This window comes from Manacus candei, unplaced genomic scaffold (assembly GCF_025592945.1).
Source record: "Manacus candei isolate 608988 ecotype Guabito, Panama unplaced genomic scaffold, ASM2559294v1 h1tg000061l, whole genome shotgun sequence".
NCBI classification, from domain to species: domain Eukaryota; kingdom Metazoa; phylum Chordata; class Aves; order Passeriformes; family Pipridae; genus Manacus; species Manacus candei.
Window position 1 is genome coordinate 483,192 of NW_026138109.1, and position 265,953 is coordinate 749,144.

At 40.2% G+C, this 265,953-nt stretch overlaps 9 protein-coding genes across 15 annotated transcripts; 6 read left to right on the top strand and 3 right to left on the bottom strand.

Moving 5' to 3' along the window:
• The first annotated feature begins 10,891 nt into the window (after positions 1-10,891).
• On the top strand, positions 10,892-68,589 carry PLPP1 (phospholipid phosphatase 1). 2 transcript variants are annotated; one of them, XM_051804695.1, is made up of 6 exons: positions 10,892-11,052; positions 38,425-38,576; positions 41,876-42,156; positions 54,211-54,268; positions 65,747-65,923; positions 68,134-68,589. In XM_051804695.1, the coding sequence occupies exons 1-6, from the start codon at positions 10,995-10,997 to the stop codon at positions 68,257-68,259; spliced, it is 852 nt and encodes a 283-aa protein (XP_051660655.1). In that variant the 5' UTR covers positions 10,892-10,994; the 3' UTR covers positions 68,260-68,589. The 2 variants fall into 2 exon arrangements, with proteins under 2 accessions (XP_051660655.1, XP_051660654.1); XM_051804694.1 differs by lacking the exon at positions 38,425-38,576 and adding an exon at positions 27,469-27,623 and having other exon boundaries at positions 10,895-11,052.
• MTREX (Mtr4 exosome RNA helicase) lies at positions 68,463-115,043 on the bottom strand. Its single transcript, XM_051804676.1, has 27 exons — positions 114,693-115,043; positions 113,846-113,974; positions 112,142-112,208; positions 110,518-110,580; positions 109,903-110,015; positions 108,879-109,053; positions 107,846-107,936; positions 107,367-107,491; positions 106,069-106,167; positions 105,196-105,298; positions 104,925-105,056; positions 103,679-103,758; positions 102,154-102,264; positions 101,404-101,505; positions 98,143-98,268; positions 83,201-83,351; positions 81,504-81,676; positions 81,152-81,220; positions 78,409-78,537; positions 77,322-77,432; positions 76,821-77,009; positions 75,518-75,681; positions 74,229-74,334; positions 72,980-73,036; positions 72,413-72,579; positions 69,076-69,176; positions 68,463-68,710 (listed from the first exon to the last, which is right to left on the bottom strand). The coding sequence occupies exons 1-27, from the start codon at positions 114,806-114,808 to the stop codon at positions 68,658-68,660; spliced, it is 3,102 nt and encodes a 1,033-aa protein (XP_051660636.1). The 5' UTR covers positions 114,809-115,043; the 3' UTR covers positions 68,463-68,657.
• An 83-nt stretch (positions 115,044-115,126) lies between these two features.
• DHX29 (DExH-box helicase 29) lies at positions 115,127-145,269 on the top strand. 3 transcript variants are annotated; one of them, XM_051804675.1, is made up of 27 exons: positions 115,127-115,349; positions 116,286-116,359; positions 117,127-117,240; positions 117,811-117,940; positions 118,316-118,458; positions 119,198-119,320; positions 119,729-119,855; positions 120,130-120,291; positions 121,713-121,878; positions 122,952-123,075; positions 123,500-124,096; positions 124,810-124,953; positions 125,047-125,223; positions 125,824-125,964; positions 128,481-128,625; positions 128,843-128,963; positions 129,904-129,988; positions 130,607-130,695; positions 131,079-131,207; positions 132,019-132,094; positions 134,261-134,485; positions 137,352-137,488; positions 138,129-138,222; positions 138,966-139,268; positions 140,615-140,746; positions 142,286-142,382; positions 143,078-145,269. In XM_051804675.1, the coding sequence occupies exons 1-27, from the start codon at positions 115,157-115,159 to the stop codon at positions 143,131-143,133; spliced, it is 4,104 nt and encodes a 1,367-aa protein (XP_051660635.1). In that variant the 5' UTR covers positions 115,127-115,156; the 3' UTR covers positions 143,134-145,269. The 3 variants fall into 3 exon arrangements, with proteins under 3 accessions (XP_051660635.1, XP_051660632.1, XP_051660633.1); XM_051804672.1 differs by lacking the exon at positions 115,127-115,349 and having other exon boundaries at positions 116,338-116,359; positions 118,316-118,437; positions 119,195-119,320; XM_051804673.1 differs by lacking the exon at positions 115,127-115,349 and having other exon boundaries at positions 116,338-116,359; positions 118,316-118,437.
• Positions 145,270-147,043: 1,774 nt separating this feature from the next.
• CCNO (cyclin O) lies at positions 147,044-148,742 on the top strand. 3 transcript variants are annotated; one of them, XM_051804693.1, is made up of 3 exons: positions 147,044-147,517; positions 147,599-147,784; positions 147,953-148,742. In XM_051804693.1, exons 1-3 carry the CDS (start codon positions 147,266-147,268, stop codon positions 148,436-148,438), a joined length of 924 nt encoding a protein of 307 aa, XP_051660653.1. In that variant the 5' UTR covers positions 147,044-147,265; the 3' UTR covers positions 148,439-148,742. The 3 variants fall into 3 exon arrangements, with proteins under 3 accessions (XP_051660653.1, XP_051660652.1, XP_051660651.1); XM_051804692.1 differs by having other exon boundaries at positions 147,044-147,784; XM_051804691.1 differs by having other exon boundaries at positions 147,599-148,742.
• Positions 148,743-149,967: 1,225 nt separating this feature from the next.
• Positions 149,968-155,690, top strand: MCIDAS (multiciliate differentiation and DNA synthesis associated cell cycle protein). The gene is made up of 6 exons (XM_051804453.1): positions 149,968-150,169; positions 150,497-150,582; positions 150,893-150,965; positions 152,149-152,363; positions 152,513-152,623; positions 155,241-155,690. Exons 1-6 carry the CDS (start codon positions 149,968-149,970, stop codon positions 155,688-155,690), a joined length of 1,137 nt encoding a protein of 378 aa, XP_051660413.1.
• A 19,447-nt stretch (positions 155,691-175,137) lies between these two features.
• Positions 175,138-179,649, bottom strand: GPX8 (glutathione peroxidase 8 (putative)). Of its 2 annotated transcripts, XM_051804697.1 has the most exons (4): positions 179,255-179,649; positions 178,800-179,176; positions 177,928-178,189; positions 175,138-176,163 (listed from the first exon to the last, which is right to left on the bottom strand). In XM_051804697.1, exons 2-4 carry the CDS (start codon positions 179,103-179,105, stop codon positions 176,000-176,002), a joined length of 732 nt encoding a protein of 243 aa, XP_051660657.1. In that variant the 5' UTR covers positions 179,106-179,176; positions 179,255-179,649; the 3' UTR covers positions 175,138-175,999. The 2 variants fall into 2 exon arrangements, with proteins under 2 accessions (XP_051660657.1, XP_051660658.1); XM_051804698.1 differs by lacking the exon at positions 177,928-178,189 and having other exon boundaries at positions 175,994-176,163.
• Positions 179,650-190,086: 10,437 nt separating this feature from the next.
• On the top strand, positions 190,087-200,867 carry CDC20B (cell division cycle 20B; the record flags this gene model as incomplete). The annotated part of the gene is given in 5 exon segments (XM_051804454.1): positions 190,087-190,187; positions 195,841-195,967; positions 197,019-197,144; positions 197,842-197,981; positions 200,732-200,867. Coding segments are annotated over 5 exon segments (630 nt in total), but the record flags the coding sequence as incomplete, so codon positions are not given.
• Positions 200,868-205,441: 4,574 nt separating this feature from the next.
• Positions 205,442-210,536, bottom strand: LOC127478679 (granzyme A-like). The gene is made up of 5 exons (XM_051804696.1): positions 210,433-210,536; positions 209,599-209,743; positions 207,825-207,963; positions 206,892-207,164; positions 205,442-206,133 (listed from the first exon to the last, which is right to left on the bottom strand). Exons 1-5 carry the CDS (start codon positions 210,491-210,493, stop codon positions 205,975-205,977), a joined length of 777 nt encoding a protein of 258 aa, XP_051660656.1. The 5' UTR covers positions 210,494-210,536; the 3' UTR covers positions 205,442-205,974.
• Positions 210,537-233,788: 23,252 nt separating this feature from the next.
• ESM1 (endothelial cell specific molecule 1) lies at positions 233,789-241,985 on the top strand. Its single transcript, XM_051804700.1, has 3 exons — positions 233,789-234,373; positions 237,858-238,013; positions 240,042-241,985. Exons 1-3 carry the CDS (start codon positions 234,073-234,075, stop codon positions 240,140-240,142), a joined length of 558 nt encoding a protein of 185 aa, XP_051660660.1. The 5' UTR covers positions 233,789-234,072; the 3' UTR covers positions 240,143-241,985.
• The last annotated feature ends 23,968 nt before the right edge of the window (positions 241,986-265,953 follow it).

Here is a 265,953-nt window from a genome sequence, read left to right on the forward strand (position 1 = left end):
AACTGCAGTGAACACCTACATAGGTCAAGATTTCCCAAAGGCTGAAATCCCTCTCTTTAGCAGGATAGAAAAAAGGGGAGAACTGAAAGAAGTTACCATGGAGGAGGATTACTCCAGGGCTAGTGGAGTAGTCAAGTTATATTGCTCCTTGGCATCAGTGAATCCCTTCATGTCAGTATGGTTAAGGCCAGTACTTGTCATTCTTTTCACTTAAACTTTCCTCCTCACCTCTCCACATGTTTTCCCATGTTTCTTAAGAGTTTGCCAAACACACAGTGCAAGGAGGATCCATGGGAAAGGACATGTAGCATTAAGACATTACATTGGGTACTGAAAGAAAGAATAAACGTACACAGTAATGCTCCCTTCCAACTTCCCATTCCTTTTCCTTAAGAGTCCAGCTCCCTGGAGCTGAATGTTAATCCAACTGAAATTTGTTGTAGTCAGTTGAAAGAGCACAGAAATGTAGAAAGTGCCCATCTTTACACACTGTAATCAGGTCAGAGATTAATTAGACTCTGCCATCTGTAAAAGGATACTGATGGCTAGAAGGAATTGGGACATTTGTTTTACATCTGTTTGTAATGACGGAAGCTCCAGCCGCACAGTGGTCGCCTAACTCTTGAATTCAGGCAGTGGTTCTATACTGAGTCAGAAGGAAGTGTGCCAGCAGCACCACTGAGTATGCATTACATATAATAAGGCAGAAAATTTGGACAGCAGCTTGTTACAACACTGTTTTGGAAATGCATGAGTCACTGTGTTTCTGGAATCTGAACCTTTCTCAGCATGTTTTTGTACTAGATATCCTGTCATGTTATTTGAGAAAACCTGAAGGACTGATGCTGAATTAGTTTCCCCAGGATCTTTGTATTGGAATACTCTAATCCATCCCTGTCACCTTTCTTCGTGTTTCCAAAAAAACCCCAGAATGCAATCCACTGTTTTCTTCCATTGAATATAATTTAAAACACTTCTGAAGTTTTATTTTAAACACTTTTGTAATTTAACTAATGTCCTCCTATATTAGGGCTACCCACTGAGCCTTTCACCTCTGCTATCACAGTCACTAATTTCTCTGATGCTTTCAAATGAGGCTCCCCCACCTCTCACTCCACCATGCATTCAGTACACCTTCACTGTTCAATTTCAAAATATTTATTGCAAGGCTGGGCACCAACACTAATAAAATCACATATGTGCTCTGCAGTAATAAGCATGTCAGGGGATACCTCTGGATTTCCTTTGCGTCCTTTCGCCTCCCACTGACAATTGTTTCTGTCTCCAGAGCTTCACCTCTGTCTCTGAAGCCTTAGGATCCAGGCAGGACTCTGAACTGCACTGATGGCAGAAGGTCCCTCTGTCTACCCAATGCCATAATCTGTCTACAACACACTGGATTTTTTCTACCTCCTACAGTAAAATCTAGCACCAAATGGAATTATCCTCCTCCTCTAAACCTACTAAAATAGGTTTATTTAATCAGAAATATAGGTGCATACATACACACAGAGTCTCTCTCATTTAAATACAGGTGTGTTCTGAGTTATGAAAATGTAAGAAAAATCAACATGGTTGTCTTTCAAGCAAACTGCAGGCAAATGGGAAGCTTCCCATCTTGCAAGCAGTTACATATGATAGACTGGATTGAGCATTTCAGCAGACATGTCTCAGCAAAGATGAGTAAGATTAGAGAAATACACTTAGGAAGGATCTCATCTGAAGACTGACAGCTCTGTGATGGTGTCAATGCTGAGTCTGATTCACAAAGTCTTGGGTGCTTAACAGGCCTATAAGACATCAGCACTTTAATATCCACAATGTCTGGGATGCAGCCTACGGGGTCTACAGTCATCCATGGGGTCACAGAGTGCTCAGAGCCTACCTCATATGTGAGAGCAAGGGAGATGCAAAACACTGGATTTCTCCAGTCTTTGTCACCTGCTGCCTAACTGGGCAGGGCCAGGGCATACCTAATTGTCCCTTGAATCACAGCCAGGAAGCAGACGGGTTATGTTCTGCCCATATCCAGCAGTAAAAGCACTCAGATGAGAGATGTGAGATTTGGGAAGCTGAGTTCCCCCTTCTTTTCCGTAATACATGTGGGAGACTTACAGCAAAAGCTACAATCTCTCAGTGATTTTCCTACTCATGAGCCTTAGAGAACCATTTCTGTCAGTTGTCTCTAAATGTGACAAGGTCAAGCAGGTTCTTTACCATATAGAAATGATGCCTGATTTCTAAAGACATCTGAGGAGTTTTTTTATCATTTTATAAAACTAGTTATTTTTTAAACAGGAACAGTACAAATGACTTGATAGAAACCAAACCATACCATGAACATACTTAGCAGATGTAATCTTGCATTGCATCACACACGTCACTTTTGAACCAAATAACTTGTTTTATAGACCTGCCTTTATATGCTCTAACTAGGCACCCTCCCACTTCTTCCAGTAGCTTTCATCTTAACCTTTTATTAAGCAAAGAAACACAGTGTAAAACCACTCAGAATTTATATTGATTAATGGTTACATAATTTTTTAAGCCTACAGGTAACTGGGCAATAAAAGTCATGTTCGGTCCTGGGTACTTCTGACAGCCTGCTGTGGCTGCTCCAGTATAAGTTAATTTATCACAAGCTTTGTGGACTCTTAAGGAAAACAAACATCAGGTTAATGATAAATTACTGCAGCACATACCCTGTGCCAACTGCTGAGTCTGGGATGAAATACTCCCCATTGGCCTATTTTTAGAAATTGCACGGCCTTTTTATTCCTCTTAATTGCTTTGGTCATACAAAGTTTGTGCAGTGTATGTGTAGCCTGATAACAGATTGTTATTTGTGAATTTAACAATAATAATAACAATAATAGCATTAGAGAAAGGAACACACTTAAACTGTGCCCTAATTCTGTACTCATGACAGTAGTGTCTATGACATTTCTGTGACATTTATCTTCATAGTACCTAGCTGCATTACAGCAGCAGTGTCTTCCCTACCTGGCAGAAAGGAATGGTATGCTTACATGGTATACATTAGCTCATGGCTTGCATTCCCATTCAAATCCAAGCTCCTTGAAAGCCCGCACCACCTCTTTGTTGACTCACACTCTGATGCAGGCCCAGGTGTGCACCAGGAAGGGAAACTCAAAAACACTGCAGTGCCCTTTGTGCCTGAAAACAACTCCCTTCTTCCTAGACATCACCACCACTTAACCCTGTGGCACTGTGTGTTCTAAGTCCTCACTCCTCTGACATGGCAAAAAAAATGCGGACCTAGCTGAGGGACTTAAGCAGTTCAACCAGGGCTCCGTTGAAATCCATATCTTAAGAACGACACTCTTCCTCACTTCTCACTAATGCAATGCACAACAAAGATCAGCATTATATTATCCACGAGTCTTGTACTGAGACGGTGATAATTTGGGGGCATCATCAAAAATTTTCATCTTTATTTCACAGCATCAGTAGGTATGAATTTCTTCTGTATGTCTGTGTTCCTCTCTGAAAGCTTTCAAAGGCTGAAAAGTTAAAATAACATCAATTTGGTTTAGTGCAGTGCACCACATATTGTTTCTATCATGTGAGAATTGCTTAACCGTGGTACATTTCAGCAGCACAATTTATTACAAACCTTGGAAATCATTTCAGGAGCCCAAGGACCTCATGGACCTTGGACCAAGTTTCAGCAAACTGCTCAGATGTGCGGTCACTAGGCAGATGTCTGGAAACATGTGTTTTTGCACATTTATCTGTTGATGCAAATGTCCCAGTACAAGCATTAACACTCAAAAGCATTATATGGATTTTAAACAATTCCTGGAAGAGTTGGGTCCCATAAAAGTTATTCTGACAGATATAATCCTTCTCCTTTCCTTTGCCAAGTGCTTGCTCTGACTACAGGAGCCAGAGCCCATCAAGTGAGACTCCTGCCTGCTTCCACTGCTTCTGGTGCTCTAGACACTACAGTATCCCTGCCCAGTGCTTAATTCACTCTTATTTTGTTATTATTTTAGTTGGGAAAGGAGCAGCAATGTGGAAGGGAAAGATAAAACAGGAGATATGAGAATGTTTTCATGCTTTCGTCTGCACAGATGACTCATCTGGGACAGGTTTATTCCTCTTCTCTCCTGGGATTAATGCCTGAAGGAAAACAGCAGCAAAATTAAGGCTGGTTTTGCTGCTGTGGAAAATAATTCTTTCTTTCACCCTGCTCTGTGAGATCTTTGAGGCAATGGCTGTTTGTGCGCTGCACATAGCACAATTGGCTCCAATCTTACTGGGGCCTCCCAGTATTAGTGTAACGAAAGTAAATACCAAGTGGTCAGGGCTTAATTATAATCTGGACATTCTGTGCTCTGGCAATAGGTTACAGGAGACATTGTGCTGTAAGGCACTCAATCTAGTGTTAGCACGAGGGTGAATCCATCTAAAGGGACAAGATAGCAAAGTGAAATCCCATGTTTCCTGCTCAGCATGTAGAATGCAAACCAAGAGGAAGTGATTTCAGTAATTGAACTCTTTGTATGTTGGAGCAGCTCCAGCTGTGGCTTTTTGTGCTCAATTTTGATGACTATTTCAAGGAGTCAAATACTATTTTATAGAAGATGGAGAGGCAAAAGCTTCCATTACATAATGATTGTACTAAGACACAAATCCTCACATAAAGCTTTGAAGAATAATTCTAAATAATTAACGTTGCAATTATCTGTTGATCTATTCTTCTTCACTCCTAATTTTGTTTTGAGGAGGAATTGACCCTGATCATGCTATGTGAAAAATAATTCAATGGTACAAGAAATAAACATGCTCTACCATCAGTGCTGAAGCAGGTTCCTTTTTACTTGATTCTTCCAGTTTTAGGGTTCTGGTGACACTTTGGCTATAGTTACTACACTTTTAAAGCCCTCTCATAATTTGTTTTTGTAGTTGCCATTACTTACATGCTAGGCTATTGTAACTACATTTTGTCAGTGCAGGGAGATGTGTCCAAAGCTGAATTTTATGCAATATAATTATGATTTAAGAAAACAACAGCAAAGTGCTATGAACTTGTGAATAAATTTCTTCAGATCTGTGACACTAGGAAAAAAATATCACAGATTTGTGGAGCTCAAACAAAACCAACATTGACAACTGAAACAGTATACAACACTGTACTAAAGTACAAGCTTACCTTGTGGAAGTTCATCTCTTGATATGAACTACTGCTGCCGGAGTTACCTCTGTTATACTAGCTGTTTTGGCGGGAAAGCATGACCAAGAAGGGAAGGAAAGGGAAAATCGGAAGCCAGAGGACACAAATTCTTCAGCCCCTAAATCACTCCAACTTGCAATAATCATAAGACTTCTTTAATAAAAGTTTCACTCAGACATGAATATTTTGTGAGTTCCCTTGAGACATTCTTTCTTTCAGAATCTCTTATTGCTTCAGAGCAATATCTGTAATTGAAACAAATAATGAAATCCAATGAAGAGTAAACAGGGACAGTTTCTTACCCTTAAGGCCAGCTGGTAGAGTTGCACAGCTGATGGCCACACATCTGCCTTTTCTTCCTATCCAAATAGCATGGCTGCATGCAAAACTGCCATGGGGAATGCTCCCCAGCCTGTGATAGTTCTGAACAACACCATTTGTGAGCTAACACATAAAAAGTACAGTCGTGTGCTAGTACCTGTTTAGTGTGTGCTGGTCCCCCTTAATTAACTTGTGTAGATGCAGCCTGAGGTGTTTTTTCTAGAATGCCCTATATGATCCTCTGAGGCTGTATGATACCTGCTATTAAAGATATATAAACAAAGCTATACCCTTGGGTTTTAGTACATTTTCATTCATTACATGGACATGAATATTAAATTTATTATTTATGCTGTCTGGTAATGTCTGCTTGATCCTTATTTCTGTGGCTGATCTTTAGAAATAACCTGTCTCTTCTACTAAAAGAGGGGTTTTTTTGTGGAAATGCTCTTGTAACTTTGACCTCAAACTGGGGGAGCAGAACACTTCACGTATCTGAATTTGCTGAGGAACTAAGGGGTGGAGAGCCATAGGTGACAATCTCAAGTCAGCCTGACAACAGGAGCTGTTTGGTGAATAGACAACAGAGTTCAAGAGAGATGTGGAGATGAAGTACCTAAGCGTCATTGGTATTTAAAGGAAAAAGAATTAAAGGAGATAAGACAGTAAACTCCTCATGCTTTGTTTATTAGAAATATAAATGGTTTTTGTTGGTCACTGCTCCCTTGTTAAAAAAAAAAGCAAACATGAGATGTTGGAGCAAAAGAAAGAAAACAGCTAAATGGGCAGACCAAACAAAAGAAGAGACATGAGGCTAAGATATTTTGGTGGAATCTAAATTCTATTTCCTGAAACATTCTGTGCAAGGGGCGTCAGCTGACTTCAGAGGCTCAGATCACAACACTATCCTAGAGTATGTAATTTTGTAAGGGACAAGTCCTGTTTCCTGGACAAATTCCGGTGGGCTATCTTGGCAGACTTTCTTCCTTGTCCTCTTATGTAGGTCTTACTGCATGAGAGGGGTTTTTGCAGATAAATTCAAAATACCACACAAAAGTATTGCAGAGTCTGAATCTGACAGAACATTAGAACATGTCTGAACTTTCTAATCTTTGCTATTACTAATGTACTTTACAGTGTTACACTGGGCTTACTGACTGGCTTTGAACATATGAAGACCTCATTCAGATGAAGTCTGTCCAGAACAGCAAAACTGCAACAGTGCCCAGCAGCAGATGTTAAGGGAGAGTTTAAGAAATTACTGTTTCCCAGCACACCTTTCTAAACGTGGGAAATCAGAAGTTCTGATATTTCTGTAACTATCAGGATCCACTGTTAAAACAGTGGACCTGTCTTCTATGAATTCACCTAATGCCTTTTGGCTCCTTTGTAATTTTGTGCCTCTGAGGCAAAACATTACACAATATTCTCATGTAAAGGTGTCCTGTTGTCTGACACCTTATAGAAGTTCTCCCTTGTTCTTAGCTGATACAAAGTAGTCAATGTTTGTCACACATGTAACCTTCCCTGCCTTTTATGTTTTCTAGATCAGTGCTTTATAAAGCCTATTCCTCTCCCATCATTCCCTTTCAATTCTGAAAAATCGTGTTCTTCTGTTTCTCCTACCTTGGAGCTGTTGTATGCAAGTTCTAAAAATGCTTATTTTTTGCCTTCCTTTGCACTTTCTCTGCTTATACTTATGCATTTTGATATTGGATTGCTGGCATTCAGTAATGTGTCATCATGATATTTGTCAGATTGCTTTCGATGTCTTTCCTAATAGCGTTCCCAGTGTGCTGGTTGGCATGGTGTTCTCTCACGGAGCACCCAGAGGATGGCTTCCCAGAACTATCCACCGTGACCCTCTCATCCTCTCATTCCTTTCCTAAGTGGTAGCAGCTTATTCAGAGCTATTGCCTCCCACCCCAGAACAAGCTACAGAGAAACAAGCCTGGGAAAGTCCCATCTGTTTACTGAAGCTGCTGATCTATATGAATGTTAATTACAGTTAAGAGTCCTGTTGGGCCAATACTAATTAATTATCACACAAATACCAATAGAGACTGATGATAAACTTCCTGAGAGTTTAATCCTGGCAAACACAAAATTTTTAAGAAGGATGGGCAAACAACACTGACACTGATTTATAGAACCAGAAGAAAACAAAGACATTAATGGGGCTTTAACTTGGTCTTGGTGTACTGCTGCTCACTGCTCTCTATTAAACAAACAGAAAGATACAATTGTAAAACCAAACAAACTAAATAACCATACTAAACAAGAGAATAGATGAGAGGGGAAGATATTTAGGAGAGCCTAAGTTCTAGAGGGTAATATTAAGAGTAATTTAACATGTTAATTTAATGAAGGGTTATAAGACAATATAATTTATGAGCTTTGTCTGCTGCCTTCATTTTTACTTGGTCCAAAAATGTTCTTTAGCATAGACCCTGCTAAGCATATGTGTGGCTCTGACTCGATGTCACGAGGTCACTATGGTGGCTGAGTACTGGACATCTAAGCACCTTGCTGCAAGGGACAGATACCAAGCAAAGCCTACACAGGAAAAATGCCATGAGGTTGGAAGATTCTACAAAACTCTCACAATATCAGGCAAAAATGAAATTTAGAGACTCTGATATTTATGTTGTTTAGTTAACCCCCCCCCCCCAAACCTCTAACTGATGCTGAACGTGATTTCTGTTTGTGTTTATAATCAACCAGCATCCATCCCCTTGGGAATGGAAGTGCTCCAGATGCTCTTGAATCAAGTTCACCACTTCTGCCACCCTGGGCTTTGTTGCTACTGCAGTTACTCTGTTATTTGTAAAGGTGCTTAAGCATACAGGGTTTGGCTTTTTTCCCCTCTCTCTTCAGTTTACACCAAAACATCCTTTTTGTATGAAATAACAACATATCTGAAGATGCAGTACTTATGCTACGACAATCCTAGCATAATGTAGGGTTTTGCTAATCTGAGTAGTAATTCAGGCCGAGAGTACTTGGGTTGGCATGCTTCCATGGTTAATACCTGCCCACAGAATAAGGCCAAGAAAAACCTTCTGAGAGCCTAGAACTGTGCAATGCTACCCTAATCCCCCAAACTGTGCTCAGCTGGAGTTTTCCAAGACACAGCAAGCCTAGTGGTAGGAGTAGGGTTGCAACAGCAAGGCTCATATCCCTTGTGCAATGGAAAGTTTGGAGTGACTGCTTTCTTCCCTGAATTCTGACAGAAGATTGCAGAGATGCCTCTTCCCTCAGGCAAGCTACATCTCAACGGTGAAACAGAGATGTAGAAACTGCAGGACAATAAAGCGTGATTAATTTCTCTCAGTGAATGCTGTGCTGCTGCAGTAGATTTTCCAGGTGTTTTTACATGTAATCATTATCTTTCTTACATTCTTCTGGGAAGAGATCCATTTAAATTAATGCAATCTCTTAAGTCTCTAATTTACTGCGTAGGGGTGTGGGTCAGGAGGGCTGTGTGCTGTTTAGCCTGAACAAGATTAGGCTGATGCTTTGAGGTTGAAGAAAGCAATTAAGGCAATTGTGTGTGAAATGTTTGCATTGCTTGTCCTCTGGTTTTTCTAACCATCTTGCAATTTTGGGGATGTTATCTACTCCTGATTTAAGATCTTGTGAACAATCCCCCTTCTTTATGAGGAGCAGAGCAGATTGCACACTTTTCTTTCAGCAGCAGTTCTCACAAAGATAAGCTAATTTTTCTTCATTGCCAGGTTGTGCTCCAGTTTGTTCCATGACTTCATGTACTGTAAGACAATAGAGGTTTCTACCTCCATGAAACCATCCCAGAATACTTGCACAGGAAAATGTGCTCTGTAATTTACACCACACTTACAGAAATCAAGGGTAGTTTGAATCTCTAGAACTGCCAGTTTTGACTCATAGCTGGGATGATGCCTAGGCATCGAGATAAAATCAGGATCTCCTGTATAGAATTTTGTGTAGAGCTTCCTTACATATTCTATATGGAACTACTTTCTCTACCTTTTTAGACAGCACAGTTGAAGATTCAGCATATTTAGTGAGCCATTTCCACTTCAAGAACTCATTTTTCTTGTGATCTGTCAAACCTGTTATTCAGCTTTTAGGATATGACACAAAGTGAAACTGTTTAGAGAATTAGAGAGTGGAATACATGAAAAATGGCAGAAAAGCTTGTGTGTGGGAAGTGCTCCTCATCCTACTTGTGATTGCCTTGAACAAAACACAAGTGTGATCCATGGAAGCAGTGACACATTTGTGCCCAACACCGGTGAGTAAAATTGTCCAGTTTGTCATAAATGCTGATAAAATAATGTGGTTATGCAGAAAACGTTTTCTTTGTGATGGTAAGTGTCTTCTTTCCAAATAAAAGCTTTTAACAAGGAAAAGGATTGCTTTGGGTTGGGTTGGACTGAAACTTTGCTTCACAGCTGTTTTGCAATTTTTTTTACAGTTTTTCAGCACTCTTCCAGCCCTTTTACTCAGCCTTGGTGAGGCCACATATGGAGTGCTGTGTCCCAGATTTCATAAGACAAGAGAGACATGGAGCTCCTGGAGGAGGTCCAGTGAAAGGCAACAATGATTCAGGGACTGGCGAATCTCTGTTAGGAGGGAAGGCTGAGAAAGCTGGGCCTGTTCAGCCTTCAGAACAAACTACTGAGACAGGACCTCATCAATGCCTATAAATATCTAAAGAGAGGGTGCCAAGAGGATGGAGCCAGGCTCTTCTTGGTGCTTGAGCAGGGAGGCCGGGCCAGATGACCCACTGTGCTCCCTTCTGACCCGGCCGAATCTGTGACTCTGTGATTCCACAGGCAGAAACAGCTTTTTCCTTGACTAAAAAAAAAAAAAAAAAAAAAAAAAAAAACAACTCCCCGGAGATTTTTCTCCCAGAGAATGTTCTACATGTTCTCCGCGGAGGACTGACTCCCCCCAGCCCCGTCAGGCCCGTGTGACATCGGGGCAGGGCTGGGGCCGGCAGGTGAGGGCAGTCCCCGGGGCACCCACCCTCGGGGGACGAGGGGCCACCGCCGCGCCGAGCGAGCAGAGCGGGCAGCCGAGCAAGGGGCGGTCCCGGGCTGTCCTTCCTCCCTTCTTCACGGAGCGGCCCGAACTGTTTCCCCTCCTCTCCGGGGCGGTCCCCGGCGCGATTGGCCCAGGCGCTGCGGCGGCGGCCGGGTGGGCCGGCGGGGCGGGGCGGGTCCGAGGGGCCGCCGCCAGCCCGCCCTTCCCTCCAGCCCGGCCCCGCCGCCCTCCCCCGGCCGCCTTAAAGCCGTGCCGGGGCCGTGACGGCGGTAGTAGCGCAGTGCGACCGGTGGCGGCTCCTTGGCGGTGCCGGGAGCGCGGGGGGGGCACGATCCGTCGCAGCGCCGCGCCTGGAGCCCCTCCCTCCCTCCCTCCCTCCCTCCGTGCTGCTGCCGCGCTCCCGCCGCGCGGGCCGACGCTGTCACCGCCGGGCGCCACCAGCATGTTTGACAGGACGCGGCTGCCCTTCGTGGCGCTGGACGTGCTCTGCGTGCTGCTGGGTAGGTCGGGGGGCCGCCGAGGGGCTTGGGGGCCGCCCTCGGAGCGCCGCGCTGCCCCCGCACGGCACCGCGCTGACCGCATGCTCGCCTCCCACTCCTCCCCGCAACCTCCGAGCGGGCTCCGGCCACCCCACGCCTCCTCCCGCCGCTGCCTGCCGCCCTGCCCTCCCTCCTGCCTCTGCCCTCCCAGGGGGGGTTCCAGTTACTGTCCCGAGCCGGGAGGGGAAGGGAAGAGCCTTGCGGGGAGGGAAGTGCTGCAGCTTATCCGCTGACATCTGGAACTCCCTCTCCTCTCTGATATCCTCGCTCTTCCTTCCCTAACCTTCTTTGTCGGCTGAAAACTGGTTGTGGCAAAAGGCAGTGCTGGAAAGGTGGATGTCTGGTAGATGTCTGTTGCCTGGGGTATGTTTGCTAGCCCGGGTGGGTCGGGAAGCTGTCCTGGAAGGGGCTGGTGACACGGGAACACGCCTCATCCATCCCAGGGTCCGGCACAGACGCGATGGTGCTCGGCTGTAGAGCGGAGGTTCGCTGTAAGGTTGAGTTGCGTGCGGTGTCGGTGGCAGTAAGCTACCGCTGTAGCTGTAGGCTGAAAGCGAAGTAGGGCATTTCTTAGAGCACGGTGTTTGCGCCCTCGTGTCCGTGTGCAGCAGAGAGGGACGGGTGTCGGGCCAGAACGATGCCTCGGTGATGGCCATGGGTTGAACCGAAACAGCCACAGCACACTGCCACTGTGCTGCAATGCTTGTTTTGGCCAGCCCAAATAAGAGAGCCTTCCCAACGTTACTTTCTCCTAGTTCGGTCTCTCTAATGAAACTACTTCATGTCCTGTCAATTTGCATTAACTCTCTCCTTTCATGTAATGACAGTGTAAAGAGCAGTACTGTTAGTTACTGATCAGCGAAGGGGCAGCTTCATTTGTAAAGACTTGTAGCACCGCTGGATTTTAGGAGCCTGGGAAGTGTCCTGACTACCTGAAGATGTGATTCTTGGTCAGTCTCAGGAGGTGTTAGTTTTGGATGTTGGCTTCTGCATCAAACAATGTCAGTACTTAAGTAATAAACCTAAGCACTTTCTCATCGTGTTCAGAGTGTGGTGTTCAGACCTGGCACATGAAGTCTCTCTTGGCTGAAGATGTCTGTAGCATTAGTATGAACATAACAAGTAACATTTTTGTCTTGCTAGATGCTTCCAGTTGCAGTGGTACCTGTAGCTAAATGCCATGAAAGAGCAAAATTAGAATAAATGATGCATTGCTTGGACTTAATGTTATATGAGAGAGAGGTTTTGCAGAATGATAATGGATCCATATGGTCTAGTGGAAGCAGTCTTTATGCAGATCAGAAGTTTTATGAAGCTATGCTGTAGTGAGGCTTAAACTTTCATACTGTCCTTAAGATCAGTGAAGCAGTTTTGTCTGTTCTGATAATTGTAATTACAAAATCTTTATAATTAGGCAAAAGTTTTGTACTCTGCATATACTTTGTGTTTGAAGCATATGGGCATATCGTAAGTAATCTTGAATAATCAAGGAAAACAAAATATATTCAAATTAGGACTGTAGCAGACATAACTTGAGGGTCATCTAGCTGAAAGAATGAGGGTTCTCCCTACTTCCACCCCCTACTTCGTTACCTTGGAAGGTAGATTCTTGACCTTGCTCTGCAGTGTAATATCAGTTTACATACCTTTCCCTGCTCTTGCCCTCCCCCGTGTAGCATTTGGGTCACAGATGCACTAATCTGGTGTCCCAGTGTGCTGGAGGGTTGCCAGGCTTTTTATTTTCCCTTGGGCTTGTTTACTACCTAGTAATAGTCTGAAAAATGCAGGCAGTGTGTGATATGAAGTCTCTTGACACCTGTGACTCTAAACACATCAAGTTGCAGGTTTTAGTGAAACTGCACCTGAGACAAAAAAAATATATTTGTGTAGGAATGGGAAAAATAGTGGATGTAGGACCAAATTCTCTTCCTCTTTTCTCTGGCTCCCATGTGATTGAGGCAGGCCCTTAGAAGAACATCGTTCTTATGTGTGTCTAATGGGGGAATCTATTTTAATTTTTTTTTTTACTGTAAAAAGAATAGTTACTGTTGATTGTGGACTTTAACTCTCACTTTTTCCCTGCCCTTCCCTCCACTTGTGCACTTTGATGTATGCTCAAATTACCAAGGTAACTGCCCAGATAAAGTGACTTGCAGATGTGGATAATGTGGTATCTACTGTCTCTAGACACTAGAGAGACTATGAGGCCTCCAAGAGAAAACTGGAAGTTTAAACACTATGAAGACCAGCTTCACATTACAGTGACCTGACTTACCCATAAGCTCACCGCAGTAGTGGATGACTCTGTGTGTGTCTGACTTACTTACTCCTATTTTAGTCAAGCCATTCTTTGTACATTCTTTCTCAAAACGAGTTTTTCAAAAGAAAATGAAGGGGGGAAAGAACTATACAGTGATTTTTGGTTTTTTTTCTGTTATTTAAATGGTTTTATTGAAAGGTCTGACAAGTGCCTAAGATGGAGCTGAGGTAAGAAAATAAGAGGAAGCATGCAGTGAGAGGAAAAAAGGAGGAGGGAAAAACATCTCCCCCTTTATGTGGCATTAAACCATGAGATCAGTTTGGTTGCCTGAAACTTAAGTCTAGGTTGCTTTTAATTGTCCTTAAGGAAACTCCCTTCCTCAGCCACATTATTACCCAATAAGGGAGAAAGAATTCAGGGAAAGAAGTCTTTGGTGCTTTGAGAAAATAATAACTCTTTCCCTCTTATCAGTGTGGTAATCCTCTCCTAAAAATAACAATAGTGTTTCAACATTAAACTAGCTTTCTGTTCTGTAATCTAAAAAAAAAAGAAGCTGCAGGTTTCTGCAGTATCTGTCCTTAAATAGTGTGAGGCAGCTGTTTCTACATTCCTTGTGTGCTGATCTGCAGTGCTGGGTGTGTGCTGCTGCATGTCCGTGTTCATCTCTGCAGTGCTGCAGACAACAGCTCCCTTGCTCTGTGCAGTCCAGGGAACAGTAGTCAGATGCATCCGTCACTGGAAAGCATGAGTGGCCTGGACTGCAGGGTTTCTTTCTCCCGCATACTTCTGTTACTTCTCCCTCCTTGGTTTTCTGATAGAGAGACATTTTATATAGTACAGCAGAGACTGACATTTCTAGACAATAGTAAAACCATTTTTCAAAGATACTGAGACTTGGTTCTTATGGTTTATTACACTTACAGTTTGTCAGGCAAAAAATAACACCTTATTAGACTAGCTTAATTAGTTAGCTTGCAAATGATGCCTTCATTAGGCACTATATATACACTCCCTGCCACTCTTACACGTCTATTGTTTGATTAAAAATCAGGCTCCTTTTTCATTAGGGGATGTAAACAACAGTTAAAGAACAAAGTTGTGAAACCCATGGTAATATTCCTGTAATCAGTGAAAGAACTACTAAATACATTTATCTTTAGATCAAACTCTCACTAAGACAAGGTGCAGATTAAAGTTAGCTCTGCAAGGGTGACTGGAGCCATAATGAAAACATTTCTGTCATGCTAGACTCTGGGATGACTTTCCTCTGGCCTGAACTTGTTGAAATTCACGCCTAAATTGAGTGCGGGGGTGCAATACAACACATTTTCCTTTAGTCCCTTGCCTGATTATGCGATCCCAAGCTATCATAAATAATTGGGAGTTGTACTTGTCAATATGTGATTGCTGGTGTAATGCAAGAATGTGTAAAACCTAAGATCAGAAAAATTGGAGCCTTCTAAAGAATTTATCCCTTTGTGTTCTGATCTACTTTTCTGCAATATGTTGAAAATAGTAAAGAATCAGTTAAATTTAAAACTGCTGTGCAATCTAGTTATGTCAGTGTAGAGATTTCTTCTTTCTTCCTCTCTGTGTCGTAACCTGTGCTGGTTCAAGAACCTAGCTGAAAACTTTCCTACTGCCTCTGTGTCAGTCTTTTTATTTTTTTGTCATGAAATTACTTCTGAGTAAGGGAAGGACTTCTAGTCCTTCCAAACAGGACATGTGAACTAAACCCAGAAATACTAAATGCTTAGATCACTTGAAGCTTGCTATTTAAAGACTGCTGGGATATTTTGTGATACAGGGTAATACATTAAACAGCAGATACATGTGTATAGCACAGGTGAGTTTGCTTTTGCAGTATATGACCAGTGAGAGTGAGATAGCTGGATCACACTGCACACCCTGCACAACGTTTTTGCTTTAGGAGCTGCTCTTTTCTTTTAGGAGTGTTTACTCCTGCCGTCACTGAAGGCAGCAGTCTTGATGATGATTACAGTACTGCTGTTCAGTCAAGAAAGGCTGCTTCCTATGTGGGTTAGCACTTCCTGATTGCCCTAGTTCAAATAAAACCTCCTCCTCTGTTACTTGTGACTCACTGACATGTGTCACCATTCTTATTTTCCACATCATGTGGGTGCTAAATACTTTTTCTAGTGCATGAATACATTGTTACAAGTATATGTGAAAGAGCAGTTTGTCTTCAGTGACACTGTCCCCTAGGCACCATGAGATGATACTCATTGACATGCTCTGTTCATAGGAAACCTAATTGTCACCTAAAACTGGGAAGATCTCTCCTCTCCTACTGTGCTTTCTTCTTTGCAACGTTCACTTTTTATTTTCTCCTTACAAAGGAAGATGCTCTATCAGAGACTCTCTTCCCTCTTGCTCAGAAACCTACAAAAAACCTTTAGGTTAGAACTCAACTTGTTAATGAACATTGTTCAAAGTCAGCAGTCTGATTCTTGGTCTGCCAGCTTTTGCTGTTAAAGTGTATCTTGTACTAACTCCTGACTCAAAGCCAGAAGTTCTTGCACTTTCCTTATACATCGATGGGTGAATCCTAAGTCACCTTCCAGTGCCTTCCCAAGAGCCAAATCTTAAACTCTATATTCTTTCCTCTTGGTATAATAAAGGAAGATGCTTATCAGCTCTTAGGTTCCTTACCAGCTGCTTGAGTCTTAGCGATTTCTTTTTTTTTTTTTTTTTTTGGCCTTAAGCACTGAGAAGGGCTCTTGCAGCATGCTTTTGTGAGGACAGTGGCCTTTGTGTAATGGAATGGGAGAGAAGGGGCTTCTGATATTTTCTGTAGAAAATTTAAGTACCACATTACTGTAAATTATAAAATAGCTAATCTCTTAACAACTGAAGAAGTCCTGCATCACCTCTATAGCTGCTTGGGTGCTTTTGAAGGCTGTGCCAAGCTGATTCAACACACTGACCTGGTTTTAAAGAGTTGGGTAGTATGAATTCATACTGGCTGAAGGCAACTTTGTTTGAAGGTGCACAATCACAGCCCTGGGGGGGGAAGTAAAGAGTTGATTCCTGGTTGCCTGCTACTGCACAGTTTTGTGTAGGACCACTGTTGCTGACCAGATGCTGATGAGAGAACAAAGCTGTGGTAATCTTCTCTTTATGATTATACTGGAGCCATGGAAGGCAGGTAGCACAAAGAGGTGACCCAACTCTTGAAGGTACCTGGTGAGAAGAAAACTTGAGTTTTGTAGCCTTCTAAGTGACATGGGTTTACTATCCCCAATGATTGACAATCCTCTTTGCATAATTAGTCCAGGAGGATTAAAACAAACTCACCTTGAATGAAAAAAAACCAAACCTGCTGAACAGAATTACATAGAAACCTATTGGCCCACAGAAGTAGGCTTTAAAATGACCTTGCTTTATTGATGTATCTGCTTAGATTGGTGATGGCACTTCTTTTCCTTATCCCCTATCTTGCAAAAGAAGCTCCTAATTCTTGGGTTTTATTGAGGTAAAATAGTTGACTGAAGACAACTGAAAAATTCACAAATACTAGAAATTCAGATAATGGATAACTAGTGAACAACTGCTTTTGACCAAAATTAAAACAATTTAAAACTGTTTTGAAGAAGCAAGATTTCCTTAAGATACTTTCTGACACTGTTTTTGGAATTATATAGTTACCACTACATCAGGAAACACTAATAATAGAATCATAGAATGGCCATGTGTTGGAAGGGCCCTTGAAGATCATCTAGTTCCAAACCCAGGGAGACTTTCACTAGAACAGCTAATCACTTCAGTGGTAGCAATAGACCTCTCAGTCCTGCCTGTGAGTAGACCCAGGAGCAATTTAACAGGCAGAGTAGTTCAATCCTGCAGTTTTAAAACTGGAAGAAAACTGTGTTGTGTATATCAAGAATCTTATGCCTGTCTCTTCTTGTTTAATACTCAACTGCTAATGAGTTGATCCACTTTCTGGGAGAAATTTTCCTTTTCAAGTTATGAGACTGATATCAAAGGCACAGAACTAAAAACTGTTGATAAACCTGCATTGTGTTTTTGAAACTACTTTTCCCAGATTCTCTGGTATGTTAATTCTTGTTGCACAGTCAGGTCCAGCTGTAAAAATGAACACTGCTTGTTCTTATAGAAGCCAGAAATAGATCCAAGTAAGCTTCTTTAGCAGAATATGATTTATAGAAGGATAATGTTGAAACTGTCTAGTGCACTTATCAAGCACTCTGTTATTACATTGAGTTAGAGGACTTGAATGACAAGTACAAGAATAGGCTGTTCTTGCTGTATTATAGCCTTTGCAGATTCATCTTTAAAAAGCTGTTACCTAGAAGCAGTCTGACTCAGAAGTGTGTTAAGGTTCAGTTTTATTTGTGTTGTACTTCAACTCAGTTTTGGCATCTCTCCTTCATGTGGTGTCTTGCTATCTGGCAACAAGAGCAAAGCTTTTTTAAATTTTGAATTAAAAAATGTAAGTATATCAACTCAGGACCCCCATCTTGGAATCTATAAACCCAGAATCTGCTAAATGAAACTAAAAATATGCAGAAGCAATATCAGTACATCCTTATTTCTGTGATCATGCTGATGTAACAAATCTTGCTAGACCTAGCCAAGATTTTAGTGCCTCCTCCCCTTTGCTGCCACTGCTAATCATGCAGCTTTCAGAGGGGCTGTGTGGGGCTTTTTTGATCTCATGACATATTCATTCTGTTACCTAGCCATCCCTGGTATAGGAGAGGGGTCACAATTTTTTATGTCATCCATTTTCTAGGGAAGGAGGAAACTGTACCAAACAGGAATTACGTTCTGTTTTTGCCGTAAGTGTAGAAGGAATTGTGTATCAAATTTCAGCATCTCAAGTAGCTTCTGCCTCTCTTAGAATAAGGTGGAATTTTTACCTCAAATTAATATTAGTGTATTTTTGTCTGTTTATTTTGTTACTGCAGATCTGCAGATTACTGTAAGTCTGTTCTGAGTTTTAGATGACTGAGTCAATGAAGCTAAACAGTAGGTGCAATATTTTCTGAAACTGGAGTACTGAGTTGGTAAGGAACACATACTTACCTAAATTTATCTGCCTTATTTTAAGGTACAGAAGGGCAGTGAACTACCAGCTGAAGGAGCTGGTCTGGAAGCTAGTAGTGCAGAGGCCTGAGAGAATAAACTTCTTATTATAACAGGGAACCTTCTGATGTGCAGCAAGCATATATGGGGAGCATATGTGGCCTTTAAAAGGTACAGAAGGCTGGCAGTGAAATTGAGCCTGGCAAATGGTCAGGAACACTATTCCCTGTTAAATTCCAAAAATCATCTTAGTCATCATCATAGTCAGTGTCTGTTTTTCTTAGTGTTTCCTTGAGTGAATTTTGTAGCTTCTACTGACTCAGGAAAGTTACAGCTTCACCTTCTGTTTTCTTAGGTAAGCCTATGCTGCAATACTAGTATTAAGTTAAAATACTCCAAGGCAGTATGACAGCTGGGTCTAATGCTAATGGAGATCCTGGGCATGGAAGTAAGGTCACTATTTCTGCTTGCAGACTCTTACCATTCTTCCCATCTCTTCTTTAATCTTAAGACTACAGTCATCAACACTAGAAATGATATATGTAATCCTAAAATCACAGATCTAGTGCTGATAATTTCTACTAAAAACTGGAAAGCAAGCACCTGCTCTATTACATGAGTACTATAAGACTTCCTATGCTTTATGTTGCTTAAATATTTTTTACAGGTTCTGTTTAAACTGATTTCTTGAGCAGTCTTCTGAATCAGTACAAAACAGCTGCTCTGATGGCTCAAAAATATATAGCATACTGTCAGTTTTCCTTTTAAAATGTGTTTTGATTGAGCTTATGATAGAGTTTATGTTATCACAATGTATCATTAGGCACTGCAGACTTTAGTCTAACATTGAAAAAATGTTCTGTTGTCTTAAACATGATGGCATGCAGCAGTGTGTACAGTGTAAAGTAACTTTCTGGTGTATGACAGGGTATACAATGTAATGGAAATTCTGAGTCCCTCTTTAGCACTACTGTTGTAAGGCCTGACTTTGTTAAAGACTGTTTAAATAAAATATTGTTATGCTTGTAGAACTCATTGGAAAAAGGGCATTTACGCTCCTGACAACAAATTGCCTATTATATTTCTAGAAACTGAATGGTATTTCAAGTTAGGGTGTGTAGATAACATGAGGAATACTCTGAAAGCCTCTTGCTGTGCATTCCCACAAAACAAAGATTAAAATGGAAAAATAGTTATAACTTCTGAGGTTTAAATGAGTGGTAGTCCTAGATGATGTTCAAAGTTGGTGTCACCTGCAGTAAAAAGAAAAAAATCCCTCATTGTTTTGTCAGCAGCTGACCTTGACAGTTCAGTTTCTTTGGCTGTGTTGCTCTCCTGATCTGTAAGACCAGTGATTTAGGTAGATGGTGTGTAGAAGACCTAGATCTTTGGAGGCTTATACATGCTTTTGTATCTGGGGGCTTTTTAAGTCTTAGACAGTACAGTCAAAGCCTTTAGCAGTAAATATAATGCTGAGCATGTAATGCAAGCAGTGATTAATTAATTCCCCTAAACAGGAGGGATTATAGTGGGAGAAGTCACTCCTGTTTGCTCTGGCTGCAGCTGGTTGGATTCTTCCTCACCTCATGAGCAGCACTGAAATACCAGGAGCTGCTGACCTCTCCTGTTCCACCTGCCCTGCCTCTGATCCCCCAGTGTGTTTTAGCTATTAGTGTGGGGATCTTAAATCTTTGTCAGGTCTGTCAGTAATTGGGCAGTTAGCCTCTGCTGCACTCGGTGAACCGCTAATGACTTCCAGGTGTCTGTCCATCCCTGGGCTAGCTTCAGCTTTCTTTCCCTCTGATCAGAGCAGAGCCCAGGGCACAGCCTTTGCTTGTGACCTGCAGTTGGCTCACTTGACCTGAATATGTTGCTCTGTGTAAGCAATAGAGCAGGACAAGATATATTATTGTCTTGCTTCTGCATTTTTTGTTTCACATTTGCACTTCTCTCAGTGGTTGCAGAAGAGAGAATTGCATGGTTTCTAGAGTAACAGGTAGTGCTCCTAAAAGTCTGGGTTTTGGAATGAAATGTAGATATAAGGGAGAATACATTTGTCCATGCTAATGTTTTTATATGTGTTTTGACCTGTTCTAATGGGTTGGGAATATAGATGACTGAGCTAGTGCCCTTGTGTAATACTAAACTGTTGAATGCAGAGAAACTGGGATAGGATGTAGTTCTGTCTTAGTAATTTACTAGACTAGAAATTGCATGCTTGTCTGTTGAGGCTGTTCCAACTCAGAGGAAGGTTTCCTCTACTTCCTGTCTCCATCCCCCTTGCCTTGGCACAACCAAAAGTGTAAGGTGTGCTGAGGGACTCGCTCAGTTGCTGATCTGGCTTCTCTGCTAGTCAAATCATAGAGAAAAAATAAAAATATAATAGCATAAAGTTACAAGTAGACTAGTAGGAGAGATTAGAATGCTGTGCGTGCTTTTAAATACATATATCCTGTTTACTGAAGCCTATCACAGCTTCTGGTGTTATCAGAACAATCAATGTGCTGGTATTAAAAATGCTTTGCATTCCTTAGTGTAGAAAAGTGAGATAAAGTTCTTAAAGTGGATAGGAGTTATGTTGTGAGCTACCCACTTATCTCAGCTACTGAAAATAAATAGTGCACTGATTTTTCTTTTGTACATCCCTTACCTCTAGGTATCAAAAGTCTAAATGTTTTCTCATTATTTTAATGTGTTCTTCCTCTTGGTAGTTTTTTGTGTTCTCAGAACCTCCTCTCTTAAGAGGTATTGATTCTTTCTCTTGACTGTTCATGGAAAAAGAATTTCAGCACATCTGCTTTTCTGCAGAGAACAGTCTTTTACAGATGCTTCTAAACTCTCTCCAGCAGCATGAGATTAACGTGAGTTTCTTTAAATCTCTTGCATACTTCCTTACTGTACATTAAAAAAATGAAGAGCAAAGCAAACATGGTTGTCCTGTCTGAAATTAAAAGCAGAAATACAAGTGTGAGAGTGGGAGAACTTACATTCTCACTTGCTCTCAATCGTGATTACCAGATGTATAGGTTTAGCTTGAAATGATGACATTTATCTGTCTGTGGGGTTAGCAGCATCACCTCTTTAATAAAATGTGAGCTGTAGAAAGTAACTGATCTGTTTTGAGCTCATAATTTGCCATGTTGTATGGAGGTTATTTCTCCAGCACAGCTCAAATTACGGTTTGACCCCTTAACTGTAAATTGTGTATTTGTTTACAAAAGCTGAAGCTGACTTTATGTCAGCACATCAAGTGCAGAATGTATTAATCTTATTTTTCAGGTAAGTTTAGAGAAACATAAAAATTCTTCTCAGTCTCAGCTTAGCCTAGTACAGGTTCTTGTAATTAGCATTTACTTGTGAGTTTATTGCAATATGAGGAAAAATCTTTGATTAATAATCAAACTAGAATGCCATAGTCTTTCTTAAGGGTAACTGCCTTTCTCCTAGGTTCTAGATATTCATTTGTTTTAATGAAGAGAACTTCATTTGTTTTAATGAAGAGGACTAGATAGGAGCATGGAGTCTTAATGTGCTGTGGAGAACCTGAAACAGCGATTCAGCATGAGTTTAAGATTGCACAGAGCCTCAAGTGGAGATCCGGTTGCTTCCACAGATAATGAGGCCAATTGGGTTAAAGAAAGGATGTTTACAAAATACAGTGCATTCCTTGGAACTACTTAAAATTGTGAGGGAGAAAGCACCACTGACCAGGAAACAATTTCACGAGTTGTGGAAGCGGATCTGTCCCAGGCTGTCCTAGTTCTCCTTTCTTCCACACCATTGGCTACATGTTCCTAATCTGTCCTTTGAACCAGCTCTCACAGTAATGCACTCAGCCAGATGACCAAGTGCCCCTGAAAAACCTGTGTTATGTGCTCATGGGCTTTTTCTTTCTGGAAAACTTGGTGTGAAAAACTAATGCCGAGACAAGGAAGGGGATGGCCAGAAGTTGGAGGAGGGCCAGACAGTCTAGGTTGTCTTGAGTTGATCTTGAAAGCTTAGCTGACTTTTGTGAGCACTACATCTAGTTCTGAAATAGGTAGTACAGTATCACTGAAATGGTTAGAAACTTCCCGAGTTTCTTTCCTTTCAACCAACAAAAACCTTTCAAAACAACAATATTCTTTGCTGGTCTTAAATATTTATGCAACTGCTGTAAAAGTTGCTAATTCAGCTATAAATGCTGTTTTTTCCTTGTTTAAGGAAAATATGCAGCTTGCTAGCAAAGCTACATGGACACCTGAGTATCAGAACCTGACTTCTTAAGCAGCTTAAGAAGCTTAAGCATCTAAGTCTAAAATTAGAAGTGTGATAAATATCACAAATCAGAATAGTGTGGTGTTACTCATATTGTAAAAAGATGATAGTTTGGTATCCATCACTTCCATTTGAGGGAGAAACTGGAATTTAAGTGCCTTTTTTTTTTTTTTTGATTTAGGCTTAAACAGTAAAAATATAACATAAACACCTTTTCACTAACCAATCTTCCTTTGGAAAAAAACCCCAACTTCACCCTCTTCCCTTGGGCATTGGTATTTTATTTTTGACATTCCCTTTTTGTGAGTGGAGGACAGTTCTCACAGGGACTTCCTCCCTAAGTCTCCCAGTCTGGACTTCCTTTCCTTCCTTCCTCAAAGGCTTTTGTATCATGCCATGTTGTCCAGCCAGATGTGATTAAATAGTTCCTTAAGGCTACTTATATTACTGTAAATTACTGTAGGTGTTCCATGGAAACTACACTACAACAGGGCTTGAACCTACAAATAAGAGTTGGAAACTCCTTGTGAACTCAGCATAGCCCCTTGTAACTATTTCAACTAGCTTAACTACACTCTGTACAAATGTTACCCTGGTCTAGCCCGAACTTAAGGCTGTTCCTTCCCTGCAATCCCTGCTCAGTAATTCAAGCATCATTCTTGCCTTTCTTCTCTCCCCCTCCATCCTGTTTGCATTTGTTCTTGTTCGTGTGTATGAAGTTTTTTTTACCTTTCTTTCATAGGTAAAAGCTTCAAATCTCTGCAGTCTCTTTTCCTGTTCAACTTTGTTACTACATCTGTAGCTTTCAGGGTTATAAAACCATAGGACAGTTTGCGTGGAGGAAGTCTTAAAGATTATCTCATTACAATACCCTTGCCACGGGCAGGGACACCTTTCACTATCCCAGGTTGCTTAAAGCACCATCCAACCTGGCCTATTGGTTAGCTAGAGTCTGATTGTGAGAGCATTACAGGAGAAATGCCTCATTTTATAATAGTTCCAGAGCACTTGAGTGATCAAGTTGTTTTCTCTGCATAATTAAAAGGGAGAGAAACTAGATTAGAGGACTGCTGTCTGTTTCCTGCTACTACCTTGCAAACTGGCCCAGAACATGTTGGTCACTAGTATCTTGACAAGATCAACTGCAAAAGTTTTAACAAAAAATAGAGAAACTCTAAATCTGAGAAATTCCAGTCTGAAGCATGCAGAACTTCAAGTAATAGTGCTTTTTAATAGCTGATGGTCATGCTTTAGAGGATATGAATAACATCTCAACCATTAGGATCCTTTAAGGTATAAAGTTACCTAGAAGAGCATCCTTGGATGTTACTGCTGGTACTGTCTGGGTAAAAAGGAAGAGCAGGCATATTGTGAAAAGGACAAGGAATGAGAGCTGATCTACAAGATTGCCTTTCAGCCTTGTAATCTTGCACTAGATCTTGGTCAATCTTTCCTCCAGTTTGTAGAAACTAATGAGACTGAACAAATGTACATTTCTCAGAATTTCAGTGTACAGTCAACCTGCATAAAGGTCGTGGAGGTGCTTGGCACTTCTGATCCAATACTGGCCTGTTATGTACATTAGTAGTGGGTTTTTTTCTTTTTCCTCTTCCAGTGAAAACTTCAGGACTGTTTGCTTACATGTATTACGTGTTGTCTTCTCTCCCTGTAAACTACTGTTTGGGATAGGTTAATGATCAACTAAATACCATTTCACAAAGTCTTCTATTCCACTGCTGAAAAGCAGTACATCATTTGGATTGCCATAGGAACTCCTAAAAGTAATGAAAAAAATGGAAGTGGGCAGTATAAGATATGTAACCAACTTCCTTTTTTTCCTACTCTTTTACTATAGCCTATACAAATTAATTTTGCAGTCTTATTGAAACTGTCCTCATCTGACTTCTTTATTTGCTGCTTTTCCTTTTTCCTCTTCCCGGAATCTCATTGTTGAAAGTAAAAACACACTTTAAATCTACTTTCTAAGTACTGCATAAGGTAGACAGATCAATCTGATTTAACAAAAAGGTTCATCCTTTTCTTTCAGTGAAATAGATATAGAAAAGAACAAAAATGTATGAAGACATTTAAATGTATAGGCAGTAGTAAATCAGTATAACTACATAAAAGTTCTCACAAAATAGTTTTATAAACAGATTTCACATGAAGAAGAAAAAAAAACTTGAGTTCCCTTCATCTGTTTAATGAAGACTGAGCACATAGCTCTTACTGGCAGGAATTATCCCTAATAAAAAAAAAAAAGTCCTTGAAATTCTGCTTTACCTAGGTTTCAAAGTGAGCAATTCTCTCTTCATATTCAAACTTTTGCTGGTAGGCTTAAAGAAACTGCCTTAAAACAGTTGTCAAACTGAGGGTACCTTCTTTTTCGTGTATACTCATGTAATTACTCTCCTTGAAAAAAACCCACATGACTCATGATTCTGTGTACTTTGGTGGCAAGAAATTTGGAATTTTTGAGCTAAGTGCTCTTTGTGACATTTGCATATGAACTGCATGCCATCTAGTTTCTGAACTGGAGCTCTTAGAGAACGTATTTCAGCAGCTGGTAAAAATGAAATGGCCAGCCTTCATGAAGTTAAACCTAGAAAAAAACCCAAAACAAACCACCTCAAAACCTTACTGTAAAACCAGCAATATTGGCTCAAATGTTGAACTGGAAGGCTGAAAATGTAACTGAACAAAACAGAAAAATTTTTGATGTTAGATTGTAGTATCTTTTCTTGGAAAACAGGTATTTATGTCTAAGTAGTCCAGTTCTGCAAAACACAAGCTGCTGCTTAAGTTAAGCATGAGGTATTTCTGCCTGTGAAAATCAGGTGACTTTTTTGAGAAGATAGGATTGTATCAATTAGGTAATGGCTTTACCACTCCATCATTTTGGTGCTGAGTGTGCAGTAGCAAACATAGGAAACACTGACTGAGTTATGTTAGTGGAATCTTGCAGTGGTCTTGAGTGTAGCTGAAAGTTGTCTCCAGGCACGTGAACATACAGCTGGAGGAATTTTGATGTGAGTTCTTCAGTGTGGCCCCCTTCATATTTGAAGGGCTGCAATTCTGCTTTGTCTGCTTCTGCCACCTGTCAAGCTTCAGCTCTCTTCTCAATCATTAAAGCTTCAGCTCTCTTCTCAATCATTAAAGCAGAGGAAGGAAGGAGGGAGACCTTTGAGGTACAGTTGATTTGATGGTATATCGTGCTACTTAATGAAAACTTTGTGCTTAAAGTCAAATGAGCATAGTGCTATTTGCATTTTTGTGTGGTTTTTTTATATGGGATGGTAAACATCAATAAGTATGGACAGTTCTTCATATTTCAGATGTTTTGTGGAAAAAAATTTTGCTCTGCTCCATAAGAGGATTTAAATTCCTCCCAAATTGCTTTCTGTGACCATAGCAATTTTATTAGAAGAGGAGTTGAAAGCCTGGAGTATTACCAAACACATACAGTTTCAATATGCACTTCACAAGCCTTTGCACTGCAACTTAGCAGCGCAGAGAAGGGTCCAGGACTTATCACTCTGTTCCTACTGTTTCTCTCTTGATGTCTTTTCTTCTAATGAAGTATATAGGAATAAGCTTATTTAAAACCCCTTTAAGCTACTTACCTTGTAGTCAACAAGTGTCACCAGAAATCAAAGCAATCACTCATCATATTAACTTCTTTGAAATGTGTTTTTTTTCTCAGTACAGCAGGTTGTTTATATCCTGACTAGTCTTTTCTGTGTCAGTAATTGCACCTACCCTCTAATTTACATATAGACCATCTATTTGCATATTACATGAACCCTATGGAAAATATAAAGTTTAGTTTGCCCTTTTTTACCTTGTTTTAAACCAAAATCTACTTTTTGTTTTGTTTCAGGATTTTGCAGCTCTTACAGCATTACCTTATTTATCCACTGTTAGTCTAGTTCTTGCTCAATAGGTCAAAGGGAAGCGGGGGAGTGGGCATGGTGTTATTTGGTCAAATGCTGTCAGAAGCCTTGATGGCCTCTTTGACATGACTGTCAGTATAGTGCAAGTGAACTCGTAAGAGGGGGAATAGGTAATATGTCACACAGTGTAAGTTCTGAGAGTTATAATTTGTACCCGAGTCTCAGTTTTCATGTTAATAACTCAGACATTTTCATGCAGAAGTCTCCCAAAGTGTACAAAAGCTATGTAAATGCGTTCTTAAGGTATAAATCTCATTACCAAGAGATACAGTCCAGTCACACCAGTGTCTATATTTCCCATTGGTGTCTCTGCAGTTCTCTTGTACCCCTTACCTGCATGAAAACTACTTGCATGAAATCTTTAACTCCGTAATTATGGCAAAATCTGTGTGTATTTTTTGTCTTGGTATCTGTAAACATTGATCAGATTATAGTGTACAGAACAAGGCTGGTAATTCAGATATAAGTCAAGGTAGTGGGGTGGTGGGAAAGGAGGGGAAACAACAGGCAGCCTGCCCTCAATAACTGTTTAGTTGTGTGAGTGGCAAATACTTTTTCTTGAGTATAGTCTTGGTTTAGTGTGTGGCAACTCACCTTAATGATGAAAGGACTTTGAACTCTGTCTATGAACAACCTCGGAGTCCTTCTGAAATAGGCTTCTAAAAGAGATAAATTTTTATAAACAGGATTAGGTAAGTGTGTGCATTGCATGATACTTAGGAAATTTGAGTTATGCATGTTTGGTAGCCTCCTCCATGCATGTTTAAAAGTGACTTTTCTTTTTTATTTAACCACATGTATTTCTTGTTTTTGTTTTTTGTTTTCCTCCCCCAACAGCTGGCTTACCCCTTGGTGTTCTAAACTTGGCCAAAATAAAACCGTATCAGAGAGGCTTTTTCTGTAATGATGACAGCATCAAGTATCCGTTCCATGACAGTACCATCACATCCACTGTCCTCTACACAGTGGGGTTCACCCTGCCCATTTTCTCTGTAAGTAGCTAATATATAGGGAGCTTTGGTGATGGGAGTAAAATGTATGCCTTCCTAGAGCTCAGTACTGTAACTTTGCTTTGAAGACAGTCTATATAGGCAAAATCCCATGTATGTATAGTCATATGCATGTGAAAGGTGCTATTGCTTTGTTTGCACAGAAAATCTGGAACTAATCTCTAACTGCTAGAGTTGCTAATTTTATTTGTTTTAGGAGCAGAAAAAATGTATTAGTCTAGGCTTTGATCATTGGAGAGTAAAATGGCTTCCAAAATGTTATGGTATAAACACATCTCTTGCTCAGAATGGGTTAGTCTGTTAACTTGAACACCTGTAATATTAAAACTTAGTACTATACTGGAGTGCACATGCCTATAAATAGTGACGCTTCCATATACTTTCTATGGATATAAATCTAATTTTGACTCAGTGGGTTTTATTAGGTTTAAAGGTAATGTGATGACTCTTTAAACCCTTCAAAATGGGATACAGACTGAAAATCTAACTGCTTGTAGAAAAGAGGCTCAGTGTTTTCAAGACCACATGATTTTGACAAAGAACAATTTTATTCTTCTCTAGGTTTTTCTAATAATATTTGAAGCCTGCTTGTATCCCAGTTTTTAGTAAGGTTTTGATATGACTTAGAGAACCAAAATTTAACTGTGCAGAATAGTCTTGAACCTGAAACTACGTCTTGTTTCTGCTTGTGGTGGTTGACCAAGACATATGAAAGATGATGATAATGTTTCATCTGATAAATGTATAAGCTAAATTGATTAGTAAGAACTATATGAAGTGGTTTAAGGATGGAAGCAGTCATTTAAAACAAGTAAACAGATACCTGCAGAACCTCTACATGCACTACTCTAGTTTTCCCTTAAATCCTTATTCATTAAAGCTTGCATTAGGCCTGTGCAGTAAATTGAAGGTTGACACAACAACACTAGTATATTTTCACTATTAAAGAAAGTAGTCTGAAGTTTGTCATTTTGACAAGTATATACATCCTCAACATACCTTTGGGAAAATTTCTTTTCCAGTGGGTTTTCTTTGTACTTAAATTGATAAGTGTACTGGTGAACTAACAATTGTACCTCTGTGCACTTTTGGACTTTTAAAGAGGTGTTCCAGTTGCGGTTTGATAATCTACTGAGTTGCTTGATAACTTATCTTCCATTTCAAGAAGTTGTTAATGTAATATAAAGTCAATTAAGAGTGGGGTTTTTTTTCTGGCTCTAAAGCAGTAGAGAAACATCTGACTTAGAGCTAATTCACTTAAATCTCAATATTTAAAGAGTAGTATGGACTATAATTTTAGATAACCTTTGTAGTTGCAACTTAGAATTAGATGTGTCAGTGATTGCAGTCTATTCTGATATTTTTCTGCTATGATACTTTTGTAGGGGTCACGCAGTGAATTTTCATTGCCTGGCTTTGTGCTGGGGCCTGGAGTATATAATTGGAACAATCACTTCTAGTCTCCATGCTGAGAGATTAAAGAAAAAATTCTAAAGCACTTTTAGTTCTGTTACAATACAGCCTAGCCAGATCATTTGCTTTTCAGTCTGAACATTTTACAAAGCTTAAAGCAATTGCTCTCTGTAGTTAACATTCTAACCTGGCTTTCTAATCTGCATTTTAAATTTAGAGAGCTCTTTAGTCTCATGCAAGACGTGAAAAATCTTCCATGGCTACTGGAAACTAAGGACTAGGGTAAGGTGTGGAGCTAGAGAAAATGACATTGGGGATATTACAACTTCCTGAGTTGAAAGGAGGTTCCTGTTCAATGGTTTCTGTCTCCAAGCTTGCCTTTATTCAAAGTGGAAGGGAAAGTCGATCAGTCTGGGAATCTGACATTCAGACTTGTTTTTTGTTTTGGTATGACTCAATCAAGACTTGAGACCTTTTTCCCAGGCAGCTTAAGTTTTTGGAAGTAGTGTGTTCCAGACCCAATATCCTCACCAGGGACACAGCTCACTCATGAAAGATTATTGGGCAACAACACTGATTACCCTACATCCAGTAAAAAAAGTTGTCCTGACATGAGACTTCTGAAAGGAACAGAATTCTCAGTGAAGGAACTGGTAAAAGATGGTAAAAATTTGGTCTAATACTATGTAAAACGTCTGTCAATTGCACTTTTGTGCAAGCTTTTTTCCCCTCAAACATGATACTTGTTCCTAAGTAGTTGGACTTGACACCTCTTACAATCTGTCACATTGTGAGAGAGAAAAACTTGTGGTAGAAATCTAGGGGAAGCAAAAAGAATCATCTGCAATGTGGAAAAAAATAGTTAATTGAGTAGTACAGTGATTACAGCCTTAGCATTTAATAATGTGCAGGTATTGCTGTTTGCTTATTTAGACCTTAGTCCCTAAAACCTAATGAAATATAAGCCGAAATGCTCAAAGTGTTTTTATGCACATGCTCCTTGCTGCTCTATCACCTTGCTTGTCTTAAAAGTGTAGTAGGAAGTGGCCTGAACATCTTGCTATATAATAATAATAATAATAAAAGATCTTGTTTGGTTAAGTTGTTAGGGTAGGCCACAGTGGTATATAAAATAACTTCAAAGGAGAAAAAACCCCCAAAACCAGACAAACAAAAAAAACTCCAACGCCCCAAAACCTGCATAGATATTTTATTATTAAGCCTCTCTCTGTGCATAAAAGAAACTCAGCTATATGAACATGGATTTGTTTAGGTGACATTTTATGGAGATTTACAAGATGTGTTAGAAACTCTTGGGAATCTTAAAAAAAAATTAAAAATTAAAATAATATTCTTAGAGATCATAATTCTGTTTATGGCTCTGAACCCTTCCTGATACCATCGCCACCTTTTATCAGGAAATAAAGTGTCTGGGAAAGAAATTCATGTTTATTCTTTTCCAAGTGCCACTTCATAGTATGTTGCATCTCAGTTTTCCAAATTGTTCTATTTTGATGGGAAGCACAATTTTTGTATTAGAACTTTCTGAGATTTAGGATCAAACAAGCCTTGGTAGTGCTCTGGAAAAATGACTCTGTCTAGATGGCTAGGCCAGTGTCCAGAGCAGCACTTATCCATGATATCTGACACTTAAGTAATGCAGGAAGAGCTTTCTGATACTTCTACCTTCCCAAGTCTTCATAGAGATGTTTAGAAAGTAACTGTATAATTTAAAGGTCATGACCAGTTAGAGGGTAGTGTCCATAGATTGCAACTCTGGGAATATTTTTCAAAGGTACTTGGCATTTTTGGTTTTTAGCTGTCTGCATGAGACCAGCTTTTTCAAGTATAATTGACAAATTAATGTCAATCTTTCTCTTTCGGTGAGGTCCAACCATGTCTATTTGTACATGTCCTATTCAGTTGGTCTTTTCTGGTGACTTCACCTCCAAGTTGATTTTTCTCTTCCTCCAGTCATCTTGTTTCTTCAAACTGCTACCTTCAGTGACACTCATGCAGCTTCCCTTAGATTTGAGTAGGTGAGAGTAGGGGAGGGAGAAGCACAGACCAAGGGAAACCTCTGAAACAACTTTTTCGCCAGAGGAGCAGAACAACAGAGCAACTTGAGAATTACTGAGTTTCATCTGCTCCCTGTACTAAGTTCTGAAAAGGGTTTCTGCAGTTCCCTGCCAAAACTTTGCCTGGCAGCTCAGTTTGGGAGCTGAATGTTCATAACCCACTGGTGGGTTTCTATTATATGATGGACTGATGTGTGAGAGGACAAGAGTTCAGCTCTTCTAACTCAGCCAAAGTAGTGCATTGAGTTCCTGGGAAACTAAGTAGTTTGCCACAACTTGCTGCTACCAAAACAGGTAATGCAAATGCTGATGTTCCTGACAGGGGAAGTGTTTGTTAGTAAACGGTATTTTGATTAAGTCACTTCTCTGGGATGACCTCTGCTGTTTGGGATTTGTTTGAGAGAGAAGAACATGATGAGCCTGTAGGACTTAATTTCTCCACCTTCAACACATCCAAAAGATATCTAGGTAGTCAGGTCACATTGATTTCTAACTAGTTTAAACAAAACAAACAAACAAAAGGCAAAACCAAAACATTCCTAAGTTTGGTTTGGCAAAAACTAATGTCTTAAGTATCTTGATGCCTTCTCAAAGGGGACCTACATAGCTTTACTCCTGTGCCAGCTTTAACCTAGTAGACATTAGGCTTAATGTTTCTGGCAATGTCTCCTTATACCAATGTTCTGACCAAAACTTTCTGCTCCTACAGATTAGCACAGTCATAGTTTGGAGGCAATTTCCTGATTTCTTTCCTGGCAAAAGAAACTAATCTTTTATGCTCTGCTTGTGAAAGGGATTAATTTTGCAGGGAAACTTTGATTGACAGCACCTAGTTGATTAACCAAAATTAGCATTTACTGGGCTAATTTGTCTTCAGGGACAAGTGTAGTTACTGCTGTGGTAGAAACTAATAAATCAGGGGACTAATTTATTGAAGACTGTTTGGTACATGTACTCTTCATTTTTTCAGCAGTGTCAAAGCTTTATGTCCCCCTCTGATAGTTTTGCAACTAGTTGAAATTAAACCTGCTGTTTTATACGAGAGTGGATTTCAACTTAACTTTTAGGTTTCAGGTTGCTTATAAGTAATTTTTTTATGCTCTGCCTCTTACCTGGTAAACCTTCAGAAAAAGACAGTGTGTTATCTTTATTGTTTTTTGGTGTATTTATGACATTGAAGACCTTTTTGGGCAACGTTGTTGAACTTCATAATCTGTCAGAAACATCTGTTTCTTGGTGTCAGTCACATCTATTCTCATCCTAATCCCTTTGATACATTAGGAAGATAGAGTACTCAGGCTAAAGGCAGCATTTTTAAAGAAAATCTCATTAATTAGATCTGTATATTTAAGTTATTACTTCACCAAAATTTAGGAAACTAAACAGTCATGGGATTAGATAAGGAATCTTTAAATGTATACATAATTCATTGGACTCTGAGAAGTGGACAGTAGGAATTAGTACTCCTTGACCTTTGTAAGGGAGGAAGGTGTCAAGTAGAGCTCTCCAGCAGTCTGCCCTGTTCTGTATAGTCATAAATGCCCTGGAGGAGAGTATGTGCGGTGAGGCAGCAAAGTAGGGAACTCAGAGCAATAGATAGAAAAGATGGTAGTAACATAGCTGGTGAAATATGGGGTAGGTGTCAAGGGATATCCTTCCTGAGGAAATTGGAAAGGACAACTTGAGGAAGGTGTATAATCTGATGTTCTCTCTTTAGAGTGATAATGGTCAACTTTTAGGTCTGTGGAATGATGAACTTTGTGCCCAGTAACAGTGAAGAAACCTAATCAAGATTAGAAATTTGGAAAGAAATAGACCTGTGGCATACGAGATATTTATGGAAAAAACTCTAACATAATCAGTCAGAAATCACTCCAGTTTGTGAGGAAATCTAATCCATTATGCTGTATGAGTCAGACTTTTGGACAAGTGTATTATAATTGCTTAAAATACTTAGTCTTACCAGTTGAGCTACTTGTGTTTCTACCTCTTATATTCTGATTGAAACATTTCAGAAGCCTATGGTTCTCCCTATATCTTTATTACCAGCTGTGTTTGTAATTCCTTGGTTCTTGGTTGCTTGTTGGATTAGTATTGCTCTTTTTTTTTCTGATATCAGCCTATGCAATTGGCTGATTTACAGCCCTTGGATTCTGCTGAACTATGCAAAACCAAACTCTTCTTGTTTTTGAGATGAAGACTGTACCCTAGCAGTCCTTTTCTGTCTGTGTTTAGGATAGATGAATTGAAATCAAATGTGTTTGCCAATTCTGATTGAGTATAGTTTCAGAAGAAATTTTTATCAGCTGGTCAAAAGTGTTTAATGCCTTTGGAACAACTTGTCTGATGGTCACACATTGATGTACAAAAGCTACAGGAAGCAGATATTATTTTCCCCCTGCTATTTTGAACTGACAAGCTCCCAGCTCAACAGAGTTGTTAAATATCCAAGTGCATGACTCTCAACTTATTAATGCACAAATCCTCACCTGTGCTCTTGCTTCAGTCTTTGAGTTGTTTTGCTGGCAGAACTGGCTGCCCTTGATCTTCTACTATATCAAAGAATTGCCAGCTCTGTCAGCAGTACATCTGCTAGTTATTCATTAAGGATGCATATGCACTGCATAACACTGACTTGTTGGCTTTATCCTTGAGATTACCCTACTGGTAACCTCTTCCCAACCTTATAATTTCTCTTCACATACGTGTTGCCATTTTCCCTTCAGGCAATTTCTTCACTGTGTTACAATTGACTTAGAAGATTAAGTGTACATCAGGGATGCTTTTTGGTGTTGTCATATGGGAAGTATTCAGTAGAGAGCCTTTACTACTCCTTTTGCTCCACTTACTATGTAAAAGGAATACTTAAGCTCCTCAATTTCTTCAGCTTTGAAGAAAAACTGAAGGTAAAAGTGACCCCAACTAATTTTTACTAATTCTCTATTTTAATGTGATAAACTCTGCCTTTAGAAATTGGAGCTTGTTTAGGAGCAAAATGGATATTTGTAGAAGCTTTCTTTTAACTTACTGTGACAATGTGACAATGACACACAGACAGGATTTCTTTTCACAGTGAACTGGTGTGGAATCCTTGCTACTTTTTCCTGAGAAACTACTTTAGATGTTGTTTTTTTTTTTGGATAAATCTTCTGTCAAAGTGTGCTGCCCCCTTGTATTACTGTTAAAATTTCTTCCTCAGTTGTATCTGTGAAATTTGAAATTGACATTAGTAATAGTTGTGCCATTATGAAGACAAGTATCATTTGATATCTTCAGTTATATCCAGTCTTCCTGTACCAGGAACTTTCATGCTTAGGAAATTGCTATTGTAATGTGAAAACTTTTATTCTTGTCTTCTGAAATCATGATATTTGTCAGGGTGAAAAAGTAACATGTCTGTCACAACTATAGGGAAACCCTACTATTGTACTTGCTATGTGAGAGGCTTTGCCTCTATCAGTTAGGTCAGTTCATCTGCTTTTTTATCCTGCTTGTACTAATGAAAAAGCCAAACTATTTTTCTTGCCTCTTTATTGTCTTAAAGCGAGAGAGATTTTCATTGCAGTAAGTATTTAAGCTATATATTTGACATAATTTTGATTTCAGAAATTAAAACACCTTGAAATCCCACAAAACCAGATTTTGCTGATCCATTTAGAACAGAACAAAATAATAAGTACTGTGGAAAGTTTCTCTTAATGGTTTCACTTGCCAGAAACAGTTGCTGCCCCTCTGGTTTGACTTCTACTTTTCTCCTCCCTCCTACCAGCTACTAATAGTGAAGCCAATCCACAGGTGTTTAAAAGTAGTAAATTAAACCAGCTATATGGAGCCTGTTCTGAGGGATTAGATATTGACATTGGAAAGTATTTTAACCAAAAAGACATCAAAAGGCTTTTCAGGCTTATGATTGCCTTGGGTTGAGCAAAAGGTAAATTACAAATGTTGTAGTTCTGTGACTTCAGTTTAGTTTAACGGTGTAAAGTTAATCTGATCAGTTTTATTGTAATCTGTATTTTAGAACTTTAAACTTTTCTCTCAAGCTTTCATGGAGCATGTCTCCTTTCAGCACTGAAATGTGCTTAGAACAGCAGTAAGACAAATGACTGGTGGAATTACTTCTTGAATCTATTCTGCACTTGGAGGAAACTGAAGAAACACTTTATGACATTCACTATATAAGCTTTTTAAAGTTTTTTTAACTTTTATATAAGCTGTCTTTAACTTTTTTTCAGTGCATAGCTCTTCCAATTAATGATTGCTTAATGGTAACTTAATGGTTACTAGATACCTAATACTTTAAGACTCAGAGTAAAGGAGATGTAAAGAAATTATGAAAGAGAAGACATTTTAATAACTTGATTTTAGCTGGTTCATACTTGCTTACAAAGCAAAACAAAAACAAACCTTGAGTTGTTTGCTATTTTGTTTGCATGATCTGGATACAGGAAGATGATGTGAGCAATTACAGGCTAATTACATCATAATCTCAATATTGCTGAAGAATGAACATGCACACACACATCAAACAGCTTCATTTTGCATGGAAAAGCACATAGCACTGCACAAGGGACTTCATTCCCATGATCCATGTACCACTGCTTTCCATTTCTGATTTAGCAGCTGGCAATTACATTTAAAAAAGCTCCCCCCTCTCTCCCCAGCCGTGTGAATAACCCCATCGCTCTGAAAATTTTCAGTCTTTCATCTTGAGAAGCTGAAATATTCAGGAGTGGGTAAGAGGAAATGAGGAGTAAGCCACCATGACTCCATTATTCACAGAGCAGGTCTTTAAAAAGGATGATGCAGAGCTAGTGATATGATTGATGTCAGTGATGCTACCTAATTGTAATCACAAGTATTTGTGGCAGTGTACTGAAGCTGTGATAAGTGGGGTTTTTTTTTAGGGTGAACTAATTTTGGGAACAACTGCTTTATGATGATAATCCAAACTAACTAGTCTAAAGAAGTAAACATAGTAAAGAAACTATCATCTGTGTATGCCTAATTCTCTAGTTTTGGAGATCTAAAGAATACACTTTTCTCAAATAACAGAGTCTTGAATCTTGATGTCAGTATGAATCTTGATGTGCAGGGCAAAGGATGAAGTTTTCATTCCATACCTATCTTACAGAATAAATGGTGTTGGAAACACCATGGCATTATGTTGATAAGTCACCTTCCCTCGTGATGGCTGCACATGTTTCTGCCTCCTCCCTTACTCAAGTCAGCTAAATACTAAACAACTGATGATATATCATGACATTTGTCACAATACCAACATAAGGGAAGGGCAGAAATGAAGTCTGGGCTGCAGCGTTTTTCAAAACCCTGCTATTCTTCCTATTAAAAGAGGGATTTTTTTGCTGGTAGGAAAGGCTCTGTTTTTGCACTGTACTGCAGAGTCCTGCTCAAGGGCCCTGTGCTGGCTGATGTCTGAATAGTGCAGTGTTTTGATGAGTCTCTGGCTTGGCTCTTAGCTCACACTGCTGTCTTTCTGCTTTGTTAATGTACTTGGATGGCTTCCAGAGCTAGGTCAGTTGTAAGTCCTGCTGGCATGGAACTGGAAACAACCCTTCTTGACAATGACAGTGGCTTTTTTCTGCCACTTTGAGGGGAGGTTTTGCATACTATTGGTTTTATGACTGTAACAGTACAGAAGGTACATGATTCTTTATGACAGGCTAGCTGGAATTCATGGGCCCGTATGGTAAGCCTGTAGCTGCTAGGTTGTGGAATAAAGCTCTGTGATTCATCAGAGTGCACTTCAACGGAATTTTCACTTACAAACCATTAGTTTGTTATTTGTTCTTCTGTGCCTGTTTTTGAACTGAAGGATTCATTTAAAAATTTGATGGTGTGAAGAACAAAACTGATAGCAAATCATTGGTGAAGCCACAGTGAGTATCGCAGGTTATGGTCCCAGGAGTCAGGCTTAGTTTGGAGGACCTCAAGGGTGAAAACAAAGGGTGAAGAGAGTTGAAAAGGATCCTAGGTCTCTTCCCTAACGGTTCTCTTGCTGCTTGGTTTTTTAATTCTTTCTTTTTTGTGTGTTCTTTGCATCTTTACTTTTGTAAGTAATAAGTGTACACACTTGTTGGGGCTAGCTGTGTATGTGGAAAGGAAGAGGTAGGCTATGCCTTGGCACAGGGGTCCTGTTGAGAGAACTGAGAATACAGCAACATCTCTCACTGGCGTGAAGGAAGGGTGGAGGCTGTTTTTATCTTTCTGATCCCTTATTGGTAGATAGGGATGTCTCCCCCAAATAATTTTGGTTGTCTAACTCTAAACTGGTATGCATTTTATGTGCAGCAGTGCTGAATTCTGAGTACAAAATCAGGGGCTTTTATGACACTGGGCTGTACATTGCTAAGTTAAAGAAGATTATTGTTTTGTTGAACATTCTTGGTAGTCACCCACTTCTTTTTTCCATACAACTATTTCTTTCTGAGACTATTCAGCTCTGTACACAGATTGTGCAAATGTTGTGTGTGTCAGAGATGGAGGAACAGGACTTAGAAATGTGATTCTATTAGTTTGTGGTGATTCCTATCTTATTTTGAGCTTTCTATAAAAAAAACTTTGCCATTCAAATATTTTGGTTCATGGTATGGGTATCTTGATGTGCAATAGCATGCATGTCTTAATGTTGTGTCTGGTTGATATTAGATTGAGCCAAAGGCATCCTCTTTGGAAGAGAGGGGAATAAAATCCCCATACCCTGAGGCCATAGGGCTTGTGCAGTGATGTTTTCTAGGGAGCTGTCCAGTGTGTGTGGAAGTGAGGGGATCGCATGCATGTATAATCTCCTTTTTCCCATATTCCCAAAAACTCCCTCTGCACTTGCACTCCCTGAGAAACACCTCTTTTCTGCTTTCATGAAATTTAATTTATGCTCTTCTGGCTTGTAAAGCTGTCCAGAGAAGGTATACAGGGGCAACTGTTGCTCACTGGAATATAAAGAAATAGTCAATAACTGTGACAGTAGCAGCAGATTGAGCAATTTGGTGGTTGTCACTGAGCTGTTCACTCAGTCACGGTTTTGACCTGCTTCCATATTTGATGTGCTGCAAACATGAAGGTGAGAGGAATTCTGCCCTGCTCTCCTTCATTCAGCAATACTTCCTGGGAGCTGCAAAGTCAAGGCAGTAGTCACTGGCCAAGGGAAGTGCATAACCTAACTTTCTGCATGCCTATTCCTCTTTATGCACTTCTCTTTGGAAATGCTGGGGTATAATCAGCGCCAGAGTTTGTTTTGCTTTTGTAATGTATTTTGTATTCCTTTTTGCCAGCTGGCTTGCCTTTTGCAATTCTCAGTTCACGACGTACCCCCTTCCAGAGAGGAGTTTTCTGTAGTGATGAATCCATCCGGTATCCATACAAAGAGGACACCATATCTTATAAGTTTTTAGCAGGAATAATTATTCCTTTCAGTATAATTGTTGTAAGTTCAACTTTTCTTCATTGCTTTTGATTTCAGTGGGGGTGGGGAAGTGGGAGGAGGGGCAATCTGTTAATCAGACTTCTAAAATGATATTCTATAAGATGTCTCAATCTCACAAACATGTCCTTAGGCCAGGTGCTAAAAGCAGTAGAAATGATGTTCTGGCAAGAATAACTAAAAGGTTTGCTTTAGTTGAGGTCAAACAGCTAGAATTACAGAACAGAAAAAGAATACCTTAGAACCTTGGACATATGGTGGCTTAACTCTATAGTCTGAGAGAAAAATTTCTTTCCTTACCATATTGTTAAAGAATAACACTAATAATGTGTTGTGACTGTCTCAAGTCTTTTTATTTTGGGACTTGCTACTTTCAGAATAGGGGTGTGCATGACTTATTAAATCAGCATTTTATCTACTACAAAGTCATTGAGAATACTTCTGTGTGTAGAAGTGTAACAACAGATGCTAAGCTATTTAATAGAAAAACATTATGGCTTCCAATCAGATCTTATTAAAAGCATAAATGGAATAAAAAGAATAAGTAGCCAGGGAGTTTTTTTCCTATTTATTTTCCTGAAAGTCAGGATAAAACACTGGGCTTGTTTGTGTTTATATCAATGCAGGGGCTCACATTCACACTGCACCTAACCTGGCTGAAAACACAGTACTGCTCTCTCTCCCTCTTCTTCACACCAGATCAAAGAACTGGAGAGATTGCCTCTGCAACTACAAACTTGGAATCTCTCTCTTTGACCACAACTCCTAGCTCAGCTGAACTGTCTCAAGCATATAGTAACTCTCTATCCTTAATATTTAATTATATGTATGGACAAAAGTTGAGGTCCTGCTATTACACTGTCTGCTGCTACCTCTGGTGGCTTGTCCGAACCAGAATAAGGTAGTGAAATTCCTTAGCCTGGCAGAAAACAGCAGCTTTCTTTGAGCTACATTCAGTGCAAATGGCTTCTGGAAGAATACCAGTCCTGGGGCAAAAAGTGGTGGGTGCATGTCCTTGTGAGCACAGTGGACAGTTGGACATCTTCAGTTAACCATTTAATGTCTTAAATCTGATGTTCTGATAATGGCCCTTCAACAGAGGCCTCAAGATCCCTGTCCAGATATGCTAAAAAGCTTTAGTCTCCACTTATAAATCTGTTGGGTGACATCCAAGCCCATCAGAGTCACACTTTGAGCAGAGATAAAACTCTTTTGTACCAAATAAGATTTTTAGGTGAATAAATATTTATCCAAGTACATTTTAGAAATTGAAACTCAGAAGGTGCAGCAAGATGTAAACCTCAGTATTGACCAGCTGTTTCTCTGGGCTAGTAGGTTACAATCAGAAGGGATATTGTGGCAATCTAACTCTGTCTTGTATAAGGACTACATGGATTTTTTTATCGAGGTTCCAACATAAAGGTCAACTTGCTGCTTGCTTGTTCTTGGGTGGAATTTTTTTTTGTAACTGTAGAAACATGGGCTGAGAATTGAAATTGTGGCTTACCTGGTTTCCCTGTTCTTAGAAAAGCTGCTTCAAAAAACTTACAGAAATAGTTCTGGAGCAGATGAAATTTTGAGGAGTTTTGTGTACTCTATTAACTGGCAAGTAGTTTATGCTAAAGATCCTGCCATTTAAGATAGGACTATATTTTTTTTCACACTGTTACTATCGTTGATAGTCAATATTACCTAAGAGCATCAGTGCTTAGTCTCAACTGAAGCCCATATATCTTATTTCATTTCTAGAGCAGTTAAAACAGACAAGTGAAGAAGAACAGAATAGAGAAAAGAGAGATTGATGTTTTGCCCTCAGTGCCTGACTACTAGCCATTTGCGGCTCAGGGACTTCCTGACTCAGAAGAGGCTCCACTGAATATAGTAATTTTTAATAGATGTGTTTTCTTTGAATTAATCCAATTTCCATTTGAGCCTGTATGAACATTTAGCTAACAAAATTATGTTTGCAACATCAGGGACCATCTTTTAGTTGTGAAATCAGGCTCTTCTGTCAAGATTGCTTCATAGTCAGATGGTAAAAGCAAATGTTGGTGTCCTTTACTCAATGCTCAGTGAGAGTGAGTTGTCACCTCAGCTGAGGTAAGTGACCTTCTTGCAGGTTTTATAGCAGTGTTCTTTGAAAGGGATTCATTACTTACCAGTCATGTGATATTAGTGCTCAACTATCTTCCTTAAGAGGTTACCTTCTGGATTTAGGTAGATTGTGAATGTACTTTACTGAGAACTTTCTCAGCTGTAGTCCATGTACTGGTATTTCTCTGCTTCAGTCCATCTTTCGGTATGGATGGAGGGTGTAAAGCTTCAGTGTCATGCATCTGATGGTGTTTTCTGTTTGCCTTCATGTGCAAAGCCTCTGACAGCTACTGTGTGCCTGGGTGTCCATGTCTAAGTAATGGCTTCATTCGTCAAAGCTCTGCTTTGCTGGGATCCAGGACTTGGCACCCTCAAGTGATGGGCAGAGCCATAATTTAATTTTTACATGATTGTTAAAGATAACTTTATATATATACATACAGTCCCTCATGCATCTGATCATCTGTATGAGCTGAACCTTTCTGTACAAAATGGGACCATCTGGTTCAATATCCAAATTACCTGGGGTGAAGTTTTGTACTTGATGTAAGGAAAAACTTTCTGCAGGAAAACAGAATCAAATCTTTCTTGCCAACACTTGATGCATGTACCTTGGAAATGTAGGGGGGAAAAGTCCTTAGAAAAACCTCACTAATACTGTCTTTCCCTACCCATATTAGTTTTCTTTTCTCCCCAAAGGATGTAATTTTCCCGAGGAATGGGAAATGTCTTTGTTAAAACACCTGGCCATTTACATCTGGAAATAAAGTCTAGACCCTTCAGAATAGTTTCTGGTTTCGCAAAAAAACCTAACAAACTTAGAAAAATCTTGCTCAGCAGAAGATTAGTTGAAGAAGACTCAACGTAGAATAAAGTTATACTGGAAAAAATGTCTCTAATTAGAGTCATGCTAAGTAGTATGGGTAAATGTGATTTTGAGAAGGCTTTGTTTTAATAAGTATTCTGAAAATCATTAATAATAAATTCAACATGAAACAGTGTAAGGTAAAAGGATATTTTTCTTCTGCATGAAAGCATTTAAAGTTTGGACATTGTTACAGCTGACTCTTGGAAAATCTAAATTTGCAGATTAATGTTTATAAAAAAATTAATTTCTGAAGCTGCTTGTTTGAATATTATCAAAAATAGAGTAATACTTTTCTTTTAAAGTGATTGTCTTTAACTTGCTGTCCTTATTTCTCTTTCAGATAATCCTAGGAGAGACACTCTCAGTTTTTTACAATAATTTGCACTCAAATTCATTTGTCAGAAATAACTACATAGCCACTATTTACAAAGCCATTGGAACCTTCATTTTTGGAGCAGCTGCTAGCCAGTCGTTGACAGACATTGCCAAGTACTCCATAGGTAGACTGCGTCCTCACTTCCTTGCTGTCTGCAAACCCGACTGGACACGAATCAACTGCAGTCTGGGTTACATTGAGAACTTCACTTGTCATGGGGACAAAGCAACAATCAATGAGGGAAGGTGAGTTTGACTAACTTCATATACTTTTGTATAACATGTTTCTTAACTCGAAACAGTGAGTTTTGGCATTGGTTTCGCCTGTGATGGTCGTCAGTATGTGATCTTTCCCTGTCCTCAGCCCATGAGCCTTTTGTTTTATTTTTCTCTCCTCTGTCCAGTTGAGGAGAGGTGTGATGGAGCAGCTTTGGTGGACACCTGGTGTCCAGCCAGGGTCAATCTGGCACAAGCAGATAATCCTAAAATGAGCAGAACTTCATGCAGATACCAAGTAGAAAAATTGCAGTTTGTTCTTTGAGAGATTAAAGTGGAGGACTATGTTTCATGTACACTTTTTTGTATTACTAATAACCATAATTGTGTTTAGAAGACTTCTATTTACTTCTTCCTTATTTTATCCTAAGCACTTATTATTGGATGGCCTGTGAGTAACCCTATAGAGTCAGAATATCTGTTAGTAAGATATAATTCTTCTCTCTTCTAGCAAATGCATAATGTCCCTCTGAAGACTTGTAATAATGACTTTCTATATGACCATCAACTTGAGTTTGGAAAAAAGGCAGGGTAAAAAAGGAGGATTTTCATGAAATAAAGGGGGGGGGGAAAAGGACTTTTAACAACCTGTGTGCCAGAATTTCGAATCTTACTGACTTTTCAAACATCTGACTTGTAGTAGAACAACCTTACAAACTGAAACAAAGAAGATGCTACCTCCCCCAAGATAAAAGAATTGTCTTGGTATCTCATCAATTTTGCAAATTTTAATGTGGTGAATTAGCTGAAGTAACTGCCAAAAATAAATCTTTACCATTTCTTCTTCTTTTAAATTCTGACTTAAAACATAAGAAGGGAAACAGATAGGTTACATTGTGGCAGGAGTAAAGTGTTTTCATTCTTTTTTTTTTTTTGCTTCAGCTCACTGGAAGTGGTATTTACTTTTATTATTCTACTATGTCAAAAGATACTTGTCTAAGTTTCAAATTAAATGAGTCTTTAAACAAATTGCACATTCTCAGGTGCTCTGGCAAACAGTATTCTATGACTTTCAGCATGAAAATGGAGTCAAAATTCAATCTGTGCATGGCTCTGAGTATTTAGTTTAACTTCTTCATGAGTATAATAATCCTTCTCAAATGTAAAGAGGAACATGGAGAAAATTTGAGTTGATTATGATGACTGAAATGGTCCTGAAATAAAATTTTCTGGGTTTTGGGAATGCTGAAAAATGAGAGTTAGCTTATGCTTAAACAAAGAAATAGGTTTTTCTTGTATCAGTATAGCATGTGGGAACAGTGGCATAATGATCACTTAACTTTTGTTCTTCCCTGTGCTTTGAAATCTCAGACTTCCATATTGGAAGCAAGATATGTTTGTCGTCTTTTAACTGATCAGCTGTTACATTTGTATTCCCAGCTATTGTTGGGTTCCCTTTTTCTGTTACCCCTGTTTCTCCCTATAGCATGATGTGAGAGGGTTCTCCTCTCTGGTCAGAGCTTGCCTTGAAGTGTTCGCTTCAGTGTGAGCTGACTTGTAGGGCTTCTACTTCCAGCTGAGGCTTTTCTATGCACAGGAAACAAAAAATAGTTTAGTGAGTGGTCAAAGAGGGGTAGGATAGATTGGAGTGGGACATTGTCCTGTGCAGGTGGATGACCTAGATGCAGTGACCCAGTAAATTATTCAGGATTTGCTGTGGAAATTCGGCCCTACTTTCGATGATCTTGGGTCACTTGCCTACAACAGGCCATTTGCCTGAGATTGTTAACTTTACAGTTAATAGGCCACTAAGAGGGGAGAGCTGGATTGCAGTGAGTTTTACAGCAGTTTGGAAGAGGTCAGTAGGCTCTCAAGCTGTAACCCAGAGGTGAATTTCTAAATCAGTTAGAAAAAATTATTAGTGGCAAACTTAGTACCATCTAGTCTCATTTACATAAATTAAATTGGCAAGTAGAAATGCAAAGAAGGAATGGAGAGAGAACAATCATAGTGTTGCATATAAAAATCATATGTTCTGAATTGAGCCTGTTATTCCTGTATTATAGTAGAATTTGAGGTTGGTTTTGAAAATTTTTAGGGATGCATGCTTGGTTATGCAGTCTAAAAGACAAATCTAATATTTGTTTACTATTTCATTGAAAACAATGAAAACAGTGTAAAAATCCATTGTGTGTTTCCACTATGCATATTGTGTTGTTCTGATTAGTTATATCCTCCCTTCTCATTTCTTCTTATTTTGTACTAATCTGAAGTATAAAATAGCTTTGGTATACAGCATCCCCAAATAGATCAGACCTAAGAGTGTGTGTGTGTGTGTGTGTGTGTGTGTGTTAAAGAGATGCATGTAAGTGAAAGTTTTTAAAGGTTGCTTAAAGAAGTGATACAGAAGTTAGGTAATCAGCAATTGTTTCCATTTTCTCCTTAACAATTTATAACTGGAATGGAAAACGTTTGAAGTAGTTTATTTTTTCACACATGAAGATTAAGGAATAAGTTGTGGAAATTTTTGTAGTAATGGGATGTGTAAGTTTGGGTTCCAAGTGGGTTCAAATTAGCATTTGAACAAACTTCTAGAAGATTAAACCCAAGAAAACAACCTGTGTTTCTGGAAGCCTGTAAATTATGATTGGAGCCTGAAAATGTTTTAGGCAAGCATTGTTGCATATTATGTTCCAGTACTGTTTTATGTAAATCTGATGTTTTCAACTCTTTGCATATGTCTACTCTGTTATAACACAGGGGGCTTGAGGGAAAGATAGTAATCAGCTTTTATTGTTCAGTATCAAAAATAGTATTAAAATATATGTATTTTTTATCATTAATATAAACCAATGGGCTTAGGCTTGGTTATCTAAATGAGTAAAGTGCTCATGAGTTATGGTTAGTTTTGGAAAGATTTCACTTTTTAACCTGAGCTTAGTAAGATAATTCTTGCTGACTGAAGTGTCTTGTTTGCTGTATATCATGCTGAAAACAGAGTTCTCTTCAGTTTAAAATAACTTAGGTTCTTCTTCACAACTTTGAGGGTGTTTGCACTTAGAGTACTACTAGTGGTTAAACTAAGCTGAGGTTAAACTAAGTGGTTAAACTAAACAGTTGTGTGCTTAGTAAATCTCATTCGTGTTTGTTGAAAGATGCATATAAGAGTTGGCATATATATACTTCACAGTTTATAGCACTTGCAGATCTCTGAAATATGCATGGAACTGGTTAAATATTAAAACTTTCTAGTTAAATATTAACATTAGAAACTGTATTTTTCTTCTGTGCCTCTTTGTAAGGCAGTCTTTCTTTAGGTAGTATTTGGCATTTAATTTAATCTCGACACAGAAGCTTGCTATGTGCAAGTGCTGTGGCACTTTTCCTGAAGTGAATGACTTGTGCAGAACTGCCTTCTGAAGCTTTGAGGTGTTGGGAGGTTTGATGTCAGCTAGTTGTGTGTATCTTTTGTAGTATTCCCTCTGAATAAATATTAAGAGTAGTAACTCAATAAAGGTGCCTGAACTGTTAAGGTGATTTTTCTTTTGAGTACGAAAATAGCAAAATTCTTCTTAATTCACATAACATCATTGAGGAAAATACATATTTTTAAAATGTAGTTGTACAGGGCAGAAGGATACAGGCTTCATATCATGCATTTTCTTTACTGGGATACAGTGGCTTGTTTTGATGTTCCAGCAAAGTAAATTTGATGTACAAGCACAAGTTCTATTGTCTGTGACTGAAGAGAGATCAAAGTCAAGGTGTCGTCCTGTCACTGGTGTTTGCGATTAGCATGTTATTTTTAGTATACTAGTATATACTTTAATGCCACTGAATTGCCTTTAAGGTACTTTCTTCATCACCTATGAAGATAATGACTTGCCAGTTGGCTGTTTTCTCTTGCAAATAGGCAAAGGCAGGCTCAATGAAATAGGTGGTTGTGCTATAACCCTGATAAAGTTTGGGGGTGAGCGAGCAGTCTCTGAATCTCTGATCTCTTTGCTTTTGCAGCCTCTGTTTTTGCTCAAGTTTTCCTTTCTTTCTGGCTTGCCACTGCTTATTTTAGCCTAACTTTGAGTGAGTTGGCAAAATATTCCAATTCTTCAAAGAGGAGTAGGAAGAGAGGACAGATGATGACTTCTCCATTCCTTTTTGGTAGCTGAGGCATCATTCCCAAACCTTTCTGCTCTAGTCAGTTCATAGGAGATTGTTCATTTGTTAGCTTGCTTGCATCCAAAAGAGTTAATAGAAACCACAGATGTTCAGCAGCAGGAGCTGTGAATTAGTATTTCACTATTCCTCTGGTGAGTGTACTTTGCAGTAGCTGCTGGTTGTCTGTCTGAAATGATTGTGTAAACAGTGAAGCCTGCTTGTCTAGTAGAGTAACAAAAGAGAACATCAAGAGCTTCTCTTTTCCTCTAGTATATGAATTGTGGGATAAGTCTTCAACACTCAAAAAAGCCTGTGTTGTTAGAATATCTTAACATTTGATTGCTCTGGAATAGGTTTATTTTTAAGCTTCTGGTAAGGGGAAGAAAAGGCAATATTACAAAGTATTTGTTCATTTAAGCTTAAATATGTTGTCCTTCGGCATTGCAAGATGGTGATGGGGTGTCTTCTTACTGTATTGTTGTAATGTACTGACACGTGGTGTGGTGATATTAACTGGCTGCTCCCAACTCATTTTGGCAATCAGGAATTACAAATTCTACCTTGGCTGCCATTTGCAGACAAGCGTTGGTAATCTTTAGGTAGTAGGATCTGGAATCCAGGTGACATACTTGACCAGACAACCTGAACCTGGAAAAGGTGAGTGTTAATTGTGTCGTCTTAAGCAAAGAATGCATATTTCTTATTGCTTTTAAAATCTAATCTCAAAGACAGTAAACACGGCTTAAATAAAGGTTCTGTCAATATTTTTTGATTGAGAAGAGTGAGAACTTAGTGGTAGGCTTTCCTCCAGTTTTATAAAATTATTTCTACAAGTAGATAAAAACAAAAAAACAAACCACAAAAAAAAAAATCAAAGAAACCCCCTAAGCCTCCCCAACAAAAAACATGCAAAACTGAACAAAAACTCCCCTAAACCAACAACTAAGAACCCCAAAACCAAGCTTCTGGTATTGATGAGTTTTGTGTGATTGAAAGAACATTTGAATGAGTCTTACTTAGTTCTCAAGCAATGTAGCAGGTGCTATATAGAGTTTACAGTATTTTTAGAACTTAATTTAGGATTATGCTGTCATTTTGTGTGTGTGTATATATATATCAATTTATAAACTTGGCAGCACAAACTGCAAATTAAAGCCTTGTGAAGGTTAGGTATATCGAATCTGATTTAAACTTATATTTTATCCACAAAATGTTAAAAATAAATTTTGCAGCTGTATTGTTATGCTGTATTGTTACTCAGTGTCTGCTGAATAATTTCACAGGGACAACAATGTACTAGCATATAATAATACACTACTTAATGCTTATGCAAATAATGCCTCTGTAGAACTTCAAAGCTTTAAAACCTACTTCTTTAAATTTTCTGGTTTTAAAATAATTTCCTGCAGTAATAATGTAGGACAAAAATGTCAGTTTTCAATGTCTATACTCAATAAGGAATGTTGAAAAGGGGCTGTATTTGATCTGGAAGCAGAAAGAGCTGCCTTTGCAACAAAAAGTAACTGATGTTAGGGAGAATTGAATCTGAAAGGTGAACGTGCTCTAACCAACTGAGATACAGTTCTGCAATCTGGATCTTGTTTCGGATCTTGCATCTCTTTTGCCCTAGTGTGAACTGGCCCTTCTGAGTGGTGATAGATAACATTAATTTTCATTACTGAAAATAAAACTTTTTTACCCTTTAATAGTTTTCAGCTAAAGCTGGGCTTGCAGTCTGTCTGTTTCAGTAGCTTATTATGCTTAAGGTCATTCAAAATGAAGATTTGTAACTTGTGTTCAGTGCACCCTGAAAATTATGGCCAAGCAGATAGATGCATCTTCTCATTCTTCTGATTTGTACAGTTCATGTCCAAGGTAACAGGAGGAAAGTCTCTTAATATAAAACTTTGGATGTGTATAACTGTGTATTGCTCAAACACTCCACAGGAACAGGTATCCCCTTAATGCTGACAGTTTTCCTGCTGCCTCTCTTCCTTTTCCTCTTCAAAGATTACAAGAATCTTGCCAAGCAATTCCTGCCCAAAGCATTTTTTTAAAGAGAGAATAACAATTAAATCCCTGATTTAATGGAGATTATCTTTTCCTGTCCTCATTCCCTTTATGTAAAATTATAATAACATTACTATCGGTCAAAAGAATATTACGTGGATAAGTTGTGCAGACATAATTAATGGAACAGATGCCTGTAATCTGATGCATGTAACAGCAAAGTATTAGTCTTTGGAAATGTTGGTTTGAGTACCCCTCGCTGCTATTTTCACTTTTACTCTTTCCCAAGAGGGCATTACTAAGAAAGAGAAGTAAGCAATGTCCTGATTTTTATTTTTTTTCCTATTGGAGGAGGCTAACTAGAGATATAGTGGAAAGTTAAACTTTCCTTTCGTGTATTGAGTTGAGTGATAAAGTCAGAACTGATGGAAGACAACTTGTTTCCTTAGTGGTTTTGCAATGTGCATGTGGAAAGCCATTGCAGCATGCCATTTCGTTGGACTTTGTAATATTGAGAGCTCAAAACATACATGTTTGCCTGTGGTATGAATACCAGGACTTGGTAACTTCTTGCTCCATAGATAAAAATTAAAAATATTTGGAAATTCAAGATGAAGGTTGACTACTGCTCATTTAAAAAGGAAAAAAAAAAACCCTCTGTTAAATGTGCTGATTCATACAGACCATGATCATTTATCATTGAAGGATAGGGGGAAAGGCATTTCATTTCTGGTTATCTCGTGATTAAGCTTATTCCTCTGGTGGATGCTGGTGTAAATTGCTGCTGTCAGATGCAAAATGGCTAGCTAACTAGTCATTGCCCAGTTAGATTGTTCCATCAGTGTGTAATAATTCTGCTTAAATGAAATTTACAGGATATCTGCACACGTGGGTGTTTTGTGAATCATTTCCTCAGTTCCCAGAGAAGAGAGAAATAAACTCCTGTCAAATCATGCCAGCAGTAGTTTTTAACCAACTTCAAAATCTGGTCAATTTAGCAGTGAAAACAACCTGCTTAATGCTGAGTAAAACTGCTCCATGTTGATCCTGAGATCAGAAAAAGATTACTTTATATCCCTGTTTCTTGCACTACCTGCAAGGTTTGTGTCAAGAGGCTGGTAGTGGGGAAGGTGGTTAAAAAGAAGAAAATGCCTTTTTCTTCTTAGAACCTGTTCGATTGGAATTATGTCCTTAGAGTAAGCAGGAAACTTCAATTTGTGTAAGATAGCCCGTAAAAGGAAAAATGTAGAACTCCAAAAAAAAAAAAAAAAGGAGCAATGGCATTAAATCTTGTGTTTTAAATGTCAGCATTGTCAGTTTGCTCACTATCTGCCTTAGCTTAAAGTAGAGCTGAGTGGATCCACCCCGCATATGATTAGGGAATTGTGCAAGACACTATTAAATATTAGGTCTCATGTTGAAAAACCTGTCAGTAAAATTCTCTAGATGAGGATTACTGAATTGGAAAGACTGGCAGTTTTTTCCTATCTGTAAGTGTATGGCTTTGTAAAGAAGTGTAGGTACAACTACTGGTAGAGAAGGAAGAAAGTTGAGAAAATTGGGAAATTGGGAATGTTGTTTTTTGAAAATGGGGTTCTTAGTAGTTGCTGATTTTATTCAGTAGGTGAACTGCTTGTGCATTTACTTAAAACTTTCTCTGCAATCATCACAGAAGTGCTTAGTTTCGGAGTCCTCTAACCTTTCAGCTCCCACTGATCTTGAAAGTTGTACTGGTGCAAGTCCAGCTCCTGAGGAAAGAGCAGGTTCTGAGCTGAATGCAGAGAAAATTAACTTTAAAGAATAGGGTGCTTCAGCTTAAGCATAGGTCTAGCAGTTTACTAAACCATGTCCTCATGGTACTGAACTCCTAGGAATAATTCATTGACAACCATATGAAATGTGACTTACACACAGGCATGCTGAGCTGCAGCACTCTGTCTCGCATTTATTCCTCTCCAGATCATGGAACAGGTAACACAAATGTCAGTGGAAGCTTTGAGTCAGACTGGGAGAACCCAGAGAACTTGAAGACAGAGAGGATTTGCTGGCTAATCTAGTGGGTGTGTTTATTTGCTTTGATGTGGGAATGTGTATAATTTATTGCTGAGCCTCCTGTTTTTCTCTAAGGGATCACTCCATAATTCCATAGTTACATTGAGAAGATTCTCTTATCATTCATACTCTGCTAGGTTTATTGTGGCACAACAGGATGCTCTTTCTTGTGGCTTATCTCTTGCTACTGTCACTTCTAGCACTTTCACACCATTTGGTGCTCCATTGTATGGGTTTAGCTGTCTTCTAGTCGTGTTTCCTGAAGGCTGTTCATTTCCCTGCCAGACTCCTGCACTTGTCTTACAGTTTCTGCACATTCAGGTGTTCATACAAAGACATTATATGAAGACAAGGCACAAAGCTTATTTACTGGGCTCCAGTGTACAGTAATTCACTCAAGAAATAATACATTTTTCAAAATTCTGCCAAGCAGAACTTACTACTTAAAACATGCTATTTCTTGTAAGTTTAAGACAAATGATCCTTTTATTTGCTGTATGCTATGTTCCATTTTTCTACTAATTGAAGAAACACAACCTATGGGTCAGGCTCTGCTCCCTAGGCTAAACTGCCTTTGTACATGGAAAGGAATAGAATAGAATGAAATGGTTGTCAGTGTCAAGTCCTGCAAGGCAATCTCTCTGTCTTGCTTATCTGGGCTTAGAAATCCTAGCTAAAATTACTAAGTGGTTCAGTTGATTTATTTCCTGTAGGAATTATTTGTACTTTGATTATTTTTCCAGGTATTCTTTAAAAATGCAGACTTAGAATAGCAAACCGCAGTGTTTAACTGCAATCAATTTTTTGGCGACCATTTTGAAAACCAGTGTCTTTACTTTTGTCTTTACCAGAAACCATGTGAAATTTATGGCAAAACTAAGTTTCAAGAAAGCTAAACAGCCCTTAAATTACCTTGTTTTAAGACCTTTTTGTCATGTCCAGCTCTACTGTACACCTTGAAAACTAGGAGTATACTTTAGACCTCAACTGAGACCTAAAGCTGGTTTGATGCTACTACTTAAGACATTCTTGTGACTTGGGAGTAATATATTGTTCAAGTGGAAGTAATTAGAGCTTATACTTTTTTGTGTTAAAATGAAGCCTTGTTCCTCACATAGGAAGTGATCTGTGGGGTAGGTATTGATGGACCAAAAGGTGTGGACCTCTGCAAAACTCTTCCTTTGATGTTGAAATTGGCCATTTTGGAAACAATCAGAACAAGACTTTGCACTTGCCGACTCTATTTCATGATACTGCAGTTTCACTGGATATTGTTATAATATTAATTTGAAAAGGATGTCCTGGAATCTGATGTGTGAATTCCTATTGTGATAATTTAACCTTTCCTTCACTAGTGAAAGGTAGGGATTTTTAGAGCTGTCTATATATTTGGAAATGTATTTTCTACTTCTGCATTCTTGGGGCTAGTAAATACAAACACTTTTTTTTTAAAACTAAAAATATATTTTTTTCTGCAATGCTGGCTCATGGTAAATCAGCATTTTCAGTATGATCACAAAGAAGCCTGAGCGGTGCAAGTGCTTGGCTGGTTTGATAGACAGGATGTTCTCCTGGCTTTGGGAAGGTGATATTTGCATGCTGATGAATTGTGGAGAAGTGTTTTCATTGTCAATCTTAAGAGTATTTGAAAGAGCTTTAAGATTCTGGTTTTTAAATGTCTGGTTTTTAAAGAAGTCTGGAGACAGCAGTATTGCCAAAGAAACTTCACTGGGATTGTACAATGTACAAGTTGGATCAATACTTTGTTCCAGTTGTATTTCTGGCCATACTTCATGTGCTAAGCATAATATTTTCAATCATGTACGGCATACTTATCTATGCCTGAGGGGAATGCATTCAAAATTTGTAGTCTTCAACTTGGAACAAGGCATTCTGACTGTTGCCTTAGGCTAATGCTTTCCTAAAACTAAAAAGACCAGTAGTCAACACCACCTTTAAAATGGTATAGGAATTCCAAAATAAACTTAAAGAATTGTATTTGTTCCTTTTATCAATTACTTGCCTTTTGAATTCCTTCAGTTTGCAACAGGCTGCTTTCAGTAACTGGGAAATGTTGTCTTATGCCCAGCAGGAATAGTCCCAGAGCCATTGGATAAAATAATGTCATAGGAGCCAGGAATTCCATATTCTGTATCTTCCGTTCTGTAGAACAGCATGCTTTATGTTCATTGCTCAGATGACATGCTTGTCTGAAGGACAGCACTCTTCAAAATGCTTGTCATATTGGCTTTCCTGGCTTGCTCTTGCCGTGAGATTTTGACTGGTAAAGAGATAGTGTACTGAAGTGGAGAAGGGATATGTAATCTTAAAAGGTTTTGAATTCTAAACATCTGAAGATAATATATTGTCAATACAATTTTTCTTTTTAAGAACTTAATTGGAAAATATCAGTGGGTGAAACATAAGTCAACTTATTCCAGATAGCTTTCAGAGTCAGGGGTACTAAATAAGCAATTGTCAGTGTTCTGAATCAACCATAAACCAAGAACTCTAAAACTTCCGGAATAAACTTTAGTAAGTTTTTTTTCTGATGCAGTTTCTAAATGTTATATATGCAAATTCAGGAAGATTTTCAGTTTCACTTGTGCACAGGATTATTTCCTTGCCTTCTTTGTGGTATTTGAATAGTGTGTTAAATCCAGTTATCTTGCTGTACTTCAGAGCTGCCTTCATTATCCTTAGACTGAAGAGTAGAAATGTTTCCCTTTAACATGAATTTCCCTAGCCTCGAGTCTCTGCCTGGCAGAGGCACCGAAACAAGAACCTGCTGGATGTGATGGAGTTCAATCTAGAGAGCTATGAAACTTTTTAATAAGCTGGCCTTGTGTGTGTATGCCAAACTGTTAAGCACAGAGTGCTGTTTGCATAGCTAAATTGCACAGAAGCCTGGCTAAGACCTGACTGGTGGCCTGTGAAGCAGCACCATTACAAGGCTCTGTGCATAAAATGGAAAAAATAATGTCAAGTACTGTTTCTTTAATCTCTCTGCTTAAAGCTGAATTAGAAGTATCTTTCCATTTTGCCTTCTCTTTTTGAAGAGATGGGTAGGATTTGTCCTACAGCTGTGGCTCCTCACAGCTGTGCAGGGTAAGACCTTGCTGAAGGTGTCCTGGACTGTCAGTGTCAATTGTCAAGTCCTTTCAGCCTGGGCCTGCTAGAAGTCTTTAAGAGTTGAAGTCAATGTTGACATTCTTTAGATGAGATAGCCAAGTATGAAACTATTTCTACAAATATTAGATGAGGTGTCATCTTGTGCTGTTGACTGGCTAATAAACTGCATTCCTGCCTTTCCCCTTACCCTTCAATGATAAATGATCATGATCTGTATGACTCAGTGCATTTAACAGTGGTGTACATATGTGGTATAAACATCTAAATGAGTTGTTAACTACTGCCTCCTGATGATGACCAAATGAAAGTAATTGGTTGGGGTGATTGTGTCATTTGTATTCATACATGTACTGTGACTAGAAGATAAGTAATTTTAAAAGTCAATTTTTAAAGTATCCCGGCATTTATCAAGAAGATGAAACAAATATACTTCTTTAAAGGACACTTGATTTCTAGCTTTGAAGATGTATTCACTTGCTGTTCAGACTTCAGATAAAGGCTAGTAGTTGCTGCCTGATGTGGAGATCAGCTTAACTCTGGAATAGAATAACTACTGAGTAGTGAAGTCTGTACTGCTTGTCAAAAGCTGTTGTCAGATGTGCCTAGATAGCCTCCTTGAAGAATAGTGTGGACATGTTGGCATTTTACCAGTTCACTTGTGTAAGATAGATTAGTATCACTGTAGACTCAGTGTTGTAAAAGAAAACTAATGATGTCTGATCTTTTTTCTTCCAGACTGTCATTTTACTCTGGCCATTCTTCATTCTCCATGTACTGCATGCTCTTCGTAGCAGTAAGTATGCTCTTTCCATCTAAAGGTCAATAAAGTCAGTTAGCTACCTAGTACAAAATTTGAAATATGGACCCCACTGCTTTGCACAGGGGACATGGCTTTTGTAGGATGCTTGTCTGGGATAGCTGAAGATTTCTCAACAGGAGTTGTAAGAGTGGTGATACTGGGACAAGAAGTAGAAATATCTTCAGTATGCCTAAAAATGATACCTGGCTTGTGTGTCTTGTCTAAAATGAGCCTGTGACGACTGAGTTTGGAAAAGAAGATGCTACTTAAATTTAGTTACATTTAAAGTATTGTAAGCCATATAAAAATCTATAATAAGATATGCTTGACTTAATGAAATGTGCAAAGCCTATTTAAAACAAAAGCAAACAAAACCCCTAAACTTAAACACTGATCAAATGTGGCTGGGCCCATAAGAGCAAAAGAGCAGATCAACCTGAATTTCTAAATTCCTTTTATTTCCTCCTATCTTTTAGGGGCCAAGAGAGAGAGTGAGGGATCTGTCTATGAAAGTAAATATTAATTGTAAGATCAATTCAGTGATGCTTCAGTGGGAGATAATTATATTTCAGTTGAAATTGTTCTAAATCAACTAGGGCAAATTATCTTCACTCCTTGCATAAGCTTTGTAACACTGAAGGGTTAATTTGGTTGTTCTCCCTCTGCTAACGGGTAACACAGAAGGCATTAAACAACTTTGCGGAATTTTATTGTTAATGTAACTGTGAAGGTAAGCTCTAGTCCTGGACACAAATTGCTAACATAATACATACATTACATAATACACAAACTTAACAGATCTCAGATTCAATTTGCTTTCTCATTTTAGTTGCATTTTTAATATTTTCACTGTCTCTTGGCAATAGTATCACGTCCACAGTGAGAGGACAGATTGTTCAAACTAAACAAAAAACCATACAACCACACTTAAAAAAGGGATGGCTCTTCAGTATAATTAAGGTATTTTTTAGCTTTATTTTAAGAGAAAGCTATTTCAGAAGCTTAATGTTCAGTTTTGATCTTTCATTGATGTTTGTTTATGGCTTAAACTTGTTTAGTTCTGCTTTATTCTTTACTCGTCTTACCTAATGTAAATACAAAGAGTTCGTAAAAGCATTGAGTCCTGGGTTTGACTGGAATATAGTGTGACTTCCAGTCAGCTATTTGCATTTTTTAAAATAAATAATAGTGCCTTTACTTGCTCATTAAGACTGTCAGTCTCCAAAATTCTGTAAAATCTTGTAATAGATTTTCAAAGACAAAAGCACTATTTCCACAGTACGATGGAGCAATTACTGTTGTATACCCTTATCCTGATTTGCTCCTCTGGGTTCAGTCATATCCTTTTCACCCAGTGTCTCCTTAACATAGCTTTGTTGAGCAACCTGATAACGTAATACTGCCGCCTCACAGAAGGACAAACTTGGAGATACGAAAAACCTTTGTAGGTGTGTGGCAATATGTATGGTTTATAATTTATACTGACTGGATTACAGTCATCTGGCAGGGGTCTGAAGCTGTCTGAGCTTTTACCTCTGTTGCATGTTTCAGGAGAGTTCTGCGTGCTGCAGCCTGGGGAAATGGGTGGTCAGGAGGACTTCTCAATTCATCAGCCGAATACAAGATAATAGTACACAAAGATAATACAATTCTTTAGTAAAATACAAGATAGTAGATGTGCTGAACAGATTGGACTTGGGACCTTGTTTGTTTAACCTATTAGGCTTGGAAAAAATTCAGCCTTTGGCAAGAAATTCTTTATTTTGAAGTTACTAACTGCATGTGTGTTGAATAATGCTTTCTGTAGTTGCCTCTGGCATGGTTTTTTGAATCCATGCAAAGGAGTTTCTGTGGAGAGTTCTTGAAGAGGAAATGATGAACCTTGGGTATCTTGGGGCTCTGCATATGAGCTTCACTTTTGACAGCCTTCTGCATGGGTGGGTGGTGGGACAGTGCAAGTCAGATCCATCCTGGGTGTTCCACTCTGAAATGCTGTAAATCTTGACTTGTGTCAGTCCTGGTTCAGACACTTGCCGTGATCAGAAGCTCTCCTTGTGTTCGGTCCTGTAGTAATTGCAAGACAATATGGCTTTACTTAGTAGCGCCCTTAAACTGGAGGGGAATGAATGTCTTTAAGTCTTTGAACATGACATTTGTTGAATGGGAAGCATTTCATTGGAGATCAGTTTGTTACTTGACAAACCAGTCAACGAGTAGCCAGAGCCCTGGCTGGAGGAGAAGGCATTCTTTGTCTGTTCCTGCACCCCAGTTTCTTCTCTTGTCTCTGGCTGAACTATGGCCCAGTACAAATAAGAGGCTTTGTGGAGATTAGACTTCTAGTTCCTTTTCCCTGGTAATAACATTATTCATCTAGAATGTCAGATGTAGGGATATCTGAAGAAGGTTAGTGGCTCCTGTGCAGTATGTTAATATCTTGCTGATTAACACAGCCTTACTGCATACCAGAAAAACCAAAAAGGTGCCGATGTCTTTAAAAAGACAGCTAGTGCAGGAAGGTGAGGAACACACATACACAGTTGCCCATGCTTTAAGCCAAACGTGCAGCACTTGATAACTTGTTTGTTAACTGAACTCTGATATATGTTGGCTTCATCTGCTCCTTGCACACATTCTGCAGCCACGCACTGAGTCATCAGCAGGACCGACTGTTAACATGTTGCTGTATTCAGGGGCAGTGTTAATCATAACCAGACACTGGCATGCTGGTTTCTGGAGAGGCTGGAGGAGTCTGTCGTGTGTGTGTGTACTGCAGAAAGCATGCTCTTGTGTGTTACTTGCTGAACATGTGTACTGTGTCAGGTGAAGCTATGACTTCATAGAGAAGCAGTCATGGGAGAAGCAGCTGAGGGGGCTGGGGTTGTTTAGCCTGGAGAAAAGGAGACTCAAGGATGACCTTATTGCTCTACAGCTACCTGAGAAGGTTGTATTTGTGTGGTTATTGGTCTCTTCTCCCAGGTAAAAAGTAATAGGATGAGAGGAAATGGCCCAAGTTAATGCCAGGGGAGGTTTAGATTGGATATTAGGGAAAATTTCTTCTTGGAAGAGATTGTTATGCATTAGACCAGGCTGTCCCGGGGAAGTGGTTGAATCTCCAACCCTGGAGGTATTTAAAAGATGTGTGGATATGACACTTGAGGACATGGTTTAGTGGTGGTCTTGGCAGTGCTGGATTAACAGTTGGACTCAAAAGATCTTAACGGTCTTTTCCAACCTAAACAGTTCTATGATTCTATGACATTTTTGACTTGGCAACCATTTGGATTTCTTAAAGAGTCTGAATTATTCTGGGGAGCATTCCTTCTGTTTGAGAGATTCCTGAAAGTATCTGAGTTCTGACAGCATGGCTTTACTGGTATCAGGAGAAGAAACTGCAATTTTGAACATAATCCTGTGCTGCATGTGCCACCTCATAGCAAGGGCAACACATGAAAACACCACTCACTGCGTCAGTCACCAAATTCTGTACCATAACTGTTTGTTGCATTGGAATGTTAAATAATTTATATTATCTACATATTTAAATACACAGCAGTATATATATCAGCTGCAATTCTCACAGTATAGACATCACTGCACCTGTAAAAAAACTGTTGTGCCTAGCTGGACTAGATTAAAACCTGGGTTTTCAGCCCACTCCCATGTTAAAGTTACGGTGTCTTCTAGTTTTTAACTCATTGATACACAGAATGAGTGAAACACAGGAAAAAAATCTGCTTGCAGACTGTCAGTCTAGGAAGCTTTAGTGGAGAATGTATTTTGAGACTCATTTGGCAGAGCTAGATGGGTTAGTTTGGGTCCAGGCAGAGCTATTATCCTGGAGATAACAGCTTCTGCCAACATCTTCATGTGGAAACTAGATGAAGTTTGACCGTAACAGTATGTGGGAACCCAGTGACCTAATAACAGATGCTGGATCCCAAATTGTCTCTGTCATCTGCCCCTGCTGCTCCTTTCCTTTTATAGTTAAACAGCTGGCATGGTCTCTCCTGTATCAACAAAACCATTTAATCTTGGCTTGGAGAATGGGAGGGCAGGTATAGTTGAACACTTCTTCTAGCAGTGTTTAGTGTGACCAGACTAGCACCCTGCCCCCTGGAAGGGGAGATGCTGCAGCTAATCATAAGAGGGTTTTTGACTTTTTTTTTTTAAAACTTCTGTTTAAAAGCTATTGTAAATTAAAATGCTAAATGCATGCTGTCATCAGTAGTGAGAATGGTCCACTGCAACTGTTGCAGTTGGCAGAAATGAGTGTGGCCCTGAGGATCAGGTTGCTGTAACAGTCAGTCTTGCGTGTAGCTGGGCTGGGCACTTCGCTGCCTGCACCTATGAAGAATAGGGCTGCAGTAACCCAGCCAAGAGGCCCTGCTATTCTGGGGATGGCAACGTGTTTGTGCTGCTTACCCTTGGTACAAAAAGGGATGATGAATCTTGCGCAATGTAACTTGAGTGGCTCTCAAGCTCTCCCGCAGTTCATTGGAAACATTTTATGTGTCCAAGGACACAGGGAATTGCAGATGAGGAGTGCATCTGCTGTTTCAGTGGCCTAGACTGACAACCTTCTTTTGCAGAGAGATCATAGGATAAACAAAAGTGGAAGGGAGCTTTAGGCTGCTTTTGGTACTCATGTACCTAAGTGCACCAGTCAAGCTTTGCTCTTTACCTCTGACTTTAATTTTTTATGTTGGGATTGGAGGTTGAGTGAAACAGTACTCAAACATTTAAGAGCCTAGGAGCCTTACAGTATTTTAGGTATGTCTGTTTGCAACGCACTATTTCTTTACTTTCCCACATGCTACTGACTAGAGCTACAGAACAGTCTTTAATGTGTTCCTATCCATGTGAAAGTTGAGGACTACCTAGTCATCTAAAACTAATGAGAAGACATTTGTTACTGAAAATATTTTATTTGGCTGTAACTGTGCATAGTACCAACCATCTTACTTGAAGCAAAGATATAAAAATAAAGGGTAATCAGTGATGCTGCAAGGCTCAAGGATGGAGACACTTGTGCTTCTACTTGTATGGGCTCCTAATAATGCTTTAATATTGGAATTTAGACTTTGTAATAGTAAGCAAACAAAGCCAAATGATTTCTTCATAATTTGCTTGGAAGTTAGGACAGTAGTGATGACAGTATTGTGAACTGGCTCCTGTAGGACTGAGCTGAATGCAGTTCCTTGCAGGGCTTTAGTTCCTCTAGCAAAGGTTAAAATACTTACTCCAAGTAGAACAAACACATTTATTAATTTCTTTTCTCATCAGAAAGGAACCAAGTGTTGTATTCCAATTTGCAATGGAATGAAATGTTATTGTTTATCCTGCTCTTGTGGTAAAAATGATTTCAATAAGCAGTTATTTCAGCAATGTACAGCCAAGTTGAAGCTGGAGGATTAAAACCAAAAAAAACATTGTTCACTGGACAAGAAAGGTCTGTATAGAACAGATTGATTACACTTTTGATATTGAATTGAAAGTTGAGCTATTACTAGTAACAGACAGGATTTTCTCTCCATTGCATAGGAGGCATCTCTTGCACATCAATTGCCTTTGACAGCAGTATGCAGTTACCTTGAAGAGCCCAGACTAGTACATATTACGCTTTTTGTCCCTAGTCTGGTCATTTTTCCCCCCCTTAATTCAGCTGTCCAATGGATCAGTTACCTGCTGGGCTATTCAAACATCAGAGCTGACACAGGGGAGTCAGACGTGATCAGAGTAATATGAATACCATCCTCTTGATCAGCAGCCTAGACATACCCTCGCCTGCAAGTAACTGCAGAGCTGTATCCTTTTCCTTTGCTGGAAGGGGAAAAATTAATTCTGAAGTGTTGCTTCCTTTTTCTTTATTTTCTGCCCAATCAAAATAAAGCTAAAGAACATAAAATAATGGAGATATACCAAGGATACTTATTAGATATTAAATACTCGATAGGAAAAGGAGGTGGCCTCATTAAAAAGGCAAAATTAATTGATAGACATTGAAGTCTAAGTTGCCTTTTTTTTTTTTTTTTGAGAACCCCAGCTCATAATTGGCTCATGAATTGTTCTACAGCTCTGTAGTCCTTTTATAATAGTTGTGTTTGGACATGAGCCTGTTGTATTTAAAAGTACATGGGAAAGACATCCATATTTCTGGTTTGCAGGCAGTGTCTTGTTGGCTGATGCTTAGATCTCTGTGTTTATTCATAGATACAGTGCTTACAGGTATAAAACAAGCTGTTGCACTTGTATGTAATATTTGCATAAACACAAGACTGTGTATGACGGGTTATTTCTCAGCACATCTTGTGGTTCTTGGCCACTCTTTTGTCTCAGAACTGCAATTTTTAAACTGTTTCCTGGATTTTGTATACTTTCTTAAATTCCAGATTTTGTGCAAGCTGAAATACGTTTAACTTTTATACAAAGCTATTTGAATATAGCTTTTATACAAACTAGCTTTTATATGAAGGTATTGCTCAAGTTTCCTGTAATGAGCAGAAAGGAAAGAGCTATTTTGCAGACATTTATAGAAGTAGTATAAAGCTTGGAGGATTTCTGAAGGGGACCTTTTTCTCTGCTGTTGCCTAGTCTGAGCAAGGCAGAGGTGTTCTGGTCTGTACTGCTGGATTGTTGAATAGGATTGGAACAGGGATGGCAGATCATCTGTGCATCTGTCTAAATGTTTGTTTTCTGTTGCTTTGTAACATTGTGCAAGAATCTAGGCTGAATGTCTCGGCTCTTTCATTCTTTTGGAGGATCTTGTTTGAACAACTGCTTTTATCAAAGATGCTCAGGTGCAAACTGTCCTGTGCAAGTATGTAGTACTGTGGTTATATTCCTGAGTCAGAGCTTCTTGAATTGGGAAGAATCCTTATGATTTGTGGCTCCTGGGACTTTTTGGGTCGACATGCTTCGAAGTTTGGCTTTCCTAGTGGTAGTCAATAATGGATTCAAATACTAATTATAACCTCAGCAGTATTTTGTGCCTACTAGAACAGTAATGCTATGGGGCTTCTCCTTAGTGCTCAGGCAGATGTCATAAACTGAAGTTAGACATGACTAATGGTAAATGCTAACTAAGCTAAGTAAAGGAAATGCCACTTACTTGCTCTTTCCCAAAACATGTACTGACTACTATAGTCTCTTAAAGTAGGGTTTGTTTCATGAGAACTGACTTTCTGCACCTATGTTTGTCCTCCAGACTCAGACAAACTGAGAAGTGTTCTTGTTTCCCTGTGTCACAGGGGAGTTCTTTCTCCAGGAAAACTGTTTCCTTGTTCTATTTTGCTATAGAGTTCATGATGCTGTGAGCCTGTTAGGGTAGAGGAGACCAAAATAAGAGGGAAAATAGGTACATCTCTAAAGTAAAAGTGTGCCTTGCTTCTGTTCCTTAGGACCTGTAGGAAATAAAGTTACTGGGACCTTTTGGTATCAGGAGAAAATCCATTTTTGAAAAGCATTTTGAAAATTGGTACAAGTAGAACTGTTATGTGGTGGGGGAAACCCCCACCCAAAACTTCTTCCTTTTGACTTCCATTCTTAAAGGAATGCAGGAGGATTTCCCATACCTTAATAGGCAAAAGATTTTGCAGTACAGAATTCTTGTATAATATGGTTTTGGAAAAAAATGAGAAGGTATTGAATGAAAAACAACCAAGGGGGTTTAGGTATTGAAACTAAATATCTGAAATATGACCTTGGTTGGTGGAGTGAATAGGTTTTGATAGATTTAAAAGAATTTTGTGCCCTTAAAGTGACACGTTAGCTGTTAAGAAATTTTCTTGTGAAGCTGTATGGTTATACTTCCAGAAGTCCATGTAGGACTTATAAGTCAATGTATTTTAAAATTAGGTAGGCATGTGTACATGTATATTAATACTGCCCTGGTGGAAGAGCAAATGCTTGAAAGCCAAGCTAGAAATGTTGAGTAGCAAATAATTCTCCAGTTCCAGAGACCCTTTCATTCATGTCTGTGGCTTCTTGCAAGAAGCCACAAAGTAGCTGTGAGTTTTTCTTCATTGCTGTGAGTATTTTTAGAAATGAAGTACTAGATCATAGATTAAGAGGAAACTTGTGTTCAGGATGTGTGTGGTGTAGAGAACATATTTTCATTATAGAGTAAGCTAGCAGGGGAAAAAAGGCTGGATATTATTTAATCTCACTGCAAGAAAGTTTTATGAAATCTCTTTGCACTTTAAAAAGAATGAATGAAACAAACATGAGAAACAGCAGGAGTGGAGAGATATAGAGCATAGCTGAACAATACTGATGAAGAATCAGACTGCTCAGAACAGAGTAGTAGAGAAGCTGGCAAGATGAAACAGCTGCATGACAGGAGCCAGGCACCAGAATGGCTTGGGATGTTCCTATATCCTATATCATATGTTCCTATGATCCTTGTGATCATAGCTCACAGATGTATTTATCAGCATCAATCCAAATGCTGGTAAGGGGCATTTCAGTAGCATTAATCAGATGATGTTTCCAGAAGTTCCTGTAACAGTCAGTTACAATTCCACAGATTACAGGTTTACTTATAAAGCTTATTCCTTTCTAGGAAAGAGACTTGGGTGGGGAGGTAGGGATTTGCTCCTGTTTTCCTTTTCTATGCCTGTGCTGTAAATGACTTCAAAGAGGAGCAAAAGAACCTGAGGTATGCTGTGAAGGAGAGGGTTCTGTAAACAGCCTGAAGCCATTGCCCTCTGTTAGTCAACAGGGTCAAAACAGTAGTAAGAGTTAATGCAGCGTGGGACCAGGACATCTCTATATTGTTCATTTAATACTGTACAAGGGCTAATACTGTGAAGGTAAGTTGGGAATACTTCTGGTATCAATCTTTGTTTGATACATTTTGTAATGTTTGAAACATTTAATGAATAAGGCAAAAGCTTCTTTTCTCCTTGGCTGCTTTATTTTCCTGTGTGGACCTGATGGCCTGTTGCAGCCCAGACACGTACTGTTGTCTTTAGGAGTGAGTCACGGTAGTGGGAGGAAGCTTGGCAGGGGAGCACAACAAGTGTCTGAGCCTGTTAAAGGCAGTGTCAGTTGGAAGTTACCCGATTAAAAATAATATGGCACATCTGCCATTGCAGCAGCTGGTTAATAAGCAATGCCTCTCAACAGAACAGCAAAAAACCCTGAAAGATAAAAAAACCCCAATTGTAACCAGAATAACAGCTGCTACTTGTGAAACTTAATACCACAGTGATCAGTCACCCTGATACTTATCTGTGGTATCCTTTCTCACTGTTCTCATGCCTAGTTTTAGAACAATGTAAATCTATTTGCTGGTAGTACGTGCAAGAAGGTTTGTGGTCATTTCCTGTACAGATACTGGAGCTAATGGTGTGAAGAATCCCCTAGAATTGGTGAAGCCAATTGGGAGCCAACTGCTTGTGTTCTGCAGTTGAAGGAACAGCTCCAGATCTGACAGATTACTCGCATAGTATAGAAATGAAGCTTTCACGTAGATGTCAAATACAAGTTGGTTTGATGTTTTGTCAAGCAGAAAGAAAATCTGAATACATGCTGCATAAGGGCAATGCAAAGACTGGTTTATTGGTCATTCAGTGGGGTGGGCTGGCATCTTTCCAAGTTGGCTTCTGTGGCTTGCCTCCTTTTCTTCCTGTGTTCAGAAGTAAACCTGTTTTCTCACATAATTGCAGTTGCATAACCCTTTTTCTTTCTACTATGACTATACATCTTTGCCAATTACTAAAAATGCTTCCATGGAAAGAACTTGATTGCAGCAAGGTATTTTTAGCTACCTTCGGCAGAATTTAGTGAGAATAGGGAAAGATGAAAGAACAGCCAGTATAAAATCATCAGCCAACTCTTTAGGCTACCAGCATGTGCTCCTCGGGCCCACCTCTGGTCCGTTTGTCACTGGGGTAGTGTTCTGGTCTGCTATTGGTAAATCCAGAAGTAATATTATTTTAAGTCCATTAAAACAGTTTTTGTTAAAAGAACTATGTGACAGATAATTTTTCAAGTGGCTAACTTGTATTTTCCCTAGTGGTAAATTTGAAGCCCACAGAAATGTGCAGTGCCCACCGTTTTGAAGGGGGAAAATAATTTTTCAGTTCAGGCTTAGCTGTTGCTTCTTGAGTTTTTGATTTTACCCTGACCTTGCTATTAAAGAAAACTGGTTATGGACAGGGTTGATGTTTTTGATGCTCCATTTATAACTGAAAATGTCAGCATGCCAAAATTATGATGTAAGTTACTCAGAGAAACATTCCCCAAGTGTTTACCTTTGGAAAGTAGCACCTTTGCATTTACAGTGCATGCTCTGTGCCTGTATTTACATTGTAAATGTAATGCTTCTCAAAACTCAGCCATGGCTTTTGAAGTTGGCAGTGGAGGATTTTACTGAAGTTTGTTGTGCTGCTCAGTGCCCAACGCCTGTGTGTTAGTTAACTTCTATGGTTTCTCAGCTTAACCATCAGTTAAGGTTTTGTCCTTGCCCCGAAGTTCCTAGATGGCTCTGAAAAGATATACTCAAAATGTTAAATGTAACTTAAAACTGTATTGTTCTTCTCAGTAAATACAGTAACTATGGTGCTTTTTTTTGGTGATAGGACCAAGTTCCAGAATAAATTCGCTGTTTACAGAGTGGATTTGGAGAAGATCCTCCTCAGCTATAAAGCTTGACAGACCTAGACAGATCCTAGACAGATCAGAGAAGGAGACAAAGGAAGGGTCTTGGTTTAGATTAGATGGGAAAGTAATAGTGTGAATCTGAGATAACACATCAAAAGCATAGATACACACAACAAAAGTAGAGCTGAGGGGAGGGAAAAAGCATGGGAACTGCTCATATCCATTTGTTTACCAGAGTGGCAGCATGGCTAATATGCAGCTAAAAAGGGTGAGGAGCAGACAGAGCTCAGTGATATACAGCAGTGACAACTGAGGAATGTGATCCTAGATGCTATGAATCATTATATCAAGTTAGTTCCGATACTTGGCTATAGCTGGAATATTGGGCTAAAAAAGATGACTGGAAGGTGACTGGAAAGGTGACTGGAATTGAGAATATTTTTAACTTTAAAGTTTTCAACTTTAAAGTCAGCTCTATGCATAGTATATGTAAACTTTTCTTTTTTTACAAGGCTTTCCTGTTGTTCATACAGGAGAAAAATATTGGTTTGACTTCTACTGGATTCTTTTAAAGCCTTAAAGTGCCTCTCATATTACCAGGACCTTTATCCTGTAAATACTCATTTGTTAAATTGGGACAAATAGAGCAAGTATGTACATGATGGTGTTATATAGTCTTATACAGAACACAAAACCCAACACTATCAAACTCTGCCTTACATCCTTGTGAGAGTAAAGCACCTGGAATAGCTGGATATTATGAGGTCTCTCAATGCAAATTTTGACTCAGTTCTTCAATCAGACTCAACACAGTTTTACTGCCTCTGTGTTTACTGCATTTCATAACTATTTTTCTTTTTCTTTCAGCTTTACCTTCAGGCCAGAATGAAAGGGGACTGGGCAAGACTTGTACGTCCTACTATACAGTTTGGTCTCATTGCTGCATCTATCTACGTGGGTCTTTCACGTGTTTCTGACTACAAGCATCACTGGAGTGATGTCTTAACAGGACTCATTCAGGGAGCAGTGGTAGCTGTGCTCATTGTGAGTAATATCCTGAGGGCTGTGCATGTGTGAATGCTGCTTTTATGAACAGCACCTTAGAACTGCAGGCTGTGTTCAGAGGAAAGCAGACCTGTATTTCTAATGCTTCAAAAGTTGCTGACGTGGGGAAACAACTCCATGAACTTGGTGTAGCAGTAGTACTGTGGGGAGTGAGGCAGGCTCTGGCCCAGTGGAAAAGTGGCAGTTTTAGCTGTCAGACAACATGAAATGGTTCCTGCTTTTTAAATAACCAAGAGGGAAATGGTCAACTGTAAAACCACGTGGGCCTCTCTATATAAATCATGCTTTCTGTTTCTAGCCAAATTCCAAATCTCAAGTACAATAGCAGAAGACTGTTTACAAGGTAAATGGGGAGAAAAAAAGGCCTTGAAGAAAAAGGAGAGCATGAAAGTGTCTGCCTCTGCCACCTTACACAGCCTGTTTTCTCAGTCTAATGAGAAAACATTAGACTAAAACCCTTCATTATTTGTGTGCATTTTGAGTAGTAAAAATGTGTTCACAAGGAGCCTGTGGAGTTTAGCTGTATTGATGAGTGAAAAGCTATCCTAAGGAAGAGACACTCAGCTAAACTTATTGCAGCATGCCTGGCTTAGTGGCAGCGGTTGTACTGACTGTCACCAGGGTGCCATGGCTGATTCATCTGTGGGAAGAGACAGAGAGACTTACAGTTCAGAGATGGCAGCTAACTGAGGTCATACTGAAGGATTTGGATACCAAGAACTGAGGCTCAGCTGGGAAGAGCCACCTCCAAGATAAATACTTTGTCAGCTTTCTAAAGTCCATACCCTTCTCAAGAAGGGTATGGTTCATTTCAAGACAAAGCTTTGTTTACTTGTTGCAATCAATAATCAAAACAAATCTTGGAGCAGCTCTAGGAAACCCTACCCCTCGTTTTTGTACAAAAATCTTATTTTCTAAGAAAAGGAGTGCAAGCAGTAAGAAACATCAGGGATTGAAGCGCTGAGGGCACTTTTATTAGGAAAACAAGTTTAGTGAAGGAGGTTGGATGGTTCAGAAGGTATCTTAGAGGTTCTTGGTATACAAGAAACAACAGAAGGTGGCATTACAGTGAACAGTTAAAAGGTGAGGAAATTGTTTTTAAAAATATATAACACCACCAACCCTCCCCTCCCCAAACTCTTACCTGGAAGAACTGAAGAGTTCCTCTCCAGAAACTGAGCTGAAGCAAGAGCATGCTGTGGCAGCAACTGCAACTGGACTGCTAAATTGAATTGAGCTAATCCAGCATTAAGTGGAAGCTGAAACTCACCTGGTCAGTGGCTAAAGCAGTTTGGTGGCTCATGAGCCAGCTGCCAGTGCAGGAGACTTTCTTCTGCCATAAATGATGTTCTGCAGTTCTCAGGGTTGCAGTGGGAGGGGAAGAGGTGACGTAGGAAGGGAAGGTGTCATGAAAGAAGGCACCTCATTTATTACACTCCATGCAGCACTGTACCCAGAACATACACTAGTGTGCCTTGGTGAAGTGAGCAGCAAGGTGCAGAACTGGATCAAGGCACCTGTCTCATAGTCGGGGAGATGTCTGCCAGCTGTGAAAGAAGTGAGGTGCTATGTTCAAAGGAATGCAGGAAAGGACGCTGTAGCTAGAGTTGTCCTTACAGGTGCTGGACTTAGGGGTGAGGGACAGGTATGGAGGAGGGAGAAGCTGTGAGCATTGCCAAGGAGAGGAAGCCAAGCTTGGTTTAACTGGCTTTAAAGAAATTCAAGTGAGAGTGACACCCCGGAGAATAGCAGATACTAACTACTGAACCCTGTTCCTCAGCTAAAGCACAAGCTTTCCTGTATTGCATAAATTACAGAAAAAATTTACCCATACTTGCAATGTGGGCCCCTCAGCAAGCACACCTTGCTCCTTCATTTAGAGCTGTTCAAAGTATGGCTGCTGTAATGAAGCAGTGCCTGTAAGGCACTCAGCAGTTGTTAGCACAGGCCTTGAATTTGGCTTAAACCATCAGTTGACCTAAATGGTCAGTGGGAGGGTAAAATGGAGGGATAAAAAAACTAATGAAAGAACAGATGTCAGAATTTCACACAAGACTTCCTAATCATTTTCTGATGTTTTACACTGATTAAGCTTTTTATTAGTCTTGATCATGGAATTTATCTTCTGCAAAAACTGTTGTTTCAAAGACTTACAACTGCAGGGATGTAACACTAATTTGTTCCCTCAGGTTGTGTATGTGTCTGACTTCTTCAAAGTGAGAGGATGTACATTTCAACCAAAAGAAGACTCCCATACAACCCTACATGAGACCCCAACAAATGGAAATCATTTTGGCAGCAATCATCAACCATGAAGAATGAACCACATCACCTGTCTTGCTCTGAAAGAAAACAACTTCACAAGTTTAACTATGTAATATAAGTAAATGCCTTTAAGGGACTGCTGCTGCTCTTGGATGCTCACTTTACCTGTATATAGTAACATCTGCCACAGTTATTGTATATCTAAACTTAAAATTTCTGTTGGTTATAGCTCTCACTTAAAAGAAAAAAGCTATTCCAATTGTAAATTTTTATTGAAAAACAGTAACAAGTTATATTACATACACTGCTGTTTGTATATGCCTTGTTGAAACAACTCTGGTTTAAGTACACACCATTAAAAGAAATTACTTGACATGGAAGTAACGTGATGCTGATGAACTTGTTCCATCCTATATGTGAATATAGTACTGTTTCTGGAAGACATCTTTTACAGGTAAAGGCTTGCAGCAAACACAATATCTCTTTTGATTTTTGTAATCCCTATTAAAAATGGAAAAGCATGTTAATATCCATCAGTCTTAACTGACAAAATCACTATTTTCAGTACAGTTACAAGCATGTTACAAGTATTAAATGGGAGCCCTTGTACATTCATTTTCAGTCACAAACTTAGTTAAACTGTCATTATCTACCTCTTTAAGTCAAACTTGGTAACATCTGTAACACAGATGTTATCTGGAAAGATAACCAAGAGCAGTGATCCCATTTACCCTGAAGTCAACACCAGAAGTTTACATTACCAAATCATTCACTTCTAGGCATCACTACCTGTGTAGCCCACCCTCTCTGGCACTTTTATGTGCTTTATAGTATTACTTTGTAGACTGTGAAAGTCAAATACATACCCTCTGCAAACTTGTTTTCCAGTTCTGTATTCCCAATGGCTTTTGCAGCCTGGCACATCTGCCGAAGCAGTTCTTCCAGCCGTCTCATGCAACGAATTATGCTACCTGCATAAAGAGTGAGGGAAAACCTTGTATCACTTTGTGCCATATCATATCACTGAGTAATTCAGGACCAAAGTAATGATTCCTTCTTCAACCCTGTTCAATTTATTTAGAAGCAAAGGGTAAGAACAGCCATATGTCTTAAACTTGGTTTCTGTTTGCACAGTAAATTTCTCTCTGAAGATAGCAGAGGGACAAGCATTTGGAAACAGTTTCAAGGAAATGCCTCACAGTCTCTATCTAGTCATAGGACTTTGTGGGCTGTTAAGTAATTCCTAGTGGATTTTTCTTTCAAGTAATTCTGAAAACTTCCCTCAAAAACCATAGGGGATTAGGGGATTCAAAAATTTGCTGCTTCAAGAACCACCACAGATCTGTTTCTGGTTTGTTTTTTTTTTTCTTTTTTTTTTTTGATAACCCTTAGTTCTTTAGTTGAGGGACAGTAAAGAGTAAGTGATCTGCCTTACTACTGCTGTGCCACTTGAGTCCATGGACCACTCTATCACTCAGTTGCATGATTACAGTAATGTACACAAGCTCTGTGTACAACCCAACACCCACTGTGATTTTTTTTAAGCATCCATCTCCTCTTGAAACTTTCCTTGCAGCTCAGCCTGAGTCACTGCTATGAGTTTCACAAAGACCTTAAACACTTGTGCTCTTCTGGCCACAGGCAAACAGTATCCTGTTTGGTCATTTCCTCCAGCAGCACCTCATATCTACAGTCAAAATTACTGTAGGCAAAATAACTGTCATAGGGTAAACATGGGATGACTGGACAAAGAAGCAGCCCTGCTGGGAAGGACTCGGGGTTGCTGGTGGATGTGAGGCTGGACATGACCCAGCAATGTGCACCTGCAGCTGAGAAAGCCAAATGTGTCCTGGGCTGCATCAAAAGCAGCATGGCAGCAGGGAGAGGGAGGTGATTCTGCCCCTCTGCTCTGGTAAGAGCCCACCTGGAGTGCTGCATCCAGCTCTGGGATCCTCAGCGCAGGAAGGACCTTGACCTGTTCAACAGGTCCGAGGAGGACAAAGAAATGATCAGAGATGGAGCCCCTCTGAGGACAGGCTCAAAGAGTTGTGGTTGTTTAGCCTTGAGAAGAGAAGGCTGTGGCAAGACCTTATTGTGGGCCCTTCAGTACTTACAACGACTGATAAGAAAATGGGGACTGACTTTTTAGTAAAGCCTTCAATGATAGGGGCAAGAGGTAATGGTTTTAAACTGAGAGTGTTGATTCAGACTACATACATGGAAAAAAATCTTTTAGTATGTGGCTGGTGGAACACAGGAACAGGCTGCACAAAGAGCTAGTGGATGTCCTATCCCTGGAAACATTTAAGATCAGGTTGGATGGGGCTCTGAGCAACCAGATCTAGTGAAAGATGCTCATTGAAGAGGGTTTGGACTATATGACCTTTCTATGGTTCAGTGAAATACTACCTCTAGACAAGGCATAATATCTGGAGTAAAACTATCTATATGAAAAGAACATTCTACAAAGCTCTTGGGAAAGAGAGAAATCATGAAAAGTAAAATAACACCTCTCTTCTAAAAAACATTTATGTGGCCTCAGTAGGTCATATCAGTTTCTACAGTAAGAACAGTTTGTGTAAGGACAGCAATCTGTAAAACCTACTGCAGTGACATGAGATGAAAAATCTCACCCAAAGAACAATCCAGTTTTGCATTCTTCCCGACAGCTTTAAAAAGTTTCTCTCTTTTTTATTTATTCCCAACACACACATTTCAGCTTAATGGCAATGCATTTTCATTAGCAAGTCAACACTGCTCCAATGTGTGGCAAGCACACTTGCTCTTGGAGCACTTGGGCTTCTTTTGTATTCTGATTTGGAAATCACTGTCATCACTTGGCTAACCAGGGCAAACTACCCTGGAACTTAGGAATACCACACTGCATTTAAAGTAAGCATAACCAACAGTGGATGCCTGAAGTGCTTTCCTTCCTTTTGGACAATGCACAGAAAACCAGCCTATTGAAAATTAAGGGAAAAATCATGCATCGACCCTTGCCAAAAAGGTGACCTCAAAACAGGCCATTAAGGTCTAATTTTGAGGGAGCTGGCACTATGGACTAGGACAAAGCTGAGCAACTAGCCTTAGTACATATATGGTAAATGGAAAATGTTACTGCCCAATGTATTCTGAACAGTCAAGTGTCAATGTAAAAATATAGACCAGCTACTGCTACTTTTGTGTTCCACCTACTCAGGGTGCCTCTGCAGCAGATGGAAGGCTCAGATACTCATTGCAATAGGAGGAATCTGCTGAATCAAAGACTGTCAGGACTCCTGTTGCACCCAGGCAATATACTTTAGAAAGTTCCTGGGTCTATGCATTGGATTACATGCATGAATTACGTGCGTGAATTCCCTTGTTTTAAGGGCTCCCATTTGCAAACAAGAAAACAGCATCTGAGAGAGGCAGGGCAGCGGTGACAGCAACAACTTCAAAAATCAAAAGAATTTTCAAGTATCAGTCACTGCACACAGACTTGTAAGGCATCCTACTGTTCTTCACAACTTTCAACACAGGTGGTAGAAGATGAAATTAGGATTTTTATTGTGGTTTGACCTTCAGGGGTGTGAAGGTATCTTTTAAAAAGTATCTGGGCTTTAAGTCATCATACTTTTAAAAAAATGCAAACAAAGTCTTCTTCCTCAAGGGGTGATTTCTTGTACTCCAGGTTTAGGAACTTAATTAACCTATATGACAGTTTATATCTGGGCTTTACAACTATCTGCATTGCAGTGCTGTGATGAACCATCTAAAACAGAGACTTTATTACCACTTCTTTCTTCTGTCATGATTAAGTCAGCAGGAGGAACTGTCAGCTGGTTACCAGGTAAATATAACATTTAACCGTAATGAGAGCAAGCACAAGAGATGTACTTCTTCGTGACAAGCATTTAGAATATGGTATTTTTCCCTTTAACTAGAAAAAGTAAACATTAACTTTTGTCTTAATGCTTAGAATTTCTTAGTTTCACAGAAAGTTTTTAAAATACAGAGATATCCCTTTTGAAAATCTTCTTAGATTCTAAATTATCAACAGTGTAACTAGAAATTAATATATAAAGTCAATAATTTTTTTCCCACTTCATTTTAGCCATGCCGATACCTGCATACATCTGAGTTTATTATAAGGGTTTTCAGAATTACCATTCCATGTTGTGGAATTATCATCTCACATCTTCTAAAGAACAAGTGATTAACCTACCTTCAAAGACATCAGTCATTCTGCAGATGTGAGCAAAGTTAGCTCCATTTGCCCATGTATGCACAACATCCATTAGGTTGGGTCTGAAAGAATTTAAGTAATTTTCTTCATCAATTTCCAGTTTTGCTTCCGCTGACACCTTGGCAATCCTTTTTGCACACTCCTTTAAAATAAAATATTTTAAATTTATAATATATTTAAACAGAGTAAGTGTTTAACTGATAGAAAGACTTGTACATTATTAGGTACTACATACAGAATGAGGTTTCCTTTCTAGTGTGAAATTACTCAGAATCAGAAAGTAAACCACTGTTTACATTAAGCCTGCCTGCACTAACAATTTACAGTGCAGTAAGCAAGCTTATAAAAGTTTTAAAGGCATGTTCTAAATTTGCACAGATTTCTTGCAAACAATATAACCCATTATTACACACTGCAAAATCACATGCAGTGCCAGCCAAATTCACTGATGATCCAAGATCAGGTCTTTACTGTGCACTTATTATACATTATTCATAATTTTTGCTCATGTTAACCCTGAGCACAGACAGATTTCTAATTACCTGCATTTGCCGAAGTGGTCCTGCCAACTGCTCTGTCAACTTTGGCATTTCACTGGACTGAAAAAGAAAATGTTCAATAGGCTCATGTGCTCCTATATATTTACTCTACACCAAATTAAATGCAAAAACAGAAGTTCAGGGTGTGATACTGGCATCCTAAATTATTCAAAAAACATCTCAAATGTATTATCAAACACTAAAATTACTGAATTCCCCAAATACTTTTTCCTCAAACTAAAGCAGAAAACTAAATATTTCTGTACAGTATGCTGCCACTATGAAAAAAAGCACCTACTTTCTGGATACTTCCAAAATTCCCTTTATTTAGCTGTATCATCGTTTTGGACTGCCAAATGAACTGCCATTTACTGCTTTTGACTATTAAAGCTTTTCTTTTAACAATATAAAAATTTTGCAAATGCTTTTAATAACTTAAACGTAAGTGGCAAGGTATGAAAATGTGGCTGTTGAAAATACAGCAACATTTTTATGCCCTTGCTGTTTAAACTCAAGTACTATTGTTGAGTGAAACACAATACTCTAATTAACAACGGCTTACCTTGGTGTCCCTTCTACTAACAAATGTAATTCATTAGCATCTGCTGCTGTTTTTCTATATTTAGAATCAAATTGAGTGATACATCTTGCTAGTTATTGGCAAAAATGTTTCACATGGAAGTTTACTATATTTCCCTGATGATGCTAACCTATACAGCTTGTAGATGGGAAAACAATGACGTCTGGTATCAAATGCCCATGTTTTTGCTTTTAAGAACATATGGTCTGTTTTTAACAGCTTTTTTCAGTATCAATTCCATGTGTGCTGCCATTTCCATCAATAGGTCAAGGGTACTGTCCAAATAACATAACGTGGACATGTCTCAGAATTAAAGACTGCCTCACCCCTGAGTGTTTCTTTTTGAAATAAGCATTTCTACATTTTAAATTATATGGAGGCATGTTTGTATACATACATAAATATCAGCATGTATGCTGAGAATCTATTCATGCTGCTTCATTCATGAGAAGGACTGCCATTTTACACAACCTTTGGCATGTCACTCATGAGGAAAGATACTTTAGCACTGAAGCTGCAATGCTTTTGTGAAGTTCACATCAAACACCTTAGGAAGGGACAAAAAATTTGCAAGGGCTGAAACTGTTATGACCGATTCCTGGAACTGAATTATGAACAATACTGTTGGAACACAGGAATGTCTAGAATTCTTGAACTGAAGAAGTAACTCACATTCTCTTGAAATACGAAACAGCTGAGTAGTGCAGTTGCCTGTTCTGCAGTTAAGTCATTGAAGAGACCATTGAACATCATTTCTGTCAGGAGTAGTTCATCAGCACTAAAATAAAGACAAGGAAGCTTAGGGGAAAGACTTATCTCTCCTGACAGTTCATGTAAGTTAGTATTAACAGTTGCTTTAGTCAGTTTTTTTCAGACAGGGTATCAAAAGATCGAAAAGAACCACAGAGTTAGGCAATTTAAAAGGCCTAAAACTCGTACCACTGTTGCTCATAAAAGATTCAACTGGATATTTCCATGATACTGAAAAAAGGAACAAACTGGCTTCAATTTACTTGAAAAATAAAGACTTAATTATGAATCATAAAAGAAAGTGCATGATGTGGGTACAAAATCCAAACACATACTTATTTGGATAAAACACCGAATTGTTGGTAAGACAAAACCTTTGTTTTTAGAGATTATCAGTGAAATGCATAGGATGGGGGTGGAACAAAGCAGACTTTTACAAAGAGTTGTGTAACTCATCAAACAGTTTCATACAGGCAGGAATTTGATAAAATTCTGATTCAGCTTCCTCACTTGCTATCAAATTTTGCAGGGGAAAAAGTTATTAGATATTGAACAAATATAGGAAGCATCTTTCAAACTCACCTGTAAGACAAGGAGTACAGCAGTCACTGTGACTTTTAAAAATACATAATTCTACCAAAATCTGAATTACACGGTAAAATATTAAAGTCCAATTCATGAGCTTCCCTATCTTTCAATATATAGGTACCTGCTAAATGTATTAGAGTAAAATGCACCACTTCACAGAACTGTTCCATCAGCCCTGTGGAAACAATTAAGCTATATTCCAAACCTGTCAGCAACCTGATAATTGCTGACAATCATTGTTATGCTCTTGTTTGTGAGTGACTCTGTACCAACAGTCCTGGTTGAGCTTCAACCACAGGCATCAAGACCATCCTCTCATGTAATGTACAACATTGAAAGAAAACACAAGCTATTGCCTAAGCCAGGTTCAAAATAGCCACTGTTTTGGCACTTTCATGTCCACATTTTAATTTTAAAATCTATTGTATTTTGTCCTTGAGTTGCTACCTTTACTTTAACTGCCTTAATCAGTATATTCCCTTTGTTACACAAATCACAGTCTCTGAAGAATCTTTCTTATGATGGTCTCAGAACTTCAAAATATAAACATAAGGTACTAACTTCAACAAGGACGGCGAAGTGTGTATTCCTGACAATAAATACTTTGCACAGACACCACCTACCTGCTGATTTCACAAGCGACCCGTCCTTTCATCTCAATAACATCTGAAGAGGTGGCAAACCCCAGTCTTCTCAAAACACGCTTGCGGCATTTGAGTTCATCCATTTGTAGGACAGTTCTGGCTTTCTTCAGTTCTCGCTTTGCTACTTTAATATCCATAGCAATCTAGGGGGGCAGAAGGACAGGAATTATACGTGGCTGGTTTAACAGATGCAACTGTTTTAAAAACAAGGTGTCAGAACAATTGTATATGAACATATTAGTTGACACTGACTTGCCTAACTCTACTAAGAAGAAGGTTTAGAAGAAATTAAATAATACTAATAATCTAAAAAAAATCAGGTCCATTTATCCATAGGAAACTCTGGCAAGCTTGGGAAGTCAAGCTATTTACCCAGCATGGGAAACAACCCAAGCAAGCCCAAACCAAAAGGACATGGAAGCAATCTTTCATTGAGAAATGAGCACTCATCTTCTGAGATCTGTAGTAAGTCTCAACTAACTAACTATTCAATGAAATGTAACCCAAAGGCATTATTTTTTGCACTTTTGAGTTTCTCCAGTGTCTGGCAGTTCATCACAGTCACTGTCCAGATCCTCACAGCAGACACCCTTTGCAGAAGACTGCTCAGTTCATCAGGTAACTTTCAGCACATGTAACTTTGTGCTGCCCATACCAGAACTACCTCACTCCTGTGAAGCAACCCCTGGAGAACCTATTTTCTGGAGCAGCACAGAAACAGGAGAGCTGGTTTTGTGCACAACCAGTTTCAGTCTAGCAGGGTACAACTCTATACAAAATAAGTAAGTGCATTGCTTCCAGGATGGGAGTCAGATCAGAAAGGGGCAGCACAATGATTTCTGTGGTAAGCTAACAAGCCCCATCAATTTGACCTACCTTTGCACAAGTATACTACAAATTTTAAGTTAAAATTACCTATGTATCAAAAATTATCTATAAAGACTTTTCCTACACTGTATTGTGCTATGCCTATTCAGCAAAAGACACTCTGGTGATCCCCTGTAACCTTCTAATGCCCAATGACTTCTTCAGAGTTTTCTTTCCAGATGTACTTCCCATCTGTATCAATCAAGGACACAACACCAACTCAGCCAGTTTGTTACTGAGATTCAGTAATTTTACTGTATTCAAAAGAGTTTATTTGGGCTTATTCATTTAAAAAAAAAAAAAGGTTATTTGGGCTTTGCAAATAAAAAGCAAAGCAAGCAAGAAGAGAACCATTATCCTCTCTCTCTCAGTCTGCAGCTAAATAAACATACTCTGTTTTGGTTTGTCTCTTTACCTGTGCTTTTTTTTCACAGAGTTTATATACGGTTTCCAAGTTGGGATCATTGTGAAGAGGATGTGAATACATCCTATGCTCAAACGCCTCTACTTTTTGGATTACTTTTTTCAACCCTTGGTCTTTGATGCCCATGTCATCAATGGGGTCTAGTAACGGTACTCCATCAGGAAATCGCTTCTGTACTTCCTAAAAGGAGGAAAGAAGATTTTTTTCTTGTAAGATTAGCAAGAGTAAAATAAACCACATTTTACAAATTAGCTGGCATAATTATAGGGACATAGAAGGCTGTCATGTTTGTTATGTGATGTTTCAGCAGTTTTCAAAGTCATTTTAAAATGTCTCAACAAGGAGAAACAACTGACGTACATTGTGGCTTCCCATCCCTTTAAAAAATAAGGCTGAAGATTTGACAGAAGCTTTATACAAAATTCTTTACAAGTTGTCTTGGGTCCAAAAGTACATCAGAGCAGAATGCTTACACAGCCTACTGGAGCTTACCTGTATAGACTTTAACACGCTTTGCCTGTTATCAACAGGCCTCAGGTCTTTCGGAATGTAAAGTCGGACACTGCTGATAGCTGAGATAAGATGCACCAAAACAGGAACAACCTATCAAAGACAGTGTAGTAACTGACAAATTAGTAAAAAACATACTTCTTATTATTGGTCCATAGCAAAACTGTTTCAAAGGAAAAGGAAAACTGAGTATAGGACACAGCAGTGGGTAAAGGAATATCAGGAAGCAGGAATGAGATAAAGTATTCATAAAGAAGAAAAGTAAATTTGTCCAAACTGAAAAATTCTAAATACAATTAAATCTGGAGAGAAGCTACACATGAAAACAACAGCTTTTCTATTATCTTGTGTCTTATCTGCTGGAACACCTTTATAAGTCAAACCAGACAAATTATTGTCATATACTTAACTAAGAATGCTAATAAAGAACATCAAACCAGAAAATATATATTCCTAAGTATCAAAACCGTGATAACATTATGAAGAATCAATACTGTATCTCAAGGTTTAAATGGACTTTCTGAGAAAAATAAGTTGGACAAATTAAACAACTGTCTCTGATCTGAGAATTGTAACTGTCTTGATACAGGGTTTCAAATCGAAAATTTTAAACAATGCAAATACTTTCAATAAATATTTCAATTTAATTTTAGAATGAGACAGTCTTGGAAAGCTGCCCAGGGAGCTGGTGGAGTCACCGTCCCCGGAAGTGTTCAAGAAATGACTGGATGTGGCACTTAGTGCTCATCGTCTAGTTGACAAGGGAGTGTTTGGTCAAAAGTTACGATTTCACGATCTTGGAGCTCTTTTACAACCTTAATGATTCTATGATTCTAAGAAATAAAAAAGGAATTCTGTTCCCAAGGACAAGATACTGATTAAAAAAAGTATCTGTCAAACAGCACTGCTAAAAATTTAATAATTTATTAAGAAGGCAGAGTTAGGTGTACACTCCGTCCTCTTCCTTAATGCATCAGCCCCTCTTTTACCACAGTCTGCAAATGTTTTAGAAATACAATACTGGAGAAAGTTTATAAGGAACTATTGAGAATAAACATGTATAACCAACCTGCATCTCTCCTTTCTCATCAGGTCTGGCTGGCTTTGCAGCCTCAGTAGCAGAATTTTTCAAACTGTCTTTGCTACAGTGTAGGAGCACTTCAACTACATACAACGGGTCCAATTCACCAGAATTTGGCTGTTGAGGGTACAGGAAAAAAAACAGGACTATAACAGCTATTTTCATATATCAGAGAGAATGGAAGGAAAATAAATGATTTATTCAACATTAACAGTATAAAATGAGCTATGTTTCTTTACAGAGTACCAGCTCAGTGTTGCAGTATATTCTAAAAACTACTGAATTAGTACTGATTGAAAGATTCCTCCCACTGAAAAACACACTTGAAAAATTACCCCTCTCCATCCTCCCCCACCAGTGTAGTCTAAAGTCTGCTTGCAGCTTTAGGTGTTCCTGCCTTTTCTTCTAGATGTAGCTCTTTCAAAGTAAGCCAACATGTTTTGAAACATTTTTGCATATTAGCATCATGCTAGCAGTGACCTTTGTATTAAAAAATAAAAAAGAAACAATTACAGCACAGGTAACGAATTCAGAATCCCAGATTAGTAACATGAGACTCAAATTCAATGACCATGGTATAGCACTAAAAATATGTTTATATAGTAAATGTTATAAATAAACAAGGATTATAATAATCTGAAAGGGGAGACAGAATTCCAGCATCTCAAATTTTAGTATCAATAACTGTTTACCGACAAAAATCTGATGTCTAGAATCAGGGATGAGATGACAATGTGGACTGTAAACAGCACAACAATATCACTAGCATACTGCTAGCACAATATAGTGGAAATAAAATTCCCCACTCAAAAATATTTGGGTTTTTTATGAATTCCAAAGCAAACAGTTACTTTGCCGTCTACTATAATGTACAATATATAGCAAGCACCTCTGCTTGATACAAATTATTCTGTCTACTGTAACTCCAGATAAAGTGCTATTTGCACCGACAATTTTGTGGAATACTGAAATGTGAAATTATTTTGCGGAATACTGAAATGTGAAATTATGATGGAAAAGCATCTACATATAACTAACAATAAACATAACTGACATGACTCATGCTCTCACAGTGCAACGAACAAAGAGTATTACTCAGTGAAATACAGACATAATATAACCCTAAAGGTCAATATTAATTCATACATTCTTCACTAAAAAAATTACTTAATTCAGAACTATGATACAGTGCAGAAAAATTTACAACTGAAGAAAAACTAGTACTATAGACTGAATTCAACATAATTCCTAAAAGCAAATCCAAAGAACTGTTCAGCTTACAAGTGGATGAAAGTTTAAAGACATGGCATAATAGTGATATCTTTCCAGTACTAACTAAGTATACTACAACATTAAACAGTAACAGGGAAAGGTATCTGTATCTCAAGACAAAAATGCACTGAATAGACCATTAAAATGGGTAAATAACAGATTCTTCAAGTAATTTCTTTTGCCTCTGCTCGTAGAAACTAGTATTTTCATACTGATTTTAAAAGTTACATAACTTTAGGTCTGTTCTTTAACTTCCAGCACCTGCTGTCATTCTTTCCACACATGCAGAAGGAAAAATTCAACCCAGCTGCTAGAATGACTTGATGAAAAAAGTGCTGCTGGAGACAGAACCATCTCTTGCAACACAGACCGTACTTGCAAAGCTAATCTTCAAACCCAAAGGTCTGCACAACAGTGAGACAGGCCAGATAGGGAAGGCAAATATATATGTGGATAAAATATGACACAGATTGAAGAAATGCCTTCAGTGATACAGAAGTTGTCAATTTTACACAGGAAGCTGGGGTTTGGGGGAAATCTGGTTTACTACTAATGTGGCTCTATGAAATAAGCAATCTAGAAAAAAAGGTTTAAACAACAGCAGTAACAGTCCAGTTTTTCAACCTGAAAAAAGAAAAAAATATGGCTTTCAAAAGGAAGATAGAAAACCAAAGCTTCTACTGCATCACTGCCCTCTGTATTGTCTTCCAAATTTCCCCACATCCATTTCTATTGTTTTGCTCTCTTTGTATTTTAATTTCTCAACTTTCAACTCTACAGCAATGTCTCAGAGGACAAGCAATCCCACGTCTCGTGCATTAACTTAGGACTCAAGACAGTTCCCCAGTTTAAGATCACCTTCTACATAGAGCCAAATGTCAGTCTCCATATGTTCTTAAGCCTCGCTTATAGAATCTTTCTCATGAGCAGCTTAGTGTAGCGTAGGAGATGTCTCAGAAACAACCTGGTTTGAAACGTCTGCAGTGCTATGCACAAGTAAGCATTTCCTCCACTGTGGCGGTTTGTATCCCAGGAAAAATGCCACAGGTCATTCTGGGAATTGTAGTTCCTGATACACTATTGCACATGCTCCACGGAGTACTTGGATGTGATTGGTTGAAGATCCTGTGTTACTATTCAAACTGCATATATAAGGTGGGGTTGTTCTCAATAAACTTGATTCAGCTGCTTGGAACCGCAAGCGATGGGGTCCGTGCCCTCAATGCTGCATGCACAAATACATCAAAACTTAAAAAATGAACGCAGGACAGGGGGGTTGTCCCATTTTCTATAGCATTTTTTTCTTTGTACTTTCGCTTCAGGAAGCTTTTTGTAAATTTTGGGGTGAAAGGAAATATTTTTGCCTTTGAAAACTATATATAAACAAAACAGTTTTATCTTATTCTCAGAAAAAGCAGTAAGGTATATATTTTGCTAGTGGAGAGAATGTGTATTTTACCTTCACATTTGATTTCTTAGAGAAATTAACAACCACTCCCCATCCATAGTCATCACCTTCATTCTTCACCTGGAAGTATTACAAGATATTATAATCACATATAATCACATCCTAGCAAGCATAACTTTTTGTATTTTTGATATTTACAACAGCAGTCATTATGAAAAGAGTATTTCTTTCAATGCATTACTGAATGTTTAGCAAAGAAACACAACAAGTCAAAACTGGTGCTTAGTGTGATGCATGTAATTTTTCAAGATGTTAAACTGGCAGACAAAAATGAATCCTGCAGATTTCACAGATAGGTAAAGATTTGAAATAAAAAAAAAATAATAAAAAAAAATCAAATTACCTTTACCAGTCTTCCTGGCTGTAGAAAGGGCAAGCAGTACTTTGGTTTATGAATATACTCTTCAATTTCTTTACCCAGTTTTGCAAGCTGCTGTCGGATTCTGTAGTATATCACCACATTTTCTTCATTGGGAATTGCAATTTTGTTGTACTGTGCTTCCAAATTATTGACCCCTATAATGAAAAGTAAAATATGATGGAAATTTATAACTTTGCAGATTTAGAAATCAATGTTTCACTTTCAGATCTACATGACTAATATTTTGTGATCATTTTTGGTACCCATTTTCTATTTACAATAATCCATTCTCTGGAAAGCTAGAAATCTATAAATTTGTCCACTAAATTTATTTATAGAAAATTAAATACTAGCATTATTTTTCTTAAGTAAACAAGCTTGAGAAACTGGAGAAGGCTAGACACCCAATTGTGCAGGAATAACTGATTTAGGTTTGCACAGAAGTCACACTAAAACTAAACAGTATGATTCATCCTCTCATACTGGTAATACCACTAGTAAATATAAACTAAGGGCAGATTTTATAAAAGTCACTTTCTTCTCTCTACCAACTCACTCTCTAGTGTGTTATTTGAATGCTTCTAAGTGGCCCAGAAATCCCACTTCACTTGGACTTGAGAGAAAGCTCAGGGAAGCGCTCCCTATTTTTAGATGCCACCTTTTTAAAGAAATAAGCCATTCATCCATGCTCATGGCATACTTTCCTCTGTGATCCTTTGTGCTTTTAACTGCGGCTGAAGCGGTTACAAAATTCTAATGTATGGTGCCTAAACTGAAACTGTCCAAAAACTATGAAAAATGTTCTTCAGCTCTATTTTTCTATTTAAACAAGCAATGTTGGAATGACAGACTAAAGATCTTGGCATGTCAACCAGAATGGGAACGTTCCAAAGAAATAAATACTATATTTAACTACTAGTGCACCTGCAAACTAACAGAAACTCTGCAAAGGTAATTGAAACCCTCCCTCTGCATGTCTTTCAAAGCTACATGCAACTACACACTTTCTCTCTTAATATTCAATTAAGAAATAAATTAATGGACTGCTTATTAATCATAGTTACCTGTCATGTTCCTAAGATTCTTCTAGCTCAAGTATTGAAAGAGGCCTTGCTCTCAAACACTGGCTGAGATCTCTGAAAACTGACTTTGGCTCATGAAAACCCACTATTTAAAGATCATGACTCAAAATGTTACTCAGTGCAGTGCAAATGATGTCTCAGTCCTCTGAGTTTAGCTTTGTATTATAATCAAACATTTCTTTCTTACGCTAGTCCAAATGCAGTGTGCTTAAGTTCTTTTTACAGACTGTAATGAGACATTAAAAGGTAGAAGATTTTTCTTCCCTGCATCTCAAATAAGGCACAGAAATTTTTAAGTTGGTCTTCCTTCTTCCAGCCCAGCAGTTTAGCAATGTGACAACCATTCTTGTCTGACTCAGAGAGGAAAGCTCTCTTCATAAACTGACAGTGCATATCAATATAGGTCCTAAGAACAAGAGGAAATTACTCTTACTGAAACTGTAACACAGCAACAAATGATGCAGTAGCAACTCCTGGCAAGGAAGACAAAAACTGCACAGGTATAAACTTCTATAAACCTACTGAAGTGTAACCACCCAACCTCACAGTGCACAATCTTTTAGACCTCACATGAGAACAATATGCAGCAATACTTACTTTCTACTATTTCCGGAATAGTTCTGTAATGTTGGAACTGATAGAAGGATTTTTCTAGCATGTATTCAGGGTTAATTTCCTCTACTCGAAGTAAGTTCAATACCATGTTGTATGTCAGGTGGAAAGCACTGTTTAAAGGATCAGGTGAACCCTAAAAAGATACAAGGACACTGTCCATTTAAGAAAGTACATTCATTGCAGCACAGAAGAACATATCAAATATATTATGATGTGGTGTTTTATATGAGGAGATGCTCTGATGAATTGTACAACTTGTCTTGAATTTAGGTTATGTTTCAACAAATCCTTTGCAATTTTATTATGTCGAACATGTAAAACTATTTATACTGTATAGATACTTACCATATCTATAATATTATAAATTAGATTTTACTGAAATGTAAATTCCAGGCGAAAAACTTAGATGTTTCCTATGGTTTACAATTTGTATTCCATTATTTTAACTTCAAAGTAATAGTTACTTAACTATTTTAAACAATCCAGTATTTTAACACTGAAAACATCTTACTTGCAAGTCTTTCAAGACTTGCTGATCACACTGATGTCTTGGGAAGACACCAACTTCTTCAACTTATGTCTCATTATAAAATCAACATAATTTTCAGGTAGCTTGAGTGGGGTTGTGGACTGTCCTATTACAGACATGCATAAAACCCATCTGGACCTTGGACACCTTGATCTAGATGCCCTGCTGGAGCTGAGAGCTCGAACAAGATGACCTCTAGAGGTCCCTTTTAACCTCAGCCATTCTGGGATTCTGTGAAGTTCAGGTTTTTTTACAATATGGTAGGTACAGGTATTTTGATTAACCTAAGAAGAAAGGATGCTCAGGAAGCACTGTTGGGAAATATCACATCACTACCTTCTTTACCCACTCTTATTTTCTAAGAACTTCCACTACTGTCCTCTGTCAAAAAGGGGTACTGGACTAAGTAAATGCACCTTTGGCCTGATTCACCATGGCTTTACTATGGTCTTACCCAAGCGGACAACCTTGTTATCATAAAAGAGCAAACATTTAACTGATAGGCATTAAAACAACCAGCTGTCACACACACACAACACAGTTAAACAGTGTCCAAGGAAGATCTAGGAGACCCCAGAACTACAGCCTCTCCAAGGAAAGGGCAAGCCTGAGAAACTGTGTCTCACTTAAGTGTCAGCCTCACTTGAGTGTCAACACAGAAGGCTATCCTGATATACCAAATAAGCCACTGAAATCAGCTGCCAGAGACCCAACACTTCTGAAGTATGAAACTGCCCAACTGCAGTGCATAACCTTTCATCCAAATAGCACCAGTGTCAAATGGGCCTGACAATTCTTCAGAAAGGATCCAAGGGAAATCCAGGAATTATGAAGCAGAAAATTACAATTTCTGTGCAACAAGAGGAATGGAAAACAGAAGCAACAGGCAGCTGGACAGAATACAGCAGAACAGCAACATAAATAGGCTTTTATAAAAACCAAGTTTGATCCCAAAAATATTTCACAGCTCTTTGAAGGTGTTAACAATTACATGGATTATCATACCTCCTCGATTCCTGAAAAGCTTTTGACAACACACCTCACTACCTCCACCAAACTAACATAATCAATAATAAGATAGAAAAATAGCAAGGTCTGCTAAAAATACTACTAGATCCCCAGAGACATAATCCACAGAGCTGCATGATGACAAATAAAATGACAAGTGAAATCTAATCTGAAAGTAAAATAAAAGATGTGCAACAGTTTGCAATGGTTTTGTATTTCCTGTTCATTTAAGGGTGACATACCCACAAAATACAAGAGATCACTAAAAAAGCATTGTCATTTCAGCAAGGTCAGTGAGTAAATTCACTTAGGATTGAACATCTTACATAACTTTAAAATATAACAAGAAAATGAGGATGTTTCACTACATATTTTTCATGGAACTTTATGACTGCTTAGAGTTCCACATATTCTATCAGACATTTAAGGAGTTTAGAGAGGGTGGACACTAGGAAGCATGCTCCTCTGCACCGTTTTTTAAGCTCAAAAACTGCTTTACTTAAAACGAATTATATCTTCTTGCAACTAATTTATTTGCCTTTCCCTATACAATAAGGTATCTAACAGAGACATTCCCATAATAAAAAAAATAAAAAAAGCATAGGCTATTAAAAAAGCCAGCTGATGATGAGTTTATAAATGCAAATGCTGAAATTCAGATCAAGTGCTCTCCCTGATTACGCCAAGTCTATTGGATTTTAAATGACAATACCACAATATACATACTTTTTTTTCAATTTTAAAATGTACTGTCAGGAATTCATGTCCTACATCCACTGATGCACTGACATCAGATTTAATGAGACAGTTTGAATCTAAGTACTCCTTCACATGTACAAGATTTAAGAATACTGTAATCCCATTTGTTTTAAGTGAAATAGAGCCTTATGACATTACTTTACAAATGCCAGATTCATACTCACTGCATGACTATTTCACCTCAGAAAAAAACCCCAGCTGTTACAGAAAAGCCTTCAGCGTATCTTTATACTATGAAAGTAACAACACAATTACATGTAAGACGAGTTAAAGATAAATCATATAGTCTAATGTCGTGTCACAGGGGGGTCGTGCAAAGCCCCTCATGCTCAGAGGGGTCTCAGATGAGTCTCCCCTTGGGAGGGGGCTGCACCAGGAGGGCCTAATGTTGTGTCACAGGGGGGTTGTGCAAAGCCCCTCATGCTCAGAGGGGTCTCAGATGAGTCTCCCCTTGGGAGGGGGCTGCACCAGGAGGGCCCCTGGGGGGGGTGTCTCATGATGAGCCCCTCGTGCAAGAGAGTCCTGACTGTGTCACAGGGGTCATAGAAAGCTCCCCCCCACCAGTGCAAAGCCCCCCCTGGAATGATCCTGGTGCTTGTGGGGGGGTCTCAGATGAGCTGATCGCCAGGGAGAGGGGGGGGAGTCCTGGCAGGGTCGCACATGAAGCACCCCCGTGCCGGGAGGGTCTCAGATGAGCCGCTCTTCAGGGGGGCAGTCTGGCACAGAGAGGGTCCAGCTGCCCTGCTAGGCCTAATCAGCTGACCAGGGCGTGGAGCCGAGCTCCTTGCCAGGAGATTTAAACTGCTCCAGGGAGCAGGCAGTTCGCAGAGGCAGGGGGAGCAGAAAGGGCACAGCCACCCTCCTAGCTCTCTCTGCTGGGCTGCGAGGTAAGTGTGTGGTTTTGATTTTTGGTTGTTTGTTTTTTTTTTTTTCCTTGCTTTTTCCTGCAACTCAACTCGTCCCAGCAGTGGTTTCCAAACAAGCAAAAGCCGTTTCTGCTGCTCTCATGGGGAGTGTGCTAACCCAGACAGAACCCCCCCGGAAGGACGCAGCTGTTCAGGTCACCGTTTGCACAGTGTCTGAGCCTGGTGTCAGTACCAGAGGACAGTGTGAGAGATGCCTGCAATGATGCAAGCAGGTGAATGATTTGCTGTACAGAGCTCAAGGAAGACTGGAGAGGCCAAGAAGTATTAGGGAAAGGGAAACAGTCTGGTGGAGTCATACCCTTTTGACCCCAAAAGAAGGGTCCAGCAGGAGATGGTGAAGCCCTGCCCCTCCTGCCATCAGGCAGATGGAGCAAACCAAGTAGATAGGGAGGAATGGAAACAGGTCCCTGATCAGAGAGGAATCCCCTGAGCAGGAATCCCCTCCTGACCCCCATCAGCTCCCACAGTGCCCTTAAAGAACAGGTATGAGGCTCTGGATCCAGAGTCAGGCAGAGGGCAGTCAAGAAGAGGATCTGTCTGGAGGGTCTCCCTGTTGCACCCCATCTACCTGACGGATTACAACCACAGCTATAAAGAAAAAAAGAAGGGTAGCTGTAGTTGGTGACTCCCTTCTGAGGGGAACTGAAGCCCCTATATGCCAACTGGACCCATCCCACAGGGAAGTCTGCTGCCTTCCTGGAGCCCGGGTGAGGGATGTTAGTAGGACACTCCCTGAGCTAATCCAGCCCTCTGATTATTATCCACTGCTGGTGGTTCAGGCTGGCAGTGATGACATTAATGAAAGAGGCACCAGGCTAATTAAAAAGGACTTCAAGGAGCTGGTTTGATTAGTTATTGGGACAGGAGCACAGGTGGTGTTCTCCTCAGTTCCTGATGAATGAGGAGAGGAGTAGGAAAACCCGTCTTATCAATAGGTGGCTAAAGGATTGGTGCCACTGGCAGAATTTTGGGTTTTTTGATCATGGGGCAAATTCTATGTTACCTAGCCTGCTAGAGTCAGATGCGCTTCATCTATCTGGCAAGGGCAAAAAGGTCTCTAGCCCGTAAGTTGTTGGGGCTGATCAGGAGGGCTTTAAACTAGGTTTGAAGGGGAAAGAGACTGAAAACGGGCTCGCCAGAGATGAGCCTATGGGTGGAAAGCCAGAGTTAGAAGTGAAATCAACAGCCCAGCTGAAGTGCATGAACACCAATGCACACAGCATGGGTAACAAACAAGAGGAGCTGGAAGCCATCATGCAGCAGGAAAGCTATGATGTAGTTGCCATCACAGAAACATGGTGGGATGACTCACATGACTGGAGTGCTGCCACAGACGGCTACAAGCACTTCAGAAGGAACAGGCAAGGTAGGAGAGGTGGAGGGGTTGCTCTATATGTTAGAGAGTCTCTTGACTGGAGAACATGGAAGTCAATAGTGATAAGGTTGAGTGTCTGTGGATCAGAGTCAGGGAAAGGCCAACAAGGCTGACATCCTGGTGGGAGTCTGTTACAGACCACTCAATCAGGATGATGAGGGTGATGAATTATTCTACAGGCAGCTGACACTGACAGATGTCTTGAAATCACCAACCCTTGTTCTTGTGGGTGAATTTAACCTGCTGGATGTCTGCTGGAAACTCAACAGCAGAGAAAAGGCAGTCTAGGAGAATCCTAGAGTGTATAATTTCCTGCTCCAGCTGGTAAATGAGCCTACTAGGGGTGGGGCCCCGCTAGACCTGCTGTTCAGAGAGAGGGGCTGGTGGGAGACGTGGTGATTGGAGGCTGTCTGGGGCACAGTGACCATGAAATAATAGAGTTTTCAATACTCAGGGATGCAAAGAGGGCCATCAATAAAACTTCTACCCTGGACTTCTGCAGGGCAGATTTTGACCTACTCAGAAGACTGGTTCAGAGGGGTACCTTGGGAAACAGCCCTTGAAAAAAAAGGGGTCCAGGAGGGATGGACATGCTTCAAGAAGCAAGACTTGAAGCAGGAGCAGGCTGTCCCAGTGTGCCAAAAGGCGAGCCAGCAGGGAAGATGTCCAGCATCACTGAGCAGGGAGATTTTGAAGGAAATTCGGGGGAAAAAGAGAGCCTACTGATTATGGAAAAAAAGGGCTAGCTGCTCAGGAAGAGTTTAGGAATATAGTTAGGTCAATGTAGAAAGAAAATCAGAGAGAGAAAGGCACATTTTGAACTCAATCTAGCCACTTCCGTTAGGGATAACAAGAATTGATTCTACAAATACATCAATAGCAAAAGGAGGGGCGAGGAAAAGCTCCATACTTTGCTGGACATGGGGGGGAACATAGTCACCAAAGATGAGGAAAAGGCTGAGGTATTTAACACCTTTGCCTCGGTTTTCAACAGTAAGAGAGGCTGTCCTCAGGACAACTGGCCTCTGGAGCTGGTAGACAGAGATGATAAGCTGAATTAGTCCCCCTGTAAACCAAGAGGAAACCTGCTGAGCCACTTGGATCCTCACAGGTCTATGGGACCAGATGGGATCCACCCAAGGGTGATGAGGGAGCTGGTGGAAGAGCTTGCCAAGCCGCTCTCCATCATCTACCAACAGTCCTGGCTCACTGGGGAGGTTCCAGATGATTGGAAGCTGGCGAATGTCACGCCCATCCACAAAAAGGGCTGCAAGGAGGACCCAGGAAACTACAGGTCTGTCAGCCTGACCTCAGTGCCTGGCAAGGTTATGGAGCAGATCACCCTCAGTGCAATCACACAGCACCTACAGGATGGACAAGGGATCAGACCCAGCCAGCACGGGTTTAGGAAGGGCAGGTCCTTTCTGACCAACCTGATCTCCTTTTATGAGCAGGTGACCCGCCTGGTGGATGAGGGGAAGGCTGTGGATGTGGTCTGTCTGGACTTCAGCAAAGCCTTTGACACCGTCTCCCACAGCATTCTCCTGAAAAAGCTGGCAGCCCACGGCTTGGACAGGGGCACTCTGTGCTGGGTTAGGAACTGGCTGGAGGGCCGGGCCCAGAGAGTGGTGGTGAACGGTGCTGCATCCAGTTGGCAGCCGGTCACTAGTGGCGTCCCCCAGGGATCAGTGTTGGGCCCAGTTCTCTTTAATATCTTCACTGATGATCTGGATGAGGGGATCAAGTGTACCATTAGCAAATTTGCAGATGACACCAAGTTGGGGGGGAGTGTCGATCAGCTGGAAGGCAGGAGGGCTCTGCAAAGGGACCTGGACAAGCTGGAGAGATGCTCTGATTCCAATGGGATGAGATTCAACAAGGCCAAGTGCTGGGTCCTGCACTTTGGCCACAACAACCCCATGCAGCACTACAGGCTGGGCACAGAGTGGCTGGAGAGCAGCCAGGCAGAGAGGGACCTGGGAGTTTGGATTGACAGGAAGCTGAACATGAGCCAGCAGTGTGCCCAGGTGGTCAAGAAGGCCAATGGCATCCTGGCCTGGATCAGGAACAGTGTGGCCAGCAGGACCAGGGAAGTGATTCTTGCCCTGTACTCAGTGCTGGTGAGGCCACACCTTGAGTACTGTGACCAATTCTGGGCCCCTCAGTTCAGGAAGGATATTGAGGTGCTGGAGCAGGTCCAGAGAAGAGCAACAAGGCTGGTGAAGGAACTAGAACACAAGTCTTGTGACGAGAGGCTGAGGGAGCTGGGGCAGTTTAGCCTGGAGAAGAGGAGGCTCATCACTCTCTACAACTCCCTGAAAGGAGGTTGTAGCCAGGTATGTGTCAGTCTCTTCTCCCAGGCAGTTATCAGTAGGACAAGAGGGCATGGTCTTAAGCTGTGCCAAGGGAGGTTTAGGTTGGGTCTTAGGAAGAAATTTTTTACAGAGAGAGGAATCAGACACTGGAATGGGCTGCCCAGGGAAGTGGTGGATTCTCCGTTCCTGGAGGTTTTTAAGATGAGACTGGATGTGGCACTTAGTGCCATGGTCCAGTAACCATGGTGGTAGTGGATCAAGGGTTGGACTTGGTGATCTCGGAGGTCTTTTCCAATTCTGTTGATTCTATGACTCTGTGTTTTGCTTTCCCCAGCCACATACTCATTCAGTCATTCTAGCTTAAATCTGTGAGTGAATCATAAATACAAACATAGGTTTTCACCTCAAGTGATGTATCTCAGAGCAGAAATACCTCTTAAATTAGATCACGAAATGTGTGTGTAAAATAAGTCAGTTCTGAAATTACACAAATGGGTTTCTACTAACAGAAATGTGTCACTAATTAAAACATCAACGCTGAGCTGCAGCGTTCAGAGGAAAGCTCAAGTTTCTAGAGATGCTTCTGATCTGGTACATCGAATAAAGATGACAGAACTTCTTTTGCTAAACATAATACAGCTTTTTCTTTAGACCCGATGAAAGCAAAACTTTGCTGTGTGCTTGCAAGGTTAAAAACTATCTGAAAGAATAGAATCCTGTCGCACCCTCACTTAAATGCAATCATAAAGTGAGAAAACAATGAACTTCATACATCTATGATATAATAAATGCACAGAACATGCCAAGAAAGACCAAACAATTCCTGCAGATTTACTTTAAAGGCTTTTTTAAAATTACCAGAGTTCAACTGCGAAGAAGGAGTGATTTAAAACCTGAAAAACCCAGTTATTTCAGGGATTATATAAAGCAGACTTACTTGAAAGGCGATATTTGAGCCAGTTGCGGATGTGGCAATTTTTATTTTAAACACATGATCAGCATTTTACAATTTGAAAATAAGATCATTCTATTAAGACAAAGCAGTTAAAATACAAATTCTGTTTTGGCACAAATGGTGAATTTTTCCCATTCCTTCATCTCACAGACACATCTTTGTCCAAGTTTCAGAAATTCCTGTTTTCTCAGTATTCTCTAAGCAATACATTTGAAATCAAGAGTTCTGAGAAGCTTATTTTTTCTGAAAACTGGAACTGTTACCTCTTCAAATTAAATGAAACTATACTAGCTTTAGTGTGTTACACTGTCAGCACAGCCAGTGAATTCTGCAGGGTGCATTAGTCTACACTGACTACCCCAGGCTATCAACAGACTCATATCTAACAGGGAGCAATCACCTGGATGCCCTTTCTTCATTTACCTAGCAGCAAGATACAGATTTTGCACCTGCTTTAGGAAACCTTATAGCAAAATGCAGTTGTTCTTTTATACTAAGTACACTCAAAACATGAGTAGACCATCAGCCTTTTATGGCAAATAATAAAAGCTGCCATGATTATTGAGGAGTCAATTACTGCTTACCTAAAGACACTAGTCAGATACATATTGTGGAGGGATGCAAAGAACAGGAGGGGAAGGAAGATGGGATATATTACTGAAAAGAAAATGGACAAAGGTGGGCCTTTCCTTCTAAACTTGCTCTCAAAGAGCCTACACACTGTCAAGTGTTCAACTATCCTGAATTTTGCTTGTTGCTAAGACATAATAAGATGCAAATCAATTTTAATTTACATTTTCTCCATTTTCTCCTCTTGCAATGCCTTTCTCTGCTCAACCCCTGTGCCACCAGATTACTTCCAATTACTTTAGATCCCAGACCAATTACTTTTCTTTCTTTATTAAAAATACTGTGAAGCACTTAGTTCATCCTCTGCCCTAGATCCTCCCATCACAATACATCAACCTTGCCTTCAACAAGCCAGGGTACACCATCATCTGCCTCAGTATCTCTCAGTCTCTGAGGAAGCCTCTCCCTTGACTCCACAGAAAAAGCTTCATATCAGAGAAAGGAAGGAACACCAGCCACTCATGCAGAAGATCAGGCAAAAGCCTGACTAATCAGAGGTGCAAAAAAGTTGCTGAGAAAGACTGCCTTGAACAGGCATCAAGAATTCACTTTCAAACACCCACTGTATCCATGTCTTTGTTGCTGTTGGGGAATTACTGTCCCAGCTCTCCAGCCTCCTTTCTGCAAAGTAATCCTCCTTCTCATCTCTTCAGAGGCCAGTCCCTCCCACCCCAAATCTTCAACAAGACAGTTGCAACAGATTTTTTTCTGAATATTTTATAAAAACCAGAATGATTTTGCAAGCTTTTCTATCCCTCTGGATAAGAACTGCCTGGACACATGAGAACCACCTGCATATATCAACTAAAAGTTCTCAGAAATCAATTAACTATTTGTGTGCTGGCAACCACTTCACTTCTTGAGAAATTGTAAGCCAACTTATCAGGAGCACCCTTTCAAGCTTTCCAAGATTTGGGTTTCAAAAGAATGACTGGATTAAGCTGATAATGTTAGAAATCAAGAACATGACCATAAACAATTCACTACAGAAATAATAAAGAACTTAAAAAATTAGAAGTCAAGAATTAAAAATCTGAAAACTATAGCTGCTATACAGTGCTCCCTGTTTAACTGCCAACAATTTCAGAGTGGACACTCTTCTTAACATAGCCTATCCAACAGGGCATTCAGCATTTACTACCATTTCTTGTCCACATAAACTAGAAAGATATAAAGATTGGGAGAAGGAAGATTAGTGTCTGGAATTAATATTCACAGTATTTTTTCTTTTTTTTGATTGCTGTTAAGACTTGGAAGCTTTGTCTAACCAGAAGGCTGTCATTACTGCATTATGGCATGTAGTGTTGAGCAAGATGTGCATTTGGTAAGGGTTACTCCCTCTGTTCTCTCTTACACTGGGAGAATAATATTTACATTTTCAATATTGTTCCCATGAAGAGACAGGAACAAATTTTCAACATAACCTTCTTGCTCTCCAGCCTGTCACAGGAACAGCAGATGGCAAATACTATCTGAAATTAACTCATAGGGACCTTATGAGCTAACGAAGAGGAAAGAAGAAACTTGCAAAGCAAGTAAAGTATCTTTCATATTACCAAAATCAGATAAAACACAGGACATATTTTACACCATTCTGGTCCCATGAGAGTTTCATTTCTTTATCAGTATTTCCAGAAATAAACTGAATCAGTGAGTTTCCAGAAAGTGAACAATAAACCACTCTACAAAAAGAGCAAAGAACAGAACACATTTTTCCCTCATAACAGAAGATAAGTACACTTAAATCTAACAGTCATAATTACGAATTTCTATTAAAAACCTCATTAAATAAAAAACGCAAGTGACTGCTTGATACATCTAAGACACAGAAATAACTCTTGTGAAATAATACACTATTTTCCATATACCAGTGATACAGTAACTACATGAAAAATCTGCACTCCCTCAGAAATATAAAAAAATCCTGCTTAGTTATAATGATAGTATGATTACCCTGAGCTACATTAGCATGACTGAAAAACCAATAAAAAACTCTTTTAACAGACAATGGTAATCAGCTATTTTAAGCACACCTTTGTTACCGATCAGGTTCACTGCTTTGCCCCCAACAGTTTCACCAACACAAACAGAAGCCACTGTGGGTCGCAAAAGGCTGCTTCAGCAGGCTTTGCAGGTGAAAATACCTCAGGCTGAGGTTCCACAAATGCTCCAGTTGTAACAAGAGGCTTAGAAAAATTGTTTCTCTCATGTGCAATTACCATCATCTGAAGTTAGTTCTGAATGACAGAACTTTTCAGTCAGTTCTGTCATTCAGTCATTCAGTCATTCAGTCAGACCTCTCTAATAGACTAGGTCCTACCACTGTAACCATCCTTAGTTTTACTTCACGTTGATAACTCCAGGTTCTGTTCTTCTTGTTTTTGGAAAAAGCAAATGGGATCTCTGCATGCAGAAGCTAGTTGAGATCCTCAACAGATTTGCCACTACAGGTATCAGGTCAGTGATGTGACAATTTCATGTTTTAACTTCTATAAAAGGTTAATATAAAAATAAATTTTAAAAAGTATCTTTGTCTTCTGTTAATCTCAAACTTATCCTTTTTAAGAATAAGAAGCTAAAGAAAAAAAAAATCTAGCTTAGTCAACCAAAATGTATCCACATTTGTAGTGATGAGTTTATCAAAGTAAAAGAAAATTTCCCAGAAATCTGTTAGCTGGAGAAAAACTACTTTCCACAGGCTGAACTAATAAAACTTGAAGTAACCTGTAGTATTAACAAGCAGCAATGAAAATTAATAAATAAAACCAGTTAGCTTGGTCCTACAGGCTTTTGAAAATCCTGAGGTGAAGTTCAAGAGCAACAAACCATTTTACAAACTGCCTGATGCACCCCATCTTCCCACATTTTGGTTGCAAACATCAGCAAGAACAGCAATTTGCTGTTCTTTTCTATCTGCTGACTTGCATAATTATCTACAAAACCTGTGACCCTGTTCACAAAAGCATTTGAATATCCATTTCCCTTATCTCTGTGATTTCATGCTAAACTCTTGTTGACTTTAAGCAGATTTTAAGTTAAGGTTAAAAGTCAAGTACCTTCCTGAACCAAAGCCCAGAAAATTTCTGCAGTGCAAGCTTCACAAGAACAAGAAAAGTTTGGAAGTTTACAATAAAATCAAATATTAAACATTAAAATTGTTTTTATCTAAATACTTTTTATAAAGTATCCAAAATATTTGTTTCATTATGATTCTCATCTATGTCACAACTTTAGAAGTACATTTTACTGTCCTCGAACCATCAGTGATAATCTATTACTTTACATTTTTCAATAGTTTTTCCAAAAAGTATATTAGTGCCAACCTCCAGCTGAAGTCTCTTTCTCTCCCCAGAATAGGATTTGGTAGATTTCTCAAATCCTGAAGCTTTTCTTTTTTTTCCTATTAGAGCAAGTTCTAAATCACACCAAAGCACAACAGTGTAATTAAGATGGCACATAAAGCTGATGTTTGCAGATGGACTGAATGCTGATGGCAGACAGGACAGTCTCTTAGAAGCCTTCACCTGCTGTCTTATGCATAGTCACAAAGAACAAGATTAAATAGAAAGCTGTTACTTACTAATCACTCACAAGTTATGGGAAATGAACTGAAATACTAGTTTGCTTCTCTAGGGACATCTTTAAAGCATTTAGGGAAAAGTAAGTGGAAAATCTCCACACAGTACAGTTTTAAAAGGGGTGGAGAACCAGCAGTACTAAAGATTCTATGGAGTCTTTATCATAAAAGTGAAGTAATAAGCTATGCTTATGCAAGAATACTAACTTTCAGCAATCTTATCAGAGAGGTCCCATTCCACACACTTCCTCTTCTAGAATCTGAAGCTTGTCATCATCTCCTTAGCATTTCCAATCTTACATTTATTGCTGATCATCATAAACTGACCTTTATGTAAACACTGCTTTTCATACTAAATAGAATTTTCCTTATTCTTGAGAGTCTGAAAGGAGCAGCTGTATGGAATACATAGTAGATGACTAAAACACAAAATATCTTAATGACACATCTCAATTATAAGTGAATGATGATTTGCCTTTTAAAAATTAAGCAACTTGCCAACAACTGCACAATGGTTATATGAAGTAGCTGTGCAAACAGGTAGAAAGTTAAAAAGACAACTATTGAACTGTCTGAATTGCTATCCTGCTCATTTGCCTGGCACAATAAAACAACTTAAAGAGTAAAAACAAAATACAGACCAGCTGGATTTCTAATAGCAGCATACAGGCCAATCTATAAAATGAACGCCCAGCCAAGGGGCCAGATCTACCTAGTCAAGTATCTTCTACTGCTTGGCATCAAGGGCACTTCATATTTCACCTACAAATGACAAGAAAGCATAATAATGTGTACCTTATCTCGCTAGATGAATGTATTCCTGAATATAGCCAGCAGGACTAGGGCAGTATCATATCCCTGTACTCAGTACTGATGAGGTCACACTTTGAGTGCTACGTTCAGTTCTGGGCCACTCACTTTAAAAGGGGCTTTGAGGTGTTGGAGCCTGTCCAGAGAAGGGCAACAAGGCTCATGAAGGGTCTAGAGAACAGGTCTTATGAGGAACAGCTGAGGGAGCTGGGTTTGTTTAGTACAGAGAAGAGGAGGCTCAAGGGGACCTCATCACTCTCTAAGACTACCTGAAAGGAGGTGGTGGGGGGGTGGGGGCTGGTCTGTTCTGCCAGGCCTACAGTGAGAGGACAAGAGAAAATGGCCTTAAAATGAGACAGGGAAGATTCAGATTAGATAGGTCTTAAAGGATTCTATGATAGTATGTTTTCTTTCCATTTTTTTCAGTCCATCTACCTTCTCCTGTGATGGAGTAAGTAGATGCCAAGCACTGACAGACTCAAATTCAAAGCTCAAAAACCTACTGGTATAGCACATTTTCTTTCAGTATAAAATCATTCATTTTCATAACACAATTAGCTTAAGATTTTTGTTTTTTAGAGACATAACAGATTAGCACTGCTGAGTAACTAATTCTACTCTCACTGGAGGGATAAATCCTTGTAACATGGCCAAATTCCAGCTAGAGAGATGCTGCTCTGGTTTCAAAGGCTATCTAGGAGAAGTTCTCTTTCCTACCTAAACTTCCTACCCAAACTAACATAATATAGTTTAAAGATTTTAGGTAAGGAAACAAAAATAAAATTTCCACCAAAATATTTCTTAGTATTACACAAATGTCAAATTATAATTTAGCATCTTCAGAAAGCTGCCCCAACAGTACTGTAAGCATTTAGGTTTACAGATTTCTGCAAGTCACTAGTTTACTAAATATTAAGTGGTCAAATAAATGCTAAGGATAAACAAAAAAACCTAGTTACACTGTAGAAGACTAACACACATTACTGAATTTAAGAAATATTTACAAATATCCCTTGTAAGAACTCCATCTAAGAATGGAGAGCTGAATTTAAGCTAGAAGTACTGTATACAATGTCGCAATGGACAGTGCCACAGCCAGAGAGCACAGCTGGAGCAGCATTGCTGGTACCAACACACTCAAGGCTCTCACTTTGCCAATTGCAGTGTGAGGCAGCTGACAACACGATTCCTAGATGTTTTGCTCTGGTCTTCAGGAAATGACTTGGATCAGACACACATTAGGGTTGAAGAGCTATGACAAAAATGTTCTATGTAAATTTTCTATCATTCTCAATATGGCTAATTTATTTCTTCTGGAGTTTTTCGTATAAATCTTTAGGTTATCCTGGAGCAAAGCAAAATACTTCCACAAGACAGGATCATGATCTTAAGACAGATAAGCACTGTCACGGTAATTAAAACCTAATTAAGTAATTCTTAATGATACAAATTGTAAATATAGAAAAAATGTTAGTCTGTATAGATTTTCTTAGCCTGTTTTGACATGAAATTTCTTCTAGATGCTCAGTGACAACCATTTTGCTCTTACTTATTGTATCTACCTCATTTTTGCATGACTTTTGTCTATCACACTGAGAGTCCACCAACAAAGTTTTATTTCATCAGAGAACCAAGAATTTAATAATTCTTGTGAAATCTCAGCAAACCTTTCCTAGTTCAGCAAAACCCTTGAACTGCCTGCAGTCAGCAAGAAAAAGAATACTTCAGTAGTAGCGCTATCATTAGAAAAGAGGATGTAGTTCTACTTCTGCCTGATAGCCCTTTTATACAAAGAAGGATAATATTACTTTTATACGAAGAATATTAGTTTTCCAATTTTGTTTCACAATAGAAACTTCTCCTCTAATGAGAATTTACAGAAAGTTTCTTTTAGGAGTTGTCATCTTGTACATGCATGATCATACTTCTTGTTTTAGGTGTATAATTTTGCATGTTACATTACTCAAATGAGCAATGTAACATTGGGAGAATAGAAACATGTTCACTATTGGGAAGAATAGAAACAAAATAATCTCCTACCTTCAAAAGCTGTTTGCCAATTGTTGGACTCATTTTTTCATCCACCATAAGAATTACTATTCCTCTGTCATCCATACCTCGGCGTCCGGCACGACCTGACATTTGAATGTATTCACCTGAGGATATCTAGGATAAAATGAGAAAAAGAAATTAACAAACACTAGAAAAATAGGAAGAACACATAAAGTGCTAATTACAATTACATAGTCTTAGTCTGAACCAATGTCTGCTGCTAACCTTGTTAGCTTGTTCCATGAACTTTTGATGTATCTATTAAATAATCTCATGGATAATCTGAGGAACCTTGTCTTCAGGAATCTGTACCCCAATTATAAATGGATTAGAGAACAGAGATTCCTGAAAGAAAAAATATTTTCTACTACATTGAAGTTGTGCTGGTTTAAAGGTAAACCAGCAGGGGAAATGAACCCAACTCAAAAGAGAGATTATAAATCAGAATAACAATTTAATAAAATAATACAGTAAGTATGATTATACAGACAAACAATTGGTTTTAACCCACAAAACCCAAATATAACCCAGCACCCTGGGTAGGTATGAACTGGAGGTCCCTTCAAGAAGATCAGACGTATCATCATTCCTGTACCGTCTGGAGTCTTTCCCACGAGAGACTGGAGCAGCATTTACCCTTGAAGAGTTCCTTGTGGTACTTGTTCCTCTTTTCAGTTCACGTACCTGGGCTCCTAAGGAAGAGGTGGGTTTTCCATCCCACTTCCTCATATCTTCCATGCTCATGGAGATAAAATCATAGATTGCCACGTGGAGTGTATCCTCTCTCCTTAGCTGTGAGACACTGGCTCCTAATAGCAGAGACTCTTGTTTGTCCTGGCGAGATATGGAAGATCCCTTCCTTAATTTCTTCTCTTAGCTTCTGGTGTCCCTCTTCAATCTTCTCTTCCAGGCTTCGGACATGTTCAGCCAGTTTGGTTTCCACAGATGAGACGTGGGCTCGTAATGGGGCGGTGACAGTGTCTTCATAAATCCTGAGTTTACTGACCAACGCACCCACCTTGTCCTCTCCTTCCCTCCACTGCAGTTGCTAAGTAGCGGGAATACATTTCTGGCCCGAGTCGTGCAAACTTTAACCACATCTGGGAGGTGCACTGTACACCATCTGGACTCTTAGGGAATCTTTCGTCCTCTGAAAAGATTATCTCCAATACAGCTAATTCCCTTAAGCACCGGATACCTTGTTCCATCATGTTCCACTGTCCTTGCTGTACGTGGAGGTCCTCCTTGCAAAGGTATCTCTCCCTCACACTGCACAACAGTCACCGCCAGAGGCTGAGAGTTTCCTGCCTCTTTTCAATCCCCCGATCAATGACTACATTGAGACAGGGATCCCAGTTGTCTGGCTCCACTCCCATCTAGGATCGTATCGTTAGCTGCGGCATCCCAGATTCGGAGCAGCCAGGTCAGAATGGACTCGTTCGCCTGTCGTGTGAACTCTCTCCGGAGCTCACGTAGCTCACCCAGGGATAGGGACCGAGTGATTATTTCTGGCTCTGTCTCCTCCGGTGGATGTGAAGGTCCCGCCTCTTCATCATCATTTGCTATACGGACTGATTTAGTCTTTGATTTCCTTTTCTGGACAGAGGTGACTGTTGTTGGTTTTGCTTGTTCTTCTGGCTCCTCGATGGTTTGTGTGGACACGGTGCCAGTTGATTTCTTTCTCCCTCTGACTCAGCTGTGGTTTGGGTGGATGTGGTACCTGCGGATTTGCTCCTTCTCTCCTCCCCCTGACAGTGCTGTACCATGTCAAGTAGTGCCCGGTAGGCAGTGGCCAGGGCCCAGCAGGTTGCTGTGAGCTGGCCATCTCTGGAGCTGCCAGAGCATTTTTCCTTCACCAGTCTTATCATGCTAACAGGATCCTGCAGTTGTTCAGGGGTGAATTTCCAGATCATTGGAGGAGAAAACTTCTCCAATACTGGCTGATGTCCTCCCACTTCCCATGCCACTCAACATTATCCACTCCCAGGGCAGGTGTCCAAACAGCCCCCCTAGAAGTCCCTGTTCTGACCCTAAGCACTGTGTAGACAGTACAGAGCAGACAGAGCAACACTAACAATAACATTATGCTGTCCTTAACATCAAAAGGGAACTCAGTATTTTCAAAAACTGTTGTAGCAGGTCTGAAGGGGAAGAAGGAGGTGAGAGGCTGCAAACAACCATTCCCTCCTTTTCCCCCAAAGGGCTGGGTGCAATTTTTAATGAGGCCCCAGAGGTAGCAACCCAAACCAGGAGAGGCAAACAAGACAATATGCATTCGCAATGAAACTCATTGCTTCTGATGTTATGATGACATAAACATAGTATACTAACAAAGCAATTTGGATCCCTCTCCCTGGTCTCAAAGAGAGCATCAAAACAAGTAAATAGTTCCCCATCTGTGGAAATATGAACAGGCTCAGATACAACATCCACATGAATACATCAAACAACATGGTGATCAGGGAATTTCTGTTTCCAAATAGACAAATGCTTAAAATGAAATTGTGATTCTGACTCCTCTCTCTGCCCCACGTTGGGTGCCAAAAATGTGCTGGTTTAAAGGTAAACCAGCAGGGGAAATGAACCCAACTCAAAAGAGAGATTATAAATCAGAATAACAATTTAATAAAATAATACAATAAGTACGATTATACAGACAAACAATTGGTTTTAATGCACAAAAACCAAATGTATAACCCAGCACCCTGGGGCATGAACAGATTGGTGTTCGTGGGCCCCTGAGTCCAAAGTAGAAGGAGAAGGGAAAACCCGTTGGTGAGAGTGCTGTTGCAGTCTGGTCAAGAGTGGTGATTGCAGTCCGGTCGAGAGTGGTGATCTGCAGTCTTCCTCTGGATCCCACGAGTGGTTAAAAAACTTCCAAGACTCCAAGATTATATATTCTCCAGTTCAGGCAGGAATGCCCAGTACTTCCCTCAGGGAGGGGAGTTCCACAATGTGTGTGAGGACAAGGAGGCACCCTCCTATCTCACAGGTCTCTTAACACCCAGTTTATAGCCTGAGGAGTCAGGCTGCTCTGGGCAGAAGGTGTAAATAGTCTGTTGATACCAGTTTCTGGGAAATGGCATGGAAGGTTATAGAATACACAGTTTTGGGTTACACCCATACAGTGATGAACTGGTCCCAGCTGTTCTAACTAGGACAGAAGTGAACATGTCAAGAGTAAATTTAATCCTAATAAGATTTAAATAACACAATTCAGTTACTCTACAGAACCTGCTTTTCACTTACCCATCGGAAATCCTTCCCATCAAATTTACTGGCACTCGTAAATAGCACAGTCCTGGCTGGCATATTAATTCCCATAGCAAAAGTCTCTGTTGCAAATAAGGCCTAAATAAACAGACTGAAGTTAAGCAAGCAAAAAAAGGCTTTCAAAACAAACATGAAAATATTCAGAGATTGCTACACAAAATCTCTCCAGATTTTAATACATATGAACAGTCAACACAGGGAACACAGGCACATTCAATACCTAAAACCTGGAGAAAACTAGTCTTTCCCTCTTTCCCTTCTTTCTCTGGTAAAACATGAAAACTAGTTAGATGGGACTAATTAGACTCCAAAAATAAACATTAGGGGGCGCAAATTACATTAATCAATAATAATAATTCCAATATTCAAATTTTGCAAGAAGAAAATAGGAATTAGCTACCCAAAAAAACCTCCCACGACTTTCATATAAGGTTACATTTTTCTGAAAGTATGACACTTAGGACATCCAACAAACAGGTTGGTGAATGTCCAGCGACATCTATAGGAACAAAATTTAACATAAAATAGTTGAAGAAAATGTTCCAAACTAGATTATTTCAAGTTCAAATACTTTCAAATAAAATCTGAAACACTTAAAACTACAAGCTGCAACTGTACACTATAATACTAATGTACATCCTGAGCTAAGACATACTTTTGGATTTTCAGTATTACCAACTATGTATTCACAACAGAGAACAAACTAAATATGGACATAAAAAATACCTTTATCAGGCCCTCAGAGAAAAGAATTTCTATGGTTTCTTTTAAGATAGGGAGCAAACCACCATGATGAATACCAATTCCTCGTTTCAGAAGAGGAAGTACATGCTCGACCTGGGAAGAAACGTACAAACATCAATAAACAAATTTTAGTATTTGTTACGAAAAAATAAAACTTGCATGGAAAATCTCACCACTGCCCTTAGTGTTGATGACATTCACTATTTCCCAGTTTAAAATACAATAAATATTCCTTCAATATTACATTCCAGTTAGAACTAGGAATATTATGAAGGTTAAAGTCAGAGGCCAATCCTTTTAGTAGACCAGTCTCAAACTGGGTTAAGCACTGTAAAGGTATGACCTAATTTACACATGCAGTTAGTATTTAAATTTGCTTCTATTAAAAAAAAAAAAAAAGCCTTATTTAAAATAATTTTTGAAATAGTGATTCTGGTATGTATGAGATTTTTTTTTCAAATTTAGTAGCCATAATTTCACTTATTGGGGTGTGCTGTAAAACAGTGAAGTCAGCACCTATGAGAACCAGACAAGGAAATTCAGGCTGCAAATGACTGAAATACACTCTTTAACTCTAACAACATTATACTTCAAACAAATACCTAAGTAAACTTAGCTTTCTTTGGTTTTTTTTTTCCTTTGACAATGAAGATTCTCACTAACGATCTATTAACACTTGGTTTTCACCCCAAACCTAATTCTGAGGATACACGGATACTCAAACAGATAACTTGGATACAATGCCACTTTTTAAGCTTACCAAGAAAACCAGCATATACCACTTTATATATTGGATCCCTATTTTCTGGATTTTTTCCATATTCATAAAACAGATATGTGGAAACCAAACCAAGTAGGCATGGTCAAAAATTAAATGGCTGATTTTTTGCAAGGGGAAACTGCTATACTCACAATAAAGATCATACCATTAAGACGTGATGGACACAAATCAACATAAGAAGGGGTTAGAAAAAAATTGATAGTTTTTGTTACAAAAGTACTGAATCCTGTAATATTCTGTCCATTTAGAAGCTTGTATTTTTCCACTGTAAGGATGGGAAAATGTCACTATACTTAGTCATTATACAATAAATTAGATTGCAGATGCATCACTGCAACTTTCTGAAAGCTTCAGACGCCAATAACCGATAAGTTCATACTGCACTCTCACTTGAACTATTTCCATACAGTTTAAACTCAGGTCTATCTCTTTATAAGTTCTTACTTTTACTTAAAACCATAATTAGAAAAAATAAAATAAGGGGTAGGAACTCAATTGGTAATTTTGGCTTATGTCATTTGCTGGAATCACAACTAGAAGGAATCTTAATCTCCTATTTCATAATGACAAGGAGCAATGAAAGAGATACTACCCAGGGAGATGAATAAGATTATCCAGTTTTAAAATTTCTGTACCCTCTACAAAAGATCCACAGCCTCAAAAGTTGCAGCAAACAGAACACCAATTCAATCCTATTCAAAAGAACCCTATTCAACTTCCACTGACCTGAGGAAGCTTTTTGTCTTCATCTGACAGACAGTCAATTGCATTATTGAATACTTCTTCAACCATCTTTTTTTCTTCATCTAAGAAGGCAATTAGTAAGTTATTACAAAATGTAGAAGGCTAATACCATATGTAAATAAAGTGTTACCACATTCTAATATTTACGGAAGTTTACAATAAAAATACCATGGAAGACTGTGAAGTCTAAACAAAATCCCCCACACTGGGTCAAACAATCAAGACTTCAACGAGCCTAAAGAAGCCTAACAGTAACCAGCAGTAGATGATCAGGAAAAAGGAAAACAGAACAAACCTGTCAGAATAATCCAAACTTTAGCTACTTCCAAACTTGGGAATTATAGTTTTATGTACTACCAATCTATCTCATGAACCTCCCCATTTTTCTTCCAACCACTAGTCCATGTTTGCATTGACACAAAGGCTCTTCCCTATTAACTCTTACAGTTTACACCCTTTATACTCAGTTGTACGAATACAAAGAAAATATACTCAAAGGTGTGACCCTGAAGAACACATATGAAAATGCATCTCTGTACTTAGGTATACTTTAAATTTTCTGACAGAAACACCTACACTATTTTGCAACACAACCAAAACATGCGAAGATTGGAGCAAGTAAGCAAGCAAGAACCCCGAACAGTTCACAAATGTGAAACAATACACTGATTTACAACAAATTGCTTATTTTTGTTACAACTCTTTAGATTTCCGAGAAACTATCAACTTAAACTTACTTGCCAAGTGTGGTCTTAGTCCAAGATAAAAAAAAATTATTCTTTGTTTACATTTGGTTTTCACTTTTGAGAAGAAGGGGGAAGAAGGAAAGAAAGGAACTGGATTGCATAGTTGAGAAAGAACAGCCTAGTGGTTTGTTATACCACTTTGAGAGAATACTCATTTTTGAAGTGGACATAACATGAAAATTTTGGTAAATACTTCTGTTATGATCAGTCTTCTCCCATTATATATAGAATTTTCTAGGAACTCACCTGCTATTATTATAATAAACAGGTTACTGGAGAAAGAAGTGGAGTTTAAAATAGAATAACTGTTCAACATTGTGGTGACGAAATACTCTTTGTGCACCAATATTTTTCTACTGAAAACAGCCTGATGTACTGGCATAGTAAATGAAAAAGCCATATGTACAGACAGTTCCTAAGAAAAAGTAACATTTCACATTACATTATATCTCTGAGTAAAATTGTATTTGATTTATCTGTACCTGTATTGAAATCTAACTTTGTCATCTGAAGTGCATAGGCTTCGCAGTCTTTCTTACTGAAGCTGAAAATGATCACAGGTTGGAAATTCCTTTCCATGATCATCTTCACAATCTTAAAAACATTTGAAGGACCTGCAGAGAGATTACATTAATTTAAATTAAATTTTACAAAAAAAAAAGTCTTATTGAATAATTAAAACACAAGCATAATTCACATATAACTTCGTAGTATTAATACAAAAAGTTATCTCAGAGTGGGATTCAAACTCACCTTTTGTTCCTCCCTTTCTGCCTTTCTGGTCCCCTTTTGCTAAGTCACCTGCATCTCTAAGCACTTGCATTGCTGTATTAAAATTATCTTCTCTGAAATCTCCCTAGATGTAAAACACAATCTTTGTTAGTAGTTACTTCTTACACAGTCCACTTACAAATACTTTCTGCTTTGCACAGCCAGTGCCATTACCCCACATATACAGGCAGAGGAACAAAAACAATACATAAGCTGGCAAGAGAGTTTACTAGGTCATGTCACAGCACGGAATTACATCGGCGTCTCTGAAGTTACTGCTCATTGCTCCTACCATCACACCATCAATCACACCAGATATGCTGAACGACACAATACCAAAACTGACTTTTAGGAATGTCCACATAAAACTGCACTGTCCAAAGAAGATCTAGCTTCAAGCACAATACTGCTGTTTGTGGCATTAGCTACTCCTGAGCAAGCTGATGATGAATTTTAAACAAGTTGTTAGTTCAAAATCACCTAAGGGAACAAAAGCATTTTGCACTCTCTACCAAAGTAAAATTTACATGCCACTACGTTTTGAGTGAGAAACAGTACAAGGAATATCAACTCCTTTGCAGATTTACAGAAAGCAGCATGCAGTTTTGCAAACAAAGCAAGGATGTGGGCACTTAAGACATTTCAGGGAAGTATTAACTCAGCTGTCTGCATGACATTAGATAACCAATTTCTTGTATAAGACTCCAAAAATCTAAGAGCAATTCAGAGAACATAACTACTCACTTGTACTTAATTTTAACAAAAGCATCCTTTATACAGCCTATTCAAATTTTGCAAGAGCTCAAGCTTTTGAGTGAGGAAAACAATCTTTCAAACAAACCGAACTTTCCTTACATTTTCATCCACAACCAGATGGAGTCCATCTCCTCCTGCTGGGAATATATAATGCTGTAGTGGAGTGGGTCGATAGTCAGTGTAAATCACATGGCAAGGCTACAAAGAAAAAACAGAATTCACATCAATATTTTATAACTGCATTTTAAAAATCACTTGATTAGAAAGCCAATACATTACTACTAAAATACAACTTTCTAGAGGCCAGAAAGTAAGGCTCTCAGAGTGTAAAATAATAAATTTTCTTTCCTGAATACGGCTTTTGTACCAATGACATTCTTTAAGAAAATGAAAGTTTGCAAATGCTTTAGAACACAAGTTGGCTACAAAAGTTCTCTCTTGTGAACACAAAAAGTAAAGACAGGTAATATTTCCTTCTGCATTATTAGACAGACTCACAATATTAACACCTTCTAAAATTGAAGGAAAAACTGTTAACTTCTCTTCTGTAAAAAAGCCTGAAGTTTTTCTTAAAGCACCTAAAAAAGGCTCACAGTACACTTTTACGAACATCCACTTTCAGTAGATAGAGAAAGCTTCTTTAGGAAAATACAAACAAAACACTTCCTTTAAAACATTAAATATTACCTAAATCTGCTTTGAAAAAAACCCCTATGATCTAGTGTTATGCAAAACAGAATCAAGGTTTTGTGCCAAGTTTAAATAGACATGTCTTATATTATACTCCCTTCATCATAAACAACATAAGAATCAATCTCTGGGATATTTTTAAAATTGGACTGGCCTCTTGTTGATACTAAATTCCCCAATTCTAATTCACAAATTCTTTGCTACAAAAGCAAGTCTTGAAAAAAAACACCAAAATTAAAACCCTAAAGGTTACCAGACAAGGTAGATTTCTTACACTTCTCTTTTCTCACTTTGTTTGTGAGCATATATAATATTTCCTATGGATTTAAGATTTACTTTGATTCCTTCATGGGCTTTTTATAGAGCTCCTCAAAAAATTTCTCCCAATAACCTTGTTTATCAGCTCTCAGAAAATTACTGTACATTCATCCTGTTTCATAATTCAGAATATTTGTTCAAATCAGGCAGGTACCTAAATAGTTGTGGAAAATAAATACTGAAGAAATTACTTTAACGTTACCATGTAGAACCAACAGGCAGCAGAACTGCAAAAGTAAGATTAAAACCATAGAAGCCAGGAGTGATCTACTATCATCTGTAAGCAATGACATGACTAAAACGACACTCGAAGGCCCAGATGTTATCAGCCATACCATTTTATGTCAAAAAACAACAAAGATGGAGGTGTAGCACATGAAAAACACAACCTGTTTGTGAAGATGGCAGATCCATTCAGCAAACTGACGGGCATTTGGAATAGTTGCAGAAAGGAACACATAATGTACGTTGTCAGGGAGCAAAATAATTGTCTCTTCCCAAACCACACCACGTTCTGAAAATGGAAAAGTCACATGAGAAATTTATGTGATCAAAGCATATTTTTCATCCCTGAAGCCAAAGAACACCATGCGTAAATACAAAATAAAACAAAAACTAAAACAAGTCTTCCCTACACAAGTGGGATATATCAAATGCCCTCAAAGTTGCTTTTGCCTTGGACAAGAAAATGCAAACTGCAACACATAATAATTATATACATTCAGTAAAAAACAAATTCTTAAAGATTTATAAAGAAGATGACTTATTTTAAGAGAGAGAATAAGACTAAATTCTTCAAAAGGAAAAGAAAATGTTCTTCAGGAAAAAATAAGATTTCTTGAAAAGAAAGACAGTACACACGGGATACCTGAGTCTCTCATGTAGTGAATTTCATCAAAAATAACCCATGCGACCTCCCGCATAACCTCGGAACCTCTGTAGAGCATACTTCTCAAAATCTAGGGAAAAAAAAGGAATTGAGTTCCATCGCATGAAACAACAGTAACGTTACATAGAAGTCAGTAAAAAACTGCCAGAATTTTTGGTTCACATTTACACAGCAGTATGAAATCTTACTTTGCACAAAACCTAAAAGCATTTTAGACGCTATTTTAGACAGGTTCTTAGATGCTTTCCAAGTTGATTTCAATCTAACAAATCTCACGACATGAGAAGAACCGGTTTCCCAGCAAGGAGCACTGAAGGAACATGAAAGAATAAAACATATTTCTCCCAGCCTCTATGTGTCAGCATAATTGTTACAGGTCTACAGATCCACTTCTGCCAAGCCTTCTTTTTCTCTCATCTTAATACATAACCCCCCTGTGATTAAGAGGAACTCCTTTGTCAGAAATCAAATCATCCAGTCTCTCTACCCCAGTCTTTCCCTACCAAAGTGTTGGCTGCTCCTTTGAGGTAAAGACAAAAAGAGAAAAATTGTGACTAATGGCTAGACAGACTTCTACAACAGAAATATGACAAAACTCTGCCAACAGGACTTTGTTACCAGAAGTTAAAAGCTGCATATTCCTTGAGTTCCAGGATCTACTGTGAGCCACTCAACTACCCCTCCATGATTTTGCTCTTTGCATTTTGCCCCCTAGAACTGACCCCACAGTGTGACTGTCAACTTTTCACATCTATCCAAAGAAAAGTCAGTGCCTTGAGCACTCAGAAATTAAGTTCTGACTCTCTCCACATTAAAGTTCCTGACTGACAGTTCAAAAGTTCTGAAAAACCTCACTTTTTAAATAACCAAAAGTTAAAACATTCAAAGGAGTCTTAATGAACTTTAGAATATTTTCTACCCTAACTGGGCAACTTTAATGTTTTAATACCAGACCTTCCCAATCAAAAAAGGTAGAAGAACACACAGATCAAGAATTAATGTCTGATCTTACCTCGGTTGTCATCACCAGACAAGAAGCTGTAGGATTAATGGTAACATCTCCAGTCATCAAACCAACATCCTGAAATTCTTCATACATTTCACGGTACTTCTGATTACTCAAAGCTTTAATTGGACTTGTAAATATCACACGCTGTTTCTCCCTCAAAGCCAGGGCAATTGCATACCTGTATTCAAACACTGTACATATTAGAGTTTTCAGGAAGACATTCAGAGCATATTACTTTGCTCCAATCTCCTGCTTAAAAGCAAAATAAATTATGCAATTCAGAATACCAGTAGAATGATATGCAGCATTTGAACCCATGCTCTAATAAATCCAGCATTTCATATCTAGATTAAGTTCAGTGCAATCTTAACTACATATGCCCCTTTGGAGAGTAAAAAATCCTTGACACCAATTTAACTGATTTTTATAGACACCAGAGCACATCTGGTTTAACTAAAAAACTGTCACTGTCTCACAACAAAACTACTATTATTTGAGTCCATGCTCTAATATATCTTCATGTACATTTTACTTTTTACTTCAGGTCAGCAAAGTCACTCCATTGTACGATCAAACACTGACAGAAAATATACACTAGCTTTTAAAAATTTCTTGACTGATAGAAATTAAAGTTGCAAACTAAATCAAACAAGTGCTTCTGACAAAGGAAAAAAACCACACACAAGGAAGTCTTTTAGTTATAGCCAGGAGCTAGAAAACAAGGTGGGTTTTTTTCCAGATTTATGCAAATCAGTATTGAAGAAACTTTCTCTTCAATCTATACAATAACATCCCGACAGGTTGTTCAAAAATAGGACTTAAGCTTAAACACAAATTAAGCCTTTCACTACCCAGTAAACAAGATGAGAAATGTAATTTTTACATTCAAGAGTGGCCAATTTAATTCTAACACCTATGGACTGAACTTTGCATCAAGAAACTGGGACACAATAGCTACTGATGGTGCAACAAAATGACATAACGAATATCACACCCTTCTATTAGAGATTGTTAGAAAATAACTTACTCAGCACAAACAGTTTTACCAGCTGATGTATGAGCTGACACCAACACAGACTGGTTGTTATCTACACAAAGAATAGCTTCTCTCTGAAAGGCATCAAGAATAAAGGGATATTCCTAGAAAGAAAAAAAGCAAAAACATCACAATCTTAAAACAGAGTTACATCTAATTAATTTTCTGACTGATTCAGTGCACAAATTAGAGGCAGAAATCCTGCAGATATTTGTAATTTCAGCTGATCTTAGTCCAGTATTCTGCAATAGCTTTGTATTTAAATATTTTTATCTAATAGCACACCTAAGATCTTTGCTTATGTCTTGATGTCATACCAAATTAAACTTTTGCCCCGATGACTGAATTTTCTCTAATTTACTAATTTAGGAACAGAAACTACAGTGATGCCACCACCTGATGTTGCAGAAAGAATTGACATAACAGCCTATCCACCGCATTCAACCATATAATTTTCTCTACCAGATTTTACATATACAAACATCTTAATTATGACAGGCCATCTTTTCCAGTTCTTACTGACAAAGTACATAATTTTTTGCTCTACTCTCATCTACTATCTAAAGCATGTACAAAAAAGAAAAAGAAATGCAATCTACCACATACTTTTGCAGCTTTTCCAGTTCGTGGCTTCAGACCTGTGAATTCTTCATATGCTGGAAGTGCAACCTATAAAATACATTTAAAATAAAAACAGTTGCAGAATTCTGTGTCCACTGCAGTGATGCCCGGCAACGTCAAGTGTACGAAAACTAACTTGAATTGCTATTATCCTGTTTCTGTGAGCTCATGTGTCAAAGGTTCCTTCCTTCCTCTTAGAGTTTGTCAATTAATCTCTCTATTCTCCTGCCCCAACAATGCTCCTTCTCTCACTTTGCTGATACCCCTGCTGTCTTGTGTGAAATATTACTGCTTCACCCACCTTGGAACATCAGCTCTTCAGGACAAGACACAATCATGGCTTTCAGCCAGTGGTAGTGAGAAGCAATTATTCAGCTCACACTGATTATATTCCTTTTCCATACAACACTGTTATTTAAACAGGTAATGTTCCTGTTCCCAGCCAATATCCCACATTTATTCATTCTAAATACTTAAGCTCTGTTCAGTTACTAACTCAAGGTAAACCTCTATGAGACAACTCAAGATAACAATAATTGTACAGACACCTGGGCATTAATATTTCCTATTTTTCGCATTTAGATGTGTAATTATGTTTATCAATACAATTTGAAAATGGATAATTTCCAAAATTTTGTTTTCACAAAAGAAAAGTCTTTTTTTCTTTTTGCCAGTATGCAATTTTCAACAGTAATCAGCTTTACAAGAAAACCTTTCATTCTTTAACAAGAATAGCAGAATATGGCATAATAGAGAATTCACTGCTGCACACATAGATCACAATATGAACACAGTCCTATTTTAACAATTAGTAGGTTTTCCTCCTCAACAACAGCGCTCAGAATGTTCTTGGTAGCTTTCAAATATGGAAACCTATGTACATTATGATCAAGTCTTTCACAATCACTCAATTACATTACAAGTTTGATTCAAACTTCTGGTAAGATATCCTACTAATTTTTCAAGTGCATTTTCTGAATGCTCCATGTCAGACACAGACTTCAAACTCTTTACAAGCATAAATTTAATATAAAATAATATATCTGCTGAAGTATAGGAGGATTCTGCAGAGGGATGTGGACTGGCTGGATCAATGGGCTGAGGCAATAGTATGAGGTTCAACAAGGCCCAGTGCTGGGTCCTGCCCTTGGGTCACATCTCCAGGCAGGGCTACAGGCACCGCGCCGTCAGGTTTCGGCTGGTTTCTCCTCAGAGGTAACAAGTGACAGGACAATACAAAATGGCCTCAAGCTGTGCTAGGGAAAACTGGACATACACAGGATATCAGAAGAAATTTCTCCACAGGAAGGGTTGTCAAGCATTGCAACAGGCTGCCCAAGGAAGTGGCTGAGTCACCAAACCTGGGAGTATTTAAAGACATGGAGATATGACTCTAGCGAACCTGCTTTAGTGATGGAACTGGCAGTGCTGGGCTAATGCACTCAAAGGTCTTAAGGATGATGTTAAAGGTCTTTTTCAATCTAAATGATTTGCAATTCTATGATACAATAATTAAAAGTGAAACAAACAATACTACTAACCCAGCAGTAATAAATACAATTATATGAAACAAGCCTATATTTTCCATATGCATTTTCACTGCACTTACCTCATGCGTGCAACCTTCAACAGTTTCCACAGCTTGTACCTTTACTTGAGGCATCAGGTCTGCCAGACTAAAAACACATGAGTTAGGATCACTGAAAAGCATCCAAAAATTCTTCTGTCTTTATAAACACTACCATGTTGAATTTCACCTCTACTTTAATTGTGACACGAAGAAAATATGCACAATCTTGACGTGGACAGTCGGCAGAGATTACTACTAAGACTAATACCTGTAAGTTAAGATTTTGCTGCTACATAAGTCTACTTTAGCTGCTGCTTTAAATCTTTCACCACAAAACAGCACTTGGATCTCATTTGTTTGCATAAAGTTTTATGATTAAATGGGGACTTTTTCTAATATACAACAAAGCAAAATTCAAGACCTGTATTCCTGCTGCTAGTCATGACACAGAATAACAGCAGCCTGGATCAACCCAAGCAGCTGCCTGAAGACAAGGCCCAGTTTCTTTACCAGTTCCTTCTTTCATGGCCACAAGGAAGGAATACAGTCTCACTGCATGAAACTGTTTATTCCTGATGATTTTATAAGCTACTGTGGGCGAATACACATTCTGCTGATACCACTCAGAAATTGACTTAAAATGCTGCCTCTGGTTTTCTCTTGCTTCTATACCCTTTGTTTACAGTGCTCTAAGAAGTCTTCTCATGACCTTCTCTCAGAAAATCTTACTTTCAACTTAGGAAAAATTAATATGCAAGACCAATTGATAATCCAGACCAGAATTCTGCCTGACAGAAGTCAGTAACACATCACCCAGAAAAGAGCATAAGAGCACAGCAAACACGTTATATTTCTGTAGTACAGTTTTCTGCACCTTGAACAGGAAGTGCACACCCGCATTTGGCAGGTCTGGATGAGTTTTTTTCCCATGAACCCTCCTAATTTTCTGAATCAACATAAGCTTCTGAGTTTCCAAGAACCTCTTAAGATACAATAAGATGAAAAAGTGCCTGCACTGCCCCTTCCACCTATTTTCAAAACACCTCATAATAGCAGTCATGAAGTTCTAGAAAGAAAAAAGGGATAGATAATGCAGATCCTACAGCACAAAAACAGCATTCTGGTTTCCCTTCAGCTGCCTCATCTCCCTAGCTGCTGACATGTACAAGTACACCCCTCTATCCATGTCAAACACCCACCATTTATGCTCAAATTTTAATCAAGATTCCAAACATTTACTGAAGTTATCACCTTACATGCCTCAAAAGTCTTGTTTCTGTCTCTCTGGCCAAATTACTCTAATTACCCCAGAGTATCCCAAGCCAACTATGTTTTTCAATGGCATGGTACACAGCAAACCAAGCCTGCCTCCTCCCATGTACTTGGCTGCTCATCTCTTGCTGTGTGTGGAATCAACACAATGGCTTTGACCAAGAACTCTCAATTCATATGAGTACCCACAAACATATAACACTTTGTACTTACATATGTGATAAATACTAAATACATGACTAAATACATGAACGCTTGCACCTTTATTTTAAACACATCCAGTGCTCATCACTGCTGAGACTGCACTAGCAGACTCACTTAAAACAGACACTGGAAATGCAAATCTTCATACAAAAATTCATCTTTATTCAAAAACAGTGCAAAACTACTTTATAGTGACTGTTCACGTTTAGCAATGGCTAACCAGTATGGCTTGCTGGAACTACTTTACACATTAAGCTGGGCACTTACTTAACATCTTCTGATACATCTTCCAATTTTGGCTTCTTTCCCAAAAAGACAGCTTCTGTACTATCAACCTCAACATCCCTTTTCGGCTTCCCTGTTGCTGGTACTGAAGGTTTTTCTTCCAATCCTTTTCTGCAACATAAACAGACAAAAAATTTAAACTTTGCATCTTTAACTTATTTATTTTCATGAAAGAAAACAGCTGTCCCAACGGTGACTGCGATCACATTGCTTTCAGGGAACAATCCAGGGGGAATTCCATTCACAAAAAGAACTGTGGGATTTCAGGCCACTTTCCAGATAAGCTGCCTAGCAGGTCCCAATACTTCCCAATTTTCACTGAACCAGGGCTGACTACAGCTTTAGGGCCAGAAATTTTGGGAAAGCAGGTCACAGAATTACAGAACGGGTCAGGTTAGAAGGCACCACAGTGGTCCAACCTCCCTGATCAAGCAGGGTCATCCCAGAGCACATGGCACAGGACTGCATCCAGACAGTTTTGGAATATCTCCTGTGAGGGAGGCTCCATCAATTCTCTAGGCAACCTGTTCCAGTGCTTGGTCACCCACACAATAAAGTAGTTCTCCCTCATGTTCAGATGAAAATTCCTGTGCATCAGTTTCTGCCCCCTGCCTCTTTTCCTATTGCTCGGTACCACCAAGAAGAGCCTGGCTCTATCCTCTTGGCACCCGCCCTTCAGACACTTATAGACGTTGGGTTCCTTCAGGCTGCACCGACTCCCGGTGCCGGGGGGGTTCAGCAGCTCACACCGGCCGGCACAAGCCAGGCCCTGTGCTACGACCCGAGCCGCCACCGACAGAGCACCCGCGGCCCCTCTCTGCGCCCTCACCCTGCTCTCCTGGCGGCCTCGACGGCGCCCGCTTTGCCCTTCTTGGTCCCAGAGGCGGCGGCGGCCGCGTCCCCCTCGAACACACTGAAGAGCTCGTCCCCGAACGCCTCCGCCATGCTTGCCACCCGCCGCGCTCCCACAGTGCCCCGCGCGGGGGGGGCCTTTCCGGCGCTGCACCCCGAGAGGGGAGGGACAGACAGAGCTGCCCGCCGGTCCTGGGCGCCAGGAGCCGCACGCACGGCCCGCTCCCAGTCTCGGGCCCGCTCCCAGTCTCGGGCCCGCTCCGGGTCCTCCTGGACGCTGCGCCCCCGGAAGGCCGAGGGAGGAGGAAGAGGAGGCTGCGCGGCCCGAGCGCGTGCGCTGTGGGTGGGAAGTGATACTGACCAATGGGAGGTGGCGTTGGCGGTGCCGCGCGCGGTGCCCGGATGTGCGCAGGCGCGCAGGGCGCGGGGCTGGCGCGCGCTATGGGCGGCCGCAACAAGAAGCAGCGCGCGGGTAGCGCAGCTCATGCGGCCGCCGCCGCCACCGCCCGGGCGCGCGTCGCTGCCGCCGCCGCGCAGCCCCCGCAGCGCGAGGGCGCCGCGCCCGCAGAGCCCCCTGGCAGGGCCGCCCCGCTCCGCCCCGCGCCCGCCGCCAAGGAACTGCGTGTCAAACAAGGTACCGCGCACCGCGGAGCGCCCGTGCTGTGGGGGGCGTGCGCGGGTGAGGGTGCCTTGGCTGGAGGGGGAGCGCCTGAGGGTGCGGCTGCAGCTGCCCGCAGACTGGGAAGAGGGAGAGGCCCAGCAGAAGGACTGGTGTTTGCCGGCGTCGGGAGAGGCAGCTGGAGTCACTCCACCCCGAGGCTGGTTGGTCCTGGCGTCAGTCCGCCCTACCCGTCTGAAAGGTCGAGAGAGGTGATCCTGCCGCTTTGCTCGGCGCCGGTGAGGGCGTGTCTGGAGCGCTGTGCCCGGTTTGTGCTCCTCAGGACAGAAAAGGAGCTACTGGAGAGGGTCCAGCGAAAGCCACAAAGATGATGAGAGGTCTGGAGCGTCTCTCGTAAGAGGAGAGACTGCTGGAGCCAGGCCTGTTTAAAGAAGAGAAGGCTGAGAGGGTATCTCATTAATACACATAAATATATCTCAAAGGCAGATGTCAAGAGGATGGTGCTGGACTCTTTTCGGTGGTGCCTAGTGACAGGACAAGGAGCCATAAACTAAAACAGGCCATAAACTAAAACAAAAAGTTTCAGAACTTTTTTGCATTTAGGGTGACAGAGCACTGAACAGGCTGCTCAGAGAGGTTGTGGAGTTTCCCTGTCTGGAAGCATTCCAAACCCACCTGGACGGGTTCCTGTGTCACCGGCTCTAGGTGACCCTGCATGTGCAGGGGAGTTGGACTAGATGTTCTCCGGAAGTCTTCTCCTACCATAACTAGTTTGTGATTCTGCTTCCAGGGGTGTCCCTGAGTAGATGCACTTTGTTGGCATCAGTGTGTTGAGTTATTTACAAAAAGTCTTGTTATTAGATTATCAGGAGTTCCTGTACAGCAGGTGTTTGGGTAGCACTTCTCCCAGAGTTTCTGCTTATGTAATTGATCGTTATTTGCAATTTGCAGGTCCGAAAACTTATAGTTTTAGTTCAACAACAGATTCCGGGGCTGCTGCGAATCTAGATAAATCCGTTCTTAAGGTAAATGTCTTCTTTACATAAAATAACTTTGATTTGCATTGTACTGCTTTAGCTGAGTAAGTATTTCTTCAGCTCTTCTTCAGTTTTATGTGTGCAGGTAAACTACATTCACATATTAGATATTGACTGATTATATTTCAGTTTTTGAGTGTGCTTTAAGAAATAGGGGTAAATTAATGTCATAGGAGAATGTCTATTTTTTAAGTGTATTTTGCATGCAAGGCCATTAAGAATTATGTTTGGGCTCTTCTGTGCATGTGGATTCTTCTTCCTGTCAAAGAAAGAATATAGATTTTATAGAACAACCTTAGGAGCAACTAAAGCTTGGTTCATACTTTAGAAGAGTTAAAAATATTAGAATTATATGCTAAAATTATTTTTAAAGTTATGTAGGAGGGAGAGTGTCACAGATTGTATCTTGATGTTTGCATTATTTTATACCAGCTTTTGTAAGCAGAGGAGAAAGTCCTTGTTTTCTAGTAGAATTTTTTTTTAATTTCCTTAGAGTATTTCCTTGAAGATGTAAATGGCCCTTGTTTGTAATAAGGAATGAACTCTTCTATTTCAAGTAAAAGCACATAAGTTGCAAAAGTAAAGAAGTGTTCCTTTCAGAAGAAATGTTTAGAGCGCTTATGGAAAGCTGGAGAAGTGTGAATTTGAATGGCAGAGAGATTTCTGCATTCTTACATCCCTAGCCATGAATAGCATTGATATATCTTAAAAACTTGTAATGTTTGTTTGTGTCGACTAATTTTCTCTGTGTGCAGGTAACAATAAATGGTAACTTGGAGAAAAGGATTATTGATGTCATCAATGACCATAAAACTCAAAATGATGACAAAGGAATAATTTCCAAAAGACTTACTGCAAAGAAGCTACAGGTAGAGTTCAAAGTTTTGTTTTCCAACCATTGCTTATTTAGAATAAAGGGTTTAGTTTTTGTCATTTTTATCATGTATTGTACTACACTTTTGTGTGCAGTATAAACCATTACAGCATGCTTTTCAGTGGTTATATTATTGATTAGTCAATGGAATCAAGAAGTATGCTTATTAGGAAAAGCACATCTTTATGGATTCAGGAACTAAAATCAAGAGTCTTCAGAAAAGATAGAGGAATAGTACTTAATCTGAATGTTTCATGTTTCCTATATTTTTCATTCCATTTAGCTGGAAAATTGTAGGTGTATCTTTTTTTAACTGAAAAATTACATTCTCTACAGAGGCTGGAATGTAGATTTATTTATACCTATGCATGCTTGTTTACAAAGAAAACATTATAAATTTTATGTGCAAACCAGAATTTTCTGCTTAGCCTTATGATACAAAGAGTGCCATGTTGTTTACCTTTATTTAAAGCCAGCTTTCCGCTATGTGGGAAATAGGAGTTTATAAACCTGTATTACACTGATAGATGAAATCCTGATGCTTTCTGGCTTTTTCTGTTTATAGGATGTATACATGGCTTTACAAAGATTCTCTTTTAAGACTGAACACATTGAAGAAGCGATGAAAAATACACTTTTGTATGGTGGTGATCTTCACTCTGCCCTTGATTGGCTTTGTTTAAATCTTCCTGATGGTGAGTATGGTGACAGAGAATAGTTTTTAACAGAAGAGAAATAGGACTTGCTCTGCCATAGGAATGCTTCATAGTAGTAATTATATAAATATATCGTTTCACTAAGATTGGTAGTCACCACAGCGTTCTTCTCCTAGATTCCCAGCTTTCTGGTTGTCGGATATTTTAGCGTTTAAAGTGGTATGGATTTGTTCCTACTCTCGGAGTTCTGTGAAAGTCCAACAAGCAAATACTAGCTTGTATAAATGCTAAAATCTAATTTTATTTCAGGGGTGCTAGTTTGGTTTTGTGTTCTTCTAGTTGGTTCCCAACACACTTTAAAAGATTTTCTGTAATTATTGGCATTTTCTGTGACATGGGTTTTTTATTTTGAAGATGCTTTGCCTGAAGGTTTTAGCCAGCAGTTTGAGGAGCAGCAGCAGAAGCCAAGAGCAAAATTTCGTTCTCCCGTGTCACAGCATGAACCTCCACCTCACTTAGTAGATAACAAAAAGAAGGCAAGTGGCCCTGAAACTAAGGTAAACTGAAGACTTCACCTGCATTTACTGGGGGAAGAGAGAACAAAGTTTTCTAAAATACAGGAGTTGCATTGGCTTCCAACACTGATAAAGCATATGAAATAATGCATGATTAATAATTATCACCCACATTATTTTAACTTTAGTGGAATGGTCATTTGAAGGTATTGTATTTTTCATGTGGAGTCTAGAAGGCTCTTCATAGGTCACTTCTGTGGTAGAGCACAGGGAATCTCCTGAGGTTTAAACAAGACCTAGTGCAAGGTGCTGCACCTGGGTCAGGGCAAGTCTCGGTATCAACATGAGCTGGGGTTGAAACTAGATGATCTTTTAACGTCACTTCCAACCCAAGCCATTCTATGATTCTTAAGCCTAATTGTATCCTAGAATGGGTTTATTCTGTTTATTTACAGGTGGCACTCTTTACATAATTTGTGGGTTTAAGTTTTCCTGTGTACTCGCAGTGTTTTGATTGCTGTAGTCATTGAATCTTAAATCCAGAAATCAAAAAGATTTCGTGCAAGATTTCATTCTTTACAGCAATTACAATCATTCTGGTGTTAAGATCTATTTATGTTTATAGTGAAATATTCACCCCAGTTGGAGAAGTTTGCCCCACGATTTTTTGTTGCGTATCTTTGTATATAAAATCTTAAACATTAGTTCCTGGCAGAAAAGAGCATTGATGTTTTCACTTCCTTTTATAATTTCTTTTGACTTATATTGCTCTTCTTATAAGATGAATGTGAGGAAAGAGAAAGAAGTGAGTATGAAGGAATGGATTTTGCGATACGCTGAGCAACAGAGTGATGACGAGAAGAATGAGTCTTTGAAAGAGACAGCTGAGGAACAGTTTGACCCAGTAAGAATAGAATAATGCTTCACAAAGTCTTTCAAAAATGTCTGGTACATCTGTATGTGGGGGATTTGTTATAAGTTGGAGATTGAATACTTTTTTACATGATCTGTTTTCACAGTTGCGGGCTACTGGGTTGAAAATTCTCCTTTTCTAACTTGTTTTTCCTTTCCTCTGTTTTTTGTACTGGGTTCAAAATGTTGAATGTATTTATCTGGAAAGGCAAAATTCTTAAAATATATCTTAGTTTGATTGGGAAAGCGACTCAAATTCTGAGAGGTTTTGGCAGTTATATAAGAACTAATTGTTTCTCTATTGTATGAGCTTGGTATAAGTGACAAAAAAAATCTTCGTTTTTTTATTATAAAGTTTGTTAAAATATTCAGCTTGTAAGTAATAATTCTCTTGAAATAGAATGAGAGGTACATACATCTGTCTGCCAAGCTTTCAGAAGCAAAAGAACAAGGAAGCCTCTCCAAGCAAGACAAAGACAAGCAAGGCCAGAAGGCGGCACAGGAGAAAATAAGAAGAATTCAGCAAGGTAGAGCTGTGCAAGTTACCTGTGTTTTATTTTCTGGCCTGCGTGTTTGTTAGGCAAATAATTCTTGGAGTCAGATTGAATTGAAGATTATTTAATCCTCTTTTATGTCAGTGTGTGAAATGAGGGCCTTTCTGAATCTGTACTTTCCATGTGGATCAAATTCTAAAATGTCAGTAACATTTTACTATTTCTGGTTTTGGGTACTCAGTACGAATTAATATAATTGAGTGCTTTAAGCAGTTGGTGGTTGTAAGTTGTATCTTCTTTCTGGCAGAAATGGGAGTACTTGAAGAACATCCAGTATTTAATCCAGCTCTAAAGATTTCAAACAAACAGAAAAGCGAAAAGAAAAAAACTCCCTCACCTCAGCCTCAAGAAACCACTTTCAATTTGAGCTTGCTTGAAAAACCTGATGGTGCTGCAAAGGAAGACAAAGGTGTGTTGAAAGAGGTTCAGTAGTACAAGCTTGAAGTGTACCACAAGTTTTCAGAATTAGTTCTTATTATTCTAGGTTGTGTTGCTTTGCACTGCAGAGTCAGCAAGCTCTGATCATGAGAAAGGAAGGCGGACTACCACAGAAGGGCTCAGAGTTGTTTAAGTTGTAAAGGACATCTGAGATCAAGTCCAAAATTTGGCCAGTCACCACCTTGTCAACTAAACAATGTCACTATGTGCCCTGTCCAGTCTTTTCTTAAACACCTCCAGGGATGGTGACCCCACCACCTCCCTGGGCAGCCTGTTCCAATGCTTGACACCCTTTCCATGAAGAAATTCCTCCTAATGAGGAATGACTGACCCCCACCTGGCTACAATCTGCTTTCAGATAGTTGTAGAGAGTGATAAGGTCTCCCCTGAGCTTCCTCTTCTCCAGGCTAAACACCCTCAGCTCCCTCAGCAGCTCCTCACAGGACCTGTGCTCCAGAGCCTTCACAAGCTCTATTGCCTTTCTCTGGACATGCTGCAGCACCAAAATGTCTTTCTTGTAGTAAGGGGCCTAAAACTGAACATGGAATTCAAGGTGCACCGTCAGCAGTGCCCAGTACAGGGGGACAGTCACTGTCCTGTTGGCCAGTCACTGGTCCTGCTGGCCACACTATTGCTGATCCAGGCCAGGATGCCATTGGCCTTCTTGGCCCCCTGGGCACACTGCTGGCTCATGTTCAGCTGCTGTTGACCTTCATCCCTGGTCCTTTTCCACTGGGCAGCTTTCCAGCCACTCTTCCCCTGCCTGGGGTTGCCCTGGCACAAGGGCAGGACTTGGCACTTTTCAGCCTCGTACCATTGGCCTCAGCCCATTTATCCAGTCTGTCCAGATCCCTCTGCAGAGCCTTCCTGCCCTCCAGCAGATCAACACTCCTGCCCAGATTGGTCTCATCTGCAAACGATCAGTCTATCTCACTGACCAAGCTGACTTTAAAGGATCTGTATTTGTTTTAGTAGATTACATTGAAAGTTATTTTTGCCATCCTGTCCTGTCTAAAATTTAGATTATTTCTTTTTTCAATTGTAGTGCTAATTACTGTTTCTAGTGTCACTGTCTCATCTTTTTGAACTATTTTCATGGTAAATCTTCAAACTGTTAGATTATTTTCTAATAACCAGACTTTAACGAAAGTTCTAAAATTATTGGGTGACCAAAGATGATAAAATACTGTAACTAATTTTCTGCTAGATGCTTCTATGGGAAATGCAGGCATTTCTGTCATGCGTTATCAATACCAGTATTTCTGCAAAATGTTTCAGAAAATATTGCTGTCTAGTAAAATACATTTGAATAAAAGGTAAAAATGTTGTTGACTTCAAAGGATTGTAAAATAAACTTTAGGAGACTTAAAATGTGTCATTCTGCTCTTGTAGTGAAAAAGAAAGAACCACTAGATATAAGAAACTTTGATTATAGTGCTCGAAGTTGGACTGGTAAATCTCCAAAACAATTTTTGATTGACTGGTGCAGGAAAAATTTTCCCAAGAGTCCAAATCCTTCTTTTGAAAAGATTCCAGTTGGAAAATACTGGAAATGTAGGTATGTATTTTCTGTAACCTTTATAACTTCATTTTGGTTCATTTAAAAATAGAAAATCTGACCAATTCTGTCTTGTTGATCCAGATTTATATTAGTATTATATATATAAACTCTTTTTTAGTCCATCAGGGAGGTATTTCACTCTGGATAGCAAAAGTGACAGTTAGACTAGGTACAGTTAAAAAAAATAAGATTCTAGTGAATGATCCCTGTAAAGCTCAGATGAGATTTTTATTTATGTACTCCTGAACGAAAGGTTAGTCTGAAGCAAACCTGTGAGATAAATTTAGACAACTGACTTTTGGTATTCTCATTCAAAGTAGTATATTAAATCATAGATTCTAAGTTTATGAATACTAAAACCCCTTTGGAGATTCTTTCATAAAGTGGAAGTTAGAAATTTGTATTAAAGCTACCATAAATTTGTAGTTAAAACAGCACAGTACCTTTTAATTTTTTAAATTTCTTTCAGAAAACAAGTCTGTAATATAGTGTTATGAAGTAGAATATTATTATGTGCAAATAAAGTAGATACAACATTACAAATGAGTAATATTTCTTGAAGGAATGAAATAAAAGAACTTGTTTTCTTACTCAAGGTAAAAGCTATGAATATATTGTCCACCTAAGAATATGAGAAATTTTGCTGCTACTCTGACTAGCGTGTATCTGTTAAACAACTGTTTACATCTCAGTAGTTCATTAAATGTCATCTTGATCTATCCTAGATAGATACAAGCACACAAACAAATATTTAGTCCTTCTTCCAAGCACCTAACCTTATTGGTATGTGTATAAATACTCGTGCTTTGAAAAAAATGAAGACATTTGTTAAGAGAAAAAAAGAAGTCATAAAATCATTACTGGAATCTTTACTGAAAATATTCTGCTGTTCAATCAAACTATACCTGCTATTTCTGTTTGTAAAATATTATTGAGCAATATGAAGTTTATTTTGCTTAGTTTCTGTATTTGAATTTCACTCTTTTATTTTATACAAAAACATTAACAGGTGTACTGTTTATATAGATAGCAAAAATTGAGATAATTGCCTTTAAGAATTTCTCTTTAAGGGTCAGGATTGTCAGATCATCAGATGATATAATGGCAATGTGTCCCACAATCGTAACAGAAGATAGTATGCAAGCACAACATCTAGCTGCTACCTTGGCACTCTACCATTTAACCAAAGGACAAGTAAGATTTTGACCAATATTACTGTTCTTGGCCTGGAATCTGCCTCTGCACTTTTTTGTTATAAAACCTGTAGTTAAATTCTAAAAATAGTTTAATGATGTATTTCCCATTAAATTCTTTGCTTGTATTATATGTTAATTTGTTTTTATGTACAATCATGCGTATGCTTTGCAGCATACAGAAAGGATATTTTTTTGAAAGTAAAGCTATTCTTTCAGTGTTGTAAAGAATGCAAGCCAGTTGAAAATCAAAAATGCATTGTTGATGTTTATATTACTATTTTCATGGTTTCTGTGTTTAGAAGTAGCTCCCTACTTTTTTTTTGTCATTATCTTTTGACATTCAAGTTTGTTTACAGATAAAATATTAGCAATACTACTAAGTATGTAATAATGTAATTTTTTTCTGCTTTTTGCACCTGAAGTCAGTTCATCAGTTACTGCCTCCTACCTACCGAGATATCTGGCTAGAATGGAGGGATATTGAAAAGAAAAAGGAAGAAGAAAACAAGATAGAAACCAACAAGCCTCGTGATACCTTTATTGCTAAATTATTAAACAAACTCAAAAAACAACAGCAGCTACAGTCTGAAGACCAGCCTAAAGTATCTGAGGGTCCTGAAGATTCCTGGGAAAACTTAGTTTCTGATGAGGACTTCAGCAGTCTCTCCCTTGAGACCTCAGATGCAGATAATTTGGAACCTTCAAGGATTTTGTTCAAAAAGCTGCAAAGTTCTTCTAAATATGAGAAGCTTCTGAAAGAGAGACAAGAGTTACCTGTGTTTAAGCACAGATACTCAATCATAGAAACTCTTAAAAAACATCGAGTACTTGTTGTGGCTGGTGAAACAGGCAGTGGGAAGAGTACCCAAGTGCCCCATTTTTTGTTGGAAGACTTGTTGCTAGATGAAGGATCAAAAAAATGCAATATTGTTTGCACACAGCCCCGAAGAATCTCAGCAGTGAGTCTGGCAACCAGGGTTTGTGAAGAGCTAGGCTGCGAATCAGGACCAGGAGGAAAAGTAAGATGTGTCTGAATTCCTTTTTCTTGTCTTGATCAAATACAGGGGGCTGGATTGTTGGTACAAAGTGAAAACATTATTTCTTACACAACTAAAGAATTGGATGTTGTTTTCGCTCAAAAAGGACTTCTTGCTATGTTAGTTGTTTCTTTTCAAGTTGTCACTTGCAAACGTCTGGGTATCCATATATGATTTCTAAAATCTTTAAAGGCTAATGTAGAGCAATGGTGTTTCATAATGGGAGTGATCAAAGACTTGAGTAGATTGCCCAAAGACTGTTGCACCACTATCACTAGGGATGGAGAAAACTCCCTGGGATGGAGAATAAGGGTCCTAGCAATCCAATCTAGCCTTGAGTGAGGCTCTGCTTTGAGAGAGGCTCCCTTCCAACAGAAGTTATTTTGTTATTTGAAGAAAGCCAAAGTCCTGTATTTGTTGTGGTGATCTGTTTGTGCAAAAATATTTTTGAGACTGGCAAAGAATCCTGAAAACAACCCTGAGTTTACCAGCTCTTTGATACTCTGAATAAACTTAGTGTATTTTCCCTTTCTTAACAAAGGGAATCACTTGTAGGAAAGTGTGGCAGTCGTGCACCACACTACTTAATTAGCAACTTGTACAGTGTCTGAATCTGACAGGTATGAAGTTTCATTTAATTTTGAATATTGCTAGCTTGTATATTATTTTAAGGTATTTTTAATATTTTATTTAAGAATTCCCTGTGTGGATATCAAATTCGTATGGAATCAAGAATGGGAGAAGCCACCAGACTTCTGTACTGTACAACAGGTGTCCTGCTTCGGAAACTTCAAGAAGATGGTCTTCTTTCAAGTATATCTCATGTTATTGTAGATGAGGTTATTAATTCTTTACTATTCCGCAAAAACTATAGTTATTCTGAGCCCTGCATGTACTAAATCCTTGCTATAGATATGTTTTTCTAATTCTAGGTACACGAAAGAAGTGTCCAGTCTGATTTCTTGCTAGTTACTCTGAAAGAGATCTTGCATAAGCGCTCAGACCTGCATGTGATTTTAATGAGTGCTACTGCAGACAGTGAGAAGTTTTCCAGCTATTTCTCACATTGTCCCATTTTAAGGATTTCGGGGAGGAGTTACCCAGTTGAGGTAGGTAGATGTTTCTCTTCAGTATGCAAGACAGTTTGTATGCATGTGTACAGTGCTTGCCTGGGTAGTATCTGTAGGAAATATGTCTATATCGCTTTTTTATTACCAAGAATTCACGTCTTAAAATACATTTTTTGAGGATTTGTAACCCTTTTTCTTTTATGGAAATGTAAGATGACTTCAGGGCTTTGAAGTATAAGGTTGTAATGTTTTTTTTTCTGATGGATTTATTGATTAAAATCTGTCCATCGCTGATATTTTGATTTTTATCTATTCAACCTAGGCAGAAATGAAAACATTAAAGAATTCACCCTGCTCCCTATGCAACTTTGTCATTACACTCTGTATTTTTGTTATGCATGCAATACAGGCCATGGTAAAGTTTGTGTTAGTGATCGCATGAAAAAGTCCATTAGCAAACTTGTAGCAACTCTAAGTTTAGGTTTACAAAAATCTTAAGAAAGATGAGTTGAAATTTGCAAGACCTATTACAGCATTAAGGCATGCCCTGTTCACCTTTGTTATGTAAGCTTTAAAAAATGAAAAAAGTGCTGATCAGTTTTTGATATGCCTTGTTTCTTCTGCAAATTTTCACCAAAGATTTTCCATGTTGAAGATGTAATTGAAGCAACTGGCTATGTTCTGGAGAAAGACTCAGAATATTGTCAGAAGTTCTTGGAGGAGGAGGAGGAAGTAGCAATAAATGTTACTGTCAAAGGAGGAGGCACTACAAAGCATCAGGTAAGATAGGCATTTCTAGCTTTGACTTGGAAAATTTGACTTTTTTTTATTATTTATCATTTTGGTTCCTCAAGTGTGATTGGATTGTATAATATAAAATATTTTTCAGTTGGTAAAAGACATACACAATGGCACTCCTACAGTGGAAACCAAGTATTTATAAATGCTGCATCCTTTTGATTGTCTCTCTATCTCCTATATAGCTGGCTTGATTTTGCTGTATTTGACACTGAGTTCTGCTGTACAGATTCCCAGCTCTGGATCTATAAGCAGCAGCAGGGAAAGCATTTATTTTTTTTTTTCTGAAAGAATTCTCCTATGTAGCAAACCTAAAAACAGAAGAGTCAGGATCTTATCCTTCTTAGCTGAAAAACTCCCAAGGTGCTCCAACTTGGCATACCAAATGAGATGATTTACATGAGGTTGTTGTACAAAGCTTTTTTTGTTTAATTATGATTAATCCTTAGGTACTCTGCAGTGACAACTCTATGTGCTTCTGGATCAAAATTCTCGAAGGGGAGACTATATCAATACTATCTGATTGTGGCAGCTTAGGCTGTTCATCTAAACTATGCTCTGACTTGCTTTATCAAAATTTCTGCAGGACCATTTAGCTTGGTGTGAACAAACAGTGATGCATATGTTGAAAAATACACTCTCATGTGCTCTGCTGATTGTTTGGGTTTTTTTCCTCCCCTAGAATGGTAGTAACCTCGTACATCACAACAGCATCCTTTAGTTGTAAGGCCAAGCACTCTCATGAGTGCTGCTCCACCTTTGTGGTTTGTTTCTATTGATGCTTCAGTACAGAAGGATATGCAGTGTCAAGCTTCTTTAAGTGTATTAACAATGAAGTAATTTAAAATTGTAGAGGGTTGACACTGGCTGGATGCCGCATACCCACCAAAGCTGCTCTGTCACTCTGCTCTGCAGCTCAACAGAGGAGAGCAAATATAACATAGGGTTCATGAGCTGAGATAAGGACCGGAAGAGATCAGTCACCAATGTCTTCACAGGCAAAACAGACTTGAAGTGGGGCTCTTAATTAAATTTATTATTAACAGAATCAGAGCAGGCTAATGAGAAGTAAAATAAATCTTAAAAACACCTTCTGCCCACCCCAGCCTCCTTCCCAAGTTGTGTCTCCTCCCTCTCCCCAGCAGCACAGGGAGATATGAAATGGTGGTTATGGTCAGTTCATCACAGGTTGTTTCTGTGGCTACTCAGAGAGAGGAGTCCCTCCCCTGCTCCACCATGGGATCCCTCCCATGGGGGACAGTCCTTTGTGAACTTCTCCAATGTGAGTCCATCCCTCAGGCAATAGTTCTTCACAAACTGCTGCAACATGGGTCACTTTTCCATGGGCGCAGTCCTTCAGACACAGGCTGCTCCAGCGTGAGTCACCCACAGGCTACCAGTCCCACTAGGAAAACCTACTCCAGCATGGGCTTCTCTCTCCATGGGTCAGCAGGTCCCTGCCACGAGCTGCTCCAACATGGACTTTGCATGGGATCACAGCTTCCTTCAGGCATCCACCTGCTCTAGCCTGAGTCTCCTCCATGGGCTGCAGGTGGATCTCTACACCCTGTTGACCTCCATGGGCTGCAGGGTACAGCTGCCTCCCCATGGTCTGCACCACGGGCTGCAGGGGAACCTCAGCTCTAGTGGCTGGAGCACCTTCTTCCCCTCCTTCTCCACTGACCTTGGTGTCTGCAGAGTTGTTCACGTGTTCTCACTCCACTCTTCTCTGGCCGCAATTTCATCTGCACAATAACTTTTTTTCCCCCTTCTTAAATATGTTATCACAGAGGCATTACTGTCATGCGTGATTGGCTTGGCCTTGGCCAGAGGTGAGTCTGTCTTGGAGCCAGCTGGCATTGGCTGTACCCAGTATGGGCATAGCTTCTGGCAGCTTCTCACAGAACCCACCCTTGTAGTCCCCCTGCTACCAAAACCTGACCACACAAACCCAATACAACAGTGGCACTTAACATAGAAACTTTATGCTATGTATGTAAGATGTCTATAAACAATTAAACAGTAAATTTAAATGTATGTCTCATCTTGTAACTCTCTCCGGCTCCAAAACACTGCAGAAGTTGCCACCTAATTCATTGCAACCATTAGAGAACAGTCAAGTGAGGGAAAGGAGAGAGGGGAAACTGGTTTCTTGTACCCCAAAGGAAGAGTTTAGGAAGAAAAGTGGACATCCTACCTCAGTTTGAAGTGATACCGAACAAATGTCAGATATGGACCTGAAAACTGTTTACTTTTTGGACAGACTTTAATTTTTACTTTGTTTTTTTAATCTGGAATGTCATATAACAGCGTATACCTATGCATGTTATGTAAGTGGCTGTGATTTAATCTAACTTGCATTGGGTTTTGTGGGTAGTTAGTTAAATGTCTCTTACATCAATGTCTGTTTTAAGTGAATAGCAAATTGGTCTTCTGCTCTCTTACATTCTTCTAAAACACTAAGAATATGATCTTCTTTGCCTGCTTTTGTCTTTTAGGAATATGTCCCAGTCCAGTCTGGACCTGGTATTGATTTGGCTCCTTACTATGCGAAGTATAGCAGTCATACACAGCAGGCTATCTTGTATATGAACCCTTACAAGATCAACCTTGAACTTGTTTTGGAGTTGCTTTCATACTTAGGTACAATCTAATTCTTAAGAAGTTTATGTAGTTGGGGTTGTCCTGTGGGCTTATTTTTGAGTACTTTCTACTGATAATGAAGTACTTGAACTCATTCTTACCTGAAACATCCTAAAAAGCATTGACTGCAGAGTCTAGCATTAGTTCTTGTTGTCATGTGAAACTTTTTGCAAATGCATGTTTGTTTTAACTATATACCTGTACTGTAACTTTCCAGACAGAAGTCCCCAGTTCAAGAACATCGAGGGTGCTGTGCTGATCTTTTTACCAGGCCTTGCCCATATCCAACAGCTGTATGATCTCATTTCAACTGACAGAAGATTTAACTTGCGTGACAGGTAATACAGATATTTTCTATGGAATTAGTAGTTTAACTTACAACACAACAAATATACTCAATGTTTGCTATTCTTGAAAAAGGAAACTGGGAGTTATACCTTTGAGCTGTTTGTGCTACAAATGTCCTTTTATTATCTAAAAGTTATACAAGCAAAAATGACAGATGCTTAGGAATGGTACAGTAGTAACTTTATTTTTTTATTATATTTTTCAACAAACCTAATCACAAAGCACTTGACTACTTCTTTTCCACTTAGGGTGTGGAAGCTGCCATACCTGGGATATAGATTTCTGTGGCTTACTGGGAAGTGACTGCTTCCTGCGAAGAGCTCCAGAGACAGTAATCTACCAAGAGAAATGGCCTAGGACTGTAATGACAGATAGTTTTGAAATTTATGTTGTGGGTAACTAAAAGTTAAGACAACAGCATGAAAAGAACATTTGCAGTCAAATGCCAAAGATTCATAGATGGACTGAGATGTTAAGGTCTGGAAGAGAAGGAAAGTACAAATCTCTGTGGCTGTCTTATCCCTGAAGGCCTTTATTACTCAATCCGAAAGTTGCATGTGTTTATAGATCTGTGCAAAGTATCAATAGTGGTCCTTGTCTTGGAAGCACAATGTAAAGAGATTGAGTTCATAGACACCTAGTTCCCTTTTTTGCTAGGCTGTTGATGTAAATTAACCTAGAGTTTTGCAGTAGTAGTATTTTTCCTGTGTTTTTACTGAATAGAACAGCCCTGTGAACTAATGATGTTATTTTTATTTTGTATTGTAATAATACAGTGAGGCAGACTTTCATACCTAATCATACGAAGTTTTACTCTTTAATTGTCCATTCTAGTTGCTTTCTCCAAGCTACGGTCATCATGCTGGTCTTATTTTTTTACTGTATCTTATTTGATAAGTGTGTATTGATTACTGTAATTTCTTGTTCTAGGCACAGATTAATAGCTTTGCATTCTGTTCTTTCAACTCAAGATCAAGCAGCTGCATTTACAATACCTCCTCTTGGTATTAGAAAGGTATGATGTATTTAGAAAGTTCACCAACAAAAGGAGGAACTTGCTGTGGTTGCAATTCTGAATTGTTATAAAATCTAATCATACAGAATTATGCAACAACCAGTTCTCCCCAGAATTTTGTCACTTAAAAGAAACAATTCTAATTTGGTGGTCTGTAATGGATAGAAGATAATATGGTGTAAAAACTTGGACAGTAATCAAACAAATTTTTAAACCTGATATTTTTCTATTAACATCTTTAGTTGTTGCTTTCCTGTATTTTAACTGTTGTTAACTGGTAACTATAGCTTTTATCTAGGAAAATAGTATTTTATTTACTGCCAAACTATTTAATTAAATGTTGATCAATTTTAGAAGATACCAGCCAGTAATTTTAATGGATTATAAAACAAAAGGTGAATGTGAAATTCTTACTTAACTTTTAGTTCCTCAGTAACTGGGGAAAACCAGACCATTTTCTGAGTTATGTAGCATTTATTTATTTGTCAGATTATTTAGGGAAACACTTCTGGGTAAAAGACTTTAACCTGAAAAATTTATTCTGAAATAGTAATTTAAAAGATAACATAAATAGAAGAATTATGGAATGTCTAACAGTTTTTATGTTACTTTTTCCAGATTGTTTTGGCAACCAATATAGCAGAGACGGGTATTACAATACCAGATGTTGTCTTTGTAATTGATACTGGGAGAACAAAGGAAAATAGGTGAGAGTTTGATTTGCATCAATCATGCTGTGATTACTGTAGATATTTGGAGGTTAGTACTGCAAGAATTTTGTAATATCCTTATTAAACCACAGTTCTGGATGCAAAAATGTGCTGAGCTCATTGAACAGCTTGCAATTTAGGTACAAGTTTGGATTTTCAAATTATTTGAACAACAAGAGAAGTTGTTCATAGATGTGGAGAATCGTGATTAAGTACTGATTTAAAAATTAAGGCGATCCTTTTTATACTGTCTCAGTTTCTACACAATGTGTTGGAACAATTCTGAATTGCCAGGGAGATGAAATAATAAAAAAACTTTCACTTCCTAGTCTTTACACTTTCAAGTTATATTCAAGGTTCTTTGATTTTGAATTTTTCAGGTATCACGAAAGCAGTCAGATGAGTTCCCTGGAAGAGACCTTTGTTAGTAAAGCGAGTGCTCTGCAGCGACAAGGAAGAGCTGGACGTGTTAGGGATGGGTTCTGCTTCCGAATGTACACAAGAGAGAGGTATGGTAAACTTAGCAAGATTTTGTAGATCACATAGATATCTTTTGGGGTTTTTTATGTGTAAAGCCAAGAATTCTTGTTGAAATTCACTTTAGTTACTGCAAACTGGAAAGATTAAGCTGGAAAAAACCCCCAACCAAAACCAGAATTTGAATATTGTATGTATAAAGTGTTACAATAGTTTTTGTTTCACATTTTTAAAAGAGGTTTCTTTTATTCTTAGTATCTCTATTATGTGTTTTGAAAAAAATATTTATAATTAAAGGAAAAGTACGGCACCAGGGAATTGTGGAACATCAACTTTTGACAGCACCTACTGCCTCACATCCAGTAGGGGCAAACCTTACCTCCTGAACTTCAAATTTTTTATCAGACTGATCTGTGGGTTTCTGAAGTGGTTTCTGTCTCTATGGATAAGATATGGGGGCAGAATTAGTTTCTGTCACTGCAGTGAATAACGTTTTTCCTGCTTCTTTGAAAGTCTGAAGCAGCTTTCAGCTGAAAAATAATTAAGGTTAAAGTATTGTGATACAACCAATGGACTGGGCATTTTAGCTTCATACAGGATTTCCAGTTTGAGAGCTATGCATTTTACAGGCTGGTTTGAAAATTGGGGTCTTACTGCCTTTCCCTCTCTGACTAAAACTCTTGCTTTCAAAGCTACGACACATGCCTTAATTCAAAGGATGAATAGCTTACCCGTGCTGCTCCTCCTGCCATGCCCTTCAAAAGAATATCTATGAAGAATGACCATGTGAAATTCAAATATTAAATTGAATGTATGCGATTCTATGTTTTTATGACATTGCAGGTTTGAAAGTTTCATGGAATATTCTGTTCCAGAAATACTGCGTGTGCCTTTGGAGGAATTATGCCTTCATATTATGGTATGGATTTTTGGTTTTGGAATTGCTAACTTTCTGTGATGGGTTGACCTTGGCTGGACACCAGGTGCCCACCAGAGTCTCTCTATTGCTACCCTTCTCAACTGAGAAAATATAATGAAAGGCTCATAGACAGAGTTAAGGACAGGGAGAGATCACTCACCAGTTACTGTTACAGGCAAAACAGACTTAATTTGGGGAAATTAATTGAATTTATAATCAATCAAGTCAGAGTAAGATAATGAGAAGTAAAACCTAAATCTTATAAATGTTTTCCACCTTCCTGGCCTTAACTTTATTTCCAATTCCCTACCCTCCAACAGAGCAGAGGGACAGGGAAGAGGGATTACCGACATTTCATCACAGATTACTTCTGCTGCGGCTTCCTCCTCAGAGGGAGGATTCCTTCCCCTGCTTAAGCTTGGGGTCCCTCCCACAGCAGAGAGTCCGCAATGAACTTCTACAATGTGAATCTTTCCCACAGGTTACAGTTTTTCATTAAGTGCTCCAATGAAGGTCCCCCACAGGGTCATACATCCGGCCAGCAAACCTGCTCTAGGGTGGGCTCCTCTCTCTGGGAAGCCACAGGTCCTGCCAGGAGGCTGCTCCAGTGTGGGCTTCCCATGGTGTCACAGCCTCCTTCAGGCACCCATCTGCTCAGGCATGGGCTCCACCATGGACCTCCACAGGCTGCAGGGGAACAGTCTTCCTCACCATGGTCTTCCCCATGGGCTGTATGCTGCAGCATGCTGAAGCACCTCCTCCCTTCTCTGGCTGCAGTTTGCTTCTATGCAGTAACTTATCCCAGAGGTGTTACCCCTGTCTCTGATGGGTTTGGCGTGGTGGGTCTGTCCTGGAACCAGCTAGCATTGGCTTCACTGGACATGGAGGAAGCTTCTAGCAGCTTCCCACAGTCATCCCTACTACCAAAACATGTTGTCTAAGTTTTACTTGGCTCCCCACCAAGTCCCAGACCCAACACCAAAATACCTCCAGCACAGAGCTAAGGAAAAAAAAAACATGAAAAATCCAAACTAGCCAAACCTATATGAAAATAAATGTATTTACGTTATATACAACTATATACAGTTGAAATACCATGCACAACTCCAAGGGAAAGAGAAGGGGGGAGGAAAAGGGAACAAAACCAAAATAAAATATACACAATCAATAACCCAAGATCTAGCAACTAAAGAATTAGCATAGCAAAAGTATATCCTACTGCTCTCCTTGGGACAACAGAAAATCACGCTGGAACAACCGCTGGCAACCTCCACCTCCCAAGGTCGACAAGGCCTCACCAGGCCTCACTCCCCAACACGGCAGACCCGACAGCAGGCAACCCGCACCTCCAGAGCCACTGGCAGGGAAGAGAGCAAAGCCTTGTCCTTATTTCTTCTTTATAGCCCTGGCTTATGTAAAAATCGTAGAGAATACCGGGTAATCTGGCTACTTCCTTGGTTACAAACTGGTCACCAAGGAAGGCCTAGACTGAAACTACCACACGTGTCCACAGAAGCCCAAGGCACCTTGCTAGCTAAAAATACTGTCCATGCCTTTGTACCTTCATACTGCTGTCTGTTTTGGAATCGCTGACCTTATTAGCTAAAAAGGTCTGCTAAAACAGACCTAATCCAGTGTAATTACTCAGTGGGGCTTCTCCCACAAGGTCAGGGGGTAACTCAGCACTTGAGTGCTGGAAAATCCAGAGCATGCTATTCAGTGAGAATAGTGTGCTATACAATTCCAGCTTGTCTGAGAGTCAGAATTCAAACTTAGTTAAATAGCATTTCTGCTTTAGGGGGCAATTCCATTACCTCTCTCCATGTCTTAAGTGAGTAAGATATGCATGGGAAAACTGGCAACCTGGTGAATTAGTGCTAGATTGAACTGTATCCCATCAGGTTTGAGTGTCCTGCTCATCAGTGATCACCGATAACACACTTCTCTGAACAGTGGTCGTGCCGTATGAAGTCTTTCCAAACAAGTTTTGTAAACCTGATGTGGGGCACGTCAGCTATCCAGGAAACAATAGGCTTGTTTAGAAGGGAGAGAGTGTGAGCTTTTGATTGCAGGAACAGCTTTCCAGTTGTTTTTTTTTTTTTAGCTACTAGAAAAGTTTTTTATTATAAGTTTTTATATTGAAATACATACCCTTTTACTCCACAGAAATGCAATCTTGGCTCTCCTGAGGATTTTCTTTCCAGAGCATTAGACCCACCACAGCAGCAAGTAATTGGTAATGCAATGAATCTACTGAGGAAGATTGGGGCTTGTCAGTTAAACGAGCCCAAGCTGACTCCATTGGGCCAGCACCTTGCAGCCCTTCCTGTTAATGTAAAGATTGGCAAAATGCTTATATTTGGTGCTATATTTGGCTGCTTGGATCCTGTGGTGAGTAAAAATAAATTTTATCTAAATTTTAAAAAGTGTAGAAATTGTTAACTCTTTGTAATTAACCTGATTTTTTTCAATGTGATATCTTGAAAAGATGATGCAAGAAATTAAAATGTTTATTTTAGGGTGAGGGCAGCCAAGTATCATGGAGGGGAATAATCTGAGTATTTTTTATGGTTGGACTTAATTATTTTAAAGGTCTTCTTCAACCTAAAATGATTCTATTATTTTAAACTCCTAAGTACTGTTCACAAGGTATAGTCAGGCTTGGTCTTCAGTTCTGTGGTGATCCCAGGGAGTCTAATTCTTATAGAAAAAGTCCTCTTACTTATGGGTTAGGCAGTCTGGATTACCCCACAGTTTGTGGGCCAAGAACATGCTGATGTAAAGTTACTGAAAATAATTGACGTGGTAATTTATTTTATAAAGACTGTAGCATAGTTTGCATTTTCACTTAATCCATTTAATTCATTGCAAATTAGTAGGAAACATGGGTATGTTAGTTGCTAGAAAGTGGAAGTTAAAATTCTCAATATTTCCTGTTAATGTGGTATAATGTAAAGCAATTGATTGATTTGGTCTTCATTGTATCGGGTACTGCTCTGTCATTTGGCAGAACATTTTGTGTGAGTTTTGAGATTTAATATTTTTTTATCCATGTATGTAAGGCATTATGTAAGCAGTGGCTTTAATATAGCAAGTACTGAATTCTGTGTAGGAAATTTTTATAGTGCTAAGTTTTCCTTGAAATTTAGTAGAAGATAAACTATCATTAAATATTACATATTGTGCATAGAGTGCAAGAGCTAGTGATCCTCAGGCTCAAGAAATAGGGCAAGGAAGACAATAGATGGGCATGGATGAGTTGAGACCTGCTGGTCAAACTTAAGGGCAACAGGCAAATGCACAGGCAGTGGAAGCAAGAACAGGTATTCTGAGAAGACTGTAGGGATGCAGTCTGTTTGTGTAGGAATGCAGTGAGGAAGACCAAGGCAAAGCTGGAGCTGAACTTGGAAGGGACACAAAGAAGAACAAGAAGTGCTTATAGAGGTATGCTGGCCAGAAAAAGAAGGTCAAAGAAAGTGTTCCCTCCTGGTGAACAAGGCTGACCAGCTGGTAACAATGGATGAGGAGAAGGCTGGGGGACTCAATAGCATTTTTGCCTTGGTTTTCAATGACAGCCTCTCTTGCCGCACTTCTTGAGTGGGTAGAATGCAAGATGGGGACTGGGGCAGCAAAGTCCCTCCCACTGTTACAGAGGTTCAGGTTCCTGACCACCTGAGGAACCTGAATCTATGTAACTGTAAGGAAGCTGATGAGGTGGATTACAGAGTCGTGAGGGAATTGGCTGGTGTAGTTGCCAAACCACTTGCCATGATGTTCAGAAAGTTTATAGGCTGTCAGGTGAAGTTCCTGGTGACTGGAGAAAGTCACTAGGGACATTTTACTCACCTTTTTTAAAAAAGAGTGGAAAGTAGGACCCTGAGAACTACTGACCCATCAACCTCACCTCATGGAACAGATCTTCCTAGGTATATACTAAGGGACATGGAGGACAGGGAGGTGATTCGAGACAGCCAGCACAGCTTCACCAAAGGCAAGTTCTGCCTGACCAATGTAGTGCCCTTCTATGATGGAGTGACTATATCAGTTGGCAAAGGAAGGGCCACAGATGTCCTGGCCTTCTGTGAAACCTTTGACACAGTCCCTCACAACATCCTTCTCTTTAAATTGTACAGAGATGGATTTGATGGGTGGAGTTTAGATGGATAAGAAACTGGTCACGTCCAGAGGGTAGCGGTCAACAGCTGAGTCCCAATGGATATCAGTGACCACTATGAATATCGATGGATATTCGTAGTGGGACCAGCATTATTTAATATCTTGATTAATGTAGACAAAGGGATCAAGTGCACCCTCAGCAAATTTGCTGATGACCCCAAAGTGAGTGGTGTGATTGACACACCTGAAGGATGGGATGCCATGCAGAGGAACCTGGACAAGCTGGAGAAGCGCATGCGAAGCTCATGAGGTTCAATAAAGCCAAGTTCAAGGCGCTGTACCTGGTTTGGGGCAACAACCAGTATCAGTCCAATCTGGGGGATGAAGATATTGAGAGCAGCACTACTGAGAAGGACTTGGGGGTGCTGGTGAATGAGAGGCTGGACATGACCCAGCAATTGGCACTTGCAGCCCAGAAAGCCAGATGTATCCTGGGCTGGTGGCCAGCAGGTTGAGGGAGGTGATTCTGCCCGTCTACTCTGCCCTCTGCCCTCGTGAGACCCCACCTGGAGCTCTGAGGTCCGCAAAATACAAAGGACGTGGAGCTGCTGGAGCAAGACCAGAGGAGGCCATGATGATGATCAGAGAGATAGAGCACCTCTCCTGTGAGGAAAGGCTAAGGAATTTGGGGTTGTTAAACCTGGAGAAGAGAAGGCTTTGGGATGACCTAAGCCTTTCAGTACCTGAAGAGTGTTAACGAGGGACTTTTTACAAGGGCGTGTAGTGACAGAACAAGAGAGAATGGCTTTAAACTGAAAGAGGGTAGGTTTAGGTTAGATACTAGGAATCCTTTACTGTGAAGGTGGTGAAGGCACTGGGACAGGTTGCCCAGAGAAGGTGTGGATGTCCCATCCCTAGACATGTTCAAGGCCAGGTTGGGTGGGACTTTGAGCAACCTGGTGTAGTAGAAGGTGTCCCTGCCTGTGTCAGGGGCTTGGAATTAGATAATCTTTAAGGTCCCTTCTGACCTAAACAGATCTATAATTCTCTGCTAACAGTAAAAATTTAAAGCCATTTGTATTATAAGCCTGTAAGGTTGTAATAAAATACTGTTAAGTAATGTGTACTTTACTAATTGCAGGCAACTCTGGCTGCTGTTATGACAGAAAAATCCCCATTTACTACACCAATTGGTCGAAAAGATGAAGCAGATCTTGCAAAATCATCTCTAGCTATGGCAGTTTCAGACCATATAACAATCTACAACGCTTATCTGGGGTAAATGATAATTCTGTGCTTATAGTGACTTGTAGATAACACTTAAGCAATGCCATTATGTAAAGAATCCTTAATATCTCCTCTTGAACTCCCTTCACTTCAGGTATTTCTCTTCAGAATAACAATAGATTGTCAAATACTGTAACACAAAAGGATAGCTTGCTTAGTATTTTATTCTTTAACTCATTTTAACACTGCTGACACACATACAGGGGTTTACTGTGTCAGTTTTTCCTAGTGTGTAAAGTGTTTTGCTTGCTGTTTGTGGTATTCTAACCAGAATATCTTGTATTTGGTAAAGTACAAAAGTATAAAATGACATACATTTTTTTTTTCTCTTTAGGGTATTGTCACTAAGTCTCAAAAATGACACCTGAATTTTGTTTCAGCTGTCAAGGAATGTGTGTTTTTTGAGTGAAAATCACCTTGTATTTTTGTTAGTATCTTGTCCAATCTATATTACAGGCATGTTCTCTTGAGTGCCCTTAGACCAACAGCATTCATCTTCATGAATGCAACTTATTTTAGAGTGGAGAATGCTGACCAAAAAACATCATTCCTTTTTAACTTACTACTGTTTCTATTGTTATACTCTTGATGGGATTCTTCTTGCTGTAATAAGACAGGATTTTTTCCTTAGGTGGAAAAGGGCTCGACAGGAAGGGGGATATCGTGCTGAAATGACTTACTGCAGAAAAAATTTCCTGAATAGGACTTCACTGTTAACTCTGGAGGTAAACTGAATAATTATGCTTTGCACTTGTAAGTTATTTGTTAAAATTTCCCTCTGAAATGTCATTCCCTTTTAAAGAGGTTATTACAGTTATTATTTAGACAAGATAAAAGCAAGTGGAATGCTAGGTACTGAAGAAATGCACACCCTCAATTGAGGTAGCTGTGTCTGTATTTGAGTTTTGATGTGGACACTTCGGTATACGGTTTTGCAGTCACTACCATTGGAGAAACTAGGCCTTACTTTCACCAAGGAATCAAAACTTTATGAATTAAAGTATTCATATTGTGTTATTTTTTCAATCAAACAATAGGTCTGTTAACACTTAATTTGAAAGATGAACCACAAACTTATGTAAATGGACTTTTATTTTTGGTGAGAAAACGTTTTAATTGATCTTCTGTATTTAAGTTTGGGTCACTGAGCACTTCTAAGCAGAAGTGGATCTTTGATGCAAATGTATCTTTTCATTTTAACTGAAAAGAGGTATGAGATTTAGTATTTGCAGCATATATAGTTCCATATATCTGATCCTATATTCCAGATACAGGATTATGTTATAGATAATGTTTTTCTCATAAAAATAGCCAGTATTCCCATGTAGCTGCAGAAAATACAAGTGGTTTTTCTAGTAAGAGATTTTCCCCTGAAGAGCATGAATAATTCAGACAAAGTGTTGTTACCTGCTGTTGGAGTATATAACTTTTTAAATTGAAAATTTTACTAATACCTTATTAATTTCAGGATGTGAAGCAGGAACTCATAAGGGTGGTCAGAGCAGCAGGGTTCACAGCACCTACAACACAATGTGGATGGGACGCAAATGGAGTCACACGATCCCTTTCTCTCAGTGAAATAGCTCTTCTTAAAGCTGTGTTGACTGCTGGGCTGTATGACAATGTAGGAAAAATACTATATATGAAGTCTGTAGATATTACAGAGAAACTGGCTTGTACTGTAGAAACTGCTCAGGGTAAAGCGCAAGTGCATCCCTCCTCTGTAAACCGTGACTTACAGACATATGGATGGCTGCTTTACCAGGAGAAGGTAAGTTGAACATAAGTGAATGTAGCTGATACCTTGTGTAGAGTTATGCCTCTAATATACTGTACACTAGTGTATGTTATTTAATGACTGAATGTTTTCTTTAACTTAAAGAGTCTTTTATTATCTAATGATCCTAAAGTCCATAAAAATCAATCAACGCAGTGCTGGAGAAAAAGAAAATAAGGCTGAAGATCATCAACAAATTTGTTCATAGTGAAACTGGTAATTAGAAACGGAAAGAACTTGCTGTGTATCATTTAACTTGATAGTATCACTGACCTTTTTGAATACAGTCCTGTTGATTTAAATATCATGTGTAGTAGTAAACTTCAAAATGTCTTTTCTCTTTTACTGTTCAAAGCAGACTCTAAGATTTTGACACTTGGTACTGAACTCACATACTCCAGTAATAAAATGAAATAGCCAATTATGTAATTGACTGCTGAACTCCCTAAGTTAATTTCATTTTTTTTCTGTCACTTTCTTCCTCCTTGTCTGCTGTTTGCTGAATTCAAGTGTTTATATTTAGTTACACTTCCAGTACAGCAAAATTTTGTCAGCAGTTGCTTAATGCCCAAATTTGCTGTAGAGAAGCAGGAAATACTAGACTTTTTAATGCACATGAAGTGATAGTATTTTTTTGAGAGCTGAAAGTATTTCTTGTCCTCAAGAACCTTATAGTGTAGGGACAAGACAGCAATTAAGGTAGGTAAGTTACTCTATTGAACAGTGGAACAAACAAAGCCTGCACTTCTGTATGAAAGTGCACTCTTTTTGTTTCCTTTCTTTCCACTGCAACTCATTCCTCTCCCTTTCTGATTTATCTGTGAGAGGCTCCAAAGCCAGAAGCAGTGCATGCTGAGCCCCATAGTAGTTAACTATGTGTGTGTGTCAGTGTGTCTGTGTATTTACCACATTTATGCAAGTGCATATATGAATATAGATAGACTGAAAAAACAGTTACTCTCAAGAGTAATGTATAACATAAGAGCTTTACCTGCCTTTTATTTCAGTAGTTTTACTACTTTTGATGTTCTTTCTATGAACATCAGTAGGGTAACGTTACCTTTCCATTTGAACTTTAACAAGATAACTATGGCTTTAGCTAGTTTCCTGGTAGTGTATAAGCCTGTCACTTGCTTAGAGGTGAGTTATTTTATGTGGTCTGCAGTGGACAAATAACCATTGATTGTTTGTGTGCAATAACTTGAGTTGGTTGGATCTTGAAAAGGAAAAAAAGTGTATTTTTTTCTTTCAAAAGTAGCAATTAAATCTGGTGTTATTAGATGTTACATGGTTTGGATTTTTTGTTTCTGTTTTTAATGCGTGTGTTTGTTTATATGCAGGTGAGGTACGCTAAAGTGTATTTGAGAGAGACTACTTTAATATCCCCCTTTCCCATTCTGCTTTTTGGTGGGGATATAGAAGTCCAGCATCGGGAGCGTCTCCTGACAGTTGATGGCTGGATCCATTTTCAGGTGCACTGGAGTGATATCTAAACTACATTTTGTGGTTCCATGGGCTTTTGTATTACACAGTTGATGCACCAGTTTAATTCAGACCGCTATATATGTGAGATGGAGATGAGGAAAGAAAAGGGGGGAGAATTTACAAAAATTATGGGAAATTTTGTATACATGTCATGAAATCTTAGTAAATCACACTCAGAAGAATAGGCTTGTCATACATGACTTGTAACAAACCAGTTTCCTCTCTCTTAATGAAGAAACTGTCCTTTCAGAAAAGGTATTGAAAATAAATGCAGACTAACCTTTTTTTATTGAGTCGTACTGAAAGCAGAGGAGTGTGCTGGTTTTATATTACCCTTTCCTACAGTCTTATAATCTTGTAACTACATGTTTGCCTTTAATATACTACTTTATATACTGCTCTATACCCAGACAAAACTATTTGGGAAAGAAAAAAATCCAAATTGTGAAATACCTTCTTACCTGGGGTGGGGGTGTTTGGTTTTCTTGATTAGGTTTTTTCCTTTCCATGTGTAAAAGTTTTATTTAGAAATGGGAAAACTGAGTTGTAGACAAAACAATTGACATGAAAAGATCCTCTGTAAATTTTGTTAGTGGCAAGCACTGATTGTTGCTACCCTCCCAGCTACTTGGTTAAAATTTTCTGTGCTCCTGTGGGCCATGTGTTACTCTTAAAGACAACTTTAAGATACAAGACATTTTAATTTATTGCACTCTGCTGATGCAAGTAAGCAGCCATCTAATTGAATTCACTAGTTGTCATGAATAGGGGATTTTAAAAAGCAAGTCCCTTGTGGGTTTGTTGGAGATTCTTTCTGTGATCCCTGGGTGGCTACACTATTTGAGTGTTTGCTTGAGTGTTTGTTTGTTTGAGCCAATCATATCTTATTATGTGTTTCAGAATTTCTATTTTTTCTGTTGACATGCTAAACAGAATATGTTGCATTTTGTGCTTCTGCCATAACAGCTACTTACTGTACCAAAGGCAGCATATAAACAAAACAAATAGTGGAATAGAGAGGGAGGAGAAAAAAAGAAATATTCCTGGAAGAGGGTTCAGCTTTTTAGGTATCAAAATTCCTAGTGAGATTTAGGAGAGGTTTGTGACTGCTTTCTTGGAAGGCCTGACAGACTTCCCAAGAGGGAAATGTGTAGCTATATTATTTCAGGTATAAATTTAATTTGTACTTTTTTACACTGGGTTGGTAAGTAATTAATTGGGGATCTTATTAGTAAATTAATAATTTCCCTGTATTCTGGTTGATCATGAAATATGTGGGAACACATTCTGAGTTACTCTTCTAAGCTGCTGTTCTTTAGGCTGTGATGCTATAACCAACCAGTGCTTAAAGATAATGTATAATGTAAGCCCTGTCATTTAATAAGTGTGCTACCCATATGCTTAAAATCATGCATATGCATCATGTTTTCTATGTCTATTTCTATTTCTATGTAAAGTATCTTTTTATCTGTATTTTGGTATAAAATGTCTGATAATGCAAATGTTTATCTGTTTTGTTCTTATAGGCTCCTGTAAAGATAGCAGTAATTTTCAAACAGCTGAGAGTTCTCATTGAGTCTGTTTTGAAGAAGAAGCTTGAAAATCCCAAAATGTCACTTGAAGGTAACTTTATTACTACATTGCTGACATTATTGTTTGTTAAGTGGACCTTGTGGCAAATCTGAGAAATCATTAGCACATGGCATCCTCACACAGTGGGGTTGGTGTGACCTTGAATGTTATTCCATTACCTTGAGAGACATCCAGAAAGTCATTACTAACTGTGCATATATTGTGTGGCTCATGCCAGATTTACAAAGATCTGCACAACTGCTGTTTTAAAGATATTCCTGATAACAACATTCAGGGTGGTGGTAGTAATGGTGAGGTGTGCATCTCAACGCAGAATTAAGATTGTGTGTGAAGAATCTTAGGCATGGATAATTTCTAAGTGTTATGCAAATTGTCTAAGTCAAGGGATAGACACCGCATGTTCAGAATAATATAGTAGTTGGGGAGTTCCTGTACTAATGTATCTGTAGGTAACCCATCACTTTATCAGTCTCTTTTGTGAAGTACTGAAATAGCCACCATCAGTAAATTGAGTAATTTTATAAACTTTAAAATATGTACCGTGGAGGAACTGTTTGTCCTTTTGCTTGGCAAATTGTAGTCACCTGTTTTGCTTTAGATTCTGGCTTAGCCTAAAACATTTAAGATTTTAAGTTGCTGATAGCTAGACTTCTGATTTTCTTGGGGTTTAGGAATCAGTATTTAAGCTCACTCTTTTCAGTCACTGTGTGTGTTTTCTTTCCCAGATGACAAGGTCTTACGCATCATCAAAGAACTGATAAAAACAGAGAATGGTAACTGAAACCAGAAATCAGTTACAAACCGGAGCTTCAGTAATGGCGGGGAAATATGCACTCCAACATTAATTGACATTTAAATGCTTAGTGTGGTTGCTACCAGCCATGATGGGGATAGATTGCATGATTTTGCATAGGATTTTGCATAGGATTAACCTTTCTCTATATGACTTTAAAGATGAACATTGGATATGTTTAGGATTTATAATACATTTGGTGCCATTTGTCTGACTATACCAATGATAGCTGCAATCAGTTTCTTTTCAATATAGAAATGGCTGTGAATGATTTCTCCTTCTCAGCTTAATGTGCTAATCATACCATCACTGGTGATGTAGTATGTAGTGATGACTAAAGACTGTATCTCAATTGAGTAGAATTCCATTAGAGATGTGCAAACAGATGACAAATGTTTCTTATGTGGGTTTCCTAAGTGGTAAATGTTTTTTTAAAATATGAATTTACAGTATTGAACCAATACATCTTATAGATGTCTTAATTTTTCTGTTTTATTTACATTAGGAAAATGCTCTGTAAGATGATAATATGGACTGCTGTGAACAGGTGCTCAGCTAGACAAGTGTACTAACCAGCAGCCCATCCCAAACAGAGGATGTGCCTCTTCTCACAGTTGTCCCTCCCTGTTCACCCTGATCCTTGTCTCTCCCCGCAATTGCAATATGTTTTGCTGCCCCTTCTCTATGTTAAGGTTTTCGCAGTGTTGCAAGCCCCCTTCAAATGATGAGCATGTTTTTTTTCCCCCTTTATTGATCAAAGTTTGAATGCTCTATCAGAGCAGTTCCTGGTGGAAACTTTCAGTGGCAGAAACCTTCTGGTCTTCACTGTTCTCTCTTACAGCCTGCTCACAGTGATAGTATGTCTGTGCGATCCTTTGTTTCTTATTTCTTTGATACTGAAAAATCCCTAACCAGATAGCTTAATGAACCAGATGCTCTTACATTCCGCCTGTCCACGCTATTTGCAATTATGAAGCGCAATTTTAGATCACCAATTCTGCTTTCAAGAATGACGAATATATTGGTGGGGAAGGTTTGCAATTGAATAATTGCAGTCAAGTAGGAACTGTACGTACAGACAGAGGAACAGTGTAGATGACAACTTTTGTTTAATCTGAAAAATAAAGATTTTGTACAGCAGAAGTTAATAGTGTCCAGAAAGGGCACTGAGGAAAATGCATAAAAATGCAAAATACATGGAGCCTATCCAGTTAGGTTATCACAGCACAACTGGTATTGCTGTGCTGAGAGAAACATAAGCTGAAAATGGACCAGCTTGTGGATGTTACCCTATACTTAGTTCAGGAAGAGGCAAGTTGTAATAGGAATTTATTAAGAACTTTGAAGGAAAAGTTATTCATTTATGCGTTGTGATAAACTAGTGGTAGTCTTGGTTTCATAGATGAGACAGAAACTGGGTTCTGGATTTTTTTTTTAGCACATTTAGGCAGGGAAGCATTTAAACAATTAAGTTTTGATCTTAAGACCTTATTTTTGCTTTCTGTATTCCCAGACATTGAAATAAAAACCTGCAAACTATATTCATTGAAGATATGAACTAAATCTGCAACTCTGATAATTTCGTACGTTTTGTTTCACTTGAGATCTTTTATTTGTGTCCTTTGGAAACATGAACTAGAAAAAATATTTCAGTAATTCAGTAACTAACAAGCTCCTCTTCCTTTTGGATTTGAATTTTGCATATCAGTTGTTGGTCTTAAATTGCTAAATCCTAGGAAAGTGTGAATTGTCCTTGAGTTCTCCCTTATTCAACTGTGATGAACAGAGAGCTTTTTTTCCTATGTATGGATAGTAATGTTGAAATTCAGTTATTCTTTGTGTTCCTCTAGCATGCCCTGATGAACTAAAATAAGGGGATATTTTTTAATAAATAGGAAATTCCACGGTCTTCTGAGTGAGCAACAGTTTTCTGCAAAACAGATTAAGGAAATCACACTGTGGTGTACAGATAAGCACAGTTATCTTAAAACAAACAAACAAATACTATGGTGGCTTTCTACTTCTGCAGTATACATGAGCAACTTTTGGGCCTGTGCTCTTTTGGCTGGATGAACTTTCTCTTTTGCTTGACTTATTTAATAAAGACTTCTGTTAACACTGTTATGTTGTTTCTCTTAAAGCATTTGTCAGACACAAGAGTGGTCAGTAGGTATGGATCTTTGTCACCATAGTCTCAACAGGCGTCTTCGGAGGTTTTTTTTTTTAAAGGCAGCATGTCCTCCTGGTCTCTGTCTTCATGTTGGAGAGGAGTTTCTGCTCCTGCTATTGAAGTTGCAGAATTCCCCTGTGGCAGTTTGAGCCACATTAGAAATCCAAAATCCAATTTCCAGGCTTCCCCCACCCCTTCCCACACTTCATCCCAACACTGAAGAGAAAACTTTCAGGCCAGAGGCTTCTATAGGGGAAGGGGAAGCATAGATACATTTTATTTACACAAATAAATACTATACAAGCTAAAAGCAACTATATATATATATATATATTACACTTCTATTAGTCCCTTCAAAGCTTCTCCTTTTAACTTTAGTCCAGGAAAAGCCTTCCAAGGCTGATAGGTAACGCAATCTCTCTCTCGTGGGAGTGTTCGGGAACCTGAAACACTCCCTCACCAACCTCCAGTTGGTTGCTGAAGTCCTTTCTCCTCACGAAGTCCAAGAAGATAGCTTTGAGTCCTTTCTCTTTGGTTCTGTGTCATTTCTGCTGTGTGATCTCTCAGTCTCATACCTCGTTTCTGTAGGCTGCTGTAGTTCAGTCAGCTTATCGACGTACGCACCCTGGAATGTTGATTCCTCCTCCGAGTTTTTGGCTGTCCGTTTAGATCATGGCAAAGACATCCCCCAGGCCTTTCTCCAGTCCATCTCCAATTTTGCCTGGGCTTCTTCTCCCTGGCACCAAGCTGCTTTCGTTATCAGCCCATCCACTTGGCTCTGCTTCAATGCTGAGCCTCTCCTCCACTCATGGTGAGAGAGAAAGAAAATCCCCCCTCTACAGCCTAACTGCAAAAAGGGGGGGGAGGGAAGAAGAGGGCTTGGCTGCAAGGCCTGCCTTCTCTCTCTCCCATTTACCTCAAAGGTTGTGAGTCTCTCTCCTCACAACAAACACACTTACTCCAATGCTGCCCCCAACTCTGGCCTAGGCAGAGTTGGGGGGCCACAGGGCTCCCCTTTCCCCCCCTGGAGGAGGGAAAGAAGGAAGCCCAGCCACCCCCTGGCTTTCTCCACCCACACACAGCAGCAGACACAGAATTGCCAACAGCTTCTGGTGGTTGTGTATATATGATTTTTCAGCAACAGCGAACAAGATGAGCGGTGATTGGCCCTCCAGGGAACACTGCCCTGGCACCCGATCACCTCTGGGCCCCTGACTCTCAGGAGGGCCAATCTCAACCCATGACACCCCCCTACTCCCCTCTTTTGTTCCTGGGTTGTGTGGGTTGCTTGAAGCTCTTGTTTCCCAATGACATCTTTCCCAGTGCTTGGCCTAGGAGAGGTTTTCTTTTTCTTTCTGCAAGTCTTTCCACATTTACAGCAGACTGCAAACAGGTGGTTGGAGTGCAGGAGTATTTTAATTTCCCTGCATTCAGCTATTTACAATAATGCTCCACTGCATAAATAGTCCATAGATGGAAGTGTAATCAAGATCCAGACGGCCCAGAGATCTCCTTCGTTCCCAGGTATCTCCCGTGGTGTGTTTGTGCTGTTTCCCACTGATTTCAAATGAAAGTGTTACTTATGCAGAGCAGTCTAGCTGTTAAAACTGTAGAGAAACCTGATTTAGTAGTGTCAAAATAGAAGCCATGGCAGCTTCAGCTGCCGTGGTTTTATGGCACTGCTGCCCAGTTTGCTCTCCGTGCCCTGCCCGAGAGAGCGGCCGTGGTCGGGAGGTCGCAGACCAACGGCGACTCCACCGCAGCCGTCTGGCCCGATGGCAAACGGCAGAGAAGACAGAGGTGTTTGGGTGACTCGGATTTTGTTTTGGAGGCGGCGGTCCTTGCGGTGCCCGGCAGAGGGCGGGGCGAGGTGCCCGGGGGGCGGGCGGTGACCTCCCGCCGCTCAAATAGCCGCGTCCGCGCCCGGAGCGGGGCTGGCACGGCCGCCCCATGGTGACGGCGGCGAGCGGGCGGTGCGGTAGCGGCATCGGCACCCCGGAGCGGCGGGGGCCGGGCGGCTCCCCCGGGCGCTGCCCGCGCCGCCCGCCACGGCGGCGGCGCCCGGAGACGGCGGCGGGGGCCGTGGGGGACAGCTCGCAGGAGCTGCAGGCTTTCCGTGACTATGGAGAGAGCTGGTACCGCTCCCACAAGAGGCTGGAGAGCCGCTTCCAGCCGCAGGAGCCGCTAGCCCGGCAGCCGCAGGTGGGGGCAGCGGGGCCGGAGGCGGGGAGTGGGCGGAGGAGCCCCGGGTTGTCCCACCTGACCCCGCTGCCGGTGCCGCAGGTGACGGCGGAAGCGCGCTGCAAGCTGGTCAGCTGGCTCATCCCCGTGCACCGGCACTTCGGGCTCTCCTTCGAGGCCCTCTGCCTGGCCGTCAACATCCTCGACCGCTTCCTCGCCACCACCCCCGTGGCCGCCGACTGCTTCCAGCTCCTAGGGGTAACGGCGCTGCTCATCGCCTCCAAGCAGGTAGGGTGGCCCCGGGGTCTGGCTGCCCCGCTGCCAGGGTCTCTGCAGCTCGAGCGGCTCCGGCGGCTCCGGCGGCTCCGAGCTCAGCCCCAGCCGGGCTGGGCTCCGCGCCCGCTCCTCCGCGCTGCTCTCCGGCGGCGATCTCCCCACCCCTGTCCCCGCTCGCAGGTGGAGGTGCACCCTCCCAGCGTGAAGGAGCTCCTCGCCCTTTGCTGCGGCGCCTTTACCCGCCAGCAGCTCCGCAACTTGGAGTGCATCGTCTTGCACCGCCTGGGCTTCGACCTGGCGGCGCCTACCGTCAGCTTCTTCCTGGAGCACTTCAGCCAGGTGCGGCTAGAGGCGCGGGGGGCCGACGCGGCGGAGGCGGCGGACGCCCGGAGCCTGGCGGGGAGCGTCGCGGAGCTCAGCCTGGCCGACTACGCCTTCACCAAATACGCGCCGTCCCTGCTGGCCGCCGGCAGCCTGGGCCTGGCGGACCGGCTGCTGCGACACCGCAGCCCTCTGGACCTGCGAGTCAGCGGCTACCCGGAGGAGACCCTGCGGGACTGCATGGACCAGTTACAGCTCCTAGTGTCTCTGAACGGGCGGTCCCTGCCGCTCCTCCTGCCCCCGGAGGTGGCCCAGAAGTGCCACTGGCTGGGGCGTGACGGCTGAGGGCGAGTGGCGGCCGCGCCAGTCCTCGTAACTGTGCGCTGGGCGCTGGCTCCGCTCTGGCTTTGCCGTCTGTGCTCCGTACAGTCGGTGCGGAGTCTGATCCTCTAAGCCTTAGTGTCACTTGAGTTTGAAAATTAGCTGACGTTTTGCAAATGATGTTATATATCGTGTCAGCTGTACTGTCCCTGTGCTGTTGGTTTCGGTTGGTTTTAAATCCAGCATGTAAATAATATACTGAATCTCACGTACTGTGTTATTTATTTGGAGGATGATCCATGAAGATAATGGTGAAAGGACACACTGAATGTTGAATAAACTCTTTTCTACTTGTTACCTCTACTCGTTTATTTGCTGGCAGTGTGCAAACAGCTGGGAGAGGAAACGCATTGGCACAGAACGAGTTCTCCCCGGCAGTTAACTCCAGCCCCCACCCCACAAAATAATGATGCCCGAAAGTGACATTCCCCGTTTCAAACTGGCACGTGCTAGCTTGGTCGTGGCCCAAGGAAAAAAAAAAAGTAGATGCACTGACATAAGTGTAGGAAAACGAAGTGTGGAATAAAAAAAACAGCTGGTTTTTAGTTTTCTAGCAGGGCTGTAACCCAGGTGCGTGCTTCTATCCAAGTTGGCACTGTAGCACAGGAAACATTCAAGGGCAGAACACAGCCATAATGTTGTAAAATACTTCATTTTCTTCATTTGTATCTGTGCACAGAAGCGATGTTAAAAGAGCACACACAAACCTAAAGCCCTTTCAGGGCACGGGGGACCCGCACACTGGGTTGTGCTCCAAGCGCCGCCTGCCGTCAGGTGTTGAGGCAGAAGGAGCAAAACCTGTCTGCTTGCTACAGAAACTCTGCTGCTACAGAAAATGCCGACAAGCCCACCACAACGGAATAACGGGCAGGTCATCCTCCGCTAGCCCCGTAGATGATTTCAGCCAGGGGGACCCTCTGCCGGTGCGGGGGTACTCTCTCCTGCTGGGCTGCTCGGTACGTTGAAGATGCCGCGGGCTGGTTTCTTTTTTCTCCTGTTCCTTTCCGCCCCCCCCCCCCCCCGACCCCTGCTTTCAGCGCTGACTGTCTCTACCCCTGTAACGACATTTAACAAATATCATTATAAAAGCCAGTCCAGTCCACAAGCCGACGTCCACACGCTGCCCGACAGGGACCCGCAGGGGTGGGCGGGGGACCGTGATGCCTGTGGGCGGGCGGGGCGGTGGGGCCGGCGGCAGCTCTGCTCGAGTTTCCCTGCGGGGCGGCCCGCTCGGACCGCCCCGGCTCCGCGGGCGCGGGGAAGGGCTCCGCGGGCGCGGGAGCCGCCGGCGCGGCCCAGGGTGACGGCGGGAGGTTTCGGCGCCCCGGAGGAGGGAAGGCGGGCGGGCACTCCCGGCATGGCCCCGGCCCCCCGCGCCCCTGTCCGCGGGGCGGCGCCGAGCGGGACGCGGGGTGGAGTGCGCCCGGCGGGCCCGGGGCACCCGGCGGGGCTGGAGCTGGAGCCGAGGTCGGGTCCGGGGCCGCGGCGGCAGCATGGAGCAGGGCGGCCGCCGCCGAGCCTTCGGCAGCATATGCCCCAACAGGGTCCAGTGTCCGCCCGCCCGCCACTCTAAGAAGCCGGCCCGGCTCGGAGGGGGGACGGCGTGGACCCCCCCGGCTGCCCCGAGTCCCCGAGCGCCCCCGCCCCGTCAGCGCCGCAGCGTTGCCCCGCCGGTCCCCGTCGCACCCGCCCTCGGTGAGTCTGCGGCGGACAGCCCTGACGCCCCAGCCGTGAACCCCTCCCCGTGCCTCCCACCGCGCCACCTTGGTGCCCCTCACCGTGCTGCCTAGCCCTGCAGCCCCCGTCAGTGACACCTCCACCTTGCCCTTCACCGTGTCCTTCCTGCCACGTCCCCTCTCCATGACCGCCGCTGTATTCCCCCCTGGTGCATCCCAGCACGTTCCCCAGCCCTGCATCCCCTAGCCGTACCCATCGAGGATGGCCCCCAGCATGCGCTCATCACTCTGCCATGCCCCCCTGGCTGCGCCTGCACTACTTACTTCTGTCTCTGACTGTCCCCAGTGCTCAGCACCATCGACTGGCAGGATTTGGCAGCCTGTACCCCCATCCTTCCCACCACCCCAGCTGGCCCAGTGACCCTGCAGCAGGTAAACCCCACTGTTTGAGGCAGGCTTGGCCTCACCTGGCACCTTGAGGGGTGGCCCCTTCAACCCAATGGGTGCTGGCAGCTTCCCTGACCTCAGGTTTCCCACCTGTGGAATGGGCACAGAGGAGGACAGCACCTTGTTCCATGTGTTAGGTGGGTTATTGGCAAGGGCAAAGCAGGAGATGGTGCCAGCACTGAGGGAAAATGCTGAACACAGGCAGCTGCTGAAACAGTATGGGCAGCAGTGGGTGGCATGGGCAGGTCTGAGCCCTGGGCCCTGCTGACTGGATCATTTCCTTCACCCCTCCTAGAGTCCCTGCTTCCAGGACGGGACGGAGTTTGATTTCCAGGAGTTCAGAGATGTTGTGGATGATTTTGTACCTGGCAAGTAGATATTTTTCTTTACCTGAACCAAATGTACCTTTGTGTGCACATCTGTAGTCACGCTACATTCCCTCTCCTCTTTTTCTGCTTTCGTTTTGGAATTTTGGGTGCCGACTCACTGCATGTTTGTTCCACCATGGCACAGTCTGTAAGGCAGTGCATTCCTGCTCACCCCCTTGGAGGGATCTGGGCTGTCATTGGGCTTTCTCCCATGCGAGACAAATCCAAATAGCTGTAGGGGCATAGCTGTCACAGTAGAGTAAAAGCATTTCAAGACAGTTGCGACCCGCCTCAGAAAAGGGAGGGTAGCCCAAGTTCTTATTAATAAATCCCTTGGGGTAGATTAGAGTGAAATGCCACTGAATAATCAGCATATGTGTAGGGTTTATTTTGGAACAATTTCGTTTTAAAAGGTAAACAGGTATGTTGCCATTTGGGGTGTTACCATTCTATAGCAATACAGCAATATTAAAGCATCTATAGCAATAAAGCAACATTAGAGCATAGCAATATGACACTATTAAAACATAGCAATATTAAATCATAGCAATATAGCACTATTATGAAAACATAGCAATATTAAGGAATCTACAGCAATATCATCTATAGCTATATAGTAATCCTTAGAGCATAAGAATAACACTTAAGGAAATGCATAAGGAAGAGAAAGGAAAAGAAAGGATAAAGGTGGAAATATATATATATATAGTCATGGCCCATGGGATCCAGCAATGAAACTTGGTAGTTGCAGCTTCCATATCTGTTAGTTGAAGTGATGGTCTCGATCCGTTGGGGCTGGGGGAAGCTTCCCACCAAACTTGAAAATGTTATGAGTTACGCATTTCCAGCTCAGGTCAGACCACCTTGTACCTTCCCCCCTTTCAGGACTTGCCTCTTCCTAGCCTCTTCTCTTCCTCAGGCAGGCATCTGCACTCAGGATAGCTGGACAATGGCATCACTTTTGCAGTATTCAGAGTTGGGGGGTTGGATCTTTGCTGGGTGAGAAGCTGCTTCTTTTGCTTCAGTTTGCAAAGGTCTTTTAGTGATCTTAGAATCAACTGTTTCAGTCTCTGACAAGGACATACCGGAGAGATGTTTAGAAGAAGAATGGTGTGCTGGGGTTGGTGGGAACTGAGGACATGAACGTGTTCTGCGTCTTAATAACTGTGGCTGTTCCCTCCAGATGCACCCACCTTAATGCCACCACCACTGGACTGCACTGACTTTAATTTCCCTCTTGGTGAGGAGGTGGCCTTTGGGCCCTGCACCCTGCAGCTGGAGAGCAGCATGCCGGCACAGGTGCCCCCACAGTGCCTGCCTTCCCCTGAGCTGAGCTGGAGGGACCAGGCAGACCAGCACCAGAAAGCACTGGGAGATGCCATGGAGGCAAACAGCCAGGTAGGGATACCCAAGCCCTCCCTGGCTTGCACTGCTTTTCTCTCCATTGCATCCTGCTGAGGCAACTGCATGGCCCTGGTGTGCAGCAACCCCTGGCACCTGGGCAGTGGAGCTGTCCCAACCACCCCATCCACATTTGTCCTTCACAGCTGCAGGAGACTCTCATACAGAGGCAGGAGGAGCTGGCAACACTGCGGGAGAGGAACGTGCAGCTGAAGGAACTGGCAAGTCAGGCCAGGCAGCTGGCCTCTGTCCTTGACGTGAGTGCCACCCTCTCATCTGGTCTAGGTGCCCCAGTGGTCCCTGTGGGACAGTGCCGTGTCAGGGTGCAGTGGGGGACAGGATGTGGGGTGAGGCAGCACAGGCTGAGAGAGAGCCAGCATGGGAGGAGGTGTGGGATGGGATAGAATCATAGAATCAGCTGGGTTGGAAGGGACCTCTTAGATCATCAAGTCCAACCCTTGATCCAACACCACCGCAGTTACTAGACCATGGCACTAAGTGCCACATCAAGTCTCATCTTAAAAACCTCCAGGGACAGAGAATCCACCACTCCCCTGGGCAGCCCATTCCAGTGCCTGATTACCCTCTCTGTAAAGAATTTCTTCCTAATATCCAACCTAACCTTCCCTGACAGACCTTAAGCCCTCTTGTCTTACTAATAGCTGCCTGGGAGAAGAGACCAACCCCCACCTGGCTACAACCTCCTTTCAGGGAGTTCTAGAGAGGGATGAGGTCTCCCCTGAGCCTCCTCTTCTCCAGGCTGAACAACCCCAGCTCCCTCAGCGTCTCCTCACAGGACCTGTGCTCCAGTCCCTTCACCAGCCTTGTTGCTCTTCTCTGGACCTGCTCCAGCACCTCAATACCCTTCCTGAACTGAGGGGCCCAGAATTGGACACAGCACTCCAGGTGTGGCCTCACCAGCACTGAGTACAGGGCAAGAATCACTTCCCTGGTCCTGCTGGCCACACTGTTCCTGATCCAGGCCAGGATGCCATTGGCCTTCTTGGCCACCTGGGCACACTGCTGGCTCATGTTCAGCTTCCTGTCAATCCAAACTCCCAGGTCCCTCTCTATCTGGCTGCTCTCCAGCCACTCTGTGCCCAGCCTGTAGCTCTGCATGGGGTTGTTGTGGCCAAAGTGCAGGACCCAGCACTTGGCCTTGTTGAACCTCATCCCATTGGAATCAGCCCAACTCTCCAGCCTGTCCAGGTCCCTCTGCAGAGCCCTTCTGCCTTCCAGCTGATCAACACTCCCCCCAACTTGGTGTCATCTGCAAATTTGCTAATGGTACACTTGATCCCCTCATCTAAATCTACGATGAAGATATTAAAGGGAACTGGGCCCAACACTGATCCCAGGGGGACACCACTAGTGACCGGCTGCCAACTGGATGCAGCCCCGTTCACCACCACTCTCTGGGCCCGGCCCTCCAGCCAGTTCTTAACCCAGCACAGAGTGCCCCTCTCCAAGCCATGGGCTGCCAGCTTTTCCAGGAGCATGCTGTGGGAGACGGTGTCAAAGGCTTTGCTGAAGTCCAGACAGACCACATCCACAGCCTTCCCCTCATCCACCAGGCGGGTCACCTGCTCCTAAAAGGAGATCAGGTTGGTCAGAAAGGACCTGCCCTTCCTAAACCCGTGCTGGCTGGGTCTGATCCCTTGTCCATCCTGTAGGTGCTGTGTGATTGCACTGAGGATGATCTGCTCCATAACCCTGCCAGGCACTGAGGTCAGGCTGAGAGGCCTGTAATTTCCCGGGTCCTCCATGCAGCCCTTTTTGTGGATGGGCGTGACATTTGCCAGCTTCCAATCATCTGGAACCTCCCCAGTGAGCCAGGACTGTTGGTAGATGATGGAGAGCGGCTTGGCGAGCTCTTCTACCAGCTCCCTCATCACCCTAGAATGGATCCCATCTGGTCCCATAGACCTGTGAGGATCCAAGTGGCTCAGCAGGTTGCTAACTGTTTCCTCCTGGATTACAGGAGGGCTGTTCAGATTCTTTTCTCTTTCTACAAGCTCCAGAAGCCAGCTGTCCTCAGGACAACCTGTCTTACTGTTGAAAACTGAGGTAAAGAAGGTGTTAAATACCTCAGCCTTTTCCTCATCTTTGATAACTATATTCCTGCCCATGTCCAATAAAGAATGGAGGTTTTCCTTGCCCCTCCTTTTGCTGTTGATGTATCTGTAGAAGGACTTTTTTTTATCCTTCACAGAAGTGGCTAGATTGAGTTCAAATTGTGCCTTCATCCCTCTAATTTTCTTTCTACTTGACCTAACTATATTCCTAAACTCTTCCTCAGTAGCCAGCCCTTTTTCCATAATCAGTAGGCTCTCTTTTCCCCCCTAATTTCCTTCAAAATCTCCCTGTTCAGCCAGACTGGTCATCCTTCCTGTCAGCTCGCCTTTTGGCACACTGGGACAGCCTGCTCCTGTGTGTTCAAGACTTGCTTCTTGAAGCATGTCCATCCCTCCTGGACCCCTTTGTTTTCAAGGGCTGTTTCCCAGGGTACGCTCTGAACTAATCTTCTGAATAGGCTGAAATCTGCCCTCCGGAAGTCCAGAGTAGAGGTTGGGGTGGTGCAGTGTGGGGCTGTGTGATGCAGGACAGGGTGGTGTGTGGCGATGTGCGATGGTGTGGGACGGGATGAGGCAGGGCAATGGGGATTGGTGCGGTGTCGGGTAAAGCAGTGCGGGATGAAGCGAGGTAGTGGGGGACAGCGTGGTACAGTTCGGGGCAGGGCAGTGAGGTGTGGGATGGGGCCATGCGGTGTGGGATGGAGCAGTGGAGGACAGTGTGGCGCTGGACGGGAAGGGGCGGTGAGGGGCAGGGCTGTGCGGCGCAGCTCCTGGGAGCCGCGCTCCTTCCTCCCAACAGACGCTGATGTTCCCGCAAAGCGCCGACGAGGCGACCCTTCCTCCTTCTCCTCTTCGTCCTCCACGTTCTCCCGCCGTCGCTGCTCCGACCGGCACCCGGCGGGCGGATGCGGAGGGCGTGGACGCGATGCTGCGGGCGGTGTCGGAGAAGTGCCGCGCCGCCCTGCGGAGCCTGGGGGGCAGCCCAGGGAAGAGCTCGGGGGGCAGCCCCGGGGGCAGCCCCACGGCCAAGCGCCCGCGCCCGGCCCCGTGTCTGCACGGCGCGTTCCGCGGGCTGCGCACCGGCCACGCCGCCCCGCGCCCGGGCAGCGGGGACGTGGAGGGGGGCGGCAGCCTGCGAGCACAGCTGGGAGAGGCGGGAGCCATCCGCACCCTGGCCTTCCCGCAGGGAAACGCCTTCACTCTCCGCACCGCCGCCGGCGGGCACCGCTTCCGATGGGTGCCGCGCTGAGACCTTCGCGGCCCCGGCCACGCGTGTCCCAGGCGGGCCGGAGCGGGACCTGCCGCACCGTGAGGCTGGCAGCGCTCCCCACCCGGCGGCACGCTTCCCGTTTTCCCTTGGAAAAGGGGTATTCACGCTGGAGGAGCGATGTGACGAGCGCGGCAGAGGCCACCGCACCCCAGCGAGAGCCCCGCGCCGCGAGCCCGACCGGCCCAGGCTTTGTGCGCGGAGCCGCCGTGGCTCTAGAGTTGGCAGCTCGCCCTCAGTAGCTTGCTAATGCATGTAATTAATGTAGAAATTAAACGAAGTTCTGCCCGGTTTTATCCAGAGGTTTTACTCGGGCAGACAGGCGCAGCCGACAGTCCAGTGGCCGGAGTTGGCCAGTGTGAAAGCAGACTGACCATCCCAGGTCGTTAAACATGATGCACCTGCCCCATCGTGGAATTTTGCACGCACAGTGTTTACAAATTGCACTTGTATCGTCCATGTGTGCAACTGTATGTGTATATTTGCACTAGGTGTGATGATTAAATACTGCTTAAAATTGCCATGTATTTGTACAGATTTAATGTAAACAGTTTTACTTCATGTATACTTATTTGCTTGTATTAGAGCAAGGATAACAGAAAGCAGAAACTTTTAGAATAAAACATGCTGCTTTTAACATTCAGTGGTACTAATTGAAGTAAAGAGAAGTGTAAAAAATAATGTTGAACTGTTCTGAATGGATACATTTCATTTTCACCCTCTGGTTTGAAAGCTGAACCACTGACAACACATGTGAAATAGTACCTGCAGTGTATTTTTCAGTGGCACACGAGTGAAGGCACTGTGCTTCACCCAGGGTAGAGATTTTCTACCCTGAAGTTATTGGTTTTTCAATACTCAGATTTTCCAGTATTCTTGCAGAGGTCTGTGCACATTAACAGCAGTCCAAGTGTGAGAGGCTTGTGTGATAGTAAAGGTGACAGCACATTGTCACCTCAGTAGATTTCTTAAAGCAATTGTATATACTCTTGCGCTTTTGGCAGCAGAGACTGTATTCAGAAGGAGAATAGTTGTTATTGTCAGCATGACATATGGCTTCTAGGAAGCTGCAGAGGTGGGTATTCAGTACCTGTAGTCCTTTATGTCTGCAGCACTGACATCTTCTAGTAGGATTTGTGCTGAAGCCCTGTCTGGGATGCTAAGGGCTCAACCCTGGATGACTCCAGAGACATTTATATTTCTGCAGAAGAGAATTGTCACTTTGGCAAAAATACTGTATGAAAGCTCTGGTTCATCAGCAGACAGAAGAGACAAAGCTTCCTGGCTGCACTGAATTTGGTAGGGCATAAACTGATAGTAAAAGAAGCTTCTATAGATGTCTACAATCCCTCTCTGTGTGTTTTATGAAATTAAACACAAAATGGATAGTGTATGCAATTTTGTAATGCTCATAAGCATGTTAATTCCTCGGAAATAAAATTACACATTAAAAATGTACACTTCTTTTAGCATATAACAAAAAATAATCACCCTGTTGGATTATCACTACTGTTGATCTTGCTGCTACTTCACATCTTTTCAGAGTTACAAATACATTTTTATCCACTCTTGCATTCAACCTGCTATAACATTTCCTCTGATTAGTGTTACTCATAGTGTTCCTATGCTAAAAGCATCTTTGATGAATTTTGAGATTTGATATAAGAGTAATAGAAAATTATCATAGATTATTTTAAACATTTATTAAATTTGAAGCCATATTTATTGAAAAGGCTGAAAACTGGCTAATCAGACCAAGATGCTTCTTACTGAGACTCAACAGGAGCATCATTGAACACAAAGACAGACTGGTAAAAGGTGCTTGGTATGCAACTTGGTTTTTCTTGATGTTAGGCTATAAACCTATTTATAGTGGTACACTATAAACACCTTGGGACACTATAAACAGCTGGGACCAGTTCATCACTGTATGGATGTAACCCAAAACTGTGTATTCTATAGCCTTCCATGCCATTTCCCAGAAACTGGTATCAATAGACTATTTACACCTTCTGCCCAGAGCAGCCTGACTCCTCAGGCTATAAACTGGGTGTTAAGAGGCCTGTGAGACAGGAGGGTGCCTCCCTGTCCTCACACTCTTTTGTGGAACTCCCCGCCCTGAGGGAAGTACTGGGCATTCCTGCCTGAACTGGAGGATATATAATCTTGGAGTCTTGGAACTTTTTTAACCACTCATAGGATCCAGAGGAAGACTGCAGATCACCACTTTTCAACCAGACTGCAGACCACCACCCTTGACTGGACTGCAACCACCACTTTTCAACCAGACTGCAACCACCACTCTCAACCAGACTGCAACCACCACCCTCGACCAGACTGCAACCATCACTCTCAACCGGACTGCAATCGTCACTCTTGACCAGACTGCAACAGCACTCTCACCAACAGGTTTTCCCTTCTCCTTTTACTTTGAACTCAGGGGGCCCAACGAACACCACTCTGTTCATGCCCCAGGGTGCTGGGTTATACATTTGGGTTTTGTGGGTTAAAACCAATTGTCTGTCTGTATAATCGTACTTATTGTATTATTTTATTAAATTGTTATTCTGATTTATAATCTCTCTTTTGAGTTGAGTTCATTTCCCCTGCTGGTTTACCTTTAAACCAGCACACACCTCCTTTAAACTATAAAGGTGTATTTTAAATTGATGCTTATCCACCCACTGCCATACATATGAACTTCGTAATAAGTCAGAAAATCTCTGGCACAGAGTAAAACAGCCCAATGGCTACTTTTGACAAACATGAAATTAGAAGGGCTCTGTTATAGGTTATAAATCTGAGAGAGGAATTTTTTCTTTCCCTGTAAGAGAAACAGAGTTTCGAATAGGGAAGGGGGGAGGGAGGTAATTAGCCTTACAAAGGAATTAGCTCGCCAGACTGCATTCTTCACAGATGGAACATCAGAGAGGCTGGGGAGAGAGGAGGGGCTGGCTCTGTTCTGAGGGGAGAGGGGCAGACCACGGAGTTCTCTCAACGGGACAGAGACAGGGACTGTATCCAGGCATTTTCTGGAGGAAAAGCCTGGGAGCCAGGTTTTTTTCTGGTTCTTTCATCCTGGTGAGGCCTGACCACCGGCTCTGCACCGCCACTGCCTCGTGACACACACGGGGACCTACTGGTTGTTTTTTCTTTGTTTCATTGGAGAGGTCTGTGCTTGCTGGGAGAGGAGGGGAGGAGAGCCTTGGAACACCGTCATCTGGGAACAAGAACTGCAGCCCTGCACCTTCAGCGATCCAACAGCGCCCTGTGATGGCCACGATTAGGACTGCACTAAAGGACAGAGAAGTATTCATTCAGACCCTTTTTTTTTTCTAGGATTACTGTCTAGTTTTTTGTGTTCTGTTACTGTTTTTGCCAACATACACATGTCTTTTATAAAGGGTTGTTATTTCTTCTGGTTTTTTCCACACTTCCTCAATTAAAGCCCCTTAATTTTGAATTTAAAATTCCTGAGAAAGAGGAGTTTGGTCTATCTTATAACTCATCCTCTTTAGCAAACATTCCAGTCTCCTCAGATTGCGACAGGCTCCCAGTGCCCTTTGTCTTTTTGTCAGGCAGGAGTTGGTGGGATCTCAGGGGACGAAGCCTGGCCCCTTGAGGCTCATGCTTCATGGTTTTTCCATCAGAAGCTAATCCCTGGAGAAGCTGGAAGTCCACCTCTAGGAAACCTCATATCCAAACAGATCTGGCTTTATGCTTTTTGTCTGGACAGGATCTGTGTAGAGCCCCTGGACGTGCAGGTGTGATAGACTGAAGGACATGCTGGTTTGTTGTTTATGCTCACTATGATTTTCTCTCTCTGGTGGTGTACGGTCCGTGCAATGGGTGAGGGGAGATGGCCAAGACCACAACAGAAATAAAGCAAAATAGATGCAATAACATGTAATGAGCTTTGTTCCTGCTCGTAAATAAGCTTTCTCCACATTTCCCTGCCCTGCCAGTGCCAGGCCACAGGATGTGTGGCTGTGAAAGAGTGGTGGTGCAGAACTGCAGGCAGCTGGGTGTTATAGGTTATAAATTCCATAGGAGAATTTTTCTTCCCCTGCTCCACTCTAAGAAGAAACGGAGTGAGTGGGGGAAGGGAGTCATTCTGGCCAAATTCCTAGCTAATGGCCCATCAGAGAGACTGGGGGAGGAGGAGAGAAATTTTGGGAGGGGGTGGCAGTTTCTTCGGTGGGAGGGGAGAGGCAGAAGGCGGAGCTCTCTCTCTTGGACAGAGACGGGGGTCTGCATGCAGGCATTTGGAGAGAAGGACTGGGGACCTGGCTTTTTTGGGCTTCTCGTCCTAGTCAGCTCGGACTGCTGGCCTCAACTTGCCTGCGAGCTGTCTCTTGTCTCCAGCCTGGATCTACTATGTTTCATCGGAGAGTTGCGTGCCCACGGGAGAAAAGGGAGGAGTTTTGAGACACCGTAACATGAGACAACAAGAACTGCAGACCCTGCACCTCCAGCGACCCAACAGCAACCCCTGCAGGCCACGATTAGGACTGCGCTAAAGGACAGAGAAGTATTCATTCAAACTTTTGTTTGTTTGTTTGTTTTTTTCTGGGATTACTGTCTAGTTTTTTTTGTGTTCTGTTACTGTTTTTGCCAACATACATATATCTTTTAATAAAGGGTTGTTATTTCTTCTGTTTTTTCCACACTTCCTCGATTAAAGCCCCTTAATTTTGAATTTACAATTGCTGAGAGAGAGAAGTTTGGTCTATCTCATAACTCATGCTCTTTAGCAAACATTCCAGTCTCCTCTGACTGTGACACTGGGACGCTTTGAGGTGAAAGAGAAAAATACCTTTTAATTTAGGGTGTGCCAGGGTAAGGATTTACTAATCGTGTATTGAATACAAGCACCTCAATTCCACACATGACTTGTTATGGGCATGTGGGTTTTTCATTGGGTAAAGTCCTTAGGTATTCATTAAAAAATGACACCAGACCTCAAGGTACAGCTTGTTTAAAAGTAAATACTAGAAAGAGGAACTATCTTTTAGTAAATCGGTGCTTATTAAGTCAGTAATTTTAGGTCTTTTCAGAATAGAAAGGGCAGAAGGGACCTGGATGGAATTATTTAGAAATGGCATAGGGCTTTTGGTATAGCTTTAATTTATGAAAGCCTTTTTTATCAGCAGTATTGCTCATCCGCTGATCTAAAGGCGATATGCAAGACTGAGTGTTGGTATGGCATTTTCCTGTAGGGATTGCCAGGGTTGTTCAATGCATCATAAAGAGAAAACATTGCCCATTCACAAATCTGAGCTACTCTCCACGTCAGTAACAGAAATGCTCTTGCTTTGGTGTTCATATCAACCTGTATATAAACACAGGCACACATTTGCTGTCATTTAACTGGCCTGACCACCATTTTTGAAGCACACAGGTTGCTACTGGTCCCATTCATAGGAGCTAACCTCCATCAGAAAGATGCAGCTGATGCCTCTGTGGGTTTGTCACAAACCTTGTGTGGTGGCAGACAACCATCGAGGTGTCTCAGATGGCAGTCATGTAGAGACCAGACCATAACATGGCTATTGTGCTGTAGCACCAGTGCTAAACTGTTCCTACTGGGTTGGTCTTTTCAGGGATTGCAGAGATTTCACTGTCTTTTCTTCCCTTGTTTTCCTTAATATCTTTCTAAAGAAAAATACCCCTGTCTATCTTCAAGAAAAAGGCAAACATTTTGCAATTGGTTTTATATGATGGCAGCAGCACTCTTTTCTAAACATTGACTTAATTCTGGTCAGCAGCCATTATTTGCATTTTACATTGCATAGTCTTAACAACTAAAGCAAATGAGGTCAAAAGAGGAGGTGGTTTGCTTTGGCATAACTATTTCATAGGTGTAGCAGAAATAATCTTAAAGTCTGCCTTGCACCTAGCACCTGTTCAAACTCTGATAGCAAGGGACTATTTATGTTCAGTATTGACTTTATACTCTCCAACAAAATACTATTAAAACCCCCCAAATTAGTAAGTGTTTTCAAGGTTATTCATATGTAGTGATCATTTTTTTAGTAAAATTTCCAGATTTCTTATGTGGATAATGCAGTTACAATTCGAACTCACTTGTTAAAATAGGGTGCCTTGAGATTTTGAGGTTATTTTCTTTTTCACCCAGTAAATTGCTGTTGCAATGGTCTGTGAGGGTATGTCCCAGACACCCTGCATGTAAGTCTTTCTATAGCAGGCTGACACACACCAAGCATGTAGAAGAGGGTTACATTTTGTGCTCTAATCTCTTCTATAGCATAGGTCTCAGGATTTCAGGCAATGGCTTCTACATGGAACCTTTCACCCATGTACCAGGGATCTCCCTGAATTCCCCTGGGTGGACTGCTCTGGCTTTCAGAGCAGGAATACTGATGGCACACAGACCAAAAGGGAGCCTCCACTCCCCAGAGAAATTGCTGGGAAATCTCAGCTGGGGTTGATCATATTTACAACACATTTAATGCAATAAATACTAACAATTCTAATTCTCTCTTCTATATTCTTGAATAGTAGAAATGTCCTCTGTTTTAAGCCTCTCTGTAGTGATGTGCACAGCTGTTTCAGTATCTTAAAACTCATTCCCCTTTATCAGCTTGTGCTGGTTTAAAGGTAAAGTGGCAGGAGAAATTAACCCAACTCAAAAGAGACCACAAGTCAGAGTTAAATTTAATAAAAAATAATACGGTAATACAATTATGTGGACAAGCAATTGGTTTTAATCCACAAAACCCAGACGTATAACCCAGCACCCTGGGGCATGAACAGAATGGTGCTCGTTGGCCCCTGTGCTGAGCCCCACGTGGTCCCCCCGAGTCCAAAGTAAAAGGGGGAGAAAACCTGTTGGTGAGAGGGGTGGTTGCAGTCTGGTCAAGAGTGGTGATCGCAGTCCAGTCGAGGTTCTGGTCCTCCTCTGGATCCTTCGAGGGGGCCTGGAAGTCCCAAGATCCCAAGATTGTATACACCCAGGTCCAAGATGGAATGCCCAGTACTTCCCCCAGGGGAGGGACTTCCACAATGGGTGAGGTATTTTTGGAATCCTTAGTGGCCCGTTAGCAGACATGACCCCTCAGGCTGGGTGTGGAGGTGCTAATGACTCCCTGGAGGGGAGTTAACATCACCCATAACTATTGCCTGAGGGTTCAGGTGTGCTCTGGGCAACTGCTGCAAATGGTCTATTGTTAATGGTTCCTGGGAAATGACACGGGAGGGTATAGAACACACAGTTTAGGTTACACCCGCACAGTGATGAACTGCTTCCGGCTGATCTAACTAGGACACAGTTCTTTGCAGATGAATGATAAATATTTGTTGCTTGAGGATATTTGGTGACAGCTGTATTGTCCCAGACAACAGGTGAGTTCCCGTTTGTGATAGTGCTGAGTCCAGAGATCTGCTAGAAACACTTTCGTCATTTAATCTAAAGGGATTGCCATTTTTTAAGCTGTGCTGCAATAGCACACATGGGCTAAGGTGTCCAGCATGTGCATATTGTAAAAGATAGCCGAGGTACACTAATAATAACTAAGGTTATGTAGGGTGATTTTTTTTTTCAAGAAAATATATTTAACATGTTAAAACTAAACTTCAGTACAAAAATATTCTTTGCAATGTGTTGAACAGTAAGCAGCTGTTTAAATACAGTGATAAAAAATATTTTACAGCCTAAACACTTTCCAATGCTAATACTTTTTGATTCCCTAAATACGAGCTTTTTGAAGTGAAACTGGAGACTTATTTCCATGGGAAATGGTATGGAGATGCAACAGGATTTTAGGAACTCACAGATGATGGAGCAATTACTTGAGTGAAACATGCTTGAAACGAGAGATGACAGTGCTTTTTAAGCTGTACAGTTATTTACCCTTACCTAGGAAAGAATGTTAGAAACCTTGCCCTGTCTCTAAAATAACCTGAGATGAATCACCTACAGCAGGTGCCTGAAGCCTTGGATGTAGTTGTAATTCATAATTATCCAGAGCCATAATGACTTTCTACAATACTTAATTTTACAGTAAGATATAGTAGTTTGGTACTAGTAATGTAGAAATAAGTATTGTGTTATCAATAGAACCTGCTAGAGAAGCTTTGGAAAGAACCATATCTGAGTGGTATTTTGGCAGTTTATTAATCCAGATTCTCAGGATTACGGACTGAAATATTATTTAGGCACAAAATTGGCAGCTGGCACTGAACCCAGAGGTCCTTTTGTTGGGTTAGAGTTTAGCCAAGGTAAACAAAATGTAGTTTTGTGATGTGTGCAGTCTCCAATGCCAGCATAGGATCTCAGCATGTTGGAAACCTTCACTGAAACAGTCTGTTAGCAGTGGTGTGCTGAAATGGATTTCTAATGTGCACCAAAATGTGTGGGAGAACACACTGAAGAGATAACTTAGCAGAAAGGCCTGGGCGGAATGACCTAGCAGGACAGCTTTTGATCTGTCCGTGGAAAAGCAAAAGCAGGCAATTACTATAGTGTGTTGATGAAGAAATAGACTGTATTTTTTTATGAAAGCTGAAGGTCACATTAGAACTGAAAATCCTGGGAGTCAAGAGTATGTTACATAAAAAATAATGTAATCTATTAAAATGCACTTATCCCTCAGCGCCCTTGTTTTCTTCCCCTCCCACTCTGTTTTTAAACTGATAAAAAAATTTTAAAAGTCAGAAAATGACAGCTGACACAAATTTCTCCCTGAAGCTAAATAGAACCTTAGTTTACTTGGTCTACACACACTTGCCAACCACGCTCGTCATAAGCACTGAATTTAACATTGGAAATAGAAGGGGGTTAGATACAGGTGAAGGTGTCATTCAAATGGACAAAAGTCAGAAAAAATTATATAGTAACAGTATTCGATCTTTTATGAGCCAGTCTTATACACATAATGCAACATACTTGCTGTGACAGAATGTAGCACAAAGGAAGATATATACGTTTTTTCTTTGTTTTCTCACTTGTTTGCATAGGAGATGTACTTTTCCTAAAGTCTGAAGTGCTGAGGTTCATTTCAGGAGGAATAGTTGACAGTCATTTCTAGAGCTCACTCCCCACATCTTCACAAGCACCTTTACTGTGCTGGCAAGGATAAATGAAATGGGAGACTTCTGATGACCAGAATAATGGACTGAGATATTAATGCTTGGCTTTAAGGTGAGCCTCAGCAAAGAAGAAGGAACATTTTCCTCCTCTTGTCCTCTGAAGGACATCTAAATTACCTGTGCTTTGTACAGCTAAAATGAAGCTGTGGGTTCACTGCCAGAATTTTCCAGTTGCCTGGTCAACAATATTTCCTACTGGAGTCTAAACAGCTGCTCGTTGCAGTGTGATATGATGTCGCGAGAGCAGACACATGAATTGAGTCCCTTTTTCTTTCCCGATTCCTTCCTTCACCTTCCTTTTTTTGCTTTCTGTTTCAGGTACAAATACTTGAGGTTCAAACCTCCGTTTATAATGGCAACTACTATCTTCTATTACTGCCAGTCACTTGGAGAAACATCCTTGATTTGCCTGTAGCACTGTGAGAACTGTTCCTCTAACCCACTCGGAAGCACCTGAGTACTTATATGACTTAACAGGCAATAAGATTGGGATCTTTCTGGGATACTATCTGAAAAGCTAGAGAGAACAATAAAGAAATACAGGAAGAAAAAAAAAAGATGTTTCTGTATCTCAGGATCTTTGCTCAGTGACCATGTAACAAAGCTGGAGCATTATTTTCCCTCTGGCTGGAAGTTGAAGGCCTTGGTTCCCAAAAACCTCTCATCATTTTACAACTGCAAAGTGGATACAAATTTTCACCATTGTATGTTCAAAGAATCTTTTCCACCTATTTCAAATATCAACTCAAACTTGTAGTAAATCTTATTCAGATCCCTCGCATCGTCAAAAGGGTAATTTTTTCCATAACGTAATTTGTTACACCTTTCTTAGTTTAGCCAACTCGGTGTCACAGACAGTGACTGCATCCTCTCTGGAAAAGTATTTAGTCCAGTATGCCCTTGATGCTCCTTAGGCAGGGAGGTTTCTCTGACTAGGCCTTTGATTTAAGCAAAACTTTCCTAGAAACTTATTTAAAGATGGGTTTTATTCACTTCCCTCTTTCTCTGACATGGAAACAATCTGTGTTCTATTGCTTTTAAGACAATGTTCTGTGACCAGCTCTTGAGATGTCTCTATTTGCCAGAACCTGGTATAAGGTAGCATCATGTCTTGTCAGCATTTCTTGTCATTTGGCAAGGAGCACCGTCATCATTGTATCTTGAGATACCTGGGCCCTTAAACTATCTGTGGTCCTTATTCAGCAGTCTGGATGTGATAAATCCAGCTTTTCCTGAAATGTGTTGTTTCAGTCAGTGCTCAATTTTCTGATACTATTTTGAGGCTTGCTGTCGATGTCCAAACCCCACCTTCAAACTATAAACTCATATTTTATCTCAGTAAATTCTGATGTTGAATGATGATGTCAAATTTGTATTAAAAGACCTTATGAATAACGGATGAGAAAAAAACCTATAAATTACTATGGGTTTGACAACCTGCATGAGGCACAACATATCAGCACCATCTGCTGCCAGTGGGGACAAACTACACAGTTTCTACATACCGTTTTGGGAATACCTTTTAGAGAGAGCTACAAACATTCAGTCACTTTTCTAGTATGTAAGTGAAATAGCTGAGCAATTGGCTGCATAGGTTTCATAATGAGTAACGTAAAAGGAGTCCACAGTGAGAAAGAAATGAAGACACTTAACCCAGATGACCTTCTCATTTCATTTTGAAGACACATTAATAAGATGCTGGAAGCATTATAGAAGTAATACACTTAGCTGTGGACAGCTTTTCTAAAACAAAACTCTTTTGTTTAAAATTCAGTTACAATTTCTAAGTGACAGCAGAGCTCTTATTTAACACAAAATTTCCAAAATACCAGGTGCTTCAAGTGAAGAAGGGAGTATTAAGGATATCCTTGATGTTATAATACCTTCCTAACAATTCAGTGCGTCCTCCTAAACATACATAAAGAAGTTTTGAGTTCCTCATGGCACTTCTGTTTATTTTTGAATTTTATTTACCACTGACTTCATCTAGGGATCTACTTATCTTGAGGCTACCAACAAATGTAATATCTTGGCATATTTTCAACTTGCTAGTCAGTGTTCAGTAGAAATTTTATGGAAAAACCTCCAAATATTTTCTTACAATCTGTTCATGGTGTGTGCATGCATGAGTTGAAGGCTCATGGGCAGGAGTCACTGCTTGTAACACCAATTGCAGTGGGTCATATTATTTACTTTTTAATGCCTTTCTCTGCATTAATTAATCCTAATTCTAGTTCACACAAGCAAAACCTTGTTGACTTTGAGACTTTTGACTTTTATTCCAGTTTACAACTATATAGCTCTCAGACTGCAAACTCTTTCCTCTCACTATCAAACTGCATGGTTACAGGTTTGCTCATCTGAAATAAGCTTTTTAGTGTGAGAAAAAGATTTTTTAAGGGATAGTTAACAGCTCAAAACACTTCACCTGACCTGATTGTTGCTGATACAAAACAAGCTGGCTTTTCGGTGCATGCTCTTAGGCAGGGTAACGATATTTGGCCGTGCTCGCTGAAAGTTAGTCTTGTAGAAAGATTTCGCATTCAGTTAAACGAACAACTGAAGCATTGCAAACAATCCTTTGTGAAGCTATGCTAGCAATACCTTGTGTGTTTGTTTTACAGAAAGCATTAAGATGGTGTTGAGTGACTCAGACACTTTGTACCCCTGGTGTGCTTCGCTGTGTCCTTACCAATACAAAGTGAGATAATAAGATAGCTTTTTTTTGGTAATAGTTTTGCTTGGATTTGTCAAAACAGCTCTATCATTCTGATATTTAATTATTGCTTATTACTTAGGAATTAGTAAAAATATTCTCCTCTATCGTCTTGCTTACATGATGTCCTTTTGCAGATGTGAAGTGTGCAGCTATGGAAATTGAAATAGGTGGGAAATAAGACTTAAGATGAGAAGATTTTTGCAGAAGAATTTTTTAATTAGCTCGAATAATTCTTTCCCAATGGAAAATTATGAAAAAGTTCCTGTTTTGCAGAAACAGTAAGAAAGTAAAGAATACTTTTGGCACGTTTTAAAAAGTGGCACTCTCTTACTCTTAGAAAACAACACTTTTAATGTTGATTCTCAGGTTCAAAAACTAGAAAGAGGAAAAATAGGCTCATGCTGTGTATCTGTTTCTTCTGTCTCTTGAAAACCTGGACGCCATCACTCCAAGTTTTGAAACTATGACAAGGATTGAAAAAGAACAGTTCTGAACTTACTTTGAAAAAAAAAGTTGTATGTACCAGTAATTGTTTTTCTCTGTCTTTTGATTTAACTAAACTCTGTCTTTCAAAGAACTGTGTTTTACCTTCTTCCTGCCGAACCTGTGCCCAAGTTTTCTCAGGTGAAGGGAGGAGTGCCTAAGGGTGCGTACAATTCCTCTATCATGTGCACTTGGTAAAACACATGCATGAGCAACTCATCTGCTGGGATAAAACCATTCTTCACACTTTCTCCTACAATATCTGCTTTTGCCTGTCACATTAAAGCAAATGCTAGTGAGTTATTTCTGGAGTCTGACTATGGTGGCGGTGAGGCTTTCCTCACTTTTGGATTTGGAGACCCGCTTTGGAGGACAGTTCCTCAGTGGTGCACTGGACCAGGGTGCCATTTGCTTGGTCTCAGCTCTGAGAGAACAACACTGTGTTCAGCTCTCAGTTTTGGACAGGCTGGTGCGGGAGACTCAGCACAGTGATGCACCCTAGGCCTCACTCTCCTTGCAGTGATGCCCAGCTCCTCACAGAGGGCAAAGCCTTGGTGAGAAACAGCTGATGTGAGGGGTTTTGTGTGTGTCATGTGCCAAAGAGAAGAGCAGAGAAGGGTAATGGAGCTGATGAAGGGTCTGGAGCACAAGTCTTTTAAGGAGTGGCTGAGGGAGTGGGGTTGTTGAGCCTGGAGGAGAGGAGGCTCAGGGGAGACCTTATTACTCTCTGCAATTACCTGAAAGGAGGTTGTAGCCAGGTGCAGGTCAGCCTCTTCTCCCAGGCAGCCAGTGATAGGATGAGAGGACACAGTCTTAAACTGCACGAGGGGAGGGTTAAGTTGGACATTAGGAGGAATTTCTAAGAAGAAAGGGTGATTAAAGGTTGGAATGGACTGCCCAGGGAGGAGGTAGAGCCACTGTCCCTGAAGGTGTTTAAAGAAAGAACTGGACGTGGCACTTAGTGCCACGGTGTAGTTGACAAGGTGGTATTTGGTCAAAGGCTGGACTTGATGATCTTAGAGGTCTTTCCAACCTGATTCCGTGAGGCTGCCCTCTCCCCACTCAGCAGGCAGGGGCCGAGGCACCCCCAGACCGTGACATGGCCATGGAGCAGCCCCACGGGGCACGGCCGCGGTGCTGACACACCGGCCCCGGCGGGGCGGGCAGCGGCCTCCCAGGGTGTCGGCCTGGCGTGCTGCCCGTGCCCGGGGCCGAGCCAGGGCCCTCTGGCACCGGCCGCTGCCGCCGCCCTGCCCGCGGAGTCGGCGAGACCCGCCGCGCCGGCTCCTTTGCCGCCAGCGAGGACCCGCCGCCGCGCAGCCCGAGCGCGCCGCGTCCCGCCGGCGGGACGGGACAGGGGCTCCCGCCGCGCCGGGCGCGCTCGGGGGAGGCTTAAAGGGCACCCGCGGCCGCCGGAAGCGTTGCGGTGTGCGGGCTGAGGGGTGCGGGGTGCGGCCGAGGGGCTGCACAGCCGCCCGGGCTGAGGGACCGGCGCCACGAACTCTGGCCGGGCTGTAAATTTCCTTCTCTACAGGCTGCCTCCCACGCACCTGCTCGGGTCACCCTTTTACCCCCGTGTGCGCCGCCTCGCTCGCAGGGATCCTACTCGGGTGAGGCCACCCCGCCGCCCCGCCACCCCGCAGCAGGTTCAGACAGCCCTGGCAAAGATAGACCGAAAATTGGAAGAACCTGCCCGGAGGACGAGCAGAAGGGATGAGGACTTGCTTCGGGTAACCCTGCCTTGTGGGAATGCGGAGGCTGCCCGTGCTTTGGGGAGGGCCGCGGCTGGGGAGATGTCCTCTCCGGCGGCTCTGCCTTGTCCCTGTGGCCGTGGCAACCATCGAAGCTTTGCCACCAGCGGGACTGGGTGGACGGTGATTTGGGGTGAGCTGCGCAGTTGCTAAGTGTTGCGCCTCTGTGTCTTTTTCAAGGATAACGTCATGAGAACACTCGGAAAAGACCTGAACTGGAGCAAAGCCCATGGAAAGCGGCTGAGGTAGGGGCAGGCACAGGCATATGCACTCCTCTGTATGCACTGCACTGCAGAGTTCCACTCTGTACATTTCTGGGGAAAATGTTTTTATTCTTTTTTATTATTTCTTATCACACTTTTTAAACTGTAGCATCTGCAATGCCAGAAAAATGCAAGTTATAGTAACGTGACATCTATTTGGGGAGGAAAAAACCCCACCTTTGGGCTTCTCTCTTTTATCACTAGAGGGACCGCTTCCTCTTTAAAAGCAAAAGTTACCTGACTCCATTGAAGGGATTGTATAGATTTACAGAGCTATCCTTTCGTTGGCACTGTAAGCTGACTTGTCCACATTTAGAGAGTGGTAAAAGATAAACGGGACAACAAAGAACTTGTACAGTATGAACTTAGGTGGGAAAAGTATTAATCACAAACAAAATGCTTAACAGTAGGGAAGAGGTAAAATACAGGTAGCTTGTCCCTTGAGGAGTTGTCGTAGATCACAAAACTTTGTAAGACTGCAACATGCAAAGTGATGGAGTAGGAAGTGAAGGTCTAAATGGAATTCACCATACCGAAAAACACAGAAGCAGGAGATAAGCAGTGTGTCCTTAGATATAATGACAGTAAGGAAATGTAGCCACTAGCATGCTGACAATATTGCTTCAGCATAAATACTTCATGTAAGTGACCCCATGAGGAAAGTCATGTTATTAAAGCGAGCAATGACTGAGCTACAGGAGACAAAGCTTTAAGGATGGTGGTGAAGGGGAACTGGTGGCGAAAACTCAAGAGAATGTAACAGTCTGGCAGTGCATGTTAGCTGGCTGTTGTCTCTCATATGTCAACAGCTGCTAGCTGCACTCCATATTGTTTCATTCAAAAACATCATGGAAAACTCAGAAGTGGCATCTTGATATGGAACAAGCAGAAATCAGTTACCTAATGCTTCCCTGTGGCTGCTAACAGCAGCATTCAGGCAAGTAAATGTTTTATGTTTTGTTTTGTATTAAGAGTTATTTTGAGTTATTTCAGACCAGTTTTGAAGAAATAAAGTGAAGGCTTAAAATATAGTATTCACTGACTTCTATACAAAGTGTCTAACTCAGTAGCTCCTTGCCAGTGTGACTTTAAAGAACTTTTGATCAAAATGGATGTGGGAGCTAAAATCTTACCTCCACCCAGCCTGAATCCATAAGCTTCAATCCTGGGATCTTTATGCATCCTCCCTTATGTGGCTGTAAATGGAGGTGTGCTGTGGCTCATAACCTACAGTCAAGTTGCACTGTGGAGTAACCAATAATTCTAATTTCAAAATAACCTAAAACTGACTATACTGAACCAGATTCTGAGCTCATCTAGACTAATGGCAGGGTTGCAACACTGACCGTAAACAAATGCCCAGCTGAGAAAAGGACAGAGGTAAGTATGATACTAATTAACTTGTGGAGGTAACATACTATACTGGTACTTGTTCAAGTTGTTCAAATGGTGGTTTAAGACAAGAAACTGTTTACAACACTATTCAGTTCCTTCTGTACAGTCTGGGGTCTGATTCTAGTCACACTCCACATAGGTTTTATACTGTTACACTAATTCAGGTCTTGCTGAATCAGAAACTTATCTGCGACATTTATTTCATGACAGTACATTCTGTTTGAACTTTTATATATACACGTAGGAAACATGAAACTTAAAACAGATAAATAATGCTGGATTTGGTAGAAAATAAAAGACGTTTCCATATTATATCAGAAGACATCTCACTCTGCAAGGACTCTGTGTCTGGTAGGCAGTGCTTTGCTAGTTGGCTGCTGTACCTGGATGTAGCAGTCACTGCTGCACTGCCACCTGCTGCAGGGCTGGCGCACCGCTGTTTAGAGGCAACTCCTTTGGAAGGTGCTAGGATTCTGTTTCCAGGAACGCGGGCTGCGCATCTGTGTGTGATGGGATGGCAGTGTATGTTAGCTGGTTGAAATTCTGACATCAGCTAACATGCAGTTGCTCTCTTTTACCACATACCTTGGTCATCAAAAGGGAGAGCTACTACTTTTGTACAAGAAATTTTCTGGATCCTCCTAATTACTGTCTTGTTTTGTTTGTTTGTTTGTGGTTTTTTGTTTGGTTGGTTTTTTGTTTTTGTTGACTGTCAACCTCATTTCTGGTATTGTAGTGGTATCTTGTATTTCCATTATCTGCCATTATTCAAAGAACTGTGAGAATTTTTGGTTGATTTAGACTCTGGCTTTCAACAGCTTTCAGATACCAAGGTAACAGGAAGTTTATAAATACTTGAAACAGGTAAATAATTCAAATGTTTTTGAATAATTTTGAGCTCTGGGAGTTTTCTTAAAGCAAAAGCAGCACAGTTAAAAACTTCACAGGGTGAACCTACTGCTGTGTGTGGTGATTAGGCAGTGTATTGTTAGTTAGCTGTTCTTCACACACCAGCAACTGACTACACTGCCACATTAGCACATCATTGTTGAGACAAGAATACAAACACTGTTATAAATATCTCATGAGATCCTTAGCTGGTATGAGGTCCAATGCCTGCCTATTTCCCCTGACTGAAAGGAGCTGTGCTATGTTATGCAGACTGAGTGAAGATAGGGTATAAAAGTAAGTGTGACTGAGGGTATAAAACTAAATGTAACTGTATTTCACACATTTATGCAGGTAACCTAACTGGCTTCTAAAGAATCTACTCAATTATGAAACTATTAAGTAAGATTTCAGGTTTGAATCCCATATGAATATGTTTCTCTTACACCACTCAGTGTTTAAAGGAGCATTGATGTGTTGGCTCAGCAAACAAGTATTTTGTGGCAGTACGTGAAGGAACAGGAACATGTTCTAGTGGTGACTGAATATCACCTAGTGGTGATTTAGAATATTTGCACTCCCATATAATCTCGAGAAGCTCACAGTTAAGTGGTGTCTGTTTGAGAAAATAAAGATATGTCAGGCCTAAGGAGTGAAGGAAGGATGAGATAGGAATGAAGGGTTAGGATGAAGGATGTAATAGGTTAGGTTATGAAGAAATGATGATGACATAACTTTAACACTCATGGACTGAACTCAGTTAACTGTCTTAGGAGGGTGGTTTTATCTTAAATTGGTAGGATTATTAAGGAATCCAAGAAATAAGTTTCAATCTGTCCACAGTTTTGGAGTTTATATTTTTTATATGCTCTATTTTAAATTAACAGTAAGTGGATATTTATATGAACAGGTATTCATATTACTTTCTTGGCTTTTGACTATAGGTAAGTATGAGCTTGTATAACAGTGTTCTAATTTTCATTTTATTTATTTGCCTTTCCAAGTCTATGTAGATTTGTCCATTAAAGATGCTTTATTTTTACCCCAGAAGAAAGAAATTATTAGTTTATCAATGATCTGCCCTAAATGTTGTATTGGAAGAGCTGACATGTCTCATGACGTATAAGTAATACAAATACATTGAGTTTTTGGATGAATGCTAATTAACAGTAAATTTTGAAAAACTTAAATTGTGTAGATTCAGGACAGAATGGTACCTATATTCAAATTTCTACAGAAGATAGTTGTAGTGGATTGTGACCAAATAGTACAATGAGAAATTTCATGACTGTGTTGTCAGACAAAACACTCTTTTTCTAGGACTCCTGAGTAAACTTAATTCAGGTAGGAGTGAGTTAAATAATTCTGTCCAGTCATTGGCTAATATCACATGCTATTTCTGAATACCAGGAAAGACATTTGATCTTAATGCTGGCATTGGGATATTTAAGATTACGCTGTCTCCTTTAGTGAGTGAGTCACAAGCAAGGTGTGCACATTCCCTTCCCTCCTGATCCTTTCCAAACTAGAAAATGATACTGCTCTGTTTATCCTTCGTAGGGTATTTTAGGAACCCAAATGAAATTTCCCACGTGCTGAATAACTCTAAGGCAATACCAGGACTAAAACAGACCTTTTTTTAGGTGTTACAGTGCCCAACATTTCTTTATACCTATACCCTTTTTTATTCAGTCATACAAAAACCAGGGAACTATAGGAGTACACAAGAGTGGACACACATATTTTAGATGTGAGCATTTTCAAGTTAAGATATTCAGTCCTTCATAGGAAAAGTATTTTGTTCTTCCACTTAGTTCCATGGAATGTAGATTGCTCCCAGTGAGGGGAGACAGTCCTTATCTGAATTCCCTTTCTGCTCCATCAAAGCAGCAGAGACATGAGACAAAAATCACCTGACATGTTCCACTAAATGTTCTCAAGGCTGCAACAGCACATGCTGGAGGAGACTGGAGTAAAATACAGAACCCCAGCCTAAGAACAGGAACTGTCTTGACATATTTGACGTGGAATCTTGTGGGATAATGGCAAATAGCTCACAGGCTGGTCTAAAACAACAGCAGCAGGCTGATTTCAACTAATGAAACCTTTTGTATAATCCTTAGCTGATCTCTGAAAGTTAGAGTGGCCAAAATTGCCAAGGTTTGAGTTCTGTTCCAAAATTATCTTTGTCACTATTGATGAATCTTTGATGTCACTTTGTTGAATCTTTCACATCAGTATCATTACTCAATCTTTTAAAACATTTTAATGTCCTTATTCTTCAGAGTTTGTTGTTTTTTGTTTTTTTTTTTTTTTTGGTGTGAAATTGTCAATTAATTCAATACCTTTTTTTTTAAAATTGCTTTTAAATTTCTCACCTTTTTAATACAGTTAAGTGGTTATCTTTATTAGAAAAAGTTTTGAAGCACTTTAGTTATTTTCAGTTAGTTTTACAAGACGACTGCACTAATGCTATCCATCCTTCTCATGTAGAAAACTCTTCCGAGACATAGGTTTCTCTCATTTCTATTCTCTCACCCCTCCATTAGGACTTGGACATCTGGAGTGACATTTCTTATTCAAATTTACTATCTCCCTTTTTCAAACAGATAAATCAAAAGACTTGTCAGTTTGTAATAGAACAGTGGAACAGAACTGGCAATGGGTTTGCAGTTACATGTAGGACTGGGGAGACTGCAAGGTGAGAGGAGTGGAGCTTGAACCGTGAACCTTCTCCTCTTTCTTCTACCTCTGCATGAAGACTGTTTTTTTATTCTAAAGATGGGAGGTAGGTAGGCACATGGCTGGGGAGTATTGTCTTGGACAGCCTCAGAAAGACATCTGTGAGAGTCCCAGACTCCTGATTTTCATTGCACTTTGAATCCTTCTGTAAGCAACCATGTATATTCACACAGGCCCTGCCTTCACCCAGGTCAGAAAACCAGGAATCCAATAGGAGAGGAGCTCACAGTCAAGGCACAGTACCTTGGTGCAAATGTATAGAGACGGCTAAAGAGTTAAAGGGAGTTGCTCTAAAGGTGAAAGGTAAAGTGAATCAAAACATAAAGCAGGTGAGAAAACATTTCTGCAATTTTTTCTTTTACATTTATCATTCTCTATGTACAGTTTTTTTACAGCTGACAGCTTCACAATTCCGTAGTCTTCATCGAGAGAATGCTGCAAAGCTAGTCTCTTCAGTTACATTTGCCTCTAAAGACCCTGCCATGGATGCCTCTGGGCTCCATATGCTTCAGACAGGGCAAGTATGTGTTAATGGAATATCAAAATCTGTTTGTTACTGGTAGATGGGAAAGAAACCTGTGCAAATACTGAGTAATTTATTAATAATCTTCTTTCCAGCTATCTCTCTGCTGATGACAATTGAATTAGCAATTATCAGCAATTAAAAAAAAACCCACATTCAGAAACCTTATGTAGATTGAAGGTCCATCCTGCAAGGTACTTAGTGCCTTGCCATCTCAGTAAACTCAGTCCTTCTCAAGGCTATTGCAGGGGCAAATCCAGCATTAATAGACATATTACCAACCATATTGGTTGCAAATACCAACACTAAAGAGTAGTAAAATCACCTGATGGTTTAGCTTCTAGCAACATTTCCCGGGAATGTACAAAGGCTGTGTATCCATGCTATTGAATAGATTCACAGTATAAATGGCTTTTTCAGAGGTCCTCTCTTTTTTTCATGATAATCTGCCTGATTAATGCTGCTACTTCTGGCTTGATACTTTGCACTGGCTCTTCAGGTCTCCAGAATTTCACAACTTTACCCTCAGGGCTAACAAGGTACTTCCAGAAATTCCATCGAGGCTCTTTCTTTGAAGAATCTGTAAGGATGGCATCAGATTGTTTTAGCGAGTTACACTTGTAATTGTTTCAATGCCCTGAACTAATTCTTCAGCTTCTTATGCAGATGTAATCACACCTTGTTCTTTGCTAGTAGTCTGGGCATGGTTTACTAGTTGCTGTTAATGATCGGAAAAGTGGGAAGTGAATGATGCTCCACATCCATATTTATGCTGCCAGTGGACTCCTTTTGTGCTAGACTATCTGACAGTGCTGGGCAAATTGTAGCTAGCAGTAAGAGGCACAAGAAGGTGCTGTAGCATGAAGGTGTTCAACCTTCTGATTGTCAAGACAGCTACCTGAAGAAAGCAGGTGCTTCTCTTATTGAAGATGCAGGGAATGAAGGAAAAGAAAGGCTTTATTTAAAAATACTGAAGTGTCAGAAGATCTTTCTCCTTCCTGTCAGTGAACAGCACATCAAATAAAATAATGCTGAGTAAACATTTTTTTCTTTATAGATATTGATGTCTAACACTGATTGGACTGATATTTAGAATCTGGTTTCATTCTATGCAGCTGTAACCTGCATGCTCTAGTCTCCTCTATAAAAAACTGAGAGAGCACTCAATAATTCCACTGGACCTCAGGCAACTCAGGTCAACAAGAGTTGAGGTCAACAAGGTTTACTGAGTTTTTGGTATCTTGCTTAAGAGGAGGTAGGAAGAAACACAGTTACAATGACAGTGGTGAAACATAAATGACTCCTAAATAATAATAATTTTCAAGTACAGAGAATATGGCAAGAAGAAAATACTTAAGTGTTGTAAGAAAGATTTAATTTAGATATTTAATTAGTTTTCTGACAAGAGGAGCTGTGAAAAACTGAAATAGGCTGTGAGGTTTTGGAATCTCTCATATGACTACTGAAATAGTCTGGATAAACACAAGTAGTACTGATTTGGGTAACTGTGATCCTGTCTTGGGTCAAGGAGACAGAACAGGTTTGGGCTTCCTCTTATATTTTTTCTAGTTAAAATGGTGTGTTGGAGAATGGTTATGTTCTAAGTATCCTTTCTTTAATATATCAGTGTTAAGCATGGGTCAAAGACCTGGCCAAAGCTCAGGATAATTCAGAAAGGCTTTTCAAGCTGGCTTTGGGTCTATGAGCTCTTTGGTCAACTGAAGAAAGTTTCACTTTGCTTGTGAGAATATGAGGCCCTAAGTCAGTAAGTGCTCTCTGTAATGGAGGTATTTGTATGAGTGGGTTTTGCATGCTGGGCCCAAATTAACACAAATCAGTGATTATATATAACTACAGTATATATAATCCTGCTTCACAATACAGTTTACATAAAGGTGGACACAGGCCTCTGCTAAAAAAATGAATCTGCATATGTTTATTTAAAATCTTTCTGTGATTTTTAGGACCATCCATAATTATATTTTTGTCCACAAGAAAAGCTGCTTTTCAATAAAAATCACGTAACTTGAAATGGGATCTTGTAGATGGGAATCTTTGCACTCAAGTTCGTGCATCCACAAAATGGATGTTTTTAGCTGGGCTGGTTACAGGAGGCTGTTTTTATGATCAGTGAGGAGAAACTGATTTTTTCACGATACAACACTTCTGCCCATATTTTTTATATTCAGATTGAAATGAGATGAATTGTATGCTTGGTGCCTGTTTCTCTCCATGAGCAGAGAAGTTTGAAGAGTTCAATGTTTCCTGACAAACAAACTCAGATTGGAATTCAGTGAGAATACCATGGTTACAGGCAGCTTGATATATAAAAGAAAACAGTTACCTATTAGAAATTTAAAGGCAGGATCTGCTTCCGATCCTAGGATCTTGATTTTGTGGAAAACGGGGAAGGTTACTCCATAGTTTCCTTTTGCAAAAGATTCTATTTCCGGGCTTGAACTAGGCTCTGATTCTCCAAACTGGTTGCAGGGAAATGCCAGCACAGTGAAGTGGGAGGGACCAAACTCTCTGTGTAGCTCTTGCAGTGCGATGTAATTTTTGTGTGTGTTTTGGCAGTAACTGGCCACGTTTACAACTAAAGTTGCCTTCAGAGAAATAAAGTTAGAATAGTAAGAAAAAATCCTATAAATAGTGTAGAGATTATAATTAAATTTTAAAATTGCATTTCTCATTACTATGATGGTTCCTGTCAGAAAGCTAAATTTAATCTGTCTGATCATCATTTCATTAAACAGATAGTGATGAAAGCAGCTGAAGATATTACATTCAGAGAATCTGTTACAAAAAATTCAATAAATAGACAAACTTCAGCTTGCAGCTTTGTTTAAATATAAACATTAAAAAAGAAGGTATTTAGGACTTGCACTAAAATCATATTTACTAGATCAACTTCCAGAATTCAACACAACATGCTATCATTCTTAACTAAGAATAAAATCCACAGATTTTCCTGTTAGGCTATAATGATCTATACTAAATAATATGAATTTGTTTTTCTTGGTTTATTAGATCTACTACTAAATTCCTGGAGCAGATCTAGAAAAAAAAATGTTTATCCAGCTTACTGTTTAAAGAATAGGAATTTATTACAAAAATCTCTGCTAAAAATTCCCATAACACTTTATTTACCTAAAAATGTACACTTTTTTTTTGTCAGTAACGATTCAAGACAGATAAAATGAAACAAAAACTTACTTTCCCTCTGTACTTCTCCAAGGAAATGTTCCTTCCTCGTGAATCTTTGACTTCAAAAGAATAAAAATCTTTGATTTTAGGTTTAAAAATTCTGAGTTGTAGCAGGCAGAGAATGGTGGTACACAAAACCACTGACAGAAAGACCACAACGACCCTGGCTTTGGGCACTGAGTATTTCAGAGGATAAGTAGTTGTAAAAGGCTCCATTTTTGAAATCTTTGGAGGAGAGCCTGGGCAGGCCTGGAATGTGAAGGAGGAGCTGAAATATGAAACTCGCATCTCAGACGGAAAGAGCAAGCTGCTCATTTTTGTCTCTGTTGCCGAAACAGCTGTTCAAGATCACAGTGCCTGCTGGGCTTCAGAGCACAGAGATCAATCTGGGTGAAAAAAAAGAAGAAATTAATAAAAAGGATCTTCCCATCACCTAAGGATGCTGATTGCTCTGTTTAACTGACCTGTGTGGGATATTCCAGTGTTCGTCTGCACGGTCTTGAGAGCTGCTGGGACCTCTTGTGGGTTTGTAGTACAGCTCTAGCACAACCTCTGGGCTCCTCTGGCGCCTCTGGCAGTGTTGTTCTGCAAGGAGGCAGCTATGCTGTCAAACAGACCTGGAGAAGCAGCCTGGGGGCCAGTTGTTCAGGCAGAAGGAAGGGAGGATGGCTGAAATCACCCTGTTCACAGACTCAGCCCTGCATCTCATCAGCTGCTGTGAGATCACAGGCAGCTTCGTTTGCTTAGAAGCAACTGAGCCAGCACACATGGCACAGCACCACTACAAACAGCGTGAAGGGACAGAATGATGATGGATATGGGCTGCTTTCTTAATTGCTACTGGCTAACTGGCAGTATGAGATGATAGTTACTGGCATCTTACTGCTGAGATGGTAAGATTGAAGGTCTACATGAGAGAAGAAGGAGTTAGCTGAGAATATCAGGTGTAAGCCAAGCAGCTCCACTGTTGTTTTGCTGAGCCAATTGTGCAAGACTCTCTGAATTTCAGAGCCACACGTCTGGTGTTTTATCTGTCTTCATTTTACAGATTCTTGCCTGTTGCTCCTGGTTTCTAAGGGTGCATCAACATGTAGTGGTTACAATTCAGTTATACAAAACCCCAAAATTGCCTCTGTCTTTCATCTTGTCTTCATCTGATCAGTTCTCCCCTCTTTCTGTCCACTTGGTATTCTCCTCTTCCTTTCAGCTTTCAGGATTTTATTTTGTCCTCTTCACATTTCTATTCTTCTGGGCTTTTCTATGCTCTTGCCTGTCTATGCTGCTTGTCAGTGTCTGCTTGCTTTCTTTCCCTCCTAACTTTCCAAACCACCATTGAAGAGTGATTTCTATCTCAGATTTTTTTCTTATCACCCTGTTTTTTTGCTGTACTTAGATGCTACATTTAAAGGACGAATATAGAACATAACTTTCTGAATGTAGAACCTGGAATCTGGTGGTTCTTTCTTTTCAGTGACTTCAGTATCACTATGAGAATCATTGATTTGTACAAGTTTATAGTGGCCTGTTCGATCATTTCTACAATTTCTAAGTAGCTAAAGTCCATGTTAATTTTGTTTAACAAGACTATATGGAGACTTTCACATAGTTCTACATAACAGAGAGATGCTTGGGAAACACTGTGAAATTTCGCTATTTGTATCTGAGGACATGTAATGCTTCATCTCTGCCTGGCAGTAAGGCCTGTGGGAATGGTGTTTTGATGGCTGGGACAGAAAAGACACAGACTTCCATGCTAAAATGAGCAAAGCTGTACTCAACAGGCGAGCACAGGTGACTAATGCTGACTTTAAAAGCAAGTTCGAATGTGTTTGGTTACAGAAAACCCATGCAAGATCATGGTGTCTAAGCTACATCTCAACAGTTTGTAACTTACATCTAATATTATTTCAGAAATAAATTAATAACCCCCCCTTAATATATAATAAATATTTACTCGTGTACCTAATAATTACCTAGAAACCCAGTTGTGCTTTCTGTTTTTACTCTCACCTAAAACATTGCTTAAAATTTGTCTGAGAAACAAAATATGTTATTTACTATTATCTAGACTTCTACATTTCTGATTTTGTTACATTCTTATGTTTTATATTTTTCTGCCACAAATTGCTCTGGGAATGAATTTGAACAAATGTAAATTAAAAAAATGTAAATCTGTCATTTAGTCTTTACTTAGCATGCCTTACTATATTAAAAAGTGTAAGATAACATTAGAAATAATGACTTGAATAAGCCACAGTGGTGGTGAGAAGGTTCAGAAATCAGAAGATATCTAAATCCTTCTTTGTGTGGAGATCAGAAAACCAGCCTGGTTCTAGGCAGCCAGCATGTGCAGCTTGCCCGGTGTCCATCTCTCAGAAGTGACCAGACCCATGAGCCTATGCTAAATGCATGAAGGTGCCTTGGGTCCTTCAAAGGCCAGTGCTGTAGCTCAGTGCATGAGTGACACAAACTTAGGGTTTTGGTTTTGGTTTTGTTTGTTTGTTTGTTTTCTCTGCCATAGACTTTCTGTGCCACAATTGATTCAGGTGTACTTATCAGACCAGAAACATTTGTTTCACGCTGTTTCCCCCCCACCACCACTCTTTTTTCACCCGTGTGACTGCCGGAGTCGTCCTCAGTCCAGCTTCCGTGGCTGTTGCTCTTAGCTTAGGCTGAGCCTCTGTGGCGCGGCACAGCACAACTATAAATAGCGCGAAGAGGCAGGATGATGTTAATCCATGTCTAATCTCAGTGTTTTGTCTTCTCTTGCAGGTCTCAGGCTCGGGCAGAAACAGATGCTTCCTGTTCAGGCGCTCCCCGTCGGGGCTCCCTCAAGCCTCCCTGCCGGCACACGATGGCAGCAGCCGCCCGCGGTCCCGCCGAGCCCCAGCCCAGCGGCACGGCCCGCGGGGCGCCAGGTCACCACGCAGGGGAACTAGTTCCTGTGGAGAGAGGATGGCCTCCTGCAGGGGTTTCTGAAACGGCGTGCAGCCGGGAGTTAGTGCGAGCTGAGGGTTGGTGTTTCCCGTCTCACGCTGCCGGGACTCTAGCAGTGCACGGCTGCAGCAGTCTGCAGGCAGAGCTACAGGTCAGCATCCTGTCAAAGTATTTTTCTTTTTTTTTGTTGTGTTTTTTTTACGTTGAGGTGCTGGAGTGAGTGCAGAGAAGGGCAACAAAGCTGGTGGAGGTTCTGGAGCACAAGTTCTGCGAGGAGCTGCTGAGGGAGCTGGGGTTGTTTAGCCTGGAGAAGAGGAGGCTCAGGGGAGACCTCATCACTGTGTACAAGTACCTGCATGGACGTTGTAGCCAGGTGGATGTCGGTCTCTTCTCTCAGGGAACTAGTGACAGGATGGGAGGACACAGTCTTAAGCTGCACCAGGGGAGGGTTAAAGTAGGACCTTAGGAGGAATTTCTTCACAGAAAGAGTGATTAAAGATTGGAATGGCCTGCCCAAGGAGGAGGTAGAGTCACTGACCCTGAAGGTGTTTAAAGAAAGACTGGACGTGGCACTTAATGACATGGTGGAGTTGACACGGTGATGTTCAGTTATTGCTTGGACTGAATGATCTCAGAGGTCTTTTCCAACCTAATTGATTCTGTGATTCTGTGATTCTCTTGACAGGAGCATGCTGCTATTGTGAGAGAAAAGCTCAGCCCAAGGTTCCCCTCACCAGTGTGCAGACAGCCTATGGCAGCAGGTCACAGAGACAACCTAGGGCAGCAGAACTCACAGGGACCTGATATAGAGGAGGGTGAAAAGGAGAGAAAAACAAGTCTCATCCATAGTCAAGCAATGCCTGCGGCAGACCAGCCTTTTTTTCCCTCTGTGATGGGGCACGTGTTGAAATGGGTTTAAGTTTCACTGGACTATAAGAGTGCACAGGGTCTGTTGCAACAGTTTCACAGCTGGAGTAGTTATCAATAACTGACAGGAGAGCAGGGAGCTCGTACGGGCTTCTCTCCTTCACTTCTTTCTGCTTCTCTCTTGCCTTGTGTGCAGCTCCTGCAGACCTAGCTGTCATTGCGGGACTTGGATCAGTCTGCAGGCCTGGATTTGCTCTAGTGTATACTCACTGAAGGAGGAGCTTGTCTTGTAGTTTCTCCTCCAATGCCTAAGGCTTCATGTACTGACAAAGGCACAGCAACCAAGGGACACTCACATTCAACTCACTTGCCTGAGGGCCATTCGGAAAACAGACCAAACTTCCAGCACTCGGAGTTGCTCTGGAGAGCTGAGTCTAGGGGAGGCTATTTCTCTCCATCAGCAACAGAGGGAGCTGAAGAAAGGTTGAATGAGCTTTTAGTGTGCTGACTCCTGCTTCAAGCAATGCTAGGGGAAATTGGGAAAGGGTTTGCAGGTTGCATGTCCAAGAAGAACTTCCCAGAAGATGTAGGGATCTAAACACAGTTGACCCCTTGATTAATAATTGAAATATTTAGAGACTAAGTGAAACATGCTGCTTAGTGTTCAGGATATGTTCCTATGATGTTGGTCAGAAAGTGCAGTTCTGTTTTCTGCTAAGTAGAATACCAGAGCTTTTCAACAGCAGAATACCAGAGCTTTTGAATAATGCATGCACATGTCTAGGGAATTCAGGTTCTAAGACAGTGTGAAGTCTTTCCTTCTTCAGTTTCTAGAACAGAAAGTCCTGCATGCTGCCGCTATTAGCAGTGGTGAAAGCCTGTATGGTTCTGTGAAATCAGATATTAATTTCCTATGGGGTATGATCCTGTGTAACTAGTCAATAAATCTAAGGCTGGACATGAGCTGCAGTAGTAAACAGGCATTCTTTATACAGGGAGTGATCAATCTGACTTTTTTTAGACACCTCTTTTAGGATAAGATGAATAGTACTGTAGAAATGTCTCTTTATCTTCACTGACAAAAGAAAAGCAGGTGACTGGTTCAGATGTCAGTATTTGCATTGTCCCACTTAGTGTGTCAAACCTGCTTTTAGAGTACTGCTATTTTACAATCAGTGTTATTCTGAAAAGTACTTGACAAATATCGCTGTACATGTTTTTTTTTAAGGAATTCTTTCAGTTAAAATTGTTTATCCAGTAAATCCCAGGTGTCTAAGAAACACTCTGTCATGAAAACTCTTGTGACTTTACCCAGCAGTCATGCTGCAATAGGTTTGGAAGGAAGGAATAACAGGAGAGCTGAAATAGAAAAGAAACAGGTGAATAATGCAGCATTCAAATACACAGGTAGGATATTTGTTTTTCTGATGTGTTTTTTACCTTGTCTGTGGCCTGGAATATGTTATGAGGATAATACCTTGTTGACATGGACAACAGCAACACAAGAAGGTCAATTTAGGAAACATCTGTTGCAGGAAAGTCAGGAGCAATTTGTTTGTCATTTATTTGATTCAGGTTCACTTTCCTTTCTCCAGGCTATCGTCCTGCAAAAAAAACCTAGACTAGTGAAACCCTCAAGGTGGGTTTGTTACCTCTGAGGGAAAACATGTATTGTAAGAATTATGCATGAAAAGCATGAATGACTCATTTTTCCACTTGCCTTAATACCCACTGTGTGTGAAGAAGATAATTGCTTCAGTTCTGCAGATTGTAGCTGTTCATTTTGTCACGTAAACAGAATGAGGTGCTATTAAAAATTTACCAAAAAGTAGATTTCTGAGAATGTTTTTTTTATCGTGACCGTAAGTGATCAGATTCTTGGTCAAGGGTAGAAGAACACATGGAATCTGCCTAATGTGAAACAAAGACCTTGGATAATTTCCCATTTAGGTGTTTTTTCTATTGCTGTACACTTTATCAGTTCATTTTTCCTAGTGAAGACTGACACATGATTCTTCCTTTTTTTAGGCATTATCCATTCCTTTTTGGAATATAAATCCATGCTCTCTACCCACCCACCTGGTTCTCTTCACTAATGTGAAAATTGATTTCTCACATGAAACATGGTGGTACTTAAAAAATCTATTACCATAACATTACACTCAAACCCACCTCTCTATTTTCCTGCTATCTCCTTGTGACTTTTTATGTATTGTCGTATTTTTTTAGCCAGTGACCACAGTCTTTCTTATCTTTTCCTTTCCTGGATGGCATCAGTTGCAAGGTCAGTAGTGAAGATGCTAATAGCTGGTTTTACATTATTACTTTTTTGACCATAACTGTTGAGTAAGGTTGCTTCGGACGTGTATACTTAATGCCCTAAATTATAATCCTAAATTTATATACTTGACAAGTTTCTGTGAGGGTATTAAGCTCAGCTTCTGGGAAAAGGAGGTAGTGTCAGGACAGATGGCATAATGGGCTTGTTGACTGACACTTTGTAATAATTGTACTCTTGAATGTCACTGGATGTTGGAAAAAACCCAATTTTATATCCTTCCAGGAAACCTGATCCTTGGGACAATAATTTTCTTCTCTTAATAAACAAAACAGTCTGGAAAATCTTCCTTTCAACAGCAGTGATTTCTTTCTTCCTGTACCCCTCCATGGACTCATTGGAGAGTCTGTGAATTTTATAATTGTTAAAATACACAACTCAATTGGTTTAATAATCCTGAGTAAATGTAGCCAACAGAGAAATTGAATGTAACTTTTTTGGGGGTGAGAGGATAAGTACTTTCTATGAATTAATGTATGTAGAACATTTTTCCTTAAAGTATAATGTCTTTTAGAAGATGCATACATGGTATTTATTCACTTTTAATCATAGAGTCATAGAATAGCTTGAGTGGGATGGGACCTTTAAAAGTCACCCAGAGAATGGTTGGGATGGAAGAGGCTCCTCAGGGAAGTGGTCACAACACTAAACCTGACAGAGTTCAAGAAGCATTTGTACAATGCTCTCAGGCACATGGTGGGATTCTTGGTATTGTCCTGCGCAGGGCCATGTGTTGGACTCAATGATCCTTGTAGGTCCCTCCCAACTCAGGATATTCTGTGATTCTATGTAAACCTAGAACGATACTGTAATTTACAAGTAAGAGTTGAATTAGAGCTAAAATATTAATTGTGCTACATCAAGGACCACAAACCATTTTCTAGGTTGTGATGTGGGGGTCTTGGCTACACATTGTGGCATGACCAAAACCTAAGTTCTTCCTAAAACCATTTGAAAGTCAGTCCTGGCTAAATACATACAAAACCCCATTAATCTTCTTAGATACAGTAATTAATGACTATTTACTTTTTGTTGCCTGGTAGTATAAAGGGATGGGATCCACTGAGAATAAAATCTTCTCACATACCAGTGAACGTGTGTGGTCTCTCTGTGGGCTAAAATATTACTTCCTAGTATACACAATGAGTTTTCCACAGAAATGTCTGCACTTATTTTGGAGGGACACAGATCCAAACTATGTAATTAGCTTTCTGCCAAGTTATCTGTGTAAGTCTTACAGAAAATGCCTCTCAAAACTGAAGGCCCACTGTAGAACAGATGGAATATATAAAGAAGAAACACTTTCTTTTTTTCTCAGTTATATTTTTTCTAAGACATTTCTTGTCATTATTGCAGCAGGGTTTGAAGAAGAGTAATACAGACTGTGCTTGGAAGGGTGGATTTCGCAGACCTTGGAGAAAAAATTTACTGATCTTGAGTGACTGGTGAAAACATCAGCTGCATTTCTACATTACTATAAACAAAGGATTACAGAACAAGCAGAAAACCAGAATCAGAGCATTCATCTAAGTGAACATTGTGAAGAAATAAATATTACTAGGAATTGGTGGCTACAGTCATGTCCCATGTGAGCTGATCTGGACCTTTGTCCAAATCTTGATTAAGGACCTAACCTAACTCTTTAAAAAAAAAAAAATAAAAAAATATTCCAATAGCAATTCATATCTCCCTTTTTTCATTTTTGCTGCATCATCTGTTTCTTTGATACCTAAGGAAATGCTAATGTAATTTAGAAGATCTCATTCCTTGGAGGTACCTTGTACCTATTTTCAGTTTCGTGTTGTAATACTGGTTTAAGGAATGGCATCATGAAGTCCAGTGTCTGGGACACTGGTTTGAGGGACTCTAATATCCAGTAGGTCTCATGCTGGAATCAACGGCCCTGCAGTGTATGCACCACAAAACTGACCTTCCCTCAAAGACTTGTTGGCTACATGCAGAAAGCATGTCACTGTATGTTGGCAGCATCAGCCCAAGTGCCAATTCAGAAGAGGACAAGAGGGCAGTAGGGTTTGACAGGTGACCTGTGGTAGGTACTCCAGATGTACAGGCCTGGAACTTCTTTCTCTGGTAAGGAGGCCTTGTTCAAACATTTTTCTTAAAGTTTGTGTGTTCATTAGCAATGAATTGGTGTTTTATGGGAGGAAAGACGTCTCAAGTCCCTGAAGTTAGAGCACATGATTTCGACACTGGTATTCTGTATTTGTTATTGTTCTCCCATCCCAGACACAAACTCTTTTGAAGCTTTCATATAAAGAATGTTGAACCCTTTGATGGGACTGGTGTTATCCATGATAATTAAGTATGTTTTACAACGGAATTCTTCATTCAGCCATGTTTTCACTTCAATACATTGGCAGAAAAGTGCTTCTAGCTTCCAATAGTCCAAGAGGTTGGATATAGCATTGAAGGAAGCAATGGCGTGAAGGTCTGTGAAAATGCCAATTGCATCTGGAAAGGTATGTGTATAGAGCAAACATTTTCAGGCACACTGAACAGTAAGAAAGTGGAATTTGCATCTACACTGGAAAGGTTCATCTAACTGTTCCAGCAAGTGTTATAGGATAATACGAAGTGGCTGAGATTTAACTGCTCAGGGCTTCTTTCTAGAGCTCTCACAACCTCTGAACAGATAGTATTCCAGCTCATTCAGTGTAGTTAACCCCTAGTATTTTAACTGGCTATCTTTTGGGTCCCATCGGATGTACTGATGACCCTTAAACATTCGTTTCCTTTCAGCTTTTTTGTTTCAGAGCCCTACAAATAGTATTGGGTTGTGCTGCAGAATGGGAGAGGATATGTATCATATGGACTGTTGGGCACATGAAAGTGCAAGACATGCAGAGATTGTGGAGCCTTGTTGTTGTAACCTGTAGGGAAAGGTAACTGGAGCAAACTGTCTCTAGCACTGCCTCTGGTTTCATCGGTGGGGGAGTTGATTATTTTGCTCCATAAAGTATCCTAGGAATGAATGAACATGAAGTGTGAATTATCAAGTAATTTGAAAACAGGGGTAATCTGAACAGATAACCTTGAAATAATGCAAGTATTCCCATACTTATTTGAGTGTGAGACAATTCATTAAATATCAGACCAATATTTTGTTGTGTTCTGTCTTGGGCAGATGATTTGTTTTGGTGATCTGGCTGTTTCTGTATGATGGGTTCTTGCGAGTCAGGGCCTGTTTCATTCTCATGTAAAAGCAGTAAAAACCAACTTCTTTATGAATCTGGATTTTGCTTCCTGTAGAAGTAGTTGGGGGATATGTGATAGATTTATATTTTCCTTTGTTTCTTTTCTCTATGCAAATAAACCTCCTTTCAGAGCAGTCAAGGAACTAGTCAGCGTTTTTTACCCCTAATGGCAAATGAATATGGGTATCAGGAATACCAGGTTTGATTTCATGCACCCACTTGTTAATCAAATAGTTTGGTTTGACAGTATCACTTATCACTTCCTGAGTCTCATTTTGAGAATTGACACAGGCACGTGAGAGCCAAAATCTTATCAAAAGTTAGTGATGTCCACTAGTACCCAGGCAAAATAACACAAAATAGTGTAATGAAACTTAATTTCCACTAATGAAAAAGCCTGTTATACAGAGTCATGTGTCTTGAAGTAGGTGAATATAGCTGAAAGGACAATCAGTATGGATTTGGGGTAGATGAATTACTGATGAGAGAAGAAAAACCTGAAATGAGTTACAGAGATGATTTCATCTGTTATTATTTCACTGGACAATGACAACTACCAGTGCTAAAGAAGAAAAACATTTTCAGTGTTTCAGAAGTGTTGCTATTAATCGAATATGACAATTAAATGCCTTAATTTTCTTGAATTATCTTAGTTTGTTGGGTTCAAGAAGGCTTTGTAAAATTTTTCAAACACAGTGAAAAGTCTAGATGTTAGAAGTACAGGTTTTTCTGTAAACCATATCTCATTTTACTGATGTTAGACATTTTTAGGGTTAGAATGAAGCGCTATATAACCCATTGGCCAGATCTGAAGTCCTTCCTGAAAACTTGTGTAATTTTTTAACTGCACAAAATTTTAGATACAGAAGAAAATCACCCTATTGTGCTTCTTGCTCATCTTCAGAGGGAGGGAGTACCACAGCTGAAAGGGGAAACACTTGTTGTCTGTCAAAACTGAATTTTGGATTAGGAGACAAGGTTCAGGAGAGAGTAGGGAAGGATTGCACAAAATAAGTTCTCCACAATTTGTCATTGGACTTTCATATAGGATGTTTATGTGTGTATTTAATCTACAGAGTACAAAACTTTTTCAGTGTTGAATTTTTTTGGGCAGAAGTTAGTTGTAGAGACAACTAACATCTTCTGCCCTTGAAACTTTTAATACTCATTCTATTTACTCCTCTCTGGAGCATAATTCAAAAAAGGAAGTTAAAACATAAAAATGCTAATGCTAGACATAAAAATCTAGCATTAAATGATTCATAGTGCTAATGATCTGGCATTTTTTAAAATTTTACTATGTTTAGGAGTCTTTGAAGCATAATGTAGACAATGACCACAAAGGATGACTCTTCTTCTTTCTCATACTTTTATTTGCTTTTGTTTCTCGTTAATGTTCTGTCACGAGCTTGCTGTGGTGTGATCAAAACATGTGCGTTTTAAAAACCTTTTCCTGTGGTTAAGTGTTGAGGGGGGAGACTTTTTTGGGGGAAATAAACACAAGAAAGCAAAAAAAGTTAATTACTGTATGGGGGAGGGGATGGTTTGAAGTGGGAGAGCACATATGAAAAGTTCTGCTAATGGCAATTTTTCCTGGGACTTTGGCTTATGTGTTAGATAATACCTGGACCTACCTGTTGCAGTCGTGAGTCAGCAATCTGAAGATAGTAAAGGCTAGTGCTTCCATGTATGAACTTCCAAATACTGACATGTAAAATAAAGAGCTTTAAACTCACAGATGTGTATCCACTGCAATCCTGTCTGACTTCAGCATCACTGATATAGGTGTCAAAATTCTGAAATACTCGTTATCTTGCTTGTGAAATAAGTGAACTTCAGGTTGTCCATATGTCAATTCAGAACTGGGCAGTGGCTTGTAAGCAAATCAAGGGAACAATTTTTTTTCTTTTTGATGTCAAATTTCTTGTTTGTTTTGGATTGGCACTTGTGGAAGATTGAAACTAGAAATAGGTTGAAAGATATGTTTGGCCACCTGTCTGTAATTGGAGCTCTGAGCTGGAATCATTACATTCTGAGCAGGTGAGTAGCACAGTATATTTCCAGAAAGAGTCTTACTTTTACTTGAACAAATGTCCCATTAAATTTAGCTGTTTTTCTTGGCTTTGCTCAAATGTGATTTTCCTATCCCTCTATTAATCACCCACCTCAGAAATCATACGTAGATTTACTCTGTGGCAGGAAAGCAGTCAAAGGGGATTTAATCTGCCTCTTTAGTCCCTGCTTCTTAATCTCCTTCCAGAAATCTGTCACCACTTGCAGAATTTCACTTGGATTTGGAGGCTGTAACTCTGGTTTTGTGCAAAGCCTGACTTTGAAATTATATTGTCTCCAGTGTGTCTGAATTCCAAAAATCATAGCCTGCCCAGTGCTGGGGAGACAGTATGTAGTTTAAATGGCCCCCCTATTGATATCAAGACTGAATCTGTCTTTTCAGATGCACAGTGAAACAGAATCGTTAAGAGTTGCACACCTCTCTAGCTGTGTATCTGCAATGAAAGGCCAGCTCATTGCAATCCACAACCCAAGGAGGGGTGAAGTGGTTGACCTTTGCTTTGTCAAGGGTGTATTTTAGAGTGGTGGGTGAATATTCTATATTTAGGTATATATACATATACCTCTATGTATGTATATACATATACATACATACATACCTATATATACCTATATATATATATAAAATATATATTTCGGTATGTGCACTCAGATGAGAAAGAACAAATGTAATCTTTTGTGGTTTTTTTCATCCCACTTTCTGTTTCAGATATTTGACTAACACTTGAGGGGGCTGAGAGGAGACTTGTTTATGATGGATGCTTTTGTGACTTTAAAATCATATGATAGTCTTCTGTTTTACTTAAATGGGAAAACAATAGCAAGGGTGGACTGAATTTATTATTAAACTCAGAATGAAACTAGTATTTCTGGATAGGAACATTAGCGGTAGTTTAATTTTGATTTCACAAGTTGCTCTGGCTTTTGATTTTATTAGGTCTGCAAGGTGGAGAGAGGTACAAGGATACAGCTGAACAACCAGTTAATAAAATACTGTTCCAAATACACTGGGTGGGTTAAGTTACAAGGCTGAAGCTGTCACCTCCTGCCAATGTGTGTAAGTTTGGCCTGGCTCTCTCTTGCCAAGTCCGAGCTGTCTCCTCCCCCCTCCCACTCTCTCAAGCAAGGGAAAAAAAAATGAACCACAGAAAAACTGAAAGAGGTCTGAACAAAATGGAATTATATCAAAAATATATATTTACATGTATATTTACAATTATATATACAATTTGAATATATTGTACACATGATAGGGAGCTCCCGGGGGGGGAGGGGGAAGGAAAAGGGAGGGGGAAACAAGGATAAAAAGCACTAAAAAAAAATCCTCCAAATATCCCGTTAATAGAGAGATAGCAAATAAATACAAAAAACCGAATTAAATACTTCCCTGAATGAGGCAGCAGAAGTGTGTGAAGCACCAACCAACTCCCCACGCCTCCTGAAGAGAACAGAGGTAACGGCAGGTCGGAGCAAGCAGACTCTGGCCTGTACAAGCAAAGACCTGTCGCCTTCAGGTACCAGAAGAGAGTGAGCTCTCTTAACTCCACCTTATTTATATGTGGTGTTATGCTAAAGGATGATATGAAATTCTTCCTTAGATTTCTGACCCCGTTGCTAAGGAAGGCCTAAAAATCCAAAAGCCAACCCACTACACAATACCAAGTGGCATAACCTTACTACAGTAAGAATTAGTTTTGGTTTGCATTTCACCTTAGCCAAAGTAGTGAAAACAGCAGAAACTTGCAGATCTTTCTGAGTGTATTGATGATAAAATTCAGTGTCAGCCTGTGAACTACAGTTATGGTTAACAGATTAGGTTGAGGTACCATCTATTTCTTTTGCTAGGTTTGAAACTAACCAGTTCATTCTAACATTAGGGCAGAGTTAAAATCACTGCATAAATAAAAAAAAGAGTTAATATTAATTGCTACTAAAATAAGAGCAGCATTCCTACAGTAAACTTCACTGTGGAAGTTTCAATTGTAATCTCAAAGTATTAATTGACTTTGGGTTACATGGTAATTCTTGTGGTTAAAAGTAGTCCAACAACACATCACCATAAACCTGTAAATAAATTTCAGTACTGTAAACCAATCCATCACATTTTATCGTGTTCTCTTTGTATTTAGCAAAACAGATGCCACCTTCTGTGTCAAAAGCAAATCATTCTGATTTTTTTATGCCAAGTGGGAAAAAATGTTCTTTCAGACAGGATTCTCAGGACCCCAGTTCCTTCCTGGTCATATCACTATAATTACTGCCTTTCCCCTCTTCTTCTTTGCCCCTTTCTCTTAGCTTTTATTGCTGACCAGATGTCAAGTGGTAAGGAATATTAGTTAGGGTCAGCTGTCCCACTTTTGTCCACTCCCAAGATCTTGCCCATCCCCAGCCTACTGATGCAGGGGGAATGCTGGAGAGACAGTGCTGATTCTGTATGAGCACTGCTCAGCAGCTGCCAAAACACGTGTGTCATACAAACTCCTTTCTAGCCACTAATACAAAGCTGCAGTGGGGAAAACAAGCTCCTCCTCATCCAGACCCGATAGGGGTCTAACTCACTAGGTTAGATTTTCTTATCATTATTTAGTAGAAAAAATCTATGTAAATCTTCAGAAGGCAAATGATGATGCCTTTTCATATAATGCACAGATACCCATGTAGTTGCATATGTATTTTCTATAAAGATGTGCTTAACATTCACTAGAGAGTTGCTTGTTGGAATCTTCCATGCTTTTGTGATCTTCAAGAACTTGACTAGTCCACTATAACAGCACAACACATGACATTTCTTTCAATAAGTCAGTTTTGTATGTGTATTTTTAGGACTTTGAAATCACTTAGCATGTATCTGAAAAATCTTTTAGAGCCAGTATGAGAAAGTCTCCAGTTCTTAATGCCTTAAATTAATCTCTGGTAGTAGTGTCAGATATCTGTTTCTCAAATACCTGGTAAGATGGTAGTGAACTTGCTGATTTTATTTCAGTGCCACTGTATTAGTTGGAACTGCGAAATTCCAGTAGAAAGCTCTTCTGTTTTGCCATAGTTTTAATGTAAGTAGTCCATACAGCAGGTGAAAATTGGCAAGGCAGCTGGGGTTGGTGGAATTCCATCTGAAGTTTGGAAACATGGGGGCCTTGCACTCCATGCTAAATTTCACGAGTTTGTGGTGCGCTGTTGGGAACTCGGCGAACTACCATCAGACCTTCGTGATGCAGTCATCATCACTTTGTATAAGAAGAAAGGATTAAATCAGACTGTTCAAATTACCGTGGTATTACTCTACTCTCCATTGCTGGCAAAATCCTGGCAAGAATACTTTTGAACAGACTAATACCTGCTATAGCAGAATGAATCCTACCTGAAAGCCAATGTGGTTTCAGAGCCAACAGGAGTACCACAGACATGGCGTTTGTTCTCAGACAACTACAAGAGAAGTGTAGGGAACACAACAAAGGTCTCTATGTAACCTTTGTTGATCTCACCAAGGCTTTCGATACTGTGAGCAGAAAAGGTCTATGGCAGATTTTGGAACGTTTAGGATGTTAAGTTCCTTAAGTTCCTTAAGTTCCTTTAAGTTAAGTTCCTTAAAATGATAATCTCACTCCATGAGGATCAGCGCGGCCAAGTCAGATATGACAATGCACTTTCTGAGCCCTTTCAAATTAACGGTGGTGTGAAACAAGGCTGCGTTCTTGCACCAACCCTATTCACAATCTTTTTCAGCATGATGCTCCAAAGGGCCATGGCAGACCTCGATGAAGAAGATGGTATCTACATTCAATATCGTACTGATGGAAGCCTATTCAACCTAAGGCGACTGAAGGCCCACACCAAGACCTTAAACCATCTTGTCCAGGAGCTGCTTTATGCTGATGATGCCGCCCTTGTCGCCCACACAGAAGCAGCTCTGCAGCATTTAACATCCTGCTTTGCAGATGCTGCTGAGCTCTTTGGGCTGGAAGTCAGCTTAAAGAAGACAGAAGTTCTCTATCAACCTGCACCTCAGGAAGTCTTCCATCATCCCCATATCACCATTGGCCAATCAGAGCTCAAGTCAGTCCAGCAGTTTAATTACCTAGGTAACCTCATCTCCTCGGATGGTAAGATTGATGGGGAGATAGACAACAGGTTAGCAAAGGCATATAGAGCTTTCAGAAAACTCCATAAAAGAGTATGGCGTAATAAACACTTGAAGAAAAGCACAAAGATCAGTGTTTACAGAACCATAGTGCTGTCTACTCTCTTATATGGATCCGAATCATGGGTCATCTACCGCCACCACCTGCAACTCTTAGAACACTTCCATCAATACTGTCTCTGTACAATCCTAAACATCCACTGGTCAGATTATGTGACCAATACATCTGTTCTAGAACAAGCAGCAGTCACAAGTATCGAGGGCATGTTGCTGAGAACACAGCTGCACTGGGTAGGGCACATCTCCAGGATGAAGGACCACTGCCTCCCTAAGATCCTGCTTTATGGTGAACTTGCCACTGGCTGCCGCAAGAGAAGAGCCCCCAAGGGGAGATACAAGGACTCCCTGAAACAACATCTCAACCTTGGCCATATTGATCACCATAACTGGTCTACTCTGGCCTCCAATCGGGAGGTCTGGAGACACACCATCTATAACGCTGCTGATGCCTTTGAGAACGCACACAGGATCACTCTCGAGGAGAAAAGACAACGCAGAAAGAACCGTGTCTTGCAGAATATACCACCTAAGGAATCTTTCTGCTGTGCCTTTTGCAATCGGACATATCTATCTCGTATTTGCCTTATTAGCCACCAACGTGCCTGTATAGAGCCTTTCCCAAATCTTCATTTGCGAAGCTCAGCCATGATGATGACGAATGTAAGTAGTATCCATAGAAAGACAGGAAAAGGAAATACACTGCAAGGTACTTCTAATATTTTCAGTTTGACTCCACTATTGATGTGTAAAACGCATACCTAGGAGCTGAGCTGTAACAGTAGTTGTGCTTCCAGGCAAGGTATTCCTTCCCTTTTTTTCCTTTAGTAGACTGATAATACTGGTTGTAGAGCCATGCATCTATTTCCTAACAGGAAATTAGTGCAACAGTATCAAGCTGTGCAGATTTTCTGTAAGCCTTGGAGTGAGAGGGAGAAAGGAGATAAGAGAAGGGACAGAACCAAAGACCACAGTTACTTGCTAGTAAGTCCTTTCCCAGTGCAATGCAGTTTTACACTGTCTTTTTGTTGGGTATGGAGTCATATCTGGCCTTGGCAAGAACCATCTTACAAAAAAAAATTCATGAAGAACAGGAAATCATTTACATTAAATGGCTTGACAGTTGAACAGGGTGCAGGTTAGTGGCATGCAGTGTGATATGTCCTCATGGAAATGATACTGTGAGGGAGAACAGATGTTCTGCCTGGCTTGAAAGGAGTAGCTGCTTGGCTCCTTTCTGTTGTCAGCCACCTTTACAGTCAGGGTGTGCTTCTGATAGTTGGTTTGAGTTTCCTTTTACTGAAATAGTATTGTTCTGCAGACTCATTTCAGTCTGATGTGGTTTGCTTCTGAAACCACTGAAGAAGCATCAGTGTGAGGAAGTAGCTTGCCTTCTTTATCATTATCATTAAACCCATGCTACAGCGGTTCATGACTAGTTTCTATTCATCACCATGATGTTCTGGTTGCTCAGCACCATGGCTGGTGCTGTTTTTGCCAAAACAAAAAAGGCATTTGCAGCCTGAAATTGTTACTAACCAACCAGTTGCTGGCAGATGAGTCTTGTGGTGGTATATTGAATATCTGGCCTAGTGACCAGTAAATTGCAGTCACAGCCACTGAGAACCATATCTCAGCAGTTAAGGTATATGAAGAAGGAATGTCTGTTTTTCTTTATTAGTTCTCATGAAAGCACATCGTTGATGTGGACAGTTAGAAAACTTTTCAAATTATCTCACTGATATCTATTAGTTTCTTCTGTCTGTGATGCAGTTAACTTTAAGACCAGTTCTCCTCATAGATAAGTTTGCTAGGGTTTTCATTAGGAAATTTTGCTGGATTAGAAGGCCTTTGCAAATCTACTGGCAAACAGAGATAACTTTTCCATGTTCTTCTCTATATATTTACCTTGCACAGAAAAGTTTGGTGGTGCAATACTCACAAGTTTACAAACAAGGTATTTCAGTCTTGGGAGTTTTGGGAAATTCTTTCTGCTGCAATCAATTTAATATATGAGGTATCTTTTGCCCTCCTACCCATATTTTCATGTTGTTGCTGGTGTCAAATAATCTGAAGAAGGAAACTCTAAATGAAATGATTTGGGATTCTTCATGAAGACCCAGTATGTGTGGGAGATAGGTCAGGTATTAACAGTAAGAGGCAGGGGAGTCCAGCACATATAAGCCATTTATCCTCACAAAAGGATCTGAGGCTGGCCATAAAGTGCTAGGATTAAGGGGTCAGAAAATTTTTTTGTAAGAGGTGGAATTTAGTTCTGAGAAACTTTTTTTCAAGTAGATTCTGGGCCTTAGGCATATCCTTGAAATATCCCAGAAAAAACTTGTAAGCCCCGTAGGTAACTTTGCTTAGACTTCCGTGATGGGTTGACTGAGGCAGTAAGACTTCATCCTTCTGGGTTCTCATGGTACTGAGGTGTAAGTCTGTGGCCTGTTAAGGAGGGAAGCTGGAGTTTTATGAGTGTATGTGGGACTGTGTAGGCTACTGTGAAGCAATGGCAATTTTTCCAGCTAAGATAAAACTGCTCTGTTCTTCCAGCTAACCTCCTATTCTGTTCTGGCATGTGTTATCTTTTTATTTTTTAGGCTGTAAACTGGTGTCCTTGGCAGACCAAAGTCCCTGCTACAGGAGGTGGAATGAAAGATGGGATTTTCAGTGTCTGGGAAATAAATTGTGAGAAAATCATCCAAAGTGCAGCTACAGATTCTCAGGTGAAATAATGAAATGTCTGCATACTTAGGCTGTGTTCTTTTTGTATAGCTGTGCTCATTTGGCAAACTCCAACTGACTTGGAGGGAGGTTCTGCAGTCACAGGAACAGCAGGATTTTTTCTGGATGTGCAGTTGTGCTACATTCAGCACTGCAGGGTGTGATTGGATTCAGAAGCTGCTTGTTGTTTCTCATTCACCACTTCTGTCTGCATACCAAAGTGACTGAGGAGGAGATGGTCATACTTCTGATCTTATTTCCCTGTTGGTAATAATAGTTTTGGCCAAAGCTCTTCATGTGGAGAGAATGTTGAAGGGGAGAAAAATTTCCTAGAGCATAGGGGTAAGGAGAGGTGTAAGAGTTAGAAGGCAAGCATCTGTCTCTGGAGTTTGAAAATTAGGAGGAAGAGGAACAGGTTCTCAGCTGTAATAAAGCAGCATAATTGTTGCTTTGCTGGAGCTATTACAACTTAGCTGGGGATGTGTTTTAAGGGCTTTGGGTTTATAGTGATAGGTTATTACCATGTTTAGATAGGACAACAAGGCAACTGTACTTTGAAGAGCTGTAAGGAATTAAATGATCCTTCTAAAAAAGTGAGTATTGTACTGTGACTATTTCCCAGTAGCTTGTTTAAACATTGTAGATAACACTTCAAATCTCTGAATGGTGTATGCTAAACCTTTCTGAAAACTAAAGCAGAATTTTAAATTGCAATGGATTTGTTCTTTGCTCTGGTTACCCAAAACCAGTGAACTGATGATAGGACAAGGCCTTCTTGAAAATCAGATGAAAATATGGAAGTATCCCATGCTTTTCAATTCATCAGGACTCTATGGCAAGTGTTTCAGTTAATAGCTTTAACTATTTCAGTTATCTATCTATCTAATCAGTGTGGTTTTCCAAGTGCATACCTTATGCATTTGTGTAAGAAAAGAGTAAAGAGCTTCACATCCTCCCTCTGCCTACATAGATGTGTTCACGTGCACAGTTCTGATTGTGGGATTGTAAATGTTGGCTTATTAAGATAATAATACAGGTTGCTCCTGTGAAATTCCTTGGTTTTAATGATGGGATACTTTCCTATAATTTCTAAGGCCATGCCAGGTTCAGGATATGTATTTCCACTTCTTCCTGAGGCTTATTAGGCCTGAATTGAATCTGCTAATATCAGGTTGCTTCCATTATATTCTAGGCTGATGAACCTCCAAGTGATATAACCTAGATATGACTGCTTTTGCAGCTCATTATGCAAGGATACTGAACTAGCTTCCAAACGGTGTTCGAAACAAATATCCATGTGTTATTTAGAGCTGTTTGGATTTTAAGGAATGATTTTGGCTGTGAAGCAATGTGGTGCAGAGTGTTTCCCTTGTAACCTGCTGCTTTCCTTGCAGCTCTGTAGTTTTATATAGTGCTGTAGGGCTCCACAATACACAGAAGCTGGTCCTTGCTATTAAACCTCTCTGTTTCTGATGCTATTCATGAAGAAAAAGACCAGGTTATTGCCTCACAGACACATTCCTGCTTATGAAGACTCTTAATAACTTGCTATAAGCAATTTAATGTTGGAAGAAATTGTGGATGTATCAAAATAAGCTCACAAAAATACTGTGATGGATGAGATGATTCTAAGTCAACCTGAGACACCCTTAACCACAGAAGTTTTACATCCAAAGAAATCATCAGGTAAATTGTAACTGATTTTCACTGTTTAATGCTCCTGCAAATGCTGAAGACCCCAGCTAACGATGAAGATCCATCAGTACCTTTTCAGTACTTTAGTAATTAAGATTGACTGTCACTTAGCATATTCAGAAAACAACAACTGGAAGATTTTTATAACATTCAGTCCACTTTTGAGATACTTCTGATAGAACTATTAGAGTAATTTATTAGGAAAAAAAGAGAATAATTTGGGCTGTAAATGCCCTCCCCTTAGAAAAATTGTTGCAGATCAAAGAAAACATACAGGCAAGCAAGGTATGTAATTGCTTTGAAAAATACTTGACCTGAATGTGATCTTGAAACAATGAAATAAACCCAGAAAACTCCACTCAAAAAACTTTTTGACTGAGACTATTAGTCAAATTTCGGTCAGTGTTGTGGAAGTTTTGGATGCCTCCAAAGACTGCATCTCAAGCTCTTCCTTCAAAATCATTATAGACACTGAATGGACACAGTGTAGAGAATTCACTGAGCTGTAAGCTTGTGGTCCTAAGTATAGAGCAAAGATTGTGTACACTAAGTAACTTGAGAAGGAGCAAAACCTGAAAATTAATCTCTGCTGAAATAATTTAATGGTGGTGTTGAAATTCAAGTCACAAAGTTTAGGAGGAACTCATATTACTCAGCACCAGGACAGCAGATATTTGCTTTTAGTTACAGTGTCTCCAAAGAGCCGTTGTAGCAGGTTCACAAAGTTGGGGAATTCTGTCCATTTGCAACAGTCCTGTGAGGCTTCGTCGGGTACCATTGTGGTAAGTACCACAGTTTCAGAGGGCTTTACAGTTTCTCACATGTTTATCCCCATAACATTTTTAGCCAGACAAGTGCAATCCTCTTGTGTTCATGGAAAACTCAGGTACAGGTGATGGGGAAACATAGGTCACCCACATTCATTTAAGTTGGTCACACATGATTTCTTACCTTCACACTTCCTTTTAGGATGGGCTTCATCTGGTCTTTTTAGAAACTATGACTCAGAAGCTTTTGTTTCCCCTTGTGTGACTAGCTTAGCTATGTGATTGTCAGTAACTCACCCAGCCAGAGAAGCCAGTGGGCAGTAACAAGGAAAAGGGCTTCAAATTTCTCACGCCACTATGTGCCTAAAAACCTCATGGGTTTGCTTAGCATTGTCATACTGTTAGATGATACAGGAGGTCTATGGCAGAGCAGTTTGGTAAATACATCTCTCCACAGTCTCAGTTTAGTACCAGACTCCTTCTGCCTTCAGTTCAAAATCAGTTGCTTCTACCGAGGGAGGTTCTTCTATAACCAGGTTGGTGAGTTTTGCGCATTCTTTGTGCTGCTAGACTGAGGGAGCTTCTTGCCTTCAGTGTATAGACCCGAGGTCTACTGCCACTGCAGACAAAGTCAAGACACAATTTCACCACATGATTTAGTGGGATCACTGTTAAAAGATCTTAACAGTAATAGCCAAGTAGCCGGAGACACTATCTCATTATTGTTGGATCAGCTACAAACTGTCTGCAAGGCCTGTGCAGCAAGATGGGAAAGCTCAGAAGCGAGAGACATTACCAAATACAGATGAGACTGATGTTGTAAATGTGTAGAGGCTCAAGAGTTCAGGTTCAATGTATTCCTTGGACAGAAATATCTCCTCGATGTGGTGCAGTCCTGTCAGTTAAAGTCTGATGTCTAATAAGAATACATTGCATTCAGCTCTTTATTAATATGAAAATATTCAACAGATAATCCTAGCTTCCCACATCCTATGCAGCATGTTTTTCTGCTACACTAAAAATGGAACAAGCCATAGTGTGGGTGGGGCTGGTGAAAATGTCTAGCATAATCAGTGTAGAATTCTGCTGTATCTTTCATTTTCTTTTGTACGTATTTTATTATACAGTCACAAAAGGAGAGTCTTGCATATAGCCCTTAGCCCAGATCAGAGCAAGCTCCCTTCTGCTGCAACAGATGGAATGGCTTGGCTGTGGAAATGCCATGAATCTGTGGAGAGCAAACACAGCAGCAAGGCTTTTTAACAATGGTTATTTGAGCTCATTCTTATGACTTCTTTTCCTTGAAAGCTAGTGATTAATGTATTTAGCCTATTCAAGAATTCAAAATATGTGTCTTCCTTCCAAGGGAAGCATGGCAAAAGATAGTACAATTTATTTAAGAGAACGTAATTTTCCTTATCTGTCCATCATGTGAAATGTTAGTAGCTTGTCTTACCCTAGAGGAAAAATATTCTAACTCTAAAGAATAATGTCACATATTTTTTCATTGAATTAGCAAACATGGATCAAATCCACCAGCAAGTGCCAGCATAAAGTCTTAGGTGCTGCTTTTAGCTTTACTTCTTGTAATAAATTTTACATTATCTTAGCATCCCCACTAAGAACCACATGCTAATTAATGTAAATTGGCTTGAATTGTTCAAAGACTGGGATCAGCAGAGACCAGTCTAGGGGTCTATATTCTATGTATCACATAGATCATGGTACAGAATCTATCTAAATATTTCTAGATATGTAGGTTAAATAATGAACCGTAACCAAATTTATTTGGATTTCTTTACTGTTTTCATAGTAGTAATGATAACTAGCTTAATTAGGAAACTGTCTTTATTGGATTTTTTAATGATTTCCTTTCCTTAAACCCAACTACTATGTTTGACAACGATTGAAAATATAAAAAATTGCATAATAATTCTATTATGCAAAATTATGTAGTCAACAAGTTAAGAAGCCAGGTGGATGAGTTAAAGAAACTTGCTGGGTCAAATGCATCTGTTAGTTCATTCATTCCTTAAGAGTACTAGTTCAATTCTGGTTGTCAGCAGACTGTGCAGCTATCACCGTCTCATGACTTTTATGTAATGCTCTTGGAGTTTTACACACATCTGCCCATGTAAGATTTGTACACTGTCAACAGCCAAGGAAAGATGTCAGGACAGGTTCTCAGAAGCTATTCAGATGAAACTCATTAGTGCTATTCAAAATGTGTTCTGTTCACAGACGTCTTCGCAGCTTTGCTTTCATTATTAGGAGCGATGAGAGGCAAGGGGTAAGGGTTCACTCTTGCATTTGTATATTAAAAGCCCTGTGAACTCAGAAATTCATATTGTTTGGATTTCTTTTTTTTTATTCCCCCCCCCCCAATCAAAATTTATTTAGAATATTTCCTGTAGCTGGGGAAGAATAGGACAATAAGGGAGTAGAGCAGTGTCAGTTCATGGAAAATTACACTGTGGTCAAATGCATGAGAAGACATAGACAGGGCAGAAGTTATCTCTGGAAATGAATGTGAAACTGTCATGTCTTTATTTCTCATGATTTTTCAAACCTCATCTTCTACTGTTCATAAATCATGTGGTTGCTAATTTTAGCTCTGTAAGGTTGAGACCACTCAACTGTTTTACCTTGTAAGATGTTAGTTTACAATAAATTTGCTCATGTGGTCTTCAAAACACATTAGAAAATTATAATTTTGATTATCAATTAAGAAATTACTACCAAGAAGCTGATACCTAAATATGGGAAATTACTTATGCTGTACCTATCTTCTAATATGAGCATGTTTGTTGCTGGAGATTTTATCAAACACTTAGAATCTGGTTTAAATATTAAAAATAGTATTTTGAATAATTCAAAACTTTTAGAACTGTTAAAAACATTTTTGTTTCCCTTTTGAATGTGAAAAAAAGAAGTGGTATTAGTCTCTTTATGCATGTATTTTTTTTAATTCTCCCAGAAATTCTGTTTCTTTCCTTTGCAGCACCTGAATTATATTAGTTTGCCCAATATAGGAATAGGTATATAACACGGGATGGGATGATGTGGTAAGGAAGGACCTGCCCAATACTGAAACCACATATGTTTTGTTAGATGCTCAAATATCAAAATGAGAAAGTACTTTTCTCTCAGTCTAAGAACTGCTCATATTTTAGTTACTTATTACTCATTGTTGACCTTTGAAACTGTATTGCCCCAGATGTATTTTAACATAATACCTAAAAGTGGGAGAAGTCACTGACTTCAGTAGAACTAATCAATAACCCATAAATATGAGAGAACCTTGTTTATGTGACCTGTAGGTCTGTTATGTGACTGTGTTCGAGAAGGCTTTGAAGTGTGCATTTAAATTCCAGGCTGTAACTAATCTGGAGTGAAATTAAACATGTATTGGAGTGCTTTTTTCTGAATGTGCAGAGTGTGCAGTTGCTGCTCTTGCATAGCTGTCTCATTCTGCCAGTGCATAGGTCTTAACATATGAAGTCCTAGTCAAAATGTGAAATCCTGACTTTCTCCCTGTAGAACATGGCATACTTTATGATCATTGCCTGTTATACTGTTCAGGCCCAGGCAGACACAGAAATCAGAACCCATTTCTAAGAGGTCAACTTGTTCTGCATCTGAGTTCTGAATGCAATGGAGGCTGAACCTCCAAGGGGGCACAGAGGATTAACTAAAATTTAAGTTACCTAAACTCAAATGTTCATCCCTACAGTCCTATCCAAGGTGGAGCACTGCACAACATGTGGAATCCAAAACTTCAGGTCAAAAATACTTTTTACAAGAGGAAACACATCATTGCTCATACAGTGCCTGTGTATTCCCAGGTATATAAATATAACAAAATAATTGTCTGTAATGTAATGAAATGGATTAAAGAAATTCAGACTGGGGAATCAATTTTTTTCCCCACTTAAAAGCACTAGTCTTGCAGACAGTTCCCTGTTCTGCCACTGTGTGGTCAGATTTGATGCTACCCACAGAAATCTTGCATTAGTTTGTGTAATGCAGTTTATACCTGTTAATTTCCTCCAATTTCCTTATATAGACACAGTAAGAAGAAATAGTTACATTCTAGATGTCACAACGTATTAAATTATCATAATATTTTTCTTAGCTAGTGTAGATTCTATCCCATAGTAGTGGGATTGCATGTGAATGAGTTCATGTCTCTTGATCAGAAAAACTCTCCACCTAGATAAGAGTTCAGTTCTCTCTTGCTCTTTCTTCTGCTTTTCTTCCACAGGTTTACACTACTGGCAGTAGTGACAGAGGCTGGAATACTTTTTTACCATGTAAGTCCAATTTCACTGGCTCATTTTGCATAATTCACTAAATAATGCTTATGTAAAAACATGAACTTTTAAATTATTTTGGAATAGATCCTGAATTTCAAGCTAGAAGAAGAAGGTTGCACATTTTTCTCTTGCACATTTCTTCATGCATTGTAAACATCTCCTTGGCCAGGACCTCTCCTTCCTGAGGAAATATTGAATGACAGGCTTTGAGTGGGATTTTTCACTGACAAGGTTTCTGTCTGTGACTTCTAAGGAAGAGGAAAAAGCAGACCACAGAGGAAACAGTAAGCTGAAAAAAATGCAGTAGCAGAATGAAAGAAAGACACTGAAAAAACGAGTAAAGAGCAAAGAAATGAATTAAGACTATTGTATGGGAAGGGTGACATAGGCCTAGAGGTGGGCTAGAGATTTTTTTACTAGATTAACAAGGATAATTTTGTTTTCTGAAGCTTTTTTAGAATTAGTTTTTGCCTAAACAAGGGTTTGGTAGTTTCCAAGAATAGAAAAAGTCTAGTATTACTTATTTCCTGTGTGTTTAAAGACAGAATCAATTCACTATTTTGGGTGTTGGTAGCAGTCAGTGGGGCAATTCTCTTTGTTTCACTGATGCAATCTTAGTTTGCTGGTAATTCTTCTCTCTTCTCCTGTTTTGCTTTTGTGTTTGTGTGTACCTCTGTGACTGTGTTTTTGTGTACTTGTTTGTGTGTACTTGTTTATGTGTTCAATCCAAGAGTCAAAAAAAACCACTTTAGGAATAAGAATGGGAAGGTGAAAAGTTCTGACTGTGTAATGCTTGTAAAAAATGGAAAACAAAGACGATGTTCATCATCAAAATTTTCAGTAAAGACCCCTATAGTTTAGGCCCTCTCTTTCCTCATCCTTTATTATTCCTCTGAGACAAAACTACTGTTTCTTCTCAAAAAGATCAGGTTAAGGGAGTTGTGTAAAGAGGTTTTAGTTTGTATTTTCTCATGTTGTATTGTAAATGGTGCTTTATCACTCATGATGAACAGAGCAATAATTTTTTAATTAAAATCAACACAAAATTTCTCCACTCTTTGGATGTCCCCTGCTTTCTTTTATGTGATGCCTACCTCCAAGTAGGTGTGTGAAGCAGAACAAAACGAAACCAAGCCCTTTTTGAGGTGTTAATAGCATTGCAAATACTGAAGACTGCTAATACAGAGACAGGCAGAAACATTTTTCACAATAGATACATGCACTTCTTGACAAGTCCTTCTTCAAGCACTTAAAAAATTTCACTGCATATCTGAAACAGCAGTAGTGGCATCATACAATTAATGTGGTCTTATGAACAATGCTTCATGTCAGTATGGTAATACTGATAGTCTAGCTGTGACATTTCTTGTCACTTCTCTGGAGTATGGGTTTTCAGCTGATTTTTTTAACATAATGTTGCTGATTTTTGTGTATACAACATCATACAGATAGTACACAGACTAGCTGGACTGGAACAGACAGAGCTTTCCATATAATATGACAGCTGAAATCAGTAGATTTTTATTGCCATTTCTTTATTAAATGCAAAGTACATAAAAGAATAAAATCTAGAGGTTTCAAATACAGAACAGTTAGGAAATGCACACTTACAATGTCCCACAATCAAATGCAGTTGCTGCAACTTAACTTTCTGAAGACTTGCAGTCTTCTACACTTGTAAAATCAGAGAGGCTACTAAGCTTTTCAGATGTCTGGGGTTGTACCCAGCATCTCACTAAATAACAGGGTTATTTGCAGGGTTATATATACAGAAGAGTGCAGTATATACTCAGCATGCAACTAGATGGATTAGATGTTTTATCAGAAATACTAATCCATGTAGAGCAACATGCAACACAAGAATGTTGGAATCACAAAACTCCATTCAATGACTCCATGGCTGACAGTATAAGCTATAAATGCTATTGTAGCTGAACTACAGCAAGCTGCTAAAATTCGGTGTGGAAATACCTCTTTTACCAGTATAACCATTTTAAAAGACTATTTGAAAACTAGATATTATTACACATATCACTTGCCCAAAACCCAATCTATTAGGCTCCCCCTATGGTTTTCCTTATCCACTGGAGGTATTGGTTTGTGAGTCGAGTGTAGACACCAGGGCCATCAACACTACCACACTTCTTTTTCTTCCCAAAAGATGTGATACCTCTCATCACATTATTGCATCTCAAAGGTCCACCAGAATCTCCCTAGGAAAAAAAAAAAGAAAAAAAGATCATTCAAATTAACAAAAGCTAAAAAATGTTTCTTTTAAATTAAATTTACACCAGTGGTATGGAGAAAATAAAAATGTAGGCAGTGTTATCATGGTTTTTTCCCCTTAGAATTTAAGATTTTCAATAGCAGAAAAGAAAAAAAGACTTCAGTCTGATCTTTCAAATGTAAGTGAAGGGGAATAAATGTAGCTTAGTGTTAAGGAAGAGTTAGTCTTTTTGTAAATGAAGAAGAAAAGCATGAAGTTTCCAGAAATTGATACCTTTTTTTTTTTGGTAACTTTTAAATGCAATATTTAAATATTTTAAAATGTGATAGTTCATACACAGTTGTGCATTTAACTTGGGACCCAATGAAAATACTTTTTATCAGCAAAACCTCTTTCAAAGCCCTCTGACATCAAATAGTTTGTTCCACTGATGTCAGCTGCTTGAGAATGGGCTCATAAATTGTTTTATGGAGATTTTAATATTTAACTCATTTTATTGAAGACAAGAATAGCTATCTGCCATGCCTGGATAAAGTTACAGTATCCAAAGTCTGTGAAGATGAAATTACTCTTCAAAAATTTTGATTTTAAGGCTTAGAAGAACAAGCATGGTAAACTCACTGATATTTAATAAAATTCTTCATTGAACTAGAGAGAGACAAAAATGGTAAATGTGTAAAAGCTAGTACTTTATATTTTATTTTTAATATAATTTATGCAGATATACACAGTAAATATACTTACATCACATGAGTCCTTTTTTCCATTCTTAGCCCCTGCACATATCATGTTCTCTGTTATAACAGGTTTACCATTATAATGATGTTTATCATTGCAGACTTGCCTACTGATGACAGTGATATTGACTTCCCTCAGGGTAGCAGAAAGCGTTTTCTGGCGGTTGTCAGTTTTTCCCCATCCTGCTACTGTGCAAATTGTTCCTGGTTTGGGATCATCATCTGAAGTAGGCAGGGGAATGAGTTTCACAGATGCAGTAAGTCTTGCTCTTCTGTGAAGCTGTAGAAGATGTGGAAAATAGGTATTTTGGGGCAGAGTCTAACAGAGGCCCTTGCATGTTAACTGTTGGATCTTTCCCATTATGGTAACGGAGGATTACTGCAATCCCTTCTTGAGATTCCTCCATTCTTTGTGACAGGATTTATGTCATCATAAGAATGAGGAAAATGGGTATTCTTTGTCTCATGAAAAACCATTTAGCTTCTACTGAAATATTAGCTCTAAAAAATATTTTACTTCTCTGGCTTTCAAACCCCTGAGAGGAATAAAATAACTGTCATCACTGGTGTTGACAAAATTGAGAATCAGAGAAGTCAGGCATTTTTAATTAGAACTGTTTTTCAGACAGAACATTAGGGTTTTTAACCAAACTTCTTAGCTGTGCATTTAGCTTTATTCTTTCACTGAAAAGCCAGAAACTGAAATATCTTGATCAAGCTCCAGAATTTATCTACTTCTAGCACTGGCATGCACAAGAGAAATTGTTGATTGCATTAGTTACCGGGGCATCCCTGGGTCCCCAGTCTGGTGGATTAGCCAGACTATATTACCCCCCCAAAAAGTCACCACAAACTGCCTTGGCTCCTCTCCCTCACAAGAAGGAAGAAAATGGTACAACATAGAAGATGTATATTACACAAGTGTTGTATAAGTCTATACCTTTATCAGCATAATGTCATTTTCATTGGAGATGAAGTCATAGCATGGGTAGGGAATTTGCTTTGCAATCCGGAAAATCTGTGTTTGTTTTTCAGTTGCTTTCCGTGAATGAGCTCCAAGAATAACTTTGCCTTCTTTCCTGAGAAGAGGACAACATGATTAGTGGGATTCACTTGCTGTAACTCTGTACACTTTTTGCTGTTACATGTGGTGCTATAATATTCAGTTGCTATAGTCTCTTTTCTTGTGCCTGAAAAGCAACAGTAATTTAGAAAAATATAAAGTATGAACCTATTTCCACAATAATTAAAACAAAAAATGATTCAGTGAATCAAAGTTCATGCTATCCTATTTCCAACTTCCCAGGAACTTGACTTTGGATCTATCCCTGTTGTTTCCCTTTGGGAACTGAATGAGGGATGAATGCAGTTGGTACTTGTCTCACCAACTGTGCCTTCTGCAACTTGTGCTGAAAATTTAGGAATAGCTCACTGCACAGTTACTTCGCAGGTCATCTTGACTGGTCTGCATTGTGTCATTGCTATGCCCTAGCACCATTTCAACATAATTTTCTGAATCTGTGTGACACACACCTCATTCCTTTTCTCTAACTATTCTGCAACTTCATGTACTTACAAGACGCAGAAGTGGTGACAGAGTTGTGCCTGCTGAGGCTCTCTGATATAGAAACCACAAGTCTAGCACTCCTTGGTCAAGCAGTCCAAGCAGACCTTAATATGAGACTGCAGGTACAGCTAGTTTTGGGCGAACAATGTATATCTTACAGCTGAAGGGTAGCAGAGCAGATGTGTATATTGGCCCTCATTTGTGTTGTACTGTGGAAAACATAACCCTGAGAAAGTGGTTGCTCCTTTCCTTCAGCTGTGAAGAGTTGTCTGTTGACTGAGCCATCATTAAGTTAACAATTCATTGTATTTTCTCTTAAATGCAGTCTCATTTGAAAATACTCTTTACCATATGTTAATACAATAGCTTTTGGGCCCTGTGCAGTAGGTCCCATGTATCTCCCTGCTTGGATGAGGCCAGGAGATACATTTCCATGATGTGTGCAGGGCCCGGTGGTTCACTGGCCTTGGTCAGGGTGTCGACAGAGCCTGCGTGAGGTCTGGCTCAGCAGCAGCTCCAGTCCTCCCCACAAAGGCAAGGATGGGTGGGCTGTGTCATTTAATCCTCACTTCTTGCCTGGCTGAGGGATTCTGTGGGGCCAAATATCCATTTGCATCCTGAGTTGAACAGGAAGAAGAAACACTGGTGACAAGCCAACATACCCAGTAGGGCAGAGATCTCTCAGTGTCTTCTGTCATCTCTCTGGAGGATTTTTTCTCCTGTGTTAACTGCATGCTGTCTCTTTCTGTGGTGAACTGCATATCTTTTATAGAATAAAGTTACAAGAATTTACTTTTGTTTACAGAGCAGCAGTTTAGACTGGCCACTCGTCTGGACTCGTGTACTGGTTGACTGAGAAAACAGGGATAAACCTTTCCTCCAAAATCACTGTTTCAGTGTTGCTATTCTGTGCTTGGATGCAGCTAGAAGCTTTTAAAATACCTCTTCAGAAGCAGTGAAGATCAGTATACCTTATTATAATATTTTTTACTCACTGAAGCACATTTGCTGATATAAACTATAAAACACAGTAATCAGAACTTGATCATGATCATGCTAAGTGCACAAAATCACCAGGCATACTAACTCTCCTACTTGAACAGAGATACTCGCTGAGGACAACCTCTGAATCAGAGTAAGAACTTACACCTTGCAGTGGGCAGCTGTTAACACCCAGTTTTCCTTGATCAAAGCTCCTCCACAAAAAATTCTTTCTGATCCCACGATTTGTGCCATAAATGGTCTCGAGTGTGGTGCTACTTCAGTCCCTCCAATGATATCCACACACAAACCTAAAAATAAAAATAAACCACAACACACACAGCTGGGCTAACAAATACTGTAAGACACTTTGAAGTCTCTTAGGAAGAACATTACAAAGTATATAGACAGAAGCATATACATATGTCACAACGATGGTCTTCAAGGTACACTTTTAAAATTGCTCATCAGTGCTACTTCATTATGTTTCAATAGGACTGAAGTTAGATCAGTAGGGTGAGCTTGGGCAACAAGAACACCAAAATATTGTTGCTTTTGCTCATATTTCTTTTCTTGAAGATTGTTGGTATGGTTAATTTCTTAGCTTTCACTGTGAGTAATAAACTCAGATCTGCCACATGTTAAATATTGTAGCTGGAAGATAGGCTAATATAGTGTAAGTCACACTACAGAAATTTGTTTTTCAGAAAAAGAGAAGATCAAGAAATCAATGTATGTGTATATCTCTGGAGAGAAAGATCAGGTAATCATTATGTTAACTCCTCAGAACTTTTCCAGATAACTCGTCCTCTTTGCAGCTTAATTAATACTACCCATTCAGTGTTTGTATGAAAGATCAAACACATACACACAGTGGAAAAGAGCTAATGATAAGAATTCAAATAATAGTTGTGACTACTTCCTTTACATTAATATATTGACTTAACTGGAACTCTGTACATCAGCATTTACCTTCAAAAGGATTGAACAGGTTACTTACCTCCATGAATTACCAGGAGAATGACAGCAGCAAAGGTGTACAAAGCAAGGAAAGCACCCATGATTTCTGTCTGGTGTTCCTCCTTATTCACTTTTTAATCTCTCTCTCTCTCTATCTCTCTCTGTGTGTGTATATATATATATATAAATGAAAAGGATGTGGGTTTGGTTTTTCCTTTTAAGGATATTTGACATCTGTAACCACGACAAAGGCAAGAAATCCTCCCCAGCAATGTATGTTAGAGCAGAGGGGTTGGTGAGAAATTGTGTCATCTGCTGTGGTGTGAAGACAGGCTCTTCCCTCTCTTCATGTTGCAGAGAGCTAGTATATGAATACTGGGGTGAAACCTTGCAAGCCACTATGTATCTAGTTACACAGTATTACTCAGCTCACATAAATTTAGGCTTGCTTCAGTTGTCCACGTGAAGTCATATAGGTTCATTCCAGAACCTCAGGTGGCTTCCAGGTCAGAGATGAATTCCAGACCCTATCTGTGCTGTTCAGAAGACCCTCAGAGCCTAGGAATCTAAAGTTTACTCCTTTCAGCATCTCATCCTACCTCATTAGCTTTTCACTGGATGAGATCCATATAGCACTGAGTGTGGTTTAGTGGCCAAGAGGTAAGGATTTAAAGTGTCTTAAAGGTGTTTTAGGTCTGTCTTCTGGAGCAGAAGGCCATAGGTCTTCTGTAGATGCTATGGCAGACTGCAAGCCCTATGCCCACGTCTGGAAAACCCACAATCTCTTAAATGTCAGTAAATGCCCAGTTTTAGGCAATTCAGTTTGAGTCCTGAAAACTGGGTAATTGGGCACTGGAACAGGCTCCCCAGGGAAGTGGTCACAGCACCAAGTCTGTCAGAGTTCAAGAAGCATTTGGACAGTGTTCTCAGGCACATGGAGTGATTCTTGGGGCTGTCCTGTGCAGGGCCAGGAGTTGGACTTCGGTGATCCTCCTGGGTCCTTTCCAACTCAGCATATTCTATGATTCTATGAATAAATCTTATTTAGAGCCTTTTAAAGACACTGTTCTTCACTTCCAAATATATACCCAAGCAATAGAAATATCTTTCATCAATATTAAATAATTGGAATATCAAGTATTCTATTAGGTAGGTACATTCAATGAAATGTCCCTGTCACACAGATTGAAAGGTTTCTTGAAGACTTGAGCCCCACTACAATCAGCCTGCAGAAAGCTTCTGTATTTTAGCTGTGGTACATCTTTGAGCTCAATTGGCTCAGCCTCATGAGTTTTACCTGTAGAAGACCTTGGGCAGACAGCTTGCTCAAATTTGCTGTTGCTCTCCCTTCTGGAAGAGAGAGTAATTTCCCTGAAAAAGGGAGGTGTAGGTTTATTTTTAGAGATTGTGGAGCTCTTTGTCACTGATGTGTCTTTGTCAAGACAGAGCAACCTGTGTGACGTGGTGAGAACTCCATGCACTGCAAAAGCTTTTAATGTTCTTTCATTTTTCTTCTCACTACTACCACATCACCTGTAACTATCATCACTTTGTAGCACTGCTGTTCTTTTTTACAGTGTTCCACTGTACACAGTATCACCAGACATCATAGATACAGTTCTTTCTTTTATGACTTATAAATATTTCCCAAAGTCTGATTTTATGATATTTTAATTAGCAGTTTTACCATATTGAAGCTGTTTCCTCTAGACTATGCATGATCAGGCTGAGCATTTGTGAGTAAAAATCCTGTACACTGAGACCTGCTTATAATTTTATACTCCAATGTGAGGTGCCTAGTAAAAAGAGGTTTGATATGTATCATCCTGTTTTTACCTGATCTGTTTTCAAGGAAAAACTATTTGAAATATACAGAATAAAACATTAGCCAATGTTACTAGGTGTTTTTCAGGTAAATATGCATAGGTAAATCTATGCCTACCATCTAAACCCAAATTTTCTATAGCCCATTTATATTTTTTTCCAATATCTAAATGTACTTCTATTTACTTCTAAATCTTACTTACTTCCGAAGATATTTTTTCTGTAACACCCTAGGTATTAGCATACCCATACCTCTTAAAAAATCCCCTCTAGTACTGGTACATTCATTGAAACTGATACTTAGGATTAGGAATATGCAGCCTAAACTATTATATAGTGACAACTCATCACTTTCTGTGCAAGTTCCTTCTGAACAACCTCTCTGACTGTTCAGATAATCCCTGATGGCACAGGTATTAATACGCATAACCAGCCTCAAATTTTGTACCCAAATGCTTTTGTCAGAGTGTCCTCCTGTAACTTCAGTAGTTGAGGCTGAAAAACTGACATAAAATTTTAGGATGTGCAACAAGTTGACTGGGCTCCTTTGGTTGTGTCAATAAGTTAATTTATGGTCAAGTTTAGAATTTATTGGCAAAATTATTTACATGCAAAAGTAAGCCCCAAAGCAAAACTTCTTTCTTGAGATGATTTCTTTCATTAGTTCCTCTGTTGCATACTTAATTGGTCTTCAGGAGGAGTAACATGTTGTAAATAAAATGATCCATTCTTTCTCCCTACAGTTCCCACAAAGCACAGCCACTGTCTTGGCAGAAGCCACCATATGAGTAAAAGAACAATGAGTCTACCCAGCTTCTATTTCCAGCCCTTGCCTCTGGGGAAATTTGCTATGGGCTTTAAGCCGATGTGTCAGTGGATCAGTTTTGTCTCTGTCCAGTACTATGCTGAGGTGTTCTATCTCTTATTTCATACTCAGTCATTTTGATAATTTTTCTTCCGTAGTGACTATGTTCCTTTTTCCTTCATGCTGCTTTCCATGGTGCTAAAGGTGAGCATTAGGACACAAGTTCAGGGGTCCAATTTAAACTGCACCTCTAAACCTTCCAAAGCTGCTGGTGCCTGACCTCAGGCAGTGTCTCAGCTCAGCTGCAGGGCTGTTGCCTTGGGCTGGGAAGGGAGAGCAGGTGAGTGGTGCAGAGTGGGCAGCTGCCAGGAGCACAGCAAGGCAGAGCTGTGATGCTTTCTCTGTCTTCTCCTTGGGCTGCCCCATCCTCAAACCCACCCTGGTGTGTCTGGACACATCCCTCAGTGGCTGGGAGACAGACTCCCAGGGTCTCACTGGGGAAGGGACAAAAACATATGCTTGAGCATACCTATTTTACTTTCTTCTCTGGTACCAGTGTCTCATAATACTCACCAGGTTGTCTTTTCTGCATCAGATGTTCATCTTCCCTCTTTCCATCTATTTTCTGTGTGATATCACAGGAAAATGGAGTAGCAGAGAAATATAAGTAGTTGTAGTTAACTCAGAGAGTCCTCAGAGCCTTGAAACAAATCAGTGTTACTTCTGTGATGTTGAATGTGCTTGGCAGAAAGAACCCAGCATTAGATATTATGCTCTAGAAACACAAACCTTCTCCTGACTGACCAGAACATGGGTCTGTTTCTTATTTTGTCTCTTACACTGCTTTCTAAGCTAGCCGTTTAGTGGGAGGGCAAAGTCATAAAGGACTCAAACATAATTATGTCTTCAGGTCCCTCTTTGCAGAGTTAACCTACAGTGGGCGAAAAATTCCAGGATTAGATGGAGAATAGAGAGATACTTTGGGGGAACTAGAGCTGGCTCTTTCAAGAACTGATGAATTCTAAAAGTCACGTATTTTCTTTTAAAAGAGCTTTGGAAGAGTCTTCTGAAACATGAATTGTGTTGCATTGTGTACATATATTCAAACTGGATTATGAATAGTAAGATTCTGTACCATAGAAATAAGCATTTCAGTGTTACAATCTCATTCAACAATCTGGAGAGCTGCCATTTTCTAACTCTTGAATAAAAATGAAAGCTAGCTGTTTTGGGCAAGTTAAATTTTGAATTCTTTCTAAAGATACTGAATAAAATAGCAGGTTCTGTAATTTCTTCACACAAGGGTAGACTGGTTTTTTTTGTAGTGGTTTACCCACAAAGCATGCAAAACCTGCGTGCAGACACGGAGGTTTGCAATACAGAAGTGTCTTTCTCACCAATTCATCTTTTTCGTGTGACCACAGATTAGGTATTTTGTTTGCATTTGATACTTGTGTGCTCCAGGGCTTTCTGCATCTGAAACCTGCACCCTTAAAAACTACTTCTAAGAAAATACAAATTACTCCGTCTTACGTATGTGTGGCTTCTTTATGTTCTGTGGGTCCTCTTCTTCTGGACTTTTCAGTGGTGAGGGTCCCACAAAAGACAGAGTCCAATGGATTAATATACGTTCAGAAGATGCCTAGGCACCTCCCATGGGGGGTGAAGCTTTGCAGTGTCTTGCAACTGACTCTGGATTTTTTGCATCACTTGGATCGTGTGCAGTCCTCTGGTGGTGGAAGGCCTCAGGAATGAGTCTGGGGGATGCTTTGGGGGTCTTTGATGGTTTATGACCCCTTCTCAGCTACCTCTCATGTCAATGCCCCATGTGTGCATAGTCTTCCTGGAGAAGGAGGTTTATTCCTTTCATTTTGTGCGGAGAGATTTTGCCATCACACATCAAAAACCCCCCTCCTCCTCCACCTGCTGAGCCCAGGCTAGGGCTGATTCTTAGCACAGCCGCTGAGTTTGGCTTGCTTTTTGGACACATACTACTTCTCTGAGCCTTGTTTACTTCTCCTTAGACCTGAGATAATTGGACAGTAGTCTTATCTCCAGTTTCTGCCACAGTCCAAATTCCAGTTGGGAGACATATTTTTGGGTGGTGGTGAGGAAGGGTGGTAGGGTGGTAGTGTGCTTCAGTGGTCATAGATGGCAGTTGCTCCTTTGCAGTTTGACAAAAAGTCTTCCTATGGTTTTGACAATGTCTAAGACATTAAGAACATTTCTTTCTCTCACACTCATGTATTCATTCTCCCATTTTTTTCACCACCTTGAAGATAGCCACTTCCATTCTTCTCACAAATTTCCTTTTTTGTTGTTGTTACTGCTTTTTTTTTTGGTTTTGTTTGAAGTAAAAAATGCATCAAATTCCCTGAGACATTTAGGTGTTATTCAGGTATTAGGTTTTATTCAGGTTTTATTAGGGGATTCAAGAAACAGGCAGGTTTTAAAAAGAGAATCTAAAATTTCCTGTAGGGGATATCTAAATAGAAAAGACTGCATTGTAATTTATGCTGCTCTTGTCAGCAAATAGCAGCAGCTGTGACAGCTGTTTGTTCTCCTGCTCTCTGATCTCCCTAGCTGCTCTTACCGTACTGCCAAGATGTAAGTACTCATCTAAGGGTAAAAATATCCAAATTCCCAATTCTTCTGGACAACATGTAGCGTAATTGCACTTCTGTTGCATCCCAGGTGGCTGCGTGGACATTATCAGAGGACGTGTTGTGTGTCCTCACTCCTGGCCTTATATCTCACTTCTGGCTGCTATCCAGAGTAAGAATTTAACAGTTTTCTGTGGAGGAGCTCTTGTGGAAAAGCAATGGGTTTTGACAGCAATGCATTGTGAGTAAATATCTTAAAATGAGGCAATTTTAAATCTTCATTGAGGTGGGGCATGGCGTGAAAGGCTGTAAGGTGAAACAAGGTGGATATTGATTTTTTTTTATGGATTGTTAAAAGCTGAAGTTCTCTCACTAAAATGATCCAAGAACTTGTAATTCTCTTTTAAGCTGCTGTGAAAAACTGACCTGCATTGTGTACAGTTACCTTTGTTAGTCAGGATACATACTGTGGTGTTACAGGATACATACTGTGGTGTTAAAAGACCAAGTTATTTATTTATGCATCTGAAACAGTAATGTCTTAGAAAATGGAATATGTCTCAAGTTGCTTTAAACAAATCTTACCTGTGTGCCTGGGACTAAGCCTCAAAACACCCTGAGGGATGAAGCTGAATTAGATGGAAACACTATTCCTCCCATTTATGTGACCCGGGCTTAAAAAACCAGAATGTCACTCATGACTGTGACAAGGGACCTTGCCCTTTCGACAATTTAAACATGAGCACAAACGCCTCTTCCCCAGGTGGGATACTCCAAGGTCAGCGCTGCTGTTGAACAGCTGACTCAGGGTAAGGAGGACACCTACTGTCCACATTAGGAAGTAAAATGCCCCATTTTTGTTAAAATGTTCTCTGAATTGTATTTTAGTTCTCCAATTTATTCTTCTTATTCTGAATATCTAAAAGCAAACCAATTAAAATAAACCTGTGCAAACCTGACATCCTCAAAAAAAGTGTGGGTAGGTTGGCGAGCCTTCTTCCATTCTACTACTCTGAAAATAGAGGTCACAGTTCCTTCTGAGTGAATTTGACTTTCACAATTCTTCAGCTGAATCAGGTTTGGTTGTAATGCCAGAAATATTCACTCCTAGCATGTGCTGTTTTGGAAATTTACAGAAAAAACCCAAGTCTTCCTTTTTGGAATTAAGGGACTTATTAATGGGAGTTTCTCACTCTTCAGTCAGTCAGTCAGAGATACACGGTCAGCTACACATATAAAAGTTCAGATCTGTGAGCTCTTCAGTGGAAAAGGCACTGGCTCTCTCTGATTCTGTCAAGGGTGTTCTCTGGTGACTGGTTTGGGTTTCTAACATGCGCATTGGTTTGGGCTGCTTGTAAGCCTTTGTCACTGGGCCAAATTGAATCTGTCTGGTTTCCTTCTCCTGAGCTGTAAGACAATGCCAATGCAAAATGTGCCAACCCCTATTCTATGCCTGGTCTACTCTTAGCAGGTGCAATTGCAGTGCATGTAAGACTTCCTAACTAATGAATCTTATGTGTTAATCATTTCTGAAAAATTTTTGTCTTGGATAAAATAACATGAATTCAGCAACATGAATCTCTGTGTGGCCTGTGAACAACCTGTCAGAGTCCCAGAGATGGAGTTTTGAGAGTCTTACAACATTCTCACTGAGCAAGTCTGCTTTGTAAATAAAAAGAGAAATTTTTAGACTCCAGTACTGCCTTTGCAGATATTTTCATAAGCAAACTTTCATATACAAATACATGAATTGTATCTTTCAGTGAGACATGCTGCTAGAATGAAGAAAATCACTTTTTTTCTAATTCAGAGGTTAATGAAAGGCATCAGTACCATCAGTCCTTGTGTAAGCAACTCTCCTTAAAAAGCTGGAATGTTTTTTCATTCAGTTAATTTCAAACTCTGAAAATCTTTGAAGGTCAGTTATCGTACAATTATTTCACCAAACTATATTTACAGTAAAGAAACATTACTTTGCAGAGGAAATACAAGCTCATGTCAAAACATTGAAATGAACAATATCCTTTCCTATGTTTTAATCATGTTGTTTTAAAGTGAAATTATGAGTATCATGTTACACGTCTTTTGGTTATCCTGAGAGATGTTGCTCAGTTCCTGTAGTGACTTTCTCTCCCCATAGTTTCTTTAAATCACAGTGTCGATTAATCAGAAGATAGAGTTCTTAGAGCCAATCAGCATCCATTGTTGAAAAAGAACAGGAGATATTTAGGATTATATGCTCCTTTCCTAATCCTCAGTATGGCTGGTCTTCCAAGGAAAATGGTATAATGCTCCTTGAGGTATTGTGTTAATTAGTGTTGTATTATTATAAAAGAAATTTTGCTGATGATCATTTTGGCTATTCTTTGGTATTGAAGAGTACATTGTTTAGATAACTTAACAATATCACGGAACACCCTGCTTTTGGTTGTACTAATCTAGATAAGGGTAGAGGATCACTGTCTCTGTGAGTAGGGATAACATTTCAAGCCCATTCTGTGCTCTAAAACTCCCTTTAACCCACTCACTGAGCAACACATCCAAAGCACACAGCATTCTTCAGTAATTTTTCAAAGGCAGTGCTGAGCTGATCTGTGCAATGGAGTGTGGGTCAAGCTTTTATCCTAAAGTTGTACCTTGTGCTGGACTAAGTAAAAATGGAGATGAAGCTTGCTGTTAATTGTTTGGCATAACTAGATGAAGTAGAAGTACAGGTAATACAGGACATACAAATTCAGCTCCAGTGGAGTGGTCACAAAGTGAAGGAGGCTCAGGACAATGCAGAATGAAGCACGGAAAAATGTCCTTGCCAACATTATCATTCAATACCAAAGCAGGGCAGGGCTATAAGAATTTACATCTACAGGGAGATGTCCCTGCCCATGGCAGGGGAGGGTTGGGACTAGATGATCTTTAACATTCTGTGATTCTGTGACTCTATGACTTCAACCTGGCTGCTAGTATTTAGATGGCATGACCAGTTTGGTATGACAATGACACAGGGAGGAAGCTGACAATGTCCCTTTCTGTAAGTAACTGGAGCATTTACAGACATATGTGCCTCAAGTAACTGATCACTGCCCAGGCATCTGCTCCTTCTCCCAGATGTTACTGAGTATTCTCCATCTGCTTCATTGCAAATGTGGACAGATTCATTTCACAGGCTTCTCTGTGGTCTCCAGTGACTTGTCAGGAATACCAGGCTACTTGTGAACACAAAGCCAAAATGGATTACTGGGAAGTAGTATTTCTAGAACTGAAAGTTACAGCTCTGTTCCAGAATGATATGGATACCATAAAATCCTTTGAATTTGATATAGAATCTGAGATAGTATTTGTATAAGAGGTCACCTCCCATCTCTACACTTCTGCTGTAATGGAGTACTAAATCACTTGGGATAAACTTTCCATCTTTGGAAATTTCCAATGGCACTGGCAATAATAACAACCATAAATGGGTTTTTTTGATACATTTGTGATTCATTGGAGTGCCTTTTTTAAAAGGCATAAAGCCAGAATTGTTTAACTGACAACCACACAGCAATCTGTGAAATGAATCATGGTGTGGTGATTGTGAGACAGAAAATGCCTATTCAGCAGCTGTGAGCCCTTACCAAGCACATTGAGGATATATGTTAGTGTTTGGCTGTGTTTTCATTTACAAGCCTAAACTGGCCTCTGTTGAAGGATAAATCTGTCAGGTAAAGGCCAACAAAAGAGACACTTTGAATCATTTAGGCCTTTTAGAATCTCTTAGAGAAAAAAAATTGGTACTCTGAAGAGATAGAGACCTAATTTTTCCTCAATTATGTTGCTGCTCTAATGTCTAATTGATTATAGCTGTTGTTTTCATCTTTGTTATTGGGTACATTGCACTGTGCTTTGAGAATTTTCTGCCGATCAAGCACCAGTCTGATCTCAACATTGAAGTTCAGTGTCAGGTGAGGTACTCAAGTAGGACATAGATCCAACAGCCTAAGTCCTATGTAGGTTTTTAATTTCCTACCATGTTCAAAGGGAAGTTGGGCTTGAACTCACTACTGCTGCCATAGATGGGGAATTTCTGTGCAGTCGCTAGGGAAATCCTTTTGAATTGGCAAAAGGGCAGTTAAGCTGAGGATCAGTTCCTAAATACTGGAAAGAGCAGTTTACAAGGAAGGTGGTGGTAAAATAAGACCAGATGGAAGTTGAAACTAGATTTATACTTTTCTTCCTCATAAGAAACCAATTTTTTTCCTTCTTTTTTTTTTTTTTTTTTTCCAGCTGAATGATACTGCAAAGCTGAACAAATATGTGCAGCTTTTGCCTCTGCCTGACATTTGTAAGATATGAAACCTGGCACAGTATGCAAGGTGGCTGGTTTGGGAACCACATCATCAAGAAAGTTATCAAAATATCTTCACAAAACAACTCTTAAAATTGTCCATAGAGAAAGCTGCAACAGAAAATACGCCAGTAACCCCAAAATAACCAGCAACATGTTCTGTGCTGTAGGGAAAAATATATTTTTTCCGAGTGATACTTGACAGGTAAGTTACAAAGAGGAGGGAATGTATATATTTAACAATGGTTACCTTTTCACTGGGAACAAAGCAGTGCTAGACATCTAGTGAGGCTGATGTTGTTCAAAGTGACTTTAACCACATTTGTAAGAGACTTGATTGTTGTGAAAAAGAAGCGTTAAAAGTTTATTAGTATAGGTCAATGTACATATCAGAATCAAGAGTATGAGAGTTTGAACCTGGGATTATCTATTAATTTTAGGTACATTTCTTTACCTATGGGTGCTCTCCTCAGGCACCACCTGTAGTTACTAGACAGAAAAAGAAGAGCTTTCAGGGTCTGAATAACCTGATCCTTTCTAGAAGTCAAAATCTGGACAGTACAGAATTAACTTTACACTCAAAAAGGCTATTTGGATCTTGCTTTTGATGCCTTCTGTGCCTAGTCCAGAAGGGACAATTGCTAAAGAAATGAGAATCAATTTATTACAACAATAAAAAATACATTTTGAAATAGAATTGTGATAGCACTTTGCTGGTCTACAACATTTATGTCAAAGGCTCCCTAAGGCTTGAAAAGCAACCTCTCCTTATACCTCACCCAACTTCCATGAATTGATGTAAACCAACTGATCCATTTCATACCCTGGAAAACGTTAGAAGCAACATTTTCAAACACACATGCATTGCAGGTGGCACTGCATGCTCCCCTGGAGAGTGATGGATGCACACTGACAGTGACTTCTGTTTTGTCTTCCAGGGGGATTCAGGTAGGCCATTAAGCTATGCTGGTTGGTACAACGGGATTGTTTCTTTTGGAAAATGATGTGCAAAAAGAGGCATACTTGGAGTTTATACATGACTGACTAAAAACTATATTGACTGGATAAAAAAAACAATTTCCCTTTGCAGAGATTTGTGAGACAGTCAAGAGCATTTTAATAAATACTGTGCTATGCTTTAGAGCTGGATGCTGCTGCTTTAGTGCATCACCTTTAAAAAGTACCTCCCAGCTTTACAGCTTTGTGAACAGCACCACAGCTTTGTGAGAACTGTTCAGAATATCCACCTTTGTACAGATAACATGTTTATTAATCTTTAGTAGGAAACTGCCTCTTAGAAAATATAATTTGTATTGGACTTCCCTCTACCTTTTAGCAGAATGGGAAAGTACTGCTCACCTTATTCACTGCACCTGGGATAAGGCAACATTTTAAATGTATACTTACAGAAAAATTCCATTTAAGACTGATAGTGAATGAGATATCTGCTGAATGAGAAAAAATATAACAAAAGCTTTAAATGTTCAAATATTTTTCTGTGATGTTATTAAAACCCAAATACTTCATTTTACCATTACTAAATATTTATTAAACTAAGTTCAAATTCAAAGACTTACAATATTAAACAGAGAAACAGTTTTCCAATTAGTCTTCATTATGATTTTGCTGAAAAATGTATAAATATTGACTGTAATGGGAGTAATTATAGTTTTTTAAAGCAGTTCCTATCTAGTATCTGTCAAAACAAACAGGACTTTTGCTACGGATTTCAACATAACAAAAGGACCTGCTGTATGTCTGAAGAAATCTGTGGTTAGCGTGGTGTTCTTCCATTGTCTTCCAAACATTCCCTAGGTCTTTTTAACCAAGAGTTTTGAAGCAACCGTCTGCAGACCTTTTCTACTTCTTTGGCTATTGCATTAAGATGTACTGAATACTGTAAACTTTGGGATGTTGCAGAGGCATGAATAAATAACTCCAGCAGAACAACATTCTGGCCTTGCTTTTCAACCAAGAAGCGCATCACTGATCTGAGCAGAACAAGCCCTATCTTACAAAGGCTGTGCAGGAAACAGAGACCCCAAAGCTGGGTTGGTAGCTGGACATTGTGCAGTAAAACCTGCCACTGTGGTATGTGGGGGCTTAGATCCACTTCTCACTGAAGATTGTGGGAAGGAAAATATTAAAAGATGCACTACTGCCAGGCTTGACTACCCCTGCCCAGTCCCCGTGGCTCCCTTACCCACTCACCTACTCGAGTCATCTCAGCCCCCTGGACCAGCAGCCCCTGCCCCAGCAACAGTTAGCTGAGCAGTAACCTTGACTCAATTTCTGTCCACAGGCAAGAGTAGGGAAGACTTTGGAACCCTTGAAATCCCTGTGTCTTGAAAGAGTACCTGCTTGCCCACTTCTCCATCTGAGGAGGGGCACTTTGGACCAGGGAGCATGGTAAGAGTACTGTAGCAAGGCTGTAAAGTGCCCCATAATTCTGCATTTTATTAGCACTTGTGAAAACACCGTGTAAGGATGATTAATTCTGCAGCCAGGGATAGGGATAGGCAGAAGAAGGGTCCAGGAAAGGGTGAGTGTTGGCTAAAGGAGGTGACCACCGGTGTCATTCACTGCTGAAACCACTGCTGGGATGGTTCTTAGAAAAGACCTTGAAACAGGAAAGTCACAGACAGTAGCTCCACATACGTTACAGTTTTGCAATGACAGACACCCACAAAGCCTGACAAAATTAAGCTGGAAACATATTCCTGACTGGACTGAGAAGAGCTCGTATTCAGCAGCCTGCGGTGGAGTTTACTGAACAGGTCAGTTGTCCTGAGCATAGCAAAGCACAGCTTTGTCTTGGCAGAGCTGACTTCTCTGTCAGACTTTTACATCTATACTGTTTTTACTGAGGTCTTCCAGGTGAGCAATATTTCTGAAGGATTATTTTCTGAGAGGTCTGACTTGCTCATCGCCTGTCACATAGTCATATTTGGGCACAGAGAATAGCCCCTAAGGCTGACCAGGCCATGCAAAGACATGACATATGGCACTGACATGCAGTGTATGGTGCTGGTGCTGACACATTGGCTCTCTATCCGCTAGAGGGTACTGACAACTCATACTCACACATCACACTGGGGTGCAGATGACAGTTAACTCTAGGCCTTAGGTTTGTTCTGCTCTTGTGCTGGGCAGTAGTGGCTGATATTCTGTACTTGTTTTGGCTGTACATCTAATGCACTGCATGTTCAATTTTTTTTAAATTATTTTTTTAAACAAATTTCTATTTCTCAGTACAAAGGGTGTCATTATCTATTGTCAACAACTGTTATTTCCTGAAAGTGTGGTGATATGTTTGGAGCAAGGATTGCCTCCACAACTCCTAGTCAAAGTCTTTGTTCTATCTTCTGATCACAGAGCCACCCTCTATCTAGCAAACTGTAAAAGCAACCTTCTTTTTGGGCAACTCAATCTGGCATCGGGAAGAAACATTTAGAAAACAGAATTAAAACAAAGCAAACCATAGATTTTCAAGATAATTTTCTTGGATACTTGCCTAAAAACAAATAAACTCAGAAGTCTCTTTCCAACTCTGAACAGGTCAATTCTCCATAGCCAGACAAATTACAGCAAGTCATTTTAATACGTCTGCTACATCTTTTAATTATGATTTACTGATTTCCAAAATTTATCCTAATCTCATAAATGATCTGTTCAGACACCTCTATCCCAGTATATTTATAACAGCAAAAGATCTGATGAAGCTCTTTTTGGATTGACTAATAATATTTCGTAATTAATATCTAGCAGATTGCAAGAAGGTTAAATTTAACTGTAATTCAATTCAAGGTGACACAGGTTGCTTCAAAGTAAAGAAAAACAGAAAATAGAACAGGATCTTACATACCTTGGCTACTTCCAAGGGCATAGATTAGATTCAATGTATAAACAATGGAGTTTCACAGAGTTCATTCTTATGTACATATTTTTTTGTAAAAAGCAAGAAGCTTTACCCTATTAAAACACTCTCACAACAACTTTATTTCAATAAAATATCAATCCTCTCTGCAACCACATAGAAAATTGAGGTAAGAATAATTAGAACAGTAGTAACATCAGTAAATGAAAAACTGAATGTTACTTTAATCGCTCTTAATCACTCCTGTAATAAAAAATTAATAGTCATTTGTATTTAATTAACAATTAAGGAGTCCAGAAAAGAGCCATGAAGATGATTAGGAGCCCCTCTCCTAGGAAGAAAGGCTCAGAGCCTCTGAATTACTCAACCTCAAGAAGAGAAGGCTCTGGGAAAGCCTAATTGCTGCCTTCCAGTAACTGAAAGGAAACCGCAAGAAAGACAGAGAGGGACTATTTACAAGAGTAGGTAGTGACAGGACAAGGGGAAATGGCTTCAAATTGAAGGAGGGTAGGTTTAGATTTGTTGCTGGGAAGAAATTCTGTACTGTGAGCATGATGAGGCACTGGAACACATTGCCCAGGGTTGTGGATGCCCCATCCCTGGAAGTGTTCCAGGCCAGGTTAGATGGGCATTTGAACAACCTGGTCTAGTGGAAGGTGTCCCTGCCCTTTTCAGGGAGGTTGGAACTAGATGATCTTTAAGGTCTCTTCCAACCCAAACCATTTGATGATTCTATGATTTCCATTTAAATGAATAAATGGCACATGGTTGTTGGTTTAGGTTGTCTTGAAACAGTGTAGAGAAATGTTATCTATTGGGATGTTGTGGCCAGTCTATCTCAGGCTGTTACAACAAAAATCATAACACACATTCTCTCAGCCCCATTGATATCAGATAAAAGCAGATGCATGAAAAGAAGGGTGTACTCTGGACTAGAGTTTTTGCAAAACTTCTGACATATTCAAGTGGCAAAGGAACATGTTGACAGCGATGTGGCTTTCCCTGATTAAAATCTGGGGCGTGCACATCCTGTGCCAAAAGACACAGTCCTGTCCTAGCACTGGTCTTAGCAGTGTTCAAGTAACAAATATTTGCACTGAGCACATCATTATTCTCAGAACTGATGCTTTGGGTGTGCTGACGGAGCACTGCAGAGAAACTTGCACTGCTTCCTTTCACTGGTGATTGTGACAGGCCCCATCTTTCTAGGTGTTTCAGTCGGACCTTGCCAGCAAATTCCTACTGTGTACAATCTGCATCATAATGAAAAGAATGATGTGGGGGCAGCAACTATATTTGCAACACTGAAAATCTCACACCAACAGACAGAAGATAAGCCTGCTGATACTAATGTGTAGTTCATTTTCTTTCTGCAATATTTCTAAGAGTTCTAACTGCAACGTTCCTTGGGCATGCCTCTATAATAAAAGTAGAAGAGAGTATAAGTGTACTGAAAAGCATGATACAGGGGGCTGTGGTGCTCGTGATTCTATGTACCCCAACTTCAGAAATTATCAGATTCACAGCTGGAGTGGAATGATGTTTGTGCTCCTCCAGGAGTAGAAATGGGTAGTTTGAGTTAACTTGCCCTGTGAAATGAGACTGTGTTGCAGCAGCAATGAGCCCGGCAGTGCTACAGTGAGATTTGACACGGACTCCACATCAGAGCCCTGAATGATTAAAAACTATGTTGTTTTCTGACAGCTCCTTCTGTCTTATGGACAATGGTGTTGATCTTACTGAGTGGTCTCAGCCTCATTATCCAGAAATATTGATAGTGTCTGCATGAGGTAAGAGCACTGCAGGTGGTAAGATAATGCAAAACCTGGGTTCAGTTCTAATGGGATATTTAAATTGTTTCTCTTCCTCTTTCCCTCCTGTTGTTTGTCCTGTACGTAGTTACTGAAGCCAGAGACACGGTACTCATTAGCAGTTTTGATATTCATATTTGGGACACTGGTTTCCAGGAGGGTTTGTTATTCCACCAGCAGTGTTCAGTTGGGTTTTCTCTTCTTGTGATGCTTGGTTCCAGCTTAGCCATCCTGGGAAGTATTCGTCTGCCCAGCCAAATGATGCTGATGACTCTGGAATGGTTTCCATGGGCACAACCAGTGGTTTGCAAATCCTGTTTCAAGCATTTATCTTAGGCAGTAGGCAAACAAAAAAATCCTTACCTCTATGCTGATTGTAGAAAACAGACTTATTTTTTTACTATCAATTTTTATACAATAAAAAAATCCAAACATTTTTTATTTTATAAAACAGAAAAAGCCACTATAGCCAGCACTGAAGATACTGTTGCCCAATTCTGGCCCAAATGTCCTCATGGGATCAATGTAAGGGAACATCTTTTATACCACAGCTTTGGGAGCTGTTTCCTGCTGTCAACAACCATCTGCGTCTGACCTGCCTCTTTGTTCTCTTTGCATCATCTTTACAGGCAGGATGAGACAGTTACCTATTACCAAGCCAGTGTTCACACTCCATAATATGAGGCTAACCCCTGGCATGGGGAAGAGGATCCATAACACAGCATGGGCAAAATTAGTATTAACTAGTAACTATCTGATTTTAAATAAATCATCTAAATAAGTGCATCTGATTGTGAACTATTTCAGAAATTTTGCTTACTTAAATAGTTTATTCTATCATGGACAGGAAACAGCTAAAATAACCCCTGTTCAGTCTATGACAATTCATAAGATAGAGTGAAAGAGAAAAATAACATGCCAGTATAGAGAAATCACATATCTGTCAGATTTATAGTTTGGGACAATATCTGCAGCTTTGAATATTTACTAAGGATTGTTTTCCCAGTTAGTTTTCCTTAAGAATAAACCTTTTGGGCATTTGACTAAGTGACCGAAAATTAACATCAAGTTTTGATCAAGTAGTTAAGGTTGATCTATGAATAAAAAAAAAGAAATCAATACTATTCATGTGTTATATTTTATTCTCTCAGATACGCTGAGTGGATATAAATGCATGCAAATTATCACATTTCTGAGTGCTCTGCATTCATAACACTGCTTAGTTATAACACCTTTTTTAGCAATAAAGTTGGAAATAATGACATGCGAGCTAAAATAAATTTGGAAGTGATTAGGCTTTTTGTAGGTTTATAGCTTTCTGACAGTTTTGCTGCTTAATGAAACCAGATTTCTCATAGGCAATATGCAGCTGTTATCCCTCATTGCTTTCTAATTAGAGCTTGTTTAGAAACATTCCTTTCCATACTTTGCATTAAAAACACCCAGCAAGGAAGATCATAAAACATTGGAAGTATTGTGTGAAATCCTGGCCCCGCTTAAAGGAGTGAGAGAGCACTTATGTCATTGGGGTCAACAATCACTCACGATATGAGTATCCTATGAGTTAAAAAAAAGAAGTATTCTAATATTTGAAAATACAGCCATATGATTGATGAGGCAAAGGACAAAAGATGTAGAAAGCATAACCATGAAAATCCTCTTGATGCCCTAGGGAAGCAAATGGCCCTATGCAAGGTCCCTCTAAGTGCATTGTCCTGGGAGACCTTGACTGGTGTCTCTTTTTATGGAAGCCAAGATGTTAATTCAATTTGTGTCCAAACCTCTTCACTGAAGTAAATACCAATTGTGTATAGCACAGAAACATCTAAAGACCAGCTGTCAAAAGCGTCCTTGAGGGAGACTTTGCACCTGTTAGCCCAGCCTCAGGGGCTTCAGGCTGGATGGAGATGGATGGAGAGTGAGGACTGGGAACAAGAAAAAGTAATAAAGATGGAATGAAGAGATACAGTCTGGTGCACTCTTATTTTTAGGGTGCTTTTTGTGTGTGGCATAAGTAGACTTCCAAAGAGTAAAGCTGCAGAAAAATCAGAGAGACAGCACAGTAATAACAACGGCTAAGGTTGAGCTGGTGAGATTGTGTGGAAGACAGAGATCAGAATAAAATAACCACTCATCCTAAGGAAACAAAATGTATGTAATACTGTGGAAAAGTCTTTAATAGTTCCCATAGCTGTCCTTACTCCTTTCTGTCTTTGTCTGGCTCTTCCCTGAAGTTTTATTACCTAGAAAATGCGGAAGTTCTCTGACAGTCTTTCTGGTATTACCTAGTTATTCTGGAAAGTCTTTATGTTTCAAAGATGAGTACTTATGTAAGGGAGAGATTTCTTCCTAAAGAAAAATGATGATCAATATAAATTTGATAATTTTGCTTATCTAAGTTAACTAGTTCAAATCAGTTTTTCTCTGCCAATGAAAAGGTTTTTATCCTGGCTATATTGCAAGGAATACATGGAAGCATTAACTCATGAGGACACCTAACCCTGACTCAAACAACTCAACATTTCACACATATGACTACAGATTTTCTTATTAGCAACTCATGGAGTACATAAGATAACAAGCTTTTGATAGCTTTGTCATCCATTACAGAAAATAGCTACTCAGTCAAGTCTAAACTATATATAAAGCATAGTTAAAACTTTTGCAGAAATATTGTAAGACAATAGCATTACTTAATTGCAAAAAAGTTTTAAAAGACTTATTTTAGTACAGAAAAGTAGAAATTACATGAATACTTAAGTTATGGTTCTATTCCCATTAGCATTTATAGTGTTGTAAACTTTTTTATCTTAAAGAGCAGAGATCAAAATCAACTTCAGTTGCAAGTAAAAGATACTCTGCATCAATCCTAAAATATCTGATTCTAAAATCTATACCTAGGAATTGAAAACAAAATAGTGCACTTTGATATTCTGCACAGGTACCAAGAACAAACATTTCTTAAGTGGGAATTTGGCTTAGTTATCAAGGACTGGTAGAGTCAGAGTACAATTACCATTTGGACTGAGTAGGGAAAGGATAAAATTCACTCTGTATTTGTCATGTTGTTAACTGTTGTGTTATTGTTTATGTCCTGATAAAACTGATAAAAACACTTGTTCAAGTCCAGTATGTTTTATTCTAGTTGCGCAGAGAACTGCTGAGAGCACAGGCTTCATGGCAATAGAGAAATGAGTGTGTATTCCTATATCAGCTTATTAAGTCAAATAGCGAGAGACAAAATATCATTTACATTGACTTACGTTAAAGCTGCATACCATAGGGGCACCTGACCACTTAAGCAGAACATGCAAAGAACCATCATTCACATCTTATTTTCTTTTATTGATGAGGAAACTGAATGTCTTGAAAAGATGTTTTTCTGTGTGGAAAGGCTTTTTTTCCTCCTAGGTGTACATATGGCTTAATCGGGGTGATTTAGATTTCTAGGATCAAGAGGTGTCACAAAAGAAACAACTCCTGACAAAATATTGATAAGGTAGGGGGTGTGAAGGCAGAGTTTTGGGCTGTGAATGATCAGTCAAATTAAGCATTGTATTCAGAGAAGAAAATTTTCTGAAGTATAGAAAAGGTATGTGACTGTCTCATACTGTTAAGAAACTCTCTGGTACAGACATTGAAGTTCTTGGGCACTGAAACTCCTTTATTCCTCTGTAAATTTAGATGACTTGAAAGTATTAAAGAAAAAGATTTCAGCATAATAGAATCGCAACCCATTTTTTCATAATTTTTCCCTGTTTATATCATCTACCTATTTACTGTGTGTGACAAATCCAGACTTGCTTGCCATGGAGAAAATTGACCCCTCTGCCATGTAGTATAACTTTTCCACTGCTCTGTGATAATTTTTGCCTTTTGAACACCTTCTCCAAACACAGCAGAACTATTTGACTCTATTGATTAACAATAGAGTTGATAAACAATTTAAGGAAAGCCAGTGACTTCTGCTATGCAGATTATTATGGTGGTTGTAAAATCACTGGAAACAGCCATTCTATGCAAGGATGACACAGGGCAGAGATCCTGCAGTCAGAGCCAGGCCATGACTGGAACCCACTGAGGAAAAGGACTGTGACACCTGGACTCAGTAAGCAGCACAGATCTGACAGGACCCAGCTCCATTTGCATGGTTGTAGGTTTGGAGGAAGAAACTCAGAGCAGAAATTATGTGCAGTAAGTTTGGCTAGCAGCACCCAGGCTGGACATGCCCCATATTTGCATGTCACCTATGGGCATGCATATTTTTAATATGCTCCAAACAAGCTGTGGTTTTCATTCCTGAGGCTCTCTGCAGATAACCCCACCATATCCAGTAATTTCTAAAATAGTTCCTGCAGTTTGTGCAGATGTAACCAGCTCACCCAGTTCTCTGCATAGCATCTGGTCTGCCTGGAGAAAGCATGTAAACACCTCTTGCCTTCAACAAGTAGGAAATGTCCCAAAGCATCTATTTTTACCAGAGTGAAGCTGAGTTGCTGTGTTACAGCTGAAACAAAGAGTAATTAGCAATTCATTGAAAAGATACAAGAAAAGAAATCATACAAAGGGGAGTCCTTGCCGCTATCTCACTTTCCTGATTCTTATATCTTACTTCCTATTTCTGGCTTTTCATTTTGGACTTTGCAGCTCAGCTTCCTTTTGGTGTTTCCCTTTGAATTTTTGTCTCTCATATAGCATTGTGCTTATGTTTTTTTGTAAAGGAAGCCTGGGAAAAGGTTGGATCTTTCAGGAATGTGGGGTTACATATTTTTAGTTTAGGGACTGCCTTTTGGAAATGAGCAACAAGGGTCATGCTTTAAACCTTTTCCTATGTTTAAAGAGATATTAGTTCTTCCTGCTTATCCCAACTTTATGTATTCCAAAGACTGGATAGTGACAGTGGCCAGAATGTTTGAGTTCAGAAGAGTTAAAGTGAGTATTTCGCTGTCTAAAGAGTAAAACCAATAAAGCCTATTGATCTAATGAATAGATTGCTCCCATATTTCAGCACAGACCAATCATGTATCATGAAGTATGTCATTCCATGGGGATTTTTAACAAGTGGGGTCAGACTATTCTTAAATAGAATGTCAAGACCATCTCAAAGGCTGCTTTTGTTTGAGAAATAAATTATTTACAAAAGAACTAGAAAAATAGTGCTTCAGCTGGAAACACAGCTCACTGACACTAGATTGCTTGGTTCCCTGTAAAGCATTGAACCCAAGGGTTGAAACTTTTTTGCTTCTAGAAGGAATGCCAAACATTATACATGATGATGTAATTATGATGCAATCTGGCACCAAGACAATTAATACTGTAAAATTAGAAAAAATAATTAACTCTGATCTGATCCAGAAGATATTCCACATTTAATGTGTATTTATACCACAAGTTAAATAATGGTGGCAAATTTTGTGCTGTTAATAGTTAGGGAAGCTTCATTAAATCCCATTGCATCAGTTTTCAAGGGAGAGCTTAGTTCAGGGCTTTACAAGATCAAGCCTTTCATTAGAAAGAAAAGCTTAATGGATTCAACAGGTGAAACAACAGAGAAACATTAAAACCAGAGAGAGTGACATTGGATTTATTTCCCTACCTAATCAGTGGACAGTGTGGAAGATCATAGTATCATTATTTCCTCCATGATACTCATACATAAGCCAGACATCTATCTGTTCATATTGTTTTCTTCCATTACATGTATTTTTTAATCTATTGTAATAATTTACTTTGGCTTCTAGCTCCAAGCACAGAATACAGTTTCCATCTTATTCCAAATAATATTGGCTAGTTGCTAGGGGAGTGTGCTGATTCTTTTACAATTGCTTTTCCTCACCACATCTGTCTGTAATTTTTCTATTTATCATCTCACTAGGACATTTTTCCTGTGAAAAATCCAAACGTGAAATATAGCCCTTTCGGATCTTGTTTGGTGTTTTATACAAGGAGCATTTAATCTACATATTTACAGAACAGGATTTTACCAGCTAGTGGTTACTACCAGGCATAAATACCTAAATGCATTTGTGGATGGGTCTGCACACTCCTCTGTTGTCTCCTCTTAGTGAGCAAGCAGGTATGAATCGAAGTGCAGGTGAATTAATTTAAGACTGAGTCTTCCTGCTCCTTGAAGTTTCATACACTGTCTGCAACCTGCTTCCTTGGGCTATTTCACCCTTGTTAGCAGATTTATCTGGGGTGTTGAAATGGTGACTGGCCTCAGTTGTACTTCCTGTACCTCTGACTGAGGATGCTAAGGCATCTCTCCTCCACTGAGGAACTGCCCAGAGGGATTTATGCTGGCTCCTCAGTCCCACAGGTTACAGTCTGACCTATTAGTATAAACCAATGTCAATTTTAGTTGATGCTATGCCAGCAGACACGGTCAGCAATTTACATTTTTTGGCTGATCTGTGAACTGTGGAGGAGATGTTGAGATAAATTTCTAATTCATCTGCTCATTTTAACCTTATACTTTTGTTCCTCCTCTGGCTTTAGCTGCAATGTTCATTTCCATATCTGAAGTGTTCCTTTCACTTCCCAGAGGATAGTTGCTTTGTATTTTGAAGATGAAGCTGTCCTACTACTGCTAATTGATGTCATCTCATGGCTACCAATAGCACTTTCTTGGTTTATACAAAACCTCAACCTAATGCTTTAGTTTTTACACTTCAGGTTCATTAATTGCTCCAAGAATACTTGTGAAGTGTGAGAATACATGTGAATATATGTGCACAATCTTGTGAACATAAACATATGCCAAGAGGCAAATGTGATTAAAAGAACTGCATTTCATGTGATTATATACTGTATAGGATCGATGGCTGCAAATGTTTCACCAAGTGTCATCTCCCTTTGACAAGTGCTAAATCCCTCCCTCTCCTCCCCTCCCCTTCTCTCCCCACATACCAGAAGTGTACAAGAGTATAAAAAACCAACAATATGTTGGTTTTCCTCACCTTCTTCACAAGAGAGAAGAGTTAAGCATTTTGTTTCCTTTTTATCAATTAAAATTTGCATTCGTGAAGGTTTTCCTGCTCTCCTGTATTTCCAGCAGAATCATTCATTTTATTTGGCAGCCTACTGGCAGTGTCTTTAGCCCGGTTGAGACACAGGATTCCCAAAGGGCAAGCTGGTCACACACAGTTCAGTTTGCTTCAGTTCCCACTAACTTCCCTGGCAACAACTTTTGGTATTCAGAGGTTTATTTATGGCTAGCTTTATTCCTTTTTTCCTTTCCTGTAGATTTTTCCTTAGTGCAGAAATTGTCATATCTTCAGTGGCTCATCAGTTTCACTGGACTCTTCAGTTGTTTGCTGTTCCTTGTCAAGGCTCTGTCAGGATGAATAAAGACTAAGAGGGGAGACAGGGGAAATTGAGACTTGTTTTCTGTTTATTTACATTGATTTCATTGAAGAGCAACATCAGGACATCTCACAGAGTGTGTCAAAATAGAAGTGGTATAAAGTGGGGGAGAATCACCCTCCTGGATCAATGTTAAGGCTGTGTGGATGGTGCCTATGATGGATGGGGATTTCCCCTGTGGCTGTGAGGTTGGTGCAGCTCACTGATCATTCTCCTGAACTTCCTGTGGAAGGTCCCACAAAATACTGATTTCTCTCTGACCAGTTTTTCATTCTAGCAGTGATCTTTGAGTGAAATGTTTAATTAATCTCCACCTAAATACTGATTAAAAAGTGCTACTTTGATGGAGGCAGAAAAAACTACTGAAACATCTGAGTTTGGCTGTTAAATGACATGATCTCACTTAATTCCTTAAAGTAACTATCCACGTCACCTAAGAGGGTATGGCAAAGATTTATTCTATTAAAGGTTATTCTTTCAGCAGTGAGGTGATTCAATGTGATTTTCTTCTGGCCGTATGAGCTATGATAGCAAGGCAGAGATCTCCTGTCAGCAGTGTGCCCAGCGTCAGAGCAATCCTTGTCCTGCAATAAGGTATGTGACCTACTCAGGGTTGATTTCCCCCCCCCTTCTGTGTGTGCTTTTTTTTTAAAATCTTCCTCCTTTTTTTTTCCTCCTTTTTTTTTTTTTTTATTTTGGCAGACGTCCTTGAGCATTTGAAACGGATGTGAGAGAGTTTTTAGTCCTCATGCAAAACAACCAACTAAACATAACAGATTACATCAGCTCAGGCTTTTCAATTCCTGGATGGCAGCAGAGTGCTAATCCAACCTTCATCCTGGATTTCATAAACTGAAACAAGGGAGGCTGGCAGGAGCAGCGCTGCCGGATTGAGGAAGCTGACGACGGTGCAACATGTGGGCAACACACTTTATAAAGCTCATAAACTTGTAGGCTGATGTGTGCAGCTACCACTTTGGATTCTGTACTGCTGCTTCCCTCAGCAAGAGGCACCAGCAGGCTGAGCACTAAAACCTGCTCTTTGGGACGGAGCATTTACCCCTGCAAGACATGAAGGGCTTCCTGTTTCTCACGCTCCTCCTGATGCCCATGCATGCTGGAACTGCTTGGAGTGCGAAATATGCAGTAGATTGTCCTGAGCCCTGTGACAGTAACGCATGCAAAAGTACCTTCCGCTGTAAGCGAACGGTGCTGGATGACTGTGGCTGCTGCAGAGTCTGTGCAGCTGCTCTGGGGGAGACTTGCTATCGTACAGTCTCGGGTATGGATGGTGTCAAGTGTGGCCCTGGGCTGAAGTGCCAGTTTTACACTGAGGAGGATGACTTTGGTGATGAATTTGGTATCTGCAAAGGTAACAATATTCACTTTGCATGCACCCACTGTGGCGATTTGACAGAAACCTACATGTGAGCTTGCCTCCTGCTTGAAAGGTCTAAAGTGGGATTTTTCTGGAAAGTAAAAAATACCTGCTCGTATTAGAAAGTGTTACAGGTAGAGGGGCAGGGTTATTAATGTGGGAATATTGTTTAGACTTGGGGACATGTGTGAGGAAACACAGACAGGGTGTGCTCAGAGATGAGATTTTTGACTGGGACTTGGGAGACCCAGGCACTAGTCCTGATGTTTCCACTGATTTGGTGGGTGGCTTTCTTTAAAAGACTTTAATCCTGCAAGTCCAACCTTGTCACAGGGTTTCTGCCCCTGCTGCATTCTCTGTGGGTGATGTTCCCTCTGGCACTGCCAGCTGCATGCCCAGGACCAGGTGCTCACTCTGAGGTTTGGGAGACGGAGATAACAGCACTGCCTGAGTGCCTCGGGGACATTGCCATGTTTAATTTAGTCCTGCTGTTGAGAGGCTCAACTACCCTAGGGTCAGGGAAGGCAAACAGTGACCCTCCTCCCTGAAAGATGGGAATAACAGAACAGAGACTGACTGTGAGATGCGCAGCCAGCCACTGCTTTCAGCTTATTCCAGGTACGCTGCATGCTAAATTCTTTAGTCAGAGGCTAAAATGGCGTTTTTCGATTAAGACCTATTGTCGCTCCATGCAACATCCAGAATCTTTAAAAGGAGAGGAGGTATTATGCTAATAAGTATGATGACAATTTTAAAAAATAAACTATTTTTAAAAAAGAGTTTGCAAAGCATGAATGCAGTGGGTTTTCCTGTGTTTGTGTGCCACTTCAGTAAGTAAATACAGATAAGCCTTAGAATAACTTCCTTAAAATGGGAGATGTCTTGGCAGTTAAATATCAGGAGTATTAATAAACTCAGTTAAAGTAATGCCTTAGGACCAGATGCTGCAGAAATCATTCAGGCTGACTTACATATAGAACACACTTACTTACAGTATTTAAAAACAAATTCATGTGCATGGGTGAGTGCCAAACCCAAATACTAATTTTAGTTCTAAAGACTAGAACTTGGGCATAAAGATCATATTTTTTGTGCATTCATGAGAAAAGTATGTTACTGAGATAGTTGGTTGATCTTCACTTTATTAAAAATTACCACAGTGCAAGATCCCGCCTATAATTCCTTTAACAGTTCCTTGGATTTAGTATATACTTTTCAGTTTCCTCATAGGAATTTCTTTGCAATAGTACACTTTGAATAGGAAAAAATATTGAGGGACATGAGATCTGAATCCCCATAGCTGAATCTTGGATACTCTGGAGAAAATGTAAAGTAAAATGTTTGGGGTTTTCTCCCATTCAGTCAGTGGAAAAACTCTTATAAATTTCAATAAAACCATATCTTGACTTAGAATTGTAAATTTGTCTTTAAAGCTTATATTCCTCATATATTTATTTGCACTAAATATTATAGATATAATTTCTAATTATTTTTCTTTTTTCACCTAAGCTCTGAGGTAGCACAACCTTTCTCTGTACATATGAGAATTTGATTAGGCAAAGTATGGGTCCAAGTATTATTATTTTATATATGCATTTACAGCTATGATACCAGGTCATTCACTCATTTTAATAATTTCTATGTTTGTAGTAAATGATAGACTCAGGATAGCTAAATTCTCTCTAGCTTCCTGCAAATATTTTACTTTGAAGTTCTGAAGGTTGAGTATCTGCAGCAGGCAGATTGATGCACCATGTAGTGTGAGCTCTTCACTTGTCTACCAGGGAGGATGTGCACACAAAACTTGTTTCACTTCAGCAGGATTATGGTTTAGTTTTATGTGATCAAGCAGCAGGTCAAAGAGTGTCCTTCTTGGGAAGGGGTGTATGTTGAAGCTCAGTATGGTTTTCCAGGGTGGAGGGACTCACTGTGTAGTGAGTTCAAAGGAACTGGTTGATTTTCTAGGGCTTTTCATTTATAAAACATACCTGTTGTATTTGCAGATAATCGTAAAATTTTGGCTTCACTTTAGTGCATTAGACTGTTTTTCAGATTGCCCAGGCTGCATAGGAAAACTAAATATTTGCACTGACTTAAGAGGACTGGACAAACTGAGAAGGACAACCCTATTGTGAGGTGATACATGCACGGAAACTATGTTTGGATCAGGAGGCCTCAGAGCTGAAAGTGTGAGACAAAATGAGGGAGAGGTATCATTTGTGCATATTATGGTCACCTTTCTTAAGGTTTCTATGGAAGCCTGGGCTAGATGGTTCCTTGGTGCAGCTCTTTATTGGTCATTCATCTGTGCTTAGGAGGTGAATCCAAAACTCTCTAGACATTGCCATTTAAGGTGACCGTGTACCCTGTGTTGGCAAGGATAGTCTGAACATAAAGACCTTTCTCCTGGGATAGCTCAAACTTCTCTTGGGAATGATCTCATGTTTGGGGGTTTGGAAAGGACATGTTGGACATGGATTTTTCTTGGCTCCATCTTTTTGGCAATGGTCCTGGGATGGTACCCTCTTCAACAGCAAGGCAGAGGAAGACAAGAGCTGTGATCCCTAGTTTAAACTCTGGGAAGTTATGCAATCCAACAAGTGATATGTGTCAGCTATGGGACAGGGCAAATCCCCTGCACCTGACTTAATTTTCTTTGGAAACCATTCAGTCCCATCTTAGCAGCTGTTCTTTGGTGCTTCTCCACAAGCTTGCTCAAGGATGGGAGGTTTGAACTGGGGCTTTGAGCATTGCAGGAGTTGTCCTGCAACCAAGGAGTCGTCCCAGTACCGGTGATCCCTTCGAGGATATTCAGGGTATGACTGGAGACATAAGTGAGCCCCTGTCTGTCTGCCATGGTAAAACAGACCTTTGCTGTCTGAGAAGCTGTTGGATAGAAGAAGGCTCTTCCCTAGGAGCCAGTAGCATCTACAGGTAGAGAGTGCATTTGCTGGATAGCTCCTCAGAGTCAGGTTGCATCCTCCACCCAGAGAGAAGTCCAGTAGTCCAGTACCAGCAACAGTTTGCAGCTCTAAGTCATGACAGTTATGTAAGTCAGACAATACCACGCCCAAGAGTGAATTCAGGGACTTTCTGGAGTCATCTTCATTTCTAATTCTTAATTTCTAAATCCAATGCTAGTCCAATTTTGACTGCATCCTCTATGATTACATACTTATATATTGTATATTGCTTTTAACTTGAATTTTAATACTAAGAGTGTTTCAGAGAAGGCTTACTGATAGGATGTTTTTTAAATAAGTTAAAGGAAACAAAATTATTTATATGATGTGTGTCAAGGTTAGTTAATACTGGAAAATACTTGTAAAAAGCAGTCAGCATGCTAAAATCTTGTAGCTAGGGTTTAGCTGACCTCCACTCAAAGGTTTTCCACTTTCAAGGACATAAGCAGGCCAGCTATCAACACAGATGCTGACTTGGATCACTGAGAACCACTTTGCTATAATTTTTTTTCCAGAATGTCCCTACGGTAGCTATGGAATGGAATGCAGGAAAACATGCAACTGTCCCTCTGGCATCTGTGACAGAGTAACAGGGAAGTGTTTGAAGTTCCCATTTTTTCAACTGTCTGCTTCAAAGCCTCCCAATCGACGAAAAATGATTTCACACACAGGTAAGACTTTGTGGGGCAGTTGATTTTAGCAGAAAACACCTTGTCCATGATCTACTACCATGCTGTGTACGCTGTGTGTGAGTGATGTGTACTTTGGTGGAGCTGTGCAAAACACTCATAGCACAAGGTACGTTAATTTTTCTTATTGTCAGCTCACTTAACATGTGGCAAGGACTTAGATCGTCTGTGACACATCATAAAAACATTTTGGAATCTTAAACATGGGCAAAATACTTTGTAGCTCTTTTATGTACCGACACTACATCATCATCTGTGCAGTTGGAGGCTAGGCTTTGCATTAGTCAGTTCAGATGTGATAGATAACATGTAGCTGCTTTGTGTAGAATAGGATTTCACTGCTAGCTAACTGCTAGCTAACATGGTAAAACCAACATTTTTTTTTTCCCCCATGAAGACAGAACTTTATATGTTTTCAGTTGTCAGTGAATGGTTTTATGAAAAGTTCTATTGTAGTCATTTGTCACAGTATCTCTGGAATAAGTTCTTACCTTTACAATTATGTTTGAAGCTTCTAGCAGATCTTTCCAGAATTTAAAAAAAAAAAAAAAAGAAAAGAAAAAGGAATGTGAGAAACTAAAGTGATTTTGAGGCGGGGAGGAAAGATCACTGAAGTGTTTAGATCTGGCATTAAAAATTTTCCCCTTATTTTCCACCTGATGATACTGAGGTATGTTTGACTGAATAACGTTTACTTTAAATGTAAACATAAACCAAAATAAATACAAATGTGAAGAGAAGTTAGAAAAAAATTAAAAAATCAGAGACTTAATCCTAGAACTACTGGGAGATTTATAAGACTTCATCCAAAGGTCTTTGGATTTTATTTCTTTTCCAACCGCAGTTTGTGTGCCTTATTTTTACTCCTGTTATATTAAGCTAGCTAAAGTTTGCTGCCTTAATACATGATTTATCTTTCCCCCCTTCTCTGTTTAGAGAAAGTTAGATGGAAGCAAACTTTGTCAGCTTATGCTTATATCACATTTAAAATCATATTTTTCTGTATCTAGCCTATATTCAAAATCTTCCCAGGCAGCCTTATTTTCATTGGTTCCTCCTCCCCTTCCCTCTTTCACCCTTGCCTTTGGTCCCAAACCATCTGCTGTCCCTAAATTTAACAGCTTGTCTGATCACAGCCATGATGAGATATTTACCACATAGAAACAAAGATTGGTTTTTACACCTGCAAAGGTTTCATACTGCCTTCTGTCCTTCCAGAGGTCACTGGAAGCAGACAGAAGACACTGGGTGGTACTCTATGGGGTGGTCACACAGAGTTTCACTTAATAATGGCCTTCAGAGGTAGCTAAGGCATCTATGAGATCTTCACTGTATTAAAACAACTGCAAATGCTTCCGTATTTTAAACAGGCAAGTTCTGACCCATATGTTTTATAAAAACATTATGGCTACACATATCCTAGTAAAATGAAAGGTGTCAGAGTGTGTTCCTGTGCATTGCAATTTGACCCCTGCACAGTCAAACAGTAGGGCAACTGATGGCATGCTTTGTCCCAGCCCAGCTAGCTGTGCCAAACAACCTCAGCCACAGCTCAGGAATCAGGCTCAGCCAGAGACTGTTTCCAGTTGACAAACCAGATATCATTTTATCCTATTTTTGGAGAGTGAGAGAGTTTAGTGGCATGCACCAGGCTATTCCATACTAGCTGGCCATAGTCAGAGAATAGCTCCAGGTGCTTTAATTTGCTGCTGTAGCTGTTGAGGATATGCTGCTTAGTCCCATGTCACACTGGAGCAAGTGTTACAGTCAGAACTGGAAACTGAAGTCACATCATCAGCTTCATGCTTAAACTATTAGAAAACACATCTGACTTATGTCTTAATTTGGCAGAAATTTTGTAACTAGGTAATTGGAGGTATTTAGGGAGATTTCTGCAAATTTGCCAGTTAAGGTTTTTCTGAAGTATTCCAAAAAGGAGGGACATTGCTGAACAATATTTTAATGCTCTTATCTTATGTGAAATTCACCTTTATTTTTGTATCTTTTCAGACAATGACATGGCATCAGGGGATGGAAATTCTGTGAAAGAGGAATTTGTTAAAGAGAAAGCTATTCACCCTCCGATAATGAAATGGCTAAATCCTCGCTGATATTTGCTTACACTTGTAAGACTTTCAAGTGAAGGCATTTCTCACAGATTAATGAATATGCAACAACACACTTTAAGAACAAAGTAGATTTATAGCATATGAAAATGTAATCTCTGAAGGTCAATTGTGATCTGTTTTTAATGAGAAAAATGTTTACTTTAAAATAGACTGTACAGTGTATATGATTTTTGATATTTGTTTTGATAAGTATTTGAACAGAAATGTATTGTGGATTCTTGAATGTATAGTAAAACTGAAAACCTAACATGATCATTTAAATAATGCCAGAGGCCAACTCCTACAGCCCGAGGCTGGGAAAACTCTCACTGAAGTCAGGGGACAGTTTGGGTGAGTGATACTATTGACGTGGAGCCAACATGAAAGAAACAAATCCCAGGACAGAAAGCAACACCCCTGAATCTCAATAATAATAACATGGGAGAACAACAGTGTGATTAAATTAACCAGCAGTAGTTGCTAGTAATTTTCTGGGTTTTGGAAGCTTGGTGACAATTCCTTGGAGATAAATATGCCTTTCTTCAGTGAGAATAGACCCAGCACTTCAGTTTATACATTATGAATAACTTAGACAAAACACTGCAGACATATATTGTATTTAGGTGGATTTCTAAAGCTAAATTTTGTACAGAGAAACAGCAGATTGGTAAATTCTACTGATTTGTAGAAGGGGATCTGAAACAAAAGAAGCTGCTTACCATTATTTAAATATATATGTTTCTATAAACCAACTAATTGGTGCCATTAAGATGACATCTGCATTTTTTGGAGAAGACTGGGTCCAATGCAAGAGGCCAGCAAATGGACTTTTATATTTTCCACTTTGATTGTCGGCTACAGCCCAGATCTGATTCACAAGGAGTTTGTTTGATCTAGTGTAGGGAAGATTCAGACCCTCAGCAAGAAGTAGTTCAGCCAAGACTACAGTATTTTGGTATCCAGTACTTTGTGTCTCAATTGCATGAGCAACCTGTTCTGTTTCAGCCAGGAGAATAATTTATATGTGTTAGTGTGTTGCAGAACTGGCAGTCCCTCATTCAGTCCAAACAGGACGGATAATACATGTGTAAGTCAAAAATCACCACTGAGGTGGATTTGCTAATATGTCTGGAAACAACCAGATACTCAGATAATAGAAATTGGTGTAGCTGTGTCAATGAACCTGGATTGTGTGAGTTTAGAAATTGCCTTGAAATGCAGAGCACTCCCATTGGAAATCTGGCTTGAACTGAATAATTCCTTTGAAATTGATGTGAGCTTTGACAATGACTTCAGTAAAAGAAGGAACATATAGTTCAGCAGTCAAAATTTAGTTCAGGATCTGAAAACATACTTTTAAACTAGGAACGACAGAAACTTTTGAAGAGTTGATCCAAGGCCAACAGCTGTGGAAGCAGGATGCTTTCACCAGGGAAAGCAGAGATTAATCGTGCTGCTCTACAACAAGAGGATGATGACAACAATAGACATCCAGACATCAGTACAGCAGTGCAGGCTCTCCTGCCATGATAATTGGAGACATATGAGCATAAATTTCAAACTAGCATATACCACATTTCAACTTGTGTTGAATGTTAGGGTCTGAGAGGGAGCAATTTTATCTTGGGCTATTTACAAGCAAGTGTACTGATTCTCATCTACTGATATCAAAAGTAATTTTTTCTTGATTTCAGTGAGAGCAGGATCAAATCCACAGTCCTTGAGCAGATGATGACAATTATTTAAAGAACATAGTAAATATTGCTTACATTATTAATATTTTGCAAGTGTCATAAATGGCATTATGAGTTCTTGAATGTAAATCTAATAAGCTGGTTGGTTTTAAAAAATGTAAGATTATTATTGTTCAATTAAAAAAAACAACTGAAAGCATCACTGTCTATTGTGTCGATCTATTGATGATAGAGTAAGACTGATGGTGATGGCACAGCCACAGTGCATGCAGACTAGGCACAGTTTTGCTCCCAAATCCACAGAAACACTTTCACAATGGCTGCATCTATTTCAGCAAAATTGCTGGGGACTATTCACCATTGCTGAAGCTGAGTGGTGGCCCATGTCCACAATGACTTGTGTCCATACCTTTCAACCACTTCCATCTCCAAAATGAGGTGGCTGGATCCAAGTTGCCTACCAGGGACAGCCACTCCTTGGTCAACCCCAGAACAAGAAGGGTTTGACAGTTGTCCTGCTGGCCTGGTCACCACCATACCAGGGACTATTTAGTCCTGGAGAAGTGCCTACAACTCCTTTACACTGTTTCATTTACCCTAAAGTAGTAACCTGTGAAACCAGACCTACAAGTCAGGAGAAAGGAGAAGATGGAGAGGGATGCATTGCAGACAATTTTGGATGATTTCTACACTTTTTCATCAAACTTATAAAATGCTTTTGCATTTCTTCAGCTGCTCCAGTGATCGATTGCTCCACACAGAATAGACTTCAGACTGAAATTATAGTATAAGCAAATTTTCTCTCTTATCCTTTGAAATGTCTACCTGTTGCTACTAGTGACAATAGGACTACACCAGTATTTGAAATAATGCAACCATAGAATCATAGAATAGTTTAGATTGGAAAAGACCTTTAAAATCATTTGAGTTCAAACTGTTAACCCAGCACTGCCAAGTCCACCACCATGTCCCCCAAATGCTACAACTACATATCTCTTAAATACCTCCAGGGATGGTGACTCCACCAGTTCCCTGGGTAGCCTGGTCCAATGCTTGACAACCCTTTCCATGAACAAATTTTTCCTAATACACAATCCAAGCCTCCCCTAGCACAACTTCAGGCCATTTGCTCTTACCCCATCACTTGCCTCCCAGGAGAAGAGACTGAACACCACCAGGCCACAATGTCCTTTCAGGTAGTTGTAGAGAGTGATAAGGTCACCCCTGAGCCTCCTCTTCTCCAGGCTAACCAACTCCAGCTCCCTCAGCAGCTCCTCACAGGACCTGTGCTCTAGACCCTTCACCAGCTCTATTGCTCTTGTCTGGACACACTCCAGCATGTCCATGTCTTTCTTGTAGTGAGGGGTCTGAAACTGCACATGGGATTTGAGGTGCCCAGTGCCCCGTCACGGGGACAGTCATTGCCCTGGTCGCACTGGCCACACTATTGCTGATCCAAGCCAGGATGCCACTGGTGTTCTTGCCCACCTGGTTACACTGCTGGATCATGTTCAGCTGCTGTCAACCAGCACCCACAGGTCCTTTTCCACTGGGCAAATTTCCAGCCACTCTGCCCCCAGCCTGTAGCGCTGCCCGGGGTTGTTGTGACCCAAGGGCAGGACTTGGCACTTGGCCTTGTTCAACCTTATATCACTGGCCTCAACCTATCAATCTGGCCTGTCCAGATCCCTCTGTAGATCAACGCTCTTGCCCTGCACTTCTTGCAGATGGTGCCATCTGCAAACTTACTCGTGACATCCTTGCAGTCCTCATGAGTTGTCTGTCCCTTCTTCCAAAAGTCATAAAGCCTGTTTTTTTTCCTGAGTTTCAGCCTCAGCTCTTGGTTCAGCCAGGCTGGTATTCTTCCCTTCTGGCTTGTCTTTTGGCACACAGGGGTGTCCTGCTCCTGTGCCATTTGGATTTCTTTCTGAAGAAAGAAGTCCAGCCTTCCTGGACTCCTTTGCCCTTGGACATTGCCTCTCAAGGGACATGAAATGAGGTTCATGGAAATAAGGGCTTTTCACCAACCTCTTCTTTATTTTCCATCCTTTCATCTTTCTACCTCTCTGTCTACATCTCTCCTGGTTCTTCACTGTACACTTTAACTCATTTTCCGTACTTAGCAGATGTGGATTTTTTTTAGACTTTTTTCCTTTCTTTACCCAACTCTGTGTTCTAGACATCCTCTTTGCATCTGTCCTTTCCTTCCCACACAAGATTAAAGTTAAATATTGATGTTCTTCTCTCCCAAAGTAAAAATTGTGAGATGGTTCATCACAGAATGTGCTCCTGTCATCTACTATCTAAATTAGTTTTTAGTTTATTTCCAATATGACTATACATGGCAAATAGGCCTCATTTCTAGTAGGTAGAAATTATTTTCTCAGCTACTAAACTGTAAGCTGGTAATATATGCAAAGACTCTTATTTTTTATTTAATGTGCAACGACACTGATGAGAAGTGTTCCGTAATGTAGTTTCTATTTTAGTCTGTATTATAGGGTGTTGCAGTCACCATCACATTTCAAACAATATACCATCAAATGTTTTAGAGTGGTGTCTGAAATACACAGAATAGAGAAGCCTGAAATATATTCAGATATATTTCACCCACAATTCAAATAATATGTCATAAATATATTTCCAGCGTAGATTGAGTTTTAATGAAAAACAGCCTTATCAACACCAGCTGTGCAAAATATCTTCAACATACTTTAATGTCTGATTTTGTTATATAAAACATTCAAACTAATATTGTGAGATGCATCACTGCCTAATCACTAGAGTGTAATTAACAATATAAATTTGCCACTCTGATCTGCTGGACATAGATATTGAAGCAAACATACCAAAGTATATATTTTAAACTAAAATAAATGTATTATCACCTCTGTACATGCTTGGTATCTATTTAAATGGACTGTCAGGTCACAGTGGTGCTTTGAAAATATTTCCTGACACCTGTAAAATTGGTAAATATTTCCTGGTTTTGTTGTGTCTGTTGAAAATAGGAATTTTGCAAGTTGGACTGATAATTTGACAGGCACCACAATCTCCACTTTGTCTTAATCTGGTTTCTATTGGCGTTCGTGAGTGTCCAGGGAAACTGGGGCTGAAAAACCGGTATGTTCCGGCTTTTTTGTTCTTCCAAAATAGGCACCATCTATCTCTTGGGTGGCCACAGACCACGCACAACTCAGATGCGTGGCTTAATTTTTACAGAATGCGTGAATTTAGCAATCTAATAGATGTTAATGCAGCAAGACCTCTGAATGCTGAAGTATTCCCACCCATCCTTTGCAGCAGCTGCCAGTGACCCCTGTGCATGTGCTGGGTGCCTCAGTTGTGTTTGGGTGGCTGTGTCGCATCCATGCCTGGAGAGCCTGCCTTCACTGCAGATGCTGGCTGGGATCCAGCCACAGTCCTGGCACCCCCATATCCCCTGCACTGCCTTCCTGCAGGATTCTCAGAGCCCGCAAAATGCTCTGCATAAACAAACTTGTGTTTGGATGAAGAAAAAGATAGAGATTTCCTTAACTTTATTAGGATGTGATGCTCCTGATCCTCCCTGATTCCCTCCCATCCACTGTGCTTCCAAAGTGGCTGCACCTCAGATTCCTGTGCTAGCTCCCTTCCTACTTTCGAAGGCTATTAAGTAAAAATTCAACTGAAATTAAGGGCAACAGTTGATTATGCATGACCTCTTCACCATTCTAAGGAGACACAGATTAAATTTTCATGAAATGACATAACTGATGTAGTCTTTCTGCTCTGCAAACACTGAGCCTAATAAAAGTGTTATTTGATGAACTGGGACAACTGAAATCCTATGAATATTACTTGAAAATATCTTTCTTCCTCACATGAGAAACATCTATTTTTGAAGAACAAATAATGGATTGGAATGCCATTGAAATCCAAACACAATATTAGTATGTTCCTGAAAAAAGAAAGGTACAATGCTGGGGGAGAATGCACCAGAGCCCTTGCAGCTGTGTCACACTTTCCTGTTTGTTATTTTTAGTTTTCCATTCATGGTCTTTATTTTGGGCTTTACTTTGCTTCCTATGCAGCTTCCCCTTAACTCCTGTATAGTTCTGTCTTACATATTTGAGGCATTTGGCTCTCTTTTTTTTTTTTTCTTCAAAGGAAACCCAAGCAATCCTGTCCAGTCTCAGAAACTCATGTTTCTCTTGGCAGTGGTTGAGTTCTTGCTTTTCTAAAGGCATTTAGGAAATTTATGTTGCTAGTTTTCAGCTTTTAAGATACTCAGGTTCCATAAGCATAAGAAGCATAAGCACAAGCAGCACACAAGGGAAGCTCAAGTCTGTTCTACAGTATGCCCTGGTCTTTGTATCTAAAAATCAATCACCAGTATCCAGTCCCACATTAAAATTCCAGGATGGCATTCAATAAAAAAAAGGCATATGAATGGGCTCTGGTGAAACATTAAATTCTAAAGAAGTATTGTAGGTTTTCCCCCTTTATATACTGAAGTGTTTGTAGTCTTGTAGAGCCATATAACTGATCTGCAGAACAGAGAATGTTATAATCTCTTAAAGACATACTACAAATATCACATTACTGAATACTTCGATAACAGCTTAGGACCTATCTGCACAGAACTGGTTACGAACCTCAGTTGATGTTTAAAAAAATACAAAGTTTTTTGGGGAAAAGTTTTGTTTACCTCACCACAAATTTCATTATAGGGGAATGCCCTTCATTGCAGATATGCACTCAGAGACTCAGAATTCAGCAACTACATGCTCAGTGCAAGAGGTGCTGTTAAAAACCTCAAAACTGAATCCCTTAGCACATTGAAATGGATTTCATGATTTCTTGGGACATGGCTCCCAACTGAGACTGAGAGCTTGAGGCTGGCAATATGAATACTACCTGACAGAAAGTACAAAACCAGAGGACACAGCAAAGGAGGGTGAACGGTGAAAGCATACTCTACTCCTTACTTTACAAAATCTCCTCAAACTGCTGAAATTTGGCTGCTACCATGTCAAGCAATAACATCTGGCTCCCTCTGGCCAGCATGAGGGCTGGCACTGCCAACCGCAGCACCTTAACACCACCACACCTGGCTTAACATCCATAAAGCATGAAAACAATTCACAAATGCCCTAAGCATTAATTAAATTAATAAAGTCGATATAAATTAAATAATTACCAAGGCAGCTGTGGTGGTTTGACCCCGGCTGGAGGCCAGGTACCCACCAAAGCTCCTATCCGCAACTGGACAGCAGAGAGAAAATATAATAAAAGGCTCATGAGTTGAGATAAGGACAGAGAAAGGTCAGTCACCGATTACTGTCATGGGCAAAACAGATTTGACTCAGGGAAATTAATAGAATTAATTACTAATCAAAAGCAGAGCAAGATAATGAGATGTAAACCAAACCTTAAAAAAAACACCTTCCCCTCACCCCTCTCTCCTTCCTGGGCGCTGCCTCCTCCCCTAGCATCACAGGGAGACAGGGAATGGGGGTTACAGTCAATTCATCACACTGTTCCTGCCACTGTTCAGAGAGGGGAGTTCTTCCCCTGCTCCAGCATGGGCCACTCCCATGGGAGACAGTTCTCCATGAACTTCTCTAGCCTGAGTCCTTCCCACAGGCTACAGTTCATGAACTGCTCCAGTGTGGGTCCCTTTCCATGGGGTACAGTCCTTCAAGAACAGCTGGCTCCTGTATGGGTCCCACACAGGGTCACAAGTCCTATCAGGAAACCTGCTCCAGCATGGGCTCCTCTCTCCACAGGTCCCTGCCAGGAGCTGCTCCAGCATAGGTTTCCCACAGGTTCACAGCCCTCTTTCGAGTATCCGCCTACTCCAGTGTGGGTCTCCTCCATGGCCTGCAGGTGGATCTCTGCACCCCGGTTTACTTCCACAGGCTGCAGGGGCACAGCTGCCTCACCGTGGTCTTCCCCATGGGCTGCAGGAGAATCTCAGCTCCAGCATCTGAAGCATCTCTTTGTTGGCCTTGGTGTCTGCATTGTTGTTCCTCTCACAAATTCTCACTCTACTTTTCTGAGCACAGTTGCATCTGTGTAATACCTTATTTTCTTAAATATGTTGTCACAGAGGTTTTACTGTCATTCCTGGTTGGCTCGGCCTTGGCCAGTGGTGGGTCTGTCCTGGGGCTGGCTTGCATTGGCTTTGCAGAAGGTGGGGGAAGCTTCTTGCAGCTTTTCACAGAAGCTACCCCTGTAGCCACCCTGCTACCAAAACCTAGTTATGCAAACTCAATACAGCAACAAAGGCCATACCTAGGTCCAGATCTCTCCCAGGTTCTGACGGTGTTCAAGTCTGTAGCTAGCTTTGCTCTGTCTTGGATAAGTAGATGATCATAGTGTGGTGGCTGTTTTCTATTGATCTCCAGAGTGGACATATAAAAAGTAGAAGAAGGTGAGATCAGTCTCAGCTGACTCAAAAGGGCAAATACTGGGACACCTGGAAGCTGGTGACTTCACATAGGGAGTAGTACATGGTGGCTGATCTTAACCCTTACACTTGGTAAGATAGAGCCATCTTCCATTGCTGCAGTAAAGAATGCACTATAAGCAGGGAGAAAGGTCATATTAGATAAGGTTGAAGATCCTTCTAGCCCAACATGTTCTTCATAATGATCCTTAGCTCCCTAAAGAAAACTGCCAGTCTTTTTCTCATGATGTCCTTGGGATCTGGCAGCTCTTTCCAGTGACCAGATCTATCGTAACAAGAAGACAGGGGACTGTTCTGGGAAGCACCTACCCCTGCAGGTAGCAGAGATGCTCATGCTGTGCCAAAAGACTCATCTGTGAATAGACCTGGTGAGAAGACCCCAATTTAGTCACTTCATGACTAAACTGTTGGTCCACATGCAGCTTCTGATTTCTTTTAGTCTGAGATAGGATGAATTCTTTGAAACCCCTGGTTTTCTGTGATTTCAAGTGACTTTTTAAGAAGCACCATCCAAGTTGTTCACAGCACATCAGCAAGTTCAGTTATGGGATTTGCATCTGCTCTTTTCATAGAATCATAGATTCAGAGAATCACAGAATGGCTTAGGGTGGAAGGGGACTTAAAGACCACTTAGTTCCAACCCTCCTGCCATGGGCAGGAACACCTTCCACTAAGACCAGGTTGCTCAGAGTCCCATCCAACCTGGCCTTGAACACTTTCAGGAATGGGACATCCACAACTTCTCAGGGAAACCTGTCTCAGTGCCTCACCACCCTCACAGTAAAGAATTTCTTCCTAATATCCAACCTAAACTTACTCTCCGTCAATTCTAAGCCATTCCCCCTTGTCCTGTCACTACATGCCCCTGTAAAAAGTTTCCTCCATCTTTCCTGTAGGTTCCCTTCAGTTACTGTAAGGCTTGCATGCTTCCATCACATGCTGGGAGTTGCCACCCTTGAGATATACCTGGGCAGAGTTCAGCTGAGCAGTACTCCCCCCTCCCACTCCAACTCCCTGTATGCCTTCACAGAGTAGGGGATATTTATCAACCCTTTCCAGTCACTTAATTTACAACAATTTTTTTAAAACCTTTTTTTTTCTTTTTTCTTAGGCTCTTAACTTTGCAGTAGTCTCAGTAATGCAAAGAAGAGATCAGGCTTAAAAGCTGTTGAAAGGCTGCATTTCAGGGGCGGACTGTACTGTTGTAACCACATGATGTGGCAGTGGCTGGAATTAACAGGAGAGGAGAGGCTAAAGACCTTATTTCTCCAACTAAGCTTGAGCCTATAATCAGCTCACTGGCCATACACTGTCCTCTCTTACCATACACTGGATAAAAACTCTTTCTCGGGACACTTAATTTACTCAGAACAAATAAAATGCCAAAAATAGCTCTCTTGGCTGATTGATGTGAACTGTCTGGTTCCATGTGTAAGTTTCTGCCTGTTCCATGTGCAAGTTTCTGCCTGTTCCATGTGCTTTTATCCTACAAACTAGTGCACCATCAAAGTTCTAAAATGGTTTATTTTGTTTATTTATGTTATAAAACATTTGAATGATAAGACTGCTTCTTATCTTTGTGATATTTTCCCCCTTGTCATGTTAAAGCAAGGACATGGTGAAGTAACAGAGTAACAGAGAAAGGGAAGAACTATATCATGTCATATTCAGAGAATCTTCCACCAGGACATTAAGTACTTCAGTATTACATGTGGAATTTGGTGAAAAAAAGATAGATACAATACGTAATATATGCATATAAACTGACATTTTTGTTTTATACAGTATCTGCCATTTTCCTTTTCGGGTTTGTAGACCTTGACAACCTTTGACTCAATCTTACCTCCAATGAAGGAAATAGAAAAGATTTTGTACTGGAAAATGAATAGCGAGAACAGTAGCACTGTCTGAGAAGTCTGAAATTGTGCAGCACTTCATGTGCTGTTCAGTAGCAGAGTGGGAGTCACTGCAAGAAAAACAAACATAAAACCTGGGTTAAGCATTCAATGGAGATAAATGCTGTTGTATTAAACTGTATTTATTTGTGTTTATTTGTGTTTATTGGATGTTCTTTACTTTCCTGCATGCACGTGAACACCCTTAATGTACTTTCCCAATTTTTCAGCCACTTCTACTCTCTGGAATGCACTGGATTTGCAGCCAGGTCTCTTTTGTGAGTGAGAAATAAGGTCTGTCCATTAATGTGTGCAGGGAAGAGAGTTGGTTTTTCTATGAATCAAAAAACGTGCTCTCTATTTATAAAAACACAATGTATCCTCACTCCACATAAACAATCTGGCCTTCAGGTGGAATGCAGCCAGAGGGGCTATAAATAGCACTCTCAATAAGAAAGGAGACAGAAGCATTGAGAGATCAACTGGCAGTGCTCACATAGGGAGAAACAGCAGATGAGCTACCTGTAGATTTTGTGCTCCAAAAGCTCAGATGCAATGTCTGTAGGATCTTACCTGAATCTGCACTGAACAGATAGGAATATTTTTCTCCTGTAAACAATAGGGAGCCCTGTGTATTACAAAAACTTTTCGCCACTGTGTGGTGAGGTAGAGGTTCTTCCTCTACCGTTTCTTGAGCATCTTGGAGTTGTTGATGTGTTTCCCTGGCTGCATTCACAGACAGAAAACCACTACAGTTTGAAGGCAGCAAGCAGATTTCTCAAGGAACATAAATTAAATCATAGAAAGATCCTCTCCATAGCCCCTGCCCACATACCACTCTGAACCTGCTGGGACAGCAGAAGAACTCCAGAATAACAGATAACACCAATATCAGTTCCTGTTATAGTCCTAAGACATGCCGTAAAAAGCATTATATGTCCTGGGTTTTATTTTAATTCCCAAACTCATTACAGTGGTAGGGAAATATGGAAGTCCTGCTTCTCTCCTCAAAACCAGGGCTGTGTCTCCTACAAAGCAAACAACATCCTCCACATCAGAACAAAAACTGAATAGAGAGATCATCAAAGCTGTATAAAAGCACCAGCTGCCCAGACACATACCAGGACAGCAAAGCTATTTACCCAGGGATCCTTTCAGATGATTCAGGTCAATTCCATTGTATAAGTTTGAGACCTCATTATCCCTTTCCCTCTCTGCTTCCCTGCTTTTGATTCATGCCATTGTTTCTAGGTAGACACTAAAATGCTTTGGGACAAAGACCATGTCTTCCTGTGAGCCTACGGAGAGTAAAGTACAAAGAAGTTCCAGTCCCATGCAGGGCTGAGCAAACCCATGTTGCTTTGAGAAATACAAACACGTATAAACCCGGGCAGATAAGCACATAGATGTGCTAACATGCATACTCTAAATTTTGGTTATAGTCAACATGTATAGTGATGTATCACACCTGTAACTCACAATCCAAGTTCATTATCCCTGATATTTCCTCTATGACTCTAAGGCATGAGTTACACAGAATGAGAATCAGACTAGAAGTATTACCTTATACATGGGCCACATGCAGCTTGCCCAGAGAAGTTGTGGATGCCCTGTCCCTGAAGTGTTCAAGGCCAGGATGGATGGGGCTTGGACCAATCTAGTCTAGTGGGAGGTGTTCCTGCCCATGGTAGGTGGCTTGGAACTAGATGATATTTAGGTTTCCTTTCTACTCAAACCATTCCATGATTCTATGATATGCTACGTATCACTGCTGTCTCTATTAAAGTAGCTGTTTGAACTCCTATTTAATGTTCTCTTCTTGCCTCTTGCTGGGCTAAAGTATATTGAGCCTCTCTACTACGTTAATTTGTTTCTTCCTGTCTATTTTTTTTTAATTCTTCTTATAAAAAGTTCTTCTATATATTTTTATCACCACGGATACTTTTTTTCAGGCTGCAGTTAAAGATATTTTGGCAGACAAATCGTGTTTCATGCTCCTCCAATTCTACAAGACAAAATGACTTCTCATTCTAGAACTGATTATGTATTCCCTTTCCCATGTCACAGGTCTAAATAATTTTAACTACTTTTAAAATGTTTACTTCTTTATACTATTTCTGTCCAGTTCTTCTTCGTAAGTTTCCTTCCATGATCTGGAACATATGAAAAAGAAAACAGAAAAAATAGAAGAAACATTGAGGCAGTGTTGAGAGCTGTGAAGTTTTTAACACTATAGTGCAATGACTATGTCCTACACTTGTAATAAAAAATAATAGCGATATTTACTCCTTGTATAATGATCACATTCTTATCTCTAAAGCACATTTCCTTTTCCTGTTTAAAGAGGAAGAAAGTGAGACCCAAAGTATTAATGTAACATAGCTGGGTTTACCCACCGGATGGGGGAGATCTGGAAACAAACTCAGGTCTCCTGTTAATCCTTGGGATGTTGAAAATCATTTGTCACTCTAAAACGTAAGCCTATGCCTTCAGATTTTTCCCCTTGAGGACGAATGGGTCTGTTTCTTCAGTGCTTCCCCAATAAGTGCTACACAGAAGGCAAGTATGATTCGGTACAAGAGATGTAAAGACCGCAAAGAGTAAGTCCCTTGGCCATGGTGCCAAGTTTCCAAGCAGCAGCTGAAAATGTCGTCAGAATCTTTTCCTTGCCATCATGCCTTCATGAAAGGTAAATATTTTTCTTTCTGATCTGTACACTTAGCACTTCCAAATGTTTTCATCAGCCGCATGGTGCTGTCTTCTTGTTTGAAATAAATGATTCAGTCAAGAGCTATATTTGAGAAGTAGTCTATTACTAATAAAGTACATTTCAAGAAAAAGCAAAAAATCTTGTTTAAACTCAGACACTCATTACAAATGTGACAACAAATCTCTTTATGCTTGAAATTTTTATTTACTACTTGGATCATTAAAATGAGGCATCATTTTGGGAAAAGAACTTTATTTGTGCCTTGCAAGTTGGAAGTATAAATTCCAAATTCTGTTGAGTCTTTCTGAGTTTGGGAGAAAGGCAATTGCCACTGAATTCATACACACAGACACAAACTTGTAGGGAGAAATAAAACCAAGCAAATATATAAAGCAAAAGCAAAGAGAAAACTGTAAAGCTACACCCAGCAGTACTTACTGCAAGTGTCTCATCTTCCCTACAAGGTTGTGCCCTAGCCAGGTCCTGTCTGTCTCATTATTTCCCTCCACCTTGGTTTCCTGTTTTTCTTTCATTCTCCAAGGTGTGACGTCTCTGCTAGTGCTGTGGTCCTCTCCCTGGCCATGTCCCCCTTCTCCCAGGCAGGCTTCTTGCTGAGCAGCACATGCTTCCCACGCCTTGTCCAGTCTACCCCCTTGTATCTCATTCACAGCCCTTCTGAAAATGCTTTGGGTAGAGCTACACGGGCTTGTGGGGGTTACCCTCTAGGCCTGACAAAGTGAAACTGCAGTCACTATCCTTCCTGGGCAGGAGATGCCACCTCTGAGGGGTGACACGAACACAACCAGTAACACTCCTGCATGCGTGGGTTAAGGGATCGAGGACCTGTAGAAGCAGCCTGGTAGTTAGCTAGCAAGTCATTTTGAACTCTCTTCCTCTTGCTGCCAAACTGAAACCATCCCTTTAGACAAAACAAGCGCTGAGGAACCAGCTGGGCCATGTACATCCCCCAGGGTTCACCTACCTCACTTGCTCACCAGCAGCACACGGCACACAGTGCTGGGCTGACTGCATGTAGAAGACCTTCTGTTGTAGCAATATTGGCAACATCTCTTCACCTGAACAAGAAAGTACTTTTGTTGGCATCCCTCAAACCAGTTCAGAGTGGAATAAGCCCCACTGACTGGATACTTTTTTCCCAGAATAACTGCATACCTACTACGACTTTTGTTGGCAATTTTCTTCAGGCTCACAGCCAACATTACCACAATGCACTAGCCCACTGTGGAGTGGTAATTTGTTGAAATCATAATGCCAAAGAACCCCATTTCCAAGGGAAAGAGCCAAGTGCTCTGCTCCACTCTTGTTAAGAAAGAAATAATTTCTCTACCTATGCAAACTTTACTGGGGTTGTACTTGTAATCCACCAGCTTTACTGAAAATGTGTTACTTAGCTCATGTTCATTTAAATTTCTTATTTAAATAGGATTTTTACTGGATAGAATCTGGGGAGTTAAAAGTGCAATGGAAGAAACCAGGTCGGATCAAAAAAAGAATTGACAAATTATGCAACATGGAGGTTTTGAAGAATTACTGCGTTATTTTTTACTTAAAAAAAAGCAGCAAATTGCTTTTGGAACATTGCAGGTTTGGGTACTGCTGAACATTCTTTTAAATTGCAGCTTGCTAAATTTTATGTGAATTCCAGGTAAAAAATAATGAAAAACATACATCTTAGTTCATGCCACAATCCACTATAAGTGCAAATAGGCATTTTGTCATTGAAAATGAATTTCTATAAATAAAATCAGTGCCTACTCCTATGATAACATATTATTGGGGTTTTTTGTTGCCTTTTTTTTTTTTTAACTAAGAAGTATTAAGTGACATATGTATCATTCTTCATTTACCCCAGAATATTGTCGAGTGATTTTTGATTATTTTAACATTGGGTAACTATATAATTCTGAGAAAAAAAGGACAACAAATAAAGGATTTTCTGCTTCTCTTTTCATTTGTTTGTTTTGTGTGGAGAGGAAGAGTTTAACATGCTGCACTCTGAGCCAAAAATCATTGTAAAATGACATTAGTACCAATATCTGAAAAATGTCAGAGGAAAACATAGCTTAGAAAAAGAAAGAATAAATATTTTGCAAGAGGAAAGATAGTAGGGTTTTATGTTCTAAAAATATACTCTCTGCGGTAGACCTCAATGGCTGTGAGCTCAGCTCTCCCATGGGATAAGCTTTCTGACTGGTGTACTGAAATTTAAGAATATAACTAATATTGTAAGCTCTACTCGATTGTGCAGCTTTAAAAACACTTGGAAATTTCCCTACATGAGATGTGAGTGAGAGCATCTCATAGCCTCTGGAATAAATGGAGGGGCTGTCTGCACTCAAACACTCCCATTTCTGTGTCAGTCCCCTGATTGCTACAACTCAGCTCTCATTAGCTAAGTAAATCACCTAAATGTTTTCAGGACCTGGACTCTACTACAATTGTATTACCTTTTCTTAGCTAACAGGTGGCTTGAAACTGTTTGGAAATGCCAGATTTGAACAATCAAGACAGCTGGGTCTCCTGGAGACCTGTTTGGGAGACCTGTGGTTATGTCCCTGGAGTTCCCCTTCCCTCTTTTCATGTTGGGTTTGGGCAGTGTCTCAGTGAGACCAGGCTCTCTTAAGGCCTACCTTAGCCAAAATATTTAAAAGCCCTGCCCAGCAAGATGGTAAGTCTAGTATTTACACTTGGCCCTCAGGTCCAACTCCAGCCTAAATTTACGTCTAAATCAGCCTCACTAAGGGATGCTGCTTTCTTCTTTCAAACCAAATAGCAGATACAAGAGGTACACATTTTGACCATGGGCATTTGCATATCTAAAATCACACACGTGTAACTGACTTCTCAAGTAAATAATATACTTTTGAATTGCAAAACTGATATCTTTTTTAGGAATCTAAGACAGTGTATAGGCTCACCTAAGGCTGACCCGTGTTTAACCCTGCCTCTCAAAGGCAGAATGTATCTGTCATTCCTTGTAACTGTGGCTAAGCCCTCAGAGCATTCACTGCATAATCCAGTGACAATCTGTAGAGAAAGCACTGCCCACTGTGTGCTGGGTGCCTCTGTGTGCTTGAGTTCACAGCTAAATCACACCTAGACAATGAACAATGCCTAAAACCCAGAAAAGATGAAAACCCCAGAAGGTGAGAAAGGGATGCACATGCAGTACTAGGGTTCTGAGTGTGGCTTAACACACCAAAAGGAGATATGCTGCAAAGACCAGGAGACTGGACTAAGAGAACTTAACAGTGTGGCCAGTTAGTGTGTGTTAGTGCAAGGTTGCCATAGGGCTACACAAAGCTGTGGCTGACCTGATGCAGTGATGGTGAGTCTTGGATGGAAGGGCAGGTTGGATCCTCCAACTACCACAGCAGCATCCCCTACAACTGCCACTTACACCACTCTGTATTTAAAAGTGCTCATACAGCTATAGCTTTAGTGTAATTTGCTTTCCCTCCAAACCTCTAAACTCATAAACCCAGGTCAGCTGCAACAGCTGTACACATGCACCAGACTTGATCTTGGTGTTCTCAGGAGGGTGAGAGAAACTCACTCAAAGAAGTTATTTTTCTCTATAAATTATATAGGGAGACTAGGGAGAACAGATAAAGCAGTAGTTGTCTGCACTGCAGTTGTCTGAGTTAAGTGAGGTGAATACTACCCGACATTTTTAACTGAGATAAATACCTCAGTATTCCTCTGGACCCTGTGTTAAAATAACATTTATAGCTATAGACAGATTACATGTGAACCAGTACGATGAGGACAACACAGTACACAAACTCATCAAGGAAGTACTTTACCCTGCAGGTGGCGAGTGGAAGTTGGGATGGAACGGAATAGAACAGATTATCTCAATTGGAGGGGACTTACAATGATCATCTTGTCCAACTACTTGACTAGTTAAATATCATGCAAAGCTAAAATGCAGTGGCAAGGAAATCAAGGTCTATTTAATTGGAATTTGACCAGTAGGAAGTAATAAGAAGTATATAAAGTTGTCATTAGGGGAGAAGAGGAATATGAAAATATCAGCTGATTGAATAGATAAGTGCATATCCTGGGTGAAAATAGTATTTTCCAATAAGGAATTGAACAGTGGAAACAGAAAAGACTTAAGAGCTTCTAAGAAAGTTTAGTTTCCCAGGACTTGGATATTTCTGAAAACAGGATAGTGTTTGTAAATAAGCTTCTCTAACTAACACTGACCTTCGAACACCCAGCCTTTGACTGTTGAGTATTTTTCCTCCTAATTGTGACAAATATGAAAACAATCAGTTTTCAAACAAACATAAAACAAACCAAAGGGCCATGAGCATCCATGCAAAGGGAAAGGCATTCTAATTTAGTGTCATAATTCTATACTGACATCTCTGCTTTCCAAAGGTGCTCAACAACAAATGAAACAAATTTTTCCTGGGGCATGAAAGAATAATAATAAAAATTCTCTACAGAGATGCTGAAAGTATCAAAACAGGTTTCAGAGGGATATAACAAAGTACAAGCTGGTCTCACCATCTTGGTGGAAATGGCTTTTGAGGTGGTTAGCAGAGAGCAAGAACTACAGAGAAACAACAGCAAGAAAATGTTTAGTGACAGAAAAATGGCAGACCCTTTCTCTTCCTCTCTGCTGAGGACTGATCCCAAACACCAAACCAGAAGGAATAAACAGCCTGAGACACCTTGGATAAAATGTAATTATGACTTCCTTTCATCCTTTCTAGTACTTAAATAGGAGATCCAGATCCATATTTTAAAGCCTTAGTGAGGAAGGAAGAACTGCATTAAAACTCTGTGCATTTGGAGTGCAACTGTGGATATGTCTTGGGAATTAGGCATTTCCTTAAATCTAAAACATTTTAACTGAGTTCATCTTCACCAGGTCAACTGGTTCTGGTAGCAGGTGAAAGGATGCATCAGCTGTATGAGTGAAATGCATCAGCTGTATGAGAATGAAATGTCCCTAGAACAACCTGAGAATTCTTAGAATTTCATCAAGTGAAAAACAGCCAGACCTCATTTAGTTGAGTTTACAGATGAGGACAAATTCACAGAAATCCAGTGGGAGCAGGACTCTGCGTGGCCATTGAGAAACTTTTTATAGTCATTTAGATTACATTGCCTGCTTCAAAAGGAACAATTGAGTATTTTAAGAAATCATATAACATCTATATGTTATCCAGATGTTAAATACTCCAGAACGAGAAGGTAATTAAAAACCTCCATATGAAGTTATATAATGTGGAGAGAGACTATTTACAAGAACATGTAGTCACAGGACAAGGGAGAATGGCTTAAAACTAAAAGTAGGTTTAAACTGGATATTAGGAAGAAATTCTTTACTGTGTGGGTGGTGAGGCACTGGAAGAGGTTGCTCAGAGAAGCTGTAGATGTTCTGTCTCTGGCAGTGTTCAGTGCCAGGTTGGATGGGACTCTAAGCAACCTGGTCTTAGTGGAAGGTGCCCCTGCCCATGGCAGGAGGGTTGGAACTAGGTGATCTTTAAATTCCCTTTCAAACCCAAATTCTATGATTCTATGATTTTTATTAATATTATATCACTTACAATTTTTGTTGGCTTATCCTTAATCTTTAATGCTAGCAGCAGAAATTAAGGAAAACAACAGTGTCACACACTCAAAGCAGAACACTAAGTACCAAATACAATAAGTCTGCAGCCACAAATAGGGTGTAGACATGTAGGTTTGACTCTAAATTTTGCTCTAAATTTTACAGCACAGTTTCTAAAAAAGATGCTAACAATAATGAAAAAAAATATTAAACTCTGAGAATTTGGTCATGAATCTGAATAGCTACTACATTACTTCTGAGATTACTTTAATGGTTTGTTTTAGCCTACAGATCTATCTCTTAGTGGTCTTCCTGGTGTGGGTTCTCTGGGGTATAATGTCATTTTGCCTTTTACCACAATATTTCTTACAGTGCTTTCGAAGAAAAATTCCAAACCTCCCGAAGTTTGGTTTGACATTAAATTTCTTGGTTGTTCCACTGCAGCTCTTTATTGCAAAATCAAGATATTATGCAATGGTTGTTGTCTGAGAGTGTACCTCATATCCACAGAGACAGACATAAAAGTAGAACACTGCAAAAGATACAACAGCTATATTTATATGTGTTAGATATCTACCCTGGTAATTACGCTGGTGAATACAATGTATATATTACTTTATTTTCCAGAAAGAATATACACTTCATATGTTCTTAAAGAAAAGAACTTGGCAAACTATCTTGAAGAAAAAGGTTTTTTTGCCATGTTTTATAGTATTTGCTGAAAGGACCCTGGATTTTTTAATTACCTCTGTATCTCTTATATGATCTGTGTTTTCTCTCAAACAAAAACTTAGCCCAATTATGCAAATCTACACACGCAGATGCAAACCGTTCAAGGCTGTCTTCATAAACTTTTGAACCCTTCTGGCTTCTAAAAAGGAACATAGTCATGAAAGAATTTTTAAGAATTATTGGAATAATTTATCAGAATTGGAGGGTCAGTACTAGTAAACAACAACTTGTCATTTTCCAAAGATCCAAACCTAGTTCACAATTCCACATCGAAAGTATTTTTGAGGCCTCCAATATGATAGCCAAGGACTGTGATTAATGTCATGTGCCTGTTTATTTTTCCCCTGAGAACCTGAAAGAGTAAAAAAAAGATCACAACTAAACAAAAGCATATCAATAACAGGAAACTGTTGGTGAGAAATACCCCGATCTTCCTGTAAATTCACGTCACCACGTTCCCCAGGGACAAAGGTGCGTGAACAGCACGGTAAATAATTATGATTTAATATGAGGCCTTGCTATGCTGTTTACAGTTTAACAACAAAAAGGAATTGTTTCTCAAGGCGCAAAATAAGCAAATAATAGAAACACATATCAATATAATCAGGAAATGATGATGTTATGCCGGGGTCAGCTGCTGAAAACAGATTGCAATCTATCAAAGTATCAACCTGATATCCCCTTGCAGCCTGTGGAGAAACATCAGTGATAGGAGGAAGTCTTTCCCTGGTTTTCATGTCAGTCATCTCACTTTGATTGTTTTATGAAAGTGCTGAGGATTGGGGTCTTGCAAAAGACTGTCCATGGCTATTTTTGCTTTCTGATGTTTAGGGAATTTAACACTTGTATTTGCTGAAAGCATCTAGAAGGATCTCTGCATTTTGCGTATCAAAAGCCAAAAATAAAACACTGGAGGAGTATACAATGGAATATACAGCTGGTCCCTTTCAGAAAGATTAAGTTGTTGAATCTAGCCAGCAAATAAGGAACAATGAGAAAAATATATCATTGTAGGAACGCAGTGGTGCCTTTCAGCAACCAGTGAAGATTCTTAGTTCCTTATTAAAAATATGTTTTAGTGAGACATACAAAAAGCACATAGGATGTCAGTATTCAGTAATTTTTCCCTACAGAAGTATTTTTAGGGATGCCAAGGCAAAATCAGTTATGTGAAAGCCAAACAGAACAATTTATTTTTTGAACATAGGAGCAACATTGATAGTAGAGGCCTAAAGCATTTAAATATGCATTCAGCTCTTAGCTACATGTGCTGGTTTAAAGGTAAACCAGCAGGGGACATGAACTCAACTCAAAAGAGAGATTATAAGTCAGAATAACAATTTAATAAAATAATACAGTAAGTACGATTATACAGACAAATAATTGGTTTTAACCAACAAAACCCAAATGTATAACGCAGCACCCTGGGGCATGAACAGAGTGGTGTTTGTTGGGCCCCCTGAGTCCAAAATAAAAGGAGAGGGGAAAACCTGTTGGTGAGAGTGCTGTTGCAGTCTGGTCAAGAGTGGTGATTGCAGTCCAGTCAAGAGTGGTGGTTGCAGTCTGGTTGAGAGTGGTGGTTGCAGTCCAGTCAAGGGTGGTGGTCTGCAGTCTGGTTGAGAGTGGTGATCTGCAGTCTTCCTCTGGATCCCACGAGTGGTTAAAAAAAGTCCCCAAGACCCCAAGATTATATATCCTCCAGTTCAGGCAGGAATGCCCAGGACCTCCCTCAGGGCGGCGGGGGGTTCCTCAATGGGCGTGAGGACAAGAGCACCCTCCTATCTCGCAGGCCTCTTAACACCCAGTTTATAGCCTGAGGAGTCAGGCTCTATGGGCAGATCGTGTAAATGGTTCATTGATACCAGTTTCTGGGAAATGGCATGGAAGGCTATAGAATACACAGTTTTGGGTTACACCCATGCAATGCTGAACTGGTCCCAGCTGTTCTAACTAGGACACTACAGAAAAAATAACTCTAGACCATACTTGTCAGATTTTAAAGTTAAGTAGGGTCAGTTCAGGTCAAAGCTTGAACTAGAAAACATCAAGAATTTTCTTAGTGTTGCCTGAAATAGCACTGATGAATGTGGAGACTTTATCACTCAGGACTGAAATGAAGCATTGACATGAAGTCTGTTAAGCACTACCTTCTAGGATTGCAAACATTCCCTAAAGCTCCCAAACCAAACTAATATTTGAAGAACTCTGGGTTTTTTTGTCTTTATCTGCACTGTTATCCTCAAAACTATGTTGGAGCTTAGCACCCATGTAAGTGTCAGTTCCTGGTAAGTGAATCTGTGTGCGCATGCCTGCCATGGATAGGAATCCCAGGAAAAAGCATCAGGCTTTGCATAGTCTCCTGGAATTAAAGCATATGGTTTATCACACCTATGGCAAATTAAAGCTACTCTTAATTTGGTTTGGCTGTGCCTGCCAGTCCTCCTAAGCAGACAACTTCTACACTGTTGTGAGGTTAATGCCAATCATCTTAACAGATGCTTGAGCTTTTATCTGTGCTCTGCATCACCTTCCTTGAAGAGAAGGCTGTCAGAAACAAATACATTTTCTGAGAGTACATAGGGGAACAATGGACAATAGGAGCTGCTGAGTGTAAACAAGAACAAAACCCACTTCACATGAAATGAAAAACACTGTTTATCAAGATGTAAGTCAGTGGCTGGCAGGTTGCAGATGATATTTGGCATCTGACAGCAGGCTGCAGACATTTAGTTTTGTTAAAACAGGCACTTCTGGGGTTGAATGGAGCTGTAAACATTTGGTTTCTGTAAACAGTTTGGTTCTGTAAACAGTTTCAGAATAACAAAATGAGACAATTTATTTATTTCTAGAAAATTCAAGACATGTAGTTTTAAAGTTTCCAAAGAGACCATTTTAAATGTTCTTTTGAAATGACACTTCATGACATTCAACTGGCATTCCAGCTTTCCAAACACCAGATTAGGAAAAGGATATACATTTAAAAGACATTAAAGCTGGTTGGCAGATGTGGTGTCTTTTCCCCCTAAGTCAGACAGGATGCTTAGAAAGCATATAAGGAACAAGAGAAAACATCTCTGTCCTCTCCAAACCTAAATGCTTTTATCTCCTCTCTCCCCAGCTGCCTTCCGGTGTACTTTCAGATCCCAGCTTCTGGTCCTCTTGGAGGACATGGCTGGATAAGAGGAGAAAGAAAGGAAGGGAAATATTTGCCAGAGTTGGATGGGAAGGGGAGGTGGTGTCGGCCATAGAATTGCTATTTTTGGCTTTCAACTTCTTAAAAATATTCTTTCAACTGATTATTAGGATTAAAAACCAAAGTTAAAAGACACTCTTAAAGTGAAGCTCAGCTACATGCAAGGAGAAAAGTTGTAAAGATGCCTCTTCTCCCTGCTGTCCCTGACAAGGAAGAAATCAGTTCTGTAGTGATAAAACGGGCAAACTCATCTGCACATGCCTATAAGCAGCAAACTGCATTTCATTGTGCTGGCTTTCCAGCACTACTGAAAATGAAATAAATGTTATGTCAATGGATCCAATAACATATTTAATTTCAACATATTTTTACCACTTTTTTCCCAAGGTAGATCCAAAATATTCACCATGATTTCTTTCTGTTGAGCTCCTTAATTGAAAGATGAAATCATTTGCACAATTCTACAAGCATATAACTAAGACACAAATACTTCAGAGTTAACTGTTTGTTTGACTGTTCTCAGTGTTTCCAGAAAATTGATAACAAAGAAAGATGCCACAATTTTCATTCTAGAATTATTTTCCATTGTTGCAAGAAAAATGTGACTTCCTAAGAATTACTTAAAACACATAGTGAACTTTACCTAGGTACCAAAACAGGCCTGACAATTAGACAAAGGCGGCATATATTTTCCAATTTACATCTTGGACAAGCCAAGATAAGAAGGGGGGATGAATCATCAGAAGCATTAGAAGTGAATCACATTCACACTAGAAAACAAATCTCAGATTTTGATATTTTGACAAAAAGAGTAGGTAATATTTCCTGGAATTTAAGAAAATATTTGCAGACAAATAAACATACCGACTTTCTGTGTCCCCATTTCAGCAAGTCCAAGTTTGTAAAGCTACTTATAAAATGTTGTATCTGAATTTTTGCATCTTTTTCATATTACTCTTGATGTTGCTTACAACATTAATGAGACAAAGAGGAAATGAGGAGCTAGAAAAAGAAAAATCATTTAAATCCAGCATGCTATGTTACTCAGTTCACTGGAATATACCCTTCTCACCATGGTTACAAGTAGCAACACAAACTCAAATGCTAAGATGGCATAAATCATCATTGCTACTCTCACTGAAGCAGAACTGAGGCAATTTCTATCTCTGCTGGATTTGGGACCAGGCTAGTCTGTTGAAAGTTTTTGTAAGTTCTCTGTGGAAAAGCAAATTACTGTAATGTTCAAACACCAGTGATTAATTAATGAACATCTATCTCTAAGTCTCAATGGTCTCCAGATCATCTCCTTTCACAGTTAGAAAGTTTTCTCTGCCTGATATTGCTGTGGTGTCTGTTACATTGGTGCTGGCATGTGCCAATCCTCACTAGGCAGCATAGGCAAGATTCCATGGTTATTCTGTGATTTCATAAAGAGAAATAACTGGTGACTTTGCAGTTTCTTTGGGAAATGCTAATTGCAAGACTCTAATTGCAATCCTTTGAAAATTAACATAATAAGAGAAGTGTTAAACATTTAGTTTGATCACCCAAATACTCACCAGGAACTGGAGAGTATTAAGTTTCAAGATAGGGACAAGATGTTAAACTCATTGGTTAAGATGTGTACAACTCCTAACTCCATTTTCTACATAGGTTAACAAAATGCCAGGTTTTTGAAAACAGTTTGTCTTGGAACTGGAAGGAGATGCTGAATGCTCAAGAGTTGCAGGTGAGAGGACTGAAAGCACAAGTGAAATTACTCTTTCTGCTGAAGGACAGAGAGCTCAGCCATGAATTCCCTGCATGGTGATAGTGTCAAAGGAGAAGAACAACAAAGAATAACAGAATTTTCTCCCTTTGTTATTACTTCCCTTTTGAAGACTGCTACACAGATGGAGTAATATCCTATAAAGAAGGTTAAATATCAGGGAAAGTAATGCTCTCAATGGGTCTGTTTCTGAAATCATGCTGCATTCAGAGAATGCTGAGCAGCTACAGCTCCTGGGCAACCCATACTGGCAAAATCCCTGTTTGACTGTCAGACAGAGGATTAAAACTACCTCTGCAAGCAAACCCAAACGTTACAGACATTTTTACAAGAGATGGATTTTGATGGTCAGAGAAACAGGTACTGCTGTAGTCACCACATTTAAAGGAAAAAGACTCTTTGCAACATGGCTCAAATGCCAGCTATCAAATGACTAGTCCTGTTTTTCAATATGAAAAACTGCATTTGCACAAAGGAAGGCAACTCACTGCTTTCTTTCAAAACTTTTCACACTTTAATAACTAAAAAAAAAGATCTATCCTGATCTATCAAACATTACATTTTGTGAGCGTCAGTGTCACAGATCTGAAGCAGAGTCAGGAGTGGGTTGGAAAAAATTACAGAAACACATAAAACGCACACAGTCATGAGGCTGCTGCTGCTCTCATTGTCAGTAGTTTTCAAACACTCGAGTTCAGCTGGATTTGGTGGTGTCACATCAGTAGGACTGAGGAGGCAGTAGGGCTCTCTGAAGGCAGGTTGCTCAGGAAACACCCATGCAAGTAGTTAGGCCTGACATCTTGTCACAAGAATTGCATTAGATTTGGCTGACCTCTGACACTGCTAATGAAAAAATTGGGACAATAGTGGGAAAACAAAGCTTTTTGTAATTTTAGGGTGTTTTGGTCAATGTCTGCCTCAAAGAATTCTCAATGACAGTACAAGAACAACACTTCCAGGAGGTGCAAAATGGCACAGATCAGTTGCTTGGAATACAATAGAGTGCAATAGAGATGCATGTCTGTTTTCCTAATATGTTGGGTAGAAAGAGAAAGCAAGCCAAAATAAACCAGACATGCTGTGTTTAAAAGCTAAGTGTTTGCAGAAGAAGCATGGCCAGAGTATGTAACAATAAAAGGTATTGTTTTGTGCAAAGAATACAAACTTAGAGCCTTGGAAAATCACACTTCATTGTGAGCATAGAAAAGAGGGGATAGAAACTCTCTTTTTTTGAAGGGGAATGGGACCACAATTGGAAGCTTGGGGGTCTGCCTATGAAGTAATTATAACCTCTCTGAATTACCCTGGCTTTAGGGAAAATGCTGACAGACTGTAAAAATAAATGATCAATGAAACCTCTTCCCTAATTTACTAGGATACTTACTCTCATTTCGCATATCTATATCCCAGTTACACATAAAAAGATATCTACCTACCACCTGTAGAGCAGACAGCAAGGCAGAAAGCCTTTCATTTATCTTTCCCTTTCCTTCACACATTTTTTTTCCTTGTCTGACAATCTCTCTTCCTCTTTCTTCTTTATCCACCCCCCACAATCCTTTCTAGGTCCTCCTGACAGAAGCTGGACTGACCACGAACATCCAGGCTCCCTCTGTTTTGAAGCATCTCATGGCTGCTTGCTTTTGACACCAGTAATGCTGCAGGAAAGAATTTCTACTTTGAAGCTGCTCTTGGGACGTATCTTTAAAGCAGCCTGGGGAAGCCTGGATATGGTTTCGGAAGCAATACTATCAGTCCGCATACCTAGACCTATT

Bases quoted from the DNA above. Each gene is read 5' to 3' on its own strand.
- PLPP1 (XM_051804694.1), top strand. From the start codon at position 10,995: ATGTTTGACAGGACGCGGCTGCCCTTCGTGGCGCTGGACGTGCTCTGC. The intron at 27,624-41,875 runs GTAAGTAGCTAA...TTTCTCTTTCAG, and splicing joins TCACCCTGCCCATTTTCTCT to ATAATCCTAGGAGAGACACT. The intron at 54,269-65,746 runs GTAAGTATGCTC...TTTTTCTTTCAG, and splicing joins ACTGCATGCTCTTCGTAGCA to CTTTACCTTCAGGCCAGAAT.
- MTREX (XM_051804676.1), bottom strand. From the start codon at position 114,808: ATGGCGGAGGCGTTCGGGGACGAGCTCTTCAGTGTGTTCGAGGGGGAC. The intron at 107,937-108,878 runs GTAAGATCAGAC...TTTTTTCCCTAG, and splicing joins GTCTGGTGATGACAACCGAG to ATTTTGAGAAGTATGCTCTA. The intron at 74,335-75,517 runs GTAGGTGGTGTC...TCTTTATTTTAG, and splicing joins GTCGCTTGTGAAATCAGCAG to TGCTGATGAACTACTCCTGA.
- DHX29 (XM_051804675.1), top strand. From the start codon at position 115,157: ATGGGCGGCCGCAACAAGAAGCAGCGCGCGGGTAGCGCAGCTCATGCG. The intron at 115,350-116,285 runs GTACCGCGCACC...TGCAATTTGCAG, and splicing joins GGAACTGCGTGTCAAACAAG to GTCCGAAAACTTATAGTTTT. The intron at 138,223-138,965 runs GTAAACTGAATA...TATTAATTTCAG, and splicing joins CTTCACTGTTAACTCTGGAG to GATGTGAAGCAGGAACTCAT.
- CCNO (XM_051804691.1), top strand. From the start codon at position 147,266: ATGGTGACGGCGGCGAGCGGGCGGTGCGGTAGCGGCATCGGCACCCCG. The intron at 147,518-147,598 runs GTGGGGGCAGCG...CCGGTGCCGCAG, and splicing joins CGCTAGCCCGGCAGCCGCAG to GTGACGGCGGAAGCGCGCTG.
- MCIDAS (XM_051804453.1), top strand. From the start codon at position 149,968: ATGGAGCAGGGCGGCCGCCGCCGAGCCTTCGGCAGCATATGCCCCAAC. The intron at 150,170-150,496 runs GTGAGTCTGCGG...GACTGTCCCCAG, and splicing joins CCCCGTCGCACCCGCCCTCG to TGCTCAGCACCATCGACTGG. The intron at 150,966-152,148 runs GCAAGTAGATAT...TGTTCCCTCCAG, and splicing joins TGTGGATGATTTTGTACCTG to ATGCACCCACCTTAATGCCA.
- GPX8 (XM_051804697.1), bottom strand. From the start codon at position 179,105: ATGAGCAGCTTGCTCTTTCCGTCTGAGATGCGAGTTTCATATTTCAGC. The intron at 178,190-178,799 runs GTAAGTTTTTGT...ATTTCTCTGAAG, and splicing joins TGGAGAAGTACAGAGGGAAA to GCAACTTTAGTTGTAAACGT. The intron at 176,164-177,927 runs GTAACTGTTTTC...CCATCCTTACAG, and splicing joins TGCCTTTAAATTTCTAATAG to ATTCTTCAAAGAAAGAGCCT.
- LOC127478679 (XM_051804696.1), bottom strand. From the start codon at position 210,493: ATGGGTGCTTTCCTTGCTTTGTACACCTTTGCTGCTGTCATTCTCCTG. The intron at 207,165-207,824 runs GTATAGACTTAT...CATCTTCTACAG, and splicing joins ATGACATTATGCTGATAAAG to CTTCACAGAAGAGCAAGACT. The intron at 206,134-206,891 runs GTAAGTATATTT...TTTTTTTCCTAG, and splicing joins GAAAAAAGGACTCATGTGAT to GGAGATTCTGGTGGACCTTT.
- ESM1 (XM_051804700.1), top strand. From the start codon at position 234,073: ATGAAGGGCTTCCTGTTTCTCACGCTCCTCCTGATGCCCATGCATGCT. The intron at 234,374-237,857 runs GTAACAATATTC...TTTTTTTTCCAG, and splicing joins TGAATTTGGTATCTGCAAAG to AATGTCCCTACGGTAGCTAT. The intron at 238,014-240,041 runs GTAAGACTTTGT...GTATCTTTTCAG, and splicing joins AAAAATGATTTCACACACAG to ACAATGACATGGCATCAGGG.